Source organism: Amphiura filiformis, chromosome 1 (assembly GCF_039555335.1).
Source record: "Amphiura filiformis chromosome 1, Afil_fr2py, whole genome shotgun sequence".
Lineage (NCBI taxonomy): Eukaryota > Metazoa > Echinodermata > Ophiuroidea > Amphilepidida > Amphiuridae > Amphiura > Amphiura filiformis.
The window spans coordinates 52,355,991-52,644,348 of record NC_092628.1 but is presented as its reverse complement, the minus strand read 5'-3'; the positions used below and the strand labels follow the sequence as shown (position 1 = coordinate 52,644,348).

The 288,358-nt window shown below is 35.1% G+C and overlaps 1 protein-coding gene across 2 annotated transcripts; it reads left to right on the top strand.

Annotated features, from left to right (window-relative positions):
• Window positions 1-99,346: 99,346 nt before the first annotated feature.
• On the top strand, window positions 99,347-219,021 carry LOC140148683 (dopamine receptor 2-like). Of its 2 annotated transcripts, none has more exons than XM_072170722.1 (3): window positions 99,347-99,444; window positions 206,676-207,982; window positions 217,963-219,021. In XM_072170722.1, exons 2-3 carry the CDS (start codon window positions 206,791-206,793, stop codon window positions 218,367-218,369), a joined length of 1,599 nt encoding a protein of 532 aa, XP_072026823.1. In that variant the 5' UTR covers window positions 99,347-99,444; window positions 206,676-206,790; the 3' UTR covers window positions 218,370-219,021. The 2 variants fall into 2 exon arrangements, with proteins under 2 accessions (XP_072026823.1, XP_072026832.1); XM_072170731.1 differs by lacking the exon at window positions 99,347-99,444 and adding an exon at window positions 110,285-110,395.
• Window positions 219,022-288,358: the final 69,337 nt, after the last annotated feature.

Genomic DNA, 288,358 nt, shown 5'->3' with positions numbered 1-288,358 from the left:
ACTATACTATACGTGAACGCAAAGAACAAAATGTTAACCCTTTGTTTGTCATGTTTGTCGGTAGATAAAATAACATGTTGTTGAAAACAACCCACAATACTAAATACCTGCTACACGTAATCAATAAATATATATGAGCTTTTTGATCTGAAATGGGCATGGAATCTAAAAAGTAAATATACGTCTTGTTTACAGTCAACAGGTGGAAGGTTTACGCTGACCAGTAAAGCCCCCATTAATGAATTTAATCATTAATGAATTTAATACATTTATTTAAAATTTGGCACATTAAGAGCTTTCGTATCTTGAATCCATAAATGAAATGGAGTAAACTTTTACTTTAACTGTGATTGTAAGGAAATAAATCGCTACTAAATATCAGGACTATTATACATCTTTTAATGTATCTATAAATATTTAATAAAAGCAAGACGTGTTCTTACGCTGCATTAGATTTGCCAATAAATTTCCATTAAGTGTTGAACTTGAGTTATTCATAATGTATATAAAATATGAAGCAATTGTCTTGAAAGTACTTTATACATTTCGAATTTTGCTTCTAACTATAGAAGAGTATATTTTGTTTTTGTATTGAATAATTTATCTTAGGGCTACAATAGTTCCAGCGATATCTTTGTGGTGGAGCCTTTTGGGTAATTTTATCTGCTTAAAAACACGCATCACAAGGTGCATATTATAACCTTTGGGAATATTATTCCTTCAAAAAGAAAATTGACCATGCGATAATTACCCGGTCATCAGAACCACCCATTGCCGCAAATCGTCAATATTTGAAAGTCACGTGTTACGATCAGCTGACTGTAAGAATGAAAAGTTCAGCAGGTGTAACTGATACTCGGTTTGTCTGTCAACAAAATAATAAAAACCTTATTTTTCCCGCAATAGAATACGACGTCATTATACATTTTAATTGCTTGTTATTATTCTTATACATATGAGCGTATTTAGATGATAAACTTGCTGATAAAATGTAAGATGAATATGACGTGTCGTATATTGGTCTGGGTTTTCATTCATATTTTATCAATCAAGTATAGGTTTATGAACATCATAAGCTGCTCAATATGACTGGTTTTTATCATCATTTTGACAGATAAATCCAATATATATCCTAACCTACTCAACGTAACACTTTACATTTAAAATGACAAAATAGTTGAGGTTTAATATCAGAGTCAGTGAGAATACCGCAGCGAAGAAGTTTTGAAAATGTTTTCGATGATGCTGAATGAGAACTTTTGGGTCCAAAATTGGGTAAAAGTAGGAAACTCCAGGTAGATGGCGTTTTTCAAAATGGCCGCCAAATTCCACTAAATTCCATCCTCTGCCCTAAAACTGCCCACTTATGGGATATATCGATTGAACTTTGTACTTTCGAGGGTTTTAATAAGAATATTTGAGTCAAGCACGTGGAAATGTGGGAAACTCCCGCTAGAGGAAAGTTTTTAATACGTAAAATGATATTCTAAGCCCTAAGATTGTATGTTTATGGGATATATTGACTGAACTTGGTACTTTTTGGGGTGTTGAATAAGAATCTCTGGGTTCAAACTCGAAGGAAATGTTCCCGCCATATTATAGGGTGATTTTACAAATGACATTCTAAGTAAGCTACTATAATATATGTGTATTAGACGAGTTCACTGAATGGACTAACATTAACAAAACATCAATAAAAGCCAATCAAAAAATGTTGCTGCTCCGCCTCCTCCAGAGGTTTGGTTTCAATGATGAAGAGTTGATATCAGTATTCAAAGGCTACATTCGACTATCCTTGGCTTGATCATCCTCTATTACTGCTGGTCAGAAATAAGCTTTGATTTTGATAGTGGGAATTTTGTCAACCGGTGATGTTTCATAACCTCTTGCATGTATTAAAAGTCTTGTTTTGTTCCACCGCCACCAATTCAGCTTAAGTACTGCGTTGTTTTACGTTTCATTACATCGGTTTTATTAACCACTTATAAAGAGATATTATGTCTGCCAGCAGCGTCTTGTCTCTTAATAGCACTCTTTCCTTATAAAAGACATCAGTCAGCTCTTCATCCTTTTGTTTGGCAGCGCTGAAGTCATCAATATAGTGGGTGCTTCTTTGCCAGACTCCAATGTGCACAGCAATCTTAATCCCGATCTTCACTCCTAAATATCTTGATCACGAAATAAATCACAAATTGTTCGGGGAATAGATCGGGATGGAGCTTTTGGTTGCAAAAATCCCAATGGATACATTCCAGCTCTTCGATACAGGTTTCAAGATCTTTTATACTATTTGAGGGTCATTTAGTGGTATCTTGGTCATTTTGAAACCATCATTCCCACATTCCCAAAGCTTGGTCCCAAAAATTCTTATTCAGCACCCGTGAAAGTACGTGTCCGGTTGATACATCCCATAAGCAGACGATTAATGTCATGTAATGGTATTATTGGTAGCCATTTTGATAACCGCCCTATAATAGCGCCCTTGAAAGTACAAACCTACAGTTTAGTCCATATAGCCAATAAGCGTGATCATTGTAACTTCAAAACTATTCTATTGGTATATATATAATTATGAGAGTTCATTCCGAACATAACACTTCGTGTATCTCCATAGCCGGCTTTGTTAACATGCTCTTTTTAACATGATTGATCTATGCAATTCGTTGTAACTCTTTCTGAAGCTGTTTTGACGAAAAGGAAATGCTGGAATGATTTCGATATATAAATGATATCGTTCAACATTTGCTGTTTTTTTGGGAAAGACACTTCAATATTTTGATAGCGACCTGAATACTGGCACAAGAAATATTTGTTTTAATAAGTTATATTGAAAAACAAAGGGTGAATCGGTCCTGCATTGAATTTTGCTAAAAAGAATGACCTTTTTTTGTAATTTTCTTTTCTGAAAAGGTACAAAAACACGATGTATGTTTAAAAACATCCGAGGTACTTTCTTGTAAACCTCATTATCACAAGCTGAATACGCCTTCCTTCTTCAGGTCGATTTAAAATATTTTGCGAGTTATGGAAGGTAGAAGACTTTTGTCGATGACGGAATTTTAATGAAATTAAATCGCAAATGTGAATCTAAAGTAAGGAAAAACAAACAAATGTTTTTAAAGATACCGTGTAGATTTGTATATAGTAATACAATGAACGAACATATTTTAAATGAGTATAATTTGATCTAACGTATTCCAAGTGTTAAGATTCTGTTTTCCTTAACAAATTCAATAACCGACAGAGTCTGGTATTTAAATTTGATACGAGTAATTTAACGCTAGAATTGACCGCCATATCTTTGTAAATGGCCTCGTGTATACATTACACCTCCACTACTATTTATACTTAGGTTTCTGTCTCTTGAGGTTGTATATGTCATCGTTGAGCAGAGTATACAAATTATTTGTTATTGATATGATATATAAAGTAAAATTAAAGTAAAATAATATAAGTTTGATTACGCGAAATTAAAGCAAAAATAATGTAAGCTACAAATTTCTGAAAATAGTTCACAATTGAAGGAAGGTGATCCGATATATTCGAAAATTTAAATTAGAACATCGCCCCTTTGACGTATCCATCCTTAAAGTACACGTAAATTGTTTTTAACATTTATTAAATCAGGCGAAAAAGCCATATTGCGGTGGTTTTAAACATGGAAAGGGTTCTTGAAAAAAAATCCCCAACCTCAACTAAAAGTTATTTTTGATAGAATACGCTGACACAATCTGATTTATACACTTGCAGGAAAAAGTCTTACATGTTGTACAGAAATAATATGTAAAAAACAATACTAGAAAAACAGTAAAAACAATAGGAAAGACAAACACACGTGAGCACACCACATGGTAAAATATACAAATACAAATTAATATATATATAAAAGCGACTTCCTGCATTAGAAAGTCTATTTTGTGGACAAGACGCTCGTTATTTTGATAAGTTAACTCAATGCTTACTTAGGCCTGAGTGGATCAGTCTGTCTGATGTACGTTCGATTGTGATATTGACTGTGTAGCTTCAGGCAAATAAAATTCGAATCAAGATTCCTTTTCACTACTTTTCTGCTCTATCAATTTCTTTCACAAAACAAACACGGAATGACAACATGATCCACTCTTAACAGGAAAGTGTACTTCCATGCAAACACAATTCGTCCCAGTAACCAAGTTGTTATTGAACCTCACTGGACTGGCTTTCTCGATCAAAGTCTATTTAGACACTCATATGAGAGCCAAGCCTCAGCTTTTTATACTTCTAAATGAGTATGCAATATCTAACGTACCCACGAATCTCCCATATATGAATAAACCGAATAAACCTCCCAGGGGGAAAGGGGGTCAATGGGTTTTGAAAACATTTCGTTTAAAAAACGTTAAACGTGTCAGTCATATAAATGGCAGTGATGTATCCAAAATCAACACCAGACAAATAACAAGCTACCAAGCCAACTAATTTGGCTCACCTTTCCTAACCAGCTGTGTTGCGAAAGGAAGTTTTAAGGTAGAGAAGGTAGTAAACAGGTTGAAAGATGAAAAAATAGAGTAGTGTAGGTACATCCAAAATGGGACAAGGTGTAAGTACCCAATTGGAGAAAATCCAGCATAGATGGAAAGAGTTGGCACAAGTGCCAAAATGCTGGCAATACAAATCAAAAAATATATAAAAGCAACTTCCCGCATTAGAAAGTCTATTTTGTGGACAAGACGCTCGTTATTTTGATAAGTTAACTCAATGCTTACTTAGGCCTGAGTGGATCAGTTTGTCTGATGTACGTTCGATTGTGATATTGACTGTGTAGCTTCAGGCAAATAAAATCCGAATCAAGATTCCTTTTCACTACTTTTCTGCTCTATCAATTTCTTTCACAAAACAAACAAGGAATGACAACATGATCCACTCTTAACAGGAAAGTGTACTTCCATGCAAACACAATTCGTCCCAGTAACCAAGTTGTTATTGAACCTCACTGGACTGGCTTTCTCGATCAAAGTCTATTTAGACACTCATATGAGAGCCAAGCCTCAGCTTTTTATACTTCTAAATGAGTATGCAATATCTAACGTACCAACGAATCTCCCATATATGAATAAACCGAATAAACCTCACAGGGGGAAAGGGGGTCAATGGGTTTTGAAAACATTTCGTTTAAAAACCGTTAAACGTGTCAGTCATATAAATGGCAGTGGTGTATCCAAAAACAACACCAGACAAATAACAAGCTACCAAGCCAACTAATTTGGCTCACCTTTCCTAACCAGCTGTGTTGCGAAAGGAAGTTTTAAGGTAGAGAATGTAGTAAACAGGTTGACAGATGAAAAAATAGAGTAGTGTAGGTAGGAGCATCCAAAATGGGACAAGGTGTAAGTACCCAATTGGAGAAAATCCAGCATAGATGGAAAGAGTTGGCACAAGTGCCAAAATGCTGGCAATACAAATAAAAAAAATATATAAAAGCAACTTCCAGCATTAGAAAGTCTATTTTGTGGACAAGACGCTCGTTATTTTGATAAGTTAACTCAATGCTTACTTAGGCCTGACTGGATCAGTTTGTCTGATGTACGTTCGATTGTGATATTGACTGTGTAGCTTGAGGCAAATAAAATCCGAATCAAGATTCCTTTTCACTACTTTTCTGCTCTATCGATTTCTTTCACAAAACAAACAAGGAATGACAACATGATCCACTCTTAACAGGAAAGTGTACTTCCATGCAAACACATTTCGTCCCAGTAACCAAGTTGTTATTGAACCTTACTGGACTGGCTTTCTCGATCAAAGTCTACTTAGACACTCACATGAGAGCCAAGCTTCAGCTTTTTATACTTCTAAATGAGTATGCAATATTTAACGTACCCACGAATCTCCCATATATGAATAAACCTCCCAGGAGGAAAGGGGGTCAATGGGTTTTAAAAACACTTCTTTTAAATGACAAATATATGTCATATAATAGATGTTCAAGAAGATTTGTATTAACAGCCACATAATTTGAACGTATACCAAGAGCAGTGGCCTTCGTTCATTTAATGTATACCAAGAGTAGAACCTTTATTCATTTAATCCATTTCCGTTTTGTTCAACCATTTTGTCCATAATGCATTTGACCAATAACAGTGTGATGTGCCCTGAGTAATTTAATTTGATCTGTGTTTACTGTTAAAAGCTATTTCATGACAGATGGGAAAACCCCTCTCATGTAATCACAACAAAATCAGTCATGGTCTATTCATGGATTGGGTGTTCCCCAGAATGTAAAATGGAAATAAAATTTTGGGAATCTTAGTTAAATCCTGGCAGCACCAGATCGCTGAAAGTAAGGGTCTACCAGTCGCTCATCCTCCCTATTGCCACCTATACGTTACGCTACGTGAATCCGATCGACACACACTGAATGTTTTTGAAATGCGATGCCTTGGGGGCAATACTTGGGGTTTCCCTATTTGACAAAATCCGCAACAATTCCATCAGACAGAGTCTCAACATCACTAGCTCCATCAACGATGTTATCTGCCGGAGTGCTGGACATATCTTCAGGATGCCTCAACATCGGCTTCCCCACAGCAAGAAAAGACCACCAGGTCGTCCACCAACCAGATGGGAAGGAACAAATTCAAAGGGACTTGGGAATAACCCCACATGAAGCAAAGACACAAGCAACAGACATAACTGAATGGAGGAGGCTTACTCGGCAGGGGGCAAAGGGACACAACGTCCTGTCTCCTGTGCAGTTAAGTCAAGTAAGTCAAGTAAAATCCCCAGATCTCACAGGATGTTCATGAATTGCGTAATATGGAGGAACCCTGTGGCTATAATAGGGTGAATGTCATACAATTATCTTTTATTAGAATTGGGATTTTCCAGTTGGTATAAAATACAGAAGCAAGAACTTTCGTGGCAGAGTTTATCATCAAGAAAGTTGTTGTAGGCTTTCTAATGTGCCTTCAAAGAAAGGTACATGTAAGCCAGTCAATTTGCATAGCCAAGAATGTGCTATCAAGCCAGCAACATATAACGAAGGCGATTTTGATTGCATTAAAGTGCTCTTTTCTTCCCAAAATGGGAGGGCATTCTTCTGTCGACTTGCTGAAGTATAGTTTATGAAACAACACATCTGTCAATGCAAGTGGAACAGTGCGGAAAAGGGCTGTTTCCTGAAGAAAGTGGGTGATTTGTGAAAGCAGCACCATTTCGGAAGTTGTCATCTGTGCAATTATCTTATATGGAAAAAATTCAAGTCAGCAGTGGATTTTGCTAAACAGTGGGTTTCGCTGGACAAGTTTGAATCAGGATATACATCAGTTGTCCAGAACATTGAGTGCAACAGAACTTTGTAATTAACAAGAAGAAGACTTCTGGATAAGTAAAGAGTAAAATTGATCATTGTGATTTATTGATATGCAGTCATGTTTTTGCATAGGAAAATAATGCCACTTTTCAATAAAGATTCAAACTGTGTTAACTAATACCAGTGGACTTCGGTTGTATATATAAATGCGCATATATAAATGCGCACGTGACATCTACAAGTCGCCATACCGTATTAAACGATATAAGGTACCCGGATGTACATAAACTCCCCGTGCAAAAGTATAGGGAAAATGACAGGTCGCAAGGAAAATTGCTTTTGCAAAATAGTGGCATTGATTGCAAAGGGTAAAATAACTTGACCCGAAAGATAAACTCTTTATTAACGTTTTCCATCACGGAAAAAAAAAAACTACGGAAAAGCTAGATATAGCTGATTTACAAACTTATATGTCATAATTTCCGTGCTAAATGGGCGTGCCAATTGGCCATATCTATGACGTAGTGCTGGTTTCATACTATCATTCTGCTTGCCGCCGAGCGGCGTGACACACGCGCATTGTAGACAAACAGACACAATCAAGACTTGTGAATGGCTGATAAGTCATGTCTCTTGTCGCAACGGCATGAAAGTATGAAAGGGGACATGATTGGCTTTAAGGTCAGAACTGTGCAGGCGGCGGATGACATGATCGAGCCGGCAACTTGTGAAACCGCCCGGCCGTATGGCATTTTCCAATATAGTCGGTTAATTTTGTGGGGTTCATTATCGAACCCCAACGGTTTTAGCTTGTATTTATATTATTTATCAACATAGGCCTATTTGTTTGTGATATTTCAAGCGTTTTAAAATTTCAAAATAATCCCATTCAATTACACGGTTGACGATGAAAATTTACTGAATTTAGAGAATGCAATGCGGCCACCACCTGGAACTGTGGTCGCAATTTCAGTGATTTACAGTGAGGTAACACGAACATGGCACTGGCCATCTGGTCACGTGCGCATTTATATATGCGCATTTATATATACAACCGAAGTCCACTGAATACAAACAGTGTGTGTTATTGTGTATTCTGCAGTGAATTTTGGTAAAATGTTTTGGCCTTGGGTCGTTGCGATCCGTAACAACAGCTTCACCCCTTATCCAATCATATTGTTTTCAAATCTCCAGTAAATAAATTATGGTAAAAAGCTAGGTCTGACTCATGTTTCTTTTAAATCGTACGAACATAATCATGATAGCTTGGTGTTAACTCTAACTTTGTGTGAAATGTTTGGGTGATGGACCTCCTTGTGTGGCAAAACCATATCATTACAAATATTGATATGACTTTAGCATGATAATATCAATAACGAATTGGCAAATATACGAAATTGTATTAGACTAATTGGTTATCAGACTAACGGTTATTAGACCAAACTATTAATAGACTAAAATGGTTGTTAAAAATATTAGACTAAATGATTATTAGATTATATTGTTAGTAGATATACTGGTTATTGGACCAAACAATACAAGACTGAATGGACATGAAAATGTAATTTTTGACATTAAATAATATTAATAATGAGTCCAAACCTGTCAATTCGAACATAGTCTACTTTGATTCAACTTGATACACAGTTGACATTTGATGTTATTCCTATAACACGTTTTGGAACACCAATATTAAACATTGACATTGATCACCAAGCATTTTTGACAATGCAACCCACATCAAACCGTATCCACATCCCCAAGTTGTCTTCCCTCAAGCTATATGAAATCTTCAATTCATCAATACTCAACACAATTATCTTTAAATCTGGTCACCCTAGGTTTTACATTCCACAAGCCACAATTCAATAAGTAAATTCATCTGTTAATTCTAACAAACATGTTTTGTTCGTATATTATTTGTTATTTCCTGTCTCTAAAGAGACGGGTTAGTAGCGACTGATTATTAAATTAGTTTACTGATAAATCTGGACTGATTAAATTGGAGCACAGTATTCTTGAATTTCCTTGTCGTTTCAATGACTATAGTGCACTTGAACTATAGCGTAGAGATAACACATCACGATCCTCTGAGAGTTGACTTCAGTGATGTTATTGAATCTAAGGAGGAAATAAACCATGAGCGTTGAAAAAATGTAGGTATCACTGCCAATGCTATTAAGGATAAAAAAATGTTAGATGTGATAACATAAAGAAGTTCATAAAAGATTTCTACTAACAGGAAGTTAGTGCCAACTGGCAACAACTCAAACAGATCAGTGCATCATCTGGCTGATGAAAAAAGCAGACCTTAGTTCTTGAAACCTTTCATTCAGTAAGGACTTGCAAAGATGAAATGTTTAATTAAGTTCATAAAAGGTTTTGACCAATAATGCTATTACAGGGTGTCCCTGAATGATTTATACCGGGAAAGATGGAATTTTTTAGGTATGAATGGCATTTTTGTTGGTCACATTGTTTTGCATTTTAAGTTCTACATATATGTAGCTTTCTCAGATTTTTTAGATTTTAAAAATTGGACGTTTTTAGTAAAAGTTAGAGAGGATTGCGTAAAAATGGTGAATTCCAAGTTTTGACAAAGTTATTTGGAAAATGTTATGCAGTATATTTGTTGTGTCCTGTTCTTACTTATACTAAATAGTCGATATCTATCGTTTATTTATGATGTTACGAAGCAATCCTTGTATGGAATAATGATTTGCTATGCTTGAGTGACCTTAAACTATTCTTTCTTTGGTGGCAGTTTTGAAGCCAATTATTGCGGTGTGTGAGTTTCATCATTTGAAATGTCGGCAGAGATGGAGTTTTCATAAAAGTATAGAGAAGGTTCGTCCTTAGTGTCACAGCATGCATTTATGTCCACAGTATATTGGCAAACCCACAGCTACGTGACGAAGAAGATTAAAATTTACTGCGGTGGATCCTTAAGGACGTTATATCCTCTCTAATAATGACATTTTTGGGTAAAAATTGGGGTAAACATTACATAAAAATTATGTTTTTCAACCTAAATATCTGATGTCATATTGAAATGTTTCACTTAATCCCATATCAAGAATTATTTAGCATTGTAAGCTCTACATCTGTGCCAAATGTTTTGAGACAGGCTGTAGAGATACATGATCATTGACTTTTTTACTCCCTGGAAAGAACTTGTGATATTTTATAACCTGATCGAAGTATCTAAAAATGTAATCCCCTTGTGTGACCTTTGACCTCAATAACTCAATTTGCTCAAGGGTGGCTCACAGCAGATTCTGAATCTACACACCCCTGATTGTTACTTAAAGCAAAACAAAAATATATTAGTACGCAACTTCACACCCATACGGCCATTTTCCTCGACTATATTGTTAATCGTGAGCAACGAATCCTGTGTTGAAGTGTTTATTACATGTAATTTGGTAAGTGTTATCAGTGAATTTGTACAGTAACGGTGTGTAGCTTCAGGCAAATTAAATCCACTTCAAGATTCCTATTAACCTCTTTTATGTTCCATTAATCAAGGACAACACAATCCACTAGCTTCCACTCTTAATAGGTAAGTGTACCTCCATGCAAACACAATACTTACCAGTAAATTAGCTGTTATTAGAACCTCACTGAACGGCCTTTCTCGATCAAAGTCCATTTAAACACTCATACGAGAGCCACGCGAAAGCTGTTTATACTTCTAAATGAGTATGCAATATTTAACTTACCCGAGAATTCCCCATATATGAGGAAATAAGTCTCCGAGAAAAATAGGGGTCAACGGGTTTTGAACACATTTTCTAAAAGCGTCAATTTTGTCAGTCATGTAAATGAGAAGTATTCGTTGCTTGGAAATCGAATTACAGTACAAATAAAGTAATGTATTTATTTTAATTGGCACCGTATAATAAAGTTTACTCAGATTTGCGTGAGTTTGTCCCAGACAGAAAAAAAACCCTAGTATTCACAAAATGTAGACAATTGCTAGTCTTGTCGCATGCTTTCCCCATTAATTGAGGTTTTAGCATCTGAGGAAAGCTCAAATTTGTCTAATAACTGCGTTAACGGTAGCTAACACAAACTCTCAGTTCTATGTAGCCACTACAATGAACATTTTTGCTTCCACTATCCAAAGAGAAGAAGACGGAGGTATAGTACAAACGAGTAGTAATATGCGAGTTATGTTATTGCCGACACACTTTTAATCTGAAGGTCAGCTAATATTTATCAACGTCCATGTCCATTCATATATTCAACATACGCAAATATAATAGATTTTAACTAAAAGGCTGAATTGTTAGAGAATAGCCAAGGTAATAAAACTGTTCATGCAATGTTTGCCAAAATCCTGCAAAAATATAACAATCAAGCAGTTAGTTAACGTCTAACTTACATATCCTTTCTTTAATATTTTATTTCGTGATATTTCCACATAAAAGCCGAAATATTCTTGGCTTACCTAACATGAACTACTATCAACTTTAATCATGTTATGGCAATATCCAATATTTCTTAATTATAGTTTTAGGTGTGGAAAAATTTCAGAATCCCATGCCAAATGTTTTGTGAATTATGTCTAAACTTAAAGTTTATTCGCAGTCACGTCAATTCATACATTAAATTATACATATTGAGTGTGGAATGTTTCCAAAAAGTTTCGTCCAAAAAAACTAACTCCTACAATTCCCGACGACAAAATGCTTTTTGTACACAGCAAAAATTTCTATTGAAATGTTAACACCGCGGACGCTCGACGTTTGTAAGGCAAGGGTAAATAGAATCCGTAAATAAATTCGTCAGGATTGTCATCAAAGGTTCTTGCATACAAATCCAGAAATTATTGGGTATAAAATGATGTTACCTCAATGACAGTGTCGTACTAAATGTAGTTCTTTCTCAAATTGAATGACAAAAACAAAAACAGAAGACATATTCAAGAAGCCATCTGGATTAAAAAATATATGGATATAGATGAGGGCAATAGCTTTCTTCCGCACATTAATCATGGCCAGTTACTCGACTAAATTCACTTTCTGCAATAGATAAGTGCGCTTTGCTTACAAACTCAAAAACCTCATAATTTTATCTTGACTCTATGTAAAAGAAGTTTGATCGGGAAATTATATTTGACATATTAAAAGCAATCGAATTGAAAACATTTTACACGGATCAGAGAGAATACGCTTACAGCAGAGTGTGACAAACCTCCACTTTATTAATACATTATAACGTAGAAGAAATTCCATTGCGAGAATGCAGCCATTATGAGTCGTCTTGCATCAGCAGTGAAGTCAACCAGGGACCTGAGTCAACATAATTCTACAGTCAATTATCGCTGGCTTTAACTGGATGGCAGTCCAGGACGCGTTATTTCTTTCTGCAACCATAATGGGCCGCAATGCGATAACACGTAGTACATACATGTAAATTATAGGCCTATGAGGCTAGATATAACACGAGTTTATTACCATTATTATTTCCTCTTACTTAATAAAATAAAAAGAAATCGATAGAATTAAAATTGTACAAAGGTTTACCTGGGGTTCGAACCCACAACCTATGGGTCTTTTTATCTTTTCAGTTTCCGTAACTCTATTGTTCAGATACGAAAACGCAAGGGATTCAGTAAGTTTACTGTAATCTGACTTCATTGTTAACTCTGAAGTACCAATCAGCTTATTTCAATAGAGGTAATTGCCTGTGTCAATAAAGCCCATAAAGGCTGGAGATAAAATAGTATTGAACACCGGTGTCCGACCGCTGTTTTAATGGTCTAGCGCCCTCTCGTGTTTGACAGTGATAAATTGATTCACATTATTATGACAAAATGCAAATCCGAATGAAAAGGTCCACTTTTTTCTGTAAAAACGTTGAAAATAAGCCCTTCAATCACAAAAGGTCCGCTTATGAGCCTGTCGCGCCCCATTGTACTTGTGCAGGGCCACAGTGTCGCCCTTCACTCGTATCAATGTCTATCTCCCTATTTTGCTTCCTCCTGCCCCCCCCATATGATCAGTCTCCCCACTCCCTCCCCGTCCCCGGTCCCTACTCTCTCCTCTCGAGTTCTTCTCTCTCTAGTCTTTCCGTCTCTCTCTCCTCTCTTTCTTTCTCACCCCCTCCCACTCTCGCTTGTTCAGTCTCAACTTAAGTATCTCCCTCCCTCCCTCCCCCTCGCGAAATTTATCAGTATGATCCATGACTGAAAATAAGCTCTGCAAAAATAAACATTTAAAATAAACCCGAGTCTTGCATATAGGCCCAACCAATTATCAGATTAGCTTGCCATGAATAGAATACATTATCTTTGCTCCAATGCAAATTCTTTTGTATTGCATTTCAATATAAAACATGATTACCAAATCACCACTTGTACGCGCCTCATTGGGAGATTTTAGACGCTCGTTTCATCGCCAATATGAAAGACTTTTGCTTATAACTTGGCAACATGGTTAGTATATATTTCAATGCAAGACTTTTTTTAAGAGCCACTTACGTCTAGGCGTAAGTACATATACACCAAACACAAGTCAATTGAAGCCGTACAATTTACCGCGAATTTAGGACCGTAAAATTTAGACTCTTCTTTTGTCTAGATTGGCACCCAACCGCACATCTCAAGGTTTTATGTAAAAATCAATATAACTTACCAAAACGAAAACTGAAATTCACGAGCTTCAAATTTTCAGTAACTAACAAAAGGCTAGAATAAAAGATTGGTCATACCTGGGAGACTACCACTTCAGAATAACAATGACTTACAAAAACTATTACGGATACGGAAACAGAAACTGAAAAGATAAAACGACGGTATGTATCCATAGTCTAATGCCTACACGACTGTGCTATGATTCGTTGTGCCAGAAAGGTGTTTGTTTATGATACTTATTGATTACGGAATAAAGTGCATACACACAATATACTATTACTAGTATATTAGTACTAATAAATACGAATATAATCCTAACCCTAACCCTAATCCCTAACCCTAACCCTAACCCTAACCCCCTAACCCTAACCCTAACCCTAACCCTAACCCTAACCCTAACTCTAACCCTAACCCTAACCCTAACCCTAACCCTAACCCTAACCCTAACCCTAACCATAAGACCCTAACCCTAACCCTGACAATAATGAACCTTGCCTCGGACGATGCGGTTAGTGATATATTGCGGCCCATTATGGTTGCAGAAAGAAATTAAGCGTCCAGGACATTGACTCTACTTGTTCATAGGGCCTGCACTTTGGCTCGACATTTGAAAGGGGCGTGAATTCATTTTTGGATACGCCCCTATTATATTTAGGTAATACTCGACTCACACACATTCCCTATACGGTTATACATGTACCACATGTAGTAAATCTGTCTGCTTTATCTGTATTGTGCCGTTCTTAAGCAAATAGTTAAACACGATTTCATCAAACATTATAACAATAGCTCTTTTACAGTGTGCAATCATCCCGGGCAATAATTGGGCAATAATAGAGGATGTGCGTGAAATTATTGATTGGCTCCATACAAAGGATTTGAACCGGTGTCCTTCACCGTAATCATGGCGCAATGCAGTGCATTCAATCAAACGTTGTCGTCAACCTATTTGATCGTATAATAGTGCATTTGTTATGTGTGTGAGACGAGCTGTCGCAGTAGATTGCAATAGCTTCTAATCATGCTTTTGTTGAATGAATATAGCTGTGTTCACACACGCACTTATTACCGGTAATATTTTATCTAGGCTTATGTCCGATCGAATTAAATATTTCCGCTAATCCCTTAGTGCGTCCACATTTGTCGGCAATAGCGCTATACGCTGGCGAAGTTACGTAATAATCGGATTAACTACCATAGCAATAGGTGAATCATGCTGATTAGTTGCACCTGTAAGATTAGAATCTTTGAAAAGACCGGTATTGTATTCAATCTATGATTGCAGACATACAGGTGATGAGTGCAACCTGCTTGTAGTACAGCGCGAAATGTTCAAAATTATTTTCACCTATTGCTATGGTAATTAATCCGATAAATGACGTAACTTCGCCAGCGTATGCCCGACGTGTTATGTCCGTTAAAGCCTATTACCGGTCATAAATCTCTTCTTTCTACATGAGCATCATCAGAAAATTTTAAATGTTTTCACTGAAAATTCACTTTCAATAAACGCCCCTCTTTAGTTTGACAAAGTAGTCCCATTTTACAGTAGACTTAGCTCTATATCGCATTTTATACATGTAGGCCCTACTATGGTGGACATCTTTGAAAAAATGACAAAAATAAAAAAGATTACACTGACTCCCATCATCATGCTATTTTTTTCTTGGTGGGGGGGGGGGTCCCAAATTTACAAAAAGTCGGCTTCAATAAAATTGCGACCTCCCCTATTTCGGCAGCAAATAATTTATTAACCCCCCCCCACCGTTTACACCCCCAAAAAAAAAACCAGGCATCAGTCTTTTTGAATAAAATAAACACACTATCTGTAGTCATGCTGTGTTGTGACTTCCTACATTTTGGTCATCAAAAATATTTTATGACAATTGCATGCCTTTCTGTTATCATGCTTATGGTTTAATAAATTTCATCTCCATCTACATCCAGGGCCATACTGCCCCCCCCACTGAACCCTCTGGGGTTAACATTTGCTACCCCCCCGAAACTCGTGTAGGTTATCCCAATAAGGATGGTCAATTGCTCCTGCGCCTGAATTTTTCACCCGATCATGGAGGGTGCGATGGAGAGTTTTCAGTGCCTTTATCACTACAGGTATCTGCTCCCCCGACCGTATCGGGACCCCCCCTTGTCATGTAATAGCGTGGCTATCTCCTCCCAAAGCTTTTTTTATCCCAGAAATACTTTCCGTGTCTCTCCAAATTTTGAGTATAGCCAATGTTTCCTTGTCATTCCAATTGACCCCTCTATGGAAACGGGAAATCACAAGCAGCAAATAAAAAAAAGCTAAAAGGAAATGTAAGAAAGAACAGATTTTAATGTTCATTTTCAATGATTCTACGTTCAGTAATTCTTCCTGTTATAGTGAACGCTCCCATTTACTCATCTAACGGTGATGTCCGAAAAAGTAATCGCATCCCCAGGCCTTGCCGTTTGAGGCGAGCGATCGCTCTCGCTCGCCGCCGCTCGCCCAAACTCGATTTTTAGTGAGCGACTTTCCACTCGCCATAGACACTAAATATCACTCGCTGCGAATCTCCCAAAATCAGCCACTGAATCAGCCATTTCAGTATTTAATCGATGCTGTACTCCCTCCAAGCGTAGAAAGTGAAAAATGTTAGCGCGCTTTGCGCGCATTTCAACATAAATGTACATAAATACCGTGTCAAGACAGAAACTCTACTTGATTATTTCCTAAATAAGTGATATTTGTGAAAATTCGACCACTCGCCTACAATCATGCTAGCGAGTGATAAACCACTCGCCTTTAAAATCTAAACGGCAAGGCCTGCATCCCGCTAGTTTACATTAATATTTGCAGCTGCAGCCATAAATTACTCTGCTTAAAATTTTCCGCGAGTGATATAGGCCTACTCACAATTATATCCGACAGCCCAATAGTGCTGCGTGTCCACACGTAATTACTATTACCGGACGTAACGTTTTGATCGGTCTTAACAGCTCTTAACTCTGGTCATCTTCAGCCTTAAATTGTCGGATTTAAAGCACATTACGTCGGATATAGTAATTTTTTTTATATCCGACGCTCATTCACACTGCCACTTATATCCTATACTATTACCGACGTAATTTAAGTCCGGTAATAGTCCGACTGTGTGAACACGACGAGTCGGCAATAGCTCTATGTCCGACGTGTTTATATCCGAGCTATTACCGGTCATAACTAACCGGAAATGGTCAGCAGAGCTAATGTCTCCTTCTCTTGCCAGTTCATTCCTTTATTGCGTTTGATATTCGCACCTGCATCCATGATGATTTTGTTTTATCTCTCACTGGTCACACTATTTATACTCTGCTTCAAATCAGTTGCGCGAGTGATTTAATTTAACCCGGAAGTGTTCTTCACGCTGAATCACGCAGAAAGGTGAAAGGTCACAGTTATATCCGACAGCCCAAAAGCGCTGTTCAGTGTTCACACGTAATTACTATTACCGATCGTAACGTTTCGATCGGTCTTAACAGCTCTTAACCCTGGTCATCTTCGGATTTAAATTGTCGGATTTAAACCACATTACGTCGGATATAGTTATATCCGACGCTCATTCACACTGCCACTTATACCCGATACTATTACCGACGTAATTTAAGTCCGGTATTAAGTGGTTTAAGTCCGACTGTGTGAACAAGGCTTTTGAGTACTCCGCCATATTTACGGTATGCTGCGTCATAATCTAGGTGATTATTTGCATTGGATGTCTTGAATACGCTGGCGAAGTTGTGTACGGTAATAATCGGACTAATGCTATAACAGTAGGTGAATACAATTTTTGAATATATCGCGTTACAAAGCCCCATTCAGTGATACGTCATAATATATGGTGATTATTTGCATTGGATGTCTTGAATATGCTGGCGAAGTTGTGTACGGTAATAATCGGACTAATGCTATAACAGTAGGTGAATATAAGTTTTGAACTCAGTTTAGAACTCAGTCGTCAAATGATTATTACTGACTATATCATTGAAGACTGAGTTCCGCAGTCTAGTACAAAATCTAAATTTTGATGATTTTTACGATCGTCCGGATGAAAAAATCACTGAATGGGCCGTTAGTTCCCTCCTCTCCTTACCCTGGCAATATGAATCAAAGAAAAATAAAGAAACAATTAAATAAAACAAGAAAAAAACAGACAAAAAAAAGGAACAATAAAAGAAAAACAAATATGAAAAGTTCGAACAATATTTGGTTTATAAAATTAATGTGACCGTGATGAGACTCGAACTCACCACCTTCCGATTTAAAGTTCGAAGCGCTCGTGTACCAAATTCTGATGCCTTACCAAGTGAGCTATGCTCCTGAGATACGAAATAAAAATAAAATAATACACTGTATACCTGCTTGTGTCGGTAATTGATTTGCTCATATTCCATAATGGTACAGTGCAACAGAGCAAAAATGCCCATAATTTAAAAGCTATAATTTATGAACAATATACACAACACATAAAAATACTAATACAAGGGCATTTCAACATAAGAATCCAAACAATTAAGTACCAACATGCACAGCTTTGTCCTTATATCACATTTTGGTTTTTAACAAAATGTTATCAAACCTCTACTGTGATTGGCAGCTGCGCAATGCATCTCTTTGATAGCTGATAATGGCCATCCATTCAGCAAGTGGCTACTAACTGTCCTTTACAGGCTTGAATGAGCACTGTCATCTGCTACAAAACCATCACACTCTAGGTTTGACAATGGAGTGAAAGACTATTGTTATTGATTAGGCGCGGATTTTAAAAGTACAGCTCCTATGCGTGTATAGCAAAAATTGGAATAGAATGTTTGGAGTCATGTAACTAAAATACTAAATGCATTCTGCAAAATGTGCTCTATCTGACCAATTTATAAAGCATTTCATTAGCTTTAATTTGACACATTGTTTGACATGTTTGGAATTATGGTAAATCATTAAATAAATTTTTTATTAATTAATCAATTATGTCAATTAATTAAAAATTTAATGCAAATATGCATATTTTCTCTGACAGAATTGTAGGATTTGACAAGAGCCATTTTTCTTGTAAGTTTGATTCTTATAACATACCGGTATCGTATTGCGTCCCATTATAGTTACAGAAAAAAATACGCGTGCAGGACACACATACGTACACCTACACACACACACACACCCAAAGGATCGTACCGTTTTACAATCGTATAACATTCTTTGGCGCTAGTAGTAGTAGTAGTAAATTCCAATTTTCTTTGCTTTACCTCACTTGTTCTGCTCAAAATTAAAAGGGACATATCTGACAGTAAAAGCTTACATTTTATGGAAATTATGTTTAACTATTTGTTTAAACAGCACAAAACAGATAAAGCACAATTACTATACATAGGACTATACATGTATGGTATGACAGGGACTGTTTAAGAATATATCATTAGATTTATGATATTTACTTCGAGGACTGTTATATATCAAAAATGTGAAAAATATCAAATTTTAATAATTTGTCATAAAATTTGTATTATATCATAAATTTCAATGAAATTTATTTGATCTCAGAAAGACATTCTTCGTATTCAGAAAGCAATTCGATGTGTCTGATGTGCTCTCATGTCCCTCAAAAAATACTGTCGAAACGCTCAAAACGCTCATTCCAGATCCCTTAAAGCATGGAAGAAAGAGATAAGAAGGAACCACAACGAACGCATTCACTTTGTACACTCCCTTTACCGACATTTAATTGACATTGTTATTCATGAGGATTTACTTTGATCAATACCCCGCGTTAAATAGGTGATTGGTATTGTACTCCATGTATTTGCATGTCTTCTGGAGCGTGTCTGAAGGATGATTTGAACTAATGACCTTCCGTGCAAGCACTCTATAGGATTTTCTCTGGTGACGTGATCATCGGTCATTGATGGCCTACATCTTTTTCTTCCATTTCGCCCAATTTTCCCGAACTTTGATGACTTTTTTCTCAGAGTTGGCAGTCTTTGGCACTGAAACGAGTTAGCTAGTTACGATTATACACATATAAACTATTAAATTAAACAGGTTTCATGTACCGGACTCAACCGGAACATTGTACATTATTTAAGAATATTTTGCATCTATTTTTCATCGAAAAGTCACCAAAATCTTACCTTATTTGCTAAAGATGAAACTCAGCAAAAAACGGCCGATTTTGATGACCTTTTCGATGTTTTAAAGGACATTTTCTACATAACACGATCAAGAAAACAGTTTGACTGTAGATCCCAAAACAAAGCTACTATTCAAGTTCAGAGCATCAGTGAAATTCCATTATCTTACTTCTGGGTAGCGTTTGTTTGTTCTTGGACGGGTTTGTTATAGTTTTTTTCCAGTAAATATTTCGCCAAGCATCGATCGCGGTAAATGGATCATACATGAAAGTAAGTACCATTGATAGCTTTTCTTTTCATGCGTCAATAGATATGCGGATTAAAACTTGGCCGATCGAAGTCGTTGTGGTTCCTTCTCATCTCTTTCTTCCATGCTTAAAGTCATAATGTACGATCTTATAATATGAATTTGATTAATTTTTTTAAAACCTGATTTTTTAGCATATTTGTAATGTTTACAACTTGCACCTAAATGGAATCAGCCAAATTGCTTGTGTTTGTAGGTAAATAGAGCAAAGTTCGACATAAAGTCATAATGTCCTCCCATAGAACTGCGTGTTAAACGGCCAAAATAACAAGCAGTGTTTCTTTCACTTTACCTTATTATTTCAGAAAATTAACAGAAACCATTCCCGATAATTATTACTAGTATTATTTCAGCATTTTGAGTATATAATGACAAATTAAAATTTGAAGGAAATCGTACATTAAGTCTTTAATTTGGTTAATTTTCTTTGTCTTTTTTTTCTTTTCTTGTTTTATTTATTTTTCTTTGATTTATATTGCCAGGGTAAGGAGAGGAGGAACTAAAGGAATATTCAGTGATTTTTTGATTTTTTTTCATCCCGACGATCGTAAAAATCATCAAAATTCAGATTTTGGATACTAGACTGCGGAACTCGGTCTTCAATGATAGTCAGTAATTTTTATATTTTGGACATTACTATGACTATCATTTGAGGACTGAGTTCTTATGATCCGAGGAGCAGTTTCAGACAATTGCTTGGGATTATTGGGGCAGAGGTTATCTTTTGAATTCTTTCATGACCACCGAAGCATAGTCAAACCTGTCAAGGACACTCGCCGTGAATTGAAAGACCATGTCACTCGCCACAAAATAATGTCAAAGGTCATAAAACACCAATTTGGTCATTTGGTGTCTTCTGCTATCTAAAGGCCTTATATGGCTGATTTTGTACCTTTCGTCATTGTCATAGATGTGCTAACAAAGCTTTCTAGTGCAGTGGTTCAGCCGAAAGCCGTGTGTCTAAGGCAAAAAATAATGCATTTACGTGAGTCTGTAATTTATATACCGGTACTGACAGTATATAAATAAGCTACATGTATTTGAATGGGGCTTCAACTTCGTCAATACTGTCGTTTTCCTGTTTTGTTTTTTGCCATTTGTTTTTCATTAAAAAATTTATAAACGTAACAATTTGATTTTTTTTCACTTTCGCTGGGATCACTGAATGGGACTTTGTAGCGCGGATTATTCAAAACTTGTTTTTACCTACTGCTATATATATAGTATTAATCCGATTATTACATAACTTTGCCAGCGTATTCAAGACATAGGTTATGTAAGGGATAAATTGTACATGGGTATAGAGGCCCTGCATGCTTTTATTGATTGGCTCCAAACAAAGGATTTGAAAAGTGTCCTTCACCGTAATCACGGCGCAGTAGCGTAACAGTCCATTCAATCAAATGTTGTCAGTGTGCGAGACGAACGATGTATAAATCTGGAGGGCACATCATCACTTATCATGCTTATTGTAAAAAGTTTGTCCAATGCATATACTGTGTGTAGGCCTATTGTTCCCGGGTATTGTCAATGCAATCAAGCAAACAGGTATTATATTTTGAAAAGGCCGCTATAGTATATTCACATGGGTGTCTTGAATGGCCAATCATATGGGACATAATCAAATTGCAGTGACTGCTTCCTTTGTTACCACATGTCAGTCATCTTGTGATTATTGGACCATGTAAACCTGCAAAAAACGAGCCAAAGTGCAGGCCCTATGTGCCACTTTTTGGCATTTGAAGATACATCAAGTACATCAGCTTGTCTTTAAAGTACAGGATATTATTGTAAACAACTTGTCGTCATATACTAACTAACTAACTAACTAACTAACTAACTAACTAACTAACTAACTAACTAACTAACTAACTAACTAACTAACTAACTAACTAACTAACTAACTAACCAACTAACTAACTTACTTACTTACTTACTGGCTACTGACTAACTAACCAACCAACTTAACTGCTAACCAACTAACTGATAAAAATTAACAAACTAATTTGATTTAACCTTGGACAGCCGACGAGGGCGTGAATTATATATATAATATCTTGGTTATACCAAAGTATCTAATTATTTATCTGTATATAATATCTACTAGGACACATTTGAATCTAGTAATATAATCACTGGTAAGGATATTCAAAAGTTTAATAACCATTACTTAGATTGAAAAACAAATTATTAAAGGTCAGGTCTATAGCAAAAACAAGTTTATCTCTATTCGAAGAGAATAATTATTACATTACAAGTTGACACTTGTTGCAATTTTTTGTGCGTATTTCTCCTGAAAAAGGAGAAATTGTGTGGGTAAAGTTCAGCCTCGTACGTGTTCTTCCCCGTTTGAAACGTACGTGTTCTCCCCGTTTGACTGATGACGTAGGTAAATGAAGCGGACACTTTATCGTGCTCTCATCATACAATCACAATCACTTTGACAAGTTTGATATTAGCAACAATGAGTTGTACTATCACTTACCATAACAATGCTGCATAACACTATGCACGCTATTGTTCTCTTTCGGGAACAAAGCACACACAGTAATTGTTACTATGCGTTGCTTTGTAATATTTCATCCAACTGAAACTATAGCATTGCAATATACAGCGACTCAGATACATGAGTTTGTGGACTAACACGGTTTATATGCTAGTCTCAGATGAAATTCTTAGCTCAAGTTATTTTGTAGGCCTAATATTTCTCATGATATTGATATACATATGAATTGTAATATCACAATTGTCTTATATATAAAAAAGAAGCGGCTGATTTTATCCATATGTTTCAAAACCATGAAATTTGTAATACTTAATTTGGAATTTTTTTCTGTGAACAGCAACAGTATACGTTCTGTCCATTGAGAGCGTTTATAGTCCCTTTTCTCACAGCGGGCACATCTCATTTCATGACGTCACCGGTTTTCTAGGCCAAATCTGTCTCGTTCGAAGGAACTCACCGCTTAAGTTGTTTTTGCGGAATATCAATTTTAAACGTCTTATTTTCTCAAAAAAGGAGTCATTTTCATTGTCCTCATAATATTAGCTTGCCAATGATATGATGTTATTTTTGCTATAGACCTGCCCTTTAAAGTACACGACATGCACATTTATTCCTTTAACGGAAATAGCCTATTGTCAATGTCGTTCAACCTGTAAATGTCTATAAGAGCCAATATCTGTGATAGGAGAACATTGGCTGTTATGTCGCAAGAAAATAAAACCATTACCCTGACACACTATAGTAAACCTGTGAGAGCTTTTGCGCAGTTGACATTTCATCTTATTTCTCTACGCTTTGGAACAAAAAATAACCTTGACGCTACATAAATAATCTTCTAACTCTACATTTATATTCTTGAGATTTCCAATTCAGACACGCTACATAAATAATCTTCTAACTCTACATTTATATTCTTGAGATTTCCAATTCAGACACGCTACATAAATAATTTTCTAACTCTACATTTATATTCTTGAGATTTCCAATTCAGACATGTTTTAATTTTACATGTTCTTGCACAAACAGTACGCCCAAGTTGCCATCACTTAAACGAGATGAAATCTTTATGAACACTCGCACAGTTATCTTTAAATTTGGTCACCCTAAATTTCACATTCCATAGATGCAATTCAATAACCTAAATAAGTCTGTACAACATGTTTTGTTCGTACACGGTTTGTTATTTCCTGTCTCTTAAGAGACGGTTTGTAGCCACTGATTATTAAGTTAGTTTTAATACTGATAAATCTGGACTGATTAAATTGGAGCAGAGCACGCTGTTTCTTGAATTTTCTTACCGTTTCAAGGACGAAAGTGCACTTGAACTATAGCGTAGCGATTACACATCACAATGTTTTGAGAGTACAATTCAGCGATAATTTCGAAATAACCTTGAATGTTTGATAAAATTTAGGTATCACTGTCAAAGCTTTGCAACTTGCAAGTACGTGTATTATAAGTAACTTTCAAGATACTCATTAATAACATCGTAATTCGTAAATATTCATCAGCAGCAGCAGCTGCATTACCATCATCAATATCAATCACCCCATCATCATTATTAAGTAACATCATCATTATGCAGCAGCATCTTAATAATAAAATAATATTTGGCACTAATTGACTCTGTGTCTTGACAATCAGCTCCCTCGTACTTTGAAGGGGCGGAGCACTCGCAGAAAAAAGTAGTAAAAATGGCAAGCCATAACAAAGAATATAAGAAATTTAAAGGAATTTAAAGTCAAGAATCTAAATATATAATTGATTTGATGTAAAAACAATAATTTTGGAAAAGATAAAACAGTCACCGAAGCCGATCAATAAAGTCCCGTAACTGCAAGTAAGTGGATATTTTATTGGACTAGTCGTATGAAATCACAACTAACAACTTATTCTTCTATGAACAGCCCGTGATGAATTTGTTCAAGAATCAATTGCTTCAATATTTGTGCCTCGGTATAGGTTGTCTAAATAGATAGGTAAAGGAGACGATCCTGTATAAACAGTGATCGGAGTGCCCGTCTCTCTTTCATTGGCGATTGGGCCAAACTCCTCCATGTAATGTTGCTACAAGGGGATCGCTACACCTCCTCTACAGCGAGTCTGTTACCTTCCCAGCATTTAAGAATGCCGGTACCCATTTAAGGTTAGCCGAAAGGTTTTTCATGCGCTTGATTTCAGAGGGGCGTAAGTTCATAACAGAAACAGCCATGCAGAAAATGAACAAGCGTACCGGGAGGTATATAAGCCTACTTTAATAATCATAATAGAATATCGATCCACGGTCAAGAAATGAATCTGGGCTCAGCTCGTGCCCGGAGCTCGTGATGCGGCGGGGGGCACAAGCCGTTTTCGGCAATTTTCATGAGGATGTTATAAATTTTAAAATCGATTGGGGGCACTTCCTCTGGCCCCTATGCCCGCCCCATGAAGATACACCACCGTCTAGAAAATGTGTTGATATTAAATTTATAGAGCCTTGATATCTTTGATGAAATAAATAAATAACATCAACAACAACATCACAAAGCAATTATTTGTAAATTGAATTTGGGAATATTCAACAAGACAGACTTAGCAGGCTTACAAATTTGTGAATTATATAAAGTGAAAAACAATCAATCACTGTAGTCAGCGAATCAATCAAATCACTGAAATAGGCCTATACAAAAACTAAAAAAGAAAGGAGCACGAAAGAATAAAGAAATAGTGAATAAAAAAAGAAAGAAAGAAAGAAAGAAAAAAAAGAAATGAAAAAAGAAAAGGAGAAAAAAAGAGGGAAGAACAGAAGTAAGAATGAGAAAAGAGGAAAAAACCGAACTTTCAGCCACACGGGGACTCGAACCCACAAAAATTAATTATAATAGATTCAAAGTCCAACGCTCTATCCGCTCGGCCACACATCAGCTTACACAATTGATTGTCCTGGAAGGGGATATATAATTATAATTTGACGCAATGACGTGATTACAATTGCGTCCGCATAATGGCTCTTAGAATAAACACGCATGTCGGCGCTGAAATTTTGGACGAACCTGATGGAGAAAAACCTCGTTTTTTTCAAAACTAGCTTCAATTTGGAGTAAAAATCAAATGGAATAGCAATTGGCAGAATGTTGAGAAATAATGTAGGTATTCAGATGTCTAAATTAACGTCCCGTAATCAAGATATCGATAATTTCACAAACCAGCTTTTTCTCAAGCAAATTCTCCAAAATTTCCCCCCAAAACGGGCTTTTAAAATTTATTCGGTACTGTATTTGGTTCTTCCCCATGGCAACATTATTTCTTTGATCGATTTGTAGTACAATACGAAAAAGAAGAAAACAATCACTCGGCGTAGATTTATACGGGGCGCACATTTGAAAAAAACGTCATGGAACGTGTTTTTGTTCTTGTGAACATGGTGCGTAAAAATGCTTTAAACGAAGGATTTTCAAACTTATTCTAAAAATTTGTATATAACACACGAAAAAATGTTAAGCTACATCCAATGCACCAACATTTCACTCGCTGCGATATTTGATTACTGAGAAAACTCTGTTTTAGAGAACAACTTTATACGTCTTTTATACGTTTTTTATACGTTTCTTCGTGTAACTTTAAACACCTGGGTGGAGAGGAGTAATCGAGATAAAGTGCCTTACTCAAGGGCACAACACGATTGCATCGCCGGGGCTCGAACCCGTAACCTTCCGATTATGAGTCAGTGCCCGTTCCGCAAGGCCACCGTACTCCTCTTACCACTGTGCATTTAATTCATGATTAATTCTAATTTATTATTATTATGACCAAAATACACGGCACACATCTAAATAGATGGCGCACTATAAAGGCATTATGATAATTATATATTATTATATAAATGATGAATAATTTCGGGGCTAAAACTTAAATATCATTTTTGCTTTATAATCATGATTGCTTTATATAACAGTATACTGAGTTAGCATTATCTAGACTTCCATTATCTGACATTCTCAAATATATCCGTTGATTGCTTCTTCGTGGCCGTTGTCCAATTTTACATAGGTTTGAATTGGAGATATTTGACAAATTCATTAACTCTGTCCAAGCGAAAAATACCATATTTTTTGATAACTATCATACTGACAAAGTGAAATTCAATAAATTTACTATTTTGTAATGCCAGCTTCAAAATTGTTAGACCAATATAAGTCCGGTTTAAAGAAGTTACCACTGTGCATTTAATTCATGATTATTTTCAATGACCAAAATACACGGCACACATTTTAGTGCAAGCTTTGTTGAACTTGCAACTGCGCTTTTAAATAAATTTCGAGCGACAGATCGGTTAAAAGCTTTATCGTAATACTAATAGAGATGAATATGTTTGTTGGAATCCGGGTCAGGCATACCCATAGTCAATTATTATTGTCTGCTCTACAAACATGTTTGGAAAGATCTGTGCTACCTGTATTTCATCAGTAGCTTAACCAGGATTTTAGTATGACGCCAAATTTTCGTCCCCATTTAAAAAAATTTGTCCCATTTTTAGTCCTTTTAAGGATATTCTACTCTTTGCCGTCCCCATTTTATCCCTGAAAATTTACTGGGGGAAATTTGCCAAACGCCCGGCAACGCCCTTGTATTTCATGATCTCTGTGGTCTCCAGGGATCAGTTAGTGTAAGTATTGCAAGGAAGTGCTGTTTAGACGCATGGACTGTGGAGCCACCAAAACGAGGTAACATGATACGAAAGAAGGAAATTGGATGTATAGACCTTTGTTGAGAATGGGGCTTAGAGATTGTAATAATAGTGTGGAAGGTCAATAGAGAGTTTACGAAATGAAGTTTGACCATTTACTTCAACTGCAAAAACAACTTCAGAAATATCGATGTCTTGCTCAAATTTACTTCAACGTGAACGTCTGATTGGTTGCTGCACCAACTCTGTGTCTTGTCGCTTATACTCGGCCATCATCCAACGGGGGAGTTTCAAGAAGGAGGATAAGATATCCCATGAGGGACCTGTTCCTCTCCCTTGGTTACCATGACATGTTTAATTTAAATATATATTCACCCGCTATACTCTTCCAGTATAAATAGGCCAATTATAGGGGAATCCCCTTGCTATTGAAGTTTTCACAGAACGCGGTATATCGCAAACTGGTTTTGTTACGTCATGATCACACACAAAAGTATACACACCAAGCTTGACATTTTGAACAAAAAATATTTTAACCTAATTCAATCACTACTTTTTTGTTGTCAAATACTTAATTTGATTTCCAATAATTAGTCTTTTAACTATATAATTCATAACATGTAATTTTGCAGTCAATGAGGAAATATGGAAACTATTGTTCTTACATTGACGTATTTTCGTTCATAATTTACTAATTTTTCGAGTTCACTTCAACTTCTTGAGGCTTTAATGGCAGCGTGGTTTTGAATAGATAAGCCTCTATAATCCTCTAGACGTTGAAGTGTGTACTTGTACGCGAAAGACTTACAAAGAGAAGAAGCTAAAGAGGTATTAATAAAGAGTGCAACAAAAATAGTTGACAAGTCACGGCCTTTAGTAGAAGGGTTTTAGAATGCCTGTCGTCTGCAATAAGTAAACGGTGAAGCATTTTTGTCGGTCTAGTTTCTTCAAGTCAACAAAAGTCCCTAGTTTTTCTTTGATTTTGTTATAACTATGCTGTTTCTTATGAGTTCCATGGCTTTAAATTTTTCCAAAGTAACCTTTCAGATTATTTTCGCATCTTATGTATTTATTTTTTTCAGCTGAGTGAAATCAATGAAATGCTTTCTATTTGATTAGTGTTTCATTTTCAAATTCATTCAAATCTCAAACTCTTTTATTGGTCTGCCAACGAATGAGTATGAAGATCATCGTATTGAGCCACCGCAGGGCAGTTGGAACAGCCACCCTCTTTCATCGTATGTTCTACAAGGAGGCCCCAGCTGATGCCAGACATTCATGACCATGACCCCAGTTTGCGACGGTCTGTGAGGTCCGATGGCTTACCAGTGGAAGTCCCAAGATCAAATCTTGTCAGCCATGAAAGATCATTTCTACCATCTATAGTCCAATTATGGCATTCTCTACCTGCCCAAATTCCAGCCATTAGATCGAGGGCCAGCTTCAGCAAGGAGGTTAATCGCTTTCTAGGTGCTTCCTCGTCAGCTGGTTCTAAATTATTTTTGTCTCTGCTGTTAATGCCCAGTTATGCCATGTCGTAAAAACAATATATAAATAACATAATAGAATATTAATGTGGTAATATTCACATCAGCTGTACCAGAAGGATTGTCACTCCTCGGTAAAATACAACTCTTTTAGTTTCCCTAGGCAATTCTCTTACACACAGGTTATTCAGCATAATTATGTTCACTCAAGTCAATGACTTGGTTCAGAAATGCAGAATTGGATAACACGTACTCGACTACTCTCTAAAATAATCAAACGCTTTCGAAATATGATGTAATGTGATACGTAATAACAAGAATTTGTTCAAACGTTAATTACATTCAACACATGAAACATGCCTTTCACGCTCAGGCAATTTTTAAAGCGCCAATTACGTGAACTTATAGTTTTACGGTAAAATCTGTCTAAATAGCGGTATATACTAAGTACAATATATGAGATTCGCATTTAAATAAGTAAATAAACATTTTAAATTTCAGTCATTTTTGGGTCCATGATGTGTACCTCCTGATGCAGTAATTTAGGGGTCTATGATGTATGATGATCTCCTGATGCAGCTTTGATTGTATACAGGGTGTATCAAAATGATTGGTATCCATCAATATCCAGTGAAACTAGCCAAGACCGCCATATTAAAATACAGGATAACATCCACCTTATTAGTAGATTTATGTTATAAAAGGTCATAAAACTATAGATTGTAGTCATTTTAAGAGGATCTAATGTTGAATGTGGACGAATCAGATGTTTCATTAGACAACAAAGCTGGTGGGTACCAATCATTTTGATATACCGGAGCTGTAACATAATTACCATTACAGTGCTAGCGGTCGAGTACTTTACCTGACTGTGGTTTTTTATAAGAACATTTTGTCACCAATTTAAAACAAGCATAAAATGTCTAGGAGGGAAATACCTCAAATAACCCTTAAAGGTTACTGAAAGGTCACCTTCAGAAACGAAGGCACACTATAAAACATAATAAGGAATTGATTCTGCTGTTTTAATCAATTGTTCGAGAAATTGCCGGCCGTAGTTACCAATTTAATTAAATGAAGCTGGTAGTCGTCCAATTTGACCTATTCTATGGCTGTTGCCAGCATATGAGAATTCCTTGGTTGTTGGGATGGCATGTTTAGTCCAACCAAGTTCTAAATAATTATATCATCGTACAACAGTTAACGATTTACCCTGGAAGCAACTGTATAACTGGAGGATACTGACGCGTACCTGATGTTTCTACGTTTGTCAGTATGGCACAAAATGGTGGAGAATCTGGAGAATCTTTTGTGCCATGTTGTAAATTTTATAACCCGCATGTTCTATTCTGTTTCCATAGCAACGGTTACGCTATTTAAGAAAATGTAATATGTTAACTAGCTATATCTTTAAAACTAAATGGAGTAGAAACTTCATATTTGGTTTGCAAAACACATGACACCTGGTTATTTAATATATTTGAACGAAATCATCACTCAATTTAATGCATATGATTTATGGCTGAAAGTGCCATTTTTGATGATTATTTGTGACGTTTGGACCAAAAAAGTAATTTTTCCATGGGAAATATTTTGAAAAATTACTTATGTGTCATGGAACATGTATCAATTTCGGCTAGCTAATTAATTATGCATAAATTATCTGGAAGTCTTGAAGAACACTTTGACCAAGTGTGAAACCAATATTCTGACATTTTTAAAAGCAAAATATTGGTCAAAATTACATATTAATGAGCACTTTAAAGTCACATTAGCTCATTAACTATATTTATAATTGATAAAAAACCAATACAATGCAAAGAAGTTTAAAATTGTCGTTTGCCCTACTCAATTAATATGTTTTCAAAATGCCTTAAATACTACCTTAAACGTTTACACTCTGACAAGATTCCCGCTCCAAGCAGATAGCTCAATAACATCATCAACGCTTTGAGAAAGCAAGGTTTTTGGTGAAACTGCCAGCAGAAAAACGTAAGTTTTTCTTTTGCTCTTGAAAAATTTAAAAAAATCTAAACACCTCTCGGTGAACAAGAGACCAATTAGGTTTGATTCTATTTCATTTGTCAGAACATCGAAGCTAACTCACTCCTACGTTTGTCTTGTTCTAGCCTTTTAATTCGATATGCGTGATGTGTTTTTAGGGGGATTTGCCTCGGAAATCGTCACTTCTTCAGACAAAATCACTGCAGATCCTCTATATTGTATTTTAAAAGCATGAGCCTGTGGAGACGTGGTGTTAATGCGTTAAACATTAATCTCTTTTCATAACCGCGTAAGTCGTTCTAACGTGCAGGAGCTATTCTGCGAGTCACTATGTTCTGATATCCTGGAATGATAAATCGAACCAGTCGTAATTTGGCGACGAAGCCGTCTATTTCTGCTCTTGTTTTGACGTCTTACGCAACATAATAAACTTTGTCATGAAATCCTAGCATCATTTTAATCTTTGAGCCAGTAGGCTGCTTTAAAATGTCAACAGTCAATTTTGCAACAGAATAAAATCATCAGTTCACAAACTGCAAGATGCTTTATTTGTTTCTTCTTTTCTTCTTTTTCTACACAGTAAAATCACCCGGGATAGTGCGTACGCATCTCTATAGAGGATATATGTCTAAGATATCATCCCATCACATTATTCCTATTCCAGAAATAATCAGGAAGTGATGAATCAACGGGACACAGACATGTTATGATCTACTTCAGTTTGGACCATTATTAAGTAGCCTTCAACGTAATACAAATTTTACCAATACTGAACGGGAAAAAATGGAAATTGTCGTGGTCAACTTAGCTGGTTTAAATTCCATTATATCAGTGGTGTATTCTCATAAAATTGTGAATGAGAGAAAATATCACAAAGCTCTGCACAAATTGGCGAATTAGTCAATTAAACTGGAATCTGTTTTTTCTTCGATTGTAGGAGAACAAGAGAACGTCAAAACCAGAAACGTTTCTTGCAGTGACGACACGTCTGGACAGCCACTTTCAATTTGAACGGCTGAAACGGTTGAGAAGAATCAGTATACAGGATTGATTATTGAACCAGACAAGAACATATCTGATGCTGTTTATTTTTAAACCTCGGTGGATTTTACAAGACTCTTAAAGAAGTTATCGTACAAAATGAAAGTATTATGAATCTTGGAATGTATTTCGATGGCTGTATTCACCTGTATATTACGTAAGTATACTGATACTTTATTTGAATAGTATTATTAACCTACTATATAAAACTACGGTGGGTTTCAATTATAATTGTTCTTATATTATGCATTCATATTCTAACAATACATTTTCCAGATATGTGCTAACCAGATATGTGTTAAAAATTACTATTCATAAATTTCCAATAATAAATATTACGCTACATATTGGTTATATATATTTATTGATGGCAACTAACCAAACTGTCACGAAGGAGATTGCTTTTATTTCAAAAGGGGCTTTTAAATTTGCTATTGATAAAATTGCGCGGATTCGTTAAAAGCTCCTTTCCATCATTCGCCTGAGTACAAGGTCATATGAAAAAAGCACCTAGTGAACAAGATACATAATGAGCTTAAGCTGCCCGAGTTACTATTTCATGCTTTTTTATTTGCTTTTTGAGCATTTGTGAGCATTTCCATAGATTGACAATTTTCACATGGATAAAATATGCATTATTTATTGTCACTTTCATCTAAATATAGCGGGAAAGTGTAGGAGTTATGATTAGCTTCTTCAATTTCAAATAATTTAAACCAAAACACAGCGCAATATAACATTGATAACAGAGAAGTAACATATTTGCTTAAAAGAGAAGTTTAAATGAACTAGCTACTTGCTAAAATAAAATATCAAAACAAACTACTTCACAATACTGCACGAAGAATAATTCTATTTGTGATTGCAGGTTTTGTTTGCGAATTTTTGAAATTAACCCTTTGATCAGAAATAAGATCAAATACAATTTCGCAGACATATTTCAGTCGGTCAATTCAATTTGATCCCTTTAGATTACATTGATACGCATCTGACGACGTTATGCAATATTGGTTTACTTTAATACAAGTAGAATATATCTGTACTTCAACCTCAATTTATTGTGTTGAAGTGTAATGCAACCCTTTGCCTAGTTTGATAGATCGTTTATATGTGACATGCATTATAGTTATTTGATTTAGAGTGTATCCGTTTTATAAGCTTTTATATTTTATGTTCCTATCAAAACTAAACTGAGATATCTTGTTTTACCACTAAAGAAAAATATCCTCATCTATGATTCACGAAGATTTTGGCACCATTTTCATCATGATCGGAAGAACGATCCCGGATAGGTAAAACTATACTTATGACCAGCGGAATACATTAGTAATGTTCTCGACACAATTTGATGAAGTTTCACATTTGACCCCGTGTAAAGTTTAATTACCTTTTCGTCACCCATATGACAATATTTTGTTTTGGGAACAATGGGAACAACAATATCTGTGCATTAGGGACTTTAAGGATTACAAAGAAATAGGTTAGAAAAGTACATCATCTGGGTGCACGGGGAACAAATAGCTGGGAGCTAGACTATAGCTCTTGAGTTAAAATAATACATTTAACGTAATTGACCTTGTGATGTCGTACGTAACTATGATTCTTTTGTAAGGATTGAACAATTATTGTCTACGACAATAGAACCCGTTGAAAGCATATTCATGCTATTAATTTTGTAACGTTCATAGCAGAAAATACTTAAAAATACATGAATATGCCTGGCGTTTGAGAGATGACAGATGCAACTTTCAAAACAGCCTCTTTTTTAACATATGGAATCATTATAACTAAACGCAATGATACGTAATGCTATAAATTGGTCCAGATGAACTATAAGTTGTGGATCCTTAAGTTAAATGCTGTTGGGAACACGCCCTTCCGAAATATTCTTCCGAAGGCTAAAAATATAAATTAAAACCAATTCAACTGCAACTGCCTGTATTTGAAAACTTCTCTTTAATCTGCAGCTGCGACACAAGACGCAACTAATCTATACATAATTCTTTCTAGAATATGTTTCGCTGGTACATAAGCAACATGTTTTCTTCTTGTTGTTAATTGTATACTTTTTCTCCCACTCATGGCACTAAAACATGAGTGAACGCCCTCAGTTTATCTTTTATATTAAAGAAGACAAAGTGAGATATAATATCACAATCGTAACATTTAATCAGTCTCAACAATGTCAACTTTCAATTTGTGGCGTTTAAACTCCACTCTGTTAAGGGGGTACTACACCCGGCCCCCTGCCCAATTTTTTGCATATTTTTGCATTTTTCTCAAATATTATAGCGCATTTGAGACAAGTAAGTTATGTATTTTATAGGGGCAAGGACTACAACTACTGTAATGGAAATTTTATTTCAGCACAGACAACAGTTGTGGAGTTACAGTCAAAAATGAGGGAAAACCAATATTTGATCAATAAATCAATAACTACTTGCTTTGACTTGCTGAATTTTCAGCACAGTAGTTGTAGTCCTTGCCCCTATAATATAAATATCTTACTTGTCAACAATGTGCTATAATTTTTGAGAAAAATGCAAAAATAGACACAAAATTGGCCAGGGGGTGTAGTACCCCCTTAATGGTCAACAATATCCATGATCTCGCAGATATCTGCGAAGGAATTTCACCACTCCACTTTTTCACATTTACATAAGTATTGCCATTTCTACTAAATTACCATTGTGTCAACATTTCTACACTCAATAATTCAAAGAGACTATTTGTTTAAGGAACTAGAAGACCTTGAGCCGCCAAAGCCATAGATGTTTTATTCATTTGTTGTAGCGGATATATACAAAACTAACATGAAATTTAACAGTACCGAAAATTAGCAGTCAAGTGTTTTGAGGTAAATTATTTATTTCAATTTAAATGACTTCGCAGAAGATCGTGTTCCTTGCTTTCCACAAGTAAACGTGTTATAAGTTAATACTAATGAAGTTGAAGTTTTTACCAGCTCATGTTGATTTACACAATACATGCATTGGTGTAGGTTGTTGAAGATGATTTACAATACGTTGTACTTCCGGTTGCCACATTATGCAGGCTGACAGACTAGCTTATGGCACGCGTGGTACATGTATGGTAATGTTTTCAAAGAAAAGTTATAACTATTCAACAACAACACTCACGTTTTTGTCCAAATAATTTCAGAGTTACTATACTCCGTCATCAGCGGTGTGATACTACTGAATGTGAAGAGTAATGTTGATGTGAGTCCGATCACTTAATTAACCACGAAGCCACAATGCCATGTCCCCGTTGATACTGACCTCAATTCGCGGTAGAAGTGACGTAATAAATCGGAATAACTATCATGGTCCATTGCTGCAAATGTGTACAACAAGATCCTTTAGAACAGGATCCGGCCTCACATTGATCCTTTACTGAGAAGCAACCAGGCTGGCGTTAGATCAGGTCGCAGCTGTGCTCAGCAAATACACAATTTGAGGAGGATCATGGAAGGCTTCAAGGAGTACCAACTTCCCTTGGCACTAGACGTAACTTTACGACGAGTCCCTGTTGTAAATCCCTATTGATTTTGAGACTTACGAAGCTTCGTAAACAGTTAGCAGCCTGCACAACCGATTCTTTTGTTTGGCAAGGCTCACTCAGTCATTTAATGAGGCAATACAAACGATCGAATTTGGTGTTGAAATGAGCTAAATTTTTAGTTACACCTTTTCGATGTAAAATTAATTTTCTCGGCCAAATGAAAAGCAATCATTTTCATTTTTTCAGTAAATGTCAGGAAAAATTGTAGTGCTTGATACTGTATTTTTTTTCAAATTCAAGTGTTAAACTTAGGCGTGAAATTTAGTCATTTAGTGTAAGATTTTCGATTTTGATAGGCTTAAACTCTGTCCGCGTGCCTTTTTTTTGATCAACCTTTTAGCTTTTCAAAGTAAGATAGTTCGCTAATGAAGGATTTTCCCCAACTTTCTAACGCACATCACCGTGAGCGATATATCATAGTTTTGTCAGAATTTGCGTTTTCATTTCACTATTTTAACTGGCGGCTGACCATTTTTCAAAATCAACGAGTGAAATCTAAGGCTAATACTAGCATTGTGGATCGATATCCCTGGGTTTAATAGGAATACCGGCATGGCTACAGTGTTGCTAGAACTTCAATATAGCAAAGAAATTCCCAGGCCTATAGCGCTCCTACTGATCATGTTTAACCAGAACACTCAATTGGGGATTTGGGCTACCAAATCGCTGGTCGGGCAATTTGCTTTCAATGGAAAATTGACCTGGATAAACAACAAAGGAAATATCGACTATTTCTGTTGGTTGCTCTCGAGATAAAAGTACTGAGTTAGACATTTTCGCAGTATGAAGGGAAAAAGGGTAAAATAAAAACGGAAATTCTAACAAAACTATAATATATAGACCCACACGATGTGCTTTACAGAGGTGGGAAATATCTTTCTTTAGCAAACTATATTAGTTTGAGACGCTAAAAATGAATTCCGTAAAAAGCTCGCGTGCGAACTGAAGGCCTATAAAAATCAAAAATATCACACTAAAAGACACAATTTGATGCTTAATTTTAACACCAGGATTTGTAAAAAAATGTATATCCAAGCGCCAAGTTTTTAACTGACATTACTGAAGAAAAAAAAATATTGCTTTATATTTGACCGAGAAAATTAATTTCATAGCAAAAAGGTGTATCTCTGAATTGTGCTGATTTTAACATGTATCGATCGACTTTCAGCGCGACTAAGCATTTCTAAAGAATCGGTTGTCCAGGCTGCTAACTGTAAAGTTTAGTGAAATGAACTGGACTAGAGAACTTTGTACTGACAGATGTGCGCGTTGTATACAAGTTGAAGGCCCAAAGTGTGAACACTGTAAAGCATTAAAAACCATGGGCAACCATTAACCATGTGTGAGAATTTTGAACAATTGAAAATAAATTACTATTTAACAAGAGAGGAGTTGATTGTCCGACCCAGTCTCTCTTCTAAAGTGATAATATCAAGCACTGTCTTAAAGTGGTAATATTGAGCACGTTATCGCCATCTGTTGTTATTCAGTTTATTCCGTATATAAAACGTTTCGAAGCTATATTTTGACGCAATGAAATAATATAAATGCCTAAATTGTGAAGTTAAAGCATCATGGGTTGTGGCTGAGGGGGAATCTCGAAAATAAGGCAAACTACAAAGAAGCAATAGCCATCAAAGGTTGCCCCGCGGGGCTAAAAAGAAAAAATAGTGATCAATCTTAAACTAAATTATCCCCGATAGAGGACATTTTACATAAATTGTATACATAATTTTACAGACAGCCTGTCACCCATTTCCTTCACCTTGTGTAACCTCAACCAAACTTTTTTTTTATAATATAACCTTAACTATAATGAAAAACAACAGATGGCGCTATGCGGAATAAACTGAATAACAACAGATAGCGCTATCACTGCACTAATAATTATAAAGTGCTCAATATTAGCACTTTAGTAGAGAGTCTCGGTTGGGTTGTCACACAAGAAGCATTTGGAGTCAATTAATACTCATATCAATTAAATTTCAAGAGGTGATGGTAAAAAATTCACGTTTGCGAAAACTACAGCGGTGCAGATCGATATCGAGGCTGAGATTATTCGACACTCGTCGTACCAGTCAAATCGAAATACCGTCCATCCCTAAGAGGCAATTCTTACGCGTATAAGAAATGCTATGGTTAGATTTCATTGGTCGAAGATGAATACGCGTAAGATGATAGGTTGTTTAGGGTTTAAATATGGGTTCTTTATATATGATTCGTCAATTTAAGCATCCCGCTAGATTCTAAGACGTATAAGATGCGATCTTACACGCATAAGATGCCATCTTACACGTGTAATTTTACACGTTTTTTGGTCCACTTGACCATTCATAGGTAGCCAGTCTGCCAGTCTGCATAATGTGGGAATGCCGTTGTACTTCCCACATCGTCGTCTGCCGGTTAAGAATATTGTTCTTACATTGTGTAGTGTAGTGTAGTGTGACAATAGATTATGTCATTTCAAAATTATTAATTAAAACATTTAGATAAATTGGTGCATTAATCGGTGCGTGGTATCGCAAATGGCATAACAATATTATCACCCTGTAAATTTTCAAACAAATGATTAATGTGTGGATTAATGTTTGTGTTTACTTTACAAAACAAATGATAATATACATGCATATTATGAAATTGATGAGTATGAAAAATAGACAGCCGCATTATCTTTATCTGTTGAGCACCTGCATTTGGATTCTGCAGGCAAATTATACCATTTTATTTCCTAGAAACATCAATCAAGTTTACTTATAATTTGTTTTATTCCCAGGGTGAGATGTCACAAGCTTTAGTTTCAACTCAATTCAATTTACCTTTTAAGGTCTAACACTACCAATTGCATACGGAAGATGACGATAGTAACCTCTCTTTTTATTTGCCACTGTTCTGACCGTAAGCCAAACCCTAATTCAAGACTTAACCCTAACCAATATCCTTTATGCAACTTTTTTATCCTAGCTCCCATTTTACAAAAGCATGTGAGCCATTCCACTCCTATTACTCCTATGGACATTTTCAAGAGTCATATGAAGACTTATAAATCAATATGTATTTATTACTTTTGAGTAATGTAAGACTTTATTTTGTAAACCATGGTACCTAATGAAATGGAGGTGAATAGCATCTAATACATTTGTACATTAATGTCTCTCGCATTTTGAAAACGATATCCGCCTGTTTAGATAATGTTCCTCATAAATGTAAATAAAGGCATATAGATTAATCACACTAATTGCCTTTTAGGAACAATATGGTCCATAGGCGCCTAGTCTTCAATGTTGTTTTATTAGACTGCTCGTTTATATCGTGTTATCAATTTTTGCCATAACCAAAGATAACTGACTATACACCGCTCAATCGAATTTTATTTTACTTTTTTTTTTTTTTTTTTTTTTTTTTGGAGATTTTTGCCCATTTCTATGTTTACAAAGTCTTCAGCACAAGCAAGATTCCCGTGGCGTGTGCACCATTTCAAATATATTTGCATATGAATTATTTTTTCGAGTTGAATTTCACATGCTAAAATGAAATCGCACTGTACAAGGTAAGTTGTGACCTACTTACAATTTTCACCCAACATTTCATATTATTATTAAGTTCATAATGTGCGCCTGTGTATAATAATATTTATCGAACCTATCCATCAAATCGAGGGTAGAGAGCCAGAAAGCCTCAACTCGCAATCACCTGCTCCTGCAAAAAGTCGCCAGGGCACTATAGAAGATACAGTCCACCAACATGATTAAGCATGACAAAAGTTAAGAGAAAGCAAAAGACATTGTGGAGGAAATATTGATTTATGTAGACCAAAGCAAGGAGCCTACTTTATGATCATTTTGTGAGACCTGGTTATAGTGAGTTACGGCTTTCTGGTTCTGAACCCTCGAAATTTACTTTTCCTTGTTTTTACATACGATATGATGGATATCATAGGTACAACTTCATTTATTTGTTCCTCTCAGAATGCACTAAATCAACACGTTTAGGTATAGTGCCTTGAGCTGTAAAAGCAACCAACGCACTTGACACACTCCTCAATCTAATTTGGCTTTGTAAGTCCAATATAAATGATGCTATCAGTTCACAGTTTGTATTGATGCCTGGTGTGAGAAAACTATCGAGTTGTTTGTATCTTGGGAAATTAGGTTTCCATTCATAATTAACAACACCTGTCGTGCATCACCTCCTTATAAAGAACAATATTAGCTACAGAAACGTGATAGTTTTGTAAATTACGTCTTTCATACGATGTGTATTTTTCCAGCTTTCTGAAAGATATGGAAGTCAAGATTGTTCTAACAATAACATTAATATTCATTTATTAATTAAGTACTTTTTACATATAGACGAATCCATTTTCATGCATTCCTACACCTCAATGGCAGCCACAGCTGGGACCCCCCTTAGGTCTATCCCACCTAAAATGTGAAATGATGTGGCCTTGGTGGGGATATTAAACTGCATTCCATCACTCTATAGGTACGAATAACTAGGTATCATGTTCGTTTGGTTTTTACAGACCTAGCATAATAATGACGTTTACAAGACATATCTTAAGAATAATTGCTGAGATACTTGTATGTGTAATTTTCTGTAACAGCTTATATTTTGTATTAACCGCATATTAGTTTGAAGATGGGGCCGTAACATTTTTTTAAACACGTGTAATTCCGTATGTTTCCACCGTACCATAAAAATGAACCTTAGTACAAGCAACCCAGATCATGAATTCTAGATAGATTATTATTACACTTTCTTTTGATATTGTGTAAGAAATCAGGTTTCCTTTGTCTTGTTACACTTTAACTTGACCAAAACGTGACGTGATTGATTTATTTACTCAAACAACTTCATTATTTATAATTATGTTGATTAATATTCCAAGTCACTTGTTGCAGTTGCGGCTTTTGTAATTGTCAGGTCTGTGTTTTGTTTTAATGACAGAAATAACCTGCACTTTCACTACGCATGAGTCAAGATGAAACAAGAACTGTCTTTAACAAAGACAGCGCAGTTTATTTCAGGAGGATGGAAGTCAGAAGTAATAGAGGCAATTGCAAATAGCTTGAATAGTACATGGACTTGTGTATTCAGGATAATGTTTTCACATCTGACACCGCAGATAACTTTGATTGGTACCATTTTTCGATATGCCATAACTCCCACGAAGAGTCAAAGGCCGTAATTGGACAAACTTAACAATGCTTGCAGCATGTTGTTATTCATCTCATCAGTAGGATTAAAAAAAGATAGCCAAAGACAATATAAATATGAACTTTTGGCCCATGTTTTCTGTATGAACTGGGTTTGCAAGTATCTTAAACAAACCATGACCTTTTCCCTCTTGATGCGAGGAATAATTTGAGACCAGAAATTGGAGTTTTTTGACAATTTGAACATTTTGAAACTGACCTTTGTGCACGTTTAATTTGGTATTTGACCTTCAGACATCTGAATTAACTAATCTTAAAGTAATGCGACAATTGACTTTATCATTCCTTGTGTAGAGCGAACCAATTTGTGATACTGGCCATGATATCATTGTTTAAAATATTTAACCCCGTTATAACCTTCGACCAATTATTTGGGTCGTAGGAGGCAAAGAAGAAAGTGGTACCAATTATATCTTTATCATTTATTGAAAGAATGTAGAAAGAACCCAACACAAAAGAAAAACATAAACATTATTACCACTTAGAAGAAAAATGATAGAACAGTAAAAAACATGTTTCAAGAGACAGGACTAAAGCTTTAGTGTAATAGCGTAACGGATGCTGTCTTTAAGATAAATTAGTTTTGGAATCCGGGTCAGGCATACCCACTGCCACTTATTATCATTATTGTCTGACCATGTGTTATTATTCTCCAAACTTGTTTGGAAAGATCTAGGCTACCTGTATGTCTAAGGTATAAAAGCAGGCCTGCAGGGATGAAATGTAAGTACTGATACAGCTTTCTGCAATGAAATGATATTTTAGATGAGGAACGATCAGTAACGTGTGGAACCACAAAAACGAGGTAACAAGATACGAAAACAGGAAATTGAATGCAAAGACCTTTGTTTAGAATGGGGCTTGGAGAGCGTAAAAATAGCGTGGAGGGTCACATGTAAAGTAAAGAGAGAAGCTAAATGAAGTATTCACAAAGTTGATAACAAGTCACACGTGCCTCCGTTTCTAATGACTATGAAACGGTGAAGCTTTAAGTGTCAGGATCAAATAGCTCTCATTTCTTCAAATCAACTAAAGCATGCACGAGGTTTCTTTTACTATTTCATTGGTTTTTACCTTATTAATTACTGTCGTTATATATTTTCAGTTCAAAGATATTATACAGGGTGCTCTCATATAAATTCGTTACTAATTTATCGGCAGACACACTTCGCCTTGTTTGATAGTATTGTTTATTATTTTTAAAGCTGAGTTAACCACCACTGTCTATTCTACTATTTACTAGCAGTCCCATTTCAAACATGGATAACATAATATATATGTCATTAAAATGGCAATATTCACACCAGATATAATACCAGATAACAACTATTCTAGTTTCCCTAGGCAGTTCCTCTTAAACACAGGTTACTCTGCACTTAAGTCAAAGACTTGGTTGAGACATGCAGATCGGATGCCACTCAAGCATTCTGTAACATAATCAAACGCTTTCTAAACATGGTGTACATGATACGTAAGAACAAGAATGCGTTCTTATGTGTAAACTACTTTCAGCTCATGATACATATCTTTCATGCGCACGCAATTTAAAGCCATATTATAACATCTGCTGAGGAGGGCGCCCTCAATATTTTTCACAATTTTATTTTTTGCACGATAGTACTTCATTAAACTATCATACCCTGCAAAAATCAAGACTTTTGGCAAAAGCAGAGATTTTTAATAAAGTGCAGGAACCGTCCTTCAATTATTAAGATGGAAATATTAGTCGAACGCGTACATGATGTTCATACCACAGTATGTACATAGCGTGCCGGACGGTAATACACACATCAAAGGACCATGCCATAGCACGCTCGACGGAGTGATACGCGTTGGCGACACCGGCGCTGTTTTCCAATTTTCCTTGTTTTACCTCAATTGTTCGGCTCAAAATTAAAAGGGGTATATCTGACAGTAAAAGCTAACATTTTTTGGAATACTTTTTTTAATGGAATGTTACACCATTTTTTTGTTTATCATGTTTATGATGTGCATTACCATTATGGTGCTAATACGAGTACATATCATTAGATTGATAAAGTTTACTTCAAGGACTGCTATATATAAAAACTTCAAAAATATCTATTTTATTTGATATAAGAAGGACATTCTTCGTATTCAGAATCCAATTCGAATACTGTCCAAACGCTCATACCAGAACCCTTGCGTTTTACTAATTTAAAATTTAGTCACTAACACACAATGTTTGGATTAAGTGTTCAATTGATATCAGTTAAGTTAATATAAGGTCGTACGTAAATGGTATATAATATGTCATGAATAGGATTCTATTGACCTTGATATCATCGGTATCTGAAATTGTAATATGGTTGTGCTGTAAAATATTGGACATTTAAGACAGTCAAGTAAACAAGCGTTTAGATTACACAGATATTTTCCCCTAACTAAGGCACATACCAAGAAAATTGGTAACTCACACCAGTTAGCTTCAAGTGTGTACCTGATACCTCGACGTAAGTGACAGTTCGACATCAGTCAACACTCTGCAAGTGTTTAGGCTTTTTATGAGAGAAAATAATAAAACGTACTGAGCTAATATAATATGAATATTTTGTAATTGCACTTTTACCATGAAGAGGAATTGAAATTCTTGAGGTAGTCACACATTTGTAGCTTCTCTGTCTGCAGTATCTTAATTATACAGGTCAACTCAAGACACTGAAAGCTAAACAAAATTGCTTCCAAGCGTTTTACTCGTATACTATGAACATAATGAATTGAGGAGCTCCAGTCATTCTCGGGAGCGATTTAGCAAAACACGGTAAACAAAGAGACCAATAACGGTTCAAACGAGTACGGTTTAAAATAACCGTGTGGTTGTTTCTATAACATTTATCAGAACATCAAAGTTTGTCTTGTTCTCGGCTTTCTTGACCTGCGTGGTGATATTTATTTGCTGTAGGATACTTCATTCCCTAAGATTACCTAACAAAATCAATGGGACCCCATATGTCGTATTTTAGTAGCATGTAGATAAGTGACGGTAAAACGTGTTAAAAAATCACTTTTCATAAAGACGCGAACACGTACGTAAGGAATCACTTCGTCTGCTATCCTGGAATAATAAATCAACACAATTGTAATTTGGATACGACGCTGTCTATTCCTGCTCTTGTTTTGACGTTTCACAAAACACATTAAAACTTGGTCATGAAATCCTAGCATCATTTAATCTTTGATGTTGTAGGCTGCTTAATGTCAGCAGTCAACAGAATATAATCAACAGTTCACAAACTGCAAGATGTTTCTTCTTTCTTAATATTTCAAGGAGTGATGCTGAACCCAAGAGACACAGATAAACATGGTATGATCTACTAACATTAGACCATTGATAGCCTTCAACGTAATACAAAGTCTTTATTTTCCCAATGTATTGAAACGGGGAAGAATAGAAATGGTCATGGTCAATTTGGCATGTTTTAAACTATTTCATCAGTGGTGTGTTCTGGTGAACCTCACAAAGTTCTGTACAACTACAAAGTAGTCAATTTAACTGAAATCTTAAGAGAATAAGCGAACGTCAAAATCAGAAACTTTTGTTATACTGACGACGAAGTGCTCGTGGCGACAGCCACCCTAAATTTGAACAGATAAAACGGTTAAGAATCAGTTTACGGGATTTATTATTCAACGTAAGAAAATATCTGGAAAATGCTGATATTATTTGAAGCCCCGGTGGGTTTTTCAAGACTCTACAAGAAGACATTATGACTGGTAGAAGATGAAATTATTCTGAATCTTGAAATGTATTTTGATAGCTCTATTCACCTGTACGTCTTGTAAGTATGTAAAATGTCACAATATTTTACATTCTGTATTATTATTAATATAAACAGACGTTTTTCGTTTATATTTGTATAATGTCTTCATGTTCTTACAAGTTACAATACATTTTTCAGACGTGTATTAATAATTACTGAAAATGTCCAATTATTTATTATCACTTCCGTCTGGAACAGGAAGAATGGGTAGGAATCATGTTTATTATCTTAAAAATTAATAACTTCGAATAGTTTATTTCAAAACCCATAGTAAATACGACATTTATTACAGAGACGATCAAAGAAACATATTTGCTGAAAAATAGTTCTTTCAATTCAACTAGCTTGCTAAAGGGAAAAAAGCATTTCGTAATAAGTACACAAAACGAGCTCAGTACTTAACCATTACTGCAAGAAGAATGATTCTACTTCTATAATTGCAATTTATTTTTGCGAATTCTTTAAGGTCACCAGATTATTCAGAAATGAGATTTAATTTCGCTGACATATTTCAGTCGGTCAATTCAATTAATTTGATCCCTTTAGATTATATTGATACGCATCTGATGACGTTATGCAATATTAGTTTACTTTAATAGAAGTAGAACATTTCTTGTACTTCAACCTCAATTTATTGTGTAGAAGTACCGCAAGCCTTTGCCTAGTTTGATAGATCGTTTATATGACATGCATTATAGTTATTTTATGTTTAGTTACTGTTAAACCTAAACTGAGATATCTTGTGTATCGTTGTTAATGATGAAAGGATTTTAGTGTTCGTAACAACACGATACACTTATTCACATTAATTCATTAAGAAAAACATGCAAAAATGTTTAATGATTTGTGATTTTTTAAATTATCAATAACCAAATTGCAAGGCAAACATTGTATGCAAGATTTGTTGAACTTGCCACAGCAGCTTTGAAAAATCTCGCAAGCGACAAAACTGGCAAAAGCTTTTTGTAATAGATACGGATTATCTCTTTAAGATAAATTACATTTGTTGGAATCCGGGTCGCGCTGCCAATTATTATTGTCTGACCATATGTTATTGCACTGCCAGCATGTGTAGGAAGATCTAGGCTACCTGTATTTCAAGATCGAAGGCTATTATAGGAAATTTCCAGGAATCAGCTACTGTAAGCAAGTGCTGTTTTAGAGACGGTCACGGGGAACGATCAGTAACGTGTGGGACCGCCAAAACGAGGTAACATGATACGAAAGAAGGAAATTGGATGCACACACCTTTGTTGAGAGTAGGGCTCGGAGAATGTAATAATAGTTTGGAATGTTATATGTAAAGCAAAGCTGCTCTTTCATGTGAAGTTACAATGAAGTATTCACAAATACAAACAAAAATAAGTTGAAGCTAGTTGAAGGATAGATGGTTGAAGTTAAGGTTTCCAAATGCCAGCAGTCTCCGATGACTATAAACGGAATACTGTTTGGTCATGATAAATAGCCCTCATTTCTTCAAATCAATATTATGTGCTCTTCTTTTATTATTATTTCGCCGTTTCTTTATCTGATTAATTAATTAATTAATTTTGTTATATATTGTGAGTTCCTGTGATAAAATATTCCTATTAGCAAACTTTCATACAAATGTGTCACTAATTTTTCAGCAGATGCACTTCGCCATTTTTGAAAGTATTTTGGATTATTTTTAAAGCTGAGTTATAGCATGGTAAGTGTGGTCACATGCGCATTGGCTATTATTCGCCGTCTATTTGATCAGTGTTCCGTTTTCAAACATAGATAACATAATAGAAAAGTCATTAATATGGTAATATTCACATCAGCTATACCAAGGGATTGTCACAAGTCTTATAGCTTCCCCAGGCAATTCTCTTACACACCGGTTACTATGCATGTGTTCCCTCAAGTCATTGACTTGGATCAGACAGGCAGATCGGATACCACTCGAGCACTATCTAAAATAATCAAACACTTTCTAATAATGGTGTAAAGTGATACATAATGACAAGAATTCGTTCCCAAGCGTTGAATTACATTCAATACATAAAACACGCCTCACACGCTCACGCAATTTAAGGGCACACCATTTGATTATCAGGGCGGCATGTGAGTTTGGGTCAGGTTGATATTTTTCGTCTACATTTTTTATTTGGCGGCGATTTTTTTTGGCGGCCATCCTCGCAACCAAATCAGTTATAATGTAGCATTAGTTATATATTGCCCCCAGATCATAAGGATACGGCTTGGTAGCCAGTCTGCCCAGTCTGCATAATTTGGGAATCGTTGTACTTCTTACATTGGAAGGAAGTCTACTGGCTAAGAATATTGTTCTTACATTGTGCACTGTGACAATAGATTATACGAGTATCATTTAAAAATTATGAATTAAAACATTTAAATTAATGGGAACATTAATCGGTGCGTGACATCGCAAATGACATAACAATATTATCACCTTTTATATCTTCAAACAAGGGATTAATGTGTAGGTTAATGTTTACTTTACAAACAAGTGATAACATACATGAATATTATGAAATTGATTAGTATGAAAAATAGACAGCCGCATTATCTTTATCTGGTGAGCACCTGCATTTGGATTCTGCAGGCAAATTATACCATTTTATTTCCTAGAAACATCAATCAAGTTTATTTATAATTTATTTTTTCTCAGGGTGAGATGTCACAATCTCTTAATTTCAACTCAATTCAATTTACCTTTTAAGGTCTAACACTACCAATTGCATACGGAAGATGACGATAGTTTTTGGAATGAACTCCCTCAAGACATCCGTAGAAACTTTTCTTCCATGACCCTTAATACTTTTAAAACCTGTGTTTCAGATTTGTGATTAGATTTTATCAATTTCCACAAATTTATTCAACTTTTTGTCTTTCTTTTCTTTATATCTGATTGCCAAACATGTTCATTGTTATAATATTATTAGTATTGAATCATGTAACTATTGGTGTTACCAGACCTGATGTAAAAATGAACCTGATGTACAATGTAAATAATGTATCATGTAACTTTTGATTCCATGCATTGCTTTCAATTTAATTTATATTAACCTCTGTTATGAAATTGTACAATGTATATGTATATTGTGAATTGTCACTCAGGGCCCCCTTGGAGATCAGTACTAGTTACTGAAGTGGCTACCCTGGTTAAAGAAAGATTAAATAAATAAATAAATAAATAATAGTTACATTTTCTTGTCCCCTTTTTATTTGCCACTGTTCTGACCGTAAGCCAAACCCTAATTCGAGACTTAATCCTAACCAAAATCCTTAATGCAACTTTTTATCCTAGCTCACTTTTACAAAATATGTGAGCCATTCCACTCCTATTATTCCTATTGACATTTTCTATAGCCATATGAAGACTTATAAATCAATGTGTATTTATTACTTTTGAGTAATGTAAGACTTTATTTTGTAAACCATGGTACCTAATGAAATGGAGGTGAATAGCATCTAATACATTTGTACATTAATGTCTCTCGCATTTTGAAAACGATATCCGCCTGTTTAGATAATGTTCCTCATAAATGTAAATAAAGGCATATAGATTAATCACACTAATTGCCTTTTAGAAACAATATGGTCCATAGGCGCCTAGTCTTCAATGTTGTTTATTAGACTGCATGTTTAAATCGTGTTATCAATTTTTGCCATAACCAATGATAACTGACTATACACCGCTGAATCAAATTTTATTTTCCTTTTATTTATTTTTGGAGATTTTTGCCCATTTCTATGTTTACGTAATCTTCAGCACAATCAAGATTCGCGTGGCGTGTGCACCATTTCAATTACATTTGCATATGAATTATTTTTTCGAGTTGAATTTCACATGCTAAAATGAAATCACACTGTACAAGGCAAGTTGTGACCTACTTACAATTATTTTCAACCAACATTTCATATTATTATTAAGTTCATAATGTGCGCCTGTCTATAATAATATTTATCGAACCTATCCATCAAATTGAGGGTAGAGAGCAGAAAGCCTCAACTCACAATCACCTGCTCCTGCAAAAATTCGCCAGGGCACTATAGAAGATACAGTCCACTAACATGATTAAGCATGACAAAAGTTAAGAGAAAGCAAAAGACATTGTGGAGGAAATATTGATTTATGTAGACCAAAGCAAGGAGCCTACTTTATGATCATTTTGTGAGACCTGGTTATAGTGAGTTACGGCTTTCTGGTTCTGAACCCTCGAAATTTACTTTTCCTTGTTTTTACATACGATATGATGGATATCATAGGTACAACTTCATTTATTTGTTCCTCTCAGAATGCACTAAATCAACACGTTTAGGTATAGTGCCTTGAGCTGTAAAAGCAACCAACGCACTTGACACACTCCTCAATCTAATTTGGCTTTGTAAGTCCAATATAAATGATGCTATCAGTTCACAGTTTGTATTGATGCCTGGTGTGAGAAAACTATCGAGTTGTTTGTATCTTGGGAAATTAGGTTTCCATTCATAATTAACAACAACTGTCGTGTATCACCTCCTTATAAAGAACAATATTAGCTACAGAAACGTGATAGTTTTGTAAATTACGTCTTTCATACGATGTGTATTTTTCCAGCTTTCTGAAAGATATGGAAGTCAAGATTGTTCTAACAATAACATTAATATTCATTTATTAATTAAGTACTTTTTACATATAGACGAATCCATTTTCATGCATTCCTACACCTCAATGGCAGCCACAGCTGGGACCCTCCTTAGGTCTATCCCACCTAAAATGTGAAATGATGTGGCCTTGGTGGGGATATTAAACTGCATTCCATCACTCTATAGGTACGAATAACTAGGTATCATGTTCGTTTGGTTTTTACAGACCTAGCATAATAATGACGTTTACAAGACATATCTTAAGAATAATTGCTGAGATACTTGTATGTGTAATTTTCTGTAACAGCTTATATTTTGTATTAACCGCATATTAGTTTGAAGATGAGGCCGTAACATTTTTTAAAACACGTGTAATTCCGTATGTTTCCACCGTACCATAAAAATGAACCTTAGTACAAGCAACCCAGATCATGAATTCTATATAGATTATTATTACACTTTCTTTTGATATTGTGTAAGAAATCAGGTTTCCTTTGTCTTGTTACACTTTAACTTGACCAAAACGTGACGTGATTGATTTATTTACTCAAACAACTTCATTATTTATAATTATGTTGATTAATATTCCAAGTCACTTGTTGCAGTTGCGGCTTTTGTAATTGTCAGGTCTGTGTTTTGTTTTAATGACAGAAATAACCTGCACTTTCACTACGCATGAGTTAAGATGAAACAAGAACTGTCTTTAACAAAGACAGCGCAGTTTATTTCAGGAGGATGGAAGTCAGAAGTAATAGAGGCAATTGCAAATAGCTTGAATAGTACATGGACTTGTGTATTCAGGATAATGTTTTCACATCTGACACCGCAGATAACTTTGATTGGTACCATTTTTCGATATGCCATAACTCCCACGAAGAGTCAAAGGTCACAATTGGACAAACTTAACAATGCTTGCAGCATGTTGTTATTCATCTCATCAGTAGGATTAAAAAAAGATAGCCAAAGACAATATAAATATGAACTTTTGGCCCATGTTTTCTGTATGAACTGGGTTTGCAAGTATCTTAAACAAACCATGACCTTTTCCCTCTTGATGCGAGGAATAATTTGAGACCAGAAATTGGAGTTTTTTGACAATTTGAACATTTTGAAACTGACCTTTGTGCACGTTTAATTTGGTATTTGACCTTCAGACATCTGAATTAACTAATCTTAAAGTAATGCGACAATTGACTTTATCATTCCTTGTGTAGAGCGAACCAATTTGTGATACTGGCCATGATATCATCGTTTAAAATATTTAACCCCGTTATAACCTTCGACCAATTATTTGGGTCGTAGGAGGCAAAGAAGAAAGTGGTACCAATTATATCTTTATCATTTATTGAAAGAATGTAGAAAGAACCCAACACAAAAGGAAAACATAAACATTGTTACCACTTAGAAGAAAAATGATAGAACAGTAAAAAACATGTTTCAAGAGACAGGACTAAAGCTTTAGTGTAATAGCGTAACGGATGCTGTCTTTAAGATAAATACGTTTTGGAATCCGGGTCAGGCATACCCACTGCCACTTATTATCATTATTGTCTGACCATGTGTTATTATTCTCCAAACTTGTTTGGAAAGATCAAGGCTACCTGTATGTCTAACATTGTCTAAGGTATAAAAGCAGGCCTGCAGGGATGAAATGTAAGTACTGATACAGCTTTCTGCAATGAAATGATATTTTAGATGAGGAACGATCAGTAACGTGTGGAACCACAAAAACGAGGTAACAAGATACGAAAACAGGAAATTGAATGCAAAGACCTTTGTTTAGAATGGGGCTTGGAGAGCGTAAAAATAGCGTGGAGGGTCACATGTAAAGTAAAGAGAGAAGCTAAATGAAGTATTCACAAAGTTGATAACAAGTCACACGTAGAAGGTTAAGGTTTAAGTATGCCTCCGTTTCTAATGACTATGAAACGGTGAAGCTTTAAGTGTCAGGATCAAATAGCTCTCATTTCTTCAAATCAACTAAAGCATGCACGAGGTTTCTTTTACTATTTCATTGGTTTTTTACCTTATTAATTACTGTCGTTATATATTTTCAGTTCAAAGATATTATACAGGGTGCTATCATATAAATTTGTTACTAATTTATCGGCAGACACACTTCGCCTTGTTTGATAGTATTGTTTATTATTTTTAAAGCTGAGTTAACCACCACTGTCTATTCTACTATTTACTAGCAGTCCCATTTCAAACAGGGATAACATAATATATATGTCATTAAAATGGCAATATTCACACCAGATATAATACCAGATAACAACTATTATAGTTTCCCTAGGCAGTTCCTCTTAAACACAGGTTACTCTGCATTTAAGTCAAACACTTTGTTGAGACATGCAGATCGGATGCCACTCAAGCATTCTCTAACATAATCAAACGCTTTCTAAACATGGTGTACCGTACATGATACGTAAGGACAAGAATGCGTTCTTATGTGTAAACTACTTTCAGCTCATGATACATATCTTTCATGCGCACGCAATTTAAAGCCATATTATAACATCTGCTGAGGAGGGCGACCTCAATATTTTTCACAATTTTATTTTTTGCACGATAGTACTTCATTAAACTATCATACCCTGCAAAAATCAAGACTTTTGGCAAAAGCAGAGATTTTTAATAAAGTGCAGGAACCGTCCTTCAATTATTAAGATGGAAATATTAGTCGAACGCGTACATGATACATACCACAGTATGTACATAGCGTGCCGGACGGTAATACACACATCAAAGGACCGTGCCATAGCACGATCGACGGAGTGATACGCGTTGGCGACACCGGCGCTGTTTTCCAATTTTCCTTGTTTTACCTCAATTGTTCGGCTCAAAATTAAAAGGGGTATATCTGACAGTAAAAGCTAACATTTTTGGAATACTTTTTTAATGGAATGTTACACCATTTTTTTGTTTATCATGTTTATGATGTGCATTACCATTATGGTGCTAATACGAGTACATATCATTAGATTGATAAAGTTTACTTCAAGGACTGCTATATATAAAAACTTCAAAAATATCAAATTTTAATAATTTGTTATAAAATTATGTATTGTATCGCGAATTTCAAAACGTCAAAATTATTTGATATAAGAAGGACATTCTTCGTATTCAGAATCCAATTCGAATACTGTCCAAACGCTCATACCAGAACCCTTGCGTTTTACTAATTTAAAATTTAGTCACTAACACACAATGTTTGGATTAAGTGTTCAATTGATATCAGTTAAGTTAATATAAGGTCGTACGTAAATGGTATATAATATGTCATGAATAGGATTCTATTGACCTTGATATCATCGGTATCTGAAATTGTAATATGGTTGTGCTGTAAAATATTGGACATTTCAGACAGTCAAGTAAACAAGCGTTTAGATTACACAGATATTTTCCCCTAACTAAGGCACATACCATGAAAATTGGTAACTCACACCAGTTAGCTTCAAGTGTGTACCTGATACCTCGACGTAAGTGACAGTTCGACATCAGTCAACACTCTGCAAGTGTTTAGGCTTTTTATGAGAGAAAATAATAAAACGTACTGAGCTAATATAATATGAATATTTTGTAATTGCACTTTTACCATGAAGAGGAATTGAAATTCTTGAGGTAGTCACACATTTGTAGCTTCTCTGTCTGCAGTATCTTAATTATACAGGTCTACTCAAGACACTGAAAGCTAAACAAAATTGCTTCCAAGCGTTTTACTCGTATACTATGAACATAATGAATTGAGGAGCTCCAGTCATTCTCGGGAGCGATTTAGCAAAACACGGTAAACAAAGAGACCAATAACGGTTCAAACGAGTACGGTTTAAAATAACCGTGTGGTTGTTTCTATAACATTTATCAGAACATCAAAGTTTGTCTTGTTCTCGGCTTTCTTGACCTGCGTGGTGATATTTATTTGCTGTAGGATACTTCATTCCCTAAGATTACCTAACAAAATCAATGGGACCCCATATGTCGTATTTTAGTAGCATGTAGATAAGTGACGGTAAAACGTGTTAAAAAATCACTTTTCATAAAGACGCGAACACGTACGTAAGGAATCACTTCGTCTGCTATCCTGGAATAATAAATCAACACAATTGTAATTTGGATACGACGCTGTCTATTCCTGCTCTTGTTTTGACGTTTCACAAAACACATTAAAACTTGGTCATGAAATCCTAGCATCATTTAATCTTTGATGCTGTAGGCTGCTTAATGTCAGCAGTCAACAGAATATAATCAACAGTTCACAAACTGCAAGATGTTTCTTCTTTCTTAATACTTCTAGGAGTGATGCTGAACCCAAGAAACACAGATAGATATGGTATGATCTACTAACATTAGACCATTTATAGTCTTCAACGTAATACAAACTCATTATTTTCCCAATGTATTGAAACGGGGAAGAATAGAAATGGTCATGGTCAATTTGGCATGTTTTAAACTATTTCATCAGTGGTGTGTTCTGGTGAACCTCACAAAGTTTTGTACAACTACGAAGTAGTCAATTAAACTGAAATCTTAAGAGAATAAGCGAAGTCAAAATCAGACACTTTTGTTATACTGACGACGAACTGCTTGTGGCGACAGCCACCCTAAATTTGAACAGATAAAACGGTTAAGAATCAGTTTATGGGATTTATTATTCAACGTAAGAAAATATCTGATAAATGCTGATATTATTTGAAGCCCCGGTGGGTTTTTCAAGACTCTACAAGAAGACATTATGACTGGTAGAAGATGAAATTATTCTGAATCTTGAAATGTATTTTGATAGCTCTATTCACCTGTACGTCTTGTAAGTATGTAAAATGTCACAATATTTTACATTCTGTATTATTATTAATATAAACAGACGTTTTTCGTTTATATTTGTATAATGTCTTCATGTTCTTACAAGTTACAATACATTTTTCAGACGTGTATTAATAATTACTGAAAATTTCCAATTATTTATTATCACTTCCGGCTGGAACAGGAAGAATGGGTAGGAATCATGTTTATTATCTTAAAAATTAATAACTTCGAATAGTTTATTTCAAAACCCATAGTAAATACGACATTTATTACAGAGACGATCAAAGAAACATATTTGCTGAAAAATAGTTCTTTCAATTCAACTAGCTTGCTAAAGGGAAAAAAGCATTTCGTAATAAGTACACAAAACGAGCTCAGTACTTAACCATTACTGCAAGAAGAATAATTCTATTTCTATAATTGCAATTTATTTTTGCGAATTCTTTAAGGTCACCAGATTATTCAGAAATGAGATTTAATTTCGCTGACATATTTCAGTCGGTCAATTCAATTAATTTGATCCCTTTAGATTATATTGATACGCATCTGATGACACTATGCAATATTAGTTTACTTTAATATTAATACAAGTAGAACATTTCTGTACTTCAACCTCAATATATTGTGTTGACATGCATTATAGTTATTTTATATGTTAAGTTACTGTGAAACCTAAACTGAGATATCTGTAACAACACGATACACTTATTCACATTAATTCATTAAGAAAAACATGCAAAAATGTTTAATGATTTGTGATTTTTTAAATTATCAATAACCAAATTGCAAGGCAAACACTGTATGCAAGATTTGTTGAACTTGCCACAGCAGCTTTGAAAAATCTGGCGAGCGACAAAACTGGCAAAAGCTTTTTGTAATAGATACGGATTATGTCTTTAAGATAAATTACATTTGTTGGAATCCGGGTCGCGCTGCCAATTATTATTGTCTGACCATATGTTATTGCACTGCCAGCATGTGTAGGAAGATCTAGGCTACCTGTATTTCAAGATCGAAGGCTATTATAGGAAATCTCCAGGAATCAGCTACTGTAAGCAAGTGCTGTTTTAGAGACGGTCACGGGGAACGATCAGTAACGTGTGGGACCGCCAAAACGAGGTAACATGATACGAAAGAAGAAATTGGGTGCAAATACCTTTGTTGAGAGTAGGGTTCGGAGAATGTAATAAAAATAGTTTGGAATGTTATATGTAAAGCAAAGCTGCTCTTTCATGTGAAGTTACAATGAAGTATTCACAAATAGTAACAAAAATAGTTGGCAACAAGCCATAAGTTGAAGGATAGATGGTTGAAGTTAAGGTTTCCAAATGCCAGCAGTCTCCGATGACTATAAAAGGAATACTGTTTGGTCATGATAAATAGCCCTCATTTCTTCAAATCAATATTATGTGCTCTTCTTTTATTACTATTTCGCCGTTTCTTTATCTGATTAATTAATTAATGTTCTTATATATTGTGAGTTCCTGTGATAAAATATTCCTATTAGCAAACTTTCATACAAATTTGTCACTAATTTTTCAGCAGATGCACTTCGCCATTTTTGAAAGTATTTTGGATTATTTTTAAAGCTGAGTTATAGCATGGTAAGCGTGGTAACATGCGCATTGGCTATTATTCGCCGTCTATTTGATCAGTGTTCCGTTTTCAAACATAGATAACATAATAGAAAAGTCATTAATATGGTAATATTCACATCAGCTATAAGCTGCTATACCAAAGGGATTGTCACTCCTCTGTAACAAGTCTTATAGATGATGTGACTTCTGACGTCAATGCCTGACAGTATGCGCACGCATCATCACAATTTCCATTGTTTTTTGCCTGGCAGTATGCGCGCGCATCATATTTTGTTCAGGGCTCGTGTTTTTAAAACTCCCGCCACATCACAATAAGACTATTAAACAGTGTAGTGGTTGCATGGGGTTCATTCAAGCATAAAGATGATACCAGTCCCTTGCCTTTGTTGATAAACATTGAGGTCACCTCATCTATAGCTTCCCCAGGCAATTCTCTTACACACCGATTACTCTGCATGTGTTCCCTCAAGTCATTGACTTGGATCAGACAGGCAGATCGGATGCCACTCGAGCACTATCTAAACTAATCAAACACTTTATAATATGGTGTAAAGTGATACATAATGACAAGAATTCGTTCCCAAGCGTTGAATTACATTCAACACATAAAACACGCCTCATACGCTCACGCAATTTAAGGGCACACCATTTGATTATCAGGGCGGCATGTGAGTTTGGGTCAGGTTGATTTTTTTCATCTACATTTTTTATTTGGCGGCGATTTTTTTTGGCGGCCATCCTCGCAACCATATCAGTTATAATGTAGCATTAGTTATACATGTATATTGCCCCCAGATCATAAGGATACGGCTTGGTAGCCAGTCTGCCCAGTCTGCATAATTTGGGAATCGTTGTACTTCCTACATTGGAAAGAAGTCTACTGGCTAAGAATATTGTTCTTACATTGTGCACTGTGACAATAGATTATACGAGTATCATTTAAAAATTATGAATTAAAACATTTAAATTAATGGGAACATTAATCGGTGCGTGACATCGCAAATGACATAACAATATTATCACCTTTTATATGTTCAAACAAGGGATTAATGTGTAGGTTAATGTTTACTTTACAAACAAGTGATAACATACATGAATATTATGAAATTGATCAGTATGAAAAATAGACATAGACAGCCGTATTATCTTTATCTGGTGAGTACCTGCATTTGGATTCTGCAGGCCAATTCTACCATTTTATTTCCTAGAAACATCCATCAAGTTTACTTATAATTTGTTTTATTCCCAGGGTGAGATGTTCTCAAGCTCTTAGTTTCAACTCAATTCAATTTACCTTTTAAGGTCTAACACTACCAATTGCATACGGAAGATGACGATAGTAACCTCCCTTTTTATTTGCCACTGTTCTGACCGTAAGCCAAACCCTAATTCAAGACTTAACCCTAACCAATATCCTTTATGCAACTTTTTATCCTAGCTCCCATTTTACAAAAGCATGTGAGCCATTCCACTCCTATTACTCCTATGGACATTTTCAAGAGTCATATGAAGACCTATAAATCAATGTGTATTTATTACTTTTGAGTAATGTAAGACTTTATTTTGTAAACCATGGTACCTGATGAAATGTAGGTGAATAGCGTCTAATACATTTGTACATTTTGAAAACGATATCCGCCTGTTTAGATAATGTTCCTCATAAATGTAAATAAAGGCATATAGATTAATCACACTAATTGCCTTTTAGGAACAATATGGTCCATAGGCGCCTAGTCTTCAATGTTGTTTTATTAGACTGCTCGTTTATATCGTGTTATCAATTTTTGCCATAACCAAAGATAACGACTATACACCGCTCAATCGAATTTTATTTTACTTTTCTTTTTTTTTTTTTTTTTTTTGTGGAGATTTTTACAAAGTCTTCAGCACAAGCAAGATTCCCGTGGCGTGTGCACCATTTCAATTACATTTGCATATGTATTATTTTTTCGAGTTGAATTTCACATGCTAAAATGAAATCACACTGTACAAGGCAAGTTGTGACCTACTTACAATTTTCAACCAACATTTCATATTATTATTAAGTTCATAATGTGCGCCTGTCTATAATAATATTTATCGAACCTATCCATCAAATCGAGGGTAGAGAGCCAGAAAGCCTCAACTCGCAATCACCTGCTCCTGCAAAAAGTCGCCAGGGCACTATAGAAGATACAGTCCACTAACATGATTTAGCATGACAAAATTTAATAGAAAGCAAAAGATATTGTGGAGGAAATATTGATTTATGTAGACCAAAGCAAGGAGCCTACTTTATGATCATTTTGTGAGACCTGGTTATAGTGAGTTACGGCTTTCTGGTTCTGAACCATCAAAATGTACTTTTCCTTGTTTTTACATACGATATGATGGATATCATAGGTACAACTTCATTAAAATGTTCCTCTCAGAATGCACTAAATCAACACGTTTAGTTGTATAGTGCCTTGAGCTGTAAAAGCAACCAACGCACTTGACACACTCCTCAATCTAATTTGGCTTTGTAAGTCCAATATAAATGATGCTATCAGTTCACAGTTTGTATTGATGCCTGGTGTGAGAAAACTATCGAGTTGTTTGTATCTTGGGAAATTGGGTTTCCATTCATAATTAACAACAACTGTCGTGCATCACCTCCTTATACCTTATAAAGCACAACATTGGCTACAGAAACGTGATGGTTTTGTAAATTACGCCTTATACGATGTGTATTTTACAGCTTACTGACAGATATGGAAGTCAAGATTGTTTTAACAATGACATTAATATTAATTTATTCATTAAGTACTTTTTCCATATAGGTGCGAATAAGTAGTACCACGTTCGTTTGTTTTTTACAGACCTGACATAATAATGACGTTTACAAGACATATATTAAGAATAATTACTGAGATACTTGTATGTGTAATGGAGGCTTTCATTGAAGCTAAAATCTAGCAAGTCGTTTAGAATTTAATTTTCTGTAACATTTTATATTTTGTATTAACCGCATATTGGTTTGGGGATGAGGTCGTAACATTTCATGTTTCAAAACACGTGTAATTCCGTAGAGTATATTTTCAACCTACCATAAAAATGAGCCTTAGTACAAGAAGCATTACACTTTCTTGATTTCACATCATTTGATATTGTGTATGAAATCATGTTTCCTTTGTCTCAAAACTTTAGCTTGGCCAAACCAGACGTGATTGATTTGCTTACTCGAAGATCTTCACTGTTTAAATGTTGATTAATACTCCAAGTCACTTGTTGCAGTTGCGGCTATTTTAATTGTCAGGTCTGTGTTTTGTTTTAATGACAGAAACGACCTACGACTTTCACTACGCATGAGTTTAGATAAAACAAGAACTGTCTTTAACAAAGACAGAGCAGTTTATTTTAGGATGGAAGTCAGAAGTAATAAAGGCAATTATTGCAAATAGCTAGAATAGTACATGAACTTGTGCATTCAGGATAATGTTTTCACATCTGACACCGCAGATAACTTTGATTAAGGAACATTTCTCGATATGCCATAACTCCCACGAAGAGTCAAAGGTCACAATTGGACAAACTTAACAATGCTTGCAGCATGTTGTTATTCATCACATCAGTAGGATTAAAAAAGATAGCCAAAGACAATACAAATATGAACAAACTAACTTTTGGCCCATGTTTTCTGTATGAACTGGGTTTGCAAGTATCTCAAACAAACCATGACCTTTTCCCTCTTGATGCGAGGAATAATTTGAGACCAGAAATTGGAGCTTTTTGACAATTTGAACATTTTGAAACTGACCTTTGTGCACGTTTAATTTGATATTTGACCTTCAGACTTCTCAATTAACTAATCTTAAAGTAATGCGACAATTGACTTTATCCATGCTTTATCATTCCTTGAAGATTGAACCAATTTGTGATACTGGTCATGATATCATTGCTTAAAATATTTAACCCCGTTATAACCTTCGACCAATTATTTGGGGCGTAGGAGGCAAAGAAGAAAGTGGTACCAATTATATCTTTATCATTTATTGAAAGAATGCGGAAAGAACCCACCACAAAAGAAAAACATAAACATTATTACCACTTAGAAGAAAAATGATAGAACAGTAAAAAACATGTATCAAGAGACAGGACTAAAGCTTTAGTGTAATAGCGTAACGGATGCTGTCATTAAGATAAATACCTTTTGGAATCCGGGTCAGGCATACCCACTGCCATTTATTATTGTCTGACCATGTGTTATTATTTTCCAAACATGTTTGGAAAGATCTAGGCTACCTGTATGTCTCCTGGGTATGTCTAAGGTATAAAAGCAGGCCTGCAGGGATGAAATGTAAGTACTGATACAGCTTTCTGCAATGAAACGATCTTTTAGATGAGGAACAATCAGTAACGTGTGGAACCACAAAAACGAGGTAACAAGATACGAAAACAGGAAATTGAATGCAAAGACCTTTGTTTAGAATGGGGCTTGGAGAGTGTAAAAATAGCGTGGAGGGTCACATGTAAAGTAAAGCTGCGATAGAGAGAAGCTAAATGAAGTATTCACAAAGTTGATAACAAGTCACACGTAGAAGGTTAAGGTTTCAGTATGCCTCCGTTTCTAATGACTATGAAACGGTGAAGCTTTAAGTGTCAGGATCAAGTAGCTCCCATTTCTTCAAATCAACAAAAGCATGCACGTGGTTTCTTTTACTATTTCATTGTTTTTTTTACCTTATTATTGACTGTCGTTATATATTTTCAGTTCCAGGATATTTCTACAGGAAGCGCTCATATAAATTCGTTACTAATTTATCGGCAGACACACTTCGCCTTGTTTGAAAGTATTGTTTATTATTTTTAAAGCTGAGTTAAGGGCTGGGGTATGATCGTTTGGACAGTATTTATTTTGGGACATTGGAGCACATCAGACATATCGAATTGCATTCTGAATACGAAGAATGTCATTCTGATATCAAATAATTTTGATTTTTTGAAATTCGCAATTTAATACACATTTTATGGCAAATCATTAAAAATTTATATTTTTGATATTTAACAGTACTCGAAGTAAACTTTATAAATCTGATGATTTATACTTGAAGTGTATGTAGGTGGGATGAAAAAAATAAATTGAAAATTTTGACCTTAAATATTAAAGATATACATTTATAAAAAAAAAAAAAAAAAAAAATTAGGTCTTTTGGGGAAAAAAATCCATATCTTCAATATGAAAGGTCAAAATTTTCAATTGACCGTCGGCTTTTCCTCCCTGCTACATACACTTTAAGAATATATCATTAGATTTATATAATTTACTTCGAGGACTGTTATATATCAAAATTTGAAAAATATCAAATTTTTATAATTTGTCATAAAATTTGTATTATATTGTGATTTTAAAAAATGAAAATTATTTGATATCAGAAAGACATGCTTCGTATTCAGAATGCAATTCGATAGGCTTGAGGTGCTCTCATGCCCCACAAAAAATACTGTCGAAACGCAATAAACGCTCATTTTGGATCCCTTAACGTTATTTGGGGCTTAAATCAATGAACCACCACTGTCTATTTTGCTAGCAGTCCCTTTTCAAACATGGATAACACAATATATATGTCATTAAAATGGTAATATTCACACCAGATATAATACCAGAAGGATTGGCATTCCTCGGTAACAACTCTTATAGTTTCTCTAGGCAGTTCCTCTTAAACACAGGTTACTCTGCACTTAAAGCCTTAATTTTTTTCAAACCTGATTTTTTTGCATATTTGTAATGTTTACACATGTCCCAACTTGCACCTAAATGGAATCAGCCAAATTTGTTGTCTTTGTAGGTCAACAGAGCAAAGTTCTATATAGTATCATAATTTTAAAAATTATGATAATATGTCCTCCCATAGAACTGCATGTTAAATGGCCAAAATAACTAGTGGGGTTTCTTTCATTTTACCTTGTTATTTCAACTTAAAATAGACAGCAACCCTTCCCGGCAGTTATTACTACTATTATTTCAACATTTTGAATAAAGAATAACAAAATTAAAATTTGACGGAAATCGTACATTAAGGCTTTTTAAGTCAAAGATTTGGTCGAAACATGCAGGTCGGATGCCATCCAAGCATTCTCTAACATAATCAAACGCAATCTAAACATAGTGTACATGATCCGTAAGAACAAGAATTCGTTCTTATGTGTAAACTGCTTTCAGCTCATGATACATATCTTTAAAGCCACATTGTAACATCTGCTGAGGATTTTATTTTTTTGCACGATAGAATTTCATTAAACTATCATACCCTGCAAAAATCAAGACTTTTGGCAAAAGCAGAGATTTTTAATAAAGTGCAGGAACCGTCGTTTAATTATTAAGATGGAAATATTAGTCGAACGCGTACATGATGTTCATACCACAGTATGTACATAGCGTGCCGGACGGTAATACACACATCAAAGGACCGTGCCATAGCACGATCGATGGAGTGACATGCGTTGGCGACATCGGCGCTGTTTTCCAATTTTCCTTGTTTTACCTCAGTTGTTCGGCTCAAAATTAAAAGGGCATATATCTGACAGTAAAAGCTAACATTTTTTGGAATCCTTTTTTTAATGGAAATGTTACACCATTTTTTTGTTTATCATGTTTATGATGTGCATTACCATTATGGTGCTAATACGAGTACATATCATTAGATTTATAAAGTTTACTTCAAGGACTGCTATATATCAAACATTTCAAAAATTTTAAGGGATCTAGAATGAGCGTTTATTGCGTTTCGACAGTATTTTTTGTGGGACATGAGAACACCTCAGACGTATCGAATTGCATTCTGAATACGAAGCATGTCTTTCTGATATCAAATAATTTTCAATTTTGAAATTCACGATATAATACAAATTTTATGACAAATTATTAAAATTTGATATTTTTCAAATCTTTGATATTATAACAGTCCTCGAAATAATTTTTTTAAATCTAATGATATATTCTTAAAGTGTATGTAGCTGGGAGGAAAAGCCGACGATCAATTGAAAATTTTGACCTTTTATATTGAAGATATGGATTTTTTCCCAAAAGACCTATTTTTTGTGTGTTTTGGGAAAAAAATCCATATCTTCAATATGAAAGGTCAAAATTTTCACTTGATCGTCGGCTTTTTATCCCACCTACATACACTTTAAGTATAAATCATCAGATTTATAAAGTTTACTTCAAGTACTGTTAAATATCAAAATATCAATTTTTAATGATTTGCCATAAAATGTGTATTACATTGCGAATTTCAAAAATCAAAATTATTTGATATCAGAGGGACATTCTTCGTATTCAGAATGCAATTCGATATGTCTGATGTGCTCTAATGTCCCACAATAAATACTGTCCAAACGTTCATACCCGTTCCCTTAATAACTTGCTATAAAATTATGTATTGTATCGCGAATTTCAAAACATCAAAATTATTTGATATAAGAAGGACATTCTTCGTATTCAGAATCCAATTCGAATACTGTCCAAACGCTCATACCAGAACCCTTGCGTTTTACTAATTTAAAATTTAGTCACAAGCACATAATGTTTGGCTTAAGTGTTCAATTGATATCAGTTAAGTTAATATAACTTAAGGTCGTACGTAAATGGCATATAATACCGTATGTCATGAATAGGATTCTATTGACCTTGATATCATCGGTATCTGAAATTGTAATATGGTTGTGCTGTACAATATTGGACATTTAAGACAGTCAAGTAAACAAGCGTTTAGATTACATAGATATTTTCCCCTAACTAAGGCACATACCAAGAAAATTGGTAACTCACACCAGTTAGCTTCAAGTGTGTACCTGACACCTCGCTCGACGTAAGTGACAGTTCGACATCAGTCAACACTCTCCAAGTGTTTGGGCTTTTTATCAGAGAAAATAATCAAACGTACTGAGCTAATTATTATGAATATTTTGTGATTGCACTCTTACCATGAAAATGAATTGAAATTCTTGAAGTAGTCACACGTTTAATTGTACAGGACAACTCAAGACACTGGAAGCTAAATAAAATTGCTTCCAAGCGTTTTATTCGTATACTACGAACATAATGAATTGAGGAGCTCCAGCAAGTCATTTTCTCGGGAGCGATAGCAAAACACGGTAAACAAAGAGACCAATAACGTTTCAAACGAGTAAGGTTTAAATAACTGTGTGGTTGTTTCTATTTCATTTACTTTGTCTGCTATCCGGGAATAATAAATCAACACAATTGTAATTTGGATACGACGCTGTCTATTCTTGCTCTTGTTTTGACGTTTCACAAAACACATTAAAACTTGGTCATGAAATCCTAGCATCATTTAATCTTTGATGCTGTAGGCTGCTTAATGTCAGCAGTCAACAGAATAAAATCAACAGTTCACAAACTGCAAGATGTTTCTTCTTTCTTAATACTTCAAGGAGTGATGCTGAACCCAAGAGACACAGATTGACATGGTATGATCTACTAACATTAGACCATTGATAGCCTTCAACGTAATACAAATTCATTATTTTCCCGAAGTATTGAAACGGGGAAGACTATAAATGGTCATGGTCAATTTGGCATGTTTTAAACTATTTCATCAGTGGTGTGTCCTGGTGAACCTCACAAAGTTCTGTACAACTACAAAGTAGTCAATTAAACTGTAATCTTAAGAGAATAAGCGAAGTCAAAATCAGACACTTTTGTTATACTGACGACAAAGTGCTCGTGGCGACAGCCACCCTAAATTTGAACAGATAAAACGGTTAAGACGAATCAGTTTACAGGATTTATTATTCAACGTAAGAAAAAACGGGTAAATGCTGATATTGTTTGAAGCCCCGCTGGGTTATTCAAGACTCTACAAGAAGACATTATGACTGGTAGCAGATGAAATTATTCTGAATCTTGAAATGTATTTCGAAAGCTCTATTCACCTGTACGTCTTGTAAGTATGTAAAATGTCACAATATTTTACATTCTGTATTATTATTAACCTACTATATAAACAGACGTTTTTCAATTATATTTGGATAATTTCCTCATGTTATTACAAGTTTACAATACATTTTTCAGACGTGTGTTAATAATTACTGCAAATTTCCAATTTTTTATTATTACTTTTGTCTGGAAACAGGAAGAATGGGTAGGAATCGTGTTTATTTTCTTAAAATAACATATTTGCCGAAAAATAGTACTTTAAATAAACTAGTTTGCAGAAAAAAAGGGGGGAAAGGCATTTTGTAATATAAATACACAAAACGAGCTACTTAACCATTACTGCAAGAAGAATGATTCTATTTCTATAATTGCAGTTTATTTTTACGAATTCTTTAAGGTCACCAGATTATTCAGAAATGAGATCAAATTTAATTTCGCTGACATATTTCAGTCGGTCAATTCAATTAATTTGATCCCTTTAGATTACATTGATACGCATCTGATGACACTATGCAATATTAGTTTACTTTAATACAAGTAGAACATTTCTGTACTTCAACCTCAATGTATTGTGTTGAAGTGTGCGCAAGCCTTTGCCTAGTTTGATAGATCGTTTATATGACATGCATTATTTGATTTAGAGCGTATCCGTTTTATATGTTAAGTTACTGTCAAAACTAAACTGAGATATCTTGTGTGTCGTTGTTATTGTAATGTTAATGATGAAAAGATTTTAGTGTTCGTTACAACACAATACAATTATTCACATTTAACATTATATGAAAATAGGTATAGTTTTTTATTAAGAAAAACATGCAAAAAAATGTTTAATGATTTGTAATTTATTTTTTCAGTGTGGGAATTATTAGATTATCAATAACGAAAATGCAAGGCACACTTGCACGATTTTTTGAACTAGCCACAGCAGCTTTTTTTGTAATAGATACGGATTATGTCTTTAAGATAAATTACATTTGTTGGAATCCGGGTCAGGCACATTCACTGCCAATTATTATTTTCTGATCATATGTTATTGCACTGCCAACATGTTTTGGAAGATCTAGGCTACCTGTATTTCAAGAAGGCTATTATATAGGAAGTCTCCAGGAATCAGCTACTGTGAGTGCTGTTTTAGAGACGGGGAACGATCAGTAACGTGTGAGACCGCCAAAACGAGGTAACATGATACGAAAGAAGGAAATTGGATGCACACACCTTTGTTGAGAATGGGGCTTAGAGAGTGTAATAATAGTTTGGAATGTTACATGTAAAGCAAAGCTGCTCCTTAGCTCTCTTTCATGCGAAAGTTACAATGAAGTATTCAGAAAGAGTAATAAAATCAGTTGGCAACAAGCCATAGGTTGAAGGATAGATGGTTGAAGTTAAGGTTTCAGAATGCCCGCCGTGGTCCAATGACTATAAACGGAAAATCAATATGTGCTTTTCTTTTGATTACTATTTCACCATTTCTTTATGTGATTTGATTAATTTCGTTATATATTTTGAGTTCCTGGGCTATAAATATTCCTATCAGGAAACTCTCATCAGATATACTTCGCCATTTTTGGAAGTATTTTTGATTATTTTTAAAGCTGAGTTAGCATGTTAAAATTAATGGAACACCGTCTATCTGGTCAGTATTCCGTTTTCAAACATGGATAACATAATAGAAAAGTCATTAATATGGCAATGTCCACATCAGCTATACCAAAGGGATTGTCACTCCTCTATAACGACTCTTATAGTTTCCCTAGGCAATTTTCTTACACACCGATTACTCTGCATGTGTTCACTCAAGTCATTGACTTGGATCAGACAGGCAGATCGGATACCACTCATAATCAAACGATTTTCTTAAGATAACTTCGAATAGTTTATTTCAAAACCCATAGTAAATACGACGTTTATTACAGAAAAGATCAAAGAAACATATTTGCCTCAAAATAATACTTTAAATATATTATCTTGCTGAAAGGGAAAAAATCATTTCGTAATAAGTACACAAAACGAGCTAATTAACCATTTCTGCAAGAAGAATTATTCTATTTCTATAATTGCAATTTATTTTTGCGAAATCTTTAAGGTCACCAGATTATTCAGAAATGAGATCAAATTTAATTTGGCTGACATATTTCAGTTGGTCAATTCAATTAATTTGAACCCTTTAGATTACATTGATACGCATCTGATGACGCTATGCAATGTACTTTTCTGTACTTCAACCTCAATTTATTGTATTAAAGACTGTGTACCGCAACCCTTTGCCTAGTTTTAAAGACCGTTTTCAAACATAGATAACATAACAGAAAAGCCATTAATATGGTAATATTCACATCAGCTATACCAAAGGGATTGTCACGCCTCTGTAACAACTCTTAAAAGTTTTTCTAGGCAATTCTCTTACACACCGATTACTCTGCATGTGTTCACTGAAGTCATTGACTTGGATCAAGCAGGCAGATCGGATGCCACTAGAGCACTATCTAAAATAATCAAACGCTTTCTAAATATGGTGTAAAGTGATACGTAATGACAAGGATTCGTTCCCATGCGTTAAATTACATTCAACACATAAAACATGTCTCACACGCTCACGCAATTTAAGGACACACCATTTGATTCTCAAGGGTGGATGGGAGTTTGTGTCAGGTTGATTTTTATTTTTTCGCCTACGTTTTTTTTTGGCGGCGATTTTTTTTTTCAATTTTAATGTATACCTTACCTTTATCATAGATTTTGCCTTTATACAGAGCTGGTAGGGGAATTGATTTTACTCATCACAGAGGCGATATTATTTTCGTTTCACTAGTTTTTCATAAAACTCCTATGCCTCCCCCCAATCAAATGGTGTGCCCCTTAAGTAGCAGTCATTGTATGAATGCGTGACCATACAATTTCAAAGTAAAATAACGCTGAGTAAATTTATGAAACCCATTGATATATTTGAAATTAAAGTCAGTTTTTTCTTTTCCGGATTCACCTTATGATTCTTTGATGAAAATAATCCTGTATAACCATGATAACTTAATTAACATTATCGTGATTATAAAGCTAATTATTAAAGATTTAATACTGTATCCGACTAGTTTTCATAAGAAAATAGGTCTTGATTTTGTAACCAATCTAAAACAAGTATAAAATGCCTACGAGGGGAATATTTCAAATAACCCTTTGATGAAAATAATCCTGTATAACCATGATAACTTAATTAACATTATCTTGATTATAAAGCTAATTATTAAAGATTTAATACTGTATCCGACTAGTTTTCATAAGAAAATAGGTCTTGATTTTGTAACCAATCTAAAACAAGTATAAAATGCCTACGAGGGGAATATTTCAAATAACCCTTAATAAGTCATTAAACGTTCAACTTTGGACATTCAGGCACACTATAAAGAATGATCAAGATTTGATTCTGCCGTTATAATACGAAGTAGCTGATTAAAACGAAGCAAGTTCGAAATTATTATATCAGGATCAGCTGGTCGTAGGACAGTTAACGATTTACCCACAGAGTAACTCTAATCTGCATGTATCTAGGGGAATGGTAGGATGCAATGATACAAAACCCTTTATAGTCGACGCACACATACATGTACAGGGTGTCCCTGAAAGAACTGCACAGGGTGTCCCTGAAAGAACTGTATCGTCGGAAACTTAATTGTTTAGGTATTTTAACGCCACAACTAAGCATAACTAAATAATTGGTGTGGTTAAGACATAAATCAGCTATCATATACTTTTTGAACTTTGACAATTGACCACACCATTCGTGAAATATAAGAATTTTACGAAACTCCCTCATTTTCAAACCTTTCCAAGGATTCAAATATCAATCGATGATCTGTGTTCGGAGTGCTAATCACTGCGCTTCATCAGCGTATGAAGCGTAAATTGTCATTGATAGATATTTGACTCCGTGGAACGGGCTGAAAATGAGGTAGTTTCGTAAAATTCTTTTATTTCAAAAACGAAGCGGTCAATTGTCAAAATTCAAAAAGTATGTGATAGCTGATAAAAAGATATTGATAAAAATTATAAAAGATATTGGCAGCCTATTTTGTTTTAAGCGCCTGATCCAATTTACAATGTGAGACGTTGTTGCGGTCGGTCATATTGGTTCGTTATGTAAGAAAGGATGCAATTATGAAAGTTGCTCTTTCGTCTACTAAAGGCATGCAGAATACAGCTTAGAATATTAGAAAACAGCATATATTCTTACATAATAAGCCGCCGAACGCAACGACGACTGACAGGATAAATTGAACTAGGTGTGTTTTAAAACAAAAATAGGCTGCCAACCATTTTTCGAGATTTATTTTAAAATGTCTTAGGGGGAACTTTTCTCCTTAATGTCATTAAAGGCCCATTCATTAATTCAATCGACCTTAAAATCTTCTGTTTATTAACAGCAAGTGCAATATGAATATATGAGTAAGCTATAAAAGAATGGACATAGTTGGACAGTTAGGTCACACCCGTGGTACTTGTATAAACAAGTGTTTAGATTACAAAGATAGTTTTGCGAAACTTAAACACATACCAAAAAAATTGGTAATTCACCCCAGTTAGCTTCAAGTGTATTTATACCTGACACCTCGAGTTAACTGAGAATTGACAGTTCAGTTCACCACCCTCCAAGTACTATTTATGAGGGTAAATAAGACCCGGGAAATAAGATATTCATTAAAAAAAAATTGAGACAATTATGATCATTTTTTTTAATGTTCTTATGATTGTACTATTACTATGAAGTGGAATCAGTGGCGTAACTAGGGGGGGGGGGCAGGGGGGCTGGGGAGCAACATGCCCCGGGCGCCACCCTTAGGGGTGCGCCACATTGACCAATTTAGCATCGATTCTGCCACCCCCCCCCCCCCCACATTCCCCCATTCACGCGCATTTCAGCAAACAATCACTTGAAAAACATTTTAAGACCGATATTCAAATTTTAATAACCAAAATTAATTAGTCGCTGGCTTTATTTGTCCAAAATTTTGCGAGTGGAATTGAAATGCTATGGCGTAATGGCATGTTTTTACAGTGGCTTTCCTGTCATACACCCAAGCGGTTTACTCACATAAATACGATCATAATGAATTGCGTAGCCCCAGAAAGTCAGTTTCTCGGGAGCGATTTATTCAAACACGGCGAACAAGAAACCAACGATTTTTAAAATGACTGAGCGGTTGTTTCTATTTCATTTGTCAGAACATAGAAGCCAAGTCACGCCTACGTTCGTCGTATTCTTGGCTTTTCAAGCTGCGTGGTGGTATTTTTACCTTCGGATTGTTGCGGGATCCTATTGTGTTTTAATAGTATGTGGAGTAAAAGTGTTGGTAAAACGCATTATATATTAATCACTTTTTATAACCGTGTAAGGCGCGAATCATTCTGCGTTGTAAGGAATCATTTTAGTCAGATTACCCGGAGTATTAAATCAGACCAGCAGTTTGGCTTCGAAACCGTCTATTTCTACTCTTGTTTTTTATGTTTTACGCAACATAATAAAACTTTGTCATGAAATCCTAGCATCGTTTTAATCTTTGAAGCAGTCGGCTTCTTAAATGTCAGCAGTCAATTTTGCCAACCGAATAACATCTTCTGTTCACAAAACTGTGGGATGCTTTTTTCCATTCTTCCATTTTTGTTTTTATAACTACACGGCATATAACCATGCAGGATAGTGCGCAGCAGCTCAATAGAGGATTTATGTCTAGGATATCATGCCATCGCATTATTACTATTCAAGCAATCTTCAGGGAGTGATGAACCCAGGAGACACAAATAGACATGTTATGGTCTTCTAAAATTTGAACCATTTGAGCCTCCAACGTAATAAAAAAGCAACATTTCCCAAAAGACTGGAACGGGAAACTATAGAAATGGTCAACGTGGTTCAGTGTTGAAATTTCATTTAATCAAGGGTTTGTTCTGATGGAATTATAAATGAGAGAAAATCTCACAAAGCTCTGTACAAAATGACGAATTAGTCAATTAAACTGGGATCTATTTTTTTCTTCTTTGATTGTAAGAGAGCGTCAAAACCGGATGCGTTTGAGCAGTGACGACGCAGGGCTCGTGGTGACAGCCACCCTAATTTTTGAACGGATCTCAATACACTCAGTTTTCAAGATGTATTATTCAACGACACAAGGTAATAACCGATGCTGATAATTTTGAAGCCTTAGTTGGATTTTACGAAAACTCTTGAAGAAGATATTAGGACTCGAACAAGATGAAGTTTGTATGAATCTTGAGATATGTTTCGATAGCTGTATTCACCTGCACGTCACGTAAGTATGGTCAAGATAATCACAATATTTTACTTTCTAATGTACGACTCTGGCAGGATTTGTTTTAAGGTATATACTCGAATATAAGGTGTTATATTCTGCTTGTATCCTGTATTCGTACTCTTATAATGAATTTTCAATCAAAATATTTTATAAGAATTTATATTCATAAATTTCCAATAATATAATTACTGCCATATTGGTTATGTATTTCCGGGTGACAACTGAGCATACTGTCAATGAAGGAGATTGGTTTGATTTCAAAAGAGGCTTTTAAATTAAAATTGATCAAAATTGCGCGGCTTAGTTAAAAGCTCTTTTTTATCATTTGAATCGGTACAAGGTCATATGAAAAAAAAAACCGCCGGACGAACAAGATACATAATTATTTTAAGCAATCCGAGTTCACTGTTTTATATTTGTTTTCTGAGCAATTTGCAGCATTTCCACAAACATGACAAGTATACAATTTCCACATGTCAATTATGAATTATTATTTATTATACATTTCATCTGAAAACGGGAAGACAGAGTATAGGAGTGGTGTTTACTTTCTTAAGATAACTTCAAATAATTTATTTCAAATAAGTGGATCTTGACGGCAATATATCCACAATAAGTTATACTATGTGTGTGTGTCTCTGTGGCTTAATTGGCTAGAGCGTCGTGCTAGTAATACGAAGGTCGCCGGTTCGAATCCGGCCAGATGCACTGTTTTCTGTTTGTTCTTGTTTTGTTTTTTGTTTATGTGCGCTGGCTGCTCTGGGTAAAGATTAACATTTGTTCATCCTCTCAACCCAGAGAAGTAAGTATATAATTTTTCAATATTATATTGTCGCGAAATACCGCGACAAAATTGAGCACATTTACACATGTTACAATTACAATAATTATATGGGAATAGATGCTTTTTGGCAGATTTTACACACTGTAAAGGAGTAGTTTTAACTAACATTAGTTTTAGCATTTACAAATACTTGCAGATTCAATCGACTAGCTGTTTACTTAGAGGTAGAAAAAAACCTATGCTGTAATGAGCGAAGAAAACAAACTGCTTAACAATCACTGCATGAAGAATAATTTTATTGATTATAGTTTGTTTTGTGAATTCTTTAAGGTCAAACGATTGAGCAGGTATAAGATCAAATTTAATTTCGCTGACATATTTCAGTTGGTCAATTCAATTAATTTGCTTCTTTTCAGACTGTTTTGATATGTCTCTATGCAATACTAATTTACTTTAATAACATGTAGAACATTTCTAACCTACAACCTCAATTATTGTGTTGAAGTGTAGCACACGCTTAACAATGAATTGGCCTAGTTGGATATATCACGTGGATCATATTTATTTGATTTGGATGTATCAGTTGTATATTTTTTGTTACTGTCAAAACTAAACTGATATATCTTGTGTATAGTGCTTATCGTAATTATGAATGTCATATGATTCTTATGATCTCTTGTGAGGATTGAAAAAATATCTATGACAATTTGTCGCTATCACAATAGAATTAGAAACCGTTCATATCATGCTTATGTTAATGCTGTAAATACGAGGATTAACTATAAAAAGGACAATAAATATGGCAGTTGTCAAGGACTGTCGTCAGGATGTTGTCAGATCGTGCTTGTGGGAGCAAACCTCTTTTATAGCTTTCACTCCAATGGGACAAGATTGTACCAGTCACATTCAACCAACCCTTCTCCCGAAATATACTTGTAAAGTTTAAGGATGGTATAAAAAAGCACAACATCCATCTCATCCTCGGCGACTTTAATGCTAGAATAGGAACAGATTGTCATCTTTCCCATTCTTGGGTCATTGGTCCATACTGCTACCATGCTATCTCAGACTGACCCAGGAACCGTCTCTGGACTTGGACTTGGACCATCTAGATCAATCCATTCACAGTTAGATCACATTCTAACAAACAGCAAGTGGGTAAATTCTCTCCGCAACTGCCGTGCATACAACTTAGATGAAGTGGACTCCGATCATCGTATTGTGAGCGTCCGTCTAGCTGCCAGTCTGCGAACAAGCAAAGAAAAACCTTGCAAGAGACCAAAATTCAATTGGAAGAAGTTACAAGACCCTGATACAAAGGGGGGGATTTCAGCTGGAGCTATCAAACCGATTCCAGGTCTTGAGCATGGATGACGCCACACCCATAGGTATAAGACCTTTGAAACATTCGTTCGTGAAGTTGCTGAGAAAGTTATTGGAAAACAAGAGCCATGTAGACTGCCAAGTTGGGTATCAGATGCAACCATCAGACTTAAACTTGAAAGGGATGAGGCCAAAAAGCGGTACTCCATTTCAAAGTCTCGTCAATCTAGAGAAAGATGGAGGAACTTGAACACCAGCCTTAGCAACTCTTATAAATCTGACGAGCTTGAAGACCTGAAGCTGGTCGACGAGATGGTGAATTACGCCACCACCTGAAAAATCATACACTCGCTCTCTGGGAAGAACTCAAGGAAAGGGGTGAAAGTCAAAAAGAGGGATGGATCAGGCCCAACCAGTGACCATGACCTGCTTGAGGCATAGAATGAATATTTTAGCCCACCACGACAGTGCACAGCAGCTTCAGAACTTCCTGCACCAGCTGTTGAAGATCTTCCTATTATCACTGAGCCCCCAACTTGTGAAGAAGTAGTCGAAGCAATAGCAGCCATGAAGACCAACAAGGCAGCAGCATTTGACTGTGCTATAACCTGTTGAATCACTTCAGGGAGGAGGGGATATCATGATTGATATGATTCTCGAATTATGTATGGAAGTATTGTCAACGCTGACACCGCCATGTCAATGGGTCACAAATGTAATCATTCCTCTACCAAAGAAAGGCTACCTCTCTCTCATGACAAACTACCGTAGCATTTCGCTTATGTCCATTGTCGCAAAAGTATACAACAAGGTCCTTCTGAACAGGATCCGCCCTCACTTTGAACCTTTACTGAGAAGCAACCAGTCTGGCTTTAGATCGGGTCGCAGCTGTGCTCAGCAAATACACATTTTGAGGAGGATCACGGAAGGCTTCAATTTCCCTTGACGGTCACTTTTGTGGACTTCAAAAAAGCCTGTGACTCCATCAACAGGTCCGTCATGTTTTCAGTGCCGTCCAGGTACTCTACAAGGACTCCGTTATGGTAGATGGGAGTATCTCAGAGCCTTTCCAAGTACTAACTGGAGTGATTCAGGGTGATGCGTTGGCACCATTCCTGTTCATTATCCTGGTAGACTACCTTCTGAAGAAATCAACTTCTGGAATTGACCCTGGAATTGTTACCTACCCACGTCGGTCAAGCAGGTATCCTGTTAGGATGCTGAATGACCTGGATTTTGCTGATGATATTACCCTGTTGGAATCTGCCATAGCCCGGGCCCAGTCACATCTTACTAAGACTACAACTGCAGCAGCAGATCTAGGCCTTTGCCATTAGCGCACCTAAGACAGAATATATGACTGCAAACTGTAAAGGCCCAACCAGCACTTGAAGTTTATGGTAGTACCATCAACCATGTCACAGACTTCAAGTACTTGGGTGTTGGAGACCTAAAAAGAAGAAAAACACTAGCCTGGGCAGCTTTCTGGAAACAGGAAAGCTGGAGCTGATTGACAGATAATTAGAAATGTTTACATCTGAAACAACATTGCGCCGAATTTGAAAAACACTGCGTTAGTCCGAATATCGGACTAGCGCAATGTTTCTTAAATTCATATTTTAGCGCAGGTATTTTTCAAATTCGGACTAACGCAATGGTTTTCAGTTTCGGGTTAGCGCAGTGGTTTTTTTTATTCGGACTAGCCCAGTATCGGACTGAAGGAGTGTTTTTCACTTTCGGACTAGCTGCGTGTCGGACTGGCAGAGTGTATTTTAGATTCGGACTAGCGGCGTGTCGGACTGGTACAGTGCATTTCAGATTGGGACTATTGGCGTGTCGGACTAGCGGAGTGTCGGACTAACGCCCTGTACCCAATTACCAAACCCTAAACTCGCAGTTTGTTGATAAACTACCATACCCTGGGTAAGGATGGTTTAGGGGCTTGGTAGTTTATGGCCCATGGATATTTATTTCGATTGTCCATTCTCTTGATAGTTTGCTATCTTTTGCATATACAAGAGTATTGCCCATCGTCACTCTTTCACCTATAGATAATAATATACAATGTCTTCAAATACTCCCAAGTAAAAACCGTTGCGTCAAGATTTGTATAGAAATTGATATGCTTATTTCAAAGAGAATAATGATTACGGAACAGGAAGAGCCGTCCATCTTTTATTCATTTGTCTTCGCGGAAATCTAAATATAACATATTTTGACATTTAAATAATGTTGACAATACCTATTAGCTCGATATTAAAGTAAACATCTAATTAGTACGCAGGTTAATTGTGGTTTGCACCTGCAAATGAATTTGAAAGTTTATCTAAATGAAGGCAAAAGGCTATCAACATGATAAAGGCTAAATATAGGTTACAGGGGACAATACAACACGAATAATATATGACGTACTTCCTGCATTGTTGTCTCTGCCATGAATGATGAAATTCCTGGTTATTGGTGTCCTGTGACAACTTTGATTATATCATTTGAAAAATGTTAAAACATGCATTATTTTAATAAATTTTCAAAGAAAGATGTGCATGGGTTGTTAAGTAAGATTTAAGTGAGGTGCAAATACTTTATAGATAAATAATGACACATATAATGGAATTGGTCGGTATTAGACACATACAGTTGTATATCATTATATGGCGAGCACCTGGATCTATCTGTGTTCTGAAGGCCAATTCAATATCCCATTATCTTAAAATAATAAGGATAGTTATCCATTAAGTACGTCATCTGGCAAAGGTGAAGTATTGTTGTCGCATAAAACATCAAATCTGGTTCAAACGGAAAACCATTAGTGCTGAATCAGTGCATCATTATTTACTCTAGAGCACTCACCCCCACGGACACACTTGAGGAATAGGCAGGTATGCAATAGGGATTCAAATAAAATACATTGTCATAACTATGATTTCTTGCGAGGATTGCTTATTACAATTTCATATTTTAATAGAATTAAATGTCATTCAATCATACATACATACATACATACATACATACATACATACATAAAGGTATTTATAAAGCGCCTTTAAAATTTATCAAAGCGCTGTACAAGGAGAGAAAGGATGGGAAGAAAAAGAAACACAGCGGAACAAGAAAGAAGCTAACTGAAAAGGTGAGTTTTCAGTTTCTTCCTGAAAACTGGAATTGATGGAGACTCCTGATGGCTTTAGGGAGTTTGTTCCATTCCCTCGGGCCAGAGACAGAGAAGGTATTTAAACCAGATCCTCTATGTGCCCTAGGCTGACTAAGCAGAGTCTTATCGGAAGAAAATCTCAATTCTCTGCCGGGAGCATAGGCTGAAAGAAGCTCACAAAGATAATTAGGGGCACGGCCCTGAGAGCACTTGAAAACATAAAGCAGAAGTTTAAAAGGACGGCGGTCCTGGATTGGAAGCCAATGCAATTGAATGAGAAGGTTGGAGGTACCAGTTGAGCGAGGGACAGAGAAAATCAAACGCACAGCACGATTTTGCAGCTTCTGCAGTCTATTTCTTTCACCTTGAGTGATACCATAGAGGATTGCATTGCCATAATCAAGTCGAGACAGTATGAGAGAGCGAACAGCATGGTGACAGGTATCCTGGTCAATGAATTTACGGATGCGGTAAAGATGGAAATTGACGCACGCTGATGGTATAAATAAATGTTTTGTGTTTGCTGGGTGTTCCTTGACTAAGAGAATTTCAAGTTAGCTCAATTATTCAAGAGAAATCCAGGGTTGGAACTCGCATCGTCAAACAAAAATGAACCGGAGTCGTGGACTAACTTGACGGCCAAAGCTAAAGTGACACGGGTCATCTTCAAGAGCATTTGAGTAATCTGAAAACTTACTAATTAATGTGTATTTATTGCTTTTGTGAAAAGAAGAGTTTATTTTGTAAACGCTATACATTTTAGATGAATAGCGTCCTAATACCTTATGTATGTATGTCACATTTTGAACACGATCGCGATTTCCCCCCTTGGTTGGAAAATGTTCCTCATAAATGTTGATAAAAAGCAGATTAATCACACTAATGGCCTTTTATGATAATATAGGCCCATGGGTGCTCAGCCTTCTATGTTGTTTTGTCAGACTGCACGTTTAAAGCGTGTTATTAATTTTCACCATACATCGCTGAATCCATCCTTATTTTCCCCATATTTTGTTCTGTTTAGATGTTATGTAACCATTTTTGTTTAGCGCAAGCAAGATCCGTACAGCCAGTGATGGTTGGCTAATAGGGGCTGGAGGGGCTAAGACCTTTAGATTTGACAGAGGTATTTTTAAAGTTAAATGGGCACAAATGATTTTTAAGCAAATTAAGCATTAGACTATGCCATAGTCGAATTTTGATAAAAAATGTTATTATTAATCATGATGAACGCATTCCGTTGAACTCAAAATTATACCGATGTTTATTAGAATTAAAGTGTTATATAGTAAAATGGTCATAAAGAGTTTATTATAATTAGATGATTAGTGCCAATGAAAGTTATATTGAATGCAACATATCTTGCATAATTATAATTGCTCACTTCAATATTGAATAATTCTGATTTTAGAATCTACCAGTTTATTGATCGCGAAAGCCCGAGTAAAACTTGGGAAACTAACAAACAGAGGGAGGACGGTGATTGAAACTATCAGATGTGAAAATCTATCAATTGCACACAAATTAATACAAATCAGCGTTTTATGCTTAAATGTAATAGCCAGAGTATGCAAAATGGGCAAGTGGACTACGGAGAAGTCTAATTAAGCATTGAAATGTTATAAAAACAACTTTTAACTTGAATTAAATTTCCACAATATTTTCTTTACATTTCAATGCAGTTAGTCAACTTAGTTTAAACTCCTGCATTTTCCTATACCCTGTTCATATAGAAGGTCTGATATGGCTCAGTGTATGGCTACTGGCGATTAGTTGCTCAGTGTTTTATCGTTTTTTATAGCTTTATGTTTTGTATCGTTCTTGTTTTACACAGGCAAACAAAATTATCATAGAGCTACACCTTAATGTTCTTCAACACATGTTTATTGCAAAGAACATGGTACAAAAGCTTGGCTAGATTTCACTGGAGGCTAACCATACCAAAATAAAAAAAGTCATTGAGAACCATGGCAACCCTGATGAAACTACAACAGGCGCATTTACATGGTTCCCAACTTTTCACTCTCATGTTCCATATTTGGAAATGGTTTGGAGCTGATATAGACAAGGGTGTGCTCTTGTCCTTATTCTCGCAAACTTTTTAAGGTCATAGTCTACACCTGCCTTTCTTGGTTCATTCCTCTCTTCATCACTCTGTTGTGTTGCTAGTGTAGCTAGGGTATAAGTTTGTTTGATTTGAAATTCTAGAGTCGGCATAAACAGGGAAGTTTGAGTAGAACTCGCTTCCCAGGTATAAATCATACCTAATTACATCCCACGATAGAACGTTCAATTTCAGCTTGTTTGTTGATGATAGATGTAACTTCAATTATCAAAGTACTAATAATTGTGAGATCTTTTTCATTAACAAGATTTTAGCAGTTGTGTTGCAAAAACAAAAGGGTCAATGTCATGCCCATATCCAAAGTAATAAAATTAACAACCTTTCGTTGTTGCTTCTTTACACCCATAAGATGATATCATAATATTTTGTGTGCAATCAAATCAAATCATATTGAACAAGTTGGGATTATTTTAAAGGCACAAATAATTTCTTCGTAAATCACATTTTTGGTGTAACTATGCTGACTTTAACCTAACATCACACTCTTATGTGCATAATCATCATCATCAGTCGGCTGCGGAGCAAGCGACTACAAGGTTTCTCCAACTGTTGCGATCTTGGGCTAGCGATACAATTTTCTTTGATTTGACTGCAGCATCCTTCATATCTCCCAGGAGGTGCTGCACATACTGCAATTACATTGCGCTCGGCCGTCCCTGTTTCCTCTTCGCATGTGGTGGAATATAAAACGCATTGTATGGTCGAAATATTTAAGTTGATGAGTCTTGACTCTGGCAACCAGTGGAGTGGTGTTGGTCAGATTGTAGATTGATTGATTTAGAGTCCGATCCGCTTGACTCTGTAGCAAGATGTTGCAGAGGTATTGGTTATGTTTTCCATGTCCTTAGAGATTACCCATGATTCGCACCTGTACAGAAAGTAACACAGGATATCTCAAACAGTTTAATTTTTGTTTCCCAGTCCCAGCTTCCAGAATGCTGCACAGGCTAGTGTTTTTCTTCTTTTTAGGTCTCCAACACTAGAGCCCATCTGGGAATCCAAGTCCTTGAACTTTGTGACATGGTTGATGGTTCTGCAATAGACTTCAAGTGCTGATTAGGCGAAGAGTCCAAACAAATCCCTTTTGCATAAGGGAAATCCCTTTGTCAAATCCCTTAGGCGTAACAGACATGAAAAAATCTAAAGGATTTGAGAAGAAGATTTTGCTGTACGACTTGATACGAATCCTCAAACAATTTGCGGACTCAACCGAGAAATCTGTTACCGAACCAATTATGACCACTTGAGAGTTTCATTCAATCAATCAATCAATTTATTGGAATCACTTTTGTAACAGTGGCACATGCACTCATGTGCAGTGCATCCAACATAAAAATACAATTACATAGAACATCAATAAAAACAAAAAGAAACATACTTATGCTTATATACAAATGTCTTACGTAAAAAGGATAATACACTTAAACAAAATTTACAAGCTAAATTTAACACTAGTACATCTAGTACACTTAACACGCCCACCCCACAAATATTCTACGTTTGTATACGCACCCCCCCCCTGCATGCATCCCTCAATTCTCACTTTACAACACAATTATTATACATGTGCACAAAATATGGAGTGCATAATAAGTTAATATACAAATTTTACACAAATATAATATATACAATTGAATAGCAAGATGGTTACATTTGAAGATTCTTAAGTGTGCTGTTTCTTTTGGCCCATGCTTTTTTGAGATAACTCTTGCTATACGTATCAAAAATTTGACCTACTGCATTATCATATTGATAGATATCACTTAAAGCAAAATATAATTTAGTAAGATTTCCATTTGAAATGAAGCATTCCCATGCAGATTGGCAATTAATATCAATTAAAGATCTCTCTAGTTTATAAAATTCATCAATACGAATATCATTATATGCATTACACGTAAACAGAAAGTGAATAATATCCTCTTCAAAACCAGAGTTACATAAGCGGCAGACACCATCGTTTGTCTTGGCCCATGAGCGGGTGTTATTATCGAATTGAAGGGTGTTGGTTCGAGCTTTAAACTTGAGCTTGGCACCCTGGAAGTCGGTTTTTCCAGTAAGATATGGCTCAAGATATTTTTCTTGCTTAAGCAATGAATAGTTTTGAAGAGATGATTTATTTTTCACAGAATTAACCCAGTCATTATATTCAATATCCTTATTTATTGATTTGAAAGTCTGAAGCCAATTATGATTACTTTCGGAACTAAAGTTGTTAAATAAGTGATCTAGGCCGCATTTTGTAAGTCTGTCTTCAATACACGACAACCATTTCCACCGTAAATTATGATTATTCCGATATACATTAAACATAACATTAAAGAAAAGTTTTGGCCAACGATTTGGGTTCATGTTAATGAGTCTGTGAAAATACCCAACACGTTGAACATCTTGAATGGATGAAAGTGCATCCCAGCCTAAATCACCATATATGGATCCTTTTGCCGTATTGATGGGGATTTTGAGAATGTATCTCGCCATTTGGTATTTACGACCATCAAGTGCCACTTGAGAGATCACAGTGGCGACTCATAGTGCATGACGAAGATCGATATCACTGTTTTACCACAAGTTTTACTCTGAATTTCTACCCAGTGACCAAAAATTAATTATTATTTGCAACACATAAGCATGTTTGGGCTTTTTTGTAGTTATTTTTCATGTAGATTTCGATTATGATAATAAAAACACAAAAAAACAACATTATCGATTGCAAACATGTATACAAATTCATGTTGATTTTGCATTTTTGGAACAAGAATAGGTCTGATGATAGAATAAAAGAATAGTCATACTTATTATTATCAGCCGAGTGAGGCTATCGAATTCGGCATGTTGAAAATTTCGGTCCTTCGTTTCTGCTCAAAGGATTAGAGTTCCATTGGGTTTATTCTTCTTTGCAATATTATGTCATTGTGGTAAATGCATATTTGCTGCTGTGGAATAACACAGACAAGAATGCTAAGTTTGGTTTTGTCACAATGCCAAAATCCCGGTACATAATGTTAAATATTACATTTGTTTTGTGTGTCAATCAGAGACATACAGGCAGAGACCTCCGAGCACAGTTTGGGTTTTTTGTTGTTGTTGTTGTTTGTTTTGTTTTTTTAACTTTCTGCAGAGGTATTTCAGTGTATTTTTCAGATTGGTCATTCATCACCATGTTTTATTAGCCCCATAAAAAACACCCACCAGCCGTCACTGCACGGTACGGCATGATATTTCAATTACATTTGCCCATGATTTTTTTTTCGGGTTGAATGTCTCCTGCTACAAAGCTACAGTGCACGTGGTTCTTACGTCTAGGTGATGAACTACATTTGCAGATAAAATGTACTTTTAATAGGTATGAATTTGAAGGTTAATTTACAATCTTCACCAACGTTTATCGTTTAACGTTTATTATTACATATTATGTGCAGGTGCCAAATGAAAAGAAAAATCATAGATTGACATTCACTGACCAAGTCCATCACCGGACATATAGATCAAAAGTACTGGAAGAAAAACAGAAGGCAAACTAATTCTGAAAGCAAGTGACGTGCTCACCATGTTGAGTTATTAGCTAATTTGTAAGTTCCATTTCCTTGGCGAAAGGAAGATGAACAATCGCAGGTGCAACATCATTAATATTTGTTCCTGGCGTCGACACTAGAATGCACTGAATCAACACGTTTAAGTGTTGTGCCTTAAGCTGCATAACCAACCAATACTCTTGGCACACTACTCAATCCTATTTGGCTTAATAAGTCCACTGTAAATGATGCTATCAGTACACATTGTGTTTTGATGGCTGTTATGAGAATACTTTAGAGTTGTTTTTATCTTGGTCTTGGACAATTTGGGATTCTATTCATATTAGAAACTGCTCGTGCATAACATCTTTGAACCTTCTGTCATGTTATACTTGTATCGTAAAGCACAATATTGGCTACAGAAACGTGATGGCTTTGTAAATTACGTCTTTCATACGATAGACTAGACAATGTTTCAATAAATCAGATTTCAAAAGGCATTTGTTAGTAAAAGTTAACAACCTTGGCATCTTACTTATTATTTGAGCCTGCTGAATCCAACAAAGGGGTACCAAGGGTTATTTTGAGTCTATGGCCCTCAACATGCCCCCGAAATTACCCATGGTGATACAGGGGTCTAAAATTGAACATGCTCCGATTTTACTCAAAAGCATATCAAATTATCCACCGGGTCGTAAGGATCACAAAAATATAAATTGTGTGCGTATAGATGAGTTGACTTATGACGTCATTGCCTGACAGTATGTGCACGCATTATCACAATTGAATTCCCATTGTTCCTTCTTCTTCTTCTTCCTTATAAGTGCCTCCCTCATATGTATGAGTATTATCGCACTGCGTACAGACAAGCTGTACTTATTTTTTACTCTGGAACCTAGAGTAGATGAGTGTATTTTGAAGTACAGTCAACATGACCGGCATGATCCCCTGCTCTTTTCGCATAGCCTGTGACGTTCTTTAACGTGCACACTACATTAATGTGAGAAAATATGCATGTACACGGACCGACAGCTTAAAGTGCCCTCCGAAGCACTAAGCAAGTAGAGTGAAGTGTCTTGCTCAAGGACACAAAGAGCCGGACCTGGGATTCGAACCCTTGACCCTTGGGTTCACAGTCCTATGCCTTAACCGCTAGGCCACGCTCTCCTCTTCCTTGCCTGACAGTATGCGCGCGCATCATATTTTGTTCAGGGCTCGTGCTTTTAAAACTCCCGCCACATCACAATAAGGCTATTGAACAATGTAGTGTTTGTATGCAGTTCGCTCAAGCATATCGATATACCAGTCCCTTGCCTTCGTTGATAAACATTGAGGTCACCTAATCAATACGATCTTACGTTACCGAGTTCAATATACCCCCAAAAAGGTGGAAAGTAAGTTGGACATGGCTCAAAATTAACGTTGCTCCAATTTTCAGACCAATTTTTTTTTTCAGACAGTCCAAAAAAGGTGATAAGAGATATTTCATGATGTTTCAAAATAACGTGTAATTCCGTGGAGTATGTATATATGTTTGCCAAGGCCTAGAGACACCATGATAAGTGAGTTTAGTACAAGCACTCCAGACTATGAATTCTAAATAACCTTAATAGCACTCTCTACTTATATCATTTGATCTTGTGTAACACAACCAGGTTTTATGAGATTTTCATTGTGTATAGTGATTTGAGATGGGTTCATACAGACTTGACATTTAATATGGAATATTGTTCGCAAAATTCCAAGACTGGTCTGGACGGAGTCTGCATAGACCGCACGGGCTAAATATTAATTAGGGTGTGTCGGGAGATGGTGTAAAATAATTGTTTGATAGAAAATGTGCTTTCCATATGTTTACATTATGGTGCTCATGATGTAGCGAATTTGCCTAAAATGGCGGATTTAGAGATGCTGAATTTGAGCTTTGTGGGGGACACAATTTCGGACTTTATGCAACATGGTTCTGTTATTATCAAATTTATAGGGGTTTGAGGTGATATTTCTTAAACTTCGTCAGCAACTGGCATTCATGACAGCAAAAATACACTTACAATGTACCAATGTTTTGAACAGGGGAGGAGCTTAAAATATGGCTGTTAAAAGCTGTACGTACTCAGAAAGTTTGAATGGCCTCCTGGGGTCAAATTATATAACCTTACGATACAAAAACAACTGTGCGGATTCCTGGTTGTCCAATGAAATCACACTCTTTCGTTGTGTACAGTAAGTTTATAACATTTGGCCCCCGGGGACCATTCAAATGTTCTGAGTGCGTACCACTTTTTAAGAGCCATATTTTTCAAAGCTCCTCCCACTTTCAAAACTGGTAGATCACAGGTGCATTTCAGTTCTGACAAACACTTATTGGTATTTCAGTTCAGTAAGATCGCCTGAAACCTCAATAAATTTGATAACATCAGAATAATGTTGCTCAAATTCAGAAATTTTACCCCCGCAAAAATCAAATTCAGTCTCCTTAAATCCGCCATTTTAGGCTAATTCACTACATTATGAGCGCCATAATGTAAACTAATGGAAAGCACATTTTCTGGCAAACAATTATTTTAAACCATCTCCGACACACCCCAATTAATATTTAGCCCACGTGATTCATGCAGACCCCTTCCAGACCAGTCTTGGAATTTTGCGAAAAAATATTCCATATTAAATGTCAAGTCTGTATTTGCTTCTACTTCTGGAAAAAAAAATTATGAAATAGTGCCGGAAACATAAATCTACTAATTAGAAAGGACTATCCAGTACCAATTTACAAGCACAGGGAAATATTACAGTAATATTTTGATATCTAAGATGAATTTGATACTTTTGGTAGTTAGTGTATCATGATGATATAAAACACAGAAAACGTTCATGCAACTCGATATAATTTTGTTTTTATCTGACATTATAATATCTCTTATACACAAATTCACTTTTCAAATATCATGAATATTGTCTCCATGAAATGTAATACTTCGTGATACTATTAAGTGCAGCTTTAGTTCGAAGTGCAATTGGACACATAATCGTATGATAATATTACTAGTCCAGACAAGTTCTGGTAAAATGAATAATTATTTTAATGTTCAAGCTGATTCAAAAAGAAGTAAACTAATGTTTGTGGCGCTTTTGTACGAAATCTAGAAGGAATCCGCGGTTAAGGAAAAATAGCATTGGAAAATGCAGATTCTGAACGTCTAAATTAAAACAAGAATGGTCGTATTTGCTTGCACCAAAATCAAAAAGGAAAATGCGAAATGCGGTTATTCTGGGGGTTTCTTTTAATCCATGTCTTGAAATGCAAAAAAATACCCTTTTCGGTGCAAATTGGAATGGGAAGTTACAGTGACACAAAAAAATCATATTTCTTCATATTCAAGAATATTTATATTGTTTCTTTGTTGTGTACAGTAATGTGTAAATGTTTACTCCAGTAATGTTTTATATTATTTTTTTGCGATTTTCCGGGTTTTTTTCTTTTCTTTTCTTTGTAAGTGAGAAAAAATTCAAATGCGCACATAAGCCGTCCAAAACGAAATGCGCGCTACAGGAAACAAACTTTTTTTTTGGCCTAAAGCGCTCCACAGACTCAGAGTATTAGACGTACTATATTGTATGTACAATACGTACGTTATTTAATCTATTGCCATTCTATTTCCAGTAATGTTTTTAAAGTTCTTAACTTAGAACTTAAAAGTTCTAACGAATGTTTGATGACGTAAAATCGATAATATGTTACGTACTATATGTGGTAGAAATATATTATCGATTTTACGTCATCAAACATTCGTTAGAACTTAAACATTACTGGAAATAGAATGGCAATAATAAATAACGTACATATTGTACATACAATATTGTACGTCTAATAAAAAGTCTGTATACTGCTTTATACTAATTTCAATAAAATCAGCCATTTTTGTAGCTGCACACGGTTTCACTTACCATGCGTGTGGTGTATTAATTTATATGGCGCCATATTCAAATACAAAATCTACGATGGTTCTGCAGTTTGTATGGATGCCGCCTCGTATAACCATGATAACTGTAATTTATTGTCAATGTCTTCTGGATGAAAAACAAACTTGCTTGGGAAATGTTTAGAAGGCTTGCGTCTTGAGCTGCTGATCTTTGGGTCTATTTGCAACGCATGCCTAACTCTAGTAATGTTCACTTGTGATCTAACTGTTAGCGATCTTCTTGACCCTGAAGCTTCAGACTGTCGCATCGGTTTATTAGAGTCACATGATTCTAAACTTGCTCACATTCTAATATTGCCTTTTTACATGTACTTGATATCTAATCAGCTGTGGGAAATTGAAGACTAAGGAGACGACGAACTTCACGGTACTCTTAGTTTCATGAAACTTTGTCGTCATAATTTCCACACATAAGTTCGTGCCACATTGTACTTGACATGTTTCTTTGTGAGCAGTGCAATATGATAAAATTAAAAATTGGAAATTAAAAAAGAACTCTGGAGGTCCATCTTTAGACCATAATGTAGCCCGCTTGGCATTATTGATCGAAACCACTCCTGCCACACAAGTATATTTTGTATTTGAATATCGCGCCATACCAGTCAATACAATACCATGATCATTACTACATGCTTGGATATGAAACCGTGTGCAGCTCCAAAAATGGGTAGTTTTATTCAAATGAGTAACGTGCAACTCTGGTTTGGTCTAAGCAAATGCAACAAAATATTGTTGTTTTATTCTACATAGTCGTTAAGAATCTGCTCTTTTCAATGACAGAATTCGTATAATAGCATCACAAAGATGAGTTTACTTCTTTTTTTTTGTATTGAGAAAGCCTACCTTTTAGTAGATATAAATACTAATTTTAACTAATTGTAACTGCTTGACAGTTAGGAAGATACTTTTAAATAAATAAATAAATAAAGTTAATTCACGAGAATTTTGTGTGAAGTAATGGTTTATTGTAATATTGATGCTTCTCTTCATAATAGTCTTTTTACACAACAACAACAACGATTATACCAACAACAATAACAACAATTTTACTTCAAGGTCATACAATATGTGTACTTCCTGCCGGAATTATTTATTTATTTATTTATTACTTTTTGTTCGTAATGCTAATGGCTTTAACGAAAAGTAATATCTTCCCTCAATAACCGGATCTGGCACATGTCAACAATTAACAAAATGACGTCACTGATGTCTTTTAAAATTTTGTAACTAATAGCGTAAAAGTTGATTGCCTTGAAATCCACAAAGAGTGCAATCACCAGGACGTATTAAGAATAAAATAATGAGCTCACAAAATTTATTTTGAGAATCACTTGAATTGACTATTTCTCTACATCCGTATAGATATGCAGATATCTAAACATTAGGGATTGAACATCAAAACAAGATGAGTGTGTGTTTATAGTGCGCTATTAATAATGATCTAGAAAATTACAATACGGCGCAGTAGAATCAACATATTTATTTTGCATTTTCAGGTAAATCATATATTTCCTCTTGAGCATTGGTAGTAACGTGTACAATGAAGATTGAATTGTACTGCTGACTTACTCGTAGCAAATATTAAACGTAAGACGTAATTTTATTCCAAATCGAAGAGAAATATCATTCACTGTGAATTATTAGTCTACAATAACAATAAGCATCATGTCAAAATATCCTTTTGTTTTGGAAATAAATAAGTCAGAGATTTTCTGGTATTGGGAGTATGATCAATTTTTAATACGTTTTCCCGAGGTAACTCGGATAGATTTATACTCTCTAATTCAATTATCTAAGTTCGCTGGGAAGGTTACCCCCTCACTAAAAATACAAAATATCAATGAAACACTGTCTGTTTGACTGGTGTTCCTTTTTCAAACATGGATAACATAATGGAAAAGTCATTAAAATGGTTATATTCACAACAGCTATACCAGAGGGATTATCACTCCTCGATAACAACTCAGTCTATAGTTCCCAAGGCAGATCTCTTACACATCTATGTGTTCACTCAAGTAATTGACATGTATTAGTTCAGACAAGCAAATCGGATGCCACTCGAGTACTCTTTAAAATAATCAAACGCTTTCTAAATATGTTCGGTGTAAAGTGATACGTAATAACCATATTTTGTTTCACGTTCACGCAATTTTAGGCTTGTATTTTGTGATTTTAGCATCCCAGCAAACACAACAACGTTTTTAAAACGTTTTAAATAAGTTATATTTTGGGTTTTGGTTTAGGTAAAAACGTTTTAATAACATTAAAATGTCGGGTTATATAAAGGTCATGAAATCATTTTAAAATGTTTTGTATGAAAACACACTACAACAATATTTTTAAAATGTTTTCGAAATGTCATTGTAAACTATTTTTGCAAACATTTTTGGCCAAATATTTTGTCAACACTTAAATAACATTATGTTAAAATATTTGCACCAGGCAAACACAGAAATGTTCTTAAAATGTTTTTTACAAAACGTTTTAATAACATTTAAATGTCGGGTTATATAAAGGTCATGAATACATTTTTAAAACGTTATTGTAAATATTTTGGGCAAACATTTTTTGCGAAATATTTTTTCAACCCCAAAATAACATTCTGTTTAGAATGATTTGCCCCAAGTTTTCAAAAATGTTTTTGGAAAGTTATTAAAACGTTTTTATACCATTTATATAACCCGACATTTAAATGTTTTCTGTAAAACATTTGTGTTTGCTGTGCAGTAAATTACGAACAAATGTTTTTCAATGTTATAAAAACGTTTTATACCATTAATGTACCCTTTATATAACCCGACATTTAAACGTTTTCTGACAACCGTTTATAACCTTTTGCGAATGATGTCGAAAACGTATTGTGTTTGCTGGGAATTGATTCGGTCATTGAATTCGCATGTTACGTATAATGTATCACAACACCCTATAGTCTAGTCTGTTTTAATATCGGGCTGACGACAGCACGAAAATACACATTGTGGGATGAACTGTGGATCACGAAATACCCTTGTAACTCTGAAATTATTGAAATTTGAACTGATCTGAGGCCTCATTTACTGTTAAATTGTATATTAAGCGTATATTGCCTAGGTATAATATTATATGGTCTAATGTTATTTGGTCTAATATCCATTTAGTCTTTATACAATGTCTTTTACCAGAAAGGCTAATCACCACTTAGTCTAATTATGATGTAGTCTAATGTTCATTAATTTCACTCATTTTTCAGGGGACTAATATATAGTTTAAGCTTGTTGGATATCCATATTTCGAGGTTAGTGGTCTCTGTAACCCTGCGCGGCAAACTAGTTGGCTATCCAAATCTCGCGGTTAGTGGTTTTTTGTAATTATGCCAAGATGCAAGGATACAAAAAAACCAACCTAAAGTCACATACGATATTTCGGTTAAGTGTTCATTTAATAACATCATAATTGGTGTGTGATATGTCATGAATAGACCTGTGCAATCTTCCGCTCTCTATCTGAAATTGTAATACGATTGTGATGTAAAAGATTGGACATTCTGTGCAGTTAGTAAGGTAAACCGCGGCACGTGTATAATCAAGCCTTTATATTAACTAAATGGTTTCAACTTAACGAAGGTGGGTACATACCAAGAAAATTGGTAACTCACACCAGAAAATTGGTAACTCACACTAGTTAGTTTCAAGGGTGTACTAATTGACACCTCGACATACCGGATGATTGAAGGCTTAATTGACATGATGTACTCTATAAGTAGGCATATCACCTCAAAAATAATCGCAGCAGAAACACGTTATTTAATGTTCCTACATTATTGAGCTTTATTAAAGCATCAAAAATCAAAAAACAGAATTGAAATCGGTCAATGCATTGTGATGTAGTGTCAATTTAAAGATGCTCGTAGATGGAATGAAATCCTGCCACAAATGGCTGTAATGACAAAATTGGCACATTTCGAGATTTTGAAGGTATATTTGGACGCTTGCTTGAAAAAGCAGCGCTAATTTAAATATCACATGTTAAATGCCTATCTTTCCTGACTTCGTTACAGAAAACAAAATTTAAAAATCTATCATTGAATAATTATAATAAATTAACCAAATATACTATTTTAGCAATTTCGGCCAATCTGCAGACAAATTAAATCTCAAAAAATGACTAAGTTCAACTAATTAATATGCAAAATTGATATAAAGGTGCGGTTTTTTTTGCACACATATGTATACAAAGTTCTTTCAATTGATAACAAAAAATACACAAAAAGTAATTAATTATGCAAATTAGGTAATTACAGCTAATTATGTATTTATGATATTATTATGCAAATTAGGCATGAGTATTTTTTTTTTCAATATTTAATAAACGTCTGTTCATTCATCATAATTTTTTAAGTATGATCCTGTTATGAGGTTGAATAAATGAACTGCAGTTAATTATTTAAAAACAATACAAAAAAATGAAAAGTTTGACATTTTGACGGTGTCTGGAATATAATTTTCATTTTGACTGTAGTCCGAAAAGTAAAAATAAAAATTCAGTTGCAATGAGACTTTAAATTAACATTTTGTCATCTGGATTAACATGGGTGGACAATCGGTAAAAGGAAGAGCCATTTTGCTGTACCGCGTATACAAATATAGTATGGCCTTGGACACACACAATGGCTTAGAGGTATTGTGGTTTGGAAAATTACTCCCTAAAAATATCATTGATTAATGTTTTGCTTCAACTGGTTTTAGGGAAGTGTTTCATTCGTTGTCGACGGAATTAATATACATGCTAAGAAAGATTAGTATTTCAGCTAAATGGGGGTAGTTCCTTTACTTCAATAGGCCTATATTTACTGATTTATGAGCGATCTTCAAAAATCCATAAAAACAGGCAGTAGCTCTTAAACAAAACAATTTTTAATTTGTGAGGACCCGATGTTAGCCTCGGAAAGGCTTCACACACCATATATTAAACATTTAAACAATTTGGATAAATGAAGCATATAAAGAAATTCATTTATCGACATGGATGTTTTCTAAAAATGGCCAAATTTGAAGCGCGCCCTTTTCAATTCACTGTTATGCTTGCATGCACAGTGTAGCAGAATTATTGTGCAGCCACTGTGACATACCTACTATAAGTGTTGTGCTCTTTCAGTTTCTCTGAAAAAATTATTCGTTTAAGAACACTGAACTAATATTAAGAACATTTGCACTATTACTATATGTGAAGAGGAAATGATGAACATTGTAGAGTAATGGTGCTTTACATCAGGGGCTATTTTAACGTGCCTCCTGGCGCGTTTGTGCAGTGAAATTAAAAATCCGTGCAGTAAGAGTTAAAAATCCGTGCTTGAAATATTTCTATATATTATGTGAGTGGACGCGGCGAATCAGCCGTAAACTCGGCAAATTGTATTCTGAGTTAAAGTGTAAAATGTATGTGAAGGTCGTATTCATAGGTGTATCAATTCGTTGCGACAAGTATCTATTCAAACGCTGTTTAAATCAATCAATAATACTACTGCTGAAGAGGATATTAAGGGTTGTGTAAAGCTATATCAGGTTGGTAGGGGTAAAAGTAAGATTATTGCCATTTTGACCAAAACACGTACGCATTAATGATTTGCCAAACAGAAACTAACAGAATAACACCTAAAAGTATCATTTTTTGATCATTTTGCATAAATACGACTTTCCACGATTTACAAAATGTTTGTACCGGGTATGCCTGTTGTCAAGTCGATGACAGACACGCGTACCAACCTTGAATAATTATACTGAATTGTGATGTAACATTCCGTACAGAGGGTATTCAATACGGCGTGACAGAGCCATTATCATTCAAATAAAAGTCTGGCCTCCATAAGGTAACAATAAAACAGGTAATAGGTATGGCTGGTCGTGAAATCGATCTTGAAACCTGTCTCGCTGTCATCTTAAGCTACAAGGTGTCACTTGCATTTATTATGGAGTGCAGAATTAACCATCCATTTGTTGCCGAAATGAGTAACATGTAATTGTGGACATAGCTAGTTCTTGCTCTGAGCCCTCGTAATATTGAAAACACATGAAAAGGTCACTTAATCCAATATCAAGAATTATTCAGTGTTTCAAGCTCTACATCTGTGCCAAATTTGGTGTATCTCCTATATATGACAACTGTATGATGTCTACACATAATTGCAAAGTAGGCCTATGCGATAGTGATAAAGCCGCAAATATTATGTCTTGTGCTTATGAAGCCTTTGCGCTGTAAGTTACACACAAGCAATTTTTACACGTGCAAAACATCCAGTTTTAAGAATATCAATATCACGCCAAAACGAATGAAATGTTTTTGCAATGAAAGTAACACAATAAGTAGGTGACATTTATGCCATTGTATTTCACGTACCGTACTCAAATTAAATACAATGTTGATTAATGTTTTCAAACACGGTATATCATTCTGGAACACCCTGTATCTTAGAACCGTCCTTCAACACAGGTGACAGTATAATTGTTATATTGTTCCGGTCCATTTACGACATAGCCTTCCTGATTTTAATACACGATGATACAATAAAACATGAGCTCGGTTTGAATGGTTGTGGAATCAAACTAGAGACCTGTTCCTTTGTCACATTAATAGACCTGCTAAATCAAGCAGAACGACTTCATGACAAATCCTTTCACAGAATTGACCGTGTTTCCAGCGCTGCAGTGTTGGTATTAACTTTGGGCTTCTTATGAATTGATTGTCAATACATTACAGGTATATACATTAAAACTCAAACGGGAGAAAGAATCGCGCATACGCACGTTAGAACATTTTAAACATTGTTTTAAAATTGTATATTACAATTTATTTACATTAACCAGAGAAGATGAGAAAAGAGGAGGTCGCTCGAACATTATAATCCGATTGCCCACAGTTAACCTCCGTTCACTTTTCTTTGTTTGGAGTACTTCAAACATCACTTGAATATTCCTTTGTGGTAATCTGTTCATCCGCCACACGCTCGACTGATTCAGTAGTTCTCTTAGTGGAGAAAATATTCCACACACGGAAGTACATCGTTAAATTCCCAATTTGGCAGTCAAATCATGCTTTTTTTCTTTAAAAAAATAATACTAACTCTAGGGTGACCATGATTTTTAAACGAGTGAAAAAGCATTATATATATCACAACTCCCATTAAAAAATTCAAAAGTTTTGTTAAGTTATGGAAAGTCAAGCATAATTAATTTTCCAGTAAAATTAATATAAGGTCAAAGAAAAAGAAATTTAAATGATAACCATTTGGATATTTGCGGCTGTTTACGGAAACTTAAAACTAGTGTAATCAGTAATTCAAACTCGTGTCAGTTTCTCCATATACTCCCGTTCTGTGTCCAAACGTGTCCAAAAATGCAATTTGGATCAAAAGTGAGGGTATGTTTCACAGGGAACTCGGGTCAAACTTAGCAGCCGGTCATGCCAAACAATACAGAAATTATATTTCGCGGTCAACTGACGTAACAAATTGATATCCGGGCATGCGCCGTTTAGAGCTAGACAGTCGTGACTCGCAAAGCCACTTATCGTATTAGTTGATCAATCGGATTAGATCATTGTTTCCATCAATAGGCGGATGCACACATTATTTATTTGATGTGGGCAGCGAGCGACCTCCTCTTTTATCATCTTCGAGCGTGTTTATAGTGAGCCAGATTATGCGGTATTTAGCTGGACTGCCACGCAGTCTATATTTGTTTATGTTTTACTAACCATTGCAAATCTAGACTACGCGGTAGTTTAGCTAAATAACGGAAAGATTGTCTCACTATAAACACGCTCTTCTCTGCATTAACATTGTACCCTAAATAACATGGACATTTGGGTGATATATTGATGTAGTTACGGGCCATATTTAGTGCCGATTTGTCCCAATTTGCTTTTGACTTGCCTGGCAACACATGGCTTGTCGTGTGAAGAAGCTTGAAGACAAAGTTGGAGTCCCATAAGGAATTATATTTGTTCTCAAACGGAATCATGATAAAAATCGTAAGTAAAAGTAATTAAATAACATAGCGCTATTAGCTCGCCTATGAACCTTGGTATTCGTTAGTTAACCGGATAAATAACTTTGGCAAAACTGACAAATTTGTACCAAAATTGGCGTTAACTCGTTACTGTCGAAAATGCACAAAATATGGCTTCCGTGAATCTAAACAAATTGATATTTAAAATTGGTTAATTGTATTACCATAAATCGAACATGGACATGCAGGATGGTATCTCTAGAAGTCTTTTTGCCTAAAAAATTGGAATTTTGTTGAATTTAAAGTAACAAAATAACATGCGCCAGACAGTGGTCGACGAGAGTGTAAAATCAGGTAGTATTTTGTGTATTGACGAGCTTCGAACATGCCTTCGTTGCATTCCGAAGTCGCAAATATCTATCATAATTCTTATTTCAAGGTCCTGTAAATACCTCAGCAAAACGATAGGGTCATCGCCCAACACGGACTGCTCGAAAAGAGTTCACCTATAAAAAACTGCGTGGGCTGTTATGCGTCGTTATATGTACAGGCATATTTGAAGAATTTCCTATCAACTAATAATATTAAGATTGCTAAAATATTAATCTAAAGACTTCAATCTTAAATGTGCACCATAAATTTTGCACCTCAGATAGATATTGCTAGGCAAAATTTCACAGCAAACATGGCAGTTTCTCCCATTTCGGAGATATTTGAGACAATACAGCTCGACCCCTTAATAAGCTTCTACCTATTTTTATAGAATAGTTCTTGTCTTTGTTTGCTTTGGCTAAATCTTGTTCAAGTGGTAGATAACAAAGCAATGTATTTTGTCTAGGTATGTATAATCAACAATGAACAATGAGAGGATATTTCTGAACCTCGTTGACTTGGGGATGATTTGAAATGACCGCCAATTATGACTGTTGGATATTTTGGAAATGTAGAAAAAGAGACACATGTAAACCGATAAAAAATACAATTTTGTCGAAGGAACAGATTTCAACAAATCATAACCCCGCTTTTGGATATCGTTTGAAGTCAAATGATATACCATTTTAAAGCTTATGGTATATATTTTCTAAACACGAAATAAAGCAAAATTGACCGGGCCCGACTTTACGGCTGATTCGCCGCGTCCAGTCACATATATGCCATTCGACAAACTAACACTTCATCATAACCACTTTCCTCATGTTTCTCGATTTTCATAGGGCTGGAGGCATAAAAAGTAGTTTGCGAACCGCTAGTATATCGTCAACTCGTCAACACGACAGTGTTTATAACTCAAGCAAGCTCTGGAAAGTGGCCAATGGTGATCGCAACAAAAAGGTGTTAGAGACGGGGTAAAGGCTGTACATACGAACCTCATTAGGTTGGTCATATAACTTGGGTATTGGGCATGTAGTCCAAGGATATTATGACTGGCAATCATGGGGGCCTCCGTTTTCATTATTGTGCGAAATGTTTATTAAGGCGATGGTCCTTTTTTTTGTTTAAAGATTAAAAATAAAAAGGAGGCGGGTAAGAAAAAGAAGTGAGCGGAGACGAAAAACTAATATATTTTTGCACTGGGCCTTACCACAGGGCTTAAAAAAACAAGGGGAAGCACAAGTCTTGTCTGCTTTCGCAGACTTTGGGTAACAGAAGTCAAACCAAAATGCCGTATTATTACATTGTAAAATTCAACTTATTACAAGTATCTACATACATCACAGTGTGATTAAGAGAAAATTATCATGTGCCAGATAAGAGAATAACAGAGAGATGCGAAAATTACAAACAAAATAGTATCATATTTTGCGCTGAAAAATCTAACCAGATTTACAGCTAGATATTCTTCTTCTCACCAAGTGGCATCCCCATAGGTCTTACAGATCCCGAGGTATACAGCTCCAGATGGCCACACAGACAGGCAGGGAAGTGGTCACTTAGTCTCATCCTGGACATAGTTTACCCTCACTGCTTCATTTTTTTACACTATGCCTTGTGCACTGTTTAGCTATATAGTGGTCAATTCAAGCACTCTGATTGGTTGAAAGTTTTAAAGTACTTATCACAATGATCTGCAGTGCTCAGAGTGTTGACATTTGTGTTAAGGACATCTCATATAATAGATGAAATTACAGAAAGAATCTTTAAAGCTGGACAATTATATATTCTAAAAATATTTGGTGCCATTCAGCTGCTTGATTGTTGGACTTGGTGACCCTCAACATTATTCCAAGAACAAGATGCTGCCAATGAAGTCTTCAAAATGCACTATTATTGCTACTTCATTCATCCATTTATTAATATATTAGTGAAAACCACAACTTTAATAAAGGTAAGGTAGCATAAACAATATTCCAATGACATTTTGAAAAAATACAATGCTTCAGTACGACCTCTTATATTATTCACAATTTGAGCGCAAAAGGTTTAATCAAAAAGTCTATCGCATAATTCATAAACCTCTCCTGGTCAAGTATATACTGCCTATTTACTAGTGCAACTATTTACCCTCGGCGTGATAGTTCAAAAAATAGATTCGCTCTTCTCTTAAAGGAGGATTTCGTGATCCTAGCATCCTCTTTTTATGACATTTTTCAGTAGATATCCATGAAAAAGGCTTATTCCCAAAATTTCAGTTGATTCCGATTTTGCGTTTGCGAGTTATGTATGATTATGTGCATTACACTGCTCCATAGACAATGTGTTGTAATTTCGTTCTGGTATACCAGAACGAAATTCAAATTTCACGATATCTTTGCTAAAGGAATTAATCTGCAAGAAATTTTTTGTACATAAACATTATGTAGCCAGAGGTTTCCAGTGATATAAAAATCTCAACTTTTTTTGAGAAAAGTGGGGGATGATGCTGTGGTTCACGAAATGCCCCTTTAACTTGCCATTGAATTTACAATTTTCATGTGGGGGAGTTGGAGCTTTACTACAATTGTTTTTCTAAACCTTTTTTATTTTATTTGAAAATATTTTGCAAGTTTTGCAAAAACTAAAGTGTTGCCAGATGTATTTACACCTGTTTATAGCCATTTTGGAATTTGCATGCTCTAGAAGACCAAAAGAGCAGGGTGAAGTTTTAACATTTTTTGAATGGGAGCTGATGCAAATGCGGCAATTTTCAACATTAAAATTATTAAAAACAGGCGAAAACCAGGAAATTCTGATTTGTCGCTGTTACCATTACAACCAGCAAAAATGCAATTTTCATTGTTACTCTAAGCGAGAGTGCTCAAGTACCTTTTTTTTACCTTTCTTCAAAAAAGTTTTGTTTTTTGACCTATCACACTCAATGTTACAGTTAGGTGCATCATCAATTAAGGCCAAAAATAAGGCACCTAAAATAGTCCCTGCTTTACATTGACATTCCTGTCTTCAGTAAAAACAGAAGATAACAAAATACATCGAAAACCCAACAAAATCGCATCCAGGCATTTTAGAGATGCGCCATTTGATTTCAAGGAGGCTATGTAGTGTTTTGAACAAGAAAAGTCACACCATCTGTGTAAAAACAAATAATTTGGCTCATCTCACGATACAAAAAAATGATGAAGGTCATGGCAAATATTGTCACAGTAGTAATTCACCTTTTCGGTAAATCCCATAACCCTTTGCGAGTACACCTGAGACCTCGTCATTTGACGTCACGCCGATCTGCGCCGATGCGCACATCGTTTATCGAACATCGTTACTGCGCATTGCAAGTCGGCGTGATGTCAAATGACAAATTCTCAGGTGTACTCACAAAGGCTTATGGGATTTACCGAAAAGGTGAATTGAAAAGAATGCAATCTACTTCTTTTACCTGCATTTTGGTGTAAAATACTGTAAAATGGAACATTTTCGCGCGCTTTTGCACAACTTTCGCGATATAACAGTTTCAAAATGATGTCCACTGTGATTTTTATTTTAATATTTCCCACACTCCCTCTGATAACTGAACCTGATACTGGTTGTACAACTATAATGTTTAATTTTTAAAAGTTAAAAAAGGCATGTGTAATGTTGGCCCTCAAAATGCTATTAAAATATAACGTTGTAGAATATTTACCTGTAAATCTATTAACATAACAGAAGATATGGTTCAAGCATGCGTTCTGACATATCAATTCATAATGAGGCAAATTAAAGGGAATAATCAGAAGTCTTATTACGTAACTGATACATGCTTGAACTATATTTTGTACTATGTTCTCAAAGTTACAAACAATGGCTTATGCAATTAGGGTGACGATATACACACTTACCAGTAAATGTATTAACATAAAGGAAGAATCAGTGGTGAAACCAGCTTTCCGGGAGACAGGGAGACACAAAATTGCAACTGTACCGGCGACCCAAATGATTTGAAAAGGTAACCTCAAAAATGTCCACGCTATCCCGCTATCAGAATTACATTAAATTATTTCATCGAGGTTTAAATATATTTGCTCCTTGTAGAGGGGTATTACTTTGTTTTCATTCTAAAGAAAATTGTTACGACTGCAACTATATCCCTATATCCTCCATATCCCACAATATCTAATAGTGCGTCCCTTACTCGCATAACACAATCATAATAAATAAGTTTCTCGGGAGCTATTTAGTCAACAAGAGACCAATGTCGTTCAAGCGTGCAAGGATTAAAATGACTGAGGAATTGTTTCTATTTCATTTGTCAGAACATCGAAGTTAACTCACGCCTACGTTTATCTTGTTCTCGCCTTTTCGACCTGCGTGTTGTTTTTTTGCCTCCGGATTCTTCACTAGTTAAGACACAAAAATCAATGGGGACCCCCTGTATTTTTATAGCATGTGGAGAACTGTTCTTAAAACACGTTAAAATGAATCACTTTTCATATCCGTGTAAGGCGCGAAAACGTGCAGACGTTTTAGTCTTCTATCCTGGAATAACAAATCAAACCAGTCGTAATTTGGCGACATGGTCGTCTATTTCTGCTCTTGTTTTGACGTCTTGCGCAACATAATAAAATTTGCTCATGAAATTCTGGCATCGTTTTAATCTTTGAAGCAGTGGGCTGCATCAGAAGTCAATTTTGCCAATAACATCAGTTCATCAGAAAGTTTTCTTTCTTCTTTTTTGTTGTTACAACTACACAGCATAGCCACACAGGATAATATACAGACAGCTCTCTCGATGACTAGGTGGTCTATAGATGTGTAAGATATCATGCCATCGCATTATTACCATTTCAGCAATCGTCAGGGAGATATAAACCCAGGAGACACAGCTGGACATGATCTGCTACAATTTGAACCATGTAATATCTAAAAATTTAGAATTTCGCAATAGATCGAGGCGGGAAACAATGAAAATGGTCAACTTGGCTGGTTTAAAGTCCATTTCATCAGTGATGTGTTCTCATAGATTTGTGAATCAGAGGGAAACCCACAAAGCTCGGTAAAATTGATGAACCAGTCAATTAAACTGGATTTATTTTTCAATTGTAAAAGAAGAAGATAACGTTAAAACCGGATGCTTCAAGTACCAGAGCTTGTGGCGACAGCCACCCTAATTTTGAACGGTAATAAATTATTCAACGCAAGAAAATAACTGAAACTGATACTGGTATTTTTAACCCTCAGGTGGATTTTACAAGACTCTTGAAGAAGATATTAGGACTCCAACAAGATGAAGTTTGTATGAATCTTGAGATATGTTTCGATAGCTGTATTCACCTGCACGTCACGTAAGTATGGTAAAAATTAATCATAATATTTTACTTTCTAATTTACGACTCCGACAGAATATATTTTAAGGCATCATTACCAGAATATAAGGTGCTCTATTCTGCTTGTATCTGTATTCATCAGTTCATGCTCTTATAAGCAAAATAATGTGTTAAAAATTACTATTCATAAATTTCCAATTATATTACACTGCCATATTGGTTTTAATACTTTTTATAACTAATCATTCTGTCAGCTGAGATTTCAAAAGAGGTTTTTCAAATTTGTTATCGACAAATTTGCGCGGCTTCGTTAAAAGCTGTTTTCAATCATTCAACTGAATACAAGGTCAAATGCAGAAAAAACGCCGAATGAATAAGATACAAAATGAGTTTAAGGGTGGTCTTAACAATGGAATAATGGAAACTGTCGGGCGTCATAACTGCTAAATTATGGGTCTAAAGTATATAAAAGACTTGATGAATTCATCTGTGAGGTCAAATTTGGGCACAAATTGCTCATTTTTGGAGAAAATCCCCCAAACGGGTTTTTTGGCCCAAATGTTTTTGAACAACGTAACAAAAAAATTCTTTGGTAAAATTTTGTATTATTATTAATAAGGGTGGTCTTAACAATGGAATAATTGAAACTTTCGAGCGTCATAACTGCTAAATTATCGGTCTGAAGTATATAAAAGTATACATATTTAGAATGGCAAAGACTTGATGCATTCATCTGTCAGGTCAAATTTGGGCATAAATTGCTCATTTTTGGAGAAAATCCCCCAAACGGGTTTTTTTGACCCAAATGTTTTTGAACAACGTAACAAAAAATTTTTTTATCATTATTAAAAACTAAATGTTTAAAAACTAGATACAAATATCTAAGACTGGGACAAAAGCAACCATTTCTTGTTTTTGCTAATTCAACCTTTTCAAATACTACACTGCAGTACAGTTGTAGAAAGATACAACATACTGGCTTAAAATGTCATAGATCATTTTCTTTTTCTACCAATTTGCAATCCCGGATCATTTAAATGAATATCGAATTTGACACAGAGTACAGTATGGGTTGGGGTGTGTTTGTTGGGGGTGGTTGTGTGGTGTGTGTGTGTTGGTCAAATAAGCACCCAAATTACTTTGGCTAATCCTTAGTTCCTTGTGCGCTTTTTATGATAATTCATTTTAACCTACTGCATTACCCTGGGGTAGGGTGGTCGATCAAACTTCGAGGGTAGGGGATTCGCATACGGATATTTATTTTTAAATGTCGACTGCCCACTCTCTTGGTAGTCAACAATCGCGCTGTGACCGCTCTTATGGAATGAAATGTCACTATTCCAAACAACAGTATTCAGTTAGCAGCCTGCACAACCGATTCTTTTGTTTGGCAAGGCTCACTCAGTCATTTAATGAGGCAATACAAACGATCGAATTTGGTGTTGAAATGAGCTAAATTTTTAGTTACACCTTTTCGATGTAAAATTAATTTTCTCGGCCAAATGAAAAGCAATCATTTTCATTTTTTCAGTAAATGTCAGGAAAAATTGTAGTGCTTGATACTGTATTTTTTTTCAAATTCTAGTGTTAAACTTAGGCGTGAAATTTAGTCATTTCGTGTAAGATTTTCGATTTTGATAGGCTTAAACTCTGTCCGCGAGCCTTTTTTTGGATCAACCTTTTAGCTTTTCAAAGTAAGATAGTTCGCTAATGAAGGATTTTTCCCAACTTTCTAACGCACATCACCGTGAGCGATATATCATAGTTTTGTCAGAATTTGCGTTTTCATTTCACTATTTTAACTGCCGGCTGACCATTTTTCAAAATCAACGAGTGAAATCTAAGGCTAATACTAGCATTGTGGATCGATATCCCTGGGTTTAATAGGAATACCGGCATGGCTACAGTGTTGCTAGAACTTCAATATAGCAAAGAAATTCCCAGGCCTATAGCGCTCCTACTGATCATGTTTAACCAGAACACTCAATTGGGGATTTGGGCTACCAAATCGCTGGTCGGGCAATTTGCTTTCAATGGAAAATTGACCTGGATAAACAACAAAGGAAATATCGACTATTTCTGTTGGTTGCTCTCGAGATAAAAGTACTGAGTTAGACATTTCCGAGTATGAAGGAAAAAGGGTAAAATAAAAACGGAAATTCTAACAAAACTATAATATATAGACCCACACGATGTGCTTTACAGAGGTGGGAAATATCTTTCTTTAGCAAACTATATTAGTTTGAGACGCTAAAAATGAATTCCGTAAAAAGCTCGCGTGCGAACTGAAGGCCTATAAAAATCAAAAATATCACACTAAAAGACACAATTTGATGCTTAATTTTAACACCAGGATTTGTAAAAAATGTATATCCAAGCACCAAGTTTTTAACTGACATTACTGAAGAAAAAAAAAAAATATTGCTTTATATTTGACCGAGAAAATTAATTTCATAGCAAAAAAGGTGTATCTCTGAATTGTGCTGATTTTAACATGTATCGATCGACTTTCAGCGCGACTAAGCATTTCTAAAGAATCGGTTGTCCAGGCTGCTAACTGTATTGCCCATCGCCACTATTTCACATTTAGAGAGTATATGTGACCCCTCAGCACAAGTGAGCCCGGATGTCGCCAATCATCATTTTTGAGATATTCAACCAAAATATTCTGCTTGAAATTAGCTTTAAAATTATGTATATCATGTCTATAGTACTTGACATTTAAGTAGTGAAAAATCAATAAAACAGTCAATAAATCCTTTGTTTCCTATTGTTTATTGTTAAGTTCAATGGAGCATATCTCAATAGTGGCACTGGCGACATCCGGGCTCATTTGTGCTGAGGGGTCACATATTTACAATGTCTTTACATTCTCCCAAATAACCGTTGTGTCAAGATCTGTATGGAATCGATTGAAAATTGATACGCTTCATTCAAAGAGAATGTCTTTGGAACAGAAAGAGCTTGAACCACCAAAACCGTTCATCTTTTATTCATTTGTGTTCGCGGAAATGTAAAAATAACGTTTTTTGTTTTTGACATTTCAATAATGTTGACAATAGCTATTAGCTCGATATTAAAGTAAACATCTTTACTTCTAATGAGGTAATTGTGGTTTATCGAAATGAAATCAAAAGGCTATCAACATGATAAAAGCTACATAACGGTTACAGGGGGTAATACAACACGAATAAATGCATTGTCTCTGCCATGAATGCTGATATTCCGGGTTAATATTGGTGTACGTACAAGGTGTCAAGATTATATCATTTAAAAATGTTTTTAAAAATGTAGGTTTAATAAATGTTCTGAGATTTTAGTATCAAAAGAAAGCTCATATTTCTCATTGCCCCATTAAGATTCAACCCCCGAGATATGTTTCGTTTAAATGGTATGAACAAAAACGTAGTGATTTGTGGTTACCACACCTGAAATGTGTGTATCCTATTCGGCATTACATTGTTATACACGTTTCTGCTTCTCATATCAAAACCACTGCATCAATGCAACTCAAAATTGTAATTGTAATTATAATTGTAATTGTAGGCAAGGCATCAATCAAAGATAGAAAATAGAACATGAACAATTGGATCACGCCTCTTTAAGCGAGGTACAAATACTTTATAGATAAATAATGACGCATATAATAAATTGGTCGGTATTAAATACAAACAATTGGCGAGCAGCACCTGCACCTGTGTTCTGCAGGCCAATTCAAAGTTATTTAGAATTATTCTTTTCACATGAAACGTCAAAGCTGGTTTAAACGGAGAATCATTAGTGTTAAATCAGTGCATCATTATTTACTTTAGAGCACTCATCTCCACAGACATCCATGACGCATAGATAGTTATACAGTATGGATTCAGTTTAAATACCTTGTCGTACCTATGATTTCTTGACGGGATTGAACATAATCATTTGATAAATGAATTGATTAATTAAGGCCACTGCATTTTAGGTAAATAGCGTCCTAATACCTTATTTATGTATGTGTGTCACATTTTGAACACGATTTCTCCCATGGTTAGGCATTATTAATCATAATTATATAAATGTTCATAAAAGCATATAGATTAATCACACTAATTGCCTTTTAGGATAATATAGACCCATGGGTACTCAGCCTTCCATGTTGTTTTGTCAGACTGTACGTTTAAAGCGTGTTATCAATTTTCACCATAACTTTATTACTATACACTGGAGAATCCATACTTATTGTTCCCATATTTTATTTTGTTCAGAGGTTTTAAAACATTTCTTTATTACGAGGTCTTCAGCGCAAGCCAGATCCGGACGGTGTCATATTTTAAAAACAATGATTTGCCCATGATTTTTGAGGGGGTTGAATTTCACCTGCTACAAAGGAAATCATACAGTTCTTGTGGTTCATTAGTGAAGATAATGAACTGTATTTGCAGATAAAATGTATTTTAGCTATTTAAAGGTTAAATTTCAATCTTAACAAACGTTTATCATTATTATTTAGTATAATGTGCGCGTGCCATATGAAAACAAAAATCATACAATGACATCCACTGACCATGTCCATCTCTGCGCATAGATCAAAAATATATTGGAAGCAAAACAGAAGGACAAACTAGTTCTGAAAGCATGTGACCTGCTCACCATATTTAGTGATATTGAGTTATTAGAGTTATTAGAGAGTTTGCAAAATGAGGTTCAGAAGCACAAACTTTAACGTCTAGAGGATTATAGAAAATTTATAGTGAGCAGTAAATTTTAAACGAAAATACGTCAATTAAGAACGATAGTTTCCAAGTAAATTTCCTCATAGACGGCAAAATTACCTGTTTTGTATTATTTAGTTAAAAAGGCCAACTATTAGAAATCTAATTTGGTTTGGGTAAAAAACACGCAAATGTTGTTGAAAATTAGTGATTGAATTAGGTAAAATATTTTTTGGTTCCAAACGTCAAGCTTGTGTCAAGTTTGTCTGGGAAAACTTCCAAGGCAAGTGGATTAAGTTCCCGTATAAATGGCCTATTTTTGTCAGGGCGAGCAATGTAACATACCTCGGGAAGGGTATAGCAAGTGCATATATTTTTAATATAACATGTCATAGCTTGCGCCTGGTAGGAGAGGGGTAGGGAGGATGATTTTGCCCATTTGTGTTAGTAATGTTTCCCCTTGACAACGCCACTGGGGAGGGGGAAACTGGAGTGCGATGGGGGTCCCATAGGAGGGGTAAAGTTTGAAAGAGATATTCAAAATTCCCGCTCCAAAATTGTAAAGGGCAATGACGTCATGGTTATTTGTGTTCAACTGTCAAACTGGTTTGTTTAAAATAATACCATGTTTGATAATAATTTTCCTGACAAATAAGGCATAATGTTGTGATTGCCGGAGACTTCCTTTAAGCGTTAAGACGCTGTTGGTACAGTAACCAATCGGACATTTCGCAAGGTCTCCAACTAATTTGTAAAGTCCGTTTTCCTTCCTTGGTGAAAGGAAGAAGAATCATCGTATGTGCAGCATCATTATTTGTTCCTGGCGTCTATACTAGAATGCACTGAATCAACACGTTTAAGTGTTGTGCCTTAAGCTGTTTAACCAACCAATACTCTTGACACACTACTCAATCCTATTTGGCTTAATAAGTCCACTATAAATGAGGCTATCCGTACACAGTGTGTTTTGATGGCTGTTATGAGAATACTTTAGAGTTGTTTTTATCTTGGACAATTTGGGATTCTATTCATTTTAGCAACTGCTCGTGCATCCTTGTGTCATCGTATACTTGTATCGTAAAGCACAATATTGGCTACAAAAACGTAATGGCTTTGTAACTTTCATGCGAAAACCTAGACAAGATGTCAATAAATCAGATTGCAAAAGGCATTTGTTAGTCAAAGTTATAAACCTAGATATCTTAATTATAAAGCCTGCTGAATCCAAGGGGGTTAAGGTTATCAAGGGTTATAAAGGGTTATTTTGAGTCTATGACCCTCAAAATGTCCCCCAAAATTATCCAATAGGTACAGGGGTTTAAACTTAAACATGCTCCGATTTCACTCAAATTAAGCTGCATATCAAATTATCCATCTCGTCGTAAAAATCACGGTAGCTGTCAAAGACAGAAAACAGAAATGACAGAAAAGACAGAAAAGTTTTGAGTTATGAATTAGAGAGTTGTCAGGAAGCTGTGGGAGTTAAATTGTTGGGAGATTATGTATAAAGGTGCATGTTCCCATTAATTGATAGTTTGCTGGATTACAATCAAATTTGGTGGATGCGACTACCATCGGGTGCCGAAAATTATCAAGGTCATGTCAAGGTCATCCGAGCATGGATTGTTGGATTGCCATCAAACTTGGAGGATGTGACCATGATGTGACTACTATCGGGTGCCGAAAATTGTCAAGGTCATCCAAGCATGGATTGTTGGATTACAATCAAACTTGGTGGATGCGACTACCATCGGGTGCCGAAAATTGTCAAGGTCATCCAAGCATGGATTGTTGGATTACAATCAAACTTGGTGGATGCGACCACCATCGGGTGCCGAAAGTTGTCACGGTCATGTCAAGGTCACCTGAGCACATCCACCATGTTTGATTGTAATCCAACAATCCATACTTGGATGACCTTGACATGAACTTGACAATTTTCGGCACCCAATGGTGGTTGCATCCACCAAGTTTGATGGCAATCCAACAATCCATACTCGGATGACCTTGACATGACCTTGACAAATTTCGGCACCCGGTGGTGGTCACATCCACCAAGTTTGATTGTAATCCAACAATCCATACTTGGATGACCTGACAATTTTCGGCACCCGATGGTAGTCGCATGATGGCAATCCAGTAAACTATCAATTAATGGGAACATGCGCCTTTAAACATTAACTTCCAACATTTTAACTCCCACAGCTTCCTAACAACTCTCTAATTCATAACTCCAAACTTTTCTGTCTTTTCTGTCATTTCTGTTTTCTGTCTTTACAGCTACCGTAAGAATCACAAAAATATAGATTCTGTGCGTGTACGACCTATGACTATGAAGTTATATAGATATCATGGAAAAATAAAGTATCCCATTACTTCATACAAATCGAAATAATTGTGTGGGTTTTTTTATCTGACGTTTATAATATCTTGTCTTATACACAAATTCACTTTTCAAACATCATGAATATTGTCTTCATGAAATATAATACTTCGTGATACTATTAAGTGCAGCTTTAGGTCGTAGTACAATTGCAATGGGAAACTTATCGCAATATGATAATATTACTAGTCCAGACAAGTTCTGTAAGGCAGATGAGTACTAATTTTAACGAATTGTAACTCCCTGACGCCTTGGAAGATACTTTTAAGAAATAAATAAAATTAATTCACAAGAATTTTGTATGAAGTAATTGTTTGTTGTAGTATACAATACATGCTCTTTGAACTTCAAGGTCATACATATATTTTTATAATTCATTCATTTGTTTGTAACGCTAATGGCTTCAGCGGAAAAACAGTATCTTCCTTGAAGACCTGGATCTGGCAACTACAACTACCGAAATGACGTCACTGATGTTTTTTAAATCAAATTTGTAAATAATAGCATGAAAGTTTATTGCCTCGTTTGTCTTGAAATCCGCAAATAATGCAGAATGCAATGTAAGAATACAATAATACACAATTTATTTTGATAATCAATAATAAAAAAAGTCACTTGAATTTAACATTTTTTGAATCCGTATAGATGTGCAGACATCTCAACGGTAAGTATTGAACATTAAAACGAGGTGAGCTTATGCTAATATCGCACTATACTATTGCACACTAGCACAATTAGACATGAAATTACAAGTGCAAACATAACATGCATAGGCAGATAAACCAGAGTTTTATTTTAACTCCAGACCTCTCGCTTGCGGGGCAAACGCTCTAACCACTGAGCTACACAGGCTGTCACTGATAAACAGGACTCAAGTCTGGTACTTATGGATATGAGAATGTTTAGGCCACTTCCTTGTTTGTATGATTATAGGCTGGCGGCCTCATTACTGCTAAATTGTCTAATGTCTAAAGTATTTTGTATTTACAATAGCAAAACTAGATAGACGAATCCACTGTGACGTTTGATTGTGGACAACATAAACAATTGTTTTTGCAGTTATCGATTTTCAAAAACTAGATATAAAGCTCTAAGTAAAATGGTTGCAATTGGGCTTTTTAATGTCTTTCTCCAAAATTGAGCACAGTAAAGATTTTTTTCTGTTAATTTTTAATCATTTGGTCGAGCAATTTGCCGGCCAAAGAGTCGTCACTATTTTGATTAAATGAAGACGCGTCTATGGGATGCCATTGTTAATAGAGCCAACCAATTTCTGAAATAATAATATGAGCGTCAGCTGGTCGTACGACAAGTAACGATTTTACTCTGAAAACATCTCTAATTTACCAGACTCTTATGCGTATCTGTGGGAATATAAGGTTTCTACGTTTGTCACTATGTCAGGATGCAAGGATACAAAAATAAAACCCTTAATAGTCACATATACAATCGATTAAGTGTTCATTTAATAACAGTACAATTGATGAAGTCGTACGTAAATGGCGTATAATATGTCATGAATAGAAATCAATCTTCCGCTCTCTATCTGAAATTGCAATAAAATTGTGATGTAAAGGATTGGACATTGTTGTACAGTTAGTAAGGTAAACCGTGGCACGTGTATAAATAAGCATTTAGATTAAATATATAGTTTCACTTAACGAAGGCACATACCAAGAAAATTGGTAACTCACACCAGTTTGCTTCAAGTGTGTACCTGACACCTCGACGTATCGGAGAGTTGACAGTTTGACATCAGTCACTCAGAGTTTGGGCTTTTTCAGTTTCTCTGAAAAAAGATATTCCTTATTATAAGAAGCAGAGAGCCAATCTTATGAAAATTTCTTTATATAGCTACATTTTATGATTGTACTATTACTATGAAGAAGAATTGATGAAACACATTAATTTAATGGTATCTTCATTACTGGCCTTCCTGTCTGCAGTAAATATAAAGGATAATAAAATACATTGTAAACCCAACAAAATCGCATCCATGCAGTTTAGGGACGCACCATTAGATATGAAGGGGGTTTATGAGTTAAACAATAATTTGACTGGCCTCATAACATAACTATAACGTGCAAAAAAACAAAATGTAACAGTTTGTAATTGAAAACAATCAATCTCCTTTGAGCCCGGTAAATACCCTCATTCTAGTCTTAAAATTGACTATTTTCAAGTGCTTCGTGCGAAAATATCGCAGTAAAACAGTATTATTTTAAGCATCCCCCTGACAACTGACCCTCATGCTGGTGTTGAACATCAATAAAGTCAAGTTTAATAAAATTAAAAAAAGTTGCCTCTCAATATGGTATCAAAATGAGTTTCAGAACGTTGTATAATATTTACAATTACCTGTAAATATTAACATAAAGGAAGAATCAGTGGTATAATCAGCTTTTCGAGACCAGGGAGACATAACCATTCCAATTTGCCAGAGGTTTTGAAGGGTATCCTCCAAAATTTGCGAGCCGTCACTCTGGCAGAATTGCTTTACCGCGGGAACATTTGCATTTGGTTAAATTATTTTAAGTTCACCGAGGTGTAAAATTAAATTGCTCCTTAAGGGATATTAATTTGTTTTCCTCCTTAAAAGCTGTCACAACTTCAAGTATATATCCCCATATCCCCACGATATCTAATGGTGCGTCCCTCACTCGCATAATACAGTACAATCCTCATAAATAAGTTTCTCGGGAGCGATTTAGTGAAACACCCTGAATAAACCGATGACGTTTTAAGCGTGTAAGGATTAAAATGACCGATGGGATGTTTCTATTTCATTTGTCAGAACATCGAAGCTAACTCACGCCTACAATTGTCTTGTTCGCGGCTTTTCGACCTGCGTGGTAGATTTTTGCCTCCGGATTCCTCGCTAGTTAAGATACAAAAATCAGTGGGGACCCCTGGTATTTTATTTTCATAGCATGTGGAGAACTGTTGTTAAAACGCGTTAAAAATGAATTACTTTTCATATCCGTGTAAGGCGCGAAAACGTGCAGATGCTTTTCTGCGATGTGAGGAATCGCTTTGGTCTGCTATCCTGGAATAATAAATCAAACCAAGCGTAATTTGGCGACGAAGCAGTCTATTTCTACTCTTGTTTTGACGTCTTACGCAGCATAATGAAACTTAATCATGAAATTTTGACATCAGTTTAATCTTTGAAGCAGTCGGCTGCATCAGCAGTCAATTTTGCCAATAGCATCAGTTCACAAACGTAGAGATGTTTTTTCTTTCTTCCTGTTTTGCTTTTTACAATACATAGCATAACCATGCGGGATAGTGTGCAGGCAGCTCAACAGAGGATTATGTCTAGGATATCATGCCATCACATTATTACTATTCCAGCAATCGTCAGGGAGTGATAAACCCAGGAGACACAGCTAGACATGTTATGATCGACTACAATTGGAACCATTAATAGCTTCAAACGTCAATAAAAATTTCCCAATAGATTGAAGCGGGAAACAATGAAAATGGTTGGCTGGTTTAAAGTCCATTTCATTTCATCAGTGTTGTGTTGCCATTGTCAATTGTGAATGAGAGAAAATCTGACAAAGCGCTGTAAAAATCGACGAATTAGTAAATTAAACAGTAATCTGTTGTTATTTCGTCGATTGTACAACAACAAAACGTCAAAATCGGATGCTTCAAGTACCAGGGCTCGTGGCGACAGCCACCCTAATTTTGAACGGATAAAACGCTTCAGTAGAAACAGTTTACAGGATTTATTATTCAACGCAAGAAAATAACTGAAACTGATATTTTTTTACCCTCAGGTGTATTTTACAAGACTCTTATTGTTATAGAAGATATTAGGACTCCAACAAGATGAAGTTTGTATGAATCTTGAGATATGTTTCGATAGCTGTATTCACCTGCACGTTACGTAAGTATGGTAAAGATAATTACAATATTTTACTTTCTAATTTACGACTCTGGCAGGATTTGTTTTTAAGGTATATACTCGAATATAAAGTGTTATATTCTGCTTGTATTCGTGCTCTTAAGGGGGTACTACACCCCTGGCCAATTTTTTGCATATTTTTCCATTTTTCTCAAAAATCATAGCGTATTGGGGACAAGTAAGATATGTTTATTATAGGGGCAAGGACTACAACTACTGCACTGAAATTTCAGCAACTCAAGGCAAGTAGTTATTGATTTATTGATCAAATATTGATTTTCCCTCATTTTTGACTGTAACTCCACAACTGTTGTCTGTGCTGAAATACAATTTCCAGTACAGTAGTTGTAGTCCTTGCCCCTATAATATACATATCTTACTTGTCACCAATATGCTATAATTTTTGAGAAAAATGCAAAAATAGGCACAAAATTGGCCAGGGGTGTAGTACCCCATTAAAATGAATTTTCAATCAAAATATGTGTTAAAAATTACTTTTCATAAAATTCTAATTATATTACACTGCTATAATGGTTATAATATTTTTATGACAACTAATCATACTGTCAGGTTAGATTTCAAAAGAGGTTTTTCAAATTTGCTATTGACAAATTTGCACGGCTTCGTTAAAAGCTGTTTTCAATCATTCAACTGAATACAAGGTCATATGGAGAAAACAACACCGAATGAAAAAGATACAAAATGAGTTTAAGCAACTTGAGTGTTTTACGGTTTTGTATTTGCTTTCCGAGCAATTCGGAGAATTTCAACCAATTGGCAATTTTTCACATGGTAAAATATTCATTATTTTATTCCTGGTATTTATTGACTATCATCTGAAAACGGGAGGAGCAAGCAGTAAACATACTTGCCAAGAGGATTAACATGTAAAATAGACACGCTGCTTGCTTAAGGGCAGAGTAATGGACTAATGAAAAATGACCCTTTTCCGACTTCGTTATTTCCGAATTATTATAAATATAAATAATATAAATAAATAAATTATATAAACTATACATTTTTGAAATGGAAACAAACAAAAAAATTAGTAAGCTTTCCATAAATTAGAGACGTGAAATCAGGGAAGCTTTTTTATTTTTTGAAGATTCGACTTTAATGCGTTGGACAAACACGCAGGTTTGCGCCGCGTCACGCGACGCGAATCGCGCGCGTAATCGCAATATTTCGCATTCCTGACTAATATTTCCCGCCAATTTTAATTCAGCTATCTTGAGCCATGTGACTTTTTTTGAGTTGGAAAGAGTAAAATAATGATTTTTAAATCAAGAGGTTCAAGTGAAAGAATACGAGCGTGGACGAATGTGTCTTCCCTTAAGAAGAAAATTCGTGATGAGTGCACAAAACAAACTGCATAAAATAATTGCGGCATGAACAATGAATCTATTTTGATTACAGTTTGTTTCGTGAATTCTTCAAGGTCACCCCATTAATCAGGTATAAAATCCAATATATTTTAGTCGGTCAATTCAATTAATTTGTTACTCTCAGATATTTTGATGCGCATCTGATGTCGATCTGCAATACTAGTTTACTTAATACAAATAGAACAAGAAGAACATATCTGAACTTCAACCTCAATTTATTGAGTAGAAGTGTACCGCAATCCTTTGCCTAGTTTGATAGATCGATAAATGACATGCATTATATTTATTTGATTTGGAGGGTATTCGTTTAATATTTTATGTTACTGTCAGACCTAAACTGAGATATCTTGTGTATCATGGTTATCCTAACTCCTAAATCTAATAAGATCATGCATACTCATGTTAACGATGTAAATAGCTCTCAACATTGAGTTCGATCATGGAGTTAAAGGCATTTTACCACAAGGGAAGTTTACTGCAGAAACAATAAATCTGCAAATTGTCAAAGACTGTCCTCAGAATGGTGTCAGGTTGTGCTTATTGGAAACATAATATATTATTTATTGTCAAATATTTGAACTCCAATGGGATTGTATATCCACCAGGGAGACTCTTATTCATATTCAACCACCTCTTTCCCAAAATTTTATTCTGAAAAATTAAACCAATTAAACTAGAGTGATTTGAATTTGTAGCTTCCTCTTGAACTTGCAGATATGACGCAAGACGTAAACTAAATCTATACACAATGTTTCTATAATACGTTTATGCTGGCACAAAAGTAACAAAATTGTTTTTGCTAATTTAACATTTTCAACCACTGCACTCGCGACAGTACAACATATATATATTCAGTAATGAATGACTGCGTGTGTCGCACCTGGATTATAATTTCATAGATCATTTTCTTCTTTTTTACAAATTTATAATCCTAGTTCATTTAAATGAACTTTGAACTTGACAAATAATATATTGATTCATTTAAAATGACCTATGCAAATACGTAGAATTGTGTGTGTTTGTTGGGAGTGCGTGTGGGGGTGTGTTGGTCTTCCCAAACCCTCCCCAGACTCTTCCTCGTTGTACTAAATTAAGAGTAATTCGTTTTAACCTACCGCATTATTCGGGGGTAGGGTGGTCAATCGAACTTCGAGGGTGGGGTTTTGTGAGGCTCACGGATATTATTTTCTTTTTAAATGTTGATTGTCACTCTCAACAATTGTGCTGTAATCTCTCTTTTTGATTGAAATGCCACTACCCAAAAAACCGTTGCTGCTCTCCACGCTTATACATTTAGAGAGTATTTATTACAATAGCTATACATTATCTCAAGTAACCGTTGCGTCAAGATCTGTATAGCCATTGATACGCTTAATTCAAAAAGAATATACATGTCTACGCAACAGGAAGAGCTTGAGCCGCCAAAGCCGGTCATGGTTTATTCATTTGTCTTCGCGGAAATACATAAATAACGTTTTTTAAATTTAAACAATGTCGACAATAGCTTTAGCTCGATACTAAAGTATGTATCTCTACTCTTAAGTACACAGGATATTGTGGTATCCACCAGCAAATGGAAAAGATCTTTTTTGAGTTACATAACACATAAGAGTTGAAGGAGATGACATACAATACGTACAGTGTTGTATTGCCACCTGCAATGAATAATATTCGTATCAGATAATAATGTTGTACTTAATACAAGGTACACTGTGACAATTAAAGATATATTATTTTATTTTAAAATCAACAAATAACTTCAAAAATAAATATCGGTATTTGTGATATAGCGCCTTAGAGCGCCTTGGACATCAAAGCACTTTGCATTTATTCCGCGAACATTTGAGTATGGACACAGTCAATCATCATCCCTATTCCAAAGACAAGCAACCTCAAATCTTGTAGTAACTAACATCAGCTTGATCAGCTATCCTAGCAAGTTACTCTTGCAAGTAATCTTGAATGGACTACGACCTTAAGCAGAACGAATCATTGCAGAAGAGCAAGCAGGGTTCAGAAAAAGGCGTAGTTCGGCAGAGTAGATCTTTAATCTGAGAATGCAGAGAGAGAAGTTCCGGACTTGTCAGAAGCCACTTTATCACAACTTCATTGACTTCAAGAAGGCATTTGATCTTGTCTGACAGGAAGGAATGTGTGTTATTATGAGAATGTTCAACATCAGCAGAGGAATTCTAAATACAATTGTATGAACTGTATGAATCATCCAAGAGTGTGGTCTTGTTGAGATACGAAATCTGCGATTGGTTGTGCACACGTGTTGGAGTCAGACAAGGCTGTTTATTGTCACCCACCATCTTTAACATCTTTCTTGAATACATCATGACGGAACCCTTGGATAATTTTGAAGGGTCAGTCAGCATTTGTGGATGAACCATCCCAACCTTTGATTTGCTGACGACATAGATCTGTTTGGAGGTCATGCTGAAAAACTGAGCATACTGACAACAAGACTAGAGAATATTGCAAAACATCTTGGCATGCAGATCAGTGCAGAGAAGAGTAAAGAGTCATGAGAATGAAATCAAACTAGGAATTAGATGTATCGGTTGATGGCGAGAGACTATAAAATGTTATTTAATTCAAGTACCTTGGCGCTACCATCACAGAGGATGCAAGATCAGTGCAAGAAATTGTACAAATATAGCACTTGTACTGAGATGTTGATGCGTCTATTAATTCACTCCTCCCTGCGGGCTCGTGTAGTGGACGCATCAACATCTCAGTACTCGTGCATTCTTTTGTACTGTTACATTTCACTACTCCAAATTGATTAGCCCATCTTTTCTCTCTTTCACATTTTCTTAACATTTTTCCAAGTAACTGTTACGTCAGAATTGTATATAACTTTATACGCTTCATTCAAAAATAATACATGTCTAACGGAGAAGAGCTTTGTAGCCTCCAAAGCCGTTCATGTTTTATTCACCTGTTTTCACCATAATGCAAAATTAACATTTTAAATTTAAACAATGTCTACAATAGATAAATAGCTCGATTTTAAAGTAAGTGTCTTTACCTAATTTCAATGAGTACGCATCGAACGCGTTAAATTTAATCCCAATGAAGTAAAGATTTACGAGCCTCTTTCGATTAACACAATGAGTGCAGGTTGCAGGAGATAGTATGCAATACTGTACTTTCTGTATTATCGTCTGCCATGAATGATATTCATACTGGTTAATAACGTTGTTTTTACATTGTGTACTGTGCCAATTAAGATTATATCATTTAAATTTCAAACCTGTAGATAAATGAAAACATTAAAATTGGTGCGCTACCAATTTCAGGCAAAATCATGCAAATTGCTGCTCATATTAATCTTTAAGTTAGCCTGACCGTGTGAGATCGTATATTGTTACAGCATATTGCTGAAGAAAATTGTAATATAATTTATCTTTGAAAGCTTTCGTCATGATTTGTTCTTATTTCTTCAGAAGAAATTAGTAGAAGTTACAGCTTTGAGACTGTTAAACGCAATACACAATTAAGTCTCAAAGTGGTACATAAAAACACTGTATAAAAATAACAACAGAACAACAACACAAAACGGTTAAAAAGTTAACAAGTATGATGTAGAATGAAATTAAGCAACTTTTTAAAGCATTAAACAACTATGTTTTCACAGAACATTTTCGACAATGATCGTATATCAAGAAATCAAATTCATCGTAGTCTTACCACCCAGCGCCAGTAGTATGATCTGTAATGTACACTACTCGTCTTCTTGTTCCAAAATCAAAAATTGACATTTTCAAAAATTATCTGACGACTTATCATGCTGATTTGTTAAGGTGAATTCATAGCTTTTGTGTAATGTAAGAATAGTTTGTAAACGCTATGAATGTCCTTTTACCTTATGCAAGTATGTAGGCTATATGTATGTAGGCTATGTATCTCGCATTTTGAACACGATACCCTTCTGGATAGAAATGTTCCTCATAAATGTAAATAAAAGCATACAGATTCATCACACTAATGGCGTTTGGGAACAATACGCTCGTATATAGGCACATGAGGGCTATGTTGTTTTGTCAGGCCAGGCCACTTCCCTGGTCAGACTGTACTTTTAAATCGTGTTAGCAATTTTCGCCATAACTGACTGTACATCGCTGAATCCATTTTTATTTCCACGTGTGTTTTTCTTTCTTTGGAGACTTTTTAACCATTTATTTATTAGTCATGTTAGTAGGTTTTCAACACAATTAAGATTCGCGCGGCGTCCCATTTCAACTGCATTTGCATATTATATTAAATTTGTTCGGGTTGTATTTCACCTGATCAGATATCAATACAAGCGAAAACAGCGCGAGTGGTCAAGGTAATGAACTATAATATATAAATCACATTTTAGGCAAAATTACTCATTGTTTGATTGCTTGCTTTTTATTCGGAATTGATCATAAGAATAGAAAAAGCAAATGATAGAGAAAGATAAAATAACATAAAGCACATCAATGTGGCATATCAATTAAATCCAGCCACAAAGCCATTAAGAACCAGGACAGACAGACAAAAAAATGACAAGCCCGCAGAAGGCAAGCTTATTTCCGATGGGGTCCCAAGAAAATATGAGGAAAAAAAAGGGAAAACAGAAAAACTTACACAGGGAAATCTGACTTGACTGAGAGAGTTGCTGGCCAGATGTTGTTTGACACTCTTTGTTTAAATGCAGACTTGGTAGGCAATCCCTTGATGTTTGATGGGAGTGCATTTCAGTCCAATGGCATTGTATATAGTAGAATGTGCTAAGCAATACCTTTTAAATTAGGAACGATGACATTATATAGATGTATGTTCTAGTAAAATATTGACTAAAATAAGGTGCACCTTGACAATGATAAATGTTTTACAAGCCTCAGCTGGTTAACTCTGTCACAAAATTTCGCTCATGTTGCCCAATGTGATCTCTGGAAGAAAGTTTCAGGATGTAACGTGCAACCTTATTTTGAGCAATTTGCAATTTATTTTTGTACAACAGTAATCCATATTGCACTCAATGAAAGCAGAACTTAGAATTTTACGCAAAAGTTGATTGCGAATGTGAGAATGCCGGTAGAGGAACTTGAGGCAACCAGAAACTTTAACCATGCTTTCACCAGATACTGCCCAGCAAACACAAAACGTAAAAAGTTTCAAAACCTACTGCAACAATATATTTAAAATGTTATTGTAAAATATGTCTTGCAAACATTTTTTTGCCAAATATTTTGTTAACACTTGCATAACATTATGTTAGAATATTTGCAGTAGGTTATCAACCAATGTTTTTTTAATTATATTAAAACGTTTTATACTCTTTATATGCCATTTATATAACCCGACATTTAAACGTTTCTGGCAACCTTTTCTAACCTTTTGCGAATGATGTCCAAAACATTTTGTGTTTGCTGGGTGCATTGTCTATTGAGAAATCAAGATACTTGATACTGTTCAGAAATTTGTTAACATGGCCGTCATACGTGATGTTTGACCCTAAATGGGCCATGTCAAACGTAAAGGCTGGTGTAGTAAAACTTTTGCCAAGTTTAGTCATAATCGATCACATAATGAAGGTGCTAGAGCAAATTGTTTGAGATTGACAGAAGAAACTCAAGCAAAACAATGTTCCAGCCTATGTTCGGCTGGACTAAATACAGAAGAAGACGAAGAAACTCAACATGCTCAAGATAAACAATATAAACAAGTTCGGCTGGATTAAATACACATAAGACAGAAAACTTTACTCAGCATTTTGGGTTACTAGCTAATTTGTACTTTTCGTTTCGTTTTTCTTTTGCAAGGGGAGGATGATGCATCGTAGAAGCAATATCATTATTTGTTCCACAAAATAATATGCACTGAATCAACACGTTTAGTTGTAGTGCCTTGAGCTGTACAACCATCCAAAACACTTGACACACTCCTCAATCTTATTTGGCTTTGTAAGTCTAATATAAATGATGCTTTCAGTACACAGTCTGTTTTGATGGTTGTAAGAATACTTTCAAGTTGCTTTTATCTTGGGAAATCCATTTGTTTTCCATTCATAATTCACACCTGCTGGTGCATTATTCACTAAAGATTGTTTGAACATTATAATATTTATTTGATCGTTAACCTCCGTGCTACGGAACCATATTTTGCAACACTGACTAAGAAAGGGTTGTTGTTATTGTTGTTGTTGTTTTTATTCTATTATAAACGTCGTATACTGTTATATTTGGTACCACTGTATATCTATGTGTCTCGTATATCCAGTCATACCAAAATAGGTACAAACATTTGATATTATAATGTGCGTGGGCCCTCACAAAATTGGGAAATTCTGGCTATAGAGCTTTCACCGAGTTTTATCTTAAATATGAAAGGAAATGTCTGTTTCAACCTAAATTAGTCATGCCAAATGTAAAGGCTGGTGTAGTAAAACTTTTGCCAAGTTTAGTCATAATCGATCACATAATGAAGGAGCTAGAGCAAATTGTTTGAGATTGACAGAAGAAACTCAAGCAAAACAATGTTCCAGCCAATGTTCGGCTGGACTAAAAAAAGAAGAAGACGAAGAAACTCAACATGCTCAAGATAAACAATATAAACAAGTTCGGCTAGACTAAAAACACATAATACAGAAAGCAAGTGATTTACTCAGCATTTTGGGTTACTAGCTAATTTGTACTTTTCGTTTTTCTTTTGCAAGGGGAGGATGATGCATCGTAGAAGCAATATCATTATTTGTTCCACAAAATAATATGCACTGAATCAACACGTTTAGGTGTAGTGCCTTGAGCTGTACAACCATCCAATACACTTGACACACTCCTCAATCTTATTTGACTTTGTAAGTCCAATATAAATGATGCTTTCAGTACACAGTCTGTTTTGATGGTTCATGGTTGTAAGAATACTTTCAAGTTGCTTTTATCTTGGGAAATTTGGTTTTCCATTCATAATTCACACCTGCTGGTGAATTATTCACTAAAGATTGTTTGAACATTTTAATATTCGTTCATTAACCTTCGTGCTACTGAACCATATTTTGCAACACGGACTAAGAAAGGGTTGTTGTTGTTGTTGTTGGTCTTTAATAAACGTCGTATACAGTTATATTTGGTACCACTGTATATATGTGTCTCGTCTATCCAGTAATACCAAAATAGGTACAAACATTTCCCACATACCGTAAAGTGCTATGACATTATAATGTGAGTGGGCCCGCCTCGAAAAATTGGGGGATTCTGGCTATGTACGAAAGTATAGGATTTTTGGATAAAACTTCTATGAAGATAGAGCTTTCACCAAGTTTTCTCTTAAATATGAAAGGAAATGTCTGTTTCAACCTATCTAGCAAGTAAAGAGTCGATATATTACTGTAGATGCCTAACGTAAAGAGGCCATCCCACTTTTGGTGCAAGTTCCTTAGGGAATTAGTCAAGGTGGAAATGTATCCATGTATTCTGACTGAGTGGGAGGGCCCCTTTACGTCGTCCCTTAGTGGGTTGGTACATCCCCCCCCCCCTCCTCTTCATAGGAATATACTTAAATTTGAAGTTGTTGCTTTTCTATGCTTGTTTTTTCTGCGTTTTTTTTATTCCTTCATCTTGTTTATTTGTTTATATACATTAACTTCAAGGATATGCAATACTTCTTTCATCTGATTAGTCCATATTATGTGTGTGTATGCTCTCCAGGGTTTATACTTCATAAGTGAGTTTAGTGCAAGCAACCCAGACCATGAATTCAAAACCTTGTAAGACTTTCTCGTCTTGATTTGGCATAATTTGATCTTGTGTAACAAACCATGTTCCCGTGTCTTGTTACACTTCACTTGACCAAAGCGTGATTTATTTAGTCCAAGACCCTTTGAGCTTTAAGCTTGCTTAACTATTTAAATGTTGATTAATATTCCAAGTCACTTGTTGCGGTTGCGGCTTGTCAGGTCAATGGATACAACATGCCATATTCACTACGTAGGAGTTAAGATAGAAATATGTGGTGTCAGAAATCTCTTGTAACCCATTATATCCTTTCATCTGGAACAATGTTGTAACTTTGCCAACTGCTCATATTGCTGATGTTTGATATTCTGTAAAAAATACATTTAGTTATTATATCAGCCTATATTCAATGAATTCTTTATTCACCAAGTATATCATTTTAACAAGCACTGCACCGATGCGACTCGACATTTCATGACGTTTCAAAATCGTTTACTCCATAGTGTGTGTATGCTCTCCAGGGTTTATACATAAAGTGAGTTTAGTACAAGCAACCCATGACTTCTAAACCTTATAATAAGACTTACTCGTCTTGATTTGACATAATTTGATCTTGTGTTACAAATCAGGTTCCCGTGTCTTGTTACACTTCACTTGACCAAAGCGTGATTTATTTAGTCCAATAGCCTCTGAGCTTTAAGCTTGCTTAACTATTTAAATGTTGATTAATATTCCAAGTCACTTGTTGTGGTTGCGGCTTGTCAGGTCAATGGATACAACATGCCATAATCACTACGTAGGAGTTAAGATGGAAATATGTGGTGTCAGAAATCTCTTGTAACCCATTATATCCTTTCATCTGGAACAATGTTGTAACTTTGCCAACTACTCGTATTGCTGATGTTTGATATTCTGTAAAAAATACATTTAGTTATTATATCTGCCTTTATTTAACGATTTTTTTCATTCACCAAGTACATCATTTTAACAAGCACGATCACGAATAGACAATGATTGATGGGAAGGGACATTTTATCCACTTTATTTAAACCATCTGTTTTTTTGGGGTTTTTTTGGGTTTTTTTATGTTGTTGTGTTATACGTACAGGTAACTAAAAAGATCCGTACGTCACAAGTAGGTCAAACTATACTTTTCTGAATCCTTATGACCAGGGAAATACTTTTGTGGGGTTTAAAACAAGATTTGACCTGTTTTGAAATTTGACCCTGTATAATCTCCTTTGATCCCATGTTGGGACCCCTTGTAGATGATTGATTTTGTTGGCCACCAAGAAGTTATTGAACATGAACCATAGAAAACACTTATATAACTTAACATGTCACTTGCTTCCAAAATATGGTAGTTGGCTCTAACTGTTACTGCAGCTTTAAAATGAGGATACAAAAACAACGAAACCCCTTCTAGAAAGCAAGATAATTGTTTTTAAATGACAGTAGAATATTTCACTAATTTATACGCCTTTTAAATTTTATGAATAGAATAATGCCTCCATGGAATATAATACTTCATGATACAATTGAGTGCAGGTTTTGTTCGAAGTAGAATTGCAAGTGGAAACTTATCAAAATATGATATAACTAGTCCAGGCATGATTTGAAAGGCAGATGAGAATTAATTTTACATTATGCTTTTGTTTCATTTATATAATACATGGAAGGAACTACAACACGTCTACAATTCTTGAAAATATAATATAACTAACCAACCTTTTTTTTTATTTACTGTTATTATACATTTCAATCAATAGTAATTTGGAAGATTTTTTTTAGAAATAAACATCAATTAATTTACAAGAATCAAGACACGACAGCAACAACAACAACAACAACAACAACAACAACGATTACAATACAAATATCCACAACGCAGGTTGTTTTGGACACGCTTTTCTATATGTATGATAATATTTGATCATACAAGTTGTAGGGAAAAAGTAAAAAACCCTTTTTGGGGTACATATTGCATGCTTCAACCATAACAAGTTGCAATACACCTAGTGACAAACATTATTGAGAATCATCACACAATTTACATCTCGCCGTGATTTAACAGTGTATTTACTATGCAAATAACCACTCTCCTTCCTCCACAGTTTATCGGTAACTAGCCCTTCCATATGCTAAATAGCTTTCCCAATTTTACGTGGTGAAGGCTACACTCGCCATACCTCAGTAAACATCAAGCTAGCTGTTTTCCGTGTGTGTGAATTTCTAGCGTATATATTTCTGTGTATAATATTTGTGTATTTGCCAATATGGGCATTATGACCAATATTTATTAATAATACTATGAGGTAAAGTAACTCTCTATTATTACTTAAGAAACATGAAAAATATTATAATGGTTACGAATTTAATACTTCATCAACATACTTTTGAAATTGATTTGCAAACAAATTTACAATTTTAATTTCGTAAGCATTTCATGTTCAGTTGCTCGATAAATTGACTGCAAAATGCTTTCGATATACGTACTTGGTTGGCTCATAAAATTCTGTGATTTTAATGATTGATACAAGTGATCTGAAAATCAAATGCATTAAGATTCCATCGATAATTGAAGGCACTGACCGCTAAAGACTTGACCGTCATTGAAATGGCATAATACTTGTTGAACCATCCCTTCAGAATGAAGATTTTACTAGTTATTTATTTAATGCAAAAAATTTAAGTAATAAAATTTAATCAACCGCAATGAGCTGTTGGAGCAAAACAACAACTTGCACTTACAAATCTTAATGTTGGATACTAAGATTTTTTTTTCGTTAATGAAGTACAACAATATCGTATGAATCGTTTTTGAACCTAAAGTTATTAGCTAAAGGTATTAGCTCTGAAAATTAATGTTTAGAAACAAGCACAGTAACAACACCCTTCTGATTTGCAGATTGCATGAATACCTCCTTACCATTTTTACCCTCAGATTAGTTTCTGAACTTTTTGGCCAGATCATCAAGATGCACTATTTTATATGATATCATGAACATTGATTAATTAATCATGTGGAAGGATAGTATTCCCTTGTGGTGCGCATCAGCAGACTGGTTGCGATTTTTGGTCAAAAATTATGACGGAGACAATATGTTCGGATGTCCGACCGCTCGAATTAAAGCAAGAGATTGGGACTCCGATATCCACTGACTTGATCGGAAAGTGTGACCACCTAATTTACCCTAACATTTTTACCTGGTTACCTAATTCGACTAATGGGTGGGCTCAACTAGTCAATATAACCTGACATGTAAAACAAATGTAGTGGATGAAAAAATCAATAATTCTATATACAAGGGATTCGCGCACCCTTTTGGGTTATGATTATTTTCTCAAAAAAGAAAAAAAGGTGACGCATCGTAGGTGCAACATCTTAATGTTCTGAATCAATAAGCTTAAGGGTAGTGCCAATACTAATGACACACACTCCTCAATCTCTATACGGCTTTGTAAATCCAGTAATCATCTGATCATGTGATCATTTCACAGTGTGTTTTGATGCCTGTTGGGAGAATACTATCGAGGCGATATCTTGGGAAATTCCATTCATAATTAACATGATTAACAAGCCCAGGCATTACTTTGCTCGTACCTGCCGTAATGCATAACATTGTATACACATGGAGGGCTTTTATTTTTAAGGTAATTCAAGGTTGTTTCTTTATATGATTACCTATCTAAACATAGTGATCTTGATTGGCTGACGTTCTGATGACGTATTTGATAGTCTCAGTTCTTGATTCAAGATCCGACAATGTTCGAGATCCTGTCTGCCCAAGGAAAACGCCTGGTCTACCACAGTCTCAGTCCAAGTCCTGAAGACTATGTTTTCACTATCCTAGTTGCTATGCTAGTATTTTCCAAATGGTCTTCTGTGTTGATCATAAGCTCCTCTGTCGGAGATCACTTGAGCAAGCTATCTGCTCCACTTGACAATCAGCTCGTTGATGGCGATATTTCAGTCTATCACTTCTTTAAATCGACAGGACAATCAAGCACTGTTGACTTTCACAACCCCCTTTGGCGTATTTTCTTTTCTCCAGCACACAAGAACCACGAATCCAAGTTTGAAGACCTCACACAATTATGGCAAATTTTCTACCATTACTGGCTAACATAATTTTCACTGAGTTCCCTGTTATAATTCAAAACTACTGCCTCTTGTTTAATTATTCTCCATATAATGTAATACCTTTCTAGAATAATCACCCACTAAATAATGTATTATGGAATATTAAGTTGGGGCATATAACAAGTGAATTAATGGAACGTATTTGCTTGTTTTTGTTGTTTTTTGTTGTTTTTTATCATATTTATATTTTTATATCTATTTCACTTCAATATTTGACGTTTAATCTAATCGGCCAAACCACACCACCCAAATGGTAAAATAATGATATAAGACATATCGTAAAAATTATTGAGCTACTTTACTTGCGATTGCAAGTCCTCTACTGTCACCAAGGTGTCAAGGAAGATTAACATTTCATTCGTTCAAAAATTGCACTTGATGTAGAGATGCAACGCGACATATCAGGATGTTACAAAAACACGAATAACTCCGTAGAGAATGTATTTTACCTTTGGCTTAACAGTTGCTTTCATTCAGATACCCACAATGTGAATTTTCATGACCATATTTGGAATCAGCATGAAAAATGCATTAAAATGAGGACAAACAAGCCTACTATTGGTTCAGTGGTTTTTAAGATATCGCTTGATATTTTGAGAAAATATTTCAACACTTGAACTTTTTCCGTTGAAGCGCATGGCTAGCACGCAGAGCATTAAGACAGCATGCCAAGTTAGTTTCATACAAGCTTCCCAAACCATGAATTATAGATAACCTTTGAGGTTAGCAACTATTTTAAACTGTTGCAATTTGGTAGTTTACAGCATCTTGTGAATGGTAGTGAGCTTTGGCAAAAATTGCATTGATCAATTCATTGCGAGTGTGTAGAAGAATTCAACTATCACATATATATATTTGTATGTCATGTGGTTCTTGTAAGGAGGGCTGAAACAACAACACTTTTGTAAAACGTACATAACTCATTAACAACAATAAATCAAGCAAGTTTTCAACGTATATTATTTGTAGAATGAACTTCTGCGCAACATCAAAGTGTTATTTTTCAATAATATATTGATTTAGATAATGAAAATCGATTTTTCTTTGACTGCTTCGCCAATAATACTTAGTCTACCCATGATAACACTTTCCCGCCTTGATTTGAAATGATTTGATCTTGTTTTACAAATCAGGTATCCCGTGTCTTATTGCACTTAATTTGACCAAAACGTGTTTTTTAGTCCAAGCGCCACATCCAGGTTTAAGCATGCTTGACTATTTAAATGTTGATTAATATTCCATGTCACTTGTTGCGGCTGCTGCTGTGTTTTAATTAACGGAAACAACATGCCATTTCACTACCTATAAAAGCTAAGATGATATACGACGACAGCAAACCGATATCTCTTGCAATCCCATTAGTCCATCACTGTCAAGTCCAATACTATCCATTTATCCCCGGAACTGATCCCATCTTCTGGCACAATAACCGGGTCAAACTGATGCAACCGGGATTTTTTCTTTCGTCTTTTCCCCCAATTTTTTTTATTCTGCACCCCCCCCCACCCCACGGTGGCTACGCCCTGCATTTAAACCAAACTTAGGACAAAAGAAGAGTTTATTTCGGTTGTTCAGTTTATCCAGATTATTTTAGAGGTAACTCATCAAACATAAACAAGACACGTTGCTTTTAAAACAACCAACAAACATTAGGGGCTGTGCAATAATTATGAGCCCTGGGGAGGGTAAAATTGGGGGGCAAGAAATTTTGGCGAGCCAAAAGGGGGGGCAAGCAATTTTGGCAAGCTGAGAGGGGGGCAAGCGATTTTGGCACACATTCATGGGGCGCCTTTTTAATAAAACGCTCTAAAAGGCTTAGGAAAACAGTACGGAAACGCTTAAATATGCAAATTTTCCTGCTCGCTGCGCTCGCAACAGGTATATAGACCATTTAAGGTTTGTAAATTGGGATCCCACAAATTTGGCATGCGCAAGGGGGGGCAAAGAAATTTTTGGCGGGCCGAGAGGGGGGCAAGCGATTTTGGCAGGCCAAGAGGGGGGCAAGCGATTTTTGGCGAGCCGTTTGGAAATTTTACCCCCCGGGGGGCTCATAATTATTGCACAGCCCCTTAGTGGGTATAAATCGTATGTGTACGTATGATTATGATCAAATGGAAAAATCCATCATCATTTAATGAAATCTCTGGCCGTTTACAATTCCAACTCGTTCCAGCTGCACGGGAAGGTCATTTTGTTGAATGCCTTTAATGGTTTTGACCATGTTGACTCTGACAAACATGACACATAATAATGTCTTGTCAATTGTATACATCAAAGCAAATTGCAGGTAAACTGAAATGTACGAGCTTCAATATTCAAACCAGGACTGTGGTGACCAAATAATTGTTTGGTAGATTTCCTATAGATAAGCGGCAGGCATAATCATGGCATTTATTTTTATATTTATGTTTAGGTTATTATTTCTCCTGATGATCACAGAAGGTCTAAACCAGTGATGGTATTTCGTTGAAACAATGACATTTTTGTTTTCAGGTCAATATACATTTTATTGTATTGATAGCCAAAATAGGTTGATGCCGCTGTTGCTATCATTGTGTTATTACGACGATATTCAGCGTATGAAAACATCGACAAATCCTCTAGAATATAAGATGTTAACGTTTTATAGGGCAGTATAATATCAAGCGTTATTATTCAGTTTTTGAATATTGTCTCCATGAAACATAATACTTTATGATACTATTTCTCCAGGTTTCTGTCGAAATAAAATTGCAAATGGAAAGTTATCAAAACATGATATAACTAGTTGAGACGAGTGTAGTTCTTAAGTGTGGAGGAGAGTATTAAGTTTACACTATTCTGTTTTGTTGAATTATGGAAACGCATAAGACGCATGAGAAATACTTGAAAATGTATCTTGTAAAATATAGACCGACATTTCGAGAGGTGCTCTTAATCATTCTACATTTCAATTTTATTTTTTATCTAAAAGTTATATTTATATTATCTTTGGTGATTACATCTAATATCAATTGTATCGCTTAGCATTTACGTCAAAGCAACATTATGAAACACTAAATATGCGATGCATTTCCTCCACATAGTGTCTTATATCATTACAATAATAAAAAATGACAGCGACGGATAATGGCAAAAACAAAGCGGTGTCTTTTTCTTATGTTTGCTTTGAAGCCGTTTTGGAGACGCTTTATATAGTCATGATGTATGGTAATTACAATTTGCGATCTTAAATAAATATGGTACTTAAAGATGGGTCCGATTGTAACCTCTTATAATAAATCTCATCATCCAAACATTCTTATTCTACGTTTTGAGTTGCAGTGCTCCAGTGGTTTGGATTTTAGAAGCAGAAATGTTCATACTGCTTAAACGAAACATGCTTCAGGGCAAATTTCACCGGGGTTATGAGAAAAATATGATACAAAAATCTGCATTTTGATGGGGTAATACATGTAAAGTGGGGACAAGTTGAGGCTGTCAATCACACAAAAACACATTTCATTTAGCTTCATTTTTTTTTTTACGACATGGCATAACTGGGCATTAACAGCAGAGACAAATAAATCATTTAGAAGCTGCTGACGAGGATGCACCCAGAAAGCGATTAACCTCCCTGCTAAAGCTGGCCCTCGATCTAATGGCTGGAATTTGGGCAGGTAGAGAATTCCATAATTTGTGCATAGTTATTTTATTATCCATCTCGTAAAATAATGAAAGGATTTGCATAATAAAATACCGTAATTTGCTCATCGTTTGCCATTTCGTAACAATTAAACGAGACATTGAAAACGCAAATAAGCTTTGCACAATTCAACCTACGTTGTGTTAGGTTTGTCATAATAATAACTTTTGGTATGTCTCTAGGAAATTATGACTATTAGTATTATCAACGCAACCAAATATGTTTCATCTTGAGAGCGAGGAGCCTCTTTTCAGTATCACTTTTATAAAACATTAAAGTTCAACGACGCATAATAAAACCATAAGTATTTTGTTTGATTTGTCCTTCTTGAGTGTCTATTGTTGTTTCATGATTTATCATAATTGACAGTGACTGAGTAAAAAACACTTAAGGAATAAATAAATACGCAAAGTAAATGTCTTGTATTGGCATTCGGGTTTATGTCTTTCTTTGGGGAACCTTGAGGTCATGTCTGCATGACTATATAGTTGACGAAACCATCATTAGCTGAACTCACAAGATGCTCGCTACAAAACCTGCCCATGCTCATGTTACTCCCAGACAATAGGGCTAGTCTAATAACCTTTGCATTGAAATAGGCATGTCATTCGAAATAGGCAAGTCATTTGAAACCAGACTTAAATTCGTTCAGTACACTTCCGACGGGATCAACTCCGTACGGCATAATTCTATGTGTAAATATTAAACTGGGAAGTCTTCCGATTGTCGCGAATTTCTTAGAGAGTATTATGTATCTATAGTATCGACCTGTTTAATTTGATCGGTGCTACCCGGCTTGCAGGTTCAACATGCTCAAATTGCTTTTCTTGACTTCCACGTTACAAAGTTATAGTTATTGGAATTCGCTCAAATGATCATGTAAATTAGACTATGCCATAGTCGATTTTTGATAAATAAAAGCATGTTATTAATGTTAATCATGATGAAAGCATTTAGTTGAACTCGAAATTATACAGATATTTATTACATTAAAATACTAGTATAAAATTGTTATGAAAAAGTTTATATAATTATATTAGTGACAGTAAAAAGTAAAGTGTACGTAGGCTTATATTATTGAATGCAACATATCATAATGTCATAATTGTATTGGCACTTCAATACTGAACAATTCTGATTTTAGAATCTGCCAGTTTATTAATCGCGAAATTCCATGATAAAAATAGACTATGGACTTTCAATTTTAAACGGGATTTTGAACGGGTAAAGTCCCTAACACTCACACTGTCAATCATACTTGTTTATCAATCAAATTTAACCGCAAGCAAATACAAGACGCGCTCATGCACTCACTGACGCGTTCATGCAATTACTCTACACAAAAGCCGCATACTTGTGTACCATGTAGTTATTAATGGTAATGACAGGTACCCGGAGGATTTAAACCATAACGAGATCTGGGCGACCAATCACAAGCCAGATCCATTTAAAGATGCATTACATCATGACCAATTTTAGTAGGCCAGATTTCCGACAATCTCATCCATAGAAGCTCATAGACAGTCGTGTTAAGCATGAAAACCACAATCCAAAGTCAGTAGTCCACTTGGGAAGCTAACAAACAGAGAGAGTAGGGTGACTGAAAAGATCAGATGTGAAAATCTATAAATTGTGCACACATTAATTAAATCATAGTTTTAAGCTTAAATACAATATCCAGAGTATGCACAATGGGCAAGTGGAGTACGGGGTAGTCTACATGGCAATGTGATAGGTAACAAATGCAATCAAAGTTAAGAATAATTGCCAACGAAATCTTTCTTTATGAAACCTTGGGGTCATTGTCTGACTATGGATGACAATGGCATGTTAAGGGTGACAGACGTAATCAAACCCAGCAATGATTACCTTACAATATTTACCTGAACTTACATGATACTCGCTACACAATCTACTCAGCCTAGTTACTCCCAGGTAATAGGGATATTCTAATAACATTTGAATTCAAATGGGCAAGTCATTTGAAATTCGCTCAGCCCACTTTCGACGAGATCAGCTTTAAGGCGTAATCCTATTTTTAAATGCAAAACGGGTAGTCACTCCATTGTCACTAACTTAAACAGCATAAGATTATTGTATTAACTGGTTTGATTTGGACGGTGTTAATTTAACCAAGAGATTGGGACTCCGAGATGCATTGACTTGATCGGAAAGTGTATCCACCTAATTTACCCTAACATTTTTACCTGGTTACTTAGTACCTAATTCGACTAATGGGTGGGCTCAACTGGTCAATATTACCTGTGATGTAAAATAAATGTAGTGGATGAAGAAATCATTAATTCTATATACAAGGGATTCATTCGCGCACCCTTTTGGGTTATGATTATTTTCCAATGTACCTCAAAAAGGTGACGCATCGTAGGTGCAACATCTTAATGTTCTGAATCAATAAGCTTAAGGGTAGTGCCAATACTAATGACACACACTCCTCAATCTATACGGCTTTGTAAATCCAGTAATCATCTGATCATGTGATCATTTCACAGTGTGTTTTGATGCCTGTTGGGAGAATACTACAGAGGCGTTATCTTGGGAAATTCCATTCATAATTAACATGATTAACAAGGCCAGGCATTACATTGCTCGTACCTGCTGTAATGCACAACATTGTATACATATGGAGGGCTTTTACTTTCAAGGTAATTCAAGGTTGTTTCTAAATACGATTACCTATCTAAACATAGTGATCTTGATTGGCTGATTTTCTGATGACGTCTTTGATGGTCTCAGTTCTTGATTCAAGATCCGACTATGTTCGAGATCCTGTCTGCCCAAGGAAAACCCCTGGTCTATCATAGTCTCAGTCCAAGTCCTGAAAACTATGTTTTCACTATCCTAGTTGCTATGCTAGTGTTTTCCAAATGGTCGTCTATGTTGACCGTAAGCTCCTTTGTCGGAGATCACTTGAGCAAGCTATCTGCTCCACTTGACAGTCAGTTCGTTGATAGCGATATGTCAGTCTATCACCTCTTTAAATCGACAAGACAATCAAGCACTGTTGACTTTCACAACCCCCTTTGGCGTATTCTCTTCTCTCCAGCACACAAGAACCACGAACCCAAGTTTGAAGACCTCACACAATTATGGCAACTTTTCTACCACTACTGGCTAACATAAGTTTCACTGAGTTCCCTGTTATAAGTCTAAACTGCTGCCTCTTGTTTAATTATTCTCCATATAATGTAATACTTTTCTAGAATAATCACCCACTAAATAATAGCAAATTTCAGCATATTACATCATTTCTTAATATAGCTCATTACCTTAACACGAGCCAATTAGAATCATTAATCTGTATACATGGTTACTGTAATAGCGCCACCACTTAATTTTTCAGAAACTTCTAAATATGGATTTCATGTTCACAATGTATGATTGTTAAAGCGTTTTTCAATGAATTTCTAGAATATTCCATGTGTAAACAAATAGAGATAAATATGTCTGATGACAAAATAAATAACTTTTAATAAATAATGTATTATGGAATATTAAGTTGGGGCATATAACAAGTTGAAGTGACTTAATGGAACGTATTTGCTTGTTTTTGTTGGTTTTTTTATCATATTTATATTTTCATATCTATTTCACTTCAATATTTTAAAGGATATTCCCTGACGTTTAATCTAATCGGCCAAACCACACCACCCAAATGGCAAAATAATGATACAAGACATATCGTAAAAACTATTGAGCTACTTTACTTGCGATTGCAAGTCCTCTACTGTCACCAAGGTGTCAAGGAAGATTAACATTTCATTCGTTCAAAACATTGCACTTGATGTAGAGATGCAACGCGACATATCAGAATGTTACAAAAACACGAATAACTCCGTAGAGAATGTATTTTACCTTTGGCTTTACAGATACTTTCATTCAGATCCCCACAATGTCACCACTTAAGACAGCATGCCAAGTCAGTTTCGTACTCGTACAATCTTCTCAAACCGTGTACTCTAGATAACCTTTAAGGTTAGCAACTATTTAAAACTGTTGCGATTTGGTATTTACAGCATCTTGTGAATGGTAGTGAGCTTTGACAAAAATTACATTGATCAATTCATTGCGAGTGTGTAGAAGAATTCAAATATCACATATATTTGTACGTCCTGTGGTTCTTGAGTTATGTTGTAAGGAGGGCTGAAACAACAACACTTTTGTAAACGTACATAACTCATTAACAACAAATAAATCAAGCAAGTTTTCAAAGTATATGATTTGTAGAATGCCCCGTAGAATGAATTTTTTGCAAAACATCAAAGTGTTTTTTTCAATAATATATAGATTGAGATAATGAAAATCGATTTTTTTTTTACTGCTTCGACCAACAAATACTAGTCTACCCTTGGTAACACTTTCTCGCCTTGATTTGAAATGATTTGATCTTGTGTTACAAATCAGGATTCCCGTGTCTTATTGCACTTAATTTGACCAAAACATGCTTTTTTAGTCCAAGCGCCACATCCAGGTTTAAGCATGCTTGACTATTTAAATGTTGATTAATATTCCATGTCACTTGTTGCGGCTGCGGCAGTATTTTAATTGACCTTTTCGGTAAATCCCATAACCCTTTGCGAGTACACCTGAGAACTCGTCATTTGACGTCACGCCGACTTGCAATGCGCAGTAACGATGTTCGATAAACGATGTGCGCATCGGCGCGGAACGGCGTGACGCAGAATGACAAGTTCTTAGGTGTACTCGCAAAGGCTTATGGGATTTACCGAAAACGTCAATTGACGGAAACAACATGCCATTTCACTACCTATAAAAGTTAAGATGATATACGACGACAGCAAACCGATATCCCTTGCAATCCCATTAGTTCATCACTGTCAAGTCAAATACTATCCATTTATCCCCGGAACTGATCCCATCTTCTGACACAATAACCGGGGCAAACTGATGCAACCGGGATTTTTTTTCGTCTTTTCCCCAAATCCCCCCTTCCCCACCAAGAAAGGTGGCTACGCCCCTACATTTAAACCAAGCTTAGGACAAAAGACTGCTTTATGTAAGTTATCCAGTTTATCCAGATTATTTTAGAGGTAACTCATCAAACCTAAAAGAGACACGTTGCTTTTAAAACAACCAACAATTAACATTAGTGAGTGTAAAGCGTATGTGTACGTATGATTATGATAAAATGGAAAAATCCATCATTATTTTAATGAAATCTCTGACCGTTTACAATTCCAACTCGTTCCAGCTGCACGGGAAGGTCATTTTGTTGAATGCCTTGACTCTGACAAACATGACACATAATAATGTCTTGTCAATTGTACACATCAAAGCAAAATTGCATGTAAACTGAAATGTATGAGCTTCAATATTCAAAACAGGACTGTGGTGACCAAATAAATGTTTTGTAGATTACCTATAGATAAGCGACAGGTACATAATCATGGCATTAATTTTTATATTTATGTTTAGTTTATTATTTCTCCTGATGATCACAGAAGGTCTAAACCAGTGATGTTATTTCGTTTAAACAATGACATGTTGTTTTCAGGTCAATACAATTTATTGTATTGATAGCCAAAATAGGTTGATGCCGCTGTTGCTATATCATTGGATTATTACAACGATATTGAGCGTATGAAAACATCGACAAATCTTCTAGAATACAAGATGTTAAGGGGGTACTACACCCCCCGGGGCTACACCCCTGGCCAATCTTGTGCCTATTTTTGCATTTTTCTCAAATATTATAGTGCATTGGTGACAAGTAAAATATGTATATTATAGGGGCAAGGACTACAACTACTGCACTGAAAATTCAGCAACTCAAGGCAAGTAGTTATAGATTTATTGATCAAATTGTGGTTTTCCCTCATTTTTTACTCCACAACTGTTGGCTGTGCTGAAATAAAAATTTCAGTGCAGTAGTTGTAGTCCTTGCCCCTATAATATACATATCTTACTTTTTGAGAAAAATGCAAAAATAGGCACAAAATTATGCAGGGGTGTAGTACCCCCTTAAAGTTTTATAGGGCAGTTGAATATCAAGCGTTATTATTCAGTTTTTGAATATTGTCGCTATGAAACATAACACTTTATCATACTCTTTCTCCAGGTTTCGGTCGAAATAAAATTGCAAATGGAAAGTTATCAAAACATGATATAACTAGTTGAGACGAGTGTAGTTCTTAAGTGTGGAGGAGAGTATTAAGTTTACACTATTCTGTTTTGTTTGAATAATGGAAACGCATAAGGCGCATGAGAAATACTTGAAAATGTATCTTGTAAAATATAGACCGACATTTCGAGAGGTACTCTTAATCATTCTACATTTCAATTTTATTTTTTATCTGAAAGATATATTTATATAATCTTTGGTGATTACATCTACTATCAATTGTATCGTTTTGCATTTACGTCAACGCAACATTATGAAACACCAAATATGCGGTGCATTTCCTCCACATAGCGTCTTATATCATTATTACCCCACATAGTGTCTTATATCATTACAATAATAAAAATGACAGCGACGGATAATGGCAAAAACAAAGCGGTGTCTTTTTCGTATGCTTGATTTGGAGACGCTTTATATGGTCGTGATGTTAGGTAATTACAATTTGCGATCTTAAATAAATATGACACTTAAAGATGGGTCCGATTGCAACTCAACCTATCATCTGATCATTGAAGCTCATCACCCAAATATTCTTATTCTACGTTTTGAGTTGTAGTGCTCCAGCAGTTTGGATTTTAGTAGCAGAAATTTTCATATTGCTTAAACGAAATGCTTCAGGCCAAATTTCACCGGGGTTATGAGAAAAATATGATACAAAATCTGCATTTTGATGGGGTAATACATGTAAAGTGGGGTCGAGCTAAGGCTGTCAATCACACAAAAACACATTTCATTTATAGCCTCATTTGTGCATAGTTATTTTATTATCCATCTCCTAAAATAATAAAAGGGGTTTCATAATAAACTAAATGTGCAGTTAATGGAAAGTAATATGCTGAACTGTATAATGTTCTCTCTCTCAATTTAATCTTGTCTATACCGAACATTAAACCGATGTCGTTATATCCATTGGAAATGCTTATTCGTTATGATAATTTTCCGCTGAATTAATATACGGTAATGTGGCTAGGAAGTAGATTAGACTTATTATCAATTCTAAAGATAGTAATGATAATGTTCTCCTATAAAGCACACACTTTCAACTATCCACGATATACACTAGAGGCAAAATGAAAAACAAAATAGCTATTCTGATTTGATCAAGCATAATAATAATCTTGGCATATAGTAACATTAAAAAAACAATAATTGATTTAGTAATATGAAATTAAATGCAATGAAAAAGAAATACCGCGTCCTCATTTTTAGCATTATAGGTAACAAATGCAGTCCGAAAGCCAGGAATAAAAATAATTGCAGACAAAATTCAATCTAAACCGAGTAAGATGAGCTTAGAGGACTTTTGAATTATCCTTAGAGTTAGTAAACTTGAATCTTGATGAAGTCACAACATAAAAATAATTATACTATTGTGCAAATGTCTAACATATATTTAAGAAATAAAGGGCACACGAAAATAATGTGTCCGAGGCAGTAAAAACATAAATCATGAGTGTCTATTGTTGTTTCGTAATTTATCATAATTACTTCTTAAATTGACAATCACTGAGTAATTTTAACCTCGCAACTCCCATTCAGCGGATTACATAGAACGTTCTTTTCTAAAACACAATAAAGAATAAATAAATATTGGAAACGCATATGTCTTGTATTGGCATTCGAGTCTATGTCTTTTTCACAGAACCTTGAGGTCATGTCTGCAATCTGCATGACTATAGTTGACGCAACCATCATTAGCTGAACTCACAAGATGCTCGCTACAAAACCTGCCCATGCTCATGTTACTCCCAGACAATATTGGCTGGTCTAATAACCTTTGAATCGAAATAGACAAGTCACTCGAAATAGGCAAGTCATTTGAAACCAGACTTAAATTCGTTCAGTACACTTCCGACGGGATCAACTCCGTACGGCATAATTCTATGTGTAAATACTAAACTGGGAACTCTTCCGATTGTCACGAATGAGAGTATATGTATCTATAGTATCGACCTGTTTAATTTGATCGGTGCTACCCGGCTTGCAGGTTCAACATGCTCAAATTGCTTTTCTTGACTTCCACGTTACAAGGTTATAGGAATATTGGTTATAGGAATATTGGAATTCGCTACGTCTCAAATGATCATGTAAATCCGAATCCATTAAATCGAAGACTTTCAATGAGCATGGTTAAACAAATTAGAAACACAAAACAATTGTAGACATAATTTGGAAAATCTGTTCATGATATATTGATATATGTAAACACTGGAAATTTACATTTGTCAAAATTTTAGGTACTCAATTTGACATACTTTGATGAATAAATTAATTCATTTATCAAATGTGTTGATTTAACAGAAAATTGTGATATAATGTTAACAATTAAGTTTGTATACCTTTCTTATGCCCATATTTTTGTGCGCCCACAGATAGTCTCAACATGACAATGTGATGCTGATAGGTAACAAATGCAATCAAAGTTAAGAATAATTGCCCACGAAATCTTTCTTTATGAAACCTTGGGGTCATTGTCTGACTATGGTTGACAATGGGATGTTAAGGGTGACAGACGTAATCAAACCCAGCAATGATTACCTTACAATAATTACCTGAACCTACATGATACTCGCTACACAATATACTCAACCTAGATACTCCCAGGTAATAGTACGACGTCCAACTCGCGATTTGACCGTTAAAGGTCAAGTTTTTACGATGCGAACTTCGCATTGACGAACTGAGCCCTCGTGGGTATCAAGATCGATATATTTTCGCGCGTCATAAGCGGGTTTACTTCTCTAATCGATTCTAAAAGGTCAGATTGATTGTTTTAAACCGGGTTTGTTTTAAAATAAACCTAGTTATAGGAACTTTCTTAATATATATCTGGGATTAACCTTGCTAATCCGGTTAGGAAAATATCATCCCCAGCAGCGGCGTCCTTGACTATACTGGTAAGTGGTATTTTACGATTGTTTACGCTAAGTTGATTAGAATATTTCTTGTCTTATCCCTGTGAGCCTAAATTACATGTATGCATTTGTTTCATTAGTATTTTAGGCAACTTTTGATTGTAAAACCGTTAATGAGCAAGATACGGATTGTAGAGAAAAAGTGTCTCAAAATTGGAGCAAAATTCGGCACACGTGCATGACATGTGCGCTTGCGATATGCTCTTTCACATGTGTTGTCAGTGCACGAATATGGCGATTCGCCGAACAACGATTGTACTGTAACATGATTGGTAAGCTTATACATGTATTAAATAGCCATAAACTCACTGCTGCATTACATCAGGTATTGTCATGATTGCAGGGGGATGACACTCTATTCACGTGGTTTCTTTTCCAACGCTAAAAGATTACGAATTTTGGTGGTTTGTAAATGAAAAGTGTCCGCACTATCGATTGATTACGTAACTGTTATGAATAATTTATTAGTTTTTCAATGCAATCGCCTCGACCCATTAATACATAATCTGTATTTATCAAAGTACTTGGAATAGCAATCTGGTGAGTTCACTGAACTACGCCCAAATACTGATGGAATTTTAATGGCGCTAATCCTCTCCATACACAGATGAACAAATACAATAGGAGAAGGTCAACACATATGACCTCCTATATGACATGTTATATGAGATGTACAACAACCTGAATATCATAAAGATCAGTGTTCGTTTGTGCATATGAACTGCATATTTACAATACTAAATATTACTCGTTATATATTATGTCAAATATTGGTATTATGACAACACGGTATATACATTGTATATAAAACGACTAATAGATCCTACTATCATGGCGTCAGGTCATTGGTTCATCATATCCCGTATGTTTCTTAAAATTCATTCATATTTGAGACAAATTTCTGTGCCCATTTTATAGGCGTACAGGTGGATCCGGTTTTTTTTTGTCATTTCCATTTCTTTTTGATGAAAGAATTAAGGTTTTCCACTGCACGGAGGCCACTATGTGATACTAATTTAATGCTATTTGTAAATGAATGCGGATTCCCGGTTGTTGTTTTTCCACAGTGTGACAACTGTCCACCCATCCAGACAACATCATCACATAATAAAACGTCTGTATTTTTACGATGAGTAAATATTAAACTGAACTTTGCCTTGGAACATTGTGTAAGACGGTGTAAGATTTTGTGGGCGCCCTCAACATTATTATCCTCTTTGTATCCGTAAATGACATGGCATAGACTGTGTGAATTCTATGAAGACTAGGGGCCTACTTATACATGGGGTCATATCCATGGACACAAGTAACGATAATTGACAACACGATACGCGACTGTATTTAGGGAGGCTAACCACTAATAATTAATAATGCCGGGTAGGGCCTACTCCTGGGCGACTCGTGTGGGCAAGGTATGAGTATGATAATGTAGGCCTATACGCATGTGTGGCCAACTTTTTTAAACACCCTCCTAAAACGAGTTTTACCCTACCAGCAAATTTAGGATCAATAGGCCTAAGCTAACTTAATACACTAAAGGAAGTTTTGGATGAGAAAACGGACATTTTGATGAGAAACGGCCAAAATGGTGAGAATTTAAATTTTCTCATTCTTTTGGATGAGAAACTTCCTGGTGTGTGTCAATCATTATTGTCTTATTAAAATCCGGGACTTTGGTTGACCTGTGCTAGACTCCAGCACATGTTAATGACGCAAAGACAGTTGTGGTAACACCATGGTCGCAGACCTGCAAAAAAGCTCAAAAACAGATAGTAATGAAACCAGTTTTTATTTTCCTTGCTCTAGCGAGTTCACAGAGAAGGTGTTTCTAGTACAATGCAGCGTCGGACTCTAGCTGAGAGCGTAGCCTGAGTCCAAACGGACTCCAAGAAGGGCTCTCCATACACAAATGAACAAACACAAAGGAAAGTAGTCTCCTCCGTGACCAGCTTGATTTCGATGGAGCGAAACCAAATTGGCTGCAGAGGAGACGGTAATTTTGCCATGCAAATGAGGTGAGTGCCCTCTCAAGAATAACTACTCTCTGATGATTGTTTATTCGTAATTTACAATGCTGATCCTGATGGCCATTATGTAAATTTTTCGATAATTCTGTCGGGTCAATGACATAACTAGTGCCGTACTATTACGCTGACTTTCGTATTCGGCGAGGAGGACGATTTCGACCTCCTGGTTTGTTTACAAACAGAGAGGTAGACAAAAAACCGTTCCGCGTGTCCAAACACTCAAGTATCAGAAGGATGGTCCACAATAGCGTGATTCACGTAACCTGAATAGGGATTAATACAAAGCTGTCACGTAGAACCATGTGCTTCTATTGTCCAATTTGCCATCAAGATTTCATATGGAAACAGTTCAGACCCAGTACAAGATCATGTCAGAAATTAATATTTTGTTCTGGGTCTGATTATTCGGACTAGACATAACAAGTTCTGAATGTCGAATGTCAATCAAACTCAAACAAATTCAACATATTTATACCAATTCATGAATTACCATGTCCATGTATTATGATACGAGACAAGATCCCAGCATAGCATTCAGCTGCTATGACCTAAATCCTAATTTTACTGACTTTTCATTTGGTTTGCTCTTGCCGTCTTGGACTTCATGACTTGGTACAATATTCGAGAAATCTACAATGTATCTACATGTACTGTCAAGTGACGTGTGTACAACTCCTGTTACTTTCGTATTCGGTGACCGTTTGTAATACAAGTAGACAATTCAATTCATTCAATCGTCACCAATTTTCATATTAAATTTAAAACAATTCTTTGTGAAGTTATCGAAATAACGTTTTTGACTGTTTTAATTATGTTTTCATTAAAAATGTCACAAAGTATTAAAGGCCTATTCAGTGATCCCAGCGAAAGTGTAAAAAAATTAAAATTGTTTATAAATTGCTTTAAAAGTGAAGGATAAGGCATTCAAATTGTCATTTGGTATTTTTGAAATGAAAAATTTTGCAAAAAACAAAAAGCAAACAGCAATATTGAAGAAGTTGAAGCCCCATTCAAATACATGTAGCTAATTTCTGTACAGAAATTACAGATTCATGTAAATGCCTTTATTTTGTCGTAAATACACAGCTTTCGGCTGAACCACTAGCAGGCTATGTCACTATGTCAGCACATCTATGACAATGACAAAGGTACCAAAATATGTACTGTATACACGCCTCGGGCATAAACAGCGATCATGCCCTCAATCCTATGAATGAACCCCTATTTAACATTTCAGAATAATTTGCACAGTAAATTTTTCAGGAAGCCAACTAGCTCCTTTTCTTGTTTTTAAAATTGTTCTTTCTGGTTTTTCTGTCCTCCAGAAAATGATGTCAACCATCGACCAAGGATGTGTGGATTTGTCATGTCTCTCTGAAGACTTGTCACTGCAATTTCCGCTTCAGCTCCATCAAGATGTTCAGCAATCACCAACGCTCATATTTTTGATCAGACTATAATTGAACCTTTAAAGACTGACTCGTCTATTCGCTTCGTCTGGCATGGATCATAACCGTGGATTTTTATTGCGGATTTACTGTTCATGTGATTATTTGTCTCTATTTCCAGAAACAAAACTGGGACAATGGAGATATGCGATATAAAGTCATTTACATGTATTTACATGTAGACAAGCAGTTTTACTGCTAAAAGTTATCTTCACTGATTACAGCATCTTGACTCGGCAACATTTTAGAAAGTTCTTGTTATCATCCAGTAGCTAGCAGACTTCCCTTTCACTGCGAGAAAGTTCTTTGCGAGTTTCCGGTATCTAATATGAATTTTACATCCGTGGCTAGAGTGTAAAAGCTTTACCGATACCGGAACTGAAATAGCACTACTTTTTGGTGCCAAGTATATGCGGTAGACTCTTGCGTGATTTACCGTACATGTAGTAGGGTAGCGCAATTTGCAATTAAGATGCAACTAATGTACAGAACAATCCTGTACATTATTAACTGTAATACTAATAGTAATACTATTATTTACTATAAATATGCTATATTGTATTGTCCATTTGGCTCCCTCAAGACAGTGATGTTTGCACTTTGACATACGTTGCAGGTGTACAGATGTAGCGCTTTTGATCGCGCATGTAAACGCACCAATTCATCTCACGCGAGTTAATACTACACGCACTAGAGCATGCACTGATTTTACGATCTCGAGCAAGCCAAATGGATCCCTACAGTGTTAAGATGGATCAAATGAAATCTCTGCATTACTGATCAATTATTTTCCAACAAGCTATCGAAGCACGGTCTTTTTCTCAGATCTATCACATTTTCAGTATATTAACTCACTTTGGGTCACAATGATAGGTACATACATGTAGATGGGGTACAGAGCTTAAAGGATGGGGTATGAGCATTTGGACAGTATTTTGTGGGACATGAGCAGGGACAAACGATTTGCGCGGAACTTTTTTTCCGCGCAATCTCCACGCAATTGGCTATTTTTTTCCTATGGGCATTTGCATTGAAAAAAAAAGTTCCGCACAATCTCCGCGCAATTTGCCATTTTTTTCCGCGCAAATCATTTGTCCCTGGACATGAGAGCACATCAGACATCGAATTGCATTTTGAATACGAAGAATGTCGTTCTGATATCAAATAATTTTTGATTTTTTTTTTGAAATTTGCAATTTTTAAAAATCTGATGATGTACTTAAACTTAAAGTGTATGTAGCTGGGATGAAAACCCAACGATAAATTGAAAATTTTTTGTCCTTTCGTATTGAAGATACAGATTTTCCCCCAAAACACACAAAAAATATATGTCTTTTTGGGCAAAAATGTATGTCTCCAAATATGAAAAGTCAAAATTTTCAATGGATCGTCTGCTTTTCCTTCCAGCTACATACATTTTAAGTACATATAACTAGATTTATAAAGTTAACATCAAGGACTGTTATATCAAAATTTTTAAAAATATCAAATTTTGTCATAAAATTTGTATTATATCGCGAATTTAAAAAAATGAAAATTATTTGATATCAGAATGACATTCTTCGTACTCAGAATTCAATTTGATATGTCTGATGTGCTCTCATATCCCACAAAAAATACTGTCCAAACGCTCATTCCAGAGCCCTTAAGGTCCATATACTCCAAATATTTGATATAGAAGATTCCTTCAACAAGTATTTGTTATGCAATCTATTTCAATTCCCCCCGGTACATGTAATTCTATCTTTTAACAAAATAATGTTAGTTGACCGAAAATCAAAATTTATGTTGGTTGATTGATATATATTATTGATTTTACATAATCAAACATTCATTATAAATTAAACCTTTGGCTGCAATAGAATAGGATTTTATTAAATAACAAATACAATGTTGCATCAAATATTCTATGTCAAATAAAAAGTAATTGTTAAATTTATTGTTTGTCTTTCAAAATTTATTTAGTGATAATTACAAATATTTATTATTATTTTTGTGTATAATGTACTTTATGAGATTATATACCGTAATTTATGTTGCAAAATACAGGAAACTTGTTAACACGAAATTGCTGGGGCTAATGAATTAAGTTTGTGGCATCATGAGTTTATTTATAAACTTGAGACTCTAACGGTTCTCACTACAAACATGGGGTCTCGTACCTAGGTCCGAGTCCACATACAAGTGGACTCAGTCCACATTGATTTCGCGTTCTCACTAACACCAAAATGCTGATGTAGGATCGACTCCACTTACCCGGATGTTTAATATCAATGCATGAGTCATGCGGCATGACGTAACAAATTCTGTTGCAATGCATGTTTTGAGCCGAACTCACAGCACAAATCAAACTTTTCAATTTTGAAAGATCATTTTTTATTTCCAGGCCCCTTGATATAGTCTGCAATCTATGGATATGTTATTTTGTGATATGTATAATTTGGAAAGATCTGAAATAAAACGCTCTAAAAACTATTATTTTATATTAGGCCTATACGTGTAAAATGAGAGAAATACATCGGGTTGTTATTTCTGATTTTGGTCAAGCACGCCGATTTACACGCAACACATCCTCTAAATCACCATCAAAAAAACTATTTTTGATTGGTAATTTTGACTAACGAATATATTTATACACCTGAATAATATCCTTTTGTACTATCCTGTAAAGTTCAATGTCGTTTTGTTTAATTCTGAAACTGTATCTTGCCGCGATGCCGTTGTTTTCACACTGCACTTTACAAGAAGCATGCTGCTCATCAAGCTACGGCAAGCATCTCAAACGAACTTCCGTGTGTAGCCACTTTCCCCGAGCGCCGCTTTTTCCACATAAAAAATAAATGTTGTAAATTACTACATGAAATAAAGCCTGTAGAAATTTGTTCTATAATACCAGCTATGAATTTTTTAAGTTGAAAATGCATATGTTCAAATTTTATAATGGAAAATTATATAATGTAGACTGTATATTGTATATGCCTAATAGTACCATGATGGCCATCAAGGTCGTGCATAGAGCATTTCCGGTATAAGTGGATCGAGTCCACTTGTAAACGCGTTCTCACTATGCTGTTTGATACCACGTCCTAGGTACGAGACTACCTCAATGAGGTGGTCTCGATGCTACATCCTGGATGTAGGATCGAGACCACTTATTTCACGTTCTCACTATGCTTGGAAGTGGACTCGATGTAGGATCGAGTCCACGTCCTGGTATCAAACAGGCATAGTGAGAACATTTTGGTTAAGAGTGTGTTAACAAGTTTCCACTGTATAAAAACTTTTCAGATCTATTGTTTTATATATTATTAGAATTAATTTCACTTGCACATTAGTCTTGTTATTACTAATATATAATTTACACTAACAAATCATAAAGAATCATACGTGCCAAATTAAGTTATATGATTTGAAAGCTCTCAATTTTTGGTTTGATTTATTTCAGAAATTCATTAAACAAAATTAATTTAATACCTTATTATACATGTATATAGCTAATTTCTTTAGGCAAATGCATTTTTTAAATTTCAGAATCCAAAATCCAGTCCATATAAGAATAGTATTAAATCAATTTGAAGTGCTGGAATACAATACAATGTTTACACCAAATTGTGGTTTCATCAAATTACAAATCCCTAAATATCTAAATGAGAGCAAGGAGTAATTTAGAAATGGAGAGGGGTGGGATGGTAAAACAGGAATGGGAAGGAATGGTAAGACTAGAGGGGGATCAATGGGTAGGGATGGTAAGACAGGAAAATAGTGAGGAATGGTACGACGAATGGGGAGGGATGCTGCAACAGGAATGGGGAGGGATGGTGTGACAGGAATGGGTAGGGATGGTACGACAGGGATGGTACGACAGGAATGGGGAGGGATGGTGTGACAGGAATGGGTAGGGATGGTACGACAGGGATGGTACGACAGGAATGGGGAGGGATGGTGTGACAGGAATGGGTAGGGATGGTACGACAGGGATGGGTAGGGATGGTACGACAGGAATGGGGAGGGATGGTGTGACAGGAATGGGTAGGGATGGTACGACAGGGATGGGTAGGGATGGTACGACAGGGATGGTACGACAGGAATGGGGAGGGATGGTAAGACAGTAATCAATGGAAATGGATTGTAAGATAGAAATGGAGAAGGGTAATATAGAAATGGAGAGGGGGTAAGACACAATTCACCTTTCGGGAAATACCATAAGCCTTTGTGGGTAGACCTCTGATGTTGTCATGCCGATGTACACATTGTTACTGCGCACTTCATGGCTTTCAAATGCACAGTAACGATGTTCGCTAAATGATGTACACATTGGCGTGGTGTCAAAGGACCACATCTCAGGTCTACATGCAAAGGCTTATGGGATTTACCAAAAATGTGAATTGGATAGGTGTACATGGAGGGTATGACAATGAAGACTCATTTCAGAAAAAGTGTTTGTTTTATATGTGTGCATAATTGTGGTATTAAATGGCATGTGTATGCAATCTAAAGAATTGAAATGTATTGTTACATAAATAATGATGACTTGTGTAACCCTTATCTTCAGATATGGTACTTGAATTTGTGCTTTTTTGTAGTACAAACTTTTGTTGATACAATGTGGTGCATAATGGTGCATGGTGGTATGAAAAATGGTGAATGGCTTGTAGATGATATGACGATTTATGATACCGTCATCTTCAGTAATGGTACTTGAATTTGTGCTGTTATGTCGTACAGACTGTTTGTTTACAATGTGGTGCATGGTGGTATTAAAATGGTGAATGGCTTGTGTATTATGCAAATGCAAAGAATTGTAATGTATTGTTAATACAAAGTGAAATGTAAATGTATAAGAACATGTCCCTGGCATAGCGGGTGGTCAAGAGCATGAACCATTGATATGAATGATACAATTACCTCAAAGAATTGGAATGGTATTAGTCATCAAATGGAGACATGCTAAAACCCAAAATACATTTGTATTTTTGAAAATGTGCTACTTGAATTCAAATGACATAAACTGTCATGATAGAGTGAATTTTAAGTGATAAGTGTAATGTTTAATGTAGGTGACTGACCCATGTTGCGGTAAATAAAATGGCTGTGAAGAACTCATATAGTTGTTAAGAAATTTGTGACAAATTTCTGTTTGATACAAAATAAAATGTGATTAGAAAATATTTGAACCAATGTGTGTTTTGTTAGCTGTAGTTGTGATTGACCAAGAGCAGGAGATGTAATTCCGATCCAGCAAATGTCCTGATGAGGCTAAACTATAAAAAAAAGAAGCTATGTCTCAAAGCAATTGGCAGTTCCAAACACGAATGCGGTTGTTTTTTAAGATTTTTTTAAAGATTTAAAAAAAAATTTGAATTAATTAATATGTCATTTGCTAGTGTTCTTTTTACTTAAAAGTACACAGCATAAAATTTAGGTTCTTTTACACAAAGAAAAACGGCAAAAACTATAAAAAAAGGAAACAAAAATTATTTTGTCATTTCAACCGAAATGGACGTGCTAAGAAAAACAAAATTTGCATGGGCGCTTTGAGACGGGACTTTTTTAACCTATGTATGAACCAAAAGTGAGTCATCAAATTTTTTTTGGTGAGGGCTCATTCCAGGCCTTGGGACTCGCTGGATATGATTGAGGGGGGGGCACTATTTTTTAAATAGAATTTGTCAAATTTTGATTCCAATGAGGAGGGGCATGCCACGCCCCTATAAGACTGTGCCACAGAGTCCATCTCAATCTCATCCGAGCAAGCACAGGCCATTTGTGTATTCTTGTATCTGCAATCCAGTCCAAGTCGGTGCAGAGTCCCAAAACTATAGTACAACCGGAGTCCAGCGAGTCTGTATCCAGCAAAAGTATAATGACATGTTGATCATCCAAATTCAAAATCACTGTAAAAAAGGCCACCAAATTTTAGGATCCGATCGGACTCATTATGTTTTGATGAATCCAAGTGTGTGAAAATATCGGAGCCAAAACATAATAATGATAAAATTAGATGCTTTACGCCCAATATTTATTGGTCTTGCTATGATTTTTAAAATATTGTACTCGACCATAGCTCTACCAATAGATATGGGCTCAATCGATCCAATTTTATATCATTACTTGCCCGGGTTCATCAAGTACCATCCCCCCGAGTCCAATATGCTTCCCTCCCAGCTATTCCCCAAGTGGGTTCATATCTGTCCTTCATAGAAATAGTGGGTACTCGTTATGAAGGGGCTTTTTGGCATGATAGGCCTATTATCACTTCTACTAAATGCTGCTACTCATCAAAGCCTGTTCAGCATCCGTACCTGTGAATGTCATCTGATAGGCATATTTGAGTTAATAGTGAAAACGAGGAATTTTAATTTGCGCGGATATTGAAAACAGCATTCGCGGGAAATTCACTAAACTGTAATTTAGAAGTCTCTTCATAATAAATAAATACTTCAAATCTAACATTTCTGCTCGGGATACGTTTTGTTTATTTACATAGTTTGGGAATCCCGAATCAGGATTCCCCGTGACGTAGCCGACCTCGCTGAGTTGACTGTTTTAAGTTATTTACGAAAATGTGAAATAAACAATGATTTTGATAGGTAAAATAAAAAATAAATATTTTCATATAAAAATATTTAATTCTATCATTCTTTATGAACGTAAGTGAGAATTTGAATTTATTGGAACATTTAAGATGGGGATGCGTGACCAAGGTCATAGAGGCTGAGCCGCAACTCAAACTTCCGCGAATCTCCGTCTGGCGCACGGGTTTCCGAATTTTGCACTGCTTAATCTTCGCACGTTGATATGATTTATGGCTGTCTTATCCCTGGAGAGTACTTGGAAACTTCATTATAGTGTTTATTATGACAGTAGCTACCTCTGGATTTACTTCAAATTTTTGAGCAAATACGGGAAATATTTAAAAAAAAATTATTAACGCCACGAACATCCAGATTTTAGTGATTTCATGACATGACTTGCAGCCAAAACACGGCGATTTTTTCCGATATAATCATCTCGAAATTCCTCCTGAATACATTTAAGACAAGCATTGGAATGATATTTCACAATATAGGTAAGCAGTTTTGTAACAGGTCTTCCGATTTTGAAAGGAATTCACTGTGTTTGTGCCTTGGTGCATTATAAAATTTGCGACAGTAAAATTTAAAAAATTTAAAAATGTGAAGGGCGCCATCATAGCTAATAAATCGCCGAGGTCACTCAATGGACGTCGTACTATAATAGGGCTATTCTAATAACATTTGAATTCAAATGGGCAAGTCATTTGAAATTCGCTCAGCCCACTTTCGACGAGATCAGCTTTAAGGCGTAATCATATCTTTCAATGCAAAACGGGTAGTCACTCATTAGGAAACGAATTTGGAGAAAAACCTTCTCTTAATAAAATACTATGCTGAGCCACCAGCCTGGGTGGCTCACGCTCCAGTTATTTCAGATGATTGAGCTCAGAAATACATCAAAGAATGTCTTCCAATTCATGAAAACAAATAGATAATCAGCTTATCGGATTAAAAGCTTAGAGGGAAGGTCTTGCTGCTCAGCGAGTGTTTGTAATTATCAGAAGGTTTTCTACAAATTCATTCTCTAATGCATTGTCACTATCTTAAAAACAGCATACTATTATTGTATTAACTGGTTTGATTTGGACGGTGTTAAGACTTTCAGAGTCAACATGTTCAACTTACTCAGCTTTGCCTTATATTCTTGATGAACATTACGTTATATAATAATTATTCAAGTTATTTAAAGGGCAAGCACATTGCATTAACCTTCAAAGTCATTTCTTTAGGCCCATGTGTCTGAAAATGGCAACGGTACGTTGTAGGTAACAAATGCAATCAGTCAAAGCCTGGAATATTGAGTTCAAAGCTACACAACTTTCAGTAACATTTAAGACTGCCTATTATATATTCCTTGAATAAGTTCATCAGGACTGCCAGGTAATTTTTTTTTTCAAGTCTAATAATTTCATGATTTTACTCACTTTTTAGACGTGTTATCTTCATCGGTAATGCGCAGATCTAGCAACACTCCCACTCTCATCTCCAGAGTGTTCAGTTCTTTTTAATAGCTGGTCGTATACATGATTTTTCCCTTTGCACCCTGTATAAACATGACAATGGGACGCTAAAACTTGATCATAATAGAGTAAGATCATGAAGATTAGCTTTGTTGTTAATGTATAATGGACTGTTTAAAATACCCTGGATTGCTCCTACACGGCAAGAGCATGTATAATAGAATAGAATAAGAAAGCGGTATGGCTATGAAATCTCGACTAAAACAATAGTTAAGAGCTCCGGGCCCAGCGCCTAGGTTAATTGACTCCCAGATGAGATACGCAAGAACAAGAAGAATTATTATGCTATAAACTTTAATCTCTTCAGTATAATTATATTACTGGAAATAGATATCCCATGAATGACTTAAATGTCCACATAGCTAATAACCTTGAATATTGATGATCTGCACAAAATTATAAAATAACGCACAGGTGCAAATGATAAATATTGATAGCTATTAGGGAGGCATCATGTGAGATGATTCGCTAATATTTTGCCATGCTATGTCATAGCAATCTGATGAGACATTAAAAATTCAACTTGGAAAACAAAGACACAAACACCCTTTAAATAATTCAAACTTTAGGCTTGTCATGATAACTTTTGGTATATCTGTTTGCCGTAGAAGTAGTTACGTAACCGGATTAATTACCATAGTAATGTGTGCACACATTATTTTTGAATGTAATTTCCAGCACTAGACGTTACGATGTTCCACTGCATTGCACATCAAAACCTGGATCGTAAATCTATAGAATATTCATATCATGCTGATCACTCGCACCTGTAAAGATCTGTATTTTTTATTCAATCTATGATTGCAGACATACACAGGTCATTAGTGCAACCTGCTTATAGTACAGGGCGATACATTCAAATGTAACATTTCTTCTGTTCAAAACTTAACATGCAATGTTTTCACAACTAAAAAATTATTTAATATAAATCATCATAATATAGCATTAAAATGCTTTGGAAATTTAGTTCAAGGCCACAAATTGGCAAAACAGGCACAAAATGTGTAATCGTTAAAATATTGATAAAAGGTTATATCTCAACAGCAGTTATTTTGTTGATCCTGCCTATGGTCATATTTTATATTGGACAATGATGACAAACTAGCCAAAACTTAAGGGGACTGGATCATTTCTGCGTAATTTTAGAGGTTCAGGTGATTCACTTTATAATCATAAACAATTATTTGAAGAAATCAAAGATCCATCAGTGTAAAAATAGTAGTGTAATGATTGACAAACACAATTTCATGACAAAAACATTTTTTTGTATTCTATCAAAAACGAACATTTTATATCAATTTTGATATGAAGCCGTAAATGTGGCACCTCTCGCCCCTTTTTAGGTCAAGGCTGTTTTTACTATTATGTTGCAAACCATCGCTGAAGCTATTTCACATACATGTTCAAAAAAGGGAAAGAATGGGGCCATATATTGTTGAAATATCTGTTGCTGACTTCGAAAGATAATGTCATGAAGTCGTAAATTTTAAGGTCAACTTCTAAACACCAAAAACAAAACATTAGGATGCAGATATTTCCCGACTTATACAATTTCATCATCGTGTCATATCAGTGTCTTCATTATTTGTTTGATACCTTCTCCAAACGTTCGTGTTATTTATATGTAAAACGGCCCTTCCGTGTTTAACATGACAAAAGGCTAGGTAGCATTATGAGATTTATATTTTATATATTACACATCTCTGTCAAACTGCCTCCGTGGCCTAGCTGTAAAGACCTGGATTCACAACCCCATTGCCGCAGAAACCCCTTTTTTTTGTTCATAATGCATGATTTGATTCCGAAATGATGTCGGTAAATGCATTGTACCCTTAACAGGTCAGGCTAGCAAGAAACAAACAATTTTGCTACATGATGGGTGTACCAAAGCAGTGTACAAGAGAGTACGTGACATGCATGACTACAGGGTGTCTCAATAAAAATAGGCCCTATGGATCGGGGGACATAAGTTAAAATATCAGCAGTAAAATTAAAACTTTCTTGCAGATTCAAAATCCATGAAGTGTCTTCTATAGATTGGTGCATAACTCATCAAAATCCGTTCACTCGTCACTGAGATAATTGGGAAACTACAATTAGACTCATTTTTGAACCTTTCCAATGGGACAATACACATTAACAATAATGTGCTGCATTGTAGTTTATAATTGAAGAAATTAATGAAGTTGAGGGTTGACTAAGTATTGTTGGTCGAAACAGCCAAAAATATCGATTTTCATTATCTAAATCAATATATAATTGAAAACACCTCGATGTTTTTCAAAACTTCATACTTTGAAAGCTTGCTTGATTTATTGTTGTTAATGAGTTATATACGTTTTACAAAAGTGATGTTGTTTCATCCCTCTTTACAACATAACTCGAGAACCACCGGACCTACAACAGTATATCTGTAATATCAATGCAATTTTTGCCAAAATTAAAGCTCACTACCATTCGCAATATGATGCGAACTACCAAATCTCAATAGTTTGAAATAGTGTCAAACCTTAACAGTGTTGCTAGGTAGGAGATAACTTGCCTGATCAGCAACTATCCCTCTTTTCTGTTATTGATGTTGTTTATCAATTTTTGTTTATTTCGCCATCAATACTATCACCTGGACATTTCATTTTGAGGGAACCAATTTCTTTTTAATCAAATATTTCAGCGATATATTGCCATTTTATGGCAAATGAATAAAACGAAATTTAACAGTACTCGAAGTAAATAAATTGTATTAATTTAATGATATGTACGTACTTAAAGTGTATGTAACTGTGACAAAAATCCGTCTATCATATGAACATTTGGACCTTTCATATTGAAGATAAAGATTTTTTTCCCAAAAAACAACAAAAAATTGGGTTTTTTGTGATATCTTTAATATGAAAGGTTAAAATTTTCAATTGATGGTCGGCTTTTCATTCCAGCTATATACACTAAGTACATATCATTATATTTATAAAGTTTACTTCGAGGATGGTTAAATATCAAAAATACAAAAAAAATGTCAAATTTTAATAATTAGCATACAATGTGTGTTATATCGCGAATTTCAAAAAAATAAAAATGTATTTCATATCAGAAGGACATTGTCTAAAGTCTAAACCCATTTAGTCTAACAATCATTTAGTCTAATAACCAATTGGTCTACCTCCATTTGGTCTAATAACCAATTAGTCTAATAACCATTTCGTCTAATACCCATTTGGTCCAACAACCATTTAGTCTACTAACCGATTGGTCGACTAACCAATTCGTCTAATAGCACATGTGAGGCTATATACCATTGTGTGTGGCAATAACACTTCAGTACACCCATACAGGTCATATTCTGGGGTCACTCAGTGGTCCTAAAGGAGGCCACCTATCAGGGTGGGTTTTATTTCCTATATTTCCACCCCAGGCCCTACTACATGTAGTATTTAGCAAATTAATTCGCAAATGACGCAGGATTTAAATACATGCTGGTATTTACAGCCCGTAACCGGTAGTAGACGAAATGGCATTTTTTTAGACGAATCGGCAACTAGACAAAATGGTAATAGACTAACTGATAATTAGACCTAAACGTTATTAGACCAAACGGTTATTTAGACCAAATGGTTATTAGACCAAATGGTTATTAGACCAAGTGGTTATTTAAAAAATATTAGACGAAATGGTAATTAGACTGAATGGTTCTTAGACCGAATGGTCAATGGACCAAATAGTATAAGACTAAATGACATTAGACTATATGATAATTAGACTAAATGGTAATGAGCCTTTATGGTGATAGACAAAATGAATATAGACTAAATAGTATTAGACCAAATGGCAATAGACCAATTATCTCAGTGACGCGTGAACGGATTTGGATCATTTTTGCACCATTGTTAAACAGGCACTTCATGGTTTTTGAATCTTTAAGAAAATTTTATTTTACTGCTGATATCTTAAGTTATAAACAACTTTCCATAGGGCCTATATTTATTGAGACACCCTGTATGCACCGTTGAGTAACTAATGTACAAATATGATAGCAATAAGCCCAATCGGCATTAGAAGTTTGCAATGCATTGTGGGACAGTTTTTGCAGTTTTAGGACACTTTGTCCTTTGACCTATCGGGAAAATTGCTGTAATTATTAATAATTTATTTATTATTGTCATAATGTTATCATTAAAAATATTTAAATAATTAATTCATTTAATAATAATGTTTTTTAAGTTTGTTTTTATTCTAGTAACAAGTTTTAAATTATATTTTGTACGCACAAAACCCAAATTTTCCAGATAGGTCAAAGGGCAAAGTGTCCTAAAAAAACCGGAAGTTACAATAGCGATTTGGCTTATTGTCAACGGGAATAGGATTTCGTCGTATTATGAATGAACTCACGTTTTCATAACAAATAGTTGTTATTGTTAATAATAATGTTGATAGTCAGTTTGCGAGAGGCATATTGAGAGAGATGTCTTGCCAGTATAACACATTAATAAAAAAAACCGATGAAGAATAATAAAACCATGACCATCATGTTTGGCCATGAGTGTCTATATGTTGTGTCAGACTACTTAATGATAGTCACTGAGTATGTCTAATTTTAACTTCGACTTAGGAACTCCCAGTCAGGGGATTACATTGGATGCTCCTTTTGTAAGCACTTTAAATAAGAAAATAAATGCTCTTAAGGCAAATGTCTTGTATTGGCATTTGAGTCTTTCCTTGTAAACCCTTAGATCATGTGTGACTCTGGAGGACAATAGATGTTAAAGGGCGACAAACGTAATAATGCCCTGAAATGATTGCCTTACAATTATTAGCTGAACTCACATGATGCTCGCTTAGTGTTCATGTTACTCCCAGGCAATAGGACTAGTCTTTGCATTGAAAAAGACAAGTCATTTGAAACCAGACTTAAATACGCTCAGCATACTTCCGACGGGATCAACTTTATCGCATAATTCTATGTTTCAAAACAAAAAAGTTCAACATACACGACTTTGCTGTTCTTGTGAATGTGTTACGGCACAATCCCAATAAAATACGTTCAAGTAGCATTAGGCAATTATAAATACAAAACATAACCATTTAGACATTACATTCCAAATCTGCATATAAGCCCCTATAAACACTGGAAAATCTCCATTTTTCGAAATTGTAAAAAAAAAATATTATTGCTATGTTGAATAAGGCAGGCGTGAATAAAGTGTTAGGTGGTAGACTTCTAATTATCTCGAATATGGAATGTAAGGTAACCTCGAGCTATTCATACAGTTTGATCAACTTAAAGCCAGAAGCTAACTTGAGTCGATAGCTGATTCTAAAAACGTGATAGGATCAGCAATAATTTTTAAATATGTTTGTTGATGTACTATTTAGAAGTGGCAATAGGGGGTGCTAACCGGTATATCCGTAATTATTCTTTCATCACCCATCACAGTGGCGTACCCAGGCAACATTTCAAAAGGGGCTATCTTGCATAGTCGACCCGCTGACCCACTCCTAGAATTACTTTAGAGGGACAAAAATTTACAAAAATTTGAAATTTTTCTGAATGCTAATAAAATAAAAGTAGAGCTAATTTGGGTATAAAACATACCAAAATCCAGATGCCCATTGCATTTTGTCACGGTATTTTGAGCCCGAGGGAAACTTGCCTTCTTCTGCATCCAGTCTGTACGCCACTGCTTCATCAGACCACCTAATTTACCCTAACATTTTTACCTGATTACCTAATTTGACTAATGGGATGGCCGAACCTGTCAATAACATAACTGGTACTATAGTAAAACAAATGTAATGGATGAAGAAACCAAACATTCTGTAAGCAAGGAATTTGCTAACCACTAAACCGTCGTACATGTAGGTACAACGCCATTCAGTAATCAACACGATTAAGGGTAGTGCTAAGCTTAAAGCTACATTAAACCAACCAATACTCTCGACACACTCCTCAATCTACATGGCCCTGTAAATTCACTAACCATGCAATCAGTTCACAGTGTATACAGCCTGTCTCCAAAAAAATTGTGCAAGTGAAAAGCGCCCTCTTTGGCGATTAGAAAATACCGTTGTGACATGATGCTTACATCAACGTCAAGGGCACAGTCTTAGCTCTCAAATACCGTTTGTTCTGTTAAATTTGCTCTTTTTAATCTCGAGATATGTTTAGTTAAGAACGAAAGGGTAAAATCACAATTGTGCCACTTTTACTAGGGAATAGGGCTGTACATGTAAATCAATGATAGCTGATGTTGAAGCGTCTAATGCACTCCTCCATTCGGTGCTCGTGCATTAGACGCATCAACACCAGTGCGCGTGCATTATTTTGTCTAATTTCATTAATTTGTCAAATTTCATGAACTTGGGAACTTGACATTAACCCATAAGTGTGTAATATTTGTTTGTCTTTTAACATGTCTTGAATGACAAAAAGAACAGTAGTTACCATGGTAAAATCATTGACATGCACATGTATTTAATTTTACAGCAATGTGAAATATTTATTTATCGTTTAATTTGTCGTATACCTTTATCATGATAAAACATTAAAAACAATTTTGTATTGTTGTGTAATTGATGCATTCTTTTGCTTTCACGATGGAACTCTTGATAAACTTGATGCTATCATCGATTTACATGTACGACGTATAGCCCTCTTCCCTAGTAAAAGTGGCACAATTGTGGTTTTACCCTTTCGTTGTTAAGTAAGCATATTTCGAGATTAAAACAAGCAAATTGAACAGACTAAACGGCATTTGAGAGCTAAGAATATGCCCTTGACGTCGATGTAAGCATTTTGTCACAACGGTAATTTTTAATTGCCACAGAGGGCGCTTTTCACTTGCACAATTTTTTTTGAGACAGGCTGTATAGGGTTCTTTATCTTGGGAAACTGCATTCGTAATTAACAAGTATTCATTCATTACCTTTCTCGTATTTGATGTTTTTAAAAATGCACAACATAAACGGGACCCAACGGGAAGACTTTTATTTGTAAATTACGTTTTTTCGTATGATGTGAATTTAACTAAGGGAAAATGAAGGAAGTCGACGTTGTTTTAACAATAGATTAATATTCATTCATTAAAGGCAGTATCTTAAACCTTCTTATTATTTATTTTGGATGGCAAACGTTTGGTTTTGAAAGCTTATTGTAAAACAATTAAAGTTATGCATAAATTGCCTAAAAGTAAAGTCATTCAAATTGTCATTAAGTATTTTTGAAATAACAAATTTGGCAAAAGGAGAAAAACATCAGTATTGAGAAAGTTGAAGCCCTATTCAAATACACGTAGCTTATTTCTCTATATCTTATTTTGCATTTAATATACGGCTTTCGGCTTTACTAGCAGGCTATGTTGGCACATCTGTAAAGTGATACTCAATGTTCAATGTTTACGTTTCAGTTGAAGTGAATTGAGTGAAACGTGTTTATATGATTTGTTTTGGTTTTTCATTATCTGTTTTTATCTATTACACTTTAACATGTTCAAGGGCATACGTTGCCTTGGATCTATTCAGACCACCTCCATTCAGTGATTTGCTCATCCAGACGATCGTAAAAATCATCCAAATTCAGATTTTGGTACCTTTGTCATTGTCATAGATGTGCTAACATAGCCTGCGAGTGGTTCAGCTGAAAGCCATGCTTTTAAGACAAAATAAGTCAATAAGACATTTTACACGAATCTGTAATTTAGATACTGACAGTATCTAAATTAGCTACATGTATTTGAATGGGGCTTCAACTTCGTCAGTACTGCTGTTTTCTTCGTTTTTTGCCAAATTTAAAAGTACAAAATGACAATTTGAATGACTTATCCTTCACTTTTAAGCAATTTATAAACAATTTTAATTTTTTACACTTGCGCTGGGATCACTGAATGGGTCATTAATTAAAGCCTGTCAAGGTACCGGTAATTAACCTTACAACATTACTTGATATCTTGGCTGACGACTTTAATGTGTTATAGGCGATCGCCTTATATTTTATAGCGGTAAAAACAGGTGTCAAGGAAGTTAAGCATTTCATTTTGTCAACAATTGAACATGTTGAATACGTATGAGACTCGTGAAAAATTTTGAGGCTATAACCAAAACTTTGGCATTTCATTGTGTTTTATGTATTACTCCGTCGAGAATGTATTTTACCTTTGGCTTAACATTCGCTTGCATTCAGATACCTATAATGCACAGCACATAGACATCATGCCAAGTCAGTTTAGTGTAAGTAACCCAAACCATGATTTGATACGATTTGATCTTACGGAACAAACCAGGTCCCAATGTCTGAGGCACATTGAGTTTTTGAGTGTTGGTGGGGAAAGTTTTATTTTCTTTTTTCTTTTTTTCTTTTTTTTTTTTTGCTCATGTAGTGGGTGAAGTTTTTTTTCAAAAGCTTCCTACCCCACCCCTGAAATCTAATGGTGCGTCCCTATTATTCATGAAAGGCACTTGTTGCGGTTGCGGCTATTGTCAGGTCAGTGTGTCATGTTATTCAATGCAAACGACATGCTAATTTCAGAGAAATCAGCCTTGCCTTGAAATCCCATTATTTGATCAATGTCAACTCAAATACGATTATTTTATCTCGTCTCATAGCCAGATGTGTATTTTCCTTTCGTCTGGAGTTATGTTTTAACCTTAAAACCTACACGTAGCAGATTTTTTTCTATATGAAATAATTCTAAGGATTATTACTAGTATGTTTAACCTTGTTGAAAAGGCATGTAATAAAGAAGCACAATAAGCATGATGATAAGATTCTTCAAATGTTAATTTTGGTTTAGATGGAACATGATGCAGTCATGTCTACAGTAGAATTCATCTCGACCTTTGCAGGACTTAAACCCCATTAAAAGCTATTAAACCAAGATAACACTCATTGAAACAGCTCAACTGATTAAATCGGATCTTCTCTGGTTGAGCACATGTATCTGTTTTTGCATGTGCGATATCGCAATAAAGCTGGTATTATAGCTTCAGTTGGGTAACCGATTATAAAGGAAACGGAAGGACACAATGGTATGTGGACCTTTGTTCACGAAATGAGACAATGCCCTGCTTTTTGTTAACCAGCATTCCTGAAAATGAGCAACATAATGATTGTTGACTTAACACTGTTTACATATCCTTCCTAAAACACAAAAGTGCGACCCTCTCCAAACACCTAAATTAGCTAAAATTTAGGACATGTTACAAAACTATATTTTCTAGAATTTCATAGAATAATTTAAATGTAGCTTGTACCGTTTTTTTGTGGCATCCTTCAGAACGGAGCGGTCCGTTACCAATATAGCTCAATATTTTCGGTCAAATCTCCATTCAATTCACACGGGGAGTTGGCTAGCTATGAGCTAGCTATGCTTTGCCCTCACTCATATTTTACAAAAGTGCGACCATTTCTGAACATCTAACCTAGCTGTAATTTTAGGTCATGTTAGAGAAATATATTTGCTAGAAGTTTGGAGAATAAATTAAATATTGGCTGGTTATTTTTCACTATGTTAACTAGGCAAGTGTCCATTCTTCCAACATACATCATTTGTAGAGGTCACGCGTCAATGGTGAGAGCACTGTGTATAGGAAAACGGACAGTAACTGCAGTATGATAAACAACATAACATAATGATGATGAAGCACCAACTGACTTTGACTTTTAATCTGTAGCAAGACTTTGAAACACTTTCAATGGAAAACAACCGATTATTTCCTTGGAATTGCAGTTACAATGAGAACGACTGTTACATTCAGTGGTGACCTCCCAGTCTTTCCTCGTCCACTGCGAATTATTGAGAGTTTTTAGTTGGAGGAGTCTTGTGACCGAGCAGAGAATTGAAGGGTTGAATATTACACAACTCCAGTAAAAAAGGCATCTTCTTAAAATGAGCACAAAATCGAAGCATGAATTGCACATCTCTTGGTATTTTATGCCATCCAGATAGTCTCATTATTACAGAGATATTAGTATAGATATTGAGAGGAAGTAGTAAGTGGATGCTTGGGATCCTGCAATGTGTTGTAAAATTAATGTATTGGTTTTGGTGTAATACACCCAAATGTTATTTAGAGTTTTAAACATTCAAGATGGTATCGAGACTTTTGGCACACTCTGAGCTATGAGCTTCAATTCCAAACAGGACAATACTGACCCAATAGCTGCTTTGACAGAGTGCATATTATTATGTTTATTCTGTCGATCATAGGAAGTTTATGCCGATGATGGTATTTCGCTTGAGTTATGAGATTTTGTTTTTCAGGCAAATATACTGCTGGGATTTCAGAGGAAGAAACTCTCTAGTTGCACACGAAATTTACCCCAAGGCAAAGGAGCCCAAGTAAGCCATTAGGTGAATCTTTACGGTATATAACTTGCCACATCATCCGACCTCACCCATAAAGAAGTGGCCGTCAAAAACAATCATCTAAATATAATATATAAGCACTCGGTTGAATATCCTAATATTAAGTGATTTCATATAAAGTTAGTTGTTCAGTAATTGATTTTAGTGATCTGAAATTTAATTGCATATGGTTTTGATCAAGAACCGAAAGCAGTGACCGTACAGAACTTGACTGGCAATGCAGCTACGTGCCACATACGACAATAACCAACATTACAATCTCCACAAATAAAGGTTATACTAGTTGCTTTAATATTGTGAAATGTAATAACTCAATCAACCGTAATATAAAGAAAAAATAACTATTTACAAATCTGATCTAACTAGAAATGTTGAATATCGCAAGAAGTTCACTGTACTACTGTAAATAAAATACAACGATATCATGTGAATATTTTTGTGGTAAGGGAATTCTTCTTTTAAGTGCCATAGAAATGAGCATCATCTGCTGGCCATAATAAAGATTTTAATAGTTCTGTTAAGATTGTGAATAATACTTAATTAACAAATATTTACTCGATTGATCTAATCAATCGTAACGTAAACATCAAAATAACAACTTACAGTGTAGAAGTAAAGCCAAATTTTCGTCTCACATTTGTCAATTTCTCGTCTCAGTTTTAGTCATTTACTGGCACTTTCTCTTTGTCATCCCGATTTTATCCCTGAACATTTCTGTGGGTAGGCAATCCCCCACCGTTACCCCGGTGACGTCACTGCTTATAAATTTTACTCGAAATTTTGAATATCGTAATCACTTCACTGAAACTATAATGTATTTGAAATACAACGATATCATGTGAATATTTTTGTGGTTAGGAATTGCTAACGTTTATAACTGGTAACTTGTCTTATCATGCTCGTTGATTCTAGAAGAGGGATTACGTTTACGAAATAATAATTCAGTTCGCTTACTATGGTTTATTGCCAATCAATAAGCTGCGCACAGTTACCTTTTCAGGGTATCGTAGGGCAGATTTTTTAAACCCTTTTTTCGTCTCAATAGCGAGCAAAGCTTTTTTTTCCAAAACTTCCCCATGCTGTCCTTCACCTAAAATATAATGGTATACACCCCTATTGTAAACACCTGTAACGCTGAGAAGAACTATAATTCACGTATACTTCTTTAAAAGACACATCTTTCATATAGCCCTTTCTTTGTGCACCAAAAGCAGCCATAGGTAGACAGGTAGTCTCAACATGACATTGTGATGTTTAAAGGTAACAAATGCAATCAAAGCTAGGAATACTTGCTTACGAAGCTAACATTCGATCACAATAGAGTTAGATCAGTTTAATATATTGTATAGATACCCAGGATTTATCCCACTTGATACGAGCATCAAAACAGAATATAATATTAGAATCAAAAACGATATGGCTATGAAGTATCGAATAAAACATTAGTTACGAGCTCCTGGGTTGATTGACTCCCACATGAGATGTGCAAGAATAAGTAGTAAATATTCTATAAACTATAAACTGTTCAGTGAATTACTGGCAATAGCATGCTATGAATGACTAAATTGTCCCTAGAGCTAGTAACCTTGAATTTTGATTAACTGCACAACATTATGAAATAACGCACAGGTGCAAATATTAATGGTGATAGATATTGGAGGGGCCTCGATTGCCAGTATCACTTTTATTTCAAAACAATTTAAAAACAAGGAATAATAATAAGCAGTTTGATAGATATTTCAATCAAACTGTGACCGTACAGCACGAATGAGCCGTAAATTTCCTAAATTGTATTCTGATTTACAGAGTAAAATGTGTATGAAGGTCGTATTCATCGGTAACGCAATCTGGCGCGATATCTATCTCATTTTGATAGTCAAACACCAATCAATAATCCTATTTTTGAAGTGGATAATAAGCTTCTACCTTAGATGGCTATAGAATTTTTAATAGCCCTGGTCTTTGTTTGCTTTGGCTAAATCCTGTTCAAGTGGTGGATTACCAGGCATTGTATTTTGTATAAGTATGTATAACCAACAATTAACAATGAGAGAACTTTCTTAAACCTCGTTGACTTGGGGATGATTTGAAATGACCGCCAATTATGACTGTTTGGTATTTATTGCCAGCAATGTGGAAAAAGAGACATGTAGAAACGAAAAAAGCTACCATTTTGTAGGAGCAAAGTTTAACAAATCATAGCCCCGCTTCTGGATATCGTTTGAAGTCAAATGATATACCATTTTAAAGCTTATGATGTATATTTTCTAAACACGAAATAAAACAAAATTGACCGGGGGAGGAATTTACGGATTGCACATAGGATGCTCCTTTGCAAGGCACTTAAAAATAAAGAAATGCTCTTAAGGCAAAATGTCTTGTATTGGCATTTCTTTGTGAAACCTGGAGGTCATGTCTGACTGAGGTTGACAGCGGGATGTTAAGGGTGACAAAAGTAATCAAACCCATAAAATGATTATCTTACAAACATTAGCTGAACCCACAAGAAGATGCTTGCCACTGTCTGACCATGCTCATGTTACTCCCAGGCAATAGTGCTAGTCAAATAACCTTTGAATTGAAATAGGCGAGTCATTTGAAACCAGAAGTAAATTCACTCAGCACACTTCCGACGGGATACGGCGTAATTCTTTAGTCTCTAGATTGTCGCGACTATCATGGAAATCATAAAATGTAGGCGTATCTATAGTATTGACTGCTTTTATTCGATATGTGCTTATGGCTTTCAAGCTCAACATTTTCAACATTTTGAAATTTAATTACGCCGCTGAGTATCATTCAAGTGAGCATGGCTAGCCAAATTAAAAACACAAAAGAAACCACAAAACATAAACACTGGAAATCCACAATTTTACGTTTCAAAAAAAGCTGTCATGATGAATTAGCTAGGCACGCGTGTTCTGATTTATATCGACTATAGAATGTAAGGGAACCCTCAAGCCTTTCACATAGAGTTGAGTCTAAAAAACGTGACACGAGCACTATACTTTCCCAATCTTTGAACATTTTTGTTGATATTGTATCAGAAATGATAAGAGGGTAGTAATATCCGTATTTATTTATTTACTAAACAAGGCCAGGAAAAGTGCCCACGTAGCTGCAAGAGTCAAAATTGAGTAAGGTTATTTAGCATAGCTGGTAATTTATAAAGGTATTGTTTAAATACACTGGATTGTTCCCACATGACAAGAGCATCAAAGGAATATGCATGTGTATATAATAGAATAGAATAAGAAAGCGGTATGACTATGAAATCTCGAATAAAACATAAGAGCTCCTGGGTTGATCGACTCCCACATGCTATAAACTCTTCAGTATACTGACAATAGAAATCCCATGAATGACTTAATTGTCCCCAAAGCTAGTAACTTTGAATCTTGATGAACTTCACAATATTATAAAATCATACATAGATGTCAATGTAAAAATATACTACAGGGGTATCGTGTGAATTGATTTGTTCATCTTTTTGCCATTTCGTAGCAATTTGGTGGGACATTGAAGATTCAATTTGGAATAAAATTACAAACCAGCTTTGTGTAATTCCACCTAAGGTGTGCCAGTTTTGCCATGATAACTTTTGGAATGTCTATACCAGACTGTGACTATTATCAACGCGGCCAAATATGCTCAATACTGTACGGATAATTGTTATTAAATAAATATCAACTAATTAGAATTACTGGTTGCATTGCCAGTCAGTTAGTCTAATTTTAACCTCACAATTCCCAGTCAATGTTTTACAATACGATGATCTTTTCTAAAGCACTTAAAGAAATTCTCTGAAGGTATAATATGTCCTGTATTGTCATCTATATCTTTCGTTGTGAAACCCTAAGGTCATCATATAATAATGGCTGACAGTATGATGATGTTAAGGGTGATAAACGTAATCAGACCGAGGAATGATTTCCTAATGGCTGAACCCATAAGATGCTCGCTACACAACCTGCCCATGCTCATGTTACTGTCAATAAGGGTAGTCTAATATCCTTCGAATTGAAATTCATTTGAAACTAGACTTAAATTCACTCAGCATAATACCGACGAGATCAGCTCCATCAGGTAAACATCTCAAAGAAAGTAACTAACCCCCATTAAATAATGGCCATTATTTAAAAAGGGGCTATTTTATTACAAATCTATAAAATGCTTCGGAAGCAGAATTTATTTCTGCGCATTTTGAGACCTCATTTGATACGATAGCCCAGAAAACAATAAAACACTGGTCAATTTAATGTAGTGAGGTCCAGATTTGAAAGTTACACTTACATTACAAAAACACTCAGATATCATTACACAGATTTCCTTCCATTACACTGAATACAAAATCAATACAATTTACTGCAACTTTCAAATCTTGGGTTACATTGATTTAAAAATGTACGCTGTGACGTCAATATTTAGTCAATTGCTACAATGAGGTGTCAAAATGTGCAGAAATAAATTCTGCTTCCGACGCATTTTACAGATTTGTAATACAATCACCCGTGTTTGAATAATGGTCATTATTTAAGGGGGGTTAGTTACTTTTTTTGAGAAGTTTATAATTTTATATATCAATATAAACGGGAAGTCGCTCCATTGTCACTACCTTGGAAAGCATATAATTTAGACGCATCTGTTGCATTAACTGGTTTGATTTGATCGGTGATAAATTGTTTCAAGTGCAAAATACTCAATTCATTCATTACGTTACAAAGTAGCATACAAATCCCTAACGTTCATTTAGCATGACATTTTCAAACAATCTGCTGATGAGTGACCTTGAATAATTATTTCTCACATTGTGCAGTGTTGTGCTGCAGACGGAGTCCAAATAATCTAAAGAAAAAAATCCGGACTCACAATCATGGAATAAAGATAACAGGATTTTGTAATCTTAACGCAAACAATATACCTACTCATGATATAATATACCTACTCAGTCATTATTTAATCTTAATTACTGTTAATGCCATTACACTTAAGTACTTAAATACATAACAATGACTTTTAGCGCTAACACTTTATTCACACTTTAACAGAGTACCGTATCATTAATTGAGTAATTGAAAGATAACGGAAAGTAGCAATCGACAGATACTATTTTAATCACTTATGAACAGATTTTACTTAAACGATGAAATTGATTTTAAATCATCGCTTAAATTTGTTATTGTTGTAAAAAACAAAGCTATTTAATGGCAGTTAATTGAACTGAAGTGTTTCCAAATGATCCTTATATGGTTATCAATCGTTTGAAACAGTATGGTAGATATCCACTTACATCAATTTTAACAGTAAAGTCAATTTTACATGAAATTCATTATTTGCGTACTTTAGGAAAGCTATTTTTATCTTGTATTTATTTATCCAGTACAAATCTCAAGTGTCAAACAAATAAAAAGTGATGATGTATCTCTCTGCGATATTTCTCTCTTTCGAAGAACTACATCTTGCGTTACCCGCGCTAACTTGCTTGTGTACTAAATATTTGTTTAAAAAGTGAATATAGAGGGCTATGACGCCATTGTATATCACGCTTCTTAGCCATGCATATTGAAATGGATTTGTCGCAATAAACGTTGGATTTAACAATACCTTTATTACTATAGTAGTATGGCAAACCAATCTTGTCTGGCAGTTGTGTGTTATTTCAAATGGATTTTAATCGTGGGACTTCATGTGTTTCAGGTATGTTCCTTTCAAACTTTTGTGTAATATTACATTTATACATTTAACATGACTATCAGTATCAATGTGACGGAATATCAAGTAGTATTATGTTAAAACTAAATTATGGAATTAATCCAGTGATGGGGAAGTGCCGTTACAAAGAAACCAAAGTTTTAAAATGACAAAATTTGGAGTACTTCGCTCGCATTTATCACGGCTCAGTTATTCTCGAAGCGGATGACACTATAAGTGTGACACTAATTAATATCGTACAGGTTACCAGGACATTTTGTTACCGTTTGTGTTGAGTCGAAACAAACTCTAAATTCGTAAAATAAATAAGAAAAGCCTCGTCTTGGTATTATGTATTTAAGTTTAAACTACGTTTAATGCATTCACAATTTCTTCAGTTGTTAACCAAATATTTCAAATAAGAAACAAGTTGTCTAACGTTGTCTGACGCTACATTGCGTGGTTTGTATTGGAAGGAGATTACTGGCTTGCGCGACGCTTGTGTTGCGCGGTTTGTAATGAGATGGGTGTCTTGAGTGATTATCTTGGGGAATAAAAGATATTATTTATGTATTATTTTGGAAACTTGTATTTTCTCTAAGCCATCGCTAGCTTGATATGTCTATTATTAGTAACTCCCCTAACCCGCAACTTCATTTCGATCCTTCTGTAATTTTCCTTTTCTTATACCCCTGTACTCTTGTCTTGTCTGTAAAAAACATATTATGAAAACTAGGACATCTTCTATTCAAGTGACTGTAGCACACATACAAGCTACTCAACTAAGTACATTATGGCATGAAACCTTCAGCATTAAGTTTCGAGTTTTCTCACCTCCCTATTTTCTCATGAATCACGGTTAAATTAAAATTCATTGTTTCAACTTCACATATACAGCCTGTCTCAAAAAAATTGTGCAAGTGAAGAGCGCCCTCTTTGTCAATTAGAAAATACCGTTGTGGCATAATGCTTACATCTACGTCAAGGGCACAATCTTAGCTCTCAAATGCCGTTTGTTCTGTTCAATTTGCTTGTTTTAATCTCAAGATATGCTTACTTAACAACAAAAGGGTAAAATCACAATTGTGCCACTTTTACTATAGGGAAGAGGGCTGTACATGTAAATCAATGATAGCATCAAGTTTATCGAGAATTCCTTTGTGAAATCAAAAGAATGCATCAATTACACAACAATACAATATTGTTTTTACTGTTTTATAATGATTCTCTTTTTCCACTTACGACAAATTAAAAGATAAATAAATATTTCACATTCTGCTTTAAAATTAAATGCATGTGCATGTCAATGATTTTATATCATGGTAAAGACAGTTTTCTTTGTCACTCAAGACACACATATAATTATTGCACACTTTTAGGTTAATGAACTTAGACAAATTCATGAAATTTGACAAATTAATGAAATTAGACAAAATAATGCACGCGCGCTGATGTTGATGCATCTAAAGCACGAGCCCCGAGGGGGAGGGGGTATTTATTAGAGTTACACGCATCAACATCAGCTCTCATTGATTTACATGTAACAGCACTATTCCCTAGTAAAAGTGGCACAATTGTGATTTTACTAAACATATCTCGAGATTAAAAAAAGAAAATTGAACAGAACAAACGGTATTTGAGAGCTAAGACTGTGCCCTTGACGTACATGTAAGCATCATGTCACAACAGTATTTTCTAATTGCCAAAGAGGGCGCTTTTCACTTGCATAATTTTTTTTAGACATGCTGTATTATCTTCCTTTTCTGATATGAAATAATGTGCAAAATTGTTGTTTCTGGAATGATACTTCTAGTTAATAGGTCTGAGCCAGTACAGGGATCTATTAATAACTAGTGCATAGGGCAGCACATTTTCCACCTTTTACTCTGACAGATATATTTTAATTCCCCAGATTATGATATCCTTTGAACCAGGCCTGATTGTTGGTTGATTGTTTTCAATGAAGTGTTACTAGTTACTATCAATTTTTATCCAATCACAAGCTTAAATTCACTGCAATAATGAGAATTTCAAGAATAGCTGCCTCTTGCCAAATTCAGTAAGTTCATATGACATGTGCTCATCTCATGTACTATGTGGCTCACATAGTCAACAGTGGGAAGTTTTTTTGTTTCTTTATTATTAAAGGTCAATGGTTCAATGCTCTTTATTGTTGATTGGATAATCTTTATTTGCCTAGTTGAATAGAAATATATAAGGTGTTTCTAAACTTAAATAAATCATCAAAATAATTAACAAAAACGATTATAACATCAAAAGTAACAAAATCCGATATAATTTCATGTTCAACTAACTTTAACATAAACGTCACACAATGATACCAACTTTATTACATTTATTCCTGTTTAATAGTGACTACAAACACAAGATTGAGAATGTTGATGGGTCTATAATCGCACACACATGGACAGACAGCAGTGTTTTACTGTCTTACTCTATTCCATAGCGTAAGACAATTTCTGAAATCATTCATCGTATCTCATTCATTGCAGTTTCACATATTTATCCGAGCCAAAAATCAAAGTAAATTCTTGTACAAATGTTGGCAAATATTTTTTGGTCGGTACTTTTTATTAACCTTTAAACAAGGCGCCGTTTCTTATTTGTAAACGATCAAAACATTTCAAACGCAGTAACGTATATTACGTACCCATCATTCACCATTGCTACATTACTAAATAAGTGCGTCTTGCATTAATAGTTAAATATTTAATCTCACATCAAGTTAAATCTTGGTGATAAGAGCCTTATAATGTTTCTTGATGAGACGAAGGTTAAGGATGTAGATAACCTGTACAGATTTATCAAGATAAAAAATCGGAGGCTATTTCTAGATATAGCTATAGGGTCATTCAGTCACGCGGTCGCTCACCTGCTCACATCACCTGCAAAATGAACAATTGACGGTAGCAATAATGAGGTAAGTGACATTTTTGTTCAATTGTGGGTTTCGAAAGACATCTGCGTTAACTTTGATCCTCTCCAGTTCTTTCAGGGACTAATTGTTTGCTAGTAGAAGAGTAGCGATTCTGTGATCTGGTTGATTGCGTAACAATTATTATGGATTTCAGAATGATGGTAGTGTTTTCAAACAAGGGTACACCATGTCTTTACTATCCTTAATATTGACTTATCGTGCTTATTATCCATCTCGGCGTATACCTAATATAATATACTTCAAAAGTGGCTACTCAAAATAAATATTAGATCAAGAATATTTGCAGCATGAACTAATTCCGAGCTATTTTAGTCTAACACTAACCAGCAACCTGCAGAAAAAAATATGTACAATTTTACAGTCAGCAATATGTATAAATGCATGTTTTTATCAACCAATTCTTGCAATTGGTTTCCCAGTAGTAAGAATTGCATCAATATTTCCGTGACCGACATTTTATGACAAGAGCTAAGGATTTCAATGTATACTAGCTTTTAGGTCACCATTAGAACACACTCTAGGCAGACAGAAGGGCAATTTAAAAGTTCATAACTTGTGGGCACCCAACATTCGCATTTTGTTCTTCTCCTCAAAATTAACCATTTTTCCCAACGTCCTCGGTTTGAATTTTAATGGCTACTGTTTAAATTTGCAAGTTCGTTTCCATTGTTTTGGTTCTGTTTTTAGTTCTGTTAATCCAAATGAACAGGAAGACTGTGATTTCAAAACGTACTGACATTATTTTGAGATTTTTCTTAAATCAACAACCTTTATATTCTTGCACATTTCCCGTTGCTGAGAATTGCCATCTTATGCCTCTATACAACTAGTAGGCACACGATAAGAGAAGGAGAAAAGGTCGAGTTAGATATTAAATTAGATATAGGTATATCGTATTTCAGTCATCTTAATCATAATGAAGTCCCTGTTGCCCAAGTAGATATTTTGAAGTAATATGTCTTGTAAGCTTGAGGAGCTTGGCCGAACTTCTGATGGCGTTTCATATTTGCATTTATGTTATGTTTACAATATTCACTCATATGTTAAAATAAATGAGGTGAAAAATGACATTTATTTCGAAAAAAGAAACAGACATGGAAGATTTAAAAAAATGAACTATGGGAGCTAGCAAAACTAGGAAGCAGTATTTTTTTAATACGTACTGATGGTTTCGGACGAGAACCTTACCATTCGTTGTATTCCAAGACAAATTTCCCTTTATCAGTGTTTATGAAATGATTGATTTTATACCCACATTTCTTAACCTAAATACTTAACAATTGGAAATAAACGAGGCAATAATACAAAAATGAAGAAGCAAAACCAAAACAAATTAACAGACAAGCAAATGATTTTTAATATCCCTTAAATGTCATTACTTTTCTGTGGTTGAATTCAATAGCCACAAGCCAAGTATTAAACAAACCCTGAGGGATCTACATCTTGTTCAAATAAGAAACAATAGATAGGTTAGCCGTCGTACTGTTATTTGATACGCAACTCGTGGGAAATCCAAGGAACATCATGGGCTGCATGCATAACATTGAATAATGAAAAGGGCACATTGACCGAGAGAACATTTTTCTTTCATAATCATGATAGTGCATAATGCAGGTGCAACCTTTTGCTACAAAAACATTATTTTTATGTTATTTTCCTTCAAAAAGTAAATCCTATTTCTAAATTTTAGGAACGTTATTAATTTGTATGCTGCTAAAAACTCAGGTTTCACGATCTGACCAGAAAATAAGATTATTCCATACTCATGATATAGTTGCTAATAAATGTCTCCAGAGTGGGTAATGCAGCAGTAATTGTAATGCAGGAGAGCCGAATAACCTTGAAAACTGACGCTGTTTGAATTCTGTATTCTATGTGCTGTTTTTTTAACTTTAGAATCTGCACACAGGAAGTTAATTTCCTTTTTTGCCCTCATATATACCGAAACCGGCAAGGGACAAATACGAGGAATATATGTATATTTAAGGTGCTGTGATACTTGACAATTCATTATTAATGTCATTTTTCAAAACATGTGATAACCGTCGTTATGCCAACTTGCCTAAAAACTTCCCTTGCTTCTAGGTTCCAAATGATCTCACCATAACGCATTACATAATATTTGTTTTATAATAATTATTATACTGGGTGGGCAAATATAATGGACTGGATGGGCAAATCAGTTTCTTGTTATTTACGTTAAAAAAGTTATGTACCCAATAAGCCTGTGGGACAATTATTTAGGGAAATTAGGTTAATTTGGCCTAAAACAGCTCAATCTTATCCCGGTATTTTATCCCTTTAAGAACATACACTCTAAATAAAAATTATAAAACTTACTCGATGTTGAGTAAAAAGTAGGTATTTAAGGGGGTACTACACCCCTGTGGTAAATTTGTGACTCAAAAAATAATAACACACTGGTAACAAAAGTTATATATATTATTGGGGCAAGGAATCCAATTACTACACTGAAATTTCAGTGACTCAAAACAAGCAGTTCCGTATATATGATAGGAAATGAGGTACATCCCAGCGGTACCTTATTTCTTATCATAAATAACAAACCGCTTGTCTTGGGTCACTGAAATTCCAGTGTAGTAATTGGATTCCTTGCCTATAATATACATAACTTTTGTTACCAGTGTGTTATTAGTTTTGAGAAAAATGCACAAATAGACACAGATTTATCGAGGGATATAGTACCCCCTTATTATACTCAATTTAAGTACAATTTAATCAATATTAAGTTGCATCGATTCATTTCGTTGTTCTGGTCCCTTTTTACTCAACATTGTCATTTTATTGCACATCATTAAATGGAGAAAACAATGTATTAATTACATTGAATGAAGCTTCTAAAAAGGAACTAGTGAGATGATTAGGTAGGGATTACCATAGTCGAAGAATATACCAAAGTAAAGACAAAATGAGAACACGTCACTTCAGGCATACCTGTTAACGATTGAAACTGAGAGAAAGTCATGCCGTATGATGATTGGACCTGTGTGGCGTTGATTCAATGTGGAACAACGTGTCTCGGAGGCCCAAGAAGTTTGTTCTTGAGGAGTGACCTTCCATTGTCGTAACACTTTTTTGCTTTTGTGATTCAATATATCATCACCTCCAGCTGTTTCATTATCAAGCTTACCTTATCTGGTGCAATGTATACTATGTACGCAAATATGTGACTAGTTACTATCTTTTTAGAAGACCCGGTATTTGTTATAAGCTTAACAATTACTGACTTCTTGACGAGTGGTGAGATTGCACAACATTGATTAATATGAAATCATAAAAAAAACATTTTCACAGTTTTATTGCTCTCATTAATAACACCCGCCGCACACGTTATTTTAATGTCGTGCATCTGTGATTTAGCTCCTTATATTTGTTTAAAATAAATGTGTGTCAATTATTTGGTCATGTTTGTTGCTACCTAAAACGTTTTTCAGTATTTATCATCGAAGTACAAGAATTTAATAATATTACTGCTTATTTTACATTAAACTCCTCTCACCGAAATTCCGTTTCACTCTCTTTACGGCGGATCGGGGGGAGGATGGCGTAGCGGTGTTTGCCCTCAAATATTGAGACAGCTAAAGCTGACACACATAAGGAATGACATGGGTTGCATAAATATATATCCACATGTTTGATATAAGAGGTGTCATTTCCAAAAACATTAATTTGATTAACCTAAGATTTAGTCAAATTCTAGTTGAATTGACAAAACTGGAATGGCTTAGCCGTCGTACTGTTATTTGATACGTAACTCATGGGAAATCCAAAGAACATCAAGGGCTGCATGCATATTCATGGAACTGGATTAGTGTCTCGTTAATAATTAAATGGTTTTAATATAATAAAAAATATATAAATGTTTAAAAAATGTTATCATCAATAATCTGAAGAGGTTGCAATTTGTTGCACAAGAATCCATTTCTATGTACATGTATATAAACGTAAGAAGATAAGCAGTTTCATAAAATATGGATAGTTTTAAATACAAAATATTATTATATTGTATTGCAGAATTTTCAAATTTTTGAAATGGCTACATAATTTGATGGAGACTAATACAAAAATATAATTGATTAAAAAAACAATTATTTGAAACATGGGTAAACACTTCCAAATGTCACCGATGAGCAGAAAATCAAATAATAATAACTCGCATTTTCAATAAATAAATTTCACATGACATAAGTAACCCGTGTATCTTAACATCATTTTCTTATGTCCTGTCCATATTTTGACCTACATTTGTGTGTAATAGGATCTGAAAGTAGTATTATTCTCATTAACTTACTTTCTTCTAGTTAAATGTATGGTAACTTGGGCGGGAAACACCATTGTAAATCTGTTTACACTCTGATAAAAGCAGACGTGTCGGCAGATATTTTTATCTCATAAGCAGACAGTATGTAATCCCATTGGTTTCATCATTTTAAAGTTGCTTGTAATACATAATATACACTAGCTTCTGGATTAATGGATGACATCGGTAATAATTATTATCACGCTAGAGCCCGTCGGTTTACGTCTCACTGAGCTCAAAGTCTTCTCCTTTTACTCATGTGGAAACGTTACATCCATTAAAACACTATACATTAGACCTGAAAGTCCATTACAGCATAGTGACAATGTTTAATTGATATATCAACAGACCATGAGATTGTTTGGCGAAAGGATTATAACGTTATAAAATATGATCCATTCTTCCCACTGAAAGTTTGGTCATCATGGTCATGTGCAACTTTGAATAGCGTTTGAAATCTTAAATATAAATGATGTATATACCAGACTTTTGTTTGAAAAAATATGATCTCCAAAGTATTGTGAAACCATCCATAGCTCTCAATATCTAAGCCGCTCTTACTTATGTTTTGTATGTATTTGCTATGGAGCAAGCAGATGCATGATGGGATACTCCCTTCAGCTGCTATGCATTTGAACATACACAATGTTAATTTTGTTGTTTTGCAACGTAGAAAAAAAGCTGTTTTTTCTAAAAATTACTTGAAGATAAAACTAATGCATTTGAATGATTCCGCTTAGATCTGATGTCCCTACAACGATACTGATGTGATTTGGAGTATATACAATATCTAGGTTATTTTAAAATTCAGTTCAAAAGCATCGAATTGTGCAGCCTTTTTGCCATTATATCTTGAATCTACGCAATAGTAAATCAAAGTAATTGTATTCATGAAATACGAGTGAATGTTATCACAGTATATTCATCCTGTTTCCTCTCAATATTGATTACTTTTGATATATCAGATGTTAATGTCAATTAATTTGTATTTTTATCTTACATATATATATATATATATATATATAGTTCAATGCAAAATTTCAATAAGCTTTTAGTTATTTTACATGACAAAGTTGAAACATTAATTCATTAGTTTCTCATCACTAATAAAGTAAAATAAACATTACGTTTTGTGATCATCTTTTCAGTAGGTTTGACACGAAATGATTATAATGATGATGTGTATAGTCAGTTTTTCTGTAGATTTTGCAAATCATCGTTTTCACAATTAGTGTTATTTTCGTAAAATGGATGGTCTGGTTAGGGCGTGTCTGAGTATAGTTAGCTGTTGTGAATTGGTCGAGTTGTGACTGACCTCTGGCGAAAATTGTTGTGGTTATTTTTAAGCGAGCTTGAAGATGAATTCAAATATCTATTTTACACTTTTGTAAAACTTGTGCCCGTTTTTTTGCCTGGTTTAAAGCGGCCAAAATGGCCAAAACTGGCCAAAACCCATATATATAGTCACTCAAATATTCACAAGTACACAGAAAGCTCAGTAAACAGTATACAACTTCCAACATATTGTTTGTCTCATCAAGTCCTTAAAATGAACAGGTTTTTAATTTGATATGCCACCTTTCAGTTAAAGGCACTAGTGAGCAATGAAAACGCATGCCTTTGATTTCTTAATATGTTACTAACTTATAATTACAAAATCTGGCCTTGTTACGCTCAGGAAATTATTTTTTAATTAAATTTTGAGATAAAAACAAATCTGAAATTTAAATCACTTTTTTAGTTTTTGCTATTTTTGCCGGCAAAAACTGGCAAACACTGTTTTTGCCAGGCTGTTAAAACCGTGGTTTTTTCCACCTACGGCAAAAACCTGCGAACTCTGTAAATTTGTCGATTTCCACCACAACCCCTTCAAAACATTGATTTATGATAAACATTTAATCAAATTCTTTATTTCCTTGAAACGGAAAGTTTACGTTTAAGTTCTCCCAAATAACCAAACACGAGTGATTGTTGACAATTCCCTCAAAACAGAAATTAATGATTTGACATTTACATATTTCCCTCTAGTTCTTTTTGTCACTTCCGCTTGTGCACAATATTGTGGTTTGTGGAGCACTTTTTCATACAACGCGTAATGTCACAATGCAGGAAAACAAGACTGACCTCACCTGATCATATACGTCACTTCCTTGTGAGAAAACAAGTCCATTTCATCACGCACTAACTGAATATCTACCCTGAAACACCAATTTCAAGGAATCATTTTTAATTCAAAATTTCCTGTGAGGTAGCACATCAGCATTTGTTTACTTGTTGCTAGTACATAATAAGCTTTATACCCACCGGGGAGCTACATTGTGTCTGCGTGGCGAATAATTATTTCATAAAGAAACAATAACAACACGCTTTGAATACAGATACCAACCTCAAAGGATTAGGGTTGAGCTTGAGATGTTTATGAGGTTTGAGTGAGAGTTGTGGCTAGCTAGCTAAATAATGTTTAGATTAAGCCGGAGATGACAACCCTTATTTATGTTCTTCCTTTGATTCATATATCACTTTATTATAAAATGGCCTCAAAAATAAACTTAAATTTTTTCACAAGGTCATATCTTAAACTCCTGTCTATAAAAATGAACAAAAATTACACACAGGATTACTTCAATACTCTACTCTAAACACTGGTCAGTAACCAAACAGTTGTCCAACTGACACAACAGCAAAATGCACTGGCATGGAACACCTTCCTGGACCACATTCACAGCCCAACAGATTTCTTTTGCTGGGTTCCAATTATTCGCCTGTGAATGTGGTCCCGGAAGCTGTTCGTGTCAGTGCATTTTACTGTTGTGTCAGTTGGACAACTGTTTGGTTACTGACCCGTGTTTAGAGTAGAGTATTGAAGTAATCCTGTGTGCAATTTTTGTTCATTTTTATGGAGAGGATTTTAGGATATGACCTTGTGAAAAATTGTAAGTTTCTTTTTGAGGCCAGTTTATAATAATGAATAATACTGTGGTGAATCCAAATAAAGAAACTTGGTTTTGCAATTCAAGGTAGGTAGTACTTCTATGAGAGCGATAAGGTGCAGTCCCTATAGATATGGTGTATTGGCACGTCGAGGTGATGTTAGTTATTTATTGATCCGCAGCTCAGCACTACTTATTTCCCCTTTAACAAATCCCAAACAACTGCAACTCAAAAATCTTTAGGGATTATAATCAAAATCCTAAATTGTTGTTACTACGAGTGTTTGTGCTTAGTTTGAAAGATAGGCTCATGCTGGTATAGATATTTTCTCATATTCACAATCAATGGACATTTAATAATATGGATACACATAGAAGCAATGTTCAAGTAAGACGTAAAACCTTGTTCGGAGAATTACCATCTGCGTGTTTCTACTGAGGGCCAAATTCCGTGCCATGCCGTGCCGTGCCGGGTCATACCGTGTAACAAGCCCAGTAGAAACGATCTGGGTAATCGGTTGCCGTGTCATGCCGGGTCATGTGCTCGCCTTTCGTGATCCACCTCTTGAGGTGGATCATGCCGGGTCAAAGCGTGTAATCCGCGCAGTAGAAACGAGCCGTGTGATCGGTTGCCGGGTCGAGGTCATGCGTGTTGCAAAAATAACGCGATTTATAAGCTTTTATATTCTACTTGTACAGTAGGGGCCTAGGCCTATAATGTAGTTCTTTCTGATATTATATACACTGACCACATGTGTGACTCGCATGAACTTGATGAAGTAAAATGGATATGACTTTACTTTGTCTAGGCCTACTTCTTTAAAGTTAATGAGTTTTTTGGCTGTAAATTAATTATCATAATAGCCAATTACTAGATCCACTGGTAAATTAATGCAATTTGGATTTTACGAAAACACTCAATTGTGATTGTAGGTCATATGCCATGAGCTGCCATGCGTGGACATTTAAATTTAGGATACAACCGTCAAATCTGTTTTCCGTACTTCCGGTTTGCAGGAAAAAAATGCCGTGCATCGTGCGAGACACGTCTTTCTGGTCTCAGTAGAAACAAGCTGGGTAACGGTGGCCGGATTAGGATCGGTATTTTGTGCCCGGAAAATAGCGGGTCAAAAAGCCGTACGCTCAGTATAAACACGCTGCATGATAAATCTAGTGCCGAATGTCAGATAGCCTTGATAGCGACGTGACAATCTTGCACAGATTCATATTCATTGGTTCAACAGGTTATAGTAAAATAGTGGTGCTAAAGTGCAATAAGTATATTTCAGACGACCAAATTCAATTAAACTGTACTTGCCAATAAATAATGGAAGTTACAGAAATCAGAAAAAAGAAACTGAAGTATTATTATACAAAACGTTCTGTTGATTGGCTTTAAAAGGCACAATGTACAAATAAATAAAATGAATGAGCATCAAGTGTAACACTATATTAGGCCCGCAGTAATGTATGTATATTTAAACCGCAAAACTCTAATGAAATCAAAAACAGCGATTTGACCTGCGTAGCGGCAACAGCAAAGCCTGTTTGGGAAAGGGATCTTGCTCAAAATCATATCGAGGGCTACGGAAATCGCCGAGACACTGGAAAGATGATACAAGGCAACCTCGTCGTCTCCCGTGCGTCGTCTTTGCTTGTCTACTGTAAATGTGCCCTAACAGGAGGTGGAAGGGCAACCTGTCCACCCGCATAGCTCATTTAAATTTAAAGTAAAACTTAACCTAACATTTACGTTGATTGTCAGTATTGTTTAAATATCAATCTGTTATTTTTGTATTTCCGCGAAATCAAATGAATAAAAGATATACGGCATGGACGGCGACATGTTCTTCTTCCTGTTCATCCTCAAGCTTATTATATAATATAATAGAGGCATATATGCTTGTAGGTGGAAATATTCATGTTATATCAATAACAATCAACTTGAACAATATTTTGTGTCAGGTATTTGACAATTGCGAGTAGATATGATGATATACTAAAATTGGGAAGCATTGGCAATTGCATTAAAGGGAAAAAATTTCTAGAAGATGGGCTGACAGACAAAGTGACGAAATGGACATACAGTCAGATAAATTGGGCCATGTAAGGTAATATAGACCGTTTTCAGGTCATTAAATGTATGAAAAAAGTGAAAGACAATTGACCAAAATGGCACTTCATTTTCAGCTTGTGAGTAGCATAATCATTTTCGTGCGAATTCACCAATTTGAGAAAGGATGACTTGGTTTCCCCATAAATTGCAATGGTACAAGCAACACTTGCATGTTTCCGCGTATTCCTGTATGGTGTATTAAATTTAAAAAAATTAAAAAAGAAGTTCAAATACATTTTTTGCAGAAAAGATATCAATATTGGCCGACACTCTTACATTCCCTAGGTAATAAGTATTATCCACTTGAGCTGAGAAGCTAGCAGAGTTCGCTTGAGGCTATATTGACTTCTACTACCATAAAAAAAAACACTTACCAATTGCACTAAGTATGCTTAATAAAAAGTATATTTGATAGCATAAATGGAATGTATATATTCCATATACAATGTATACAACTGTATCAGCTCTTTGTGGGCAATGGACGTACTCCATTTAGAGTGCAGAGGATGACCTACAATATGGCACTTAAAAGAAGCAGTTCGCTGGGGAAGCATTTCGCGTGATATCCTCAATGGTGTTTAAACAGACTTCAATGCTTTGGAGGTGGCCCGAAAATAACTAGGAAATATAATATGATTGAGTCGCTTACAGATGTTGCTGGAAAGTCATAAAAGGATAAAGAGCTGCCACTATATTGTATAATTAACAATTATAAGACGAGACAAATCTCTACAATATTTTTGAAATGGCGCATTGACACATTTTATAGCGTTTTACTGAGACATTCCTGTCACTACCCAGCAAACATTTTGGACACCATTCGCAAAAGGTTAGTAAAAGTTGTCAGAAAACGTTTAAATGTCGGGTTATATAAAGGGTACTAGTATATAAAGGTTACAAAACATTTTCATAACATTCAAAACCATTTTTGATAACTTACTGCAAATATTCGAACATAATGTTATTTAAGTGTTGACAAAATATTTCACAAAAAATGTTTCCCAAAAATGTCTTACAATAACATTTTGAAACCCTTTTAAAGATATTGTGGTAGAGTGTTATCATATAAAACGTTAAAAAACTTTTCATGACCTTTATATAACCCGACAATTAATGTTATTAAAATGTTTTTACCAAAACCTAAAACCTAAAATATAACCCGTTTAAAACGTTTTTTAAACGTTTTGGTTTGCTGGGTATAAATGTTATTAACAATGTAACTGAAATTCTTGTAATTGGTAAGGTGCAGAAACTGTATTAAGGGATAAAAAAGACACTTTTAACAAACAAGGACACAAGGCATCAAATGTCTCTTTGAAAGAACTAAATCAATATGGTTAACAGTTAAACTCAAGAGTGGATTATTTTGGAAAATATCAAGCGCTCGACTGCAACGAGTAATACATTGATAGCACAATTAAGTAAATGTATAGTGGGTGATAATAAAATTATGCAAGCTCAGTTAATATAAAACGTATTTGAAAATGTCAGGGTTTAAAAAGTGCACATCCATTAGCAGAATTTCAATCTCTGAAATAAATAGGAAAGGATTAAGAATCATTTATGTATTGGTATGAACGAAGCCATTATAAATTCAATACATATTTATTAAACATTTTCCCCTTTAATCCAAATGTTACATTTTCCTCCTCTAATTGCAGATTGTAGACAAAAATCAGGTATCTAAATGAAGCGGGGAGAATGGTACGCTTAAAACAGATGTAAAGTCATTTTAATGATAAATTAGATGCTGAATTCCATAGGTTACGGGATGGATCTTTCTAGGTCTTCGCTGCTACCAATCAATCTTAATTGGAATAACACTTTTGTTACTGGGGTACTTATGAAGCAAATATTATATAAACACAAGCATGTCAGAAAGTAATAAACAACGAAAGGCATAAATGTATTAGATAAGATGATTGTCTTCGAACTATACTGAAGTATTAATATTTCAGCTTTAATATTGAAATTCAAACTTTTCTTATCAAAAAAATGTAATCTGTTATTTTGAAAATGTTGAAAATGCCTAAAAACCGCTCAGATCGATCGTTTAGGCCTGTGATTATTTAGCATTGCTTGAAAGCGGGTCCTCGGGCCAAAACCATGTGAAAATTACTGCAGACCTGCCGATATTAGAGCCCATCACATTTGTGACTCCTCGCCACAACTGAGCCCGGATGTCGCCAGTGCCACTATTGAGATATGCTCCATCGAACTTAACAATAAACAATAGGAAAGAAAGGATTTATTGACTGTTTTATTGATTTTCACTACTTAAATGTCAAGTACTATAGACATGATATACATCATTTTAAAGCTAATTTCAAGCAGAATATTTTGGTTGAATATCTCAAAAATGATGATTGGCGACATCCGGGCTCAGTTGTGGCGAGGAGTCACATTTTGTCACCAAAGTCAGTATTAAGACAGGCGCAAACCTGACTTCAACATCAATCCATGCATGTAATGCTATAAATAGTGTAAAATGATGCACCAAATACCTTCAATATTGGTCCTACATTTTCAAACATTATTCTTCTTCTTCTAATTACTATTATTATTATTATTGTTGTTATTATTATTATTATTATTATTATTATTATTATTGTTATTGTTGTTGTTGTTGTTGTTGTTGTTGTTGTTGTTGTTGTTGTTGTTGTTGTTGTTGTTGTTGTTGTTGTTGTTGTTGTTGTTGTTGTTGTTGTTGTTGTTGTTGTTGTTGTTGTTGTTGTTGTTATTATTATTATTATTATTATTATTATTATTATAAATATTATTATTATCATCATTATCATTATACTTTACCAATTCCCAATAGGGCAAGATCAAGAAAGTAATTATCGGCAATGGACTGGGGAATCTCATTGCGATAAGGTCATATTCGGATAGTGTCCTTGATAAGGAAATTTGAGATGTCGATCGCAGCTTGATGGCTTTGTCAAAAGAAGTTCGAAGACATAATAGGAATACCATGGTAACACGTATTGCGTAAAATCCATCGTCCTATGACACAATGTATAAGTTCAACTAGTGACGTATCGGCAGGAGTTGTCTTCTGATGATTTAAACAAAAATGATCATGGGTAACCCAATCCTACTAGCCTCATGACGTAGGAAACACAAAGTAGTTTGTAAGATCGCAACTGCATGCTGGATATGCTAGATTTGATTGGATTTATCAAGATAAGATGTAGACCTTTTGCATAAATATTCAAAATTGCTTTTCTAGAGACAGGAGACCTTTTTGCAATTACATGACGAGATGTGTTACAATTGTGTAAGATTGGGGAACTGAACAGATCAGACATTTTGTAATGCTCTCAGAAATGCTAAAAGGTTAGACTTTTGTTAATACTGTTGGATTTATAAAATTTATAAAATGGCTGAAAAATTCGTTGGAAACTAATACAATATGTACTTACTTACTTTACTTTTATCCACCACTTTTGCCTTTCATAGCGTCGTGGGGAAATGTAACTTTCTTTCCTGGGCGAGTCGGGTAGCCTCACTCATGGTAATCCCATGCACTTCCTTTACTCCATCTGCCCACCTCTTCCTTGGTCTTCCTCTAGCCCTAGTTCCTGTTGTTTTGCTGTTATATGTTCTTGCTGCATGTTGTCTAGGGGCCATTCGCATAAGGTGACCGAACCATCTTACTTGTTGTTTTCACGCAACATATTCTTTGATTGGTGTGGTGCCCACCATCTTTCTGATATCCTCATTCCTGATTTTATCCCTCCTTGACTTATTAGCTGCTCTTCTTAGGCATCTCATTTCACAGGTGATGAGCTTTTGAGTTGTTCTTTTGTTGAGAGTTCATGTTTGGCACTGTAGCAGAGAGTTGGGAAAAATATGGCATTGATGAGTTTTGCTTTTGTATCCATCGGTATTGCAGGATGTGTAAGAAGCGGGCCTAGTTGGTAGATGATATCGTGTCTCTTTTTCTCTGGTAATACTTCCATCCTCAGAAAAGATACTTCCCAAGTACTTAAACTCCTTTGTCAGTTTTAGCTTGCTGTTGTTAATGGTGATGTCAATATCCTTGGGTAATCGGCTAACCACCATAGTTGGGCTATATATGCTGACTTTCATGCCATATTTCTCACATGCTGCATTTAGTTTGTTGGTATGATCTTGAAGTCCTGCAGAGTCCTTGTGGATGAGGCTCTGGTCATCTGCAAAGAGAAGCTCATTTATTTCGCCACTAGTTGGATTTGCTTCCTTGGCGATCTTGTCCATATAAATTAAGAAGAGCATTGTCAATATGTAATTGATTCAAATGGTAAATAATTATATTAAATAATAGTTAAAATACATTTTAATAATGATACTAAAACAACTCTACTGCATTTTTCAACAAAAAAGGATCGCTGTGTGTGTGTTCAGTTTCATTTTCACTATTAAGAGCTAACCAGTATACCATATCTTTTTTCTCGTGCCAGAAACTATATCTACATTTTGACCTACATTTGTGTAACAGGATCAGAAAGTAGTAGTATTTACGACTTACTAATCTTGAAATTCTGACTGTAACCACGTGGTATAACTTTGGCGGGAAACGCCATTCTGGATCTGTTTAAACACTAATAAAAGCAGACGTATTTATCTTACGCAGACGTATTTATTTGTTTTTATGTATTTTTTTTTTTACTTTAACCTGGGACGCTCAATCATTCAACCTTATTAGTTCAATCTTTTTAAAGATGGATGAAGTAAATATGATGCATACCTTTTGGGAGGGAAATTATCCACAACTTCTATCGAGCAATGTGATGTCATCTGTAATCATTGTTGCCTTTGCTTCGCGAAATGTTTTCCTTGCCTCCTTTAATTGGTTAAGATATACTTAAAAAGTTACTTTAGATTTGAAAGTCCAGTGCAGCTTGACAATATTTGATTGATATTAACAACAGAATAGGAAATATTTTGTTTCAGGTATTTGATAATATAACATGAATATTTGCAGCATAGTATCTCTAAATAAGTGTTTTTGACAAAAGAGACGAAAGCCAGACACTCTCCACCAAACATTACAATAGATTGGTCTGACAATAATACATGCTTGTACAGTCTCCTGTATCAGTAATATAATTTTTCATTTCCTCAAAATAATGTTTTTGCGAAGGGTGACTGCCTTTCGTCTCTTTCGTCAAAAAAGACCCTCATTTAGGGCATATATACTTGTAGATGGAATTCTAGGATACAACATTATAATCATGTCTCCACAGTCCAATGGTTATATACTGCACCAAGAAAGTATCCTTACACTTGCAAAAATAATCACAATTTCAAAACTGAACCATATTGGGGTAAATTTGTTTTTGTAATAGATGCACTATCTAATCCGGCACATTTTGACACCCCATTGAATCCAATGTGATTTAAAGAAGCAAAGTTACAAGCATTTGATTAGACGAAGGTCCAGTTTTAAAAGTGACACACTGGCCTATTCAAAACTTCACGGACTAGACATTTGGATTGAGAGTGGTAAATGGTTAATTTGTGTGTGCCTTTAAATTAAAACAAAGGGAACAAATGAAAACTGAAACAATAGAGCTGACAAATAAAATGCAAGTTATGAAAAGTACAGATAAGTAAAAACTGAAATGAATACTACTTTAAATAAAGCTTCATTGAAGAAACTGTGTAGTCTCTTTGTTGCGCTTGTTGGAATCTTTTTGCCCCTTGTATAGGCAAGTTTGTCACTTTTAAAACTGGACCTTCGTCTATTCAATTGCTTGTAACTTTACTTCTTGACGTCACATTGGATTCAATGTGGTGTCATAATGTGTAGGATTAGGTAGTGCATCTATTACAAAAATTTACCCCAATATGGTTCAGTTTTGAAATTGTGATTATTTTCCAAGTGTAAGGATACTTTCGGAACTATAGAGTCTGAAACCGAAATGTATGTATCAATTTGATTATGTTTGCTGTGTTGGAAGAAGTGACTGATTTCAAAACTTTTTTAAATACAAGTGAAGTAGTATGTGCAATGATACTCAAAAGAGCTAGGTATCCCTACAATATACAGAGATATGATTTGGAATATAAACGATAATATATAAAGAAGATATAATATATCTGAAGCGAATATATTATATTACAATTCAGTTCATTCACGTCATATTGAGAAGCTTATTTCTCTTTTTATCTTCAATCTATGCAAAGTAAATGTATTCATGAAATACCACTGAATGTTATCACAGTATTTTCATCATGTTTCCTCAACCATATTGATTTCTTTTGATATGATATTAATGCCAATTAATTTACATCTTCATTTTGATCTTATAATCTGGAACTTTAAAGGAAAATTTAAATTGCTTTTAGTGTATACGTCAATGTAAAACAAAACAATATTATATGAGATCACTAAAGCATTATTTCATTACTTTGTCATTACTATAAAGTGTAAGATACACATTTCGTGATGTTGCAGAAATTTGATATTTACTGGTTGATTATGAATTAGGTTTTGTAAAAAGATCAACTTTTTAGTAGTTTTGACACGTAATAATTATATAAATCATCACTGATTAACGTGTTCCATCATTCTAGATGTAATTCGTTTGCATCATTGACTTGTGCTATCTGGAGTACATATATTTTAATGTAAAATGTCATTTCAAAATTAAACACAATCGAATAGATAACGGATTCAGAGTTTAGCGTTTGGTGTAAATAATCATAACTAAGAATATTGTGAAATTCCTGTTACATGATAATAAAGAAATGGGAACATCATGTTTTTGATAAGAAAAGCCCAGAGTTATGTTTCAAATCTAATTTGATTTGACACACCCTACTCCCACAACCATCCCGACTAGACTAACTGTTTATTAGCCCAAACGGTAAATAAAGAGACCAAACAATATTAGATTAAATGGACATTAGACTATATGATTATTAGACTAAGTAGCAATTAGCCTTTCAGGTAATAGACCGATTGATATTATACTAAACGGAATTGGACGAAATGGTAGTAGACAAAATGGCAATAGAGCGAGAGCCGTGTGCAGAACCGTACCCATCCAAAAACAGTCAATCCATAAAATTCTGTAAAAACACGTTAAAAAATTTGCAATTTTTTACAGGAAAAAGTTTCACAAAATGTCACGGTTTTTTGGTAAAAACGTTGAAATAACGTTTTTTGTGAGTAAAATTCGCAACTTTGAAGATCCGCTTTTTAGCCCTACGCACCCTACCCCATTAAATCCTGATTACCTGCCTATTTCTATGTCAATCTATATACTTTTGATCCTAAAAATCATTTAGCAATACTTTTAATAAATTTCGTTACAACCGCTGGTTTGTGAAGCACTCAATAATATACGTTGTACGAGCGTAATGCCGCAATTCGGGACAAGACTGACCTTTTATCTAATCCATACGTTCCTTGCAGGAAAACACGTACTAATCCCAAATGTCCACACTGTATCACAAGTAACATCCATTTCAGAGAATCATTCTCAATTTACAATGTCCTGTAAGGCATTACATCAGATGTTGACGCTTGTTGTAAGTACGGGAGCCGGGACGTGAGCTCCATTGCGTCGGCGTTTGGTGCGAATTAAAGGTGCGAACAATATTATTTCTTAATGAATAATAACAACACTTTGAAATATAGATACTAACTCCACAAGATTAGTGCTACTATAAGGTTAAGATCATGGTGAGGGCGGGTAGGCGTTGTGGTTAGATATGTATTAATGTTCCTTTATATGAATGTATTACGCAGAATCCAACTAAAATAAAGAAGCATTTATGCATTAAGGAACTTTATGAAATTGTTATTGAAATTCAAGGTAGGTAGTACTTCTATCAAAGCAACAGGGTACATTCCCTATAGACACTTGATATTGACACGTCGAGGCGATGCTAGTTATTTATTGATCCGCAGCGCAGCTTTACTTATTTACCCTTTAACGAATCCAAAAACAACTGCAACTGAAACTTATGTAACGATCATAATAAACATCCTACATAATTGCTACTAAAAAGAATGTTTGTGTTAAGTTTGAAAGAAACAGTATGTTCCTTCTGATTTTGTATTTCTCTGTATTACAATCAATGAAAATTTAATAAATTGGATACCAAGAGAAACGAGCAAGTAGAACGTTAACCAATTGACTTTTGGAGGGAATTCCCATGATCAATCTAGCGCTGAATGTCAGATAGCCTTGATAACGCGTGACTATCTTACTCTTACTATCTATACATAGATTCATATTCATTGACTCCACAGGTTATGGTATGAGAGTGGTGCTAAAGTGCAATATTATATAGTTTTAGAAAACCAAGAATAGCGTCAGCGTCAGTCATTGGGTAATATGTGAAAATGAGAATGTTAAGTCATAATGGTTATAGTGGTTGGGTATTGATATTTGATCGTCTCCCACCATCTAGATACATTATTATATTCCTCTTAGTATACAAACAAAGCCCGTCCAACCGAACCCGGGATCATTCGCTTGAATGGAGAGGGTGTGCTGATATCGAGGATATAGTGAATTTGATTTCAGTTTATATGCACTACAATCGTGCAAATCATGTTAAAGTTTTCATATTTGGCACATGAGTAGTACTTATAGTGATAATTAATAAAGGGTCAAGTTCAAAATTACTCAGACCTGTTCAAAACTTACACCATCGTGATCCTCTGATAATAAGGGTCTAAGGGATAAAGTGGGTCTACTTTTCGGCGTAGTAGGATGCATCCAATGAGATCCGTCCTGAGCTACATTTCAGGTGGAGTTAATGGTCCTGTTGATTAAGTTTACGATGTACCGGTAGCACATGACTCCCTGTCTTTCCTGTCTCAGTGTGCCATGTTAAGGGTCATATTAAAGTATAGGTGTTTATTATCCCATCTGACGGTTTTGACTGAAGTGTGAACTTGCTGCTATTTGGTCATCTGGTACACAGTTAGAAATTGTATCATGGCGACGGATCCCTAGTATTATTCTGTAGCAGTTGGTGACATAGTTGTGAAGGAATCTGGAAATCAAAGAACATCCCCACTCTACACAAGATCAGTAGCTTCCAGTCACAATCAGCATCTTCCAAACTTCATGCCTCTTAATAATTATTGTTTTATTCGTGTCGTAGTGTGACTTCAAAATAGGATAATGTTTTTCAGACCATTAAAGGTAAGATCTTACAAAAGAATCAAGGTCATAACTCCCAATTCACCGAAGAAGTACAGTAAACTCTCATATACTTTGATCAGCTCGTAATCGGCAGGAATTATTAGGCTTTTACCGAGGGTATATTGACTTAAATACCATCATATACTTACCGAATGAACTAAAATTAATAGTAAGTGAAATGGGAAGTGTATTTCTTGCACAAACTGTGTCTGCGCTTTGTGGACAATGGACGTATTCCATTAGTGTACAGAGGATGACCTACAATATGGCACTTAAGCCATACCTCAAAAGGTAATTCACTGGGGAGAAGACATCAATTACAAGGCAGAAATGAGGTTTTGTGTGATATTCTCATGGTATTTAAACAGTTTTAAATGTATTGGAAGTGAATCGAAATTAGGTGGGGAAAATATGATTGGGTCAGTTAGATATTTCGAGATATTTGAAAGAAAGTCATTAAAAAGGATAAAGAACTAACACTGCATTGGGTAATTAACAATGTCAGACGAGAATAGCAAGCAAGCAAAAATCTGTAGAATATTTGTGAAAGGGCGCATTGACATAATTTTGACCATTTAACTGAGACCTTCATTTCATTCAAATCAAATCGTCAATATTATTCAAATAAAAATACAATCAAAAGTTTCTGTAATTGTGTTTATTGATAATATATAGGAACTATAAGAGATAAGCAGACGCTTAAAATAAATAAATCAATTTTATTACTAGCTCAAGCATGAACAATATTTATTTTGGAAATATCAAGCGGTGGATTGTATATAATAAGTAATACATGGATAGTACATTTAAGAAATGGAATATAGTGGGTGAAAATTAAATTATGCAATCTCCGTTAGGAGATATTTGAAAATGTCAGGTTATAAAAAGTGCATATCCATTTTACAGAAACATTCTCATCTCTACGAAATGAAAAGGGCAAAGCACTACAAATCGTTTATTTTTATATGAAAGAAACCACTATTAATTCACTATATATGCTACCTTTATCCTCTAATAGCATCATGTATCTAACTTAAGCAGGGAAATACGCTCATAACAAAATGCCTTTCAGAGTCAATAATAGATTGCACTGCTGAATTTCACGAATTAATTTGTCCAGCTCTTCATGCGTGGTCAAACAATATTTGTTAAACACTTTTGATACTCTGGCGCTTATTTTTTAAGATTTGAATTTTTTTTTTTAAACCCGCAAACTTTGAACTTTTCGAATTGAAACATATTGACATTTTGAAAATAATGTCATTAAATGTTATTCAATCTTTTGTTTAAAGATATCCCTACAGGAACAATTCGTTACGAAATAAGTCGAACCAAAGAATTAAAAAAGAATTACAAACTTAATCTCAGCAAGCAAGAAAGCATTTTGTTTGTTGTTGATTTATGTTCTTTGTGGATTAATTGTAACTTTGTATGAATTCTTGAATATGCTGTGGTTGTACTCTAACGAAATTATGTGATTGTGTTTATGTCAAAAAGAAACGAGACAAGCGTTGGAAAGTAGGTTTTGCATTAAAATATTTCATGATGGCGAATACCAGCCAATGATGCGTAAGATAGTCTGATTTATCTATTACCCCAATATGTGTTGAAATAGAATTATGTGATCACGTGTAGTTAGTGACGGGCCATCAATTGCAATGTTTTGCCGCATGTGACATGTATTTTTACGACGCGTTCACCATCTCGTGTTGCATTTCCCATTATATATAGTGTATAGTCCAATCGCCACAATGAAGCGATGATGATCTACGAAACATTAGCAATGTGATTGACCGTTACTTCTTGCGTTGTTAAGTAAGATGCAGTTCATAGGCCAAAATGCTAATGTTGATATTCTTCAATATGTTTTATCTGAACATGATTGATAGCGAGTCTAAAGAGCCACGAGGGTTTACATGTTGTCACGAATAGTAGTCTCCTTTTCGTTAGTCAGCTGTTCTAGCTTTGAAAGTTCAATTTAGAATTCTGTGCGCTGAGTTTTACAGCAGGAAATATCAATGTCTTTGTTATTCAATATAGAAAGGTTTAAACTTAATTTTACATAATAAGCACGAAATATGGATTGCGAAATAAATTAACAGTATGGGGTCATCGTTTTTTGAAATCTTGGAATAATCTTGATATCTCTCCGACATTACACGCTTATAACTTTTTATGTGGTAAGCAGCATATCACATTACGCCAGTCGCATTTTGAGAACTCAATAGACCTGCAGCATTGATCACTGTCTTGTTTTTTCAGCGTTTCTACAATGTACAAGAGCCCAGAGCGTGATGTTATAGTCGTACTATGGGCTCAGAATGACTTTTAGTTTTGTTCAAGCGCAGCATTCTTAATGTATTGCAGTTGCATAAAGAGGAAACGCCATAGTAGTGTCCTTTATTCACGGGCTTTTACTTTTGGCTAAGGACAAAGACACATTCTTAAATATCTCTTAATGTATTTTAATACTTAAAAGTAAATAGATTCGACCTTCCCAATGGCGGAACGAAGGAAGTAAAATAGGCAATGGACGGGCAAATCTCATCTCAATAAGATCAAATTCTGATGTCATTGATCTTAGCAAAATCTCTGATGGCTCGTCAAGAGATATTCAAAGATATAATAAAATTACCATGGTAACAAGTATTGCGTACATCGTATCGTCCAATCAGTTCAACTAATTTCTCATCGACAAAAGTTGCCATGATGATAATTCACCAGATCATAGGTGACCCAATCATATCAGCATGATCAGCTTCATGACGTAGAAAACGGAAATAATCTGGAAAAGTCGTAACTTTATGGCTGATATGCTAGACTTGGGTTATCAAGAATAGAAAGTAGTTGTTTGAAAATATATATTTGGACATGTTCTATTGATTAAAAAATATATAGGTAAAGTACATTTAAGTATAGAAATATTCAGGCTAGCTGCTTTCTCTAGCGAACGAGCAGAGTTGATTTGGATCCTAAAAATAACAACACCAAACATCATAGTACCAGGCAACAGCTCTCCCTGATACGACCTTTTCCCACTTACATGAAAATATTAGTTACATTATTGTGTAAGTTTGGGAAACCGGACAGGGCAGACCTTTTAAAAACTTTTATTAATACTGTTGTATGTATGATCTCATAGATACGTGTCCAGAAATTGAAATCCTGTACTTACATCGAAGTGCTTTCTATGATATTGAGCCAAGTGCAAGTTTAACTCGGAGATTCATTATTATCTTTTCACTCATTGCATGATAGAAGAATAATACAACATGTTCAAGTAAGCTGGGAGTAACTACCTACTATCTGGTTCGTCCGTACCCTGTTGCACTCAAACGATAGAAGCTGCTAAAGAAAGTGACCAAACGCTTCGCTGTAATTGCAGGACCACCGATAAAACATACAACCTAGCCTTACGCACAGATCCCGCCTTACCCGAGGGTAAGGTATGCTATCAAAACAATCAAAATCGTTTTTACCAGCTACAGTTGATTACAAAGAAGAAAATATGAAACAAACACCTAATGCTTCAATAAATATCACCTGAAGAAAATATATTATGTCTTTTTGTTCCGCTTGCTTTTGTCTTTTTTCTCTTTGTATGGGGCAGTTCATCACTTTTTAAATGCGCCCTTCGTCCATTCAAATGTTTGTAACCATGCTAATTTTGCTTGTAGGGGTCGTAGCATATTCAAAATTAGCAGAATAATATATCGCATCTATTGAAAACATACTATCACCCAATTATTCACATCCCAACACGTAACCATCCCATGTATGTTCTGTAAAATAAATCGATCAACAGTACAAACTGTCAGTTAAGCATTTTTACCGTTTCTTGCATCTTTCTTGTTAAATTGAACGAAAATCATCTTTTAAAGAAAACTGCACAAATCTATATTAAAACATTTTGAAGCACCAGTTTCAATTATGTACACAATCGGCAACGGTGCTAAGCTTGTGTACTTGAGAATTACAATAATTTAATTGATTATTCAATTTGCTGAAGCATCTTTGCATTTCTACAGTGCTTTTAACATGAGTGCTGTACTCGCGAGAAGAGAGAAAATCTATAATTCATTTCCTAATAAGGATATTGTTACCGCATTGTTTATCTCCGCGTAAAGGAAATCTCAGTCATGGATGGTTGTACAGAGTGTCCCAGAAATAGCAGGCCCAACAGCGGTGGTGATATTTTAAAATGTGTTTTCAACATTCATTCAGTATTTGCATATCTGAAAGTTGCATTTTTATCTTCCAGTTTCAGAACACTAGAGGTCATTTGAGGATATGATCTCGGATGTCAAACTGTTTGCAGATCAATTTTGCAATTTTCTGTTGACTTGCAAGCTTACCGTACTGCTAGTTGCTTGTACACGCACAGTGCATCACACAATGTGGATCTATTTATCTAATTTTTCTTAAACATCAAATACCTGTAATAAAACAAAGAAACATGTTCCTTAAAGGACATTTTTTGAGACTTTAAAAAAAAACATGAAGAATTAGGCAGGGTTCTAGAGTAATACGGAAAATGTCAAAAAATGTATAAACTCCAGCTTTTTGCAAAACAAAAGCTGAAAATGTGTTGCATTTACATAAGTAGACACTAACCTACTGTTTAAAACACATTTTAAGACAGAATTCTCTTTGTGGGACACCCTGTAGTATGCATACTTTCCACAGGGTGGTTGCTGCGAATGTATTCGTTTGCTGACACTACTTCATATTGATTGAAGATTGAGAAAACATAGATTGATTAAATAAAACGAAATGGTAACATGACCACCATTTCACCCCCAGCCATCTATTATGTAAATTATTTGTGCCACCGATGGCCCTGGTGAAGACTGTGAGAAGGTTGGTCTGCTTAAATAGGTCAGCAAGTCAACCAATCCTGCTTGAGCATCCTGCGCATTTTGTTTCTGTTTTTGTATTTATTTGCGTCAAATCTAAAAAGAACAGAAACAGGTCAACTCCACAAAAGAGGTCTGCACACTTAGCTCGGGCTTGTCAACGGAACTAGCTATAAATTATTGGAAATTGCAATAGTAAATCAGAAAACTGAATTGTTATGGGCTTTACTATAATCCCGCATCATGTACAAGATTTTTCTTCTTACATACAAATCTCTTCATGGACTTGCACCTCTATATTCACAAGAACTTGTTCATGAATATAAGCCTTCACGCAATCTTCGCTCTACTTCTCAATTTCTTCTTGTAACTCCATCAGTGTCAACTCAATCTTATAGTCAGCGTTCATTTACATCTGCTGCAGCTGAACTCTGTAACAATCTTCCTTACAATATTAAAATCTCTAAGACTGTTAATCAATATTCAAATGTTCTGTAATCTCGGCACAACCCTTAAGAAACCAAAAACAGCTAACAGCAAAGCTTGCTTGAAAGAAGGACCTTGCTCAAAATAATATCGGGACCACAGAAATTACGGAGACGCGGGAAAGGACCTGCGAGGCGACCCCGTTGTCTCCACTGGTAAACAGAAGGTAGAAGGGTAAACCTAATCACCTACATTATTCTACACCATGAATTAAATATACTGTACTTCTTCGGGGCCATTGGGAATTGAGTTATGACCGTGATACCTTTGTATCACTGGAGCACTCCGCCTGATGCTCTATAGTGCGAGGATTAGCACTCATTTAAATAATTTACCTCAAAATTAAGCTGATTCGGAATTGTTTCAATATCAACTGTTCCAACTTTCCACGAAATCAGATGAATATATATAAGATATACGTCTGTGGCGGCTAAAGTTCTTTCTGTTCCTCCTCAAGCTCATTAAACGTATAGTCGTTCAATTGCGACTAGATATGCGACGGTATACTAATCTTGTCAAATAATGGCAAGAGGTATTAAATGGAAAGAAATTGCATTTGTGCAGCACAAGGAGGTGACGAAGATGAAGATGACGGAGATAGAGGTGAAAAGGAGCAAAAAAGGAGGATAAGGAGGGATGGTGGGAGAGATACCGAGAGTTAGTGAGATATGGGTTGAGAGTACAGTACAATAAGACCGCAACACAATCTGTTCGTTACACAATTATACCCTAGTCATTTTATTCTAATTCAGGTCACTAAAATGGACGAAATTAGACCGAAATGCCGTTACATTTTTGGCTCATTCTGCGTATAAGTAGTATATTTTGATGAGAATTAACGAGTCTGAATATAAACATTGCCTATTCATTCATTTTTGAGAAATAAATCTTTTTATGATTTTTCTCTTATCAATACTGAAATTGGGAAATGCAACGCCTGTTTGTTTCCATGTATTCCTGTATCTTGAGAAGAAGAATGGCAGAAGCCATGAGCCAGCAGCTACCCCTATTTGTAATATTAATCGATTTTCGAAAACTCCATCGACATAGCCACTATTCGTAGATAGTGTGGCATTCCCGATCGTGAAGGTAATAAAAGTCATATATGACAGCATCAAAACGTGCAGTGTTTTCAGATAGCCTTATGACTGAGGAACTTGATGTTACCACATGTACATTCATGTTCGTTATAATCATTGACTTTCTGCTGACGAAAGCTGATAAAGTTCATGGCTTTGTCACTCAACAAGTAGATATAGGAGGGAGTCTACGAAAGTTTCGAATGATCTTGACTTTAAAAACTGTATTGCTCTGTTATGTGACAGCAAGGAAGAAGCCCAATCTGACAGCGAAGCAGCCAAGTCGGCCTGCTTATCAACATTGAAAAGACAGAGGTTGTGACACCAGCCTAGTTGAGGATTCTCACTACCTTTGAGCCATGAGCCACCTGGAAACTTAAAGCCAAACCACATCCCTGCCCAACCCAAGATCAGCATCTTCTAAACTTGCTTACTCTCAATGGTGTTGTGTGGGTGTTCCGGGATGGATTTCCCCCACAGAAGCTGGATGGTTACATTAACACCTATGCTACCGACTGCTGCAGATAGGCATCCCTTGCATGATCAATATTGCCGTGTATCAGTTGACAACCAGCAACCACTTCATTCAACAAATACATTGCTCCTGAAAGCATTTGTTGAGCTAATCAACATCTATGTGATCCTAAATATGGAAAAAGAGACAGGGAAGACAGAAAGATCAGAAATGCAGCTCAGGGCAGATGTCATTGGAGGCAGCTTGTAACTGATTGCTTTGCAGCCAAAGATGATGATGATGACCTAAACGATCACTTTCAAAGCCATTTTCCAGGAAAGATATACGACATGAAACTCGTTTGTAAATGGTTGCCCAAATTTCTTACATTCCCTACCTGCATGACCTAATAGCCATCACTTAGACTGTAAAAAGACATTTGCTTGAGTGTATATTGACTTCTAATATCATCTTACTATTTGCACAAAATAAATATATTTATAGTATATAGTATATTCCTTAAGCAAAATCTAACTGTATCAGCTTTTTGTGGGTAATGGACGTACTCCATTCGAGTGCAGAGGATGACCTACAATATGGCACTTAAGCCATACCTCAAAAGTAATTCGCTGTTCGCTGGGGAGAAGACATATGTTTACTGCAGATATAAGGATCAGTGAAATATCGAGATATCCTCTGTGGTATTTTAATAGACTTTAATGCATTGTAAGTGGACCCAAATTAGGTTCGGAAATGTAATTGAGTCGATTATAGATTTTGATAGAAAGCCATTGAAAAGGATAAAGAACTACCACTGTATTGTGTAATTAACAATACAAGAAAAGAAAAGGGCAGGCAAAATCTATAGATCTGTTTTGTTCTTCATCTCACTCAAATAATATCTTCAATGTTATGCAAATAAAAACAAACCCTGTATTTTCATAAACACCATTATGAAGCAACTGTATGGTATATAAAATACTTTTAATAATTAAGGACACAAGACATAAACATTCCCTTATTAAAAAAACTAAATCAATTTTATTACCAGTTAAGTTCAAGTATGAACAATATTATTTTGGAAAATTTCAAGCGTGTGACTGTATCTAATGAATAAATACATGAAAAGCACAATTAAGCAAAGGTATAGTGGGTGGAATTATATTATGCAATCTCATTTAAAACATATTTGAAAATGTCAATATAAAAAGTACACATCCATTAGGAATAGTCCCATTTAGCCATTATGAATTCACATATGTTATTCCTACCATCTAATCACAATACAGAAAAATAGATACCTAAATTAAACACTCATAACAAAAGTCTATTATGGCTTTTGAAATGTAGTCAACGATAAATTGGAGTAAATTTTAGTGCTGAATTCCAAAACATTATAGGATGCATCTTTCAAGCTCTTCATTTGTGATCAAACAATATCTAGAGGTGGAACACTTTTTTACTGACGCTTATTTGATATCTGATATGAATTCAAAATCATAATTTCTTTTTCGAAGCTGAAAATGACAGTTAAACAAAAGCATGTTAGAATGTAACAATTAACATTGATTTTCTTAAGCTCACACTATTGTATTTTGGACTTTCAAACTTCAAAATAATACATGTAGATTGTTCAAGATTTGATAATAATATAATTAAATGTTATTCAACCTAGACATTGTCTGTAATTAACTCTTGTGTAAAAAATGTATCTAAGAACAATTTGCTACGACAAATGTCAAAGCAAACCAGCAAGAAACCTACCAACTTGAACCTATAAGCAAGAAATCGTTTGTTTAATGTTAACCATTTGATTAAGGTCAGTGTTTTCTATGTGTTCTAGTCTTCGCAGATTTACCAAAACTGGATATTTTGTGGTTGAACTGGAACGAACTTATGTGATTATGTTATATAAAATATAATGTACTCTTAAGTAAGACGTATTTACCTCGTCCAATACTCTGTTTTTCGAGGGAAAAGAAATGAGACAAGCCTCGGAATATAGGTTTTAGTGCAAGATACTTATATAAGATGGCGATTACCAGCAAATGATGTGGGTAAAAATTTATATGATTTATCTACTATCCCAATATGTGTTGAAATAGAATTATGTGATCACATGTAGTTAGTGACGTGTCATCAATTACAATGTTTTGCCGCATGTGAGCATGTGACTTGTTTATCATCTCGAGTTCATTTCCCATATCAAACTAAATACATAGTCCAATCGCAACCATGAATCGATGATGACCGACGAATCAGATGCAATAACCGTTACTTCCTACGCTGTTAAAGTACGATTCAGTTCATGGGCCAAAATGCCAATGCAGATACTATTCCATTTGTTTTCTCTGATACGAACGTAGTTGATAGCTAGTTTTCAGAGCCATGAGGGTTTACATGTTGTCACAAATACTATGTCCTCTTTTTCGTATAGTCAGTTGGTCGCAGCTTAGAATTTTGCGCGCGGAGTTTGACAGCAGGCAAATATTCAATGTATTTTTTTTTTTTTTTTAAAGATAGTTGCATATTGTTACCGCCATTTTATAAAATAAGTACGAAATATGGATTGCGAAATAAATTATTTGGTTGGCTTTTTATGTGGTAAGCAGCATATCATATTTCGCCCGTCGCATTTTGAGAACTCAATAGACCGCTGTCTTGTTTTTTCAGTGTTTCTACAATGTACAAGAGCCTAAGGCGTGATGTGTTAATCGTACTATGGACTCAAAATGACTTTTAGTTTTGTTCCTGCAGCGCAGTATTATCATTATCCTTGGGAGGAAACGCCTTATCTATATCATTATCCAGTATTCGATGGCATTTACATTTGGCCAAAGTATAAAGGACACAGACGCATTCATGATTTTTCTTAGATATCTTTTAATATTAACGCTATAAAGCAAATAAGAGATTAAACTTGACCTTCCCAATGGCGCAATAAAGGAAGAAATGTCGGCAATGGACGGGCGAATCTCATCGCGATAAGATCAAATTCGGATAGTGTCCTTGATAAGGAAATCTTAGACATACAATGTCGATCGCAGCTTGATGGCTTCGTCAAGAGAAAATCAAAGAGATAATAGAAATACCATGGTAACACATATTGCGTATATCACAATGTCCAGGGAGTAATGTCGCATCGGCAAAGGCTGCCTTGATCATCATTATTTTTATAATCATAGGTGACCCAATCCTATTAGCATGATCAGTTTCATGACGTAGAGGACGGATATAGTTCGGAAAGATCGGCTTTTTTTGGATGATAAGCTAGACTTGTGAGATCCCAATAATATGATTATAGATAGAAGTTGTTTGGAAATAGATTTGTGTATTTATTCTCTACAACTCCAGGATCCAAAGAACAAGAACCTCAAACATAATAGTACAACACACCAGCTATTATTGATGCGTCTTATATTGTGTAAGCTTGGGAAACCAAATGATGTCTGATAGTTTAAAAAGTAGGACTTTTATTAATACTGTTGTATGTACGTGTCAAAAAATCGAAAAACTGTTTTTACATCTAAGTGTTTCATCTGGTATTGTTAAGGCGACGAAAAACAAACACCTAGCTGTTTAAAGAGCCCGAATGACCCAGATTTTGCGTTTTGGGAGATTTTAAAAGACGTTATTAAAACGTAAATGGTGTGTATGATATGGTATTTACTTTGTTCTTTTGTTGTCTTAAAAAAGAAGGAAAAGGGGTAATTGCCCGGGGTAATTGACCGACCGACTTTTTTCAAACCAAGTTAGGCCAGACATACACTTTTGTTTCGGCCTTATCTGGGTCAAAATGTTCAAGGAATGACTTCCAGCTCCAGCAATAATCGGATTCACGAGTGAGTCAAGTTTGATTCAGAATGAGAGTGTGCTTGGAGTCACTGCCACCAACGGTTCGTCCCTGATGCACTAAAATGCTAAGTGACCATACGCTTCTATGTAATTGTAGGACTATCCGTTGCGGTCATTTTAACGATAGCAAATTGACAACCTTACCCGGGGCAGGATATGTTATCAAAGTGCTCTAATGAAATATATTTTGATTTGTATGGCTGTTTCTCTCTGTGTTCAATGGTGTAGGTAGGAAATGTTTTTAAATAGTTTTCTTCTATTCATAGCCAAAAAACGCGATGAAAACATGATAGTTAGAATTGTTTTGGCCAAAACTTTCAGTCTTTGGTTAATCGGTTATATTGAAAGTTTGGGGAGATTATGATGTCATTGTGACGCCATACGAGGCATGTCGATACTTATTTGGTAACAATGAAAAGAAATCTAAGCTACCCCGTGGTATCAAATAGGCATACATACATACATACTTTTTATTCAAACATCACATGCCTCTATATTTCATGAATGTTGCTATATTCTTTTGATGTCCATTACATACATTAAGATCAGCTACTATTACGGTATTATCTAATCTGTGCAACCACTATTTGAAGAGCTTTGTTGCAAAACCCCCTTACATCCACTTGAGCAATTTTGAGAACACATCAAAAAATTATCAAAAAAGCACTGATATAAGGGTGTTTTCAACAAAAGCAGTTTTTGACGGGATGCTCATCCTACCCAAGCATCCCGCCAAAAACTGCCAATAAAGCTCTTCATTTTACTTTCGTCGTTATCTCACTGAAATGGTGGGAGCTAAAATAATAATATGTCCGGGCAATTTGTCATATTTCCAGTTTGTCAAAAATGGCCTGCCCTCGACGATACGATCACATTAGGTTAGCAACTATTTTAAACAGCATCTTGCGAATGGTAGTGAGCTTTGGCAAAAATTGCATTGATCATTTCAGAGTGAGTCTGTTCAAAATCACAGATATACTTTTGTAGGTCCTGTGGTTCTTGAGTTATGTTGTAAAGAGGGCTGAAACAACAACTTTTGCAAAACATCAAAGTGTTATTTTTCAATAATATATTGATTAAGATAATGAAAATCGATATTTTGGCTGCTTCGACCAACAATACCACGTCTACCCTTAAACTTGCTTCTGTCTAACATCAAGAAACTGGAATGCATTATTCATGCGCCATTATTTAATTACAGTATTATGCTATTAAAGAACATTTTTTACTGAAATATGTTATGTTTTGTGAAGAGTCTTAAGTCTTAATTTTGAATTGTATTCTTAATCATATTTTCAGCATTTCCCAATACATATCGGCCAACAATATTTCAATTCTAAAAATAAAATAAATTGCAAAATGCATATAAATTGACCAATTTCGCTTTTTCGGTATTTTGCCGTCTTTTAAAGTAAGATATTACATCATATTTATTGTGCTCATATATAAGTGTGTTATTGAATTAGCTGCTGTTGACCTTATACTCTCGTTAATATGTAGTATTGAGTAGGTAAGAACGGGAGCACTCCATTAGTACGAAGAGTCATAAGTCCAAAAGGGTTAAGTTAGGGTATTTTAGGGTTAAGATTAGGGCACGGGGCACTCTCATATATTGCTACGCGTCAAGTACCTGTCAACGTGGTCAATAGATTTATTTATTTATTTATTTATTTATTTATTTATTTATTTATTTATTTATTTATTTATTTATTTATTTATTTATATATTTATTTATTTATTTATTTATTTATTTATTTATTTATTTATTTATTTATTTATTTATTATTGTTCACTGTCAATGACACGCAATTTTGTATCGGGCCCATACTGAATGGCCCTCATTTTCTTGGAGATCACACTGAATGACTCCTTCTTCCAAAAATAATCCTACACCGATAGGTCATAGTCATAGTCGTACTATGGGTAGGTACTTTCATATTCGAGTGCCCTCCCCCAGATTGAGGTTATGATTATTAAGGTTTGAATAACTGGTATGATCAGGGATAGATATATGGTTATAGTGTTAGAGTTAGGGCTTTTTAGGTTATCGGTTTAGCCCTTTAGCCTAGGGTTATTGTGAGGGTGTGGGTCAGGGTAAGGACTAAAGAACAAACTTTCCCCACGTAATGTCGCCATGAAGTCATAATATGACCTTACACTTGCACTGAATTGGGAAATTCTGGCTATGTACAAAAGTATAGTCAAAATTAAATATCGGCTAAAATTTTACGATTTTCTCCAGGGTGCTGCTAAATATTAACTGAATTACCAAGTTTAAAGTCCATACCCCTAAATTAATTCAACAAGAGGAAAATTGAAAGTTGAAAAGTTGAAACCTCTGGCGGACCTCACCACCCTCTCCTCCTACTTTATGGTCAACTTTGATTTTCAGTCTTATCCCCGGGTAAGGTGATGTGTTAAAAATTGCATCACTAAAATGAACGCAAAGGATGGATACTGGATACAAAACCTACAACCACCTCCCATTCGTAGGATCAGAGTTAACACCTGGAAATTGCTCCTGTAGCATTTTAAGATAATCGGTAAAGAACTCTAGCTTTTATACCATGCAGAATTGGCAATCTGACCTTCTTGTTATTTTTTATTAAATACACCCACCTCCAAATTCATGAAAATTGTAACGCTCCGCTTTATTGTAATTTCAAATACGATAACGTTTGCGGAGGAGTGAAAATCAAGAAAAAGAATACGAAAATGGCAAATAGACATGTTTAATCTTTTTTTAATCAATAAATTATTCAAAGGGTACTAACCTCAGCAAACACAGAACGTTTGACAGAAAACGTGTTTTAATAACATTCAAAAAACATTTTTGAAAATTTGATGCTAAGCATTCTGAACAAAATGTTATCCCAAACTATTTGACAGTAATGTTTTAAAAACATTTTCATAACCTTTACATAACCCGACATTTAAATGTTATTGAAACGTTTTGAATAAACGTTTTAAGAACATTTGTGTGTTTGCTGTGACGTTGCCTCTTCAATTAAATTATGATAATTGATTCAAATAACATATCTTACCAACCTGAACCAAACTGAAGTGTTCATTCGTTTGTATTTGTGGTAGTTGAAATTAGGTAACCAATGGAATACCCATGTACATAAGTTCTATACACTAAGCATTCAAATCAAAACACAAAGAAATTGTTCCTGTTAGATTAAGAAAATCGGCAAAGAACTAGCTATTTCATCAGAATTGACAACCTTACCCTGTTGTTATTATTTTTTTTAAACCATTATATAAACCCCCTCCTAACTCATGAAAGCTTTATTGCCGTTTCAAACACGATTGCGTTCGCGGAGGAGTGAATTTCAAGAAAAAGAATACGAAAATGACAAATAGACATGTTTAATATTTTGACCATTTAATAGAATTTTATAGGCAAAGAAACTTCTTGACTTCGGCAAATTATTCAAAGGCCACTAATGTTGCCTCTTTAATAGTTCATACTTCAATCGCTACAGCTATCAGCACTGTTGCGATCAGCCATACGATTGGATATCATAACACCACTCATACCCACAGATCCAACTCACGATCGCTCGTCGCCGTACCAAATCTAATTTTGTATCAAATCTGCCCAGCATCAAAATCATCAGTATCAGTACTGTAACATTTTCTTCAATATCCAGAGATAAAGATACGGAGATAAAGTGTGCTACATATTGCCTTACTTTTAGGAGTGATTTCGCATAATTTCAATGTTATCTCGTAGGCATGGATACGTCACTTAAGCGCTTCCTGTAAGTAGGTTTTCTCCGAGGCAACTTCTTTCCAACATCCGCAGTATTTACCCCCAATTTTTTGATCCAACATTACCTGACGATCATTACGAGGGTAGCTCTTAGCATTCTAAATGCTAATGCAGGCTTTGGTTTTATTTTACGAAGCAATATTGTCAAAAAGCTAATGAAATAGTATAAATAATCTTTCATTGAAGTTATTCAGACAGAAGTTACCATAAAACGTTTACGGTAATTTAAATATAGTGCTCTCGACACGAATTGCCGGGAGTCTTCATCAAGCTAACATTAGTTTAGATTTAGTGGTTATAACATGGAAATATATGATGACAATTAAGATATCAATAAAATGATTCGGAGTTCATTGTGATCTTCTGGCGCATCTGCCTTTCCGTTTTTGTAAAACATGATTTGACTTCAGGGAAAGAATTATGCTTCCTAACTACATTGTATGCTTTAGGATGCTATACCATATAGGGATATGCAGAGAGTTTTTTGGGCGAAATAATTTGGCATACTCCACATATTAATCAACGAGTATCGATTTGATCATAGTAACGCACGATATTTCCTAAAAACATCTGAATATTTCAAGCCCGATTTCAAGTTGTTTAATCTGCAAATGTCTATCATAGCGTCGACTGCTTGTTCATGTTGTTAACATACTAATAATTTGCGAATTCGACTGCCTTCCTCACATGTATTTTTTTTATCGCCGCTGATGTTAAATAAAAAGGAATTATTTAACAGGTTCTAGGTTATTTTATCACTAAAATGAACGCAAAGGATGGATACTGCATACAAAACCTACAACCACCTCCCATTCGTAGGATCAGAGTTAACACCTGGAAATTACTCCTGTAGCAATTTAAGATAATCGGTAAAGAACTCTAGCTTTTTTTTATCATGCAGAATTGGCAATCTGACCTTGTTGTTATTATTTTTATTAAATACACCCACCTCCAAATTCATGAAAATTGTAACGCTCCGCTTTATTGTAGTTTCAAACACGATAACATTTGCGGAGGAGTGAAAATCAAGAAAAAGAATACGAAAATCTCAAATAGACATGTTTAATCTTTTTTTAATCAATAAATTATTCAAAGGGTACTAACCTCAGCAAACACAGAACGTTTGACAGAAAATGTGTTTTAATAACATTCAAAAAACATTTTTGAAAACTTGATGCTAAGCATTCTGAACAAAATGTTATCCCAAACTATTTGACAGTAATGTGTTAAAAACATTTTCATAACCTTTACATAACCCGACATTTAAATGTTATTGAAATGTTAATAAACGTTTTACGAACATTTTGTGTTTGCTGGGACGTTGCCTCTTCAATTAAATTATGATAATTAATTCAAATTATATATCTTGCCAACCTGAACCAAACTGGAGTTGTGTTCATTCGTTTGTATTTGTGATAGTTGAAATTAGGTACCCAATTGAATACATGTACATTAGCCCTATATTAACACTAAGCATTAAAAACAAAACACACAGAAATTGTTCCAGATAATCGGCAAAGAAGTAGCTATTTCATCAGAATTTACCATCTTACCTTGTTGTTATTTTTTTCATTATATAAACCCCCTCCTTGCTGCTTTAAACACGATAACATTTGCGGAAGAGTGAAAATCAAGAACAAAATACGAACAGGACAAATAGCATTGTTTAATCTTTTGAGATGATTGATCATTTAATAGAATTTTATAGGCAAATAAACATCTTGACTTCGGCAAATTATTCAAAGGCCCGGCCACTAATGTTGCCTCTTTAATAGTTCATACTTCAATCGCTAACAGCTATCAGCATTGTTACGGTCAGCCATACGATTGGATATCATAACACCACTCACACCCACAGATCCAGCTCATGGTACCAAATTTAATTTTGTATCAAATCTGCCAAGCATCAAAATCATCAGTGTCGGCACTGTAACATTTTCATCAATATGCAGAGATAAAGATACGGATATAAAGTGTGCTACATATTGCCTTACTTTTAGGAGTGATTTAGCATTATTTCAATGTTTTCTCGTAGGCATGGATACGTCACTTAAGCGCTTCCTGTAAGTAGGTTTTCTCCGAGGCAACTTCTTTCCAACATCCGCAGTGTTTACTCCCAATTTTTCGATCCAACATTACCTGACGATCATTATGAGGGTAGCTCTTAGCATTCTAAATGCTAATGCAGGCTTTGGTTTTATTTTACGAAGCAATATTGTCAAAAAGCTAATGAAATGGTATAAATAATCTTTCATTGAAGTTATTCAGACAGAAGTTACCATAAAACGTTTACGGTAATTTAAATATAGTGCTCTCGACACGAATTGCCGGGAGTCTTCATCAAGCTAACATTAGTTTAGACTTAGTGGTTATAACATGGAAATATATGATGACAAGATATCAATAAAATGATTCGGAGTTCATTGTGATCTTCTGGCGCATCTGCCTTTCCGTTTTTGTAAAACATGATTTGACTTCAGGGAAAGAATTATACTTCCTATACATCGTATGCTTTAGGGTGCTATACCTTACCTTATACTAGGGATATGCAGAGAGTTTTTTAGGCGAAATAATTTGCCATACTCCACGTATTAATCAACGAGGATAAATAAATCAATTTTAGTAACACACGATTTTTCCTAAAAACATCTGAATTCACAAGTTGCTTAATCTGCAAATGTCTATCATAGCGCCGCCTGCTTGTTCATGTTGTTAACATACTAATAATTTGCGAATTCGACTGCCTTGCTCACATGTATTTTTTTTTATCGCCGCTGATGTTAAATAAAAAGGAATTATTTAACAGGTTAGTTATTTAATAAAAATTCCCTTTAAAAGGGAAGGCCAGCCTCAATGCAGAAGAGGTCTTGTAAATAGTTTGGGTCACCGTGAAAGGCATTTTTAGGATCACGCTTACATCCATGTTACATGACAGTTCACCAAACCATCAATGCTGAGAACATGCACACTGAAACAGCAAAAAGCATTAACTCCTATAACTCCTGTCAACTCTTAATTCATTACTCTAAATTGTTCTGTATTTTTGTCTTTACTGCTTTTTACCCATGCGTATTATTAAAATCAAGAAATACACTGCAGTTGTTAGTTAATTCGCTATGTAAACTCAACTTACATGCACATTTTATTTTAAAATGATTTTATATTATTTCGCAATGTATAGTTTACTATAAAGTAGATAGTGGCAAGCACATGATAAAAGGACTGATCATTCACTACAATCTTCACTTTTAAACTGTGTTTTTTGAATGTGTTGATTGTTAGTCCGAAACTCCTGCAAAGCTATGGACATGGCATCTTACCTACTCCATTCTGTAATAGTCTGCATTGTGTGTTTTCTCAGTCTTCAATCATTTTGTTGAATGTAATTTTATGAATCAAATAAAAAAGATAGAAAGTGGCCTCACTTTAGTTATGTGTCATTTTACAGTATTTATAATTTATAAAGTAAGACAATAATTTATTTATTTTCTATAAGTGCATGCCAAAATATGGGATTTATTGTTCAATATTATAGCTAACCCCTAAAAACTTTATTTTCCATCGGATTTTTCCCGTTGAAAAGACAAAACTAATGTTAAAGATAGCAATAATACCATCAATAACATTTTGAGTCAATTTTATCCATAAAACGATACAGGATAGGATAGATAATTACTTTGACTTCAATGTGGTCCATATAATGAAGATTTTGATTCTACAACATTATTAGATCTGTTATCAACATCAATTATGCACTCACAGGCAACCAAACATGCATGCTATGCTCAGTAGTCCAATGACCTTGTTCCAGTGATCATTCCCCGCTAATTACTAATTGTCATATTTTTGATATGCTGATTGCTGAACAAGTTTATGTTTATATGTGTAGGCCTAACCTATGATAACTTTTTAAGTCATAATTAATTCAAACATAACTTTGGCAATACTCAATCGTTTTCGTTCGTTGAAACGGCAAAACATACCTTCTTTTCCTTGCAAATCGAATTAGCAGACATCAAAAACATTTCCACCACAAGAAGTAAAAAAAATTCATACCAATAGAAGAAGGCTATAATCTTAGCTAATCTTTAGTGTACACAAATCCCATCTCAGAATTAGGTACCAGCCCTATGGGCTGGCGAAAACAAAACAATTGAGCCAGCTTGCTCATTGCATTGACTTTATTATTGGTTTTTATGTTTTATTACGAGCCATCAAAATCAAACTAACACCACATTGCTCATTGCATTGACTTTATTATTGTCTTTTATGTTTTATTACGAGCCATCAAAATCAAACTAACACCACACTGCAATCCAATAAACTGCATTAACAAGATACCAATCCCGGATACCAATACAGTTTTTGAAAGGCTTCCAGCATAGCCAGTAACCAAACAAGTTTAATATGGAAAGGATGTAATTTGGCAGATCAGCCTGGGCGCCGCCATCGTTTCGTTTCGAACTGGAAATTCATCCTTTTGTGTAGGATCGCCTCTTTCTTTTTTGAAGAGTTGGTTCAGTCCCCAGCTGCCCCCCCCCCCCCCCCCCTCAACACAAAAGTTGGCAACCATGGGAGCAGTAGTGTAACTAAGGGGCGGGGCAGGGGGCAATGGGGGGAACGTGCCCCGGGCGCTACCACTAGGGGGCTTCAAATCGGCCTCACTTAAAAAATACTGTGGCATTCCCACACCCCCGCGTCTAAGATATTCTCGGGTGGGGGGGGGGGGTAGGGGCGCCAATTTTGTTTCTTGCCCCGGCGCTACCAACCCACTGCACACTGCACCTTTTCAATAATTAAAAGTATGGGTGACAGCACAAACCTTAAGCAGATTCAAAAACAGTAATAAGCATGTCTGATTCAATTTGTTCTCCTTCAGAAGTGCTATAGTAACAAAGCTATCTTATTAAAGGTGGCTGGTCCGTTTTCAATTCACAGCATAGTAGATTGCGGTACGCAGGTGTATAAACATTATTTTATTTCCTTCTCCCAAAACAATTTACTTTCATCTGCAACAAAAGCTACGTGTTATTCTGCTATTTTATTAAACCTGAATCGGCGCATACAGCTTTAGGGGTACTACACCCCTCGATAAATTTGTGTCTATTTTTGCATTTTTTCTCAAAACTAATAACACAGTGGTAACAAAGTTATGTATATTATAGGGGCAAGGAATCCAATTACTACGCTGGAATGTCAGTGACCCAAGACAAGCGGTTCGTTATTTATGATAAGAAATAAGGTACCGCTAGGATGTACCTCATTTTCGATCATATATACTGAACCGCTTATCTTGAGTCACTGAAATTTCAGTGTAGTGATTGGATTCCTTGCCCCAATAATATACATAACTTTTGTTACTGGTGTGTTATTATTTTTTGAGAAAAATGCAAAAATAGTCACAAATTTACCACAGGGGTGTAGTACCCCCTTAACATTTTATTTTCCTATAGTGTGTCTCGTCTTAAGTTGAGAGTAACGCCATGTTGGATTTCGCAGTGGTAGATTCGAATCAGTGTGTTTACGCGGTTTCATAGTATGGCCAAATCACTCTGCTACACGTGTGTATATGTCCCGCGGGATTAGGCTAGCGCACGCGATTCGAATCTGCCGCTGCGAAATACAACATGGCGTTACTCTCAATTTGAGCCGAGACAGACTATAAAAGAACGAATACAGCTAGTAATATTGTCTATTTTATTACATAATAGACACTTCCTCCGTTTTAAATGTAGCATACCTTTATTTATTAGGTGAGACCTTTTACCATATGTCGCTTTCACATACAAATCATTACGGAATTCAAATAAAACCTTTTTACAGTTCACTTAATACATTTGCTTTAATATTGTTTCTTATGCATAAGAAAATACTCCGAATGATTGGGAGTCATGGTCATTACCATGGTTTTTATCAAACGCATTTATTGCAACATCACGTTTTCAACGTAGCGTACTCAAAATTAAAATTCCTGCCGATAATGTCTTCCGCTTTAAATGTGTTTAATATCGAGCACTTAATATAATAGCTATATGCATGATTTATCAAACACGTTCAAATATCATAATAGGAGTAAATTATATCTAATAGAAAGCCAGCTACGTTAAAAGCATTACTCCAATGTCCAACTGTAATTTTATGATCACTCTTTATCATGTTTATTTTTTGAATTCAATCGTAAATTGCATATTTTCTTTTATGGTGCGCGACGTCATTAATCTACTCCAGTGCTGCGGCAAATTATCAGTCTTTAGATTTGTCACTGATTAACTCAGTATCTCAAATATATTAATTAACATTAAAATCACCGGAACTGGTTGTGTGGATATAAAACATCTGGTTTAAAAGCGAGATCACTTCGAATTGTCGGACTTAATGCATGCAACAACTCTTCACGTATAGTCGTGACGGAAACGTGGAGTGTTGAAACATGCACAACAAATACGTTCTCGTTTTATTAGTGAGGTTACCTGATTTCTTTATCAATTCAGGCGTAATAACAAATTAATCGAATATTACCTAAGTCCCTGTTGATTCCTTTCAGCTATAGATCTGTGATAGCTATACCCTTTCGGCATTTACGCCCAAATTAAAAATTCGCCTCCAGACTTAGGTGACCAATTGAATTTTGCCAATTAATTTCTCATTGATTTTTTTTTTTTTTTTTTCACTTGTAGATATTGAGTTCGTGCTAAGCTCGGCTATCGCAGCTATTCATCTGGCAACACTGCCTCGTCGCTAGAGGTAGAGCTTCAGGATATCACTTACTCACTATGGCTGCCATACGTTATAATGAGGCTGCGGTGGATTCTGATATCCCAACTACAACACTTTACGCCAATGTGCTTTGGTTGTCAGCAGAACCGTCTCCGAGTGAACAAGGAGAGGTCAGGAGTGGTGGAATGCAGGAAGGGAAGAAGAAACCGACGGGTGAGCCCCACGTTCCCATCCTCGGGAATGCATGGATATATTCCTGGGTCAGTGTCACCTAGAACTCCTTTTGAAAGTGTACTTCCTTTATCAGAAACTCTTGGATTTTATTCTACATCTGTGCCGCGTGGATATGAACCTAAAATTGGTACAAGTTATCCTATGACTTCTTGGGATAATGAAACAGGTTTATGGAATTCGACGGAACCTGGAGATATTTTATCGCCGTCATCACCGGCAAGGGATATTATAGTCGGTACGCTTTTATCTTTAGTGTGTTTTGCTGTTGTATTCGGAAATGCTCTAGTTGTCGTTGCAATTTATCGAGAAAGATATTTACGAACAACGACTAATTTCTTTATCGCCTCGCTTGCCTCTGCGGATTTTTTTATAGGAAGTATAGTGTTACCTTTTGCAATTTACCAAGAATTAAGACCGTCACAATGGATTTTTGGCAACGCATGGTGCGATGCTTGGCATGCCATGGATATTTTACTTAGTACAGCTTCGATTATGAATCTTACAGTAATTGCTGTGGATAGATTTTGGGCTATTACAATGCCTATGAATTATCCAACAAAAATGACCAAAAAACTTGGTGCTCTGTTGATATCAATAGTGTGGATAGTGTCGTCACTTATTTCATTCCCATGTATAGCATGGTGGCATGCCGTAGAACCTATATATCCTGATTATGAGTGTATATTTCCAACAAATGCGGTCTACTTAATTTTATCATCCTGTATATCATTTTATATACCTTCAATAACCATGGTTATATTGTATTGGAAAGTTTTTATCACTGCCACAGAACAAGTAAGAAGTCTAAGATCTGGTACAAAAAAGTTTGGAGGTCACGAAGGCCAAATGATGAGGATCCATAGGGGTGGTAACAGTAGAATTGAAAGAAACCCTTTGCAAAGAAAGATGAATGGGAGCACTGCCAATGGGAGTCCGTGTATAAAATACGGGACAATGGGAGTAATGATGGGACACGAAAAGAAGAAATTCTTCTCCGGAATGGCAAAGGAACATAAAGCTGCTAAAACATTAGGTAAGTGATATGTAGAAAACTCATCGAACATTGATTTATATTATTTTCCTTTTTCTTTTCTTAATTATTTCTTTGTCCTTAATGCTAGTTGCTCCTATTTTTTTTATGTTGGGGTGTAGAATTTAATAATTCAAAAGCGCTCTTCAATAACCATGGATATAATAACAGGTGAACAATCCAAGATCGGAAGTCTAACATTTCATGGAGTCTTTCAATAAACATTCATCTTCTTTCTCCTCAATTAAAGGCTACACAAGATTATTAAAAAGGCGCTCACAGGCGATTATTTATGAACACGTTAAAGTCTAGATTTCGTCCATTATGCAAATGTAAAATTTACCTGTTTTTGCACCGAGAGTTTATGACGTATTAATTGGTTTCAATGGTTAAGTTGTTATCATTGCTTACCATTGGAAATGAAGACGACAGTATGTCTAGGGGAAAATCTTGAATCACAAACGTAAATTTAAAAAATCTTTTTTAAATTTATTTTTACTCCAACGTAAACTCAAACTGGTTGACAAGAAAATATTTGATACATGTCATAATTCATTTATGTTTGCATTGTCACTGACTATCTTGACCCCCACGTGAAAATGTTAATGATTTTTTACTGGCTATCATTAAAGTTGCAAATTATTTTATTGAGTGAAAAACGCTAATCAATAGGTAAATTGATTAATAATTGGTGTCGTGCGAGGCTTAAAAGACAATTATCTTATGATACCATAATGCGTATTGTTAAGTATGAATTGAAAATAATTGCAACCAACTATGACTTAAGTATGTACTGCGTCATTAGGTGTATATTGTACATAGGGAAAGTATTATATTAAAAATACATACTATTAAGCACATACTACTTACAAATTTGATTATAATGTCGATCATGCCTGTGCACAAATTAAGCTTTAATGACATCAATTGGTTTGAACTAGCATGATCGTGATGATAATATATGTATGTCAAATATGCTAATTTCTTGTTTCATGAAGGCCCTTGTATTCCACACCTGAATCAAATTAAATTATATTATATTAAATTAGGTTAAATAATTAAATTACTGTAAGCATAATCCTCAAAATGTATGTACAAGAAAATGATGTTTATCTTCAAATGAAAGAAAAGTCAGAAAAAAAGAAAAAAATTAAAAGAAAAAAAGAAAAGTGAAGCCTCTTACCTGAGGCATTGTTAGGAACAACTTAACAAAACTGCATTCGTTTGCATCTGTCACTCATGTCCTGTGTATTTTATTTTTGTTAACAAATCTATTTCAGCATGTTCAGTTTCAAACCATAATTTTCATGTTGAACGTAAATATAATTCGATTTCATGTTTCAAGCATCTGTCCATACTGCGGTAAAGGAGTACGTCGAACAAATCCCACTGAAAAGCTAAGAGTAAAGCCAAATAGTCATGACACTTTGAATGTTTGAAAATGGGTACTTGTATCAACACCAGCAGAGTTCAACAAATATTATTACACTGACCCAACAAATTCTATGTTTGCTTACATTAATAATAAAATAATCACCTAAATACTGAGCTTATGAATAATCACAATTGGTTTTCATTAAATATTCTTATCTTTTATTTCTATTTAGAATAATTAACTTCAAATTATGTTTTCAAAATCTTGGATGTTTTACTATTTTGTTTTATATTTAAAAAACAACCTTGTCATACTGTTTTGTTTAAATAAGAAACAATTACTAATACTATATTAGGCCAAATAAAAAAATAAACATGTTTCACGTCCCCTCCCGCTTCCTTTTTTGAGGTTTCTTCAAATATATTTTTATTTTTTGAAATTCAGTTATAACTTTTCAAAAATATGTCTAGGAAGTAGAGATGCTTTCTACAGCCTTGCTAATACAAGGAACACTTTTGGAAGGTTTTGCAATAAGTAGAGGGGGTCTACCTCTCAGAACAACAAATAAAAAGAGGCCTCCTCCTTTTTCCAGGCATTGTTGTATACGCTAAAACAGCTCTAATAAAGGGTATTTACACCAGTTTTGTAATAAAAATTAGTAAGATAAAAGCCCCCTCTTCCTCCTTTTTTTCAAAAACCCGGACGTGAAACATGTTTTTATTTTACTTGGCCTTAAAGTTGTTTTTACTGAATGTTTCTTCGTCTTCCCTTCAACCAGGCTGCTAGCAAGTATACAATGTCTATCCAATTAATTAAAGACAATAGGGTTCACATTATTGAAAAACAATGAAGACAGTGCCAAACTGCATTATTAATATAAATGTACATTTTCACCCCGATATGATTGTTTAATGAAAATATTATCGCAAGATCTCGCAAGTCTTTGAATTTAAAAATAACTTCGCAAAAATATTTTGAACCATGAAAATTGAATTAAATTTATTGTTTGAATCCATAAAACATCGTTTTGACAAATAACAATTCTGTTCTAAATAAAATCAGACTTGTTGTGCAAGCTAATATGAAAGTAAGATGAAAATATAATATTTATATTACGCATGGTATCATTCATGGTTATATGATATTCTTCTTACCATGTAATACATTTAATAATTCACTGTTCTAAACATGTAAATCAACTTTCAGTACACAGTCTAAAACTTTTTGAGCACCATTAAAAAATCGAATAAACAATATTAGTTCTATAAGCTCCCGCATGCAAGTTCTTCTACCAGCTCCCATTGAAATCAAACAACCAGGTTGTCATAATACGCATAACTCGTGTTTGAATAGCTATGTTTGATTTAAAACGCGATATTTGCATTTCTAGAAAGACTGCACACAATATCATAATGTTAGACCTGTTTTCTCAAATTTCCTCTTTATTGGAGCGTTTCGTATGTCGTCTCGTTTTTCATTTTAACTGAAGGAGCCTCACCAGGATGCATACACTTCATCTTGTATGTTTTCTTGTAATAATGTATACACCTGAGACACTTTCATAACGCTTACAAAATGAAGTAGTGTTAACACCACCTGTCCGTTTATTGTTTCAGATAAAATTTGATATTAACAAACTAAACATTATATGCAAACTTTAAACATAATATAGTATATGTATGCTCTAAATGCATCTTTCATATTATGATAAAGATACGGAAAGTGTACATTTTAAAGTTCTTGTTCCGTTCAAATTAAGAGGGCATAATTGCCTCCGTGATTGAAATCGGTTGGGACATGGTGACCATAATTTCATAAACTTCATGAAATCGTTCATTTGGTTATAGAAATATTTGATACTTTCAGATCCTAATATTCTTCAAATCTACCAGCAACACTTTCTGGTTCAGCAATTCTATTAAACTATTAGTATAAATCATAGATTATTATTATACATAATCCTAAGATCACATCTCACCCAAAATATAACACTCCCTACTATCATGACTATAGAGCATCAGAGTCTATGAGAGCATCCATGATTTAACACCTGCAAAGTAACGTACTTCGAGGTAAAATATAGGTGTTTGTCTGCAAGTGAAATTACCGGATCTGGAACCGGAACCGCATTACCAAACCGGAAAACAATGTTTTGAATTTTTACACCCTTGTCGATTTATCTGACGTCTGGAAAAGCTTTTTCTTTTGTATACATGGGAGAACTCAAAATAACGTCAGAATCCTGTGTTTTATAGAAGAGACTACCATAAGTCCCACATTTAGAATATTTAGGACGGATATAAGTGTTTAGGATGCGTTTAGATACAAAGTCTGATAGTTTGTAAACCAAAGGGACGATGTTGATTTTATTTTGGATTTGTGATGTGTACTGATGTAGGAGAATAGGTTTCAAAATATGAAACCCTTTTTTTGAAAGTTGCATGCAGATGATAATAACAATTTTACAAAAAGCCTAACATGTACGTGTTTAAAAAGTGTTACAGCTATACAGCTTAGCTAAACGACATGTTTAGATATCAAACATCAATCTGTATATAATCTAAACACAGATAAACACCTCTGTTTAGCTTGTGTTTAGGTTATGCTAAGCATAATAGAGTAAAATCCTGGAAGCCTGGTGTTACTACATTATTGTTGTACAGAAAACAATAATGTAGTAACATCAGGCTTCCAGGATTTTACTTTCGAGAAAATATGGAAACAAATTTTCAGTTATTCCTAAACACTTTTATGTGTTTAAAAAAATGTGTATATGTTTAAAGAGTGTTACAGATTGATATTTAGAACCTAAACACATTAGATTTACAGTGAAATTTAATCATATAATTTGTATGAAATCACTGGCCTCATATTATATCTAAAGCTCTGTCCCATCCCAGTTTGTATGTAAAACAAAAACAAGATAACCGATATACAAATAAAACAAGTATGATAACCAAGAATGTTTAATATCAGTTGACATCAATCACTTACTACAATGACCATAAAATATTGTGACAATCCTATAATATAAATATCAAATCAAATGTTACGTAAATAAATTAGAATGCCATGGTCGCAAAATATATTAGTGCTGACTGAACTTTAATAAAGGGAATGTCAGTTTAATTTTAAAATGAACTTGGTTACAAAGCTTTAATTTCTTGACCAGTGAATTTTCATAACGTATAGGCGGGCCTAAATATTTATGTTTTAACAAACAATGCATTTCATGGATCTTAGATATTTAAAAGCCATTACAAGTCGTACAAAAAAACACCAAAATGAGCTACTATCAATGACTATAATGATATACTTAGTTTTGACCTCTCAAGTTGTGATCTCAAGACTATTTGAAAGATGCCGTAGCTCGGACAACATACCGGCTTGTCAGCCATGTTTGAAAAAATGAGATAAGATAACTTTCAAGACATGCATTAATTGATTAAGTATTATCACTTTATCACTAATTAGGTTTGGCGTATCTCACTCAATGGAATAAGTGTGTACAATATTCCTCGTGTTTTGGACGACATAGTGGCGTATCGTAAATATGTGACATACACCACTATTTTGGTATATCGCGGCTGTGTGGCCGATATAGATATGAATTCAACTATTATTCGACATACTGGCGTATCACGTGTCCTATGTGTATTTTGAATGGAGAATAATTTTTCAAAAAATTTGACATACTGACGTATAAGTTTAATAATTCTTGTCATGTGGATCCAGTAAAAGTATACTTGTACCATTCTGTGACCAAAGATACTCAGTGTCTTTGCTGTGACATACCCTTCTGCAGTTATCAGTTAGGCCCTATAAGCATAAAGGTCGAAGGTCACAATGTGGTCTCCACATTCTCAATATAGACTGTCAAAAGAAACAGAATGGTGGTCTTACATTATTCGTCTTTTATAAACAAATCAAATAAAGGAGGTTTGCCATATAGCCATGATGTTTTCTTATCATGGTTACATGGTGAAAAATGTCAATGCCCATCGAATAGAGTCCGATAGACCTTGACCTATTTTGCAATATTACCTATGTAACAAAACGTCATACCCAATACAAACTATTATTTTCTGAATTGATGAACATTCTGAGACCATTTGAGACTATTACAGTGGAGATAGGAGCTTTTTTCAGGTTTTGACCTGAATGTGACCTTTGACCTTTCTGCTCTAACCAGGGGAATAACTGATGAGTCATGTAACAATATTTGAGCAACTCAAATAAATTACCCAATCCTGAATGAGGATCAATAAATATATTATTAAAATTAGTTGTCTTTAGAAGCAAATGCCATCAAAAACTAGACGTAGGACGCCAAAATAAACAATATTTAGCAACCGGACTAAATATCTGACATGTGCATTTGAAAGTAAAGCATCTTTCCTCCACCTGACTATTTTTCAAAGACATGCAAAAAGTAAAAAGTTTTATCTCCGTGTTTTATTGGAAAAAAAATAAATTATTGGTGCACTGCTTTGTAATAAATTATTCTATCCATACAATTGCCCAATCGGTCATAGAATTCTCCAATAACAAATATTTTTGTCGTTAAGCTGCACATCAAAGATACTAATCTTACAGTGAAGTGCGCTATATTCAAATATAAATTAAAACCTTTCATGTGATGCAAGCAATAAGCGCGGCGGACACGAACTGTTGCATATTTCATCATTTTTACACTATTTTTACGGCGTTATATCGAAAAGGTGCCCCAAAATTGTGCCAAAAATCTCGTCCCTTCATAAAAAGGCTTTGCCCCTTCAATTCGACCCGGGGCACACATAATTACGACTGTATTCTGAATTCTCTTAAACCTGATTAATAAGTTAATTAGTATATACAGTATATGTTATTTTTGCCGTTGAGGCTGTCAATACTTCATATTTAAAGGCGAGTTCAAAAGAGTGCAAGGAAGTCATTGTCCTCCTCAGCCAAACAGAAGTGTCATTTTTGAATAAAAACTAGCATTTGATATGCAATCAACGTCGACAATGCCAAGGGTGATTTACGATCAAACATGTGTCTTGTCACTGGGATCATTAGTCTGTAAGCACCCTCTTCACTTAGGAAAAACATACGTAAACGCCTTCGTTTTGTCTTTCGTCCTTTAACTTCAAATTTATGCTGCTTATAGTCATTTACCAGTGCAAGCTCAAATATTCTGGATGAAAGATGGTTGCTTGTTGAGGATAACTCATCCGTATTGTTAGCCCCTTTAGACAGGCACGTCGATTATGTCAGCAGAAAATGTCAGCCGCTCATTCTATAAGGGGTCATTTTGTGTGAATGGTGTTAATTTTTTTCAGCAAATTAAAACGGATAGATATTTGCTTTTTACTAACCACATTATATTTTTCATCAAATAATATTAATTTAAACTTAAGTTGTTGTCAATTAGGCAATAGAACCAAATAAGTTCGATCTTTCGATCGGCCATCGATGATTGGTCGATCCTTATTATTTATTTAGGGATTCAATCATGTTTCACCGTTGTTCATCACCGTTTAACAACGATGCGGCCGCGTCGTCTGCGTGGTTTACTTCGCGAGGGCAGCTTTAGCTTTAGCTGCCCGAGCGAAGTAAACCACGCAGACGCGCCGGACGCGAGTTGTTAAACGGTGATGAACAACGATGAAACATGATTGAATCCTTTCAACAACGAAAAGAAGCTAAAGATCGTATAATTCACGATTATTTCACGAGGAATGTCAGTTAATCATTGCCACTCATCTTTACAAAAACCTCGATGATTTCTCTGTTGATATCAGCAATAAAACTATGGCCTGCAGAATAAAACGGCCCGTAAAACGGCAATGCGGTTTAGCCGCTACCTAAAATCAACAAGCTTGCACACGCACAAAAGTTCCAGACATGACGAATTTTACGCGCTCTCGCGTAACGCGTAGTCTCGCTCGCGTTCGCGTATACGCTACAGTAAAAGTGTGGATTCATCATGGATTAACAACGGTTGGCTCCTGTACAAAGGTATAGGAGGAGTTGTTGAAAATCAATTAATTGATTATTGTTAATTCGCCGATATATTCCAAAACTGTTTTAACCTATTGCTGTGGTAGTTAAACCTGTTACATCATCACTTCTATGGCGAATTGCGATTACATATGAATCTGTGCATGTAAAGATTTTGACCAATACCAATATACCAGTAATTCTAATTAATTAGTTGATAGTTCATTAATTGCATTGACGGTCGACCCAAAGATCAACCACATTTGGTTCTGGTGCCTTACTTTCATTGGATTTGATTACATCATACATTGGGTCATTTCCCTAAGCGTTCTATATGACAGGTGTATAATTGACATTGGCATCACAATGGGTGTGCATGCATATACAATGATCCCACTCGGACGATGTCCATGATATGAAACCCAGAGCTGAGGTCAATCCATATCCAAGTCTTTGGTACCAGTGGGTATTTTATATGTATAACTTTGTCAACCCAGTGGTTATTCACCCTATGAGATGCATTGCTGTCTATAGGGATCAAATCACAAAATTTGACTCAGGATGTATAAAATTGTAACATTTATACTATGATGAAAATTACTAAAGGATGAAATCAAAATATTCAAATATATTTAAATCCTTTCATTGTCTTATCATTTGATGCAAGCGATTAAGCGCAGCGAGCAGGAAATGTTGCATATATTACCATTTTCTTACTGTTTTTTACGGCGTAATATAGAAAAGGTGCCCCAAAATCGTGCCAAAAATCACCCTTCATAAAAAGGCTTTGCCCCTTCAATTCAACCCCCGGGCACACATAATTACGACTGTATTCTGATTTTTGTTAAACCTGATTAATAAGTTAATTAATATATACATTATCTGTTATTTTTGCCGTTGAGACTGTCAATACTTATATTTAAAGGCGAGTTCAAAACAGTGCAAGGAAGTCAATGTCCTCCTCAGCAAAACAGAAGTGTCATTTTTGAATAAAAACAAGCATTTAATATGCAATCAATGTCGACAATGCCAAGGGTGATTTACGATCAAACATTTGTCTTGTCACTGGGATCATTAGTCTGTAAACACCCTCTTTACTTAGGAAAAACATACGTAAACGCCTTCGTTTTGTCTTTCGTCCTTTACCTTCAATGCTGTTTAGTCATTTACAAGTGCAAGCTCAAATATTCTGGATGAAAGATGATTGCTTGTTGAGGATAACCTATCCGTATTGTTTAGCCCTTTAATAGACAGGCACTTCGATCTTATTAAAACATGTCAGCCACTCATTCTATAAGGGGTCACATAGTGTGAATAATTTTTCCAGCAAATTAAAACGGATGGATATTTGCTTCTTACTAACCACATATATTTTTCATTAAACAAATGTTGTTGTCAATTAGGCAATAACACCAAATTAGTTCGATCTTTCGATCGGCCATCGGTGCTTGGTCGATCCTTATCATTTATAAAATCAATTATTTGACTATTGTTAATTCGCTGTGGAATTGATGATGTAACAGGATTAACTACCCTAGCAATATGTAATTTGAAGCAATTTTTTAATATATCGCACTTCGCTAGTACGTTCAAGCGATGCCTCTGCATTGAACCACATATGTCAAAGAACTGGGATAAAGACCTGGATCGTAATTCTATAGAATATTCATATCATGCTGATCACTCGTACCTGTAAGATCAGTATCTTTGGAAAGAGCGGTGTTGTATTCAATCTATGATTGCAAACATATACAGGTGATGAGTAAAGTGCAGAGCGATGTATTCAAAAATTGTTTTAACTTATTGCCGTGGTACTTAATCCTGTTACATCATCACTTCTATTGCGAATTCTGATTACATATGAATCTGTGCATATCTATGATTTCGACCAATACCAATATACCAGTATTTCTAATTAATTACTTCATTAATTACAAGCATCGAATCAGCATTGTCGGTCGATCCAGAGATCGGACAAATTTGGTTCTAGTGCCTTACTTTCATTGGATTTGATTAAATCATGCATTGGGTCATTTCCCTAAGCGTTCTATATGACAGATGTATAATTGACATTGGCATCACAATAAGTGTGCATGTATCTACAATGATCCCACTCGGACGATGTCCATGATATGAAACCCAGAGCTGAGGTCAATCCATATCCAAGTCTTCGGTACCAGTGGGTATTTTATATGTATAACTTTGTCAACCCAGTGGTTATTCACCCTGTATGAGATGCCTTGCTGTCTATAGGGATCAAATCACAAAATTTGACTCAGTGATATGTTGATACTTTTGAAGATTCGCTGATTTTTTCTTTTCATCGTGTGGAAACTAAATCCGGAGCGACATTATCATGTCTATCGGTAGGCGCCGTCATGTGTTTATGAAGTGATATAATCTGGATGTATAAAATTGTAACATTTATTCCATGATGAAAAGTACTAAGGGATGACCACCGGCTCTGTCCGGTTTCTATTTAATATTCTAAACAATGGAAGCCAGACGGAACCGGACGGTCTAGTTTTGATTTCATCCCTAAGCTAACTATAAAACCAAAAACAAGCAGAGTTTTGTAGCGACCCGTATTCACGTATTTTTACTCCTTCTTTTTTGTCTTCCTCAGGAATAGTAATGGGTGTCTTCATTCTTTGCTGGTTACCATTTTTCATCGTCAACGTCACAGCTCCCCTGTGCGAGGAGTGTATAGTACTACCACACATAACGTTCCCAGTAGTCGTTTGGCTTGGATACGCCAACAGCGCCTGCAATCCTGTAATTTACGCTTTCACATCTCGTAGCTATAAGCGAGCTTTTCGTCGAATTTTGTGCCTGTGCTTCCCTGGGATGAAGAAAAAGAAAGATCCGTGGAGACGAGGAAGACTTATATCGATGAGTAACATGAGTTCAGCCGATTCATCAATGACTTTAGTTGACTATGGGGAATCTATTAGAATAACTGTTTTAGATGGTAGTAAACCGCCTACATCAATAACAGCTCATAAATATTCCCTTCCTAACACATACTTTTAAATACCGGCTGTACTGAGGCCTAATGATAAGTTCGATTTCCACCTGCAAGTGTGTTCTTTGGACGCGTTTGCAAAAAAAGGTTTGTAACGATGTACCTGTTAGTAAATACTATAACGCTGCCTCCGAGGGGTAACAAGGTTATTAATAGATTCTCGAGTGAATTAAACAACAAAGCAATCCAAAAACCTAATTTTTAACACAAAATTGTCACCGTTAATATGTGCCTGTAACTCGGCCGTTAACTCGCAGCATAACCATTTTGCTTGCATAACAACTTCGATGGCTTTTACATTTGAAAGCTGTTAAAGCCATATTGTAACATTGAAATAAAATAATAGTTTAGTATTTCTTTTGTTAGCTTTTACTGTCAGATATGGCCCCTTTTAATTTTGAGCCGAACAACTGAGGTAAAGCAAAGAAATTGGAATTTACTACCAGCGCAGATGTCGCCAATGCGTGGCACTCCATCGGTCGTGCTACGGTACGATCCTTTGATGCGCATATGACCGTCCCGCACGCCATGTACCTACTGTGTTATGAACATCCCTTACGCGTTCGACTAATATTTCCATCTCAATAATTAAACCACGGTTCCTGCGTTCTATTCAAAACCTCTTGCTTTTGACAAAACTACAGTTCCTAAAGTTTTGATCACAATCGTGTAAAAACCACAATTTGAACTATTGAGGGCGTCCTCCTCAGCAAATGTTACAATATGGCTTTAACATAGGCACTTTGGGTACCTGTATAACGCACAAAAAATACCTTTCCATTCCTGTGGTTTGTTTACATTTTTGTGCTATTAATACATGTAGTACACGAAGTATTTTTAAATGTGAGGATTTTTAAAAAAAAAAGTAATAAATGCCAATACTATACAGTATGGGGTAAAAATATATTGTTGTGAAATATATGAAAAGAAAACAACGTCAGCGTTGCAAATTTAAACGCGTTTTATTTTTTTAGAAAGAAATAAAAATATTACTTTTGCCAAAACTAGTATGAATACAGTTGGGTCTCCACAAGTAAGATTGCTAACAACGTTGTTGAATTGGGCTATTCCATTTAAAATTCACACTACCCCTGTGGAAGATTTAGCTAAAGTCTTCCACAGAGGGAGTATGAGTTTTGAATAGAATAAACAATTGGGTGACATTCATTTGAAATACTCACTCCAGTTGTGAAAGATATACGTAAAGCCATAATACAGGGGGAGTATGGCTTTCAAAATGATTAACTCTGACCAATTACATTTGAAAAACATACTCCCCCTGTGGAAGATGTTTCCAAAATCTTCCACAGGGGCTATGTGGATTTCAACTGGAATAGCCCATTTACTCCTCACAACTGACAGTGTGCCTGGATTAAGAACGTGCTTTCTTGCACGTAGAAATATGTAGAACGATGCCAAATTTTGACTTTTAAGTTTGTTTTTAAATTGTCTTGTTACGTATGTACTTAAGAAAGCTATTTAGAAGACGACACATGTTCAGAGTAAATATTTAGTTGTGCAATATTTAATGACTGCTCATGGCCCATAATTCATAGCTTCGACGTCCTAACTACGTCGTTATTCGTGTCTGCTGTTATATTTTGCTATCGTGAAGTGCGTGGTACAGAGGCAATGAATTATGGGACATATGCTAATGATAAATCTTCATTCAAGACTCCATATGTGATTGATGTTGGCAAGATTTGTCCAAATGACTCTCATTTATCTTGTCTTGTCTTCAAGCTTACATAAAGTATTTATGTAGTCTATAAATCACTATTTTACGATTAAGTGCAATATTCTTTAATTTTATTAAACACAAGGATAGATTTCCAAGAAATTATTTTAAATTGTTATTACTACTCAATATCTGGATCCGGAATAACTCATAATCATAAGTTCCTAACGAGTGCAGGTGAACTGCAATTCTCTGAAGCATCTATTGTAGGTTAAGCAAAAGAACAAATGTACAGATAATTTTGATAAAAGCAATATTTAAACGTTACAAATACCTACGCCTACAACAATGTTAATAATTCATAACGCATTTGTATAGGTTTACCGTTGTTGAGCTGTTAAATTTAATCAAAGTTAAATTTAATCAAAGTCATATTTTCAAGTTATTACGCATTTCATCCAATAAATATAATTCGTTGTACTTTATTTCGGAAGCACAAATTCAAAAGTCATCTTTCTATTTCTTTATGCATGTTCCATTTCAGTTTATGTATGTTTTTATCAAGCCGGTACCGCTGAAATAAGATTCATGTATTGTTACTCATGTCAAAAAAATCCTCTTAAATCTTCAAACGTCAAACGGGGCCATATATTTTTCTTGTTAATGAATTCATTGTTTAACATCCTGTTCCGGAGCATCATGATTTTGTAAAGTAAATTTCATGTCAGAGCTGTGTAAACATTTTTGGTCCGTCTAGGATGATAATAAAATATTGAGGGTAATAGAGACATTTTATGATGTACTTAATATCGTCAAGTGCTTTTATATCATATATATCGGTCAATGAGTGCTATCTATTAAAGGGGCCAACTTTGAGGTAGCTTTTTGTTTTACCCTAAAAGTGATAAATTGGAATTGACGTCTTGAAGCATTATCAGCTTCCTCTTGCTCACTTACAATTATAATTTTCATAAACATCTAATAGTTCATTTATTTTTCAAATGTCTTGATAGTATGGCAACGGTGAGCAGTATATTCAATCAAGTATTTTGCATGTATGACAAAATACGAACCCTGTACGTTTACAAATGCCTTAGAAAATGGTAGGAAATCACTACTTTGAGTGATCTGTTCATGAAATTGATGACTGGAAATTATGTCGCGAAGGTAACGCATTTAAAGTACATATTAAAGTGGACCACAAAGAAAGAGACAAACCCATTTACTTACTTATGCATGTAAATAGAGAAAAAAAAAACACAAAATGACCCTGACAGACATGATGACATGACGAATAGCTGTAATGCAAAAAGTCGAACACAACTTGAAAAACAAATACAGCACCAAAAGACGTGTGAATGTACAGCAAAATGACATAACTTTGTATACAGTCTAGAAAGCAGACATACAGACGGCCAGGTAAAACAGACAAACAAGTGCATAGACATTCAACCCAGCGGCGACAAGTAGACATACAAACGAAATTGGGACGTAACGGATGTGGTGACCATTTTGGACAGACATTGCCAAAGGACTTGACACAGACAAAAATTTCAAAAAAATAAACAGCAAAACAGAACAGAACACGACCATACGTTTAATCAATAACGATGTGTACACTATGCATTAGCAGTCATATCTTACATTATGAATTATTTTTGACATGAAGCAAATTTATAATAACCAAAAGAAATTCATAACCTGTGGCTAATCATACCATGTCACTATCAATATACGCAGCGTTTATCACTTTAAACTAAAGGCATAAAGATGATACTAATTTTATTTGTACATTAGCCACTGCATTTTACAGAAGCTTGAGATTGTATTTCGTTTTTAATAGGTCACTATACCGGAGTACACCTTCATTTGATACTTGTAACACTGTTAAGTGTCTGCAAATTATATTGAACATCAATTTTGCTCGCAGTAATGCCCTTTTAATAACTGTGTTCATAACATGCAATTTAATACCTTACCATATCAGTCAAAAACTGTAAAAGTTAATTGAGTTTTGAGACGCTGCATCCCACGTACTGATGTCACAGACCAATAGGAGGGTTTGTTTATTAGGGTGTTAACATTATGTATCGAAAGGTAAATCTCACAATAGGAAGTTACCATAAGCATGAAAAGTGTTACTATTTAAATTCGTTGGCCTGCAAAAAAATGGGAAATTTGTAACACAATAATACCACACTGCAAGAAATCTACATCTCTATGATCCCAGCATTCAGTGGGACTTTGCACATATATTTTGCGAAATGTAAACATTACCTGCTCCTGAAGGTAACCTAAATCAATGAGAATTGTGGGATATGGTCCAATCAATCCTATCTCTAACCAATAATCTGTCCTCATAAAATTAATACTAAATTTGTGCTCAACATAACTTATTCTCGTAGACGTACATGTAATATCGTACGTAATAATACGTAGACGTATATTCTTATTTGAAGCAATCTTCATAGAAAAAAAATCCAGCATCGCTTTAACTGTTTTTGGATGTAAAACACATTCCATCAATAAGTTACCTCCAAGCTAAGTAAATACACTTTGAATAAACCTTAGTACATCACATGACATGCAGCAACAGTAACGTCATTATAAACTAATTTAAACTGAATTTTAATTCATTAGTTTGCTATACTGAATTATTGATTTGTTGTTTCCACATTCAAAATATAATTTCCGTTCAATATGTACATTAGCGACCGACACATGGTGAATATCTTGTGGTTACTTTATGTGTCACTAATACGGATTTTATTACGAGACAAGGGCATTATCTTGACGTCTGTAGCCAATATTATAACGATGAGAAAGGGGCTTATGAAACGAATTAAAATCTTTAATAGGATAAGGTTTTTAAGGTTAACAACTATTTCAAAATGTTGTAATTTATAGCATCTTGCGAATGGTAGTGAGCTTTGGCAAAAATTGCATTGATCATTTTATAGCGATTGTGTAGAAGAATTCAAATATCACAGATATACCTTTGTAGGTCCTGTGGTTCTTGAGTTATGTTGTAAAGAGGGCTGAAACAACAACACTTTTGTAAAACGTACAAAACTCATTAATAACAATAAATCATGCATGTTTTCAAAGTATATGATTTGTAGAAATGAAGTTTTGCAAAACATCAAAGTGTTATTTTTCAATAATATATTGATTTAGATACTTAGTAATAACAATTGATGTTTTTTGGGTGTTTCGGTCAACAATATCTAGTCTCTACCCTTAAGCATTGAGATTGTGGTGATCTCTTTTTATATCCATGGTTTTAAAATAGCCCATGACTATTTTCAATGAAGACAATGATATCTAGCAGATTAACAAGAACGGATTTTTGATTGTGACGTGCTTTTACCAGTTTAGAGGATATACAGACAGATGCAATATTAGAACACTTCAGCCACTTCAACCGATTATAGTTTGAGCAGGTGTGGCAGATGCCAACGTATTGGTTATGTACTAGATGCTATATAATGCGTCTCGTATAAGATTTTTAAAGGTGGCTCATATGATAAAAGAGTACATTAATAAAACCATGGTGTTTAATCTACACCGACTAGTGTACGCATTTTCAGCAGTAATGTGATGGTTTTCAACTCGAGTTAAACTTAATGCAGCTCATGTCACAGAACTGATATCTTTTTCATGTTTCAATCGCTTTCTGATGTCTAATTTACACGTTTTGTAAACACAATGCACTTTGTCGACAATATATTAGATTCCGAAATGTGCAATGTTCTCACAGCGTGTAAAATGTTCTGTTGACATTATCAGCATGCAGTATATACAGGCATATTGCAGCAAATGTGTTCAATGATACATACCTGGCTTACGCATCAAATAAATGTCACTAAATCACCCCAGGGAAACTTACTTTCGTGGAATTCCTAGTTCCATGTGTCTACAAACATTAGAAAATTCCAGCTTGAAATTGCACAAGATTTAGAGGAGTCACGTGTAACATTCTTTAACACGGGCAATATACGGTATGCATTAAGGCGCATATGATGCATATTTTACTATAAGTAATTCTATAATTCTATTCTATAGAAATAACGTCTGTAACACATTTGTTTTACGCGTTGGCTGCACATACGTATAAAGGGAAGGACGCACCTATCACATCGCAGAACCGGTAAATATTTTTGTGTGGATTCCTGTCCCCATAGGATGTAATCACAGGACCGGGGAATATTTTTGTGTAGATAAAGTACCTACAGGGTGTAATCAATTTACCCTACAGAGTCATCTTATAACGTAGATTGCTTTTGTAAGCTAATAATAGTGTGGCTTTATCAGAATATTTTTCAATACCTGAAAGCATTCTTATTTGAGGCAATCTTGATAGAAACAAAAAAATATCCAGCATCGCTTTAACTGTTTTTGGATTAAAACACATTCTATCAATAAGTTACCTCCAAGCTACGTAAATACACTTTGAATAAGCCTTAAGCCTATGCAGCAACAGTAACGTCATTATAAACTAATATAAACTGAATTTTAATTCATTAGTTTGCTATACTGAATTATTGATTTGTTGTTTCCACATTCAAAATATAATTTCCGTTCAATATGTACATTACCGACCGACACATGGTGAGTATCTTGTGGTTACTTATCGCATCGCAGGACCGGTGAATATTTTTGTGTAGATTCCTGTCCCCATAGGATGTAATCACAGGATTAGGGAATATTTTTGTGTAGATAAAGTACCTACAGGGTGTAATCAATTCACCCTACAGAGTCATCTTGTAACGTAGATTTATTGCCTTTGTAAGCAAATAATAGTGTGGCTTTATCAGCAAATGTTTTTCAATACCTGAAAGTATTGCGAAGAATTTCAAACATCCTAAAAGTTCATGCGTTTCCCTTACATAGAAAGGCGCATTAACCATGTTACGGTCCATACATTCATTGTTCAATTTGATCGATTACTGAGTACAACATCACCGCATAATGTGATGCTTGTAACTCAATATCACATTCATACACAGCTGACCGACCTGTCGAGGCAAAATCAATTATTGAGGTTCTGCTGTTTTTCTTTTCAATCTTTCAATAGTTTTAGGTGAAGAGTGTTTTATTTGTCACACACGTATGCAAAACAAAACATGTATTGTGTTACAACACCTGTATTTTGTTTTTTTGTTTTCCCACATTTTGCTATCTTAATGAATCAATAAATGCAAAAGGCGCGTTGCCTGGATTGAACCCATTGGAAGAGTTGAAGAAACAAAAATCTTGTATAATCTTGAGAAACTTCTGAAAAGACCAATTGCATTTTCTTTTCTTGAAAAAATAAAATTTCTACAAAATTTTCAATTGGCGTTCATTATGTAACCGAGTTGGTGTTCATTATGTATACAGCTTCTGAAAGTAAGTTTTCGGTTAGCTTTCATTGCGAGTTTCAATGAACATATTAGGCTAATATGAAATTAGTAAAGAAGACCTTGCAAAAAATTCGCAACACATAATATTGAAATATCTATATAAAATATGGTTATCTCTCACTTATTTCCAGTGTTCTTGGCGTAAACAATTTGTCTTAGAATGTTCCTTGTTTTTTTAAAGGATGTCAGTAATTTAATAGCATGCAGCAAAAACGAGTATGCAGCGAGTATGAAATACGATCTCTGCACATTTCTTCGATTTTTGATTCTGTAAACACTAAAAGCAGCATTAGCCTCAAGGTCATGCAACAAGCTGTGTAAAGATTTAATGTGATGCGTCAGTTTTCAGTTGGTATCCTGAAAACCACATTTGGTGATGCAGGGTTTTTTTTATTATTATTTAAGCACAATTAAACGAACTATTGATTTGTACTGTTTTCATATCGCCTGTGAACAAAACTATTTGTAGAATAATCTGATGCATTTTCATGTAATAAAATTACTTTTCCGGATTTCGGAATACAAAAAGTAGGCCTTATAAGCACGCGGCATACGGGAAACATACTTAATACACTGAATTCAAGTAATGCGAACATGAAACAACCAAAGGAGGTTATCCATGTTAATCATGTGTGACTTCTAACAAAAGGCACTGGTTCCCGTAGTATTCCTCATTCAAACCAATTCAATGCACGACCTCGGAGTTACTTGCATGACTTTGGCGGGCTATTTTGAAACAGTCATGGTTGCACATGCAGGTACTTCTTTTGAAAATCCTAAACAATGTATAGAAGTCGCTGATAGTATATGCAGCTTATAGAACACGGAAAAGATAGGTAACATTTGTGATTCTGCATTTCGATTTATCGTTAAATGATAAACTGTACTTTTTGGTAAAACGTAAAGTAGTATTTCCACCTTTTCCTATTTGGTATCGGTTGGATGATAAAAGGAGATATTAAAAAACGACATTTCACTTTAGGGTTTTTTGAAATTAAACATATCATCCCATTTGGCAATCCTCGTGACGTCAACAATATCCAAAAGAATAAATAGCTTACAATGCTTACTAGGTACGTCATAGCGTTATGTTTTTGCTGATAATGTCTCAATACATCTTATTTGAAGCAAACTTTCTTTGTTCTAGCTTGTTGTTGTGCAAAGCAATACCCTCAAGAAACTGGCATCATGAGTCCATGTATGTCGCGCCATTATTAAATTTGAAATGTAGGTCCACGTGTGTCGCGCCGTTTAATCCTGCAAAAAATAGTTGAACAAACACCAGAGATAAATATCAGTTGTGTATTGAATGGATACATAACAGAGTTTGGGCAAGTAATTATTGAATAGCCCCTGATATTTAACAAGAATAAAAAACAAGAGAAACAAACAATCTACAGAGTGTTAAAGGCTGTGGAAGTAATTTTATTGCAAAGCTTGAAGCGATATAACTGATTACTTAGGAGATACATTTTGCGGAGTGCTGGACCTTTTTGGCCGAGAGCAGTGCCTATATGAAATGTCCCTGCTGCCTTGTAATAGTACTAGAAAACCTTGCTGGATCGAGGTTATCAATATATCACAGATGTTGCAGATTGTGTATGGTCCTTCATTTCTAGAGTATTAGTCGTACAAAAATGTGTGTACTCTATCTAAGAATGACAAAACAAAAATACAAAACAAAGTGACAAATAAGGAGTGAAACCAAACATTAGATTTTTTTCTTTAAAAATCTTTAAAAACTCTTTAAAAACATTAACCGTTTTAAAAAGGTTTGAGAGCTTCAACCTGCCGGAAATGCAACAATCTAATAAAATAATAAGTATCGGGATAATTGTCGTTAAAGGCAATATGTACAAGAATTCAAGGTTAAGAAAACAAAATATAGCACATAAAAAATATTTCCGTTCATATTTAAAAGCTTAAGATATAGCAAATCGAAAAAGATAAATTTGTGTCTGCAATTGAGAACATAATATGACCGCAAGAGGAAAACTCTAAATTCGGTCATACAATCCTCTCACGCTCAGGGAAAAACAGTAGTCGTCAAACGATAAGTTAAATTATAGTTCCAATGCTACCAACCAGCGATTGGCCATTGACCAATGAAATGGATTGTTCCATTTAGACCAAAAAGGACGGTCTTATTCATTAGTAAAATAATGGCCACGCATCGCGAGCGATTGGACTGTAAATTAACGTTATGTGTTGCTTTTTGTTATACATTCATGGAATATATAGAACTATGTTACACTCTGGCTCATACTTTATGCATTGGATGTATATGAATATAAACAAGGATAGGGGCTTACGCATCAAACACTGGAATATGGAAACATTCAAACATTACAAACTAGCGCACGAGATCAAATTAATTAATAGTACTAGACTTGAGTCCTGTTTATCAGGGACAGTCTGTGTAGCTCAGTGGTTTGAGCGCTCGCCTGACAAGCGAGAGGTCTGGGGTTCAAGTTCTCGCACAGGCAGGTATGTACGGATTTTTACTCCGGTATATATGCCTATGCATGTCATGTTTCCATTTGTAAATTCATGCTGTAAATTGTGCTGGTGTGCGATGCGTGGGTCTTCTTTCCTCTGTATTATGAATATACTTAATTTGTTCAAGCAAGTGTACTTCAAATGCTTTGTAATGTGTGTCTGTATGTAATGTCTACATCAAAAATTATATTTATCTGACCTCTGTGTTTAAATCACATGGTGTAGGAATAATTTGTTAGCCAAAAATAAACAGGCAACGATTAAATGGTGCAATACATATGCCTGTTGAAGTTGATCTTCATAAGCAAGAGTTTTATGGTAGTGATATTATATGTATTTTTCTTGCATGATTTTTTGCGACAATTGGAAATAAAACCAATTAATAAAAAGAACAAGAATACTTGCTTCACGTAGTTTTCTCTTTTATGTGTGTCAGTTAAACTAAGGGGTCATGAATTTATATTTAAAGAGATATATAAGGGATATATGAGACCAAAGAAGAAACAGGAGGGGAGGGGGCAACAAGAAACCACGGAGATTTTAAAGTGGGAAAGAGGTGGGTTTTTAGGAGACTGTTGAAAGAATTTATGATATTGTAAGCTATATATTATGAGTCTGTTAAAATTAACATCCGATGGGTGTCACCTTTATATCCATGACAATATGAAATTCGACGATATTTATTGTAATGATTTCAGATTGTAAGGTGGTGTACTACTGGGACTCTGAATACTGACCCCTAAAATATATACCAAATTTTAGGAAACGGGGATCAAAAATTAAACTAATTTCTGGACTTTCTGAAATTATTTCTAAATTCTTGTAAACATTCGCAAAATTGACTAAAAAACATTCAACAATTCTTCCTATACCTTTGTACAGGAGCCAACCATTGTTAATCCGTGATGAATCCACAGTTCAGTAGCGTATACGCGAACGCAAGGTTACGCGTGCGCCGTACGCGTTACGCATGAGCGCGTAAAAATCGTCATGCCTGGAACATAATTATGATAATTATGTGTAAACATGAACTCTCTTATGTTGGCGATAGCAGCTAAATATTACCACTTTATTCTATAGTTTTATTGCTGATATCAACAGAGAAATACCGCGAAGGTTGAGTGGCAATGACAAACGGACATTCCGAATGAAAGAATCTAAAGCTGCCCTCGCGAAGTAAACCACTCAGACGACGCGGACGCATCGTTGTTAATCGGTGATGAACAACGGTGAAACATGATTGAATCCCTAAATTAAAGGTTTTTTTGATCGAAATCACCCGAATGCCGCACATAAGGATCCATCCCCGGTACAGCATCCCATCCTTGATTTTAGAGTGAAAAGTGAAGAGTCTATTTTACAAAACAGACATTTTGGTATGTTTGTGCTTCTCACAAGCCAGGCAATATTAAATATAAATAAGTCTATACATCATAATTTTGTAACCTCAACCGTTCCATTTTCGTTTCCATTTATCCTTGCACACCATACAATCCAGTAGTTGTATTTCCCCGTGGGTTACATGTGTTTCGCACATGTGTAAACGGGTAATAGGCAAAAAGCTCGAGTATCTCGTTTTAGGGTATATCAAAAATAGAAAAATACAAAGTAGAGTGTGTAATTGACATTATAATAGATAATAGGCTATAAAAACAACAGATAGAGAGGGGTAATGGAATGTTACATTCCCACACATTAGCTTTGGGGAAGAAAACAAACTCTTGTGCTTATTTAGAGGAAAGGAAAACACAAAATACTTGCAACGGTGTTTTTGTTTACCCGGATCGGATGAAATTTTCAATGGACCAAAATTGCAAAGTGGTTGCTGTTGACCCGCATACCTAAATAACTTACCTGGATAAATGCAATATTATACTAAAATAGTCAATTCGTTCTGATATTAAATGCCGGGGCCAACTTTCCCACCTGCACCACCTGCTACCTGTATTGTGCTCTTTGACCTGCCATAACTTTGTAGCTATAAATTATACAGATATTATTTTATTCCACATGTTATGTACATAGCTTTTTTTTGCTTCTACCAGAAAATTTTCAAATATATCCTCGTTACATCTGAAAACACATTAAAATGTCTCGCAATCCTAAATCATTTTCTCAAAATATCTTTTGCTTTTTAATAAAACATGCACCCCTTTTACTTAATTATGTAACAAACAAGATATACAAGGAAGCCAAATGTAGCCAGGTCCATTAGAAGGGTTAAATGACCCTCTTTAAGATAATGTGTTTTCAACTCATACATGTCAGCATGAATTATTTGTCTGACACATTTCCCCAGGTTTGTCTTTTTAGAGCATTTCAAACAGACTTGTTTTTCATATCTTGACTTAAACACACGTTAACACGGAACAAACTACTAACTATTCAAGGCATTAAGTTGAATTATACTGAAATATAATTTACTCTTACATGGAACCTGGATACACACGAAACCTATAAATTCTCAATACGCGTACATTCTATCCAAAATGAAAGAAAGTTCCAACCAAATTGCAGTTTTAGCGATGTATGAAATTCATATAAACTACCACGTATATGAATCGATTTAGAGTACAGTAAAGAAGTTGACACTAATTTAAATAAATTACCAATGTTGAATTGCAAACAATTTTGATCACAGTGTGCTTTTCCCACAACCTGGATACTCTCGCAGATTATTTTCCGTGTTTATTCTTTAACTCTTCTCTATCGTAACTACGTTTATAACGTAACATTTTATATATTACAACCACCCTTCGTATATCGAGGGATAAAAAAAGGCTCTCCCAGAATATTTGATGTAATTTTATCACTTACTGCGGTCTGCGGTTAATCGCATCCACAAGGATCTTCCGCCGTGACAGCGGTTACAATCTTTTTAAAAAAATTAAGTGATTACTCCAAAATGAAACTGATCTACATTTTGGTAAAAAGATTTAGATCTATCCCAATTTATCTTCATAACAGGGAATGTACAAGGCGCTGTGACTATTCTCAGATTACAGGTATGTAATAGCCGGTCCAATTTAGCTTGCATTTCATCACAGTATGACCAGGGTTTGAAAGGTAGCTGATTCCAAATCTCAAGTGGTGTCATGTCGAATATTAATTGTCATCATACCCATTTGTACCTTTAATGAAAATGATTGAGCGAAAAATGTGAGACCATTTTAATCGTAAATGATGAAATGCATGTTTTGACCCATGTGTAGCCCAAATGTTAATATTCGAACCTTTTGCTCATACCTTTGGAACGATAAGTCGTAGATAGGTCAAACCATACATTTTCTGAATCCGTATGACCTGAGGAATATTTTGGAGCACGTTCGAAATTTGACCCCTGTATTGTGGTACCAAAATTGGTTAATCTGCAATAATATTTAAGATAATGTTTTTTCAAAGGTATTCGCAGATTCACATAACTTGGACGCCAACGTGAATTATTTGTCTGACACATTTCCCAAGGATTGTCTTACATTTTTGGAACTAAAGTATCATGTATGGATCGAGTTAGCGTACAGCTAACACGTATTGAAATGCCAACAATGTTAAATTGCAAAGCATTTTTAACACAGTGTGATTTTTCCGTAATCTTGATACACTCACAGTTTTAATAATTTTGTGTTTATTCTTTAACTCTTGCCTAGCTTAGCTACATTTTCCGTATTAAAACGCGTCATTTGTTGGCATTTTGTTAGCTTTGAGTCTCTTTTACTGATCCTCGTTGTTATTAGTTCCAATATCTGAATACAGTACTTGAATATATTGTGTTTTTAAGCGCTTACACAATGTTATACAACTGTAAAAGCAGTAAACATCATAAAAAAACGACCTGATTACTCAAAAATAAAAACTGATTTTGGTAAAAGCTTTACATCTTATCTCACTTTATCGTCATAACAGGAAATGAGCCAGGCTCTATGGCTGTTCTCAAGTTACAGGTATATATTACACATCTGACTGAATCTGCCACTACTAAGAGGTTCATATTGTTGGTACTATCATCACTACCAGATGATAGTACCAATAATAAGTGTGTTATAGCCGGTCCAATTTAGTTTGCATTTAATCACAGTAACCTGGTAAGGGTTTAATGCATGAATTCATATGTGACATGTCGAACACTGTCATCACACCCATTTGTAGCTTAAATGGAAATTACGATGAATGCTACGCTTGCTGACAGTGTTATCAACTTGTACATATTTTAACCAGAAGCAGTTATGAGTCTTTATTCCAGTCAAAAGCTTCGTACCGTCTTTTAAATGAAATTTCTTTAATATTACCTGTTAAACCGAACTACAGATGGATACAATATTTTAATCAATGACATACTGATATTTTGTCAGAGAATGAAAGGATAGTCATGATCGGGTTATTCCAGTTGAAATCCATACACACCCTATGGAAGACATGACCTTAATCTCCCACACAGAAGAAGTGTTAGATTTCAAATGGAGTCACCCATTCAGATAACCCAATTTGAAATTCACACTCCTTGAATACCCCATTGTATTGATACGGCATAAAGGGCGCAAAACGTTATATTTTATCTTCAACAAGTAGGAAGAGTTCGATTCACATTTTGCAAAACATATAATTTGTAATGTTTGTGCTTCTCACAGGCCTATTAATACGTCCTGTCTACATAACAATTTTTAACCTTAAAATATTCAAGTACGTTTTGTGTTTAGTGCAATTATTGTGAACAGTAGCCCAACAGGCAGTAACAATGTCAATGGCCGCAGTGAAGATGAGAAAAGTCATCTTCTCTGATGGAATGGGTCAATCAAATGGTTTACTGCTATCCAGAACTTCTTGACAATCAACGAACTTGAAAGCAAACGGAAGGGATAACAATAATGTCAAAATGTATATACATAACATTGTGTGCATAAAAGCACGTCCACATGCTTGAAGAACATAAAAACACAAATACAAATATAGCTTGAGGTCAGTTGTATCGAGCCCTACCAGAAATACACATATCTCGTGAAAGGTATCAAAACAGTCAAATACAATAATCCTGTCAACTTTACATTACTATAGTTAATATCTAAGGTTATAAAAACAAGGATGTAATATAATCGGATGTTTTAACTGTTAAAACAGTTTCAAACATTGCGTTTGATAAAGAAAACATCTCTTAACTAAACTTACTTATAGCAATATCTAATATAAGGAAAAGCAAAATACTTGCTACTGGTGGATTTTTGTTTAAGTGGAAGAAACGCAAATTGAAACGCAAGCTTATTCATTTATCCCAAAGAAGGTGTAAAAAAGTAAAAGTGTATATAAAGTGTTCAATGATACATACCTGGCTTACACATCAAACAAATGTCGCTAATACGCCAAAGAAATTAACTTTCGTGGAATTACTGGTTCCCTGTGCCTACAAACATTACAAAATTCCAGCTTGAAATTGCACAAGATTTAGATGAGTCACGTGTAACATTCTTTAACATGGGCAATCTATGCATTAAGGGCATAGGGTGCACTACAATCCTGGCCAAAGTAGTTAGAACACTCGTGTAAAACTCTGACTGTTTGTAACCGTATTTCAGTAAATATTGAACATTCTGATATTGCGATTTGTTTGGTGTCCAAACCCTTTCCTATCCCCACCAATCAATGTTGATTGACCAAATAAACATGTTTCAACATTGAATGAGAATAAAGTGCACATTTGAAGTACTCATTCACACACAAAGTGTTGCAATAATTTGTAGCTAAATACTTCTCTTACAGGCGTCCAAAAAGATCATTTTATTTATGTTTATATGTGATTACCCACAGAAAATATTTATATGAAACAAAAATTAATCTCTCTATACAACTAATGGAGTCTAGATTGTATCATTTGCATTAAGTTACAAAGAACTTTGAGTCATTTATCTATGGTGCATATTTTACTATAAGAAATTCTATAATTCTATTCTATAGATATAACATCTGTAACACATATGTTTTACGTGTTGGCTGCACGTATAAAGGGAAGGATGTGCCTATCACCTCGCAGGACCGGTGAATATTTTTGTGTATATTCCTGCCCCATTGGATGTAATCACAGGACCGGGGAATATTTTTGTGTAGATAAGGTATCTACAGGGTGTAATCAATTTACCCTACAGAGTCATCTTGTAACGAAGATTGCTTTTGTAAGCTAATAATAGTATGGCTTTATCAGCAAATGTTTTTCAATACCTGAAAGTATTCTTATTTGAGGCAATCTTGATAGAAACAAAAAAAATCCAGCATCGCTTTAACTGTTTTTGGATGTAAAACACATTCCATCAATAAGTTACCTCCAAGCTACGTAAATACACTTTGAATAAACCTTAGTACATCACATGACATGCAGCAACAGTAACGTCATTATAAACTAATTTAAACTGAATTTTAATTCATTAGTTTGCTATACTGAATTATTGATTTGTTGTTGCCACATTCAAAATATAATTTCCGTTCAATATGTACATTAGCGACCGATACATGGTGAATATCTTGTGGTTACTTTATGTGTCACTAATACGGATTTTATTACGAGACAAGGGCATTATCGTGCCTATCGCCTCGCAGGACCGGTGAATATTTTTGTGTAGATTCTTGTCCCCATAGGATGTAATCACAGGACCGGGAATATTTTTGTGTAGATAAAGTATCTACAGGGTGTAATCACTTCACCCTAAAGAGTCATCTTGTAACAAATATTGCTTTTGTAAGCTAATAATAGTATGGCTTTATTAGCAAATGTTTTTCAATACCTGAACGTATTGCGAAGAGTTTCAAACATCCTCAAAGTTCATGCCGTTTCCCTTACATAGAAAGGCGTATTAACCATGTTACGGTCCAAACATTCATTGTTCATTTTGATCGATTACAGAGTACAACATCACCGCATAATGTGATGCTTGTAACTCAATATCACATTCATACACAGCTGACCGACCTGTCGAGGCAAAATCAATTATTGAGGTTCTGCTGTTTTTCTTTTCAATCTTTCAATAGTTTTAGGTGAAGAGTGTTTTATTTGTCACACACGTATGCAAAACAAAACATGTATTGCGTTACAACACCTGTACTTTGTTTTTTTGTTTTCCCACATCTTAATGAATCAATAAATGCAAACGGCGCGTTGCCTGGATTGAACCCATTGGAAAACTTCTTGTATATTCATTTTTTGAAATGGTCTTATAACAGCTTCTGCAGAATTTTCAATTGGCGTTCATTATGTAACCGAGTTGGTGTTAATTATGTATACAGCAAGTTTTCGGTTAGCTTTCATTGCGTACTCAAAGAGTTTCGATAAACATAATATGAAATAAGTAAAGAAGATAAAAACCTTGAAAAAATGGCAACACATATTTATTAAAATATCAATGAAAAATATGGTTATCTCTCACTTATTTCCAATGTTCTTGGCGTAAACAATTTGTCTTAGAAGGTTCCTTATTTTTTAAAGGATGTCAGTAATTTAATAGCATGCAGCAAAAACGAGTATGCAGTGAGTATGAAATTCGATCTCTGCACATTTCTTCGATTTTTGCTTCTGTAAACAATAAAAGCAGCATTAGCCTCAAGGTCATGCAACAAGCTGTGTAAAGACTTAATGTGATGCGTCAGTTTTCAGTTGTGAAAACCACATTCGATGATGCAGGTGTTATTTTTATATAAAATATTTTTGTTATAAGGACAATTTAAACGAACTATTGATTTGTACTGTTTTCATATCGCCTGTGAACAAAACTATTTGTAGAAATAATCTGATGCATTTTCATGTAATAAAATTACTTTTCCGGATTTCAAAATACAAAAGAGTAATATGCACGCGGCATACGGGAAACAAACTTGTTCATTACCAGGTTCACTGAATGCAAGTAATGCGTACGGTAACGCAGTGGCAATGAAACTGTCGTGGGCACGAAGCAACCAATAGAGGTTATCCACGTAACTTATGGATGACTTGGTTCCCATAGTATTCCTCATTCAAACCAATTCAATGCACGACCTCGGAGTTACTTCACTTACTTGCATGACTTTGGCGGGTTATTTTGAAACAGTCATAGTTGCACAAGCAGGTACTTCTTTTGATAATCCTAAACAAGGTATAGCAGTCGCTGATAGAATTAAATGCAACATATAGAACACGGATAAGATATGTAACAGTTGCGATTCTGCATTTCGATGTATCGATAACTGTACTTTTTGGTAAAACGTAAAGTAGTATTTCCACCTTTTCCTATTTGGTATCGGTTGGATGATAAAAGGAGATATTAAAAACGACATTTCACTTTAGGGTTCTTTGAAATTAAACATATCGTCCCATTTGGCAATCCTTGTGACGTCAACAATATCCAAAAGAATAAATAGCTTACAATGTACACCTCTAGGTACGTCATAACGTTATGTTTTTGCTGATAATGCCCCAATACATCTTATTTGAAGCAAACTTTCTTTGTTCTAGCTTGTTGTTGTGCAAAGCAATACCCTCAAGAAACTGGCATCATGAGTCCATGTATGTCTCGTCATTATTAAGTTTGAAATGTAGGTCCACGTGTGTCGCGCCGTTTAATCCTGCAAAATAGTTGAACAAACACCAGAGATAAATATCAGTTGTGTATTAAATGGATACATAACAGAGTTTGGGCAAGTAATTATTGAATAGCTCCTGATATTTAAAAAACAAAAAACAAGAGAAACAAACAATCTACAGAGTGTTAAAGGCTGTGGAAGTAATTTTATTGCAAAGCTTGAAGCGATATAACTGATTACTTAGGAGATACATTTTGCGGAGTGCTGGACCTTTTTGGCCGAGAGCAGTGCCTATATGAAATGTCCCTGCTGCCTTGTAATAGTACTAGAAAACCTTGCTGGATCGAGGTTATCAATATATCACAGATGTTGCAGATTGTTTATGGTCCTTCATTTCTAGAGTATTAGATGTACAAAAATGTGTGTACTCTATCTAAGAATGACTAAACAAAAATACAAAACAAAGTGACAAATAAGGAGTTAAACCAAACAGTAGCTTTTTTTCTAAAATAAAAAAATCTTTAAATAAACTTTAAAAACATTAACCATTTAAAGGTTTGAGAGCTTCAACCTGCCGGAAATGCAACAACCCAATGAAATATTAATAAGTATCGGGATAATTGTCGTTAAAGGCAATGTGTACACAAATTCAAGGTTAACAAAACAAAATATAGCACATAAAACATTCAAAATATTTCCGTACATATTTAGAAGCTTAAGATATAGCAAATCGAAAAAGATAAATTTTTGTCTGCAATTGAGAACATAATATATATGACCGCAAGAGAAAACTCTAAATTCGGTCATACAATCCTCTCACGCACTGCTTGCTCAGGGAAAAACAGTAGTCGTCAGACGATAAGTTAAATTATAGTTCCAATGCTACCAACCAGCGATTGGCCATTAACCATTGAAATAGATTGTTCCATTTAGACCAAAAAGGACGGTCTTATTCATTAGTAAAATTATGGCCACGCATCGCGAGCGATTGGACTGTAAATTTATAACGTTATGTGTTGCTTATATAAACAAGGGAATGGGCTTACGCATCAAACACTGGAATATGGAAACATTCAAACATTACAAACTAGCGCACGAGATCAAATTAATTAATAATACCAGACTTGAGTCCTGTTTATCAGGGACAGTCTGCGTAGCTCAGTGGTTAGAGCGCTCGCCTGACAAGCGAGAGGTCTAGGGTTCAAGTCCTCGCACAGGCAGGTATGTACGGATTTTTACTCCGGTATATATGCCTATGCATGTCATGTTTCCATTTGTAAATTCATGCTGTAAATTGTGCTGGTGTGCGATGCATGGGTCTTCTTTCCCCTGTATTATGAATATACTTAATTTGTTCAAGCAAGTGTACTTCAAATGCTTTGTAATGTGTGTCTATATGTAATGTCTACATCAAAAATTATATTTATCTGACCTCTGTGTTTAAATCACACGGTGTAGGAACAATGTGTTAGCCAAAAATAAGCAGGCAACGATTAAATGGTGCAATACATATGCCTGTTGAAGTTGATCTTCATAAGCAAAACTTTTATGGTAGTGATATTATATGTATTTTTCTTGCATGATTTTTTGCGACAATGGAAATAAAACCAATTAATTACAAAGAACAAGAATACTTGCTTTGCGTATTTTCTCTTTTATGTGTGTCATAAATTTTATATTAAAGATAAACAAGGGATTTATGAGGCGCCATAATTGCCAAAGGATGCAATGTGCTAAGAAGAAGATGAAGAGGGGGAGGGGGCAACAAGAAACCACAGAGATTAGAAATTGGGAAAGAGGTGGGTTTTTAGGAGACTGTTGAAAGAATTTATGATAGAGTAAGCTATATATAATGAGTCTGTTAAAATTAACATCCGATGAGTGTCACCTTTATATCCATGACAACAGAAAATGCAACGATATTTATTGTATAGTCTGTACACCTTCCTTGAGTCAGGAATTTAGATATTGTTTTTCATTGTATTTCTAACATGTAGTGATGAGAAGTATAAAAGTATACGTTTTCAGAAAGGAATGATGCAAGGAGTCTAACTGGGTTTTGAGAAAATCTTAAAATTAGATTTTACTTTAATGACTCGAGGAAGGCATACGGATTATAATGACTTCGGATTGTAAGGTGATGTTCTGCTGGGACTTTAAAATTTGAAAAAAAATAACGCAAAATTAATACTAATTTTCTGGACTTTGAAATTATTTCTGTTCTAAATTAAGTGAGAAATTCTTGTGAACATTCACAAAATTGACTAAAAACAATGAACGTTTTGCAAAAGCGCCTCTAAACCAATTTGTTTGAACCCACCCTTATGCCGCACATGCCTAATAAGAATCCATCCCCGGTACAGCATCCCATTTTAGAGTGAAAAATGAAGAGTCCATTTTACACAAGCCCAATAATAAATAATTTTGTAACCTCAGCCGTTCCATTTTCGTTTACATTTATCCTTGCACACCATACAGTCCATTAGTTGTATTTCCCCGTGGGTTACATGTGTTTCGCACATGTGTAAACGGGTAATAGGCAAAATGCTCAAGTATCTCGTTTTAGGGTATATCAAAAATAGAAAAATATAAAGTAGAGTGTGTAATTGACATTATAATAGATAATAGGCTATAATAACAACAGATAGAGAGGGGTAATGGAATGTTACATTTCCACACATTACCTTTGGGGAAGAAAACAAACTCTTGTGCTTATTTAGAGGAAAGGAAACCACAAAATACTTGCAACGGTGTTTTTGTTTACCCGGATCGGATGAAATTTTCAATGGACCAAGTGGTTGCTGTTGACCCGCATACCGAAATAACTTACCTGGATAAATGCAATATTATACTAAAATAGTCCATTCGTTCTGATATTAAATGCCGGAGCCAACTTTCCCACCTGCACCACCTGCTACCTGTATTGTGGTCTTTGACCTGTCATAACTTTGTAGCTATAAATTATACAGATATTATACAGGTTTTTTTTTTTCTTTGAACAAGTTCATTTGGAATGTTGTATTGAACTGTAAACATGGTTCGTTTTGAACAATTCCAGTGTAAAATGACGTTGATCTACTCACATTTTCAGTGACGTTTCACCACTACACTAGTGGTTTCTTCAGACTGCAACTCATCACATCTTGACTGCTTCCTTTTATAGTCAACAGTAGCCGTTGAGGGCGTGATGAGTTGGTCAAAGATGTTGTTGAGCGAAGCTTTGTCATGCTGCGGATACCCCGATTGGTCAATAAAGAAAGTAAAACAAGACAGAGCTACTCCTAAAACAAAGCCTACCTCTAAGCAAAAAGATGACGGTGAAAAGTCAAAAGGCATGGTTGTTGTTCCTTATATAGAGGGCCTCACTGAACGAGTCTCGCGAGTTTTTAAAAAACATGGCTTCGCAACTGCTATGAAACCACACCGTACAATACGTAGCATGCTTGTTCATCCCAAGGACAAACTCCTCCCTCAACAAAAAGCGGAGGCGATTTACGAAATCCCCTGCGGAGACTGTGCTAGTTCATATATTGGAGAAACCGGCCGTCCCTTCGGAGTCCGCTTGAAAGAACACCAAAAAGAGGTAGAGAAACTTGAAAGCAAACCATATACTCGAGCAAGCCGAAAATCATCTATCACAGACATTCACAAGTCAGCTATCACCGACCACGTAGCTTCTTCTAATCATTCCATCAATTGGGAGGACGCAAAAGTTATCGACAGGGAAGCTGACAAGACCACCAGATGGCTAAAAGAGGCTATCTGGATACGCCGAAAAGGAAAAGACACTCTAAACAAGGACGAGGGGGCCTATTCACTCAACAACATCTTTGACCAACTCATCACGCCCTCAACGGCTACTGTTGACTATAAAAGGAAGCAGTCAAGATGTGATGAGTTGCAGTCTGAAGTAGTGGTGAAACGTCACTGAAAATGTGAGTAGATCAACGTCATTTTACACTGGAATTGTTCAAAACGAACCATGTTTACAGGTATTTTTTTATTTCACATGTTATATACATAGCTTTTTTTTTTCTACCAGAAAATTTTCTAATATATCCTCGTTACATCTGAAAATAGATTAAAATTTCTTGCAATCCTAAATCATTTTCTCATAATATCTTTTGCTTTTTAATAAAACATGCACACCTTTTACTTAAGTTATGTAACAAACAAGATATACAAGGAAGCCAAATGTAACCAAGTCCATTAGAAGGGTTAAATGACCCTCTTTAAGATAATGTGTTTTCAACTCATACATGTCAGCATGAATTATTTGTCTGACACATTTCCCCAGGTTTGTCTTTTTAGAGCATTTCAAACAGACTTATTTTTCATAACTCGACTTAAACACAAGTTAACACGGAACAAACTACTAACTATTCAAGGCATTAAGTTGAATTATACTGAAATATAATTTACTCTTACATGGAACCTGGATATACACGAAACCTATAAATTCTCAATACGCGTACAGTCTATCCAAAATGGTTCCAACCACATTGCAGTTTTAGCGATGTATGAAATTCATATAAACTACTACGTACATGAATCGATTTAGAGTACAGTAAAGAAGTTGACACTAATTTAAATAAATTACCAATGTTGAATTGCAAACAATTTTGATCACAGTGTGCTTTTTCCACAACCTGGATATTCTCGCAGATTATTTTCCGTGTTTATTCTTTAACTCTTCTCTATCGTAGCTACGTAACATTTTATATATTGCAACCACCCTTCGTACGCCGAGGGATAAAACAAAGGCTCTCCCAGAATATTTGATGTGATTTTATCACTTACTGCGGTCTGCGGTTAATCACATCCACAAGGATCTTCCGCCGTGACAGCGGTTACAATCTTTAAAAAAAATGAAGTGATTACTCCAAAATGAAACTGATCTAGATTTTGGTAAAAAGATTTAGATCTATCCCAATTTATCGTCATAACAGGGAATGTACAAGGCGCTGTGACTCTTCTCAGATTACAGGTATATAGTACCCATCTGACTGAAATTATCGCATAACTGTGTTATAGCCGGTCCAATTTAGAATGCATTTAATCACAGTATGATCATGGTTTGAAAGGTAGATGATTCCAAATCTCAAGTGGTATCATGTCGAATATTAATTGTCATCATACCCATTTGTACCTTTAATGAAAATGATTGTGCGAAAAATGTGATACCATTTTAATCGTAATTGGATGAAATTGCATGTTTTGACCCATGTGTAGCCCAAATGTTCATATTCGAACCTTTTGCTCATACCTTTGGAACGATAAGTCGTAGATAGGTCAAACTATACATTTTCTGAATCCGTATGACCTGAAGATATTTTGGAGCACGTTAGAAATTTGACCCCTGTATTGTGGTACCAAAATTGATTAATCTGCAGTAATATTTAAGATAATGTTTTTTCAAAGGTATTCGCAGATTCACATAACTTGAATGCCAACGTGAATTATTTATATGACACATTTCCTAAGGTTTGTCTTACATTTTTTGGAACTAAAGTAACATGTATGGATCGCGTTAGCGTATAGCTAACACGTATTGAAATGCCAACAATGTTAAATTGCAAACAATTTTTAACACAGTGTGCTTTTCCGTAATCTTGATACACTCACAGTTTTAATAATTATGTGTTTATTCTTTAACTCTTGCCTAGCTTAGCTACAATTTCCTTATTAAAACGTTATTTGTTGGCATTTTGTTAGCTTTGAGTCTCTTTTACTGATCCTCTTTGTTATTAGTTCCAATATCTTAATACAGTACTTGAATATATTGTGTTTTTAAGCGCTTACACAATGTTATACAACTGTAAAAGCAGTAAACATCATAAAAAACGACCTGATTACTCAAAAATAAAAACTGATTTTGGTAAAAGCTTTGCATCTTATCTCACTTTATCGTCATAACAGGAAATGAGCCAGGCTCTATGGCTGTTCTCAAGTTACAGGTATATATTACACATCTGACTGAATCTGCCACTACTAAGAGGTTCATATTGTTGGTACTATCATCACCACTAGATGATAGTACCAATAATAAGTGTGTTATAGCCGGTCCAATTTAGTTTGCATTTAATCACAGTAACCTGGTAAGGGTTTAAAGCTTGCATGAATTCATATGTGACATGTCAAACACTGTCATCATACCCATTTGTACCTTAAATGGAAATTACGATGAATGCTACGCTTGCTGACAGTGTTATCAACTTGTACATATTTTAACTGGAAGCAGTTATGAGTCTTTATTCCAGTCAAAAGCTTCGTCTTTCAAATCAAAATTCTTTAATATTACCTGTTAAAACGAACTACAGATGGATACAATCCTTTAATCAATGCCAAGCTGATATTTTGTCAGAGGATGAAACGATAGTCATGATCGGGTTATTCCAGTTGAAATCCATACACACCCTATGAAAGACATGACCTTAATCTCCTACACCATGTACGCAGAAGGAGTGTTAGATTTCAAATGGCGTCACCCATTCAGATAACCTCATTTGAAATTCACACTCCATGTGTGGGAGATTAAGGTCATGTCTTCCATGAAGGGTATATGGATTTCAACTTGAATACCCCATTGTATTGATATGGCATAAAGGGCACAAAAAGTTCTATTTTATCTTATCAAATTTTATCTATTCAAATTTTGAAAACATATAATTTGTAATGTTTGTGTAACGTCCTGTAATCAGGTCTACATAACAAGTTTTAACCTTAACATTTTAATTTTTAAACACACATTTACTTTTGAAAGGCAAGCAATTATTTCCCTGTTATGTTTTGCTTCGTCGCATATACGTATACCAAAAGGGCCATTAGCCATCGTCAGGCAAAACATATTTAGTACTTTTTGTAAAAGTGCACAATAAGTGAACAATAGCCCAACAGGCATTAACAATGTCAATGAACACGGGGCTACATGGAATCAAACTGATAAGATTTATGAAGAGCTCTGGTGGGTTAATCAAATGTTTTACTGCTATTCAAAGCTTCTTGACAGTCAACGAACTTGAAAGCAAATTGGAAGGGATAACAAAAATGTCAAAATGTATAAATACATGACATGTGTGCATAAAAGCACGTCCACATGTGTGAAGAATATAAAAACACAAATAAAAATATAGCTGGATGACAGTAGTATCGAGCCCTACCAAAAATACACATATCTCGTGAAGGGTATCAAAACAGTCAAATACAATATTCCTTGTCAACTTTACATTTCTATAGTTAATATCTAAGGTTATAATAACAAAGATGTAATATAATAGGGTGTTTTAACTGTTAATAAGCCCTACACATGTGTGGATAACATAAAATATAAATACAGATATAGCTGGAGGCAGCTGAGCCCTACCAGAAATAAACATTTTGAACACAAAAATGGTAAATGTTATGCTAAATTAAACAAATCTTGGCAAAATCCGGTGCTCGATGATATGTTTCTGACATACTTGATTTTGAGTGTTAAATACTATATTTATGTGTGTAAATTTCAAAACAAAAACCACAATAGAATTGGTCTTAAGGCTTTTATTAAAATAAACAGAGAAACAGAGTCTTTCATTGCTAAAAAGAAAAACCAACTCTCTTGCCACTTTCGTAAATGGAGATTTGACATCTAGATTTTTGATCATTTTGTATTTTTATACAACTTTGTAGACTATGTGACTGGATTACATGTACATTGTATATTGTGACCTTGTGTATATGAACAGGTTATTAGCATGATTAGTGTATCTGAGTAGAAGTGACTGCATAATTTGTGTAACCATTGTTGCTACCTTTGTTTTGTATGATTTGATATTAATTGTCTTGTTTATGAATAAAAACCAATAAATATTGAAAGATTTAAAAAAATCTTGGCGAAATCCCACTGATAATAATGTTGAGCAGCTCACCAATAACTTTTACTTTTAAAAGACAATAATGACAAAAATGCATTTTGAAATATATTTTCATGTATTACTATTTACGTAATTTACCAGAAATAATATCACCACATTACATCCCAAACAACTTGGATAAGTTTTTATGTCTCACATTATATCCTTAACTCGTTTTCTGACAATATATATATATATTGCTTTATTGATTAAGCATGTGCCCGTTTTACTGAAGTTAGGTAAGAAAATAGATATCCTAGGAAGGACAGTGTTTTCTTTTCTGCGCAATACAGCTTAATATGCAAACTGTGGTCAAACCTATTAGAAAGGTTAAATGATCCTATTTAAGATAATGTGTGTTTCAACGGTATAAGCGTATACCCACAACTTGCATGTCAACATGAATTATATGCCTGACACATTTCCCCATGTTTGTCCTATTTAAAGCATTTCAAACAAGCCGTATATTTGCAAGTCTACTTTACATAAGCTAACAAACGAAACAAACTACTAACTATTCAAGACATTCAGTCCAAACAGCATAGTGCACGTTTAACCTGAAACCTCAAATATACACAGGCAACCTAAAATCTGTACCACCTTACCTTGTCATGTTGCGGCATGAACGATCATAAAATCGCAATCGTTTTTTTCTAAGCCGTGATCGCAGTAACAATCTTGAACAAATGAAGTGATTACTCTAAAAAAAAATGATGTAAATTTTGGTAAGTCTTTTGATCTTATCTCATTTTATTGTCATAACAAGAAATGAACAAGGCTCTGTGCCAGTTCTCGAGTTACAGTTATAATTACACATCTGACTGCATTTGCCACTACTAATAGGTTCTTAATGTTGTTACCATCAGGAATCAGCACCATAAATGTGTTATAGCCAATCCAATTTAGCATTAGAAATGATGACAACTACTACACATGTTGACGGTATTATCAACAATTACCTCTTGTAACTGGAAGACGAATAGTTGACAGATTCGTTCCTTCTTTCAAATAGATATTCTTCTCAAATGTAGCTCTAATGCTCACGAAAAAATAAGAATATTTAGCGTCACTCTTACTTCAAACTGTTTATCGGAGTTGTGATATAACTACTTGCGTTTCAGTTCCGAAATAAAATTAAGCTTACATAACGAATTGAAAAAACAAACCAAAGCGATGTTTAAAAATATATAGTAAAATGTGTAGTACAAAATGTGCCCCAGTATCAATAAAAGACACATCTAGAAGCCGGAGACTCCCATAGTTGAGTTCTTTACTAATGGAGTTCCAATGTATAATCGCCCCGCAGGGTAAGAAAGCAATACGTAGCATTAAGGGTGACAGGCTGTCTCGAACACAATTGTCATTTTAACTTGACCTTAATGTTAAAACCTGTAAAACCTTAAGTAACGTTCATGTAATGACCTTGTAATGCAATGTAATGTAACGCAATGTCTTAAACCATAAACATACATGTATGTATGTGGTGTCAACGTTAAATATACATGTATCTTAAACTGTCGTATATGATCAGTTTAAGATTATTTGTAAACTGACTATATACGGCAGTTTAGTTGGCAGACCAGTTTGACAGCAGATATGCTCATTTTAATATAAATTGAATTGCATTTTCATAAATCAAAAAGAAAAAGGCTAACTCATATATGTTCCAATTTGAAGAAATATTGCTTTACAATAAAATCTAAGAACAGAAGAACAAGGTGTACAGAAAGTTTACCGAAACTGATATCCACTATCACCAGACTCTTGATACTCTTGATACGCCCCTATTGAACTGAATCACAAGGTCGTTAGCCTACACCATCATGCTATAGCTATCTGGACAGATTATATTTAATAATTCAATATTATGATATTTATTTCAAACAACAGATACACACACACACACTTCTTACAAATATCAAATTCAACTTATCCAATTTATTTTATACATTTAGGAATGCTTCACCTTAATCATCACGAGATGAGTGACATTATTTCCCAGTTGAACTGAATGACATTTTCTATACACCCTTTTCCCTTCTTCCCACCATACACTATTCTAGGGGGGTATGAGTGTCGCAAAATACATCATCTCCCCGGGGGAGTACATGTTCAAGAGTTATGTTCATTACATTCTGGAATACGAACATTTCGGCTGGTGCCTTCATCACAAAAACGGAATCACCGATAATCATGATAATGACGCATGATCACTAATACCTTTCGGGGGCAAAAGCAACATTTCTATGCTTTATGGTGTCGTCGGGAAAAAAGTTTCTTGTTATTGAAACCTAACTTTGTATACATTTTATAGACCTAGAGGTGAAAAACTAATGACGGGACACACAGTGATATATGGTCGGCGTCCATTTCACTTTTTTTTTCGGAGATGAAAATAAAACGTAAACAATAATCTCTTACACAGATATTCTGCATCGCTCCGTAACTGCATTTCTCGTTACAGTATTCAATAATTGCATAATTATTAGTAACATCGATGGCCTTTACGATAATCCGCATATATGGAATCAGTATGCCCATATTAAGACAAAATAATTGCAAAGACCATCGGATGCACACTATGAGGTTAATTGACTACGTCATACCCCCTGGAATAGTGCATTGTGGGATAGAGGGAAAAAGGTCAATACAACCCGAAAAGATCGGGTCTGCAATATGAGCAGCATATTTTGCCAGTATTACCCTATCTGCCTTTTGGCAGTGTATTACAAGTTTCGATTTTGTGCCAGTGTCAAAAATGACTTTACTGTCCTCGAGGTTGTATCTGTTCTTTGTTTCTAGATTATTTATAATTGCAGGCGACTCAAATGTTATGTGGAATAACTACAAAGTGATTGTGATGTCGCAGTGTTAGAAATGAACTTTGTCAATAGTTATTATGTTTTGACTAAAGTTCACCAGTTATCGATTCAATTTGATTCAATTCGGCACACTAATAAACATACGATCGTAATAGTTTTAAAACATTGCGCACACAAGAAACGAAATACAATGTAATGATAATTTTAAATATGTATATATAAGTAAAAAACATAATCAATTTATCATTAAAATGATTATAGAAAACTAGTTTAATTTTCTACCTCAGTTCACAAACACTTGTTAGGGGAGGGGTCTGGTGCAAAAAGGGGGCCCTTAAAAGTTTGACCCTCCTAAGGCGGGGGGGGGGGGGCCTGAAAAAATAACCTCAGTTGTGTTCAAGGAAAATTTACATTTTTGAGATCTGAAAAGGGGACCCTGAAACATTTTCGCGATGATTTTGCTTTAGGCCTCTAACGCGAACGGTCCCTAAACAATAAAATTAGACAGGTAAGGGATTCATCTTACACAACTATGCATGCAATATGGTAGGAGACTTAAATTATTTCTCAAAGCTGCAATTTTGCTCACTTCGAGAGCTTTCGGAGTGGCATTTGTCTTGTTCAACTATGATGGACTGGTGTGAATTATGCCTTGTTAGACATAGAGCATGATGGTGCATGATGTACTACCCTTTCTTAAACATTTGAAAAAGTTCCTGCAATTTAATTGGTTATTAGACTCGTGTGCGCTATTTGAACCAATCGGAGGGGCATAGCAACACCGGGATTGATCGATTCTAAGCCAGTGTAATTCCTTGTAAAATGTATGATTTAATTTTATTAAAGTTCGATATACTTATGATTAATATTCTTATTTTAATTGAAGAGTTTAAGAATGATAATAAAGGTATTGTTTTTATCCACTGTCGTGCATCTATCGTCTCATATAACGCGGGCGACATAAAAATATATTTAAATTTCTTGTCAGACCTGTTGTAATGACACAATAATTATCCACTTAAAACGTTTGAAATATATTTTCATTCTAATCATTATTTTATTAAGTTGCGATGTTTACTTTTGAATAGGAAAACTTGGAGGGCGTATGCTTCTCATCATCTTACCAAATGTCCTATTGAATCAAATGCTTCTAATATTGGATTCCACTGCCCTTCAACAAATAAAAATGAGAGGGAGAAAGGGAAAGAGGGAAAAAACGTTAAAAAAACGCAGATGTTTGAATAACAGAGTTGAAGTGAGGATTTCCAACATACTAGTAATACCAAGTTTATTTTCGGTAAGCAGAATATTGTAATAAAGTTATTATTCCCATGGGTTTCTTTGCTGTGCTCTTGAACTTCGATTCTTTTGTTACTTCTTATCCTATTTTGTTTCAGGATTAAAACAAGAGCATATTCCCTCGGTAACGGCTCATATGCTGATCACGACATGCAAATGTGTGAAAATCCGATAAAAGTAACCAAATCACATCCTCGTACGTGTTTTCCCTTTCTACTTGATGGTTATGCCTTGGATTCACGCCTGTTATATATTTCTGTCATTACTGCTATTTGATGTCCTCTCCGATGAAAATTGCTTTGGGGCATGGGGTTCCAGACAGTTAGTGTCAGCTGCCGAAAACTGTGCTGTAAAATATGCGCGTGCTGTTTGTGGATAGACAAACAGTGTTGTGTGAAAAAAGGTTCATGATCTTATTTTGTTTTATTTTTAACATGATTTACGTGTGAGTGGGTTTTTAAGTATCACTTCCTTCCGTCTACTGTTGTAAGCATTGAACTCCAACATGTTGACGAGAATGTCAAATAAAGTCACTATGTGGAGCTTTTGTAGTCATAAGGTATTACCAAAGCCGGCAATATTGGTATTCCATGTGAATTGTGCGCTAAGACCCATGTCTAGTAGCTTCTTGTCTTACCGCGGGTCTTGATATATTAAACATATAAGTAATACTTTTCCACAATTTGGTCAGGTTTGAAACTACACTCCGAGCTATTGTCAATCTTTGCTTTATCTCCTGGGTGTAGTCACTTTTGGTGTTGATGATAGAGCCAAGAAATTCAAAGCTTTCCACCTCTTCCATTTCTGTAATCTACCTAATAATGCGTTCAAATAAGTACAAACATGCCTCCATCATGTAGACATAATATTGTCTCCACATAATACGCAATACGAATCAGGTAACACATTGATCCTAGTCATCACACATGTCATCTCAAAGCTGTTCTCGATGTTGCCATTTTAAGTAGCTTCAAGTGATGTGCATGGGCTTAATAAGAACACATGTTTTGAAAATCGCAATAGCTCTCTAAAATGCTTTAACAGCATATTATACATCGTATATTATACATCTTTGATGTGACAATGTTGAGAATACAAGTAAGCCTCACAAAACATTGGTTCTGTAAAACCACCTGTATAATCATGAAACTTAAAAAGGTTCTTCAATCAATGTACTTCAAATACAGAAACATCGCGGTAGTTTTTTATGCTGAGGTACATGACAGGACATAATAATTCATGAGGATGCTCAGGTTGAAATTGTTAAATGCATTTCCTTACAACAATGTCTACTCCGTGGTGAATTAAGAAGCCTATTTATCATTCCCTCGCACTTTAATTTCCCCTGCAAATAGATTTGCTGTTAAAGTTGTTACCTTGTCACTACCTTTATAGCTAAATCGATGTCACACAATGGTATGAGCACACACTGTAATTATGGTTTGAAAACATTAGAATAATACAGGATTTTTTTAGAAAAATACAGGATAACAATGGGTAATACAGGACTTTTTATACACAGAGCATATCAGAGAAATGTGACAAATCTCTTTGGACTTGTGTTAGATTTCCAGCCTTTTTGGCGCATTTAAATCTCAGTGGACTAGTATAGAATCAACATTCTTCTCTTCGTATTTGTTTCAGAAAGTAATATGCAAATATCTTTCCCGGATTTAGAACATATCTAATGGTGTATTATATGCTTTACATTGACGTAATTCATATAACAAATTGTAGGGCTTAAAGAATACATCATTTTGTCAATAATCATTACCTTTCCCGTGTACCTGTACTCGTAAGTTTGACACTTAGGTCATCGTCAAAATATCGGAGTGTATTCCCAAGTACAAATCAGCGTGTTTCACAAAACAAAGTATAGAGGGTATGCAATACTACGTCATTTATGACAGAGTCATCCTCATTTAAATAAAATTCTGTCCTTCATAAGGTACCAATGGATTTCAAGCTTACTCATTTTTTTTCACAAGAGCGTACTAAATCATCGCCAGCGTTCGAACCCGCAACCTTTCGCAACATAGTCGAACGCCTTATCGATTGAGCTAACTTGACTGCTACAAAAAAGTGCTAACAGTCTTCGGGATTAATACTGTATCAAATATGTGAAAATCTGTAACAATTCAAAAAAGACAAAAAAATACCTCACCTATTTAAATAATCAACAAATTTATTCATTTCTTAATTTATTTTATTCACGTCTTTAGCTCCATTATTTTAATTATATCAACTTGTTTTGGTATTGCTGAATAGGTGCATTTGAAACCCATGTCTTACAATCGATATTGCAATGAACCAGTGACATATTTAAGCACTTTTTATGATCGACATCTTGTGAAGAAAAACTAGTTTTCAAAATCCATTGTATTCATCAGCAATTTTAAGACGCATTGTCACAAATCAAATACATTGTAGGTATTAACTAGTTGAAGAGACTTACAACTATTTTGAACACACTCCTCATGCAATTGACCAGATTTTCAACTTATCAAATTTCTCCTCACTTCCTTTCCCACCAAGCAGATAACTGCATGCTGCATTCAATAATACTGTTAACATGGCGATAAAAATTAAGTCGTAGACAGATATCAATTTCGTCTATAGCTTATTCCTGCTTATTGGGTGTACAAAAAGGTTATTTCGTTTTTTGATTAGGTAAAATGCTACTTTTTGAAAGGAAAAACACTTACCGTGCCTCCTTTCGATTTTCTACTCAGGCGGCGATATCGTTACTCCACCCACCTATATCTGTGTGCATTTTGTAGATTTCCTTGGAAATCTGACACATCTGTTTCAATAACAATGGCTTTATTGAACATAAATATAAATGCGATTTGTAAAGCCTCTTTTTACAGAGTTGAAAATGCGCATATTACAAGCGGAAAAGGAGAAAAGAAGCAGAGAACATGGAGAAAGAGAGTAAAACGTATACCATTTGGGGATTAGTTGAGATTTAAGAAGGTGTTAGGGAGTTTGTCCGTGATAAATGAATTCCAAATGTGGGCGTGGCAATCATAATAATGGTACCGATCACGACTCACTGACCAATGTTTTAGGTTTAAAACATCAACAATGGCAAACAACAATCTCTCCACGAAATTAGCATGAACGTCTCGGGTACATAAATAAAGTGGACAAATTAACTTTTGTGGGGGAGCATGAAATATATCCTCAACCGTCGCCACACCAAAATGAATGTAAATGCAGTAGAGACTAGCATAATATACAAGATGTGTGCGAACAATCGGCAATATACATAATTTAATATGCATATGTGGTCAAATCCATTAGAAACGTTAAATGAAAGGTCAAATGATCCTCTTTAAGGTAATATGCTTTCAACGGTCTCAGCAAATACCCACAACTTGGATATCAACGTGAATTATTTGTCTGACACATTTCCCCAGGTTGCCTTTTTAGCATTCAAACAACCTGCGCTCTACTTTACACTCGCTACAAACAGAACAAACTACTATTAAACAATTCAAGACATTACCATTGCCTAGTGTGTCTTTACCTGGAACCTGGATACACATTTGGAGCCACATGTTTGTGCGGTTTAGTTTTCACAATGTATAGTTGATGCAAATGATTGTATATAACTTTCGGAATTTCTTCAGTTTTGCATAAGGCTGCAATATCTCGTAACTAAACCGTGAGATTCCATACAAGATTTTTAGTAATTGTAAATTTAAACTTATGATCTCAACACAAATTTTCGGTCACAACTTTGACCTTCATCTGGAGACTGGCAACCCAAGTTTGGGATCAGTGACCTTTTGGACACTTGACCCCAAAACCCGGTCGTACACTCTGGGTAACTTGTATCAGCCCCCGTCGTGGTTGAGAGATGGTTGGTTGACTCTGATGTAAATTGACTCCTTCACACCCCTTTCAAAGTATCTAGCGTCCCGGTCGAGGATTGTGACCTCATCCAAATCAACTTGGTGGCCGGGGGATTCAATGTGGATGTGCTGGGAGACTTCCAACGAGGTAGTACTCGGACGACGGTGTTCTGAAAATCTGGTTTTCAAAGATCTTTCAGTCTCACCAATGTAAGATTCTGAACACTGACCCCTCAGGGTTTTCCCCTGACAGGGGATGTAATAAATTGGTCCGGTAATGTCTTTCTTCTCAGTTTTGTCTTTAGGTGAGACAAGTAGCTGCCTCAGAGTTTGAGTGGGTTTAAAACAAACTCTGATACCGTAGGTGCCGAAGATTCTTCGTAGGGCTTCGGAAGTTCCTTTAACGTAGGGCAAAACTACTTGTCCTTTTGTCTCAACGTTTGTATTCTTCCGGTTACTGTTCTTAGATTTCACTTCTTTTGCTTTCTTAGCTTTGTCAAAGGACCAGTTCGGATAACCGCACTTCTTTAATGCACTGTTAATGTGCGATTTCTCCTCCGCTATGTCCTCTTGCTCAGATATGATACTGTCCGCTCTGTGGTGAAGAGTCTGGATTACATCCAGTTTATGCTGGACAGGATGATTTGAATCAAAGTTCAAGTATTGATCCGTGTGGGTCGGTTTCCTATAGATTTTGATTTTTAGCGTACCGTCCTCTTGGATGACTGTATGAGTGTCGAGGAATGCGAGTGACCTATTTTCCTCGCCTTCTGTCGTGAACTTGATGTCCGGATCGATTGAGTTCAAGTGATTCGTAAACTCCTCCGCGTATTGTTTCTTTAATTTTGTATGGGTATCGTCGACATAACGGAACTGATCTTATCGATACAAGCTACCCAGAGTGTACGACCGGGTTTTGGGGCCAAGTGTCCAAAAGGTCACTGATCCCAAACTTGGGTTGCCAGTCTCCAGATGAAGGTCAAAGTTGTGACCGATAATTTGAGGTACGTCTTAATTTTGTGTTGAGATCATAAGTTTAAATTTACAATTATGAAGTCTACCAACACAGATGAACTTTTATGCAAGCTTTTTAGTCTTGAAATCTGAATATTTTTGAATATCATGTACTTTTACCATACACACATAGATCAGCATCTTCAGCCGCGATTGCACTAACAATCTTGTAAGCGATTACTTTAAAATGAAAGCTGATCTACATTTTGTTATAAGCTTTCCATCTTATCTCATAACAAGAAATGAACAAGGCTCTATTTGTGCTCTCAAGTTACCGGTATATATTATATATCGGAATGAAATTGCCACTATTGAGAGGTTCACATTGTTGGTACCGCTACTCGGAATTAGCAACATGTCGAACATTACCATTATACCCATTTGTACCTTTAATAGAAATGACGTTAAATGTTACACTTGTTAAGAGTATTATCAAAGTGTGCCTATTTCAATATATCAGTCTTTTAAATTATATTGAAAGCTTCGTACCGTCTTTCAAATAGTTTATTTAGAAACACGTCATACGTAAAGTATTTATATAACTCTCCACTCACCAATATAATTTCACTAAAATTAAATCGTGATATGGATAATTGTATTGAATATATATGATACGAAAACTATTTCACACACAATACAGTTCAGTCTTACATGCATGCGATAGTGCGCTCTACTATTACACCAACGGGAAAACAATAATAATAGTTTTTTTCTTTACCTTATTTTATATATTAATCGATCTTATTTTTCCCCGAATCCGTCCGAAATAAATTGAAGATTAGGTAACCAATTGAAATAGATATATGACTTTTATTTTTTGATTTGCATTGCATAGTTACACATTTCAAATATTGCGCATACTGCATTACGAAATTGACCAGTGTCGACATTTTAACAATTTAAATGGCCACTTATTCATTCGTTACATCTGGTCTCCTTTTCTCATTCTGCTCTTTTGTATTCGGTGAATAAGCCATCATAAGTGCAACTATTGTCTGCTCATGAAAGAAATGGTAAGAAATATCTGCAGGTGAACTTGAACCAGAGACGTATTAATGTCTAAAATATATTCAAGGAGGATAAAACTACACTGATATTGCACGCACGATCTATTGCAGATCAGTATTTTTCATTGAAAGAATTTGTAAAAATAAACTTGTCACATACTTAAACTGCAAATATATGAATTTCCGTAAATATGTAAAAGGTCATATATGTTCAATTCGCAGAGTTACTGCTTTACAATAAAATCTAAGCACAACACGGTTTTCAAGAAGGCTTACCAAAACTGGTATCCGTTTTCAAAAGACCCTTTGTTACAGCCATATGTGACGTTCAATTTCGTATTGCATTACAAGGTCGTTAGCCTACACCATCATATATGCTGTAGCTATCTATACATTATATGTTCTATTCATTTAAAACCATAAACATACTTCTCATAGATATCAAATCCCACTTTAATTTATTTTGATACATTAACAATACTACTTAATCAACGCGAGATGATTGACATTATTTCCCAGTTCAACTCCAATGACATTTCCTATAGAACCCGAAAAGATCAAATCTGAAATATGAGCAGGATATTTTGTCAGTAATACCTCTAAACAAAAGTTCAACCTATCTGCCTTTTGGCAGTGTATTATAAGTTTCGATTTTATGCCAGAGTCAAAAATGACTTTACTGTCCTCAGGGCTGTGTCTGTTCTTTGTTTCTACATTCTTTATTTAATTGAAAGCGACTCAAGTGTTCTGTGGAATAACTATGCGATTGTGTTGTCGCAGTGTTAGCAATTAATTGTGTCAATATTTATTATGTTTTGACTAGAGTTCACCTGTCATCGATTCAATAAATACAAAATTCAAAATACTATTTGATACAGCATATCAGTTCTGAAACACTTATGTTCTTCCCCTTATCGGCATACGCAATTTATACAGTAGTAGTTTGAAGAAAGCATAGCACACAAGAAACGACAAAATGTAAATGATAAATTAAATATATGTAACCCTTATTATTATTTTGTTAAGTTGCGATATTTACTTTTTAAGACATTTATTTTATTGAAAATCTTAGATGGGAAGTACCTCCTTAAGGGACACCTTATGTTCTTTATTATCTTAACAAATGCTATATTAACGAAAATGTTTCTACTATCGGATTCCGCTGCCCGTCACCATTTAAAAATGAGAGGGAGGAAATGAAAGATGAAAGAGGGAGGAAATGAAAGATGAAAGAGAAACGTTGATTTGAATGGCAGAGTAGTAAGTTTTTAGCAGGTTCGTTCTGACTTCTTCAGGACAAAGTCCTTAAGAATGAGACATGTAGGCCGCCCCTTGCCTACCGTCTTTTCTGAAAAGTGCCGTTTACTAAATACTGTCTCTTTTCACCAGAGAACAAGCAGACCTTGCCTATCTGCTAATGTAAAATTGTTGGTGGCTCTGAAAAAATCCGTTCATTGAAGACTGCCTCTTGTCAACAGAGAACAAACAGACCTTGCCTATCTGCATATTCAACTGCAAAGAATTTGTAACAAAGTAGGTTTCTCCGTACCTCTCTGTGTGATTATTAAATAAATAGGCCGCCCCATGCCTCATGATCATTTGGCAACGAGTGCGTGCGAGATGAGTGTATATCACTTCATTGCGCACGTGATAGAGATAGCGGCGTGTGATTGGTTGTTTGAAAATAGAAAACGCCACATACGACTAATGTCATTGCCGTCATTTCTATTCATGGTAGAAGTTTCAATGACTCTGATTACTAACGCTCTACGGGTCAACCTCGTCCTAAACTGGGAAACTTGTGCTAGTTTGGTGGTTTCATTCTAAAGAGGTTCATGACCTTCTTTGCAAGCCTGTTCAGCCAAGCCATCTTCTTTTTTCGGTGTTCGGATATTTTGACCTTTTAATGGCTTCTTGGTTTGACCTATGTATTGCTCACCACAATTGCACCAACCCCTGCACGGTTGAAAAACCGGCAGATTTTGTCTAATACACCTTTGACATATGACATGAAGATAACACTTGTGTGATCATCGTCCACTGCGTCTTTTGACTATTTTCCTGTCTGTTTCTTATAACCGGCTTGTACAGGGTGTCCCAGAAAAAATTACCGAGCGAATAAAATTGAACGTAAGTCGAGTAATAGACATCAAAATCAAACAATTTAAAATGTAGCGTATAGCTTAGATTATTGTGCATCACATACGAAAATTTTACTTGATTCGGTTGACTGGTTGTGAAGAAATGAACGATTACACAATGCGCGCATCAAAGCAGTTCATTCCAAGTTTGACCAACTGTGCTTTTTTCATACTCGCTCACCGCTTCCTAAAGTTTGTGTATATCATTAAATGTAGTCCGCATTATCTATTTTATAATCCGACGGTGTTATGTCATTGATGCTTTCACTGAAGATGAATAACAGTTTGTTCGAAAAAAACTTTGATTTCTGCAATCGGAAGCTTTCCAACTTTAATTCTTTATGTTGTGAAAATATGTTATACTTTAACTTTCTAAAGAACATTTGAGAGCCAAGAATGACAATGATCAAGTGCCTACAGCTTTACGTGTGATTTTTGATACCATGCAACATTAATGTTGAAGTTTTAAAAGATTAAACTTTGCATTACAATTTCTTGGAAATATTAAAAAAACATTAACGTGTGTGAGAATTTTTTTAAAGCCAGCTGGAATTCTTCATGCAGTAATTCTTGATGCAACATTTATATCAACATTAAGGAAAAAATATATTTACAAGTACCGAGCATCATCTTACATACAAACTTTCATTTTCAATATCGGGCAGGTTTTTAAATTTGAACAAAGCCTAATTTAATGTTTTGCAAGAAACAGATTGTTTAAAATGAAGGATTTCACAGAACAAAATATGAAACCCATTGACAGTTAACCACTAGTGCGCATTGTGTTGAATGATATTTCTTTCAAACTTGGAATGAAGTGAATTGACGCATGCGTTATGTAATCGCTCCTTTCTTCGCGATCGGTCAACCGATTCCAGCAAAATTAGGATATAAGACGCAGAATAAGATGGGCTACACGCGGACGTTTAGATATATGGATTCTGATATCTATTTCTCGACTTACGTCCACATTTATTTGCCCGGTAATTTTTTCTGGGACACCATGTATATGAGGTTTAAGGGATGGCCATAAGACCTATACTGGTTCAACGCTTTTTATTACGATGACTTTTTTGCTGTGATCTTGAACTTTAAATTTTATGTTACTTCTTATTCTATTGTTTCAAGATCAAAACAAGACCATATTCCCTCGGTAACGGCTCATATGCTGATCACGATATTTAAACGTGTGAAATCCGATAAAAGTAACCAAATCACATCCTCGTACGTGTTTTCCCTTTCTACTTGATGGTTATGCCTTGGATTCACGCCTGTTATATACTTCTGTCATTACTGCTATTTGATGTATTCTACGATGCGGTGAATATTGCTTTTGGGCATCTTTTCCCAGACAAGTGTCATCTACCGAAAACTGTGCCGTAAAATATGCGCGTGGTGTTTGGGGACAGACAAACAGACCATGATAGTTTTGTGTGAAAAAAAGCGGTTCATGATCTTATTTCATTTTATTTTTAACATGATTTACGTGTGAGTGGGTTTTTAAGTATCACTTCCTTGCACGTCTGCGGCTATAAGCATTGAACTTCAACATGTTGACGAGAATGTCAAATAAAGTGGAGCTGTTGTATAGTCATGAAATAAAGGAAGACGGCAATATTGAGATTCCATGTGATGGCTTCGCTAAGACTCATGTCTGGTACTATCACAGGTCTTAACTCACTGAAAAATAAGTAATATTTTGGTTTGTAACCAAGAATTATTATCATAAAACTACTGTAAAAGTTATTGGTAAAAAGAAGCCTTGAATAACTATGAATATTATAAAAACAATACAACTCTGTCTTCCCCTAGGCTCAATTGTCCTAGTTGATGTTGTATCTAGTTGACTTGTTCATATCAGTTCTGTAATCTACTTAATATTGCGTTTAAAAAAGTACAAACAAGCATCCATCATGTCGATACAGTATACGCCGTAGAGGTGACGTGGTTAATCGGATTAACTACCATAGCAATACATGAATACAACTTTGACTATACCGCCCTGCACTACCACGATCACTTGGTACCGATGCATTGAACCATATATGTGACCGTTCACGGCGAATGAGCCGTAAATTCCTCCCCCGGTCAATTTTGTTTTATTTCGTGTTTAAAAAATAAACATCATAAACTTAAAAATGGTATATCATTTGACTTCAAACGATATCCAGAAACGGGGTTTGTTAAACTTTGCTCCTTCAACAAAATTATAGCTTTTTATGTTTTTACATGTGTCTCTTTTTCCACATTGCTGGCAATATATATCAAACAGTCATAATTGGCGGTCATTTCAAATCATCCCCAAGTCAACGAGGTTTAAGAAAGTTCTCTCATTAATTGTTGGTTATGCATACCTGTACAAAATACAATGCCTGGTAACCCACCACTTGAACAGGATTTAGCAAAAGCAAACAAAGACCAGAGCTATTAAAAGTTCTATAGCCGGCCATCTAAGGTAGAAGCTTATTATCCACTTCAACAATAGGATTATTGATTACTTTTTGACTATCAAAATAAGACGGATGTCGGGCCAGCTTAAGTTATCGATGAATACGACCTTCGTACACATTTTACACCGTAACACAGAATACAATTTAGGGAATTTACGGCTCGTTTGTGCTGCCGGGTCACATATGTCAAAGAAATGCTGATCACTCGCACCTGTAAGATAAGTATCTTTGAAAAGAGCGGTATTGTATTCAATCTATGTTTGCTGACATGCACAGGTGATTAGTGCAATCTGCTTTTAGTGCAGGGAGGTCTATTCAAAAATTGTATTCATCTATTGCTATGGTAGTTAATCCGATTATGACGTCACTTCTACGGCGTATTGTCTCCACATTATCATACTGCGTTATACAATCTGGTTGAGAGAATTACGTCACATATTTTTCATAGTCATCATCCATATCATCTCAAAGCTGTTATCCATTTTAAGTCATTTGCATGGGTTTCATAAAGACGCATCTTTTGAAAATCGTTATAGCAATAGCAATCTAAGATGCTTTAACAGCATAAATGCATCTTTAGTGATGTGCCGGGTTTGAGAATACAAGTGAGCCTCACAAGGCATTAGTACTATAAAACTATCTGTATTATCATGAAACTTGAACGGGTTCTAGTTTTTTTAAGCTAAAGTAGATGACAGGACATATAATTCACGAGGAGGTTGAGGTTGAGATTGTTAAATGCATATTCCTATAACGATATCTACTCCGTGGTGAATTAAGAAGCCTGTTTATCATTCCCTCGTGGCCTAATTTCCAATGCAAATAGATTTTCTGTAACCTTGTAACTAGCTTTATAGCTAAATCGGTGTCACAAAATGGTATGAAAACACTATAATTGCGCTATGAAAACATTAGAATAATTCCGTATCAAATACAGCATATAAATGGGTTAATACAGGACTTTTCGTTTAAGCGTATTAGAGAAATGTGACAAACCTCTTTGGGCATATGTGTTAGATTTCCAGCCTTTTTAATGCATTTAAATCTCAGTGGACTAGTAAAGAAGCAAAATTCTTCGCTTCATATTTTATAAAAGTAATATGCAACTATCTTTCACAGATTTAGAACATACCTAATGGTAGACATGCCATAGTCGAATTTTGATTTAAATAAAAATATGTTATTATTAATCATGATGAACGCATCCTGTTGGAACTCAAAATTAAACTGATGTGTATTATGATTAATAGTGAAATGGTCATAAAGAGTTTATATAATTAGTGACAGTAAAAGTAAAGTATAGGCCTACTTATGTTATTGAATGCAACATATTTTGGAATCCCAAAAGGGAGAGCGTATAAAAATTCAAAGAACAGACCTTCCAGAATAGGTAGTCGTTACTCTGAGTTTCATGCCTTTTGGGATTGAGCACTTTATTCAAAAGATAGTCTAACTTGAGTAAAATGTTGTTAATACGCTCCTGTTTTGCAGTTGAGCACTTTCTGACTATCTCCGATAGACAGACTGACTCTGAATAGTCTTTGGCTGTGTTGACACCATGGAATGTATATTCTTTCACATTCCCAAGTGATGGTAGTCCACCCAAAGTATTTCATCGTGTCGTCTGACGATTGCCTTTTAGGCATGAAACTCAGAGTAACGACTACCTATTCTGGAAGGTCTGTTCTTTGAATTTTTATTTATTTATTTATTTATTTATTTATTTATTTATTTATTTATTTATTTATTTATTTATTTATTTATTTATTTATTTATTTATTTATTTATTTTATTTAACCATTTATACCGTATTATCATTATTTTGATCCTTGTTATGAAATTGCAGAATAGGTGTATTGAAACCAATGTCGTGCAATCGATATTGCAATGAAACAGTAACACTTTGAAACACTTCTTAATTTTTTATGATCAAATTTCGTGATGGAAAACAAATTTCATAATCCATTGTATTCATCGGCAATTTAAGGTACTTATCACAAAGCAAATGCATTGCACGTTATATCTAGTTGAAGAGACTATTTTTAACACACTCTTCAAGCAATTGACCCGATGTTCACCTTCAGATTTATTTTTATTTTTCTCCTCACTTCCTTTCTTACCACGCAGATACACCATTCAACAATACTGTTAACATGGCGAAAAAATTAAGCCGTAGACAGATATCAATTACGTCTATAGCTTTTTCCGTTTTATCGGGAGTAAGAAAAGGTTAATTCGATTTTTCCGATAGGGAAATACTATTTTTGGAAAAACAAAAGTACTCACCATGCCTCCTCTCGACTTTCTATTTAAACGGCGGTATCGTTATTCCACCCACCTATAAAATGTGTGCATTTGTAGATTTCCTGGCCAATCTGACATACCGGTTTCAATAGCAATAGCTTTATTGAACATAAACAATGCGATTACTTTTTAAGAGTAGAAAAAGCCCATACAGACGGAAAGAGAGAAAAAGAGACGAAAAGCAGAGGAAACCATATACAATTTGGGGAGGCATATGCTACATTTCTATCTCTTTATTTCAAAATACTTTTTCCCGTGAGACAACCATGACCGTCTATAGAGATATGTGTATCGCTTTATTCTTTGCCCCGTACAAACAGAATTGTTATGAATATGGACTTATTTTGAATAAAGAAGGGTCAATAGCTGAATCTTAAAAGTGTAATCTTAATTCGAATGCTATAGAATAAAACAGTGTATGTTAAAAGGCAGCTTAACCAAATGAGTTGAAAATAAAGAAAAACCCGAAATACACATCACGAGTGTAAAGTATCGAAATTTCTATCGAAATTGTTTTGCATACCTTGACCACATACCTTGATGTCTTCTCTTTCGTGTACATACGTATGTCTTCATGAAATGGACCATAAACTTTTAAGCCGTATCACTATTATAAACATTCCAATTGACACCAAAACTGTTTTCTCTTTCTTTGAATGTAAATAGTTAAATTTGAACTAATTTTATCTGAAATGTAACATTGTCCTGTATACATGGTATATGAGTGTCAAGTGTGGTGTATCTATTATGTTATGGTGTTTTTGATTGAGTTACGGAGCGTATAATGAAAAGCGTGGTAAGCTTATCCGGGCTTTCCTCTTTAATGACGTAATATTCCAACCAAGTCGCTCTTCTGAATTACTAATATTTAAAAAGCATTTTACAAGAGGTCTTAAAATGTTCATATTACGCACTTTAGTGTACAATGGTGGCGCCATCTATTGCCAAATAGGTGACGGGCTGTCTACAGAATAAAGTTCATATTCATATGATAAACGTGAGGTTATTATAATTATGCAGTTTACTCCGTGTAACATGTACCCAATAAATGTCCTTCGTTTTTCAAGCATTATCCTCTTTACGGGGGTATATTAAAGCCATATTGTAATATTTGCTGAGCAGGAGGACCTCAATATTTTTCAAAATTCTGATTTATACACGATTGGAATGTACTGTAATAAACTAACATACCCTGCAAATCAAAGCTTTAGGTGCTGTATTTGCGACAAAATGCTGACATTTTTAATAATCAAACAACGTGTCCCGTAAAATATTAGTCGAATGCGTATGCAGTGTTCATAGCACATGGGGTACGGGATGGTCAAAATACATCAAAGGACAAACCTCAGTCATAATCGACGGAATGACACGCATTGGCAAAAAAGACGCTGAAATAAAATAGCGATTTTACTTATTTTGCCTCATTTTAATTCAAAATAAAAAGAGGATATATATAACAGTGAAAACTAAGTGGAAAATATATGCAAATCTATTTCTTATGGATATGTTACAATATGGCTTTACCCGTGATACAAAGATTAACAAACATAGTTTAACCTTTATTGGAAAATCCCTACACCACCAGCATGCTAAATATTATCATTTTAATAGGGAGAGTAAGTTGATTTGTCAGTGTTAGAATCCGGGGGGGGGCACTTCAATATGAAATGGATATGGGTGTAGGGCTGGCACTTTCGCACTAAGGGGCAATCGGTGAGAGCAAAATGTACAAAATATGGGGTCATTGGGTCAGAGCATGTTTTTTGGCATTCGGTGAGAGCAAAATGTAAAAAATATGGGGTCATTGTGTGAGAACATGACCTTTTTTTTCAATGGAATCTTTGGGTGAGAGCCGAAAAAGTGCCACAGAAACCTCGAAAATCGAATTTCTAGTTCTAAATGGCTCCAAATTTCTTTGGTGTTTCAAAGTAAGTAACAAAATCAGTGATAAATGAAAGTTGCTGTTCAAATTGAACTTGTAAGGGTCTTTGGGTGACAGATCAAATGGAAAAATAAGGTGTCTTCGGGTGACAGAGCATCATCAGCATGTGTTCGTAAAAAAATATGGGGTCTTTGGGTGACAGCGATGCTGAAAAGGGGGGTCTTAACAGCCCTACATACGCGTCACCTCCAAAGTTGGAGTGCCCCCCCTCCGGGTTAGAATATAGTGTGTCATGTCCATTGGCCTAGTATTGATGTGTCAATTGTTGTTTTTATCAACCTTTATTCAGGAATGCAAAATACAAAATATAAGCAAAGCAAGAATACAAGGCGGAACAAAAACCCAGGACAAAATCTGGACAAAATGCCCAAATTAATGCAGGGTGACATAATATATATTAGCAAAAATACACAAGAATATACAAACAAGCAGAACACACCAGGAATACCAAGCAGGACTGAAAGAACCCAACAAAATGGCAGGGCGGCGGGTGCGATCACAAACTGATGTGGGGCTGATCTGCGGAGCCCCAGGCCGGCTCCTGCCTAGCATTCCAGATCGTGTAACTAGACAGGAGGGCCATTTTGCTGAGTTCTTTTATGAATTTCTTGGACGGTTTGGCTCTGCCTACAAAAGAAAATATCTCGACAATGCGTCCAACATATACGATATATTGTGCTGATACTGAAATTTTAAGTTCCCATTTTTCAGATAGCAGATTCGCGTTGGGTCAGTTGTAGAGCAACTTGAGCAACAAAAATTTCACTTATGTATAGGGCGCATGACATCATGTAATGAAATGTTTGTATTTTTGATCTATTCCGACATACTCGGGTAAGAATTTCCAAATGTTCCTCTTAATTAACAGTTTTTACTTCGTTTGAATTATGGCTTCAGATGTTAATTGAAGGATGTGTTGAAATGTTTACGTTTTGTTTACAACGTCGGTTCTTGAATGTTGTCAAGCTTTCAAAAATGAATAGGTGGTGACTTATATATTTGTAATTCAAAGGCACTAGCATACTTCGCGTGACGAAGATATTTGTGGTATCTTGTGTTTCTATGTTTTGGAATGTTGGTCATTGGTATGTTTGATACTAAAAGTGTCAAATACTATTATTAACAATTTTTATACTTTATAAAACATGTAAGAGTGTAGCGTGCAAGATATTATATCAGCTCATGGTATATAAACACATTGCGAACATTGCCTTACATTGTGTTAAAGTCCATGACTATTTAACCATGAAGATACAAGAAACTTTATCTTTATCTCTATCTTTCTATTTTTCTATTGTTCCAAAAGGTTTACTTACTACACTTAATATTTAAGTATTCCGCCTTTCAGTGCAGCCGGGGAAATCTGCTTGAACGACTCTTTTCTGAGCCTTCGAATCTTTAGTAGGAATGGTGTACCTACTATTAAACGACTCTTTTCAGAGGCACCATTTATTAAGTGAATAAATCTACTTTTATTTCAGTGGGCATCTCATTATAGTTTTGTCTTGAAGAAGTCAAAGCTAATCCTGACGAAAGCCTGACAGTTTCGTACTTTTCTGATGGCGAAGCGTTGGATGACATCAGGTCGATAAGCTTGTCAAGGATAATTTTAATAAGATTGAAAAATGTGAATTACAATAACATGTTAAGAATTATTTCGTACCAGAAAACAAGAACGCTGTTTACATTACGCTGGACTTTTATCACTAGCGGCGAGTACTTTTCCAGTACAGTATGTCACCCAATCCGTCCCAATATCCCAATACATATGATTTCTATTCTACTGTTCTTCTGACAACTAAATCAGGCCTACTACCTTACAGACGCTAGTTGACACAGTTGCATTCACACCTGCTCTTTTATGAGACGTTGTCATAATAGGAACATTCGATTTCCCACAACATGACATGTATCCCAAGCCGGGATCCCAAGTTCCCAACTTAAAGGAATATCAAGAAAGCAAAGACAATAGCCCGTCAATATGCGCGCTATGATACGTTTTAAATCAATAATGTGCGATTTGCTCACAGCGACGATCATTTTCTTCGAATTTATATTGTTTAAACTATTGAATGGTGTATTTAGATACCATGCCTGAAGTGCTCTAACTTCATTAACATTAAAGACTTAAGATAAACCCGGGGATTAAAGAGAATCATCAGTTCTGTATCAAAGTTAATAGCAGTTAGTATTTCACAAAATGCAAGAATTTGTTTGAGGTATATCACTTAGAACTATTGCAGATTGTCTTGATTTCACCTTTTCCCTACTTTAAAACTGATTTGTTACGTAATATCATTGTACATTGCATTAAATTCTTTAAAAAGCTAGTACTCTGAGGCCGCTCATGTTTTAATTGTGCTTTGACAACTATAAAACTTTAGTACTCTTAAATACTTTTATTAGGTACCATGTGTCCCTTTCTAATAAAATTTTGAATAGATTCTCTTTGATTATAACAAATCACCTGTTCATTTTCTATTTACTTTTTGGTTAGAATTTTGGAACATTTATTTGAATAGCGCATTCTCTTATATTTGAATATATAGATTCTCTTGTGTGTTCTCATACACAGTTGCATATTCAAATTTGAGCAGATTCTATTCATTTTCGACAAGGTTATTTTGAGAGTGTAATAACAATAATATTTCGATAACAACATTTCGGGTACTACAGATATTAAGATCCGGTAATCTAATTTAAATTTGGTTTGTACATTACGTTAAAGAGTGTTACAAAAATTCATCATGAGTAAATAACATCCAAAACGTGCTTGTACAACCTGCGAGTTTGTTGAGCTATCCGTCGGCTGTACCGAAGCACACCTTGATGACAAATGTTGCTACAAGGGATACAGATTTACACCGTTCGGTGAACTTTGATCAGTTGTCAGCAACTAAAACTAAAACATGTGAATTAAGTGGGTTATTCTTCGTTTTTATCTGAAATCTACGTATGAGCAAAGACTATGAAGACATTCCGTCACACTCCTGCTTTCTGTATAGTTAGAGTTTGGACAAAGTTAATTGATTTTCTTTAATATCAAAGTTAATCATTTTTGAATAAAGATAATATGCTTCAAAGTTTTGTCCATGTTGTATTGCTTCCAGATCTTCCTCTTTCTTTTTTTACCATATGTCCAGTAAAATTGATTTTTCTGAAAATCAGTTACACTTGCACAAAATATTCTTTGATAAGCATAAATCATGTTTTCAATTCAATTACATTTTTATACATCAAGTTTGTCTTCTATATCAGATTTTTTATGAAAGTTTAGAGGTAGAATGTGAATCCGGTCTCTTGCTTATGTAAGCAGTTTTAATTGATTGGCAGTTTTAGGTCACGAGCAACATGCAGTTAGATTGTATTTCAAGAATAACTGAGGATAAACGAGCACGTTACTTTAAGTTGATGGTGCGAAGGAGTAAGTAACGTGACGCCAAAAGGTAAATTTCTGTTTTGCTTGGCAGGTCTCGACGTTTAGTCGATGCCTTACCTAGATTTTATGAAGGCAAAAGTCTACGTATTAAAATGTATCGGGTTTGTATGCATGGTACACATTGTATACATCAACAAAATGTATTAACCATCTATGTTTATAACAAAAACAACGTTTCACTCATATTTCACTCACAACGGTTGCTATGTCAACTTCGCCGAGCATGTAGACCTAATTGGCAGATTGGAGGTGGTAGAGTAAAACATTAGACCAAGCCTGTGATTGGTAAGTTAGAGTTTTCCGTTGATAAATACACTATTTACGTCCGAGTGATTGATTAATTAATTAATTGAAGCTTCGCGAAGTAGTTGTTCCTTTCTGCAAACGTATGCTTTACCTTAACCATATTTTAATCGTTATTAGCCAGTGGTCAGAGCACTACATCTAACTGTACTTAAAAAGAAAAAAATGAATTACCATGCAGGTTATTCCTTTTGCGCACTCTATCGAACAAAGTGAAAAACCACACCATAAAAGAACTCTTTTCCAAGAAATATCGACAGTGATCCTTTAAGATTTAGTCTGTAATCAAATGCAACAGGTACAGCTGCAATGTATAGACAGCCAATTTGAAGATACTATCGAGGCCATTAACCATTATATCAGACACAGACACCCTTAAGATATTATGCTTATACGATCTAGATCGCTGCTTAACATAGACATGATAGCTCAGTTCTGTAGACGAACCTGTCAAGTTGATAACCTGAGCCATCCTTTGTAATGTTGGCTTTTCTTTTTACCTTCTGCCACTTCCCAGGCCCGACCGATTCCCAGGTCTCGTTTTGTCTATGAAATAATTATCTTAACTTACACCAGCCGGTACAGTCGACTGATACTATAACTGATATTATAGTCTAGCTGTCGTTTGGTTCTGATGTCGTTTAAAACTATACTATTCCTGAGCCTTACTTAAGGTGATATTTGAGGCATTTTGAAAGACAGTGCTCTATGCCATTTTAAACAGACTAATTGAGTAGGGCAAAGAACACTGATCAGTACGCTTTTTTTACAATGATTCCTGCAATCCGCCTTATACAGGTTGTTCCTAGTCATCATCCATGTCATCGCAAAGCTGTTATCCATGTTCAGCCTTGTGCCATGCTTTCGTAAGGACGACAATCGTTTTAGATGCTTAGACGGGGTCTCCTCGTCAGTCCGAAACATCGTCAGTCCGAACCACCGTCAGTCCGAATTTTTAGGGTTATGGTCATGGTTATGGTTAGCTTTAAGGTTAGGGTTAGGGTTAGTGTTAGGGTTAGGGTTAGGGTTAGGGTTAGGGTTAGGGTTAGGGTTAGGGTTAGGTTTAGGTTTAGCGTTTGGGTTTAGGGACTGATGTTGGTAAGCCCATTAGCCGACGAAGCGTTGCCTCTAGTCGAGTTGTAGAGATATGTACCCTTGCATTTTCAACGAAGTGTTGCAAGTTCTTGATGTAGGGAGTGCCTTTCCCTGTTAAGGGTGTCAATATATCAGCTAGATGTTTCGCTAGATTGTAGCATGATGAAATAATTAAGCTGACAATAGGACTAAGTGGCATATTTTCTTTGTGAATTTTCGGCAGACCATATATGGTCGAATCCAACGAAAAGTGTACACGGCATGTTCAGAGCCATAACTTAAAAGTATTAATCAATTGGCATTCGTTTTTGTATTGTGTTTATTCGCCTTGATCATACGCTTCGCGCCATATATAATAAGACCCCTTCTGTGAAAAACTTAGACACAGAGACCCCAAAACATGCTATTTTTAGCCATTGTTTCAAAATATTTCTTAAAGTATTTTTAAAAACATCTACATCAGTTATCAAAAGTAGCCATTGGATTGAATCTAAATTGATTTCCTGAAAGGTGTGTATTCAAAGATTGCCTGTTCAATTTTTCACATATTTCTACATAATTATGATTTTTTTGTGATAATTTTTTGAGTGGTATTTTTTTACATTACCTACGAATACAATTTTTCATAGCACTAGAAAAAACTAAAAAAAATGGAAATCACTAATAAATGCGCAATTGATACAAGCTTTGATATGTCCAATACTGAAATGCATTGCATTCGGACATCTTTATTATTGTGTTTAGCTGCCAGAAATTCTAAATGGCACAAAGGTAGGTTTGGTAAAAAATATGCATTACCTCCGAATACATGTTAAAAGCTGTGTCATTTCCACAAAGTGAGAGAATAGTAAACAATAGTTAAGCAATAGGTGCAGGGTAATACACTCTTTATTTCTACCAAGTTTCAATAGCCTGCGTTTAAATATTTCTGAGATGTCAACAATAAAAGCAAGTATTCGTAGGTAAATTTCGGTAACCGAATGTTACCTACGAATACAATATGACATCATGACAGTATTGTGAAACACCGCCATTCATGCCAATGCCCATATTGGTACATAACGAAGGCCTGTATGTTTGCTATCAAATCATATGTCAATGAAAGTTGCGAATTCACATACATGCCCACCATGCAAAACTGAATACGGCTTAATTGTTGAAAAATATGTACTGAAACGACGATCTGCTCATTTGAAAGAAAAATCAGATTCAAAGAAGATTAGAAGGGATAAATACTTGGATTTGTCAACTGTCATGTGTGCTTCATTTTAAATGTTTACCGACCTTCTGGTTTCTGAGTAATTTGTGTCCAAATTGATTTATTCGAAGGTAACTTTTGACGTTTTCGCTAAGGTTACCTACGAATACCATGGAAAAAACGACTGTTCTCATTGTCTCATGATCTAGACAACACAGTGATGGACCCTGGTATAAAGCTATTTGTAGTTGCCCTCAAACGAAAGGCCACAAGACGTAACTGACTCCAAGATGGACTTCACAAGTCTGCAATAACGGTTTTAAGCGATTTGTGTGCAATTAAGCAAATTAAAGTCACTTTAGTGCCTTTGTTTCTTACTTCAATCCTCTTTCAACCGCTGTGAACCGACATTATTAATACATGATAGGGTCTAAAGTATCAATAAACGCACATAAAGAAAATAATACATTCAAAGTGCTTTATAAAATGAAGTTTTGATTGCGATATCCACCAAAAGTCCAATTCTTACCTACAAATACTGAAATGTTACTTACGAATAATAATAATACATGACATGTGTAATGAAGTGTCCCTACCTATGGAAATTAATTGTCAAAAACTTTAAGCGGTACCCCAGGACACTATTATTACCCATATACGGATTCATTCAACAATTATTTATTATGTAAAATTGCTGATTAACTACTTGTATATCAAAATGAAGTGGTCAAAATCTTGCTAAAAGCATCAACAAATTTTTGATCTAAGGTAATAGCATTCATTCATTTGGACGTACCATCTGAAAGAGATCTAAAAACTACCATTTTATTAATTCATTACCATAATAGCAAAATTTAAACCTCTAAACTCAATGTAGATATTGTTAAATCGATCATGTTACCTACGAATACCCGGGTTTCTTCACCTTTTCATTGTATAAAGCGTTAGGTGTATGCGTATAATTCCTAATATTCTTGAAAACATATATCCTACTCGTTCTTATACAATGTGTAAATTGATTCATACTCATTTGATAAATAAAATACAGAAACTGACCTAAACTTCATTTTCAAAAATAAACTAGCATAAATTGACTAAGATCATATTGATCGCGTTATAAAAATAAAACAAATATTTTCTGGTTGAGCTAGCATTTTCCTGACACCCTGTGGTCTACATTACACGAAAAAAACGTTAATGGGAATATTCCATTTGTTTTAGGTTGATTAGTATTACGATAGTGAAAGCATCCTAGTGGTATTCGTAGGTAACATTGGGTTTTGATATCACATTTACTATCACACGTCCTGGATTTATTTTTCAAGATTAGTAATGGCACTTTTGGTTCCTATAAGGCCAATATGTCATCAATCAATGGGCAAAAGGAAAAAATTGTGGAGACATTTTTATTTCGGACTTTTATTTTTGGCCCGTGGACACTTTTGGTTGGATTCGACCATATGCTTGAAGACACAGTGTGCTTTAGGTGTTAAGTATGATGCTGTTTTTATCAATCTTATTTTCTTCTTTCAACTCAGATATGGCCTTGCCTATCTTATAGGATAGGATGGGATCTAACTTCATAACCTGATAAGCATCCCCTTCAGACAATAAGTCATTCATTTTCTTTATGTATTTTCGGTAAGCAGAAGTTATTAGTGCGATGTTGTTTTTGATTTGTTTTGTTTTGTTTTTTGTTTTTTTTTTTGTTTTTGTTTTTTTTTTTTTTTTTGTTTTTTTTTTTTTTTTGGTGTTTTTGTTTGTTTGTTTGTTTGTTTGTTTTCTTGCCGTGCTCTTGAACTTTAAATCTTATGTTACTTCTTTTCCTATTGTTTCGGGATCAAAACAAGAGCATATTCCCTTTGTAACTGCTCATATGCTGATTACGATATGTAAATGTGTGAACATCCGATAAAAGTAACCAAATCACATCCTTGTACGTGTTTTCTTTTTCTACCCATGTCCCAGACAACTAGTGTCAGTTACCGAAAACTGTGCTGTAAAATATGCACGTGGTGTTTGGGGACAGACACACAGACTATGATAGGTTTGTGTGAAAAAGGGTTCATGATCTTATTTTTAATATGATTTACGTGTGAGTGGGTTTTTAAGTACCACTTCTTTGAACGTCTACTGTTATAAGCTTTGATCTACTTTAACATGTTGACTAGAATGTCAAATAAAATCAATATGTGGTGCTTTTGTAGTCATAAAATATTAAGGAAGACGGCAATATTGGATTTCCATATGATGCCTCCGCTATGACCCATGTCTGGTCCTATCACAGGTCTTACTGAAAATACTGAAAGTAATATTTTGGTTTGTAACCAGGAATTATTATCATAGAACTACTGTGAAAATTTACTGGTAAAAAACCCTTGAATAAATGAATATTAAGACAACATAACTCTCAAAGTGGAGTAAACTAGAACTGACTCTCAAAAGGAGTCGCCTGACGGTCACAAGAGAGTCAGTTGGCTCTACCCGTGGAGTTAATCGACTCTATTTGTGGAGTCAATTGACTCTACATTCAGAGTTATCAACGCGGTACACAGTGTATTGCTGTATTGGCATTTAAGCTGCTGCTGTTTGCTGCTGTTCAGCATGCTGGGCATTCGCGTGGTGTATCATGTGTAAGTGTTTGGACAGTGTGATGTGATATTTTTGGTCTTGTGCTGGATTCCACAGGATATTTTTTTTTTTTTTTTTTTTTTTTTATTAATTATTTTTTATTTTATTTTTTTTTTTTTTTTTTTTTTTTTTATTTATTTATTTATTTATTTATTTATTTATTTATTATTTAACCATTATTTTAATGGTATACCGTATTATCATTATTTTGAAACCCATGTCTTGCAATCGATATTGTAATGAACCAGTAACACTTTGAACACAAATGCATTGCAGGTTTATATCTAGATGAAGAGAATATTTTTAACACACTCTTCAAGCAGTTGACCCGATTTTCACCTTCAGATTTATTTTTTATTTTTCTCCTCACTTCCTTTCTTACCACGCAGATACACCATTCAATAATACTGTTAACATGGCGAAAAAAATTAAGCCGTAAACAGATATCAATTACGTCTATAGCTTTTTCCGTTTTATCGGGGGTAAGAAAAGGTTAATTCGGTTTTTCTGATTAGGGAAATACTATTTTTGGAAAAACAAAAGCACTCACCGTGCCTCCTCTCGACTTTCTATTTAAACGGCGGTATCATTATTCCACCCACCTATAAAATGTGTGCATTTGTAGATTTCTTGGCCAATCTGACATACCGGTTTCAATAGCAATAGCTTTATTGAACATAAACAATGCGATTACTTTTTAAGAGTAGAAAAAGCCCACACAGACGGAAAGAGAGAAAAAGAGACGAAAAGCAGAGGAAACCATATACAATTTGGGGAGGCATCTAACGAAGCATTCATTTCGATGGCGTGGGTTCGAATCCCACCGCTGCCACCATTCTAACGAAGCCGATTGCCACCATTTATAACGTGGTGGATGCGGTAGGCCACTGGTAATAAACTGGTCTGGAAACAATGTCTATTTGGTGAAGTAATATTTATTTCTTCATACTGGTAAATACATAGACATCAAAATCATGCAGCAATGTAGAACGAACCCATGTCGTGTTCGCCCGATGAGAGTTTGAGTGAGAGAGTGAGAGAAGGATTTCTCCCGCACCTGGTTTTTATTGCCGTCTCTCCATTCATAAACAATTTTTAAAATAAAAAAATAAAAATCGATCGGAATGACTCGGCAGTTTATTTATTTATTTATTTATTTATTTATTTATTTATTTATTTATTTATTTATTTATTTATTTATTTATTTATTTATTTATTTATTTATTTATTTATTTATTTATTTATTTATCTCTCTATCTATCTATTTATTTATCTATTTATTTAACCTAGGGTGGCTGTAAAAGAGTGGCAAAATGGGAGGAGAGATCTACCAATCACCCACAAATTGTATTCCTGTTGGCGAAGAACTACCACCTGGTGTAGATGCAAGTTGGGTTGAATGGAAATGCCTTAATAGGCTAAGGTCTGGTGTAGGAAGATGTAAAGTCAACCTCAGCAATTGGGGATATCGAAAGAACACAGATGTAACCTGCGATTGAGGAACAGAACTATAAACAATGGATCACCTACTGTGTTGCCCTCAACTGGAGCAAACATGCACATCTGCTGACTTTTTACAATGAGAATGCTGAAAATATATGCAGCACTGGCTGAAGCATATTTAATCTTGCGCCGTGTACACGCTAAGAACATGAAGAAGAAGACTTAGGGTGGCTAAATAACCCCTTGGTTTGCAGGTGAAAATCAGGGACAGTCGGTGATGATACCTACCTACTCTCACCCTACATTCATTTTATAAAATTCTTTTGAAAATTCAGGTAGATCCTATTGTCGTCGTACATTTGTATTTGTCTTCACCTATCCCTTGGGAATAATATTATATTATTTGAAAAAAAAACACCTGTTTAAATAATCTACTGATTTATTCGGTTTTAATTTATTTATGCATCGAATTACTTGCACTTACGCTCCATTATTTAAATGCACCTATTCAGCAATTTCATAACAAGGATTAATAATCATTGTTATGAAATTGCTGAATAGGTGCATTTGAAAGTCATATCTTACAATCGATATTGCAATGAATCAGTGACATATTTGAGCACTTTTTAACTTTTTATGATTGAAATTTGATTATGAAAAACTAGATTTCAAAATCCATTGTATTCATGAGCAATTTTAAGGCACTTATCACAAAGCAAATACATTGCAGGTATTATCTAGTTCTTACAACTATTTTTAACACATTCCCCAAGCAATTGACCCGATTTTCATCTTCAGACTTATTTTTTTATATTTTCTCCTCGTTTCCTTCCTTACCACGCAGGATACTGCATTCAATAATACTGCTAACATAGCGATAATAATTAGGTCGTAGACAGATATCAATTTCGTCTGTAGCTTATTCCGTTTTACGGGGGTAAGAAAAGGTTAATTCAGGTTTTTTGATTAGGTAAAATACTATTTATGGAAAACAAAAACACTTACCATGCCTCCTCGACTCTCTACTTAGACGGCGGTTTTGTAGACCTATAAAATGTGTCCATTTGTAGATTTCCTGGGCAATCTGGAGCTCCTGTTTCAATAACAGTAGCTTTATTGAATATAAACAATGCGAATAAAAAAAGCGAGGAGAAAATATTTTAAAAAATAGGCATTGCAATGATTGTTACAGGATCAACTTTTGCCAAATTTCTTTTGTTTAAATTTTGCTGTTTGATTATTGTGTTCTATCCTACATTTTGTAGCCACTAAGTTTGTATCCATTTCCTTTGATTATTTGAATGTAGTTTGTTGTATTTTGAAATCTTGATTTAAATTATTATGCTGGCATAATGTTTTATCATTTTAAAATTTAAATTCTCATAGTGCAATAAGAAATAATAATAATATTAATTTTGTCAATTGATGTATTTGAAAATGTAGTCTAATTAATGCAATATAGTGTGTGCTATGTATTATATTTACCTATCTTTTAATATTATTGTTGTACCCAATTAATTTTGGTAATTCATGTAATTTAAGTTAATATAGTAAATTATTCTAAGTGTCTTGTAATTATTTATTTGTATTTTTAGTATGTAATAACTGGGCCATATGGAAGAACAGGGAATACTTAAATTTTCCCCTGAATATGGACCCAGTATAAAGAAGAAATAAACAAACAAACAAACAAACTTTTTAAGAGTAGAAAAAGCTCATACAGACGGAAAGAGAGAAAAGAAGATGAAAAGCAGAGGAAACCATATACAATTTGGGGAGGCATTGCTACATTTCTATCTCTTCATTTCAAAACACTTTCCGCACGAAATAGCCATGATCGTTTGGAGAATACTTGTAGCAAATGGACACGTGTGGGAAAAGACGGTTCATTAAAAACAATCCTTCATTATTTGCCCCTTACAATTGCCGAGAATTTGGACTTATTTTAGATTAAAAAAGGGTTAATAACTGAATCTTAAAGTGTACTCTGACTTCGAATGAAAAGTGTACGTTAGGTTTATGAATGAGAATTAAAAGGCAGCGTGACCAAATACCGTGAGAATTATGTGAAAACTAAAATACACAATGATTAGTGTAAACTATCGAAATTTCTATGGAAGGTCGTGTGTCTTGAGCTCGCCACCAAAAAAAGGTGGCGACGTTACATTTAGCCAAAGTCGACTCAAAACAAATGATGATATCTCTGTCAAGCAAGAAGGTATTGTCATTTTATTGCTAAATAAAATGCACTTTCAACCCTGTAAAAAGAAATCTACCAAAAAAACGTTGACAACGTAAAGAAATCAGCAAGTTTAAAAAAACCCACCTCGGCTCACTTTTTGAAACTTGGTCCCATTTGTAAAAGGTATTGATTTAAACTTCATCATATTTATATAAATTTAAAACATTTCCAGAAGTGTAGTAGGCTTGTAATCTTGTTGGAAACGCTGTATTCTGTTGAAATAAAATAAAAACACTGATTTGCTGTTGGTATTCAAAATGGGACCAAGTTTCAAAAAGTGAGCCGAGGTGGGTTTTTTAAACTTGCTGATTTCTTTACGTTGTCAACGTTTTTTGGTAGATTTCTTTTTTTTTATGAATGTAACCAAGCAGCTCCAAGCTTGGATAGTCATCAGGTTACAAAGTGCTCCATAAAACGAAAAATAGATGTTTGAAGTTGCTGTTCTTGATTTATGACAATAAATAATTAAACAAAACTTTATCAGTCGTTTATTTTTAAAACTTGCTCGTCACGCGTGACTGAGGCGTACACAATGATCAATATATATTTTAATATACTTTAATTATTCAAGGCAACGTAAATATGTACAGAAAATGTAAATATGAACAACACACACCCAATGTTGACAATGCCAGAGAGATACGGAGAGTAAGTCCGATTTACTTCCAAGTTGGAACTGGTAAATGCGCATATATTTAAGCCTATACTACGGAAGCGTCTAAATGCCCCGACTGGGCAAGATAATCGTGTTTGAATGTTTGTGGTTCTTTATAGCCCTGCGGGGCAATCTACTTGGCTATCCAAATTTCGTAGTTTGTGGTTCTTTGTAGCCCTGCGGGCCAACCTAGTTGGATATGCCTATTAAGCGGCGGTTATCTGCGATCTTTCGTGGTTTGTGGTTTTAATTTCCCTTATCAAGCACTGCCCTCTATCGGGAGCTAATTTATAGTTTAAGCTTGTTGGATATCCATATTTCGTGGTTTGTGGTTCTTCGTAGCCCTGTGGGGCAATCTAGTTGCAAATACAAATTTGGCGGTTTGTGGCTCTTCATTTCATTTCATTTCATTTTTATCGCGGTTTGTGGTCTTAATTTGTTGGATATCCATATTTCGCGGTTTTTGGTTCTTTAGTATTGCGGGGCAATCTAGTTGGATATCCCTATTAAGCGGAGGTTGTCGGCGATCTTTCGCGGTTTGTGATTTTAATTTCCTTATCAAGCCCTCTATCGGCAGTTAATTTATAGTTTAAGCTTGTTGGATATCCAAATTTCGCGGTTTGTGGTTCTTTATAGCCCTGCGAGGCAAATCTAGTTGGATATCCAAATTTAACGGCAGTTGTTGGCGATCTTTCGCGGTTTGTGGTCTTAATTTGTTGGATATCCATATTTCGCGGTTTGTGGTTCTTTATAATCGATAAGCCTGCGGGCAATCTTGTTGGATATGCAAATTTCGCGGTTTGTGGTTCTTTGTAGCCCTGCTAGTTGGATATCCCTATTAAGCGGCGGTTGTCAGCGATCTTTCGCGGTTTGTGATTTTAATTTCCCTTATCAGGCCCTGCCCTCTATCGGGAGCTAATTTATAGTTTAAGCCTGTTGGATATCCATATTTCGTGGTGTGTGATTCTTTGTAGCCCTGCTGGGCTATATAGTTGGATATCCAAATGTCGCGGTTTGTGGTTCTTTATAGCCCTGCGGTGAAATCTAGTTGGATATCAATATTCAGCGGCAGTTGTTGGCGATCTTTCGCGGTTTGTGATTTTAATTTGTGACAATTTATAATATTTATTGCAAATATAATTTCAGATTGAACTGTGAACAGAGCCAATGATAAATGTGTTTTAAATGACGAAGATGTCATGATGCAGTCATGTCTACAGTAGAATTCATCTCGACCTTTGCAGGACTTAACCCCATTAAAAGCTATTAAGGTTACACAAAGAAACGTATAAAAAACGTATAAAAGACGTATAAAGTTGTTCTCTAAAACAGAGTTTTCTCAGTAATCAAATATCGCAGCAAGTGAAATGTTGGTGCATTGGATGTAGCTTAACATTTTTCTTGTGTGTTATACAAATTTTAGAATAAATTTGAAAATCCTTCGTTTAAAGCCGTTTTACGCACCATGTTCAAAAGATCAAAAACGCGTTCCATGACGTTTTTTTCAAATGTGCGCCTCGTATAAAACCACGCCGAGTGATTGTTTTCTTCTTTTTTGCATTGTACTACAAATCGATTAAAGAAATAATGTTGCCATGGGGAAGAACCAAATACAGTACCGATTAAATTTTAAAAGCCCGTTTTTGGGGAACATTTTCGAGAATCTTGCCTGAGAAAAAACTGTTTTGTGAAATTATCGATATCTTGATTACGGGACGTTAATTTAGACATCTGAATACCTACATTATTTCTCAACATTCTGCCAATTGCTATCCCATTTGATTTTCACTCCAAATTGAAGCTAGTATTGCAAAAACGAGGTTTTTCCTCCATCAGTTCGTTCAAAATTTCAGCGCCGACATGCTTGTTTATTCTAAGAGCCATTGTGCGGACGCGATTGTAATCAAGTAATTGCGTCATATTAAAGTAATATATTTGCTTCGAGAACAAGCAATTGCGTAAGCTGATGTATGGCCGAGTGGATAGAGCATTGGACTGGGTATCTATTGTGAATCTTTTTTGTGGGTTCGAGTCCCCGTGAGGCTGAATTTCCTTTTTTTTCTCTTTTCTCATTTTTACTTCCTTTCATGCATTTTTTTCATTTCTTTCTTTCTTTTTTTCTTCCTTTCATTTTTTTTCGTTTTTTTTCTTTCTCTCTCTCTTCTCTCTCTTTCTTTCTTTTTTTTTCACTATTTCTTTATTCTTTCTTTCTCCTTTCTTCTTAGTTTTATTTGATTGATTCGCTGACTGCAGTGAATCGTGATTGATTGTTGTTCACTTTATATAGGCCTAATTCAGAAATTTGTAGGCCTGCTAAGTCTGTCTCGTTGTTCTTCCCAAATTCGATTTGCAATATAATTGCTTTTTGATATTGTTGTTGATGTTATTGTTGTTACATTGTAATCAGGGGAATAGCAGCATTTATTTATTTCATCAAAGATATCAAGGCTATAAATTCAAAATCAACACATTTTCCAGGGCGTAGCTTGACGAAGTGCCCCCAATCAATTTTAAAATTTATAAAATCCTTATGAAAATTGCCGAAAACGGCTTGTGCCCCCCCGCATCCGACCCGGCATGCCGCCCCTCATGACACCCCCCACCGACTCACGAGCTCCGGGCACGAGCTAAGCCAAGTTTCATGTCTTGACCGTGGATCGATATTCTATTGTAAGTATAGGCCTACGTCCCAGTGTACACGCTTGTTCATTTTCTGCATGGCTGTTTCTGTTATGAACTTACGCCCCTCTGATATCAAGCGCATGAAAAACTCTCGGCTAACCTTAAACCAAGATAACACTCATTGAAACAGCTCAACTGATTAAATCGGATCTTCTCTGGTTGTGCACAAGTGACTGTTTTCATGTGCGATATCGCAATAAAGCTGGTATTCATAGCTTCAGTTGGGTAACCGATTATAAAGGAAACGAAAGGAAACAATGTTATGTGTGGCTTTGTTCACGAAATCAGACAATGGCGTGCTTTTTGTAAACCAGCATTCTTGAAAATGAGCAACATAATGATTTTTGACTTAACACGGTTTGGAAAATTTCTTCATATTTTTGGTGTTATCTGTCGTTTACATGTCCTTCCTAAAACACAAAAGTACGACCCTCTCCAAACACCTAAATTAGCTAAAAATTTAGGACATGTTACAAAACTATATTGTCTAGAATTTTAGAAGAGTACTTTTAATATTGGCCGGTTATTTTTCACACAGCGACGTTAACTAGGCAATGTACTATTACCTATAACATTAACTAAAACACCAAAGTACGAATATTTCCAAACATCTAAATTAGCTAAAATTTAGGACATGTTAAAAACTATATTTTCTAGAACTTTAGAAGAGTACTTTTAATATATTGGCCGGTTATTTTTCACACAGCGACGTTAACTAGTCATATCCCCATACTGTTAACGTAGGGCTATTTGTAAAGGTCACGCGTCAATGGGAAAGAGCACTGTGTATTGTGTATAGGAAAACGGACAGTAACTGCAGTATGTCATGATAGTCAGGCATGGTGAAAGCATCTGGATGGTGAAAGTAGGCCTAGGCCTAGGCCTAAATGAGAATAAAAAATCAAACATGTTTGTTTGATGAAAAAAAAAATATCATAATAGCAATGGATGTTCGAGATGGTGTTATTCTTGATTTATGACAATAAATTGGTTAATAAAACATTAAGAAAAAAAAGTGGTGGGAAGTTTCGAACTTAAGCAAAAATTCATAAATGGATTAGAAGTCCAGGACCTTAACCGCTTCGCCACGGGGACGACCCGATATAACGACGTGTGAAAGTGGAGTATTTATTAATATGAATGTATGCTGTGGTCCGGAAAGAATAAAAGAATTGCGAAAAACTTGATTTTTTGGCGAATGGGATCCAGAATTTGTATATAGGGTATCCAGGAATATACTAGGGTATATTTGAAAGTGAATCTCAAAAGGTAGTGCGACAGTGACAGCCATGTATGGCTGTAGCAGTGACGAAAGATTGTGGATATCAGTATGATTAGCTATGATTTTCCACTAATTTTGGCTATGAAATACCGCGTGAAATAAAGCAAGAATGTTTATTTATTATCAAACAATCGGATTGACTGTATGATTGGTGTAACTTTTGAATAATGAGTTATTAAAATATTACACTTTGGATAGTAAATACGATTTAGCATGGTTTTAGATATATTTTGTACCCAGCGAAAAATATCATAGAGCAATAGCGTTTTGTTTCGTGCAAATATAGTCCCGCGGTGCATCTTCTTATTAGAGTCACGCGGTAGCCGTGACCAGCAAGTTTTTAAAAAAAAAGACTGATAAAGAAGACTAATAACAGATGCTCCCGCGAGACTATATTTACACCTAACATTAAAACACTTGACTTCTATTGTTCGATGTTATTTTTCGCTGGGTACAAAATGTATCTAAAACCATGCTAAATGTTATTTACAGTCCCAGGTGTAATATCGTGACAACTCATTAATTCCAAAAGGGCCACCAATCCTACAGTCAATCATTGTTCGTAATAAACAAATATTTTTGCTTCCATTTCACGCGGTATTTCATAGCGAAAATTAGTTGCAAATCATACTGATCCAGAATTTTTGGACACTGCTACAGGTCTACCTGGTTATCACCTTCACACTACTTTTTCAGATTCACTTCCAAATATACCCTAGCAGTTTCCTGGATACCCTACCTACAAATTCTGAGCCACATTCGCCAAAAAAATCAAGTTTTTCACCATTCTTTGTTCATATCGGACGACGCATCCATTTATATAATAAATGCTGTATTTCGACACAGTAATTTATAGCAGAGGCCCGTGGTCTAATGGTTAGGGCGCTTGACTCCAGATACGCTATCCCGAGTTCGAAACCCGGTGACCAACTGATTTTTTTTCTTCAATGTTTTATTAAACAATTTATTGTCATTAATCAAGGATAACATAATTTTAAACATCCAGTGCTATTGTGATATTATTTTTTTTAAAAGCAAGTTGTTTGGTTCTCATGGAAATTGTTTATTGTGTTATTTAAAAACACAGCATAATGAGATACAACACCATCAAGGATCAAAAGAAATCTGAATAACCAAGAAACTAGATCAGGTATTATAGGGTATACAATACCACGTTACTCATTGTTATTCTCATTTAAATATAATTATTTTGTCCTACCACGGGCAAATTCGCATGATAATAGGACAATAAAACATGATTGTGATATGTATGAATGGTTGTTGAATCGATTCAGAGACCTGACTCTCTGTCATCTTCAGCTATCGTAGAACATGACAATTGTCATACCGTCCCGGTAGGTTGATTACAAACACTCTGTAGGTGTGGAAAATTGTTCCGCTAGTATGGAAGGCCAGCAGGAAAAAAAATATCGAAATAACATTTATCAAGCATATATAGTACGGAAGCGTCTAAGTGACACAACTTGACAAGATAATTATCTTGCCATGTCGACTTATTATCAGCATTATGTCAACATGACGATATAAAATATCTCGCCAAGACAACTGAACAAACAAATCAACATGGCAAAATAAATTGTCATGCTAAGTCGACATACCAAAAATGGATATCGTCTTCGCGAAATAAATTATTATGCCAAGTCAATTTAGCAACAAATTAATGTCTACATAGCAGGATATTTTGTCACGTCCAATTGACTTAACAAACAATATAAGTCAGCATGGTAAGATTAAATTAGCATACCAAGGAATAGTAATTTTTGACACCGTAGAATTTAAATTATTGAAAAGCATCCTCGGGATGTAGAGGAGGGGCGGCCCGAAATTAAAGGGAAAATTAAATCTCAAAAGACCGCCGACAACCGCCGCTCAATAGGGATATCCAACTAGATTGCCCCGCAGGGCTACAAAGAACCACAAACCGCGAAATTTGGATATCCAGCTAGATTGTCCCGCAGGACTCAGGAACCACAAATCTTGAAATATGGATATTCTACAAATTTAAACCACAAACCGCGAAAAACCGCCAACAACTGCCGCTTAATAGAAATATTCAACTATATTGCCCCGCAGGGCTACAAAGAACCACAAACCGTGAAATTTGGATATCTAACTAGATTGCCCCGCAGGGCTATAAAGAACCATAAACCGCGAAATAGGGATGTCCAACAAGTTTTAACTATAAATTAGCCCTCGATAGAGGGCAAAGCTTGAAGGATTAGGGAAATTATAACCACGAACCGCGAAAGTTACCTTAACAAACAATATAAGTCAACATAGTAAGATAAATTACCATACCAAGTAATAGTAATTTTTGACACCGTATAATTACAATTTTTGAAAAGCATCCTCGGGATGTAGAGGAGGGCGGCCCGAAATTAAAGGGAAAATTAAATCTCAAAAGACCGCCGACAACCACCGCTCAATAGGGATATCCAACTAGATTGTCCCGCAGGGCTACAAAGAACCACAAACCGCGAAATTTGGATATCCAGCTAGATTGCCCCGCAGGAATCAGGAACCACAAATATGGATATCCTACCAATTAAAACCACAAACCGCGAAAAACCGCCAACAACTGCCGCTCAATAGAAATATCCAACTAGATTGCCCCGCAGGGCTATAGAGAACCCCACACCGCGAAATATGGATGTCCAACAAGTTTTAACTATAAATTAGCCCTCGATAAAGGGCAAGGCTTGAAGGATAAGGAACATTATAACCACGAACCGCCTCCAACAACCACCTCAATAGAGATATTCAACTAGATTGCCTGCAGGGCTACAAAGAACCACAAACGGCGAAATTTGGAAATCCAACTAGATTGCCCCGCAAATACAAAGAACCACACACCGCGAAATATGGATATCCAACAAGCTTAAACAATAAATCAGCCACGATAGAGGACAGGGTTTGAAGAATAAAGGAATACCACGAACCGCGAAAGACCGCCAACAACCGCCGCTCAATAGAGATATCCAACTAGATTGCCTGCAGGGCTACAAAGAACCACAAACGGCGACATTTGGATATCCAACTAGATTGCCCCAGGGCTACAAAGAACCACTTACATTTTAGTTATAGGTATAGCTACATAGGCCCCCTATACTCGTATTTTTTATTATCATAAATCCAGGCTAATATTATTCAAACTTCTATTTTTCGCTTTATTCGTCTTATGGAGTACTTCGTAACCGGATGACTTTTCAAGCTTGGAGCTACTCGGCTTCATTCATAAAAAGAAAGCAAATCTACCAAAAAACGTTGACAACGTAAAGAAAGCAGCAAGTTTAAAAAGCCCCCACCTCGGTCCCCCAAACTTGGTCCCATTTGTAAAAGATACTGATTTAAACTTTGTCATAATTATCAACTTAAAACATTTGCAAAAGTGTTATGTATCTTTAATTTGCCGATGCGATATTAAGTTGTCAGCATTCTGGAACGATCAGAAAGGTTGTTCTTGGCCAATATCCTATATATGTTTTGTTTTATAATAATTATTAAGTTCATGATCAATGATTGAATTAAACGAATAACAAGTAGGCATGTTAATGGCAATGATGCTATTGCTGTTGATATTCAAAATGGGACCAAGTTTCAAAAAGTGAGCCGAGGAGGGGGCTTTTTAAACTTGCTGCTTTCTTTACGTTGTCAACGTTTTTTGGTAGATTCTTCTTTATCAGTCGTTTTTTTAAAAACTTGCTGGTCATGCTACCGCGTGACTCTAATACTTCAAATTTTTTAATACTGACACTGTGCTTCATAGAATTCAGAATGGGCAGGGTGGCGGTGGTTTTGGGTATGTGGTGGTGGGGGATGTACACACAAACTCTATGGGATTGGTATTTTTAGTGCGTAATCTGCTTCTGTAAAGGCTGTAAATTGGATTTGGACTCTATTTAGCATCTAAAACACTCATGGCCTTACAGCTAATTCTGCTAATTGTTTTTAATAATTTATGATTGGTTTAGTCTAGATAATACAAACTTTGCCTTTCAAAACTACCCGTTGTCATATTAAACACTGTAGTAAGTAATGCAGATGTCTTCAAAATCTAAAAGTTACTGTAAAATTTTAATTACTTATCCTATCATAGTCAAAGTATAGATTTTCTGAAGGAAATCTGACGAGGAATCTAAATATGGACATATTTTTTCTGTATGGGTTAGGGGAAAATGTTTAGGTTCAAAATATGTTGAATTGTAAAAAAATCTAACATACTTTAGGACACCCTATATTCCTAGATTACCAAACAGCTGTGATTTTGGTTTCTTCCAAAGTCAGTTGGCTCTCCATATCCTCTAACCAAATGAATGTTGTTTACTTCCAGTTTATTACTGTAAGTTGGTAATAAGCAATTCATTGAGTGACCCATTTTTATCAAAATCATTTTATTCCACCCTGTATAACTTGCAGGTCACCCTGTATAATGAGTTGAAATGTATATATTTGAATTGCTTATGCCTTCAGCTTTCCAAAAATGTATACTTTTGCTAGTTTAGGGTTGATGATTGTCGAGATAATCTAATTAGAAACCCGATTGGTGTAAAAATTCATAATATTTGTCAAGTAACGCTAAGGGTGGCGAGTTCAGGACACACGGCCGGAAATGTTTTTCAAGACAGCATACCTTTTTATCTTCATTGTACATACTTATGTCTTCATGAAATGTTCAGCGAAGTTTAAGCACGTATATAAATATTCCAATTTGCACCCAAAAATTGTTTTCTCTTTTTTCGGATGTAAATACCGTAGAATTCCGTCTAGAAGCATAATGCCTCTAAACGAGGGTTTTATTTAACGAAAGATATGAAAGGCCAATACCCTTCTCAAAAACATTGCAATAGATTGGTCTTACAAATATACATGTTTGTACAGCCGCCTTTATCAGTTGTTCAAACTCTTGTGTCAAAAAAACCTCGTTTAGAGGCATATATATATGCTTGTAGACGGAATTTTACGGTAGTCAAATTTGTATAGAACTTTTAATGTAATATGTCCTGTATGAGTGTCACGTTTGGTGTATTTGTTGTGCATATAATTATACTATGTTGTTTTTTATTGAGTTCTTTTATTGAATTACGGGTGTAATGAAAAGCGTTTCTGGTGACCTTATCCGGGCGTTTCTCCTTATTATGTAATATTACAACCCAGCCTCTCTCTTCTAAATGGCTAATATTATTATTTTAAAAGCGTTTTACAAGAGGTCTTAGAATGCTCATATTGAACACTTAAGTGTACAATGGTGGCGCCATCTATTGACAAGTGTGTGACGGGCTGTCTACAGAATAATATGATATACGTAATAACTATACAGTTTACCAGGTTTACTTCGTCTAAGATTTACGAGGATGCAAAGATAAAAACAAAATCATAGTTTAACCTTGATAGGAAAGTCTGAATACCAGTATGCTAAAATCATAGTAGAGAGAGTTGGTTGATTTTTCAGTGTTAGAATATAGTGTGTCATGTCCATTGATGTGTCAATTAAGTTTTTTTAAGATTTTCATTACACAATTGAAGTACAAATATCAATTGTTTTATACCTAAACAGAGCGAGTATGAAATCAAATAAGGGAAATAAAAAATGATATGGCCGTTTCAGCTGACATGTACGCGCTAAGAAAAACGAATGCGCGCTGCGGCTTTGAGACATAACAATTTTTAGCCTATTGTGCTGATACTGAAATTCTAAGTTCCTATTTTTCGGATAGCAGGTTCGCGTTGGGTCACAATTTGTGAAGCAACTTGATGTAATGAAATCTTTGTATTTTTGATCTGTTCCGACATACTCGGGTAAGCATTCATGTTCTTCTTAATTTACAGTTTTTATTTCGTTTGAATTATGTCTTGTTTACGTTTTGTTTACAACGTCGGTTCTTGAATGTTGTCAAGCTTTCAAAAATGAATAGGGGAACTCAAAGACACTAGCATACTTCGAGTGACGAAGATAATCTCGGTATCTTGTCTTTTTATGTTTTGGAATGTTGGTCATGTTTGATACTAAACGTGTCAAAGATTATTATTAACAATTTTTATATTTTATAACGTGTAGGAATGTTAGTAGTGTGTAAAATATTATATCAGCTCATGAAATTTTCTTCTGTGTCAAAGTCCATGGCAATTTAACTATCGAGAATAAATATTTCTACCTTTCTGTTGTGCCAGAAATAGAAAATGTATAATGCACTCTCATTATATTAATATGTATTAGGAATTGTGTACCTACACGACTCTTTTCAGAGCCACCATTCATTAAGTGAATAAATCTACTTTTATATCATTGGGGCCATTTACATGCAGATCTGATAATAGTTTTGTCCTGAAGAAGTGAAAGCTAATCCTTACGAAAGCTTGATAGTTCGTACTTGCCCGATGGCGAACCCGTTGGATGACATCAGGTCGATAAGCGTGCCGAAGATAAAATTGTGAATTAGGCTACAATAACGTGTTATGCATAAGAATTATTTCGTACCCTAAAAAAAGATACTAGCGGCGAGTATGTCACTCAATCCGTCCAATACAATATTCCAATACATGTCGTCGGTCGCAACACATAGTGGCGTACATGCAGGACAAGCGCAAAATACGTTTCCGACAAAAACGCATTGAAGGATATGCTACTGATAACATAGTCTATAATCCTCCAAAATTATCTCTCAGTGGACCGATTACATTTGAAATTGAAGTAAAAGGAATAAACTATTAAACTGTAAATTAAATAGTTAAAAAGGAATAACTTTTACAGGATATATCTAGCTCTAAACTTATACGCCACTATGTGAAACGGAAGATTTGGGGGGTTTCGGAGGATTTTTGAAGCGTAGGTCACACGTACGCCACTATGTGAAACGGACGATTTGGGGGTTTCAGCAGGCTTTTGAAGCGTAAGTCGCACTTACGCCACTATGTGAAACGGCAGATTTGGGGTTTTCGGCTCGTTTCTGAAGCGTACGCCATTATTGACGGATTATGTGCGTAAATGTCATCAAATCCGATTTTCGCCGTTTCACATAATGGCGTATGTCTTACTTGGTATACTTGAAGAACTTGACATATAAAACCGTTGGGCAAAATTTCATAAAAATGACCAAAATCACCGAACGATGTGATTTCCATTCCACGGTTGTTCTGACAACTAATTCAGGCCTACTGCCTTACAGACACTAGTTGACACAGTCGCATTCACACCTGCTCTTTTATGAGACGTTGTCATAATACGAACATTCGATTTCCTACAACATGACATGTATCACAAGCTCCGAACTAAAAGGAATACCAAGAAAGCAGAGACAACAGCCCACCAATATGCGAGTAATGAGATGGTCTCAATTTCACCTCGTATCTACTTTGAAACTGATTTATTACGTAATAACATTGTACATTGCATTAAACAATTATAATAGTGTTTTAATTGTAATCTAAGAACAATAAACTCTAAAATATTTTTAAATATTTGGAACGTTCAATGAGCCAAGATGTCTCAATTAAAAAGGGGACAACACAACACTAAAAAAATTTTTGCTCTTGTATTCCAGTACACCGTGGACGTTCTCAAGTTGTACAGTTGTAACTGAACCCTCCTTCTTAATTCCTGGAAATGTTGTAATTCGAAGTTCCTATAATTTCATTAAAGGTAATAATAATGAAACCACGATAAAAAATTCCTGGTACTACAGATGTTAAGATCCTGTAATTTAATTTAAATTTAGGTAGTACCTGATCGGTTAAAGAGTGTTACAAATTTTCACCATAAGTAAATAACATCCAAAACGTGCTTGTACAACCTGCGAGTTTGTTAGCTATCCGAAGCACACCTTGATGACAAATGTTGCTACAAGGGATACAGATTTACACCGTTCGGTAAACTTTGATTGTCAACAACTGAAACTGGAATATGTGAAGTAATTCTTCAGAATCTGAAATCTGCGCACTTACAGTTTGGATAATGTAATTGGTTATCCTAATATTAAACTTATGATTATTTTGGATTAAGGTAAAATGCTTAAAAGTTTTGTATCAAACAATGAAACAAAACAGTGTATTCCTTCCAGATTTTCTTCTTACTTTTGTACTACTCGTCCCGTAAAATTGAAAAAAATTTCTGAATTTCAGTTCAACTTAAAAGCTTTCAGACAAAATATTCTTTGATTAGCATAAA

Bases quoted from the DNA above. Each gene is read 5' to 3' on its own strand.
- LOC140148683 (XM_072170722.1), top strand. From the start codon at position 206,791: ATGAGGCTGCGGTGGATTCTGATATCCCAACTACAACACTTTACGCCA. The intron at 207,983-217,962 runs GTAAGTGATATG...TGTCTTCCTCAG, and splicing joins TAAAGCTGCTAAAACATTAG to GAATAGTAATGGGTGTCTTC.